Source organism: Macrotis lagotis, chromosome 4, assembly GCF_037893015.1.
Source record: "Macrotis lagotis isolate mMagLag1 chromosome 4, bilby.v1.9.chrom.fasta, whole genome shotgun sequence".
Lineage (NCBI taxonomy): Eukaryota > Metazoa > Chordata > Mammalia > Peramelemorphia > Peramelidae > Macrotis > Macrotis lagotis.
In genome coordinates this window covers 215,090,126-215,378,483 of record NC_133661.1, presented here as the reverse complement: position 1 = coordinate 215,378,483, position 288,358 = coordinate 215,090,126, and the positions used below count along the sequence as shown (strand labels likewise).

General features: G+C 34.3%; 1 long non-coding RNA gene and 1 pseudogene across 1 annotated transcript; both read right to left on the bottom strand.

The window, feature by feature from the left end:
• Positions 1–22,835: 22,835 nt before the first annotated feature.
• Positions 22,836–29,589, bottom strand: LOC141522199 (uncharacterized). Its single transcript, XR_012478159.1, has 2 exons — positions 24,213–29,589; positions 22,836–23,028 (listed from the first exon to the last, which is right to left on the bottom strand). It is a non-coding gene; the product is annotated as an uncharacterized LOC141522199 (long non-coding RNA).
• A 118,785-nt stretch (positions 29,590–148,374) lies between these two features.
• LOC141522854 (aspartate aminotransferase, mitochondrial-like) lies at positions 148,375–280,153 on the bottom strand (annotated as a pseudogene).
• Between the last annotated feature and the right edge of the window lie 8,205 nt (positions 280,154–288,358).

The window sequence follows — 288,358 nt, the reverse complement described above, 5'->3', positions numbered from 1 at the left end:
GACAATAAGATAACTGTTTTTTTTTTCTAAATTAAAGGGAATAGTCCTTGAACTTTGTTCGAACTCCACAGCTCCGTATCTGGATACAGATGGCACTCTCCTTAGCAGACAGCCCAAAATTGTTCCTGATTGTTGCACTGATGGAATGGGCGAGTCCTTCAAGGTTGAACATCACTCTCATGTTGCTGTTAGGGTATACAGTGCTTTTCTGGTTCTGCTCATCTCACTCAGCATCAGTCCTTGCAAATCCCTCCAGGCTTTCCTGAAATCCTGTCCCTCCTGGTTTCTGATAGAACAATAGTGTTCCAAGACATACTTATACCATAGTTTGCTAAGCCATTCCCCAACTGAAGCACCTTTACTTGATTTCCAATTCTTTGCCAGCACAAACAGGGCTGTTATAAATATTTTTGTACAAGTAATGTTTTTGCCCTTTTTCATCATCTCTTCAGGATATAGACAGAGTAGTAGTATTGCTCAATCAAAGGGTATGCACATTTTTGTTGCCCTTTGGGCATAGTTCCAAATAGCTCTCCAGAAGGGTTGGATGAGTTCACAGTTCCACCAGCAGTGTAATAGTGTCCCAGATTTACCACAACCCTTCCAACAATGATCATTATCCTTTCTGGTCATGTTGGCCTATCTGAGAGGTGTGAGGTGGTACCTCAGAAAAGCTTTAATTTGCATTTCTCTAGTAATTAATGATTTAGAGCATTTTTTCATATGGCTATGGATTGCTTTGATCTCCTCATCTGTAAAATGCCTTTGCATATCCTTTGACCATTTGTAAATTGGGGAACGGCTTTTTGTTTTAAAAATATGACTCAGTTCTCTGTATATTTTAGAAATGATTGCTTTGTCAGAATCATTAGTTTTACATTTCTTTTGATCTTGGTTACAGTGGTTTTATCTGTGCAAAAGCTTTTTAATTTAATGTAATCAAAATCATCTCATTGGTTTTTGGTGATGTTCTCCAACTCTTCTTTAGTCATAAACTGCTCCCCTTTTCATAGATCTGACAGGTAAACTAGTCCTTGATCTTCTAATTTACTTATAGTATTGTTTTTTATGTCTAAGTCCTGTAACCATTTGGATTTTATCTTGGTAAAGGGTGTTAGGTATTGGCCTAATATAAGTTTCTTCCATATTAAATTCCAATTATCCCAGAAGTTTTTATCAAAGAGGGAGGTTTTTATCCCAATGGCTGGACTCTTTGGGTTTATCGAACAGCAGATTACTATAATCATCTCCTGCTTTTAAACCTAGTCTATTCCACTGGTCCACCACTCTATTTTTTAGTTTTGATGACTGATGTTTTATAATATAATATTAGATCAGGTAGGGCTAAGCCACCTTCTGCACTTTTTTTTCATTAAGCTCCTGGCAATTCTTGACTTTTCATTTCTCCATATGAATTTACTTACAACTCTTTCTAACTCATTAAAGTAATTTTTTTGGAATTTTGATTGGTAGGGCACTAAACAGATAGTTTAGTTTTGGTAGAATTGTCATTTTTATTATATTAGCTCTACCTATCCATGAGCAGTTGATATTTGCCCAGTTATTTAAATCTGATTTAATTTGTGTGAGAAGTGTTTTGTAATTGTTTTCAAAAGGTTCTGAGTCTGGCTTTGCAAATAGACTCCCAAGTATTTTATATTGTCTGAGGTTACTTTGAATGGAATTTCCCTTTCTAGCTCTTCTTGCTGTATCTTGCTAGACATATATAGAAAAGTTGAGCATTTATGAGGGTTTATTTTATAACCTGCAACTTTGCTAAAATTGCTAATTGTTTCCAGTAGTTTTTTGGATGATTTCTTGGGACTCTCTGGGTAGACCATCATGTCATCTGCAAAGAGTGAGTTTTGTCTCTTCCTTCCCAATTCTAATTCCTTCAATTTCTTTTTCTTCTCTAATTGCTGAAGCTAATATTTCTAATACAATATTGAATAGTAGTGGTGATAATGGGCACCTTTGTTTCACCCCTGATCTTATTGGGAATGCCTCTAGCATCTCCCCATTGACTATAATGCTTGTTGATGGTTTCAGGTAGATATTGCTAATTATTTTAAGGAACAGTCCATTTATTCCTACACTCTCTAGTGTTTTTAATAGGATTGGATGCTGCATTTTGTCAAAAAGATTTTTCAGCTTCTATTGTTATGATTATATGATTTCTGATAGGTTTGTTGTTGATATAATTGAGTATACTAACAGTTTTCCTGATATTGAACCAACCCTGCATTCCTGGAATAAATCCTACTTGAGCATTATAATAATAATAATAATAATAAGATTTTATTTAAGATTTTTGCATCTATATTCATCAGGGAAATAGGTCTATAATTTTCTTTCTCTGTTTTAACTCTTCTTGGTTTAGGTAAAAGCACCATATTGGTTTCATAGAAAGAGTTAGGCAGAGTTCCATCTTTCCCTATTTTCCCAAAGATTTTATATAGAATTAGAACCAAGTGTTCCTTAAATATTTGGTAGAATCCATTTGTGAATCTACCAGGCCCTGGAGATTTTTTTCTTAGGGAGTTCAATGATGGCTTGTTGAATTTCTTTTTCTGAGATAGGGTTGTTTAGGTATTTAAACTCTTCTTCATTTAACCTTGACAACTATATTTTTTGCAAATATTCATCCATTTTACTTAGATTATTAAATTTATTGGCATAGAGTTGGGCAAAATAATTTAGAATTATTACTTTAATTTCCTCCTCATTGGTGATGAGTTAACTTTTTTCATTTATGATACTAGCAATTTGGTTTTCTTCTTTTTTTAAAATCAAATTGACCAGAGGTTTATCAATTTTTATTGCTTTTTTCATAATACCAACTTTTGGTTTTATTTATTAATTCAATAGTTTTTGCTTTCAATTTTATTAATTTCTCCTTTAATTTTTAGAATTTTTATTTGGTATTTAATTGGGTATTTTTGATTTGTTCTTTCTCTTTTTTTTAGTTGCATGTTTAGTTCTTTGATTTTCTCTTTCTCCAATTTATTCATGTAAGCATTTAGAGGTATATCCCCTGAAAGGCGCTTTTAATGAATCCCATAGGTTTTGGTATGTTGTTTCATTATTATCATTATCTAGGATAAAATGGTTAATTCTTTCTATAATTTGTTTTTCAATGCACTCATTTTTTAAAATGAGGTTATTCAGTTTCCAATTTGTTCTGGGTCCATATCTCCTTTGCCCGATATTGCATATGATTTTTACTGCAATGTGATCTGAGAAAGATGCATTCACTATTTCTGCCTTTCTGCAGTTGATCATTACATTTTTATGTCCTAGTACATGGTCAATTTTTGTATAAATTCCATGTACTGCAGAGAAAAAGGTATATTCCTTTCTATCCCTGTTCAGTTTCCTCCATAAGTCTACCATATCTAATTTTTCTAACAATCTATTTACTTCCTTCTTCCCTGTTTGTTTTATGATTTGATTTATCTAGATCTGATAGCAGGAGGTTGAGGTCTCCCATTAGTAGAATTTTGCTGTCTATGTCTTCCTGTAGTTCCTTCAGCTTCTCTTCTAAGAATTTGGGTGCTGTCCCACTGGGTGCATATAGATATGTATATATGTATATATATATATATATATATATATATATATTCAATATTGAAATAACTTTATTGCCTATGGTACCTTTTAGGGGCATAAAGTTTCCTTCCTTATCTCTTTTAATGCTATCTATTTTTGCTGCTGATTTGTCTGAGAAAAGGATTGCTACCTCTGCTTTTTTTTACTTCAGCTGACGCAAATTATATTTTGCTCCAACCTTTTACCTTTACTCTATATGTATCTCTCTGCTTCAAATGAGTTTCTTGTAAGCAGCATATTGTAGGATTCTGGTTTTTAATCCACTCTGCTATTTGCTTACATTTTAAGGGAGAGTTCATCCCATTCACATTCAAAGTTATGATTACTAATGCTTTATTGTCCTCCATGCTATCTTCCCTCTGTTTGTATTTTTCCCTCTTTCCCCACCTTATCCATATCCCCCAGTATTTTGTTTCTGAATACCACCCCTTCAGTGTTTGCCCTCCTATATCACCCCACCCCTTTCTTTCCCCTTTCCCTTTTTCAATTTTCCCTTCCCTTCCTTTTATTGCTTCCCCCTTTTTCCCCCACTCCCCTTCCTTTTCTCTATCCCCCCCTCTCCTTTTCCCCTTTTAATACTTGAAATGTTAGATGTTTTATGAGTTAACTGAGTATGTGTAGGTTGACTTTAAGCCAAGTCTGATGAGAAGAAAATTCAGGTATTCCTCATCTGCTCCCTTCTTCCCCTCTATTACCATAGTTTTTTTGGTACCTCTTAGTGTAATGAGATTTACTCCATTCAATCCCCTCCCTCCTCCTGTTTCTTTCATGTCTCCCTTTTTAAGGAGACAGTGTTTTTTAGATCATTCTATTTAAGTCATAGAAAATTCTGAGTGTCTGTCCCTTCTAGTTCAGTATATTCTATTGAATAGAGTTAAAATTCTTGAGAGTTATTAGAGTATTTTTCCCAAGTGGGGTTAAAGCCAGTTACATCCCATTAGGTATCAGTCTCATGGATAGATCATGAATGTTCATCATTTCTGGCTAGGTATATTCTCTCTCTCTTAGAGTTACAATTCTTAAGGTTTATGAGAGGCTTTTTCCCCATGCTGGGATATAGCCAATTGCAACTTACTGGATAGCAGTTTTTTTCCCTTTTACCACCCCCTTTTTCTTTTCTTTTGTTTTTTAACCTTTTTATGTGTCACTTGAACCTCCTGTTTGATGTCCAAATTTTCTATTTCGCTCTGGTCTTTTCATCAAGAATTTTTGGAATTCTTCTATTTTGTTAAATGATCATCTTTTTCCCTGGAAGAGAAGGCTCAGCTTTGTGGGAAATTAGATTCTTGGCTGCATTCCAAGATCCTTTGCTCTTCAAAATATCTTGTTCCAGGCCCTTCGATCCCTTAATGGTGATGCAGCCAGGTCCTGCATGATCCTTACTGTAGCTCCTTGATATTTAAAATGTTTCCTTCTGGCTGCTTGCAGGATTTTCTCTTTTATCTGATAGTTCTGGAATTTGGCCACAACATTCCTTGCTGTTTTCATTTTAGGGTCTTTTTTTGGAGGGGATAGATGTATTCTTTCAATAACTACTTTGCCCTCCGATTCCAGGATATCACGCAGTTATCCATCGCCAGATCCTGTAATATTAAGTCCAGGCTTTTTTTCTCTTCAATGTGTTCAGGAAGTCCTATAATTTTCAGGTTGCCCCTCCTCGATCTTTTCTCGAGGTCAGTGGTTTTGTTGATGAGGTATTTTACATTTTCTTCTATTTTTTTCTATTTTTTTAATTTTGTTTAACTGACTCTTGCTGTCTCATGGAGTCATTAGTTTCTGTAGACTCCATTCTTTTTTGGGGAGAGGAGTTTTATTAACCTTTTGCAATTCCTTTTCCAATTGGTCAATTCTACATTTGAAAGAACTTTCCATTTGACCAATTGAGGTTTTGAGAGAATTATTTTCTTTTTGCATTTGCTCATTTGAGGATCTGAGAGAATTATTCTCATTTTGTATTTGTCCAATTGATGGTGTGAGAGATTTATTCTCATTTTGTAATTGTCCAATTCATGATCTGAGAAATTTATTCTCCTTTTGTATTTGTCCAATTGTACTTTCTATGGTTTTTTTTCTTGTTGCAAGGTATTGTCTCTCTCAAATTTTTAAGCTCCTTCCTTATTTCTTCAAGGAAGTCTTTCTGTGCTGAAGAGCAGATTGTCTTCTCCTCAGAGGTTCTAGGTCTTTCTGAGTTAGGTTATTTCTCTTCCAAGAATTCTTCTGTGGATCCACCTTTATGCTGACCCTTCATTTTGCTAAGACCTTGAGTTGGGGAGGGGCTGGTTCACAGGGGCTTGGGATCACCAAAGGCTTTACTCACTGAGTGCAATTTCTCTGGCTGGCCAGTAGGAGGTATTGGTTGCTTTCTCTGGAGTGTCTGTGACCTTGATTGAGGCCTCTCCCTTTGCTTGAAGGGAGGAGTTTGAGCTATTGAATTCTTTTGCCTTCAATCAATGGTGGGCTTTACTCTAGCCTGAGGTCATGCCTCTCTCAATTGTCAGCTGGGCTGGTTCTTGTGCTCTTATACCTAGGCCTGAGGCAGAAGTAGTTTGCAATTGTTTGCTCTGGGAAGAGGTCTGAGCTGTAATGAAGGCATGGACTTAGATTTCCTCAGAACACAGGGGCCCAGGGATGGTGTCTACAGCTCTCCTGCACTGCAACTCTCCCCCTCAGCCCTGTCCGCAAGCTTCTGAGAGACAGCACCAACACCAGCGCCTCTGCTCCTTAGTTGACTCCAGCCGCTGCCACCTAATCTCACAGCTGATCCAGCAGGTCCGGCTCTCAGGCTCTCAGACTCCAGGCTCCACTTCAGCTGTTAATCTGGTTGATCCAGAACTGATCCTCCCTCTGAACACAGACTCACCCACCCGAATCTGTACAGTGCTGCTGGGGGAGACAAATCCTGATGTAGATGTTCTTTCTCCTGGCTTTTCTTTCTGGGTTTTGTGGGTCAGATTTTTTTTTAGGATTTTGTAAGGCAAATGGGGTTAAGTGGCTTGCCCAGTGCCACACAGCTAGGTAATTATTGTCTGAGACCGGATTTGAACCCAGGTACTCCTGACTCCAAGGCTGGTGCTTTATCCACTGCACCACCTAGCCGTCCTGTCGGATTTCTTTTAAGAGTTTTACTTCATATGATAGATGGGGAAAGATGAGGAGACTTTAGAACTGTGCCTGTCTTCTCTTTGCCATCTTGGCCCAGTGTTGTCTAATATTAAGGTGATGAGTATTAACTATGAAAGAAAAGCAGCTGCTTATGTTGGTTTTAACTTTACTCTCTATGAGATTATATGAGAAGCAGGGTAAAGGATTTGGGTGTTTTCATTACTTATAATAAAGGAATAACTTTGATGTGGCCAAGAAATTTTCTGGAATATATTTTACTTCCTCTGCTTATTTCATTTTGCATCGATTTAAGTTTATTAATGCTTCTCTGTTTCCAGAGGAGTCAACTTTCTAAAATGAATTCCCTTTGTTTCTCTACCAACTTTCTAATCTGGTATAACTTTGGAAGTGGAAAGGAATAACAGGTTGGACCTAGTAGATTTACAATTCATCTTTTTAATGGTACAATGTTATTTAAATTTATTTTATTTCAAAATTAATATAAAATGATTAAAGTAGAAAGGCCTTTACAAGAAGGAACATGACTAGGAGTTCGTGAACAGATGAAGTCACTTCTATTTATCTAGAATCACAGTTTACTCTAGCACATTCATGTATAGCTAAATGTAATATGTTTCTTTTTCTCCTACAGTAGAGGAAAATTTTGACTCTTCTCCTCTCCTTACCCTATTCTATAAAATAGAGCAACTGGAAAAATGATTCCTAAACTCTATGAGCAACAATGAATGAAATGTTTTTTTTCCTCTTAAGACATAGGAATGACAGTTTTTTGGTTAGCTCCATTTTTTTTTAGGTTTTTGCAAGGCAAATGGAGTTAAGTGGCTTGTCCAAGGCCACACAGCTAGGTAATTATTATCTGAGACATATTTGAGCCAAGGTACTCTTGACTCCAAGGTCGGTTCTTTATCTATGCACTGCCAACCACACTTCAGCAATAACTTTTTCAATTTTAGGATTATGAGTTCTATATTGCTTAACTAGTTTGATGCATTTTTATGCTTGCACTAAGCAAAGAGTTTTCTTTAACAGTCCATATACTTGATATCTACTCATATTGGATTTGTATATTTAGTACAGAGGTAAAATTTCCCCATGGAATTATTCAAGTGTCCTCTCAAAATTATGCTTTAGTGAAATTTTCCAGATTTTTTGACCAGTGACTAAAAAAAGTCCCCAAGTGTTCATTTGGAAGAGACCTGGTTGTACCCTAGGTTGAGTAACAAATAATGGAAGATATAGGCCAGTTTTTATTACATCTCTGCGTTTTACAACTTTCACAGCAACTTTGTGTTTAAGGCGGACTCTTGTGGTTTTTGTCCAGTCCAGAATGGAGTGAGAAAATTCTTTTCAACTCCCCTTATTACTCCTGTTACTGCCACTTGCCAAGAAAATTTCCTTTGCGTCTCACTCTAGCTAGAATGGAGTTGACAATATTTTTTCCATAATCTTGTATTTACCCTCTATTTCTATATATGATTAGTGAAGATCACATCTACTCTTAAAGCTGCTGCATCCAATAAGACACTATCTTAAAAAAATAAAACATACTTTTCAAAAAACTCCCAAAGAATAAAAGTATATAGATTAATCCCTAATAACAGAATGTTTGACATAATTTCTTCTTGGGGACTCCATGCCGACTTCTAGGGATTTACTATTTATTCTTTTAAGTTAGAAAGTACCATTAATAACACATTAAAATATGTCAGTGAATCAGTGTATTTTTATTGACTCTTGTTGGGGGCGGGGGGAAGAGGCTTGGCGGTCCCTTAGCGGGGGAAACATAATCACCTTATAAGGGAATGTTACAGAACTCGGCCCCTCATTGGGTAAGAGTTCATGGGAGGGAGGACAGAAGGGATAAAAGTGTCTGCTGAGAGGTTGGGAGAGAGCGGGATGTGATCACAGAAGAATAAAGACTCATTATCCACCTCAGGCGCTCTGTCTGGTTCTTCCCCCATCAAAGAGTGGGGGCCGGAGGTACCCCGAAGACTCATCATGCGTTGGACTGGTGAGTAAGAGGACGGACTAGCATAAAGAAGCCGGCGTTGTAAATAAAACCCCGGCAAGTGGCGCCCGGAACAGGGACCTGATTTTGCTAGGGAACGTCTGAATCCGCTGGTCGGATTCTCCAGACAGCCTCGGTCGTTTCCGACCGGGAGGAAGGAGAGGGCGTTTACTCTCAGATATTGCCTGAAGGACATATCCCTACTGTGTTGACTATGCTTCCTTTCTCTTCCCTTTCTCCTTCTGCTCTAATCACGCTCCTTGCCGTGCTGGCCTGTCTGATTGTGCCCTGCTGCCTCCTTCTCTTTTGCCGAACGGGAATTTTCCAGTTCTGCCACCTGTTAGGATTGCAGCCTCGGCTAGTAGACAGCATGGGGGGCCGGAATAGTATTCCTGCCTTTCAGCCGGAGGAGAAAGGGGTCGTTGCAGCTCAGCTTTATAAACTCTGCGCTAAGCATGGCTGTAAATTACCTATCAAGACGTGCCGTGCTTTTGTTGAGAATATCTGGAACATCTGCCCTTGGGTGCAACATAGTGGGATCCAACCAGGTAAATGGAAGGTGGTAGGGCAGCAGATGGCCTCCTATGATGACACCTGCCCGGGAAAACTGACCCCTGAGGATTTTACAGTGTATAAGATAGTGGATGCAGCCCTGCATCCCCAGAAGGTGACTTTGGCACGACCAATCAGCACTCAGGTGGGTAGCTCGTTGGCGGGATCGGATTCAGAGAGCTCAGAGGAAGAGGGAAGGCCACCCCCTCCCCTGTATCCATGGGAGGAACTTAGAAGAAACAATGGGGGAACAAGGGGCCCCCAGGGAGAAGAAAATGCCGCATGCCCCTCCTTACCGAGACAGAAAGGAAAGGGGGAGGGCGATGAATGTGGCGCACTTAGAGATTCAGGGCCAGAAGTTTCCGAGCGCGGGAAGGAAGGGGTGCAAACAGTCCTCAGGGGTGGCAGGAAGAGGAGCGTGAGTAGGTGGGACCGGGAGGCTGCTGACGAGGAGGGAGGAGTCCGCGCTGATTGGACAGCTGCCGCGCCCCAGACTTGGCGGCCCAGCCAGGAAACAGAGGCAAAAAATCCCCCGTGTTCCTTGTCCGCCCTTCAGAGATCCCTTCAAGGGCTCCGCCCATCCGGCCTACTTGCCACGAGTGCCTCCATAGCAATAGAGAAAGGGGAGGAGGTGGACTGGGATGACTGGGGCCTCTACCCGGTATTTACGGACCCCCTTACCGGAGCCCGAGACTACCGCCCTGTCCCTTTTAAGATGCTTAAGGAACTTAAGGAGGCCGTGACTAAATACGGCCCAAGCTCCCCTTATGTAAAAAGACTGATGCAAAACCTCTTCGCTACGCACCCTTGGACCCCTGCTGACTTTGACGAAATTGCAGCCGCGTGCCTGGATGCCTCCTCATATTTAGCTTTTAAGGCTCAGGCCCGCAGAGAGGCCTCTAAGCTGGCAAAATCCCGGGGTTATACTCCCCTGGATTTAGCCATTGACCTCCTGTGTGGAACTGGAGCCTATACTGACCCTGCTGTTCAGGCCCGGTATGGCCAGTTTGAGGTAGAGACTGTTAAAGAAACACATGTTGCAGCTTGGGATAAGATTGGAGCCATGAAAGGGGGGAGAGCCACACAGAAGTTGGTTGGGCTGAAGCAGAGAGCAGATCAGACACCCCTCTCATTTGTGAACGAGGTTAAAGAGACAGTGACTCGTATAATGGGAGACACCCCGGGATCTGATCTACTTATGAGACAATTGATTAAAGAGGGACTTCGCCCCAAAGGGATCGCAGCCATTAGCAGCCTTCCCCCCGACGCTTCATTAGAAGAAATTGTTGACAAATTGCTGGACATGCCCAGCGAGGATTCAATTCAAGCCTTAGTGACTGCCATGGAGAACCGGGAGGATAGCCTCCTGACCGCCCTTCGCGGTATGCAGGTGAGACCCACCTGTTTTGGGTGCGGAAAGCCAGGGCACCTCAAAGCACAGTGCAGGCAGCGGCCCCCCTCCACTTCAGTTCCGACCTGTTATTCCTGTGGAAAGCCAGGTCACATAGCCAGGTTCTGCCGATCCAAAGGGAAGTCGGGAAAAGGGAAAGGGAGGGGCCCGGCCGCGGGGCCCCCCCCCATGCTCGAAGACAGCGGCCCCATCACTGTGACTATCCCCGTGAGGGTTGACTATAGAGAAGGGACACAGCAGAGAGAGATTGGGCCTTGGGAAACCTCGATGATTCCCATCGAGCTAACTACTTTCCCAGCGCTCATCACAGGGGCTGAGAGATGTGTGGACTTAGTCACCCATACCCAGGTCATTTTTGGTCCCGGAAGTCCCACATCCGTAAGGGTCACAAACTCCCACCCCTTTCCCACCTTGGTAAAACAGGGCCAAGAGGTGGGAAAGGCGCTGCCCTTGCGGACCCCTCCCGCTCATGTGAACTGGGTCCACCCGGTCAGCTCTGGGCGACCACTGTTAACCATCACGGTGGAAAATCAGAAGCTCGAAGGGATAATTGACACTGGAGCCGATTGCTCTGTCATAAATAGGGGACAGTGGAGGCCCGAGTGGCCACTCCTACAGAGCCCTCAAGCAGTGACGGGGGTGGGGGGCAATAGATCTGCCATGAAAGCAGCACACGCCTTACGGTGGTCAGCTTTGGAAGAATCTGGACTCTTCACCCCACTGTGCCTACCCGACCTCCCTTATGCATTATGGGGTAGAGACATCTTGAGCCAGCTTAACCTGACACTTGCCACCCCTGATAGCCTGCGGGGAAATTAATTGGGGCCACTCTAGAGATGAGCTTTTCCCCCAGAATAACATGGATTAATAAGAAACCTATTTGGGTTGAGCAGTGGCCCCTGACAAAAGAAAAGCTCATCGCCCTCACAGACATAGTAATGACCCTCCTGCGCGAGAACAAAGTGGAACCGTCCCTTAGCCCGTATAACTCCCCCGTCTTTGTCATAAAAAAGAAAGGGGGGAGTTGGAGAATGTTGATTGATCTTCGGGCAGTAAATGCCAACATGGTACCCATGGGGACCCTCCAACCTGGTCTCCCTATGCCCACTGCAGTCCCGCAAGGGTGGACTATTATAGTGATTGATGTTAAAGACTGCTTCTATAGCATTCCCCTCCACCCGGAGGACAAAGAAAAATTTGCCTTTTCCCTCCCCGCGATCAATTTCCAAGCCCCCAGTAAACGTTATCAGTTCACCGTCCTACCGCAGGGAATGGCCAATAGCCCCACCCTGTGCCAGCTTTACATGGATACTCTGCTACATCCTATCAGAAAAGAATTCCCGAATTGCATGCTCATACATTACATGGATGATATCTTGATTGCAGCACCTTCTGTGACGGGGGCTCGGGCTTGCTTGCAACGCACCACCCATGTCCTCCGCAAGAAGGGGCTTCACATAGCCCCGGAAAAGGTACAGATGGATTTCCCCTATGATTACTTGGGGCATAGGATTTTTTCGGGAAAGATTAGTAGGGCACTTCCTCCGATCAACGTCGAGGGATACACTACTCTTAATGATTTTCAGAGGCTTGTTGGCGCCATACAGTGGCTGCGTCCCGCTATGCCCCTCCCATCCTCCTTAATGCAACCTCTATATGATGTCCTTAAAGGCGACTCTCATCTGTCATCCCCTAGAAGTTGGACCCCCAGGCAAGACAGGCGCTCTCGGAAATTTTCCGCAGAACCTCTTCCTTCTTGGTTCAATACGACCCGGAGTCGCCTGTCCTCTTCCACACACTGGGGGACAGTTCCCTTGGCTGGGGATGTTTATTCCAGAGACATGGATGCCTTGAATGGCTATACCCCCGGACCACTAAGAGCATCATCCGGGACCGGTGGGAGGCCCTGGCCTTATTTTGCCTTCAGGCCTCAGAGCGATGCCAGCGTCTCTTTGGACTCTTGCCTGTCCTCAACTTTACCCTCCCAGAGGAGGTGACCCACTCACTAGTTGATAGATCTATCGCTTGGGCCACTGTCCTGACTACCCTCTCTCAGACCAGACTCACGCCACCTCCCGTGGTTAGAGTGTTCGCTGAACTGCACCTTTCCCGCCCGTGCCCTCTAGTGTCCCCAGAACCAGTGACCGGCCCTAATGTCTTCACTGACGCTACCAGGTTGGGCCGTGCTGTGGTCCATGACCCTGCTAGACCCGCCACCTGGATTTTTGATACCCCCTTTGACTCCACTCAGAAGAATGAACTATATGCTATACTTCAGGCTTTCCGTCTCTACAGAGACACCCCTTTTAATCTTATTACTGACAGTATGTATTGTGCCATGCTAATCCCTCGTTTAGAAGATGCCTTCATTTCCTCGACTTCTTCCATTAGCCCACTCCTTATACAGCTGCAATCCTCCCTCCGTGATAGAAACCACCCCCTGTTTGTTCTTCACGTGCGCTCTCACGTTTCTTCCACCGGCCCCATATTCCAGGGCAATGCGGAGGCAGATAGGGCTCTCTTGTTAAACCTGTCCACACCTGCCCAGCTGGCACATGGTAAGTATCACTTGTCATCCAGGTCGCTCCGGCGCCTATACAGCATTCCCCGGAAGGAGGCTCGCCAAATTGTGCGCTCCTGCACTTCTTGTGCTCCCTTTAGACAAGCCCTCCCCGCGGAGGGGTCTAACCCACGTGGGGACGGCCCCAATGCTCTTTGGCAGATGGACATTACTCACCTGGGTCGTAAGTACATCCATGTCTCGGTGGACACCTTCTCCTCCTTCACCTTCGCCTCTCTACAGCCAGGAGAAGCGGTTAAACACGTTCTCTCACATCTATATGCCCAGATGGCTGTCTTAGGCGTCCCCTCGGCTATCAAAACCGATAATGGGCCCTCCTACACCTCGAGAGCCTTTGCTTCCTTTTGCAAAGAATTTTCCATTTCCCATTCCACCGGGATCCCTTACAATCCCACTGGCCAAGCTTTGGTAGAAAGAGCAAATCGCACACTCAAAACTACGCTCTTTAAACAGAAAGGGGGAGTTGGCAGGTCACTGACCCATTCAGACCTGTCTCAGGTACTATTTACCATGAATTTCCTACAAGTCAGGGATGACGGCACTACAGCCGCCCAGAGATTTTTCTCCCCAAAAGGACATGCTAAGAAAGAACCAACGCTCCTGCCCTCTCCCACCAAGGCCCTACCAGGCTCTAAAGTCATGTGGAGAGATGAAGAGGGAGGTTGGCATGGCCCTGTAACGGTAAAGAACAGAAGACAGGGCCACCTGTCATTTCATCCCGAGGATAAGATAGAAGAGCCAGAAAGATGGCTCCCTGTTTACAAGATAAGAGACCTTGATTAATGCCCAACCCTACGGGGTGAGAGGAATTTCTTCCTTTTTCAGGCCTTCTGATCGTCGTAGGGATCCTTGGAGGTGCTCCATCTGAAGGAAATCCGACATGGGGAATACTCCGAGTTATTCCCTCTCCCCTTCCGGTAGCACGGAACTCCCCGATCTACCCTCGGCTGCTAGTGACCAATACATCGATGGGGCTCCCTTCTGCATATATGGACGCCGCTGAAGCACCGGTCCAGAACTCCTTCTGCTGGGACCTGAACAACTCCCTATGTTTCGACATCGGGGAAGAAAATCGGTCCTGGGACTTCAACTCCACAGGGCAGAACGATTTTAACTATAGCACTGCCCCGACTGACCCCTGCGTCGGCCTTTTCCCGCAGATGACTGTCAGCCCAGCAGGGACAAAAAAGGGGACCCAGCTCCGAGGCCTTCTGGGTTCGCGACCCCTGGTGAATCAAACTCAACGGGACTTCACGATTCCTCGGTGGGGCCCCTCATGTGTGGCCACAGGGGAAGACATCGAGGATCCCATACCATGGAGGGATTGCCAGATGGCCGGAGGGTACCCCCTTGAGGGTGAACAAGGACGCTGATTCTGGGAATCACCCTACTTGTTGTCTGTTTCTGCCGCCTAGCTAGGCGACAGAGGGGCTATATGCTTCTTACTCAGAAAGCCTTCATGGCCATGGAGACGGGGGAGGATCCCCAAGTCTGGCTAGCTGCCATGCATGACATGTGACACCTAGGGGTAAGACGAGGTAAACCCCAAGATGGGCAACCTCTCCTAACCCAGCCACCTAAGACAGGCCCTGAGGGTGCCGGGCGCCTAGGACGGGCAAGGTCCTGGGTTGAAGGAGATGACCTAAGACAGGGTTCCTCGCCCCCGGCTATCAGAGGCCAGTAGAAATGACACCGCTTAAGGCTAACCTCAGCACCGCTTAAGGTCACACCAAGTGATAACCTTGTAAAACAGAAAGGGGGAGATGTTGGGGGCGGGGGGAAGAGGCTTGGCGGTCGCTTAGCGGGGGAAACATAATCACCTTATAAGGGAATGTTACAGAACTCGGCCCCTCATTGGGTAAGAGTTCATGGGAGGGAGGACAGAAGGGATAAAAGTGTCTGCTGAGAGGTTGGGAGAGAGCGGGATGTGATCACAGAAGAATAAAGACTCATTATCCACCTCAGGCGCTCTGTCTGGTTCTTCCCCCATCAAAGAGTGGGGGCCGGAGGTACCCCGAAGACTCATCATGCGTTGGACTGGTGAGTAAGAGGACGGACTAGCATAAAGAAGCCGGCGTTGTAAATAAAACCCCGGCAGACTCTTACCACCCTGAAAAGCTTAACTTTTGCCTATCACTAGTCTAATGTAAATTCTTCCATTAATGATTTTTTCAATGATTTGTGCTGGTTCATAATCATACTACAAAGGATATAATTTATCTAGAATTGAATTGGAATTTTTGATATCTAGGTATTCTTACTTTTCCTTTTCTATTTCAGCATGTAAAGTCAACCTGAATAGATTTTGATAGCTTGAAATCTTATTTTAAAGCAAAATAATTTTTTGCTTTACAATTTCACCATCTGAATTATCCTTTTTTTCTGAATATATCTGTAAAAACCTTTGTCCTATATAAATTTGTGTGCACATGCACACACAATCTTAACATTTTCTGTGTTTTAAGTTAGGGAAAAGTATTCAAAGTTATGCAACTCTTGTATTTTTTATTGTTTTTTATTGACTTTGTGACCCTTATTTTCATATTTTGTATTTCTTGTTTATAGGTGAAGTCCTTGGCACTTACATCTTTGCCTTACATCTTTGCCTTAGCTGCATTTTTTTTGTGATGTGTTCTTAGTCAACGAAGGTTCTCAAAAAGGAAATTCTATCTAATTCTTTGGCTATAGAATCAAATCCATCACATTTATTGAACTTTTAAAAAAATGTTTTCCTTAAATGTGTGGGACATTTTATATCAAATTTCTTTTCTTGATTGTCACAATCATCAAGATGACATAGTCACTTTCTTGTAAATTGCAATCACTTTTGCTACTCCAGGACATTTTTTTGCTGCACAACCATAACTTGAAATTCTGACACCTAAGGCAGGTGCCATAAAATGGTGTCTAGGGTAAGTAACAAAAAGGTTCATCAAATCAATAAATTTTTTTTAGAGAAATTCAGTGAGGACAAAGAGACCATATATGACTAGACCAGAATCACTGAGAGTGGAGAGCTAATAATTATTTAGAGTAGAGGAAGCTGAGGAGGTAGAATCTAAGATCACCTGAGTGCTGCTGCTGAATAAAATATTTCACTGTCAGTTTTCCAGCTTTATTAATTATTCTTGCTAACTTGTAGGATAAGCTCAATTTCTTCTGCTAGAAATATGAGTACTCAGTTCTAAAGATTGACACTTAAACTTGGACCACACACTATTATTTCCTTGTTTGTCACAATATCAAAGTAGAAGTATTTCTTCTCATTGCTTTTCTTTCTAAAAAACAACTGTTAGAAGTCAAAAATTTGGATACTCTATTTTAGGCAAAGAGTTTTAACATATTATTTGGATAAATCAAGTCCTCCATTACTGTGACATATTACTTTATATTTATGTAAGGAAGAGCTATAAACATGAGTTCTCACCTAAAAATCTTTATAAATAACAGCAATTTAATACTAACAAATACTTTTAAAACTTTTTTAAGGTTTGAAAAAAGGTATTTTTGGATATTGCCTCATTTGATGTAACAATTTTATGAGAGTAGATGTCATCTTTTTAAGTATATGGAAACAAGAAGTCCTGAACAACTCTGTCCTGAACAGGACAAATATTGTCAACTCCAATCTAGCTGGAGTCAACCTCCAGGGGAATGTTCTCCAGGGAAATTGGCAGTAGCTAGAATAGTAAGGGGAGTTGAAAAGAATTTTCTCACTTCATTATGGAATGGACACATAAAACACAAGAGTCAGACTTAAACATATAGTTGCTCTGGAAGTTGTAAGATGCAGAGATGTAATAAAAACTAGCCTATATCTTCCATTATTTGTTACTCAACCGAGGGTAAAACAGATCTCTTCCAAAAAAGTACTTGCAGACTTTATTTTTAATGACTGGCCAAATAATGGAGGCATAAACAAAGAAGTGTTGAACTAAAGGGTTTTGTTTATTTAATGGGCTGAATACTTCAATGTGCTAATTGGTTACAGTTTTGAAAATAGTTCACAAAAGACCTGAAGTATTCCTAGGAATATTAACTGAACAAAATGTCAGCATTAATCTGCAGAGAAGCTATATAGCAATTATATATTTATATTTTTATATACTGTGTGCTTGAAGCTAAGAGAAAAGAGTCAGAGCAAGAGGCAGGAAGACACAAGAGACTTCTAGCAGAAACTAGGTGAAACTAGTAGTAGCTCAAGAATATATAGATCCAGAAGGTGGTATTGAAATAGAGATGCCAGTCCAGCAGATGCTTTGAACTGTTCATAGGCAGATAATACCAACAGTTCAGCAACAAAGCAGGAAGCAACAGTCCACTTAGGACATATCTTTGGGATAATGAGATTTTTCACTATTCTGTGTGCCTACATATTCTTTGTGTTCCTTTTTCCAACTATAACATGGAAACTTATAAATAAAATGGAAATTTTCATATATGAGATTATTTTCCTTTTTGTTTGCCTCCCTGCTTTAGATTAATGTTGTCTTTGCCTGGTTTGGTTTGATAAAGTGGAAATATCATTAAGGAATAAGTAAACAATAGTTTTATGACCAAAATCATACCTTGAATCTGGGGAAGTATGGACATTTGAATAAGGAATAAGTATCCATTTCCTTCATCTGTCCAGAAATTCTGAAGCTATCAGTAAATACCAAAATGTTACTAAAATATTACTAAAAGTTCTTTTTAACAATTATTTTCTTCAACCAATAATTTTTTATAAGATTTTGTATTTTCATAACCCTCTTATTAACTCCTTTAACCTAGAAATTTGTCCAGACTAATTTTGTCTTGATTTCAGGTCCTCACAACCTACGTTTTTTGGCTATCTGCATGCCATGTCACTGCATGTGTACAACCCCTCCAAACATTTCCTATTAAAATTGCCTACTAATATTTTTAACATTAGCTCCAACTGTAATTCCTGGTTCTTAGAAGGTACTCAACGATGCTTTCTTCTTCCTATCATCTAAATATCTATCTACCTTTTGAATAAAGTAAAATCTTCTATTTTTCTATTTAAAACCATATCATCAAAAGGACTTTTAGCTGGGATTAAAAAGATCTTATACCATTACCAAGCATTGACATCAACTAACATAAATTGCAATGTAAATATGTTCCCTCAAAAGAGCATATTAAGGATTACATTGGTACACATTAGCAAAAGTTAATAGTTCACATTCTTCCTAGAAAAGAAAATAATCCAAGACATACAAGTCAAGTACAGTGTAAAATTGAAAGAGAATTAAATCATGTATGGGAAACCTTGATCTTGACAATAAAAGGAAAATCCTTGGAGAAGAAGTAGTAGGGTAACAGAGGAAGAGCAGAGAAGACTCAGTTTTGAAATTGAAGATGAGGGATATCAAAGACAAACACTTTTCTGTTGAACAAACTGGAGATCTTAGAAGACAAAATTAGTTTGGAAGTTAAAAGAGATTAATGGGGGGAGGGGTGGCTAGGTGGCCTAGTGGATAAAGCACCGGCCTTGGAGTCAGGAGTACCTGGGTTCAAATCTGGTCTCAGACACTTAATAATTACCTAGCTGTGTGACCTGGGGCAAGCTACTTATTCCCATTTGCCTTGCAAAAAAACCTTAAAATAAATAAATAAAATTTTAAAAAAGAGATCAATGAGTTCATCCCATTTATTTTACCAAAAAAAGGAAGACAAGCCCTTTTGTGGCTGACATTTATGCAGCCCCTTAAGGTTTAAGAATCACTTAATACCAGTTTTCTCATTTGAAACTTAGGATGATCTTGTGAGCCAGTACCTGCTTTACAAGAGAAAAGAGTTTCAGATATATTAAGTTGCCGATTACATCAAATAAATGTCAAATTTAGGATTTAAAATCATTTGCCTCAAATTTAAAGACTGTGTTCCTTCAAAAACACCATGTTGTCTCCTGTTACTTGCCTAAATAAGCTTGCCTTCATATAGAATTTCTGTATTGAAAAGAATTTTAAAAGACCTGCAAATGACTATTAAAATGTATTTGGAAACTCTAAACTATCTGATTGACCAAACCACTGAAGGACTTTGGTCATTTTCTCTGGCTATCTGATTTGTTAACTTTAATAAACCTAAAATATATATAACTGTTAAGAGTAAAATAGAAGTCCTGTCAAAGGCTGCTTGCTTTATGCCTGAAATAAAAGTTTAATATTTTAACAGAAATAATTCCTGAAAAGTTTTTTAAAAAATTTTAATTAATGTCACAATTCTGGTCTTTTGAATTCCAAACCTTAACTATAAATCTTAAACCCATAGATCCAAAAGAATTATAGTTATTTAATGAAAAAAAAGGTAAAATAGTAAGTATTCTGAGGATTAAAGACACCATTGCTCTCTGCCTCTACAGAGAATAGATCTAGAGTAAATAGATTCAAATTGTAACAATAAAGATTTGTTAGAAGCTATGATGAGTTTATAGAAAATAAAAGTGATTCAATCTTCAAACTGGTGGGGCTTATTACATTTCTTATCTGTTGAAATCTTTTAGCACAGAACAAAGAACTATCACTCTAAAGTGATTTAAAGAGTTCTGCCTAAGGGAAGATGCTGGATTAGTTGACCATTTGACAGCCCTTTAAGCTAAAATAGTTTATAATTCTATGATTGTAAAAAGCAAATATTGAGAGATGGCAAAACAAAGGGCAGGATTAATCTCCCTTACTCAATAGTGATTAAAAAAATTAGAAGATACAGCATTTTGTAACCTGAATGAATCTTCTTTTGATGATTCCACAGGCCTCCAGAATCTTGCCTTGCCTTGGGATCAAAATTATGAATAAAAATTGTCATGTTCCTATAGATTTTTGAAAGCAATAGTTAATAAAGAATTCTGGTTTGGGGAATAACATTAAACCAGAGGTTTACTATGATTAAAAATGAAATAATCAGATAAAAATTACAGTAAGATAGTTCATTTTATAACTTTTTTCTTGAAGCAAGTGAATGAACTGTAAAGTGTATTCTTTAAAAAAGGTTGATAAGGAAAAAAGAACTTATTTCTAATATGTGCATTCAGTGGATGTTTCTTATTTTTCCATCCTCTCATTCAATAACAATTCAATTTTCAAAACACTGCAATTTATTTTAAAAATAACAGTAACAAACAAAAACTTAATCCATTTCTTTCTGGGCCCAAGTAATCTCTTTTCCTTTATGGCAGAATATGCAACTTCTTGGCAATTAAAAATTGTCTTATTAGAAAAAAAATTGTTTTACAAGTCTATGGTAATAATATATTGCAATTATTCTTCATGAGAAAATAGTTTGCTAGCAGTTGTCAGCAAACAAAAGAATGGAAATTGCCATCTCTACATCACAATTAGCAAGAAAGGCTTAAATAATACTAGTTTAATAACAGTTTAAAAAGGAAATTCTTGCTGTACTGATCCTCTTTGCTTTGTAAGTGGACAAAGGTAAAGGAAAAAATTGGGTGACTTGATAATAAGAGCATCTCTGCATTCAACTATTCCTTAAGAAAATGGATCATCTTGTAGTTTTGATGGACTTGAAGTATTTCAATTTTTTTTGTCCCAATTCAACATAAACATTTTCACATTATATGTGTCAATCATCATTCTTTTTTTACTTTATTCTCATGTTCCTTCAATGGTTCACAATGATTAATGAACTTACTTCTGACTTGACTTATTAACTTCCATCTATTTTTTGATAGAATATCAAGAGGAGGAAGGGAATTCAACTTGGTATCAAAGAAATATTAAAGATCTGAATAAACACTTTCATAATTTATAACTCTATGGATAATATTGTGATTATTTGTACATAAAAATATACAAATATAACTTTAAATGAATATATAGATATATATTGTAATATATTCAACACATCACTGAATCAAAAATTTTGGATAGAAGGAAACTTTAAAGGATACATAGAACAATTTTCAACTTGTCAAAGAAATCCAAATTGTAATACAATAGGCTAAAATGTAGCTTCTGCTTGAAGATTTTAATCTCCTCAGGCATCTCCTTTCACTTTTGGAAAGTTCTTTTATAATTATATAAATATTTAATTTGCTTTCCAGTTATAAAAATACTAGTTTCTATCTATTATTTTTGTAAGGTTTTGAGTTTTATAATTTTTCCTCCCCCTTCCCCCCTCATGGAAGGCAATCTGATAAGCTTTACATTGTTTCCATGCTATTCATTAACCAAAATTGAATATTTTGAGAGAGAAAAAATATCTTTGAGGGAGAAATAAAATATTAGAAAAAGCAAAATTATGTAGTACATAAGATGAATTTTTTTTTAAATTGGAGATAATTATCTTTGGTCTTTGTTTAAACCACAAATCTTTCTCTGGATAAAGATGGTATTCTCCATCACTGATGCCCTGAAATTGTCACTGATTATTGCACTGATGGAATGAGCAAGTCCATTAAAGTTGATCATCACCCTCCATGTTGCTGTTAGGGTGTACAGTGTTCTTCTGGTTCTGCTCATCTCACTCAGCATCAGTTCAGACAAGTCTTTCCAGGCTTCTCTGAATTTCCACCCCTCCTGGTTTCTAGAATAATAGTGTTCCATAACATACATAGACTGTTTAGCCATTCCACAATTGATGGACATTTCCTCATTTTCCAATTTTTTACCACCACAAATGGAGTTTCTATGAATATTTTAGTACAAGTGGTGTTTTTACCCTTTTTCATGATCTCTTTGGGGTTTAGACCCAGTAGAGGTATTGCTGAATCAAAGGGTATGCACATAGGGCATAATTCCAAATTGCTCTCCAGAAAGGTTGGATTAGTTCATAACTCCACTAACAATGCATTAGTGTCCTAGATTTCCCACATTGGTCATTGTCCTTTCTGTTCATATTGGCCAATCTGAGAGGTGTGAGGTGGTTGCATTTCTCTAATCCATAATGATTTAAAGCAATTTTTCATATGACTATGGCTAAATTTGATTTCCTCATGTGAAAATTGCCTTTGCATATCCTTTGACCATTTGTCAATTGGGAAAAAGTTCTAATTGTTAAGAATCTTTTCCTTGGCATCAAGCCTACATTCTCCTCTTTACAACTCTTGTTTCTGTTTTTCTCTTAGCTACCTCCAGTCAACCTCTAGATCTTACAAATATAATCACATGGATTTAATCATTTCCTCTAGAAAAAAAAATTATCCATGTTCTACCTATTCAATACTATTGTTCTTTTTCAGAACCTGTTGATTGCCAGATCAAACACTGTCCCTTGCCCACAGTCCCTCTGTTTGTATTGTTTCCTCCTTGAGAATATAAGAAATTGATTTTTTTCTATTTTTTTCTAGTACATAAAACTATGTATGGCACATAGTAAACACAATACAATCATATTTATGAATGCTGATGATCCTTTTATAGTCAAAATCTTTTCAGGGTTGGAACTCTTTAATCTAGTCATCAGAGAGCCTGCCAAGCAGAGCCACACCAAATAAAAACACTTTTGCCCAAAGAGAAAGAGGTATTTAATTTTCAGCTGTCAGAATGAAATTTCTAACAATACAAAAACATGGAAGTCTATCAAAATCATCCTTAAATGCAAAAAAATCTTTAATTGTTTTAAAGATGCAGAACATTCAGATATTCCTAAAAGGAGAGAGAGAGTTACTAGATTATTCATTGATACCTGTCCTAGATCCAATGTTGCTTGCTGTGTAGCCATTAGTGCATATCTGAAGTATCTCTCAAAATGTTTGACAGAGAGAACAGTAGTATTCACCTGGAAAGAAAGGGAAAAAAAACAAGGCACATGGCAAAGATAAGAAGACTGGTTTAGTTCTGCTTCTAAGATCTGCTTTTGTCAGAACATAAGTGCTTAAATTATGTTTCTTCTTCCTTGTGGCTTAGCATTTTTTACCCTCATTGAAGGCAATATCATTTTTTATACTTTAGACAAACGTCATACAGATCTATAGTCAACAGTGGAATCCTGTCCCTTTTACAAAGAAAATCAGATTTAAATAGCTCTTGCTCTATCAAAGTTGCCTTCTCAATTTCCCCCATATAGCTCACTGAAGACCAGTTTTAAATCATATTCTGTTTATCTGCTGAACAATGTTTCCTCAGTCTAATAATAGGACCATAGATTTAGACTAAGAGGGGATATGACATCTAGTATCATCTATCTTATCATCTTATTTTAAAGCCCCATCACTGCCTAAGGTCACACATGTTGAAGTGGCAGCAGTGGAATCTGAATCTGCATACCCTGATTCCAAAATTGTCTTTTTCCCTCTTAGAACCTGAACAGTTGGGAAGCTTCTCAGATCTGTCATATTAAATGACTGTGCAGACATTGACTGTAGTGAGGGATAGGAAACAAAAGGATTTTAATGGATATAAGCATCTTTACTTAAAGGATAATCAAACTACCTAGGTGGCTGCCATTCCATTGTAAGGTGAAGTCAGCTCTATATGGCATCAGGGATTGTTCTGCGCAAATTTTGTTGACCCAAGTGCACTTTGTAAAATTTTTATGATGCATTTTCTTGATTTCAAAAATCTTTAATGAAGTACCAATTAGTGATTGACCCAGAGAATAATTATTCCAATATATTTGCTATACAATAAAAAAAATACTATCATTAAATTCTCTAGTACTTTAAAGGAAGGGGATTCACTTTTTTAAAATTAGAGGGACTTTTATCTACTCAGAACTGTAGCTCATGTGACTGTACATGAACATTTACCAAACCTCTACCAATCAGAGAACATGATAGTGAGAAAAAAAAATACTCATAATAAACCTGGAGCAGTCATTATCCCCTCAAATATAAATTACATCAAAAGGGGAAGAGTAAAGATATATATAAAGAGATGGAAAGGTGTATAAAGGAAAAATGTTGGGGCAAAAAACACATAGGTTAAGGGATGCACGTGATCATGTGACAGAGCAATTAATACCTCTACTATTTCAGGGCTTCTGATATCTTCTGGTGGTGCCATTGAACTGCTCCTGCTGAATCTATTCCCAGCTGGTCTCTTGTAGTCTGTACTCTGTGCTAGGTGTACCTGTTGCACATACTGTCCATTGGCTTTAGAGTCTCTGTTGGATATATAGTTTCTGATGAATGTGTGGTCTCTGATGGACATTAGTACCTTCAAATCTTGCGTGCTGCTGCTGCTTAACATTTTTTGTGCTGTTCCCCATTCTCTATTTTTCACTTGACAGGCACATCTACTCTTGACCATCATGACAGAGTTCTCCTATTTGCTCTCAGCTTTCAGGTTTTTCTGAGTGGAGGTCTGTCACTGCTCTTATACCTGAAAGTCCAGATGCATTTTCTTTTCCAACTCTTTAGTTCTTATATGCTCAGTTGTGAGAGGAGTAAGGGAAAAAGAACATTTCAATGGCTCATTTCCCATAGTCTTGGGCATTTCCACAGCAAAGCTCTTTTGAACACTGAATAAGAGGCTCTCCAAATAAATATTTCTCTCAGGAATAAATTATTCTTTTTGCTTGTATTTCCTGGTCATCATGGGAATGGTTTCATTCTGATGCAAGTTTCAAAATTCCTTGTGGTTGTTAACCACACCCCATGGACATTTGTTTTCAAGAGTGCCTGCCTCAAAAAATTGTCAATGACTCTTAAGGTTTGGGAATTTCTTCATTTTTAAAGTTTCTTATCCCTTTTGTCCACATAAATGGATGATGGCTATGAAAGTCACAGCAACAAATCCTAAACCCACACATTCAAAGTCATTTCCTTCCTTCTTTCTAGAATCACTAATGCCTTTTTTCTATATATGCCTGAAAAAGAAATTTGTCCTTCATATTTATAACCTGCCAACAATGAACATGGTATCCAAATATTTGATGAATTTCCTTACTGGTAAAACCATAAGATTATTGAAAAGAAGAATTTCTATGATCATAAAAATTAAACTTCTCAAAGGCAAAAAGTATGTTGTTTGTTTTTTCACTGTTGCATTCCCAAAATTACACAACAGGGCGACATTATGTGAGTTTTAGATAATAGTTTCTAAATAAATTAAAATAAATATCAACAGAATAAGAGAAGTCAGCATATTACAATGTATCACTAATGTGGAACTCTGATCAGGGAAAAAGCTCCAGAAAATTGGATGGACCCCTTGGGACCAAGTATGTTAAGATCATAGTTTGGGCAGTCAGGCAGGTATGTGCATTGTGATCTGCAGTATTGAGGAAGATATACAAATTGATGTTACCACAGATTCAGTTAATAGAATGTTAAATGCAGAAACTACATAGAATAGATGACAGTAATAAATACTTGAGTGCAATTGAATTGGTTTTAGAAAGCTATATTTCTTAATTTCATTTGACTTTTCCTACCAACTGCTATGATACACTTAGTTAAAAGCTTCAGGTATAGCTCAAGGTCAAGAATGAAAATAAAAACAAATACATAGCAAAATCAACAAACAAAAGGAAGAAACAGGAATCAAATTCCCATCAACCAAGATTGCCTCAGATATTTTCAGATAAATTAGTCAGTACATCTATTGTGTTCTAGTCAAATTGAACCCTTGGTTTCCTGAATTTGAAATGCATTTCCTACTTCATTCCATTACCATTGCCTAAAGTTTTTGGAGATGCCTAAAATATATGCTACTTTTCTGAAATCTAATTCTTAAGTCTCTTTAAGTTCTAGCTCAGTTACTAGTTCTTCCATAAATTTTCTCTAATTCTTCACTCCTATTTTCTCTACTCCAAATACTTTGAATTTTCTTACTCATATTTTGTATACTCTTAGCTCCTTAACAGTAGATCTTTGTATGTTGTTTCCTCTGTTTCTAATATCAAGTATTATTAAAAAATAGTACATGCTTTATAAATTGAATTAACAACTTGGGTGATACAGATGATACAATCAGAAGTGAGATTAGACATACATATTAGAATCAGACTATCAAAATAAAGTAATTCTATTAGAAAGTAGTCAAGCAGCTAAAAAATGTAGAGCAATTAACTCACAAAATTATGATATTTGGGTATGCTTATACCATAAATTCCTTTTAAAATAAATCCACTTGCTTGCAGGATGGGAAAAGGTAAGTGTCCTGGCTCAGATCTCAGGACACTAGATTTTATGGAGAGGAACAGAACTATAGGAAGGTTTTCGTTGCAAATGGCAGCAGGATGGGAGAGCATCAGATATCCCATTACAGTGACAGTACTGACCAAAGTTCAGTCAAGGAAAGCAAACATCAGTGTTTGAGTTCATGGGTGGCAATAGTGGAGAAGGGTGCTAGGTAAGGGAGATGACATAGTGGGGGAGATGAAGAATGTTTATCTAGATACCAATTTAACTATTTCATCACGCAGCAAAAAAATATCCTATTCCTACCATCATATCCTTATATTCCCCATCAATAACACTTGCTTGAAAGTCAGGTTAACAAATGAACAAAAACAATAGATCATCATGTTTATCCCTTTACTACTCCCTCCATAGACACACACACACACACACACACACACACACACACACACTTTCATCTAAAGAGATAATTTTTACCTTCAGGAATCTGTCCTACTAATTAAAAAGAGAAACAATTATCATTTTTCTCATTTTTCTCATTCTGCAATCAAATAACAATCTATATCTAAAAGAATTAATACTCTTCCAAATTTTGTGACACAGGTTATTAAGCAAATTCATTTACAAAACTTGTAGAAACTGAGAGGAAATTAAAACAAAAATCATTGGGTATACTATTGTTCTTAAATGTCAAACATTTAAAAAATTATCAAGCATTAACTTTGCTTTAAAAACATTGCCAACTTTGGTATTTCCATTCCATGTCCCTGTTATTTCAGTTTTAATCTTAACCAAAACATGTATCTGTACTCTAGATCTGCCTTCCCTCAAATTCCATTAGTAGTCATCTTGAAAGATATAGAATGTGAATCAGGCAACAAAAGCAGACCAAGGGCAATAAAAAAATGTGTTTACCAGTTTGTCATGGATAATGAGGTCAAAGGGAAATGCAAAAGTGCTATTCTATTATTAAATAATGATTTGTCTCTACTGTCCACTAAGGGAAGACATCAGTAGTTTATCATTCTGAACCATGGTAGAATTTTACAGACAAGACAAAAATCAGTGAATTGCTGATTTTTTTTATTGGTTTGATTATCTTTTTTTTTAAATCACATTCTTAACCTTTGGAGTTTCAAATGTGTGATGTGTTAAAAATGTAATTTTAAAATGAGAAATTTCTTTAAGTTCTAGACTGATTTAAATGCAGGAGAATAATGTAAGATATTTTTTAAAAAAGATTAAGACAAAAATCACAGAACCATAGAGACATGAATAATTCAAAGGAAATATACTATGGACAAAACATCTTGGGTTTTTTTTAAGTTTTTGCAAAGCAAACAGGGTTAAGTGGCTTGCCCAAGGCCACACAGCTAAGTAATTATTAAGTGTCTGAGACCAGATTTGAACCCAGATACTCCTGACTCCAGGGCCGGTGCTTTATCCACTACGCCACCTAGCTGCCCCCTCAAGGGTTTTTTTTTTCTTATAAAGCAATGGGTTAAGTGACTTGCCCAAGATCCCACAGCTGAGTATTAATTGTCTGAAACTGGATTTTAACTCAGGCCCCCCTGAGAGAATTTGCCTTTGCAGTTACAGAGTTGGTAAGACTAGCATATAATTTCTACCATCACACTTCTAAGTCTTAGGGATCTCAACTGCCCTCCAGGAGATGTCAAAAATAAGAGCTGCATGATAATATTAGTCAAGTTCTTTCAAAAAAAGAAAAAAAAATTGCGGGTACAAGTCACCAGAACCTGCTGATTTGGAAACATCAGTTGTTTAAAAAGTAATCTTCCCTATTAAAGTTTGACATTCTGCCTTCCTCTCACAGGAATTTTTCTTCTAGTTACCTGATCTTGAATATCTGAATATATATTTTTTTAAGATTGTGATGATGGAAGGGGAAAAAATAAAAACAAATTACTGTTTTTGTGACTTTATTCATTTTCTGTCTCTTTAAGAGACTTGAAAGTACTTTATGCATGGTACAAAGGATCTATAACAACTTGAGTATTAGTTTTCTAGATTTTCATCCTTACCAAATTCTATTACTTTTAATCTTGACTTTATTTACAAATTTATTATACCTTTTCTATGCTATTTCACATAGAATGTTATTAGTAGAGAAAGCAGTGTGCTTAAGTGTCTGAAGACATATTCAAATCTTGACTCTGCCCCTCATTAAGAATATGACAGAGCAATTTATTTAGCTTCAGTTTCCTCATTTGTAAAATGGGAATCATAAATAATTGCACTGTATACTTAAAAAGGTACTTGTGGAAAAATTATATGTAAAGAGTGAGTTCTCTTTTTTTTTTAAATCTAAAATAAAATGGCTCATCTTGAGAGGTGGGTGGGTAGCCCCTCCCTAGAAGTCTTCAAGCAGAGGTTAGATGACCACTTATATGTGTTATAGTGAGAATCTCTTTGGAAAATGATAGCCATTGAAACTCCTTCTAATTTTCCAATTCTGAGATTCTATTATTATACAAATTGGTGTTTTAGTCAATAAAATTATAGAAACTTAAAAAGGGTTCAAACTGAACTTGGGAAATCACAAATTGTTCCTTTTCTTGTCTTTGCACATTAAAACGATCTCTTAAGAGCACTGACAACGTCTAAATAAATTAGGCTTTTCTAAGTTCTCAACTTTCTTGACATCTCTGCCAATTTGGGCAGGGTTGACCACCCCTTTATATGGAAATGCCCTTATCTTCTTTGATACTGCTCTAAATTCTCATTATGTATCTCACTGTTCTAAGCCTACTTTGCTTCATTATTTCTTTTTCCCCCACTAAATGAGTGCATAGTCTTCTTTTGATCTTCTCTACCCTCTCTCTCAATAATCTCATCAGGTCCAGTGGGTTCAATTATCTTTTTTCAGTTGACTCCCAATATACATTCACTTCCATCCCCCAACTCTTCTTGAACCCTAGATTGGCATCACCAACTATGTTGTTGAATATCTCTACCAGAATATCCAGTGAGTATTTTAAACTCAATGTATCCAAAATGGAATTCATTTTATAGCAAAGAGAAAAAAAGCAAAACCTATTCGTTTTCTAAACTGCCTCATTTTTGTTGCTGGCATAATTATTCTCCTTGGCATACAGATTTGCAATCTTAAAAGAGTTTTTTTTCCTTTCTTCTCCCTCCACAAGAATCAATCAATAAATCTTTGTGATCCTACCTCCATTAATATTTTTCTCAGTCATCCCCTGCCCTTAACCAACATTGTCTTTTTCAAATGACAGGTACTTGTCATCTCTAGCCTAAACAATTTAAACAAGTTCATAAAAAAAGATTTCCCTGTATCCAAGCTCTTTCCTTTCCAATCAATTCCTCTATATAGAGCGTATATAGAACTAATGAATTAATACATCTAAAACAGATCTAATCAGGTTAAAAATCTTCAATGTCTCCTTATTGCCTCTATAAGAATATATAAAACTTCCAGTCTGCCTTTTAAAACACCCCACAATCTGACTCTCATCTAACTTTAACATTATTTCATATTAATCTTTATGCAAAATATTTCATCCAAATAATAGTGAAAGATAAACATTCTATTTCCTGCTTTTGAGCCTTTGAGCAAGAGATAATTTTAGGTTTAAGATGAAGTACCTTCCTTTCTACTTCCTGTAATCCCTATCTTTTTTCAAAGCACATTTTATGTGCAACCATGAAGTCTTTCATTATCTTCCAATTATTAAAATATTTTGCCTTTTTAAAATTACTTAGCATATACTTTGCATCTAGGGACTTGTTATATCCCTCAAAAGAATGTAAATCTCTTTAAGGATATAAAAATGTTTCTTTTTTGAATTTGCATCGCTCACTACTTTGTTTAAACTCAGTTAACCTGGTTTGGGTATTATTCCCAGTCAATCTCATTTGTTCTCCAATTCTGTGCCTTTGCTAAGAATGTCACCCAACCCTGGAATGTATTCTCCATCTCTGTCTCTTGAGTGATTATTATGGACTATTAATATTAATAGAGAAGAGTTTTAATATTTACTCTAATCAATTTCTAGGACTTAGTTGTAGATTTATTTTGTATAGGCCTTGGTGGAAAAGTTTGTAAGAGACTATGCATACAATTGAGACTGGTCCTACCTCTCTTGAAGGAGATAAAGATGGAGGATTATTATTCATCTTAGTCTGGAAATGTTTCTCTTTTTCCTAATATTTGATTGTTTTGGTAAAGGGGGTTTCTGATTTGAGGCTTTCCAGAAGATGTTGAATTCTGTATGTTTTCCTTATTACTATGAATTTCCTTATTGCTCTGAAGTCATCATAATTATGGAACAATCATGCCTGAGTTTTAGTTGGCACTAATGGACCCTATGACATTAGCAATATGTTACCAAACTGTATAAAAGGCTGCTCTGATTATAAGGTGTGTCTTTGGTTACTGAGGGACCACTGACCATGTATAATTTGGCAATTGCTAGCCTGGCCAATAAATAGATCATGCTTGGACTTTTGTGCAGCAGTTTTTCTTAATCACAGACTTATTGTGACATTCTTCAAAACTTTCCTAGGTTTCCTAGGTTCCAAGCTCATATACAGTTTCCATCTCTACAAAGTTCTACCATTTATTAGATGTTTGACTTTAGGCAAGCTATTATCTCTGAGCCCCAGGTGTCACATATGTAAAAATGGTACTTGTGCACTACCAGGCTACCTACCTCATTGGGCTGTGATTAGTAAAATGCTATATATAAATGGTAATTCTTAGCATTATTAATCTTGCTAAGGTAGAACTTGTTTGATTTCCTTCTTTAGTAACTAATACAATATAATAAGATATCATGGCAATATTGTCACTCTAGTGAGACCACTAGAGCTTCTTTTAATGGATTAATAAGAATAATAAAAATCATGGAATGTTAAGGCTAGATGTTCTCATACAGATGAGTTAGTCTCACACCTCCTTTATTTTATAGAGAAGATCCTGAAGAATTCAAGGAATAGGGGAAATAAAACTTTATTGTGGTTGGGAAGGAAATGTCCAATTCTGGCTCTATAAAATGAGAGTGAATTGTGGGCAAATGTCATGATCCTGGAGGTATGTCATGAGGACCACCTGAATAAGTCATGAATGTTTGTTATTTATGCTAATATCTCTCAGGGCAAAGACAGGAAGCAAAAATCTGAAGTTGTTGCTATCTTGTGATCTAGACATCATTTGTGATTATAGATTTGTCAATGAAAACTTAAGAGTCAGTGGAATGCACTGACCGTTAGTTGCCTGGGGGAGAAAGAAATGATGAGCTAAGGTGATATTATTACATGATTAATATATTAAGGTGATTAACAACAAATTAGGGCAATAAAACTTAAAATGGAGTAACTAAGGCTTTTTTTTCCCAGGGTGCAAAATTTAGAAGTTACTATTAACTCCAGGTGCTCAAACCTATTCCCCCATTCCCCTTCTATTTCTCTTCAGAAAGGGAATGGAAACTTTATGTCCCAGAATATACTTCTTTTTTTTTAATCCAAAGAATCTAAACACAAGGTGATATGACCTTTGCCAATTTCCTGACTTTTCACTCCTTGCCCCATGGGCAAAACATCCTAATTACATCTTTGGGAACAATTTGTCTACCAATACATCTCTCATCCTGCCTTTGTACATGAGGGAATGATTTCTTCTAAATTTCCCTAGAAAACAAAAATGCTCTCATCTTGACAAATAACAAGATTAGCTAATATGTTAATGATTAAGATAAGACTAAGATTTGTAGAATCATTATATATTCATGTAGTTCTTTAAAGTTTGGGATTTCGTCATAACATTCTATAAAATGTTAAGTTAAATATATAGATATAATTAACCAGTTAAAGAGACTGATGATTAGAAAAGCGAAGTGACTTCCGAAAGTAAAAAATTTGTCAGAGCAGGACCAGTACCTAAACTCAGGTCCTCCAACTCCAAGATCAGTGCTTTTCCCACTTAATGTTCACTTTTCACTCTTCTCTCCTACTCTTACCATGAGCAAGGAGTAGAATGTGTGATCATGCTGAGCATCATTCTCAATGAGTACAATTTCTTGAGCATCCTGCCTGCCATTGAAGAAGATCCTTATTCCTTCTTATGGAATATATCCATAGCCCCCTAAAAAAGTTTAATTGATGGTTTAATTGTCCATGATCATTCCATGTGAATAGAGAAGAAACTGGAATATGGAAATGAATTCCAAAATTCCTGATGGCTAATGGGCAGTTGGTCAAGATGCTGCTGTACACTGAAGTCTTCTATCTGGACTTCAAAGTCACTAAAGCAGGTTCCTCTACAAAGAAAGAAAACTCACAAGAAAGAAACCCTCTCTTCCAGCTGACATTCCTTGCTGTCAACTTCAATGAAAAAGACTCAAGAACATTTGATTTTGTTGACTACAGTTTTTTCTGTGGGTTTGAAGTTTGATTTGGGCCAAGATGTCACAGATTTCACCAGTCATGCCTTTGCCCTTAACAGTCTCCATCCACCATCAGAAGGTTTAAATTCTGAGTTTTTAGCAAAGTATGGACAAAGTCCTTACTGGGTTTAAGGCTTTAGAAAGCTGTACCAAGAATTTGCAAGTCTAAGAGTCTTATGGAAAAAAATTAACTTTGGAGCATGCAAAAATAAAGGCAGGAATGTGAAACAAAAATGTGACGCTAAGGCTCTAGCCCACATTACCTAGTCTTTTGCTTTTGCTCCTAAATTTTACTCCATTATAATCAGAAGCATCTTGGGAGCCAGGGAAATCTTGACCCCAAAACACTCAGCTCTTAAGAGTTTTTAGCTGGGCTGATTCTCCCAAAAGAGTTTTTAATATACAGAACCACGATCAGGGATTTAACTGGAGCTAAAAGAAATTTTCTAACCCCAAGGCAGACAGTTGTCTGTAAACAAGGATCTTAATCAGTAGAAGAGCAGGATTAATAAAAGAATGAACTAAATTTTATCCAAGAGGTTTCTTATAGCATTTATTACCTTGCTCCTCTTTCTGTGATGCTTCCTCATTCTAAGTTAAGCTGTTTTTATTTAAACTCAAGTGTTAAAAATATTACTATTATCTTGTTATCTGTTCTTGCAAGATACTGACCACTACACCTCACTAACAACAGAGAACTGTTGATTCAAAGAAGTTAAATAATAACATCTGATAGATAGTAGTTGAGAACACACATTGGATGCCAGTGGAAATAAACAGCAGAGATAATGCCATGCAAAGCTAAACTAAGATTAAATAAAATGCTCACAAGAAACATACTCTCCACTAGAATATGAAAATGCAATGCCCAGCTCAGTGACCAGCAGAGAAGAGCCATCTTCATACCACAAAAGGACACAACTACATCATGAAAAAGTGTGGGGTACCCCAGTCACACATTTTCTCTGTGGGCAGCATCCACATGTGTGCCCTGATCACTAGCTTTGTGTGATAACTCTCGCTCTTTATTCCTTGACCACATGAACATATGTACTCTCCATGTGCATTTCTCTGCCTGTGTACCCTCTCCCTCTTTGGTCATCTATAGAAATATGTGCCATATGTAGGTATGGAGGGGTCCTTGCTTGTAATTTTATTTATTGAACTACAAATGTCTCTTCATTTGAAGAAATCTATTGTGTTATCATTGGCTGCTAAAATAAACATAGCAAAGGGGACTTGTGAGATGTGCTTTTGGATGAGTACTAACACAAGTTGTACTACAAGCCTAAATGAGATATGTGAGGGGGACCCAGGAGTTACAGCAGTAACATGCTAATATCCAATTAAGAGAAATTTGAATTTCAGCTAATACAGGGCAAATCCCTCAAAAAATATATATAAGGAAAAGAATGTCTTATGAGTTGGGGGGTGTTACCAAAGTCTCCAATACTTCAATGATCTGTGATTTCAAGGATCTAAACATTCTTTGGAACTTATTTGGCAATTGAATGAGTTGTTGTAGACAAATATCACCACCTCAGTAATAAGAGCTCAGGTGATGAGCCTCTTCACACTTAGCTAGGCTGGTTCTTGAAAGACAGACTGACATTCTACTTGCAGACCTACAAAGTGGGATCCACACTCAAATACTTTACTACTTGGTCAGATTTGACACAAATTTACTATCCACTGTTAATTCTGACAACCCAATTTTGATAACCTTAAGGTTTTAACCCAGATAACTTTAAGGCTTTGATAAAGGTCTTGAGTGGAGATATTGCAACTATCCTGTACTAATATAAAATTCTCTTCCAAATGCAACACTGATTCTGCAGTCAGGAGGACCTGGATTCAAATCCTACCCCTGACTCTTACTCCCTCCTGTGACCTTGCGAAAGCCACTTAATATCTTTGGCCCTCAGCTTTTTCCATTGTGAAATGACTGAAATTAGAATAGACAACCTTTGAGGTCCCTTCTCATTGTATAATTTTGATTAATTGACAAGAATTTCTGTACCCAATATCAAAAACATTTCTATTCCTTTCTGCAGAATCTACTTGGATGATAAAATTCAATTATTTTGCATATAGTTAAAAGTCTCAGTATGATGTATTTATTTTTCTCCCTTTGTCTATAGCCCCTTGTTTATTCACAAGGCATTTTGTTTAATTTTTCATAGCTGTTTTGTGGAGTTGCCTTAATTTGACTGTTTCCTTTCATGTTTGTCTTCACCAGGTGTTTCTTGACTGTGGCATATTTCCCACATGATAAAATTAAGGGTCTAATTAATGCCTTTTAGGACATTGGTGTACAATTCAGCACCTAATTTTCTGTGGGGTACATATTTAGATGCTTAACTAGGTGGAACTTGGTGCCAGAGATTTCATTTGCTCACAAAGTCCTTCCATTTCTTTTTCAACACTTTTCAATGCAGAAACAAAGAACTCTCATACAGCATTTTTTTAGCAAGCAGAGTAGCACAGAAAATAAATATGTCTAAGCCACATTTCATCAGAGCAGAAACAAAAATCCTATTAGATGAGGTGTTGAAATATGAGGTCCATTTCTTTTGCGCAGTGAGGATAATACCCAGCATTTGAAAAAGGAGAAGGGGGAAAAACAACTTGCAAAAGCATCCTATGGAAAATGAATGCTTTGAGGAATCACATCTGAGATGTAGAGGATGTTAAGAAAAATATGGCATCACATCAAGAACAAAACAGAAAACTAAATCACCAACAGGCAGTGTTAAGCAGGAGCCAACTACGAGGCAAAAGCCATTGATCTGTCTGGAGGCAAGCAATATTGAGATAGGGACCATCTGTGCAGAGGTAGTGGAGGTGCCCCATCTCATTTCATTTCATTTGAAAATTACTTTGGAATGTAAATGGTTCAGAATTATTTTTATTACTAAGAGATTTATATACTTTCTATTCTTGTAAGATGCCAAATGTAGTCTTAAATAAACTATTCTTTATTTTTATTAATGTAAATCTCCCCACAGATTTTTAACATGTTATAATTGAGGCATCTCGTACCTTTGCAAATCAGAATAGAGAACTGAAAGAAAGGAGAAAAACTGGCATTTCAAAGTTTTTTCCCCCCATAGATGATATTTATGGAGGTTGATGGTGAAGGATGTTTGAAAGAGGTTTGAAAGAAGAAATGTTATGACATAGCAAATAAAGTATACTTTTAATCTGAGGTGCTAGATAGTACTGCAATTGAATTTTTAAAAGTCTGTATCCAACTCCCATAGCATTCCCAGTATTCTAAAACTATAGCAGATGATTATTACTACCATGTTTTCCATTCTGAGGTAAGAGAAATTTCACTTTTCAAAGTAGTAAAGACAAACTCAGAAAAGGAGTGTGGGCAGTGAATAACAGCTAGTTTCAGTCACAAATTTGAGACCATCCTCTGATAGGTAACAGTTATGTGAGCCTGGATAAGTCACTCCAACTTCTTAGCCAAATTCCCCAAGCAAAATTCTCCAACTAAAAGTTGTACAAAATAATTACTGATCTTCATTGCTAAAGGGCTCTCCCTATAATGATAAAATCATGGATTTATACAAAACAAAATAAAATTTAATTGATAGAAACAGTATTTGGGAATTTGGGGATTAAATTCAACCCTAAATATTAGCTAGGGTGCCAGACTAGTATTGTTTCTAAGTTCACAGCTGGACTGTAACATCAGATACATGTAGTCACCTTTTAATTGTCTACACAAATTGGGGCAGCAGGGACATCCATAAGTAGAGGTCATTAATATTCCAATAGTTCTATGGATTATTTGATGTGGTTGAGATCACAACTCAGCTATACTTTCTCATCATGTTTGAATCTTGCCCATATCTTTTTCTAAATTCTCCATATAAGAGCAGAAAATATCAGATTTCCTCTAGATTTTTTAAAATGCTTTATGAATTCCGATTCTTAACTGTCTTTTTTATTTTCCTTCACTCATTAACCAGGACATTTTTTATTTTGGTCTCACATTTTATGAGTGATTTATTTTTTTTTGCCATATTATGTCTAAATGAAGTTTACTTTAGAAATATACAATAGACTTACATCCACCATGTTTTTTTCTCCATTGTCCTTTAGGTCAGTAAAACACTTTTCTTTGGAGACTGTACTGTGTTACACAATTCAAGATATAGCATTACCGAAAGAATATTGGTATTAAAAAGGTGGATTTTGTTTCCAGAATCAACTAAGGCCATTAAGGTTTCATTTTTTCCCAAATGAAACATATCTCAACTCAATATAACTCAATAAGTATTTATTAAGCAACTACTCTGTGCAAAACACTGTGCTGGGTGCTATGGCTACAAGGCTCAAGCCAAAAGAAACCCCTGTCTTTAAGGAGTACATACTCTTTTGTGAGATACAGACACAGCAAGCTGAGAAAGGAAGAGATCACTGAAAAGCAAGGGGAATCTTTCTTTTGGATGTGGCTTCTGAGCTGAGCCTTGAAAGAAACTGAATATTCTAAGAAGTGGGAAAATCTGAGGATCTCATAATAGCCTGACAAGGAAACTGAGAACCCAAAGGTTATGTGACTTGGCCAGGTAGACAAAGGTGATTAAGTAGTAGAGCTGAGATGAAAATTTGGGTCTCTGGCCCCAAACCCAGTTATCCAACTGGTCTTTCTATTCAATTCTGGACCCATCAACCACCTTATCTAACACAAATGCTCAAGTAGCTACAAATCATAGTCTATACAATAGTCTGAACTAGACTTTTGCATTTGTCATTACTTTGATATATTGACCTGTGATCTCATCAGTGTAAGGACACCTTCCAATGCAAGTCAAACCAAGCTATATTTTCTCTTGTATGATATTTTCTTGTTCATATCACTCCCACACATATAGAGTAGCTATCCAACAGGACTAGAAATTTCTCTTCAGTTCCTTTGGAGAAAATCAGCAATAAGACCATCAATGAGACTATCATTCATCCTTCACTCTTGCTACATAACTGGTTTACTTTTAATTTCATTGTCATGTATGACATTTCTCATACTCTGATCATTGATAATATGCTAGGTCCTATGCTTCCTCACTGCAAAAGATTTCCAATGCATTTGGATCTCTTCCAATTCTGAATTTTTTCAGTTTTGGGATTTACAATCTTATAACATCATTGGGAGAACAATTGTACTCAAAGAGAAAAATATTTCTGAAGCCCCAAGAAACTTTGAAAGAAGTACCCTGTACTTGCAATCCTGTTTTATTTGCTTTCCAGTTCTATACCCAGTTATCCATTCTATACCTAATTATTCATTAGGGGTTGCTTGCTCAAATTATTTATCTGCTGACAGACTAGTCCAGTAGATTGTCTATCCAGATGCATGTCACTGCAGACAGAGAAGAGGGTGAGTGATGATCATGTGATTGTTGAAGGATATGGAATAAAAAGTCAAAGTGCCAGATAAAGAGTTGCTATTTTGTATAAAACAAAAGTGCTACTGGGGTAAGGTTGAAACAATTTCCTTACACCAGTTTATTTTAATCTTCTTGCTTTTGTGAAGATGTTTCCCCTGGGAGATTCATCTCAACCAGATGAAAAGTCCTAACAGGCTAAAAGATTGGGTAACTGGCTATATATGTATATCAGATGACAGTTGAACTGAGAGAACCAAGGCTCGCTGTATATGGTAATTCAGTTCAGAAGTCAGTTAAAAAGAATTTTAATTCAAGAGTTCTGAAAGAGAGAAGCAGTTAACAGAAGAGTTCTAAGAAATATTCAAACAACAGACTTGTTATCATAAATAGGCCTCTGTATCTTTTGGTATAGCCTTGATGAGGTTATGAGGTAAATTACTGTTTCTCCTTTGGGTTAGAGATCAGTTTCGTTTAGGATAGTAGGGGAGCTTTCTGTCCAGAATTATCTCTTTTGAGTTATAATGGAGCTCACTGAAGAATTCTGTATTGTTTTGAGAGTCTGTGACTGTGGCCATCAGTATAATGTTTTCTGCCAATGGGAGTATGCCAAGAAATACCTCTTCTAAATGAACTTTTCTTTTAAAAACAAATAAATATTTGAACTTGGGATTTACTTAATTACTATTATTCACTTACAACAGAATAATAGATGCCCAGATTAAGGAGGACTAATAACCTTTTTAAATTTCCTATCCTGATTGTGTATGTCTTTTTTACTTCTCTTCTTTTCAGACTCATTATACACATTGGGAATAGGTCATACAATTTTTCAAGTCAAACTTTTACCTGAGAAAAAAAAATTGTTCTCTCTCAAACCTTCCACATATCAGATACTTCATAAAGAATTTAGGTCTCAAAGATGATCTCTACTATAATTAAACTATAAAAAGTAGCAGTTGAGATTCAAGATTATAAAAGCAAAACAAAAAATCTAATATTAAAGAAGTTATTTTCTCAATACTGCAGATTTTCCTGGATTACTAGTTTTTAAATCCCTTTATTTTCTGCAAGTAATCATTGACTGAGATCCAATCTGCATCAATCATCAGGGCAGTGAACCACTAGGTTAGAAATATGGATCAGTGAAGAAAATAAAATCTGATTTTTTTTTACTTTTCATATGTGTACACAAACATTTAACAACAAAATCAAATAGACATCAAGAAAATTTTAACACCATATAACATCTTAGCAATAACTACCATTGTATTCATATGGGAAGAGGTAGAAGTCATCAAGTATTTACATATAAAAGACAATCATACAGGACTAAGATAAATTAAATTTAACCTTAAATATACATGAAGCAAAGAACAAACTTTGGCCTATTGAACTTTCTGGATCCCCTACAAATTGTTAATCAAATCCCAACTTGATCCTCACTGCATCAATTGAATCTATATCCTACCCTGCAAATGTATTGTTCAAATCTCTCTCTTCTCTCCTCAAATCTTTCAGTTTATTTCCTAGTCACCTTCCAGCTGAGGATGTCACATTAGACTTTACTTAGAAAATATAAGACATTTACTATGAGCTGTTTCCCCCTTTCATCTCAAAATCCTTGGTTTCCCCAATTCTTTATGATTCCTAATAATGAGATTGCCCTTCCATTCACCAAGGCAAACATATGTCCTTGATCTCATTATCTCCCATCTTCTCTGGGAGATTGCCCCTTCAGTCACCCTACCTCTCTAACCTTCAATCTTTTCTTAAGTACTAATTGGTCCCCTGATGACTACAAATGTGTCCAAATCTTCCCCATCCTTAAAAAAAGCCTTCACTAGACCACATATCCCTGAAAGCTATTCTGTGTTTAACTCTCTTACCCCTTATTCTTAAACTACTAGGGAAAGTTGTCTATGCCCATCACTTCCATTCTTTCTCTTTGTACTCACTTTTGAACTCTGAAATTTGACTTAGTCTCATCACTCAGACTGAACTCCAAACTCAAGAAATACTCGAACTCCAGTTACTAATGAACTCTTATCAAATTATAATGATCTTTTCTAAATCCTCATCTTTCTCAAACCACAGCATTCCTGGAATCACTTCTTTCCATACCTCTACCTCATTGCATAGTATACCTTATTTCCTACCTTCCTTCAGTTTTTTTAGGTTTTTGCAAGGCAAACGGGGTTAAGTGGCTTGCCCAAGGCCACACAACTAGGTAATTATTAAGTGTCTGAGACCAGATTTAAAGCCAGGTACTTAGGACTCAAGGACTGTGCCACCTAGCCACCCCCTTCCTTCAGTTTTAATATTTAGCTCTAATACCACTATAAAGCTTTTCTGATATCACCTTCAACAGTTACTATTTTTCCTCCATAGCCTCTATGGTTCTCTATTTATTCCTTATACATTTTCCATATATAATTTTTATATTTATTTGATATATACTTGCATTTGTATTTATATATATGTATATATATATAAATATATATATATATATATATATATATATGCTATTTCCCTCAATATAATCTAAGTTCTCTGTGAACAAAAACTCTTTCATTTGTATTTTTGTATCCTTACAATTTAGGATAGTGTGTGGTACATAGAAGGTGTTTAATGAGTTTAATTGATTTTTTAAAATTGATTGATGTTCAGAGACATAGCAGTCTAGAAAAATAATACGGTTATATATACTCTATAGTAGCTAGGGCAAGGTTCAAGACACAAGTGTAATGTTGGGGAATTTACAGTGTAGACCATCTTTCATGTAGACCTCATCTCCATCTGTTGAAAGGAAAATTCATGATTTGGGTTTTCATTCTGATTAATGAAGCAAACAGGAAAAAAAATTAAAATGATTTTATTATAAGTACCTCAAGAGAACAAGACAACGACAAGCTGATCAGTGAAGATAAGCAATGGCTTCAAGGTGGGGACAGCTTTTGCAGGTAACTTTCAGATAATTCAGGTAGGTACATCTCAGCAAAGGAGGTTGGGTCCTTGCATCTCAATTCTTCCCAGAGGAGAAGAGGGTGGCAATTTGTAGGTAGAACGATGTGACAAAAATCAGGTAATACAGAAGGCTGCAGATTGATCAACATTGGTTGATAAGCAGTAGGAACAATGGGATACTCAGTCAACATAACTGTCAACACATCTTAACATGTCACTCTCCAGTTCAGGTGCCTGATGCTCCTAAAATATACTGGTTTCTTTAATGTTAAGGCACTCTGCTAAAATAATTCACAAGAAAGTATTAGTGACTTAAATGCTTAAACCAATGGTTGGAATTAAGGTGGTGTGATATAGGATCATGGAAGGCCATAGGAGATAGTGGTGAAAGTGATGGTTTTGGAGTGAGGAAGACTTAGATTCAATTCCTTCCTCTGACCACTTTGTAGCTATGTGACCCTAACGGGTATTCCTCAAGAAGTTCTCTAATACATGTCACAAATGCGTTGGTATTCTCATACTGCAGATCCCCCATGATAATGAAATAAAGAACCATATGTCATAACTCTAAAGCCTTTAGAGACTTGAGTATAAACCTCTCATTTTTATGCATGAGAAACTGAGATCCATAGAAGTTAAAGAGACTTGCTCAGGTTCAACATAGATACTCATAAAAGGGAAAATTTTGACCACCAAAAGTCCTTTGACTGAAAATCCTGTCCTCTTTCCACTATAATAAATGCTTCTTACATCTTCCTCTTTGGGGGGGGGGGGGGAGAGAATGAAAGAGACACTATTGGGAAAGGATTGCTGGTCTCTCAAATCATACACATATACTGTCCCTGAATTCAATGCTATCCCTGGGTTTACATAATACTACAAAAATAGTTATAGATATTATGGTTTAAGCATAAAAATTGCTATAGAATAGCTGCATTTCTCTGAGTGTAAGTCAGAACAATGTCACTGCATTAACCTTCATATGCTTATCTAATGACTGACATATGGATATAAATGGGTCTGCTGTTTTTTCAAAGGGATAGTTTCAAAGAACCATGACTCAGTACTTCTTAGATATTTTTCAAAGACCATAAAGAAGAAAACAATAAGAAATGTAGAAAGTCTAAGTGGAGGATCCTTAATCGACCTTGAAAAATGATTAAAAGAAATCTCAAACTTAACTGAATGCTCCCTGGGATTTTCCTTCCTATATAACTTGTGTTACATGTATGTAAGATGTCCAGGGACTATTAATTACAGTCCTGGGGGATTAGAGGAAAACAGGAGATTGGGAAGTGGAAAGGAAGAAGGGAAGGGGGAAAGAAGAAAAGGATTGAAGGAAGGGAGGGGAGGGGAAAGGTCTCAACATTTAGAATGGTTAGCTTCCCTGGCAGTAACAGGTAAAGAAAAATATCTTGAACCAGGTGGCAGAAGATACAAGAATGAAAATCTGAAATGAGACCACAAAAAGGCAGTACCTGATTAGGCAGTAAGCTCCTAAGGATTGCCTATGACACATCTTCCTCAGATTCTTTTATTTATTTTTTTCCCCTTCCAAGTCAGGCAGATACAGGCCTCCAGGCACTATTGAGAAAACCCTGAAGCTTGCTATCATCTGATACTATTATTTGGGGTTCCATTTTCAAGGTTCAGTTAACAAGAGGAGAAAAATTCAAATACCACACTCTTTTGCCTTGCTTAAAATCCATCAGTTTAGTTTTTAAGCTTTCCTATCCAGAGCATTTGCAATTATTTGGCCCCTAGGTTTCTCCTTGAAATTGTAGTCCTCTGTCTCTTTCTCCTCTTGTTCTCAGTGACATTTCCTACACCATAGCTCCCAGCTATCCCTCAACCACAAAGGTAGTTGAAGCAGCATCCAAAAATACCAGTTCCCAGGAGCTGTACTTCTGTGCTTAGAGTATAAAATGGGTCTCAAGCCTGGGTAATAACTGAATTCATGAATCTCAATTCCCAGCTGACATTACTAGCAGCATGGAGCAGGAAGCCGAGTTAATGTTAATTTCTGCAGGTAATGCGTGAGAGCAGATAGGGAAAGCTTGAAAGGTCAACATCTGCTGTCATGGAGGAGAGTTGCAAAATTTGATTGGCCAGTAAATGTCAACACCATGTTCTAAAAATCTACATGCCATCCTTTCCATTTAATCGTAGCTTGCAGCCCCAGCTAACGATCATGCCGCATGTTTCAAAAGCCCTTGAGTTCTAAAATGGAATTGTATGATTGCATTCCCCTGGCAATAAGACACCTGTAAATTACAAACTTGTCATTTAATCAGCATAAATGTAGGTAGTTTGTTTACCACTGTGATTTTTTTTCCATATCCATTTTCAGGGAATGCTGAAGAACCCTTAATGATTATATACCATAAAGGACTCCAGCTCAAACTGTTGCCATGGTATTATGTACTTCCCTTTTTTAAAAAGAGAAGTGACTGGAATGTAGAGCAGATAATGAATCTAATTGATTGTCCTCCGCAGTCCACTGATGCACTTCATTTTCCCTGCCTTGTGTGTCTTTGTCCTCTTTTCTGTCCAATTTGGAGGCAGAGGTGGGCATTTGTTTAGTGACAAGAATGCCTTTACAAAGGGAGAATTGCCCTCCCCTCCCCTAAAGATAAATAAATAAAATGACCTGCTCTGGAAAATGTCGAGAGGAAAAAATGACATGTCTGTAAAAGTGGCAAAAATGAATAGCTTTCAGAACACAAACCCTCAGATTAAATCTGTTGGAAACAAAAATACAGTGCACATACATTTACAAAATGAAACACAAAACCAACATTTTGAAAGAATGAATGATTATTTTTCAGAACAACAGTAGCTTTCCCCCAAAATGTCTGTGACTATGGATAAGGAGTTCTGTTTATTAAAATGTATGCTGAGTTAATGAACCTCAAAAAAATCCAGACATGAAAATTCAATTTATCACACACACACCCCCTTTATGATAGGTAACCTTGGCTTTAAAATTATTAATCATTATTTGATCTCAATTGTGCCAGCAAGGAATTATGTGAAATACAAATCATAGAATTTAGCAGTCTCAGTGACTTCTTCAAACCATAAGCACAGAAAAAAAGACAAAATGAGGTTATTTTAGAAATATAAAATGGTGCTATTCCCCACCTCCTTACCCCTATGGGCCTATCATTCTTGGGGAGATTAAGAGACATTAGTAGGCATAAAAATATAGAATGACATTCACTGAAGGTTTTTCCCCCCTTCGTTTTTTTCCCTTCAGACCTGACATTACTTCAGAATTGGAACTCCAGGTAAGGAAACTTCCTTCTCTAATTACCCACATTGATACATCTGCCATGCACTCTCTCACCTTTGCTCCAATTGTTCCTTGTAAAAGAAACATCTATTTGTCTACCCACTTGCCTCTTTATGTTTCAACTGAAATGCCACTTGCACCATGAAATCTGTCCTCTTGTTTATTAATAACTTTTGATCTTTGAGAAGATACTTACCTCATTCAGCTATTAAAAATAGACAGAACTTGAACCCAGGTGTTTCTGATTCTTAAAATTCTCTTTTCCTATAGCGTTCTATCTTGTAATGAGGAAGGATGAGACTGATTGTTTTTTTTTCCTTTGGAAATGAAAATACTCCACAGTTAGAAATTGCAGCAGAGTAAGAGAGCTTTGGGAAAGAGGATCAAAGAATCTATCAGTTTTAGAGCCTGAAGGGACCTGAAAGATCATCTACTAATGTTCTCGTTTTATAGATGAAGTGACTGAGACTCATAGAAGTTAAATGAGTTGCTCAAGGTCACATAGTTATTGAAAGAGCTAGAACTAGAACCAACTTCTTCTGTCCTTCAGGCCTATGAATTTTCCACTGACCATGCAAGAGAGGACTGGTAAATATTATTTTGCTTTTTTCTGAAATCACCACATTGAAATTTCCATTTTGTGAAGGAAATTTTATATGTATACACACATACACACATATATCAGTTACTAATTTGTGATTACAAATTATGTTAGTATAGTTGTAAGACAGACCAATTCAAACTTTCTTTGCCAGCTAAATGGCCAAAGTCATAGTGCAGGGGTGCTTAATCTGGAGTTGATGAGCCCATCAAGGCTAACATGTATATGGGGGGAAATTTTATTTTATCATAATTGGTTTTCTTTACGTATCATTCTGAAAGGGGTCACTTGGTTATGCCAGGTTGAAAAAAGGTCCATGACAAATATACACAAAAGTCAAGAATCTCTGTTTTATGTATATAGTTTTAAAATGAATGATGAGAAATTCATAGAATTACATCATTCCATTGTCACTTTAACTTTTGCTAAAAAGTAGAACTATTTATTCATCAACTGATAAACTAGTCATGTTCAATAGTTGACAAATATTACATTTTACTTATCTCAAGTGCGAATGATTAAGATTTTCAAAATAGCTATTTAAAGTTCAAAAGTGGTCAAATATCAATATGGAAGGAGATCTTAGGAAACATGGAGGTTTGAACCAGCAACTTCATTTTCTATATAAGGAAACCAAGGTACTGATAGGCAAGTTATTTGCTGAAGGTAATGCATATAATTATTAGCAGGACTGAAAGTATCAACCATTAAAAATGCAATGCTATATCTTGTTTTTATTTCACCTTCTTTCCCTAATCAACTTTGCCCCATCTCTATCCAAAGTCATACTTTGTTATGAAGAATAAAAAACAAAACAGGAAAAACAATTCAATTACTGAATACCAATCAAATCTTATGCAATATTCTTAGTCATAGTCTTCTATTTCTGTAAAAAAGAATGGAAGAGGGATATGTAGAGTCAGTTCCAAAAGTCTTCCAAATACATATGCTTAAATTTTCAATGTGAGCGTTTACACTTTGGAAATGTGCAAATGCTACACATCAGGGCTTCCATTTATTATTTTTTGCTATTTCTATATTTGAGAAAAAGGATAAAAATGTTAATGTTGCAGATTAAACTTTTAAATGGTGTTCCTACTCTTAGAGAGCTGGTTGTTTAATATACTCTGGGAGAGGAGTGTCCGTTTCTCATCTTGTCTTCAGGGCCAAATCAATATTTATTAATCATCTTCTTTATATCAGGAGCTTCACTAGATACTGGAAAAACTGTACTGGAGAAACAAATACAAAACTATGATCCAAGAGGCTTACACATAGGAACTTTGTTACATGTTAACAGAAAAATGATTCTACATATAAATGAAGTTATTGAAAGAAGGCTTTGTACTGCAATGGATCAAGAAATGATTCTTGAGGATGATGGCATCTGAGTTGATTCTAGAAGGGTGCTATGAATTTTAAGAAGTGGTACTGAGAAGGGAGAATACTACACAAATGAGAGACAGTCTACTATTTATAGTCTACTATTTGGTAAATGGAATATTGTGTACAGGAAACAGCTAATAAGCTATTTAGGTGGAGGGCAGATGACATGAGGCAAAATAATATATAATTAGCCTAAGAAGATAAGCTAAATCTACTATTTTAATTGGTAGTCTAATCCCTTCCCATGTATTTAAATATCTCTATGTAGATAATTTCCACATCTATGTAAAATCAGCTTCAGAAGTTAAACTAGATATATTTAATCTTAAATGCCAAACACAAGTATGTTTGCTTTTCATTCTAAGTGCAAAGGGGAGCTACCTAAGTTTCATGATCAGAAAAAGTGATATGGTCAAACCTTGTGAGTCAATAAGCACATGTTAAAGTCTTTATGACTGGTGATACAAAGAAAGGTACAAACATGCTTTTAGCCCTCAAGGATTTTACATTATAATAAGGAAAACAATCCAAATGTAGTCAGAGATAGTAATGTCAGCAGGGAAACTGCTAACATCAAAGGGTGGGAAAAATCTAGAGGTAGGGGATTTGAGAGGAGAAGGTCTCCAGGAAAGTACCAGATCTGAGCCAACTTTAAAGAAACCCAAGACAGCTAGCCTGGACATTGAGGTCAGGAGGGAGAAAAATTTAATGTATGGTGATGTGTCAAAACAAAAGTTGTAGTGTTGCATATGATGAACAAATGCAAGGTGGCCAGTGTTGCTAGCCTTAAGAGTAACTGGAAGAGTATAAAGAATAAGAAGATTAGAAAGTCAGAGAGCAGCAAGCAGGGTTTTAAACATTAAAGAATTTTATGTTTGATCTTGTAAGGAATAGGGAGATTACTGAGTATAGGAATGACAAGGTCAGAAATCGCTTTTGGAAAATCACTTTAGCTTGAGACAAGGACACTAAACAGAAGTTTATTTCAATAGTTCAGGGTAATGAAAGACTTCACCCAGGAGCTGGTGGAAAAGTGTGAGTGGAAAGAAGGGATGACTAGATATGTGGAGTAAGTGTGAGTGAGGAATCAAAGATGACACCAAGGTTATGAGTTTGAATGATGAGGATATACTGATAGTACCTCCAAAAGTAAAAGAGAGATTCAGAAGAGGGGAAGATTTGTAGAGAGAAAAAATTGTTTTGAACAAGTTGAATTTGAGATGCCTATGGGACATTCAGTTTTGAGAGTTTTGTTTAAGACTGCTGTAATTGAGAGACAAGTATTCAGTAGACATGTTAGGGACAGATGGATAGATAGTTATAGATAGCAGATGTAGATATTGATAAGATACAGATATATAGATACGAATGAAATAGATATGGATATAAATATGGGCATACATCTGGAAATTATATAATATTTGAAAACATGAGAACAGATGAGATCATCTAATTAAACATAATAAAAGGAAAAGAGAAAAGGGTATAGGACAGAACCTTTGGAATCATTCATGACTAGTGGGCAGTACTTGGACCTTATGAATACCAAGTTAGAAGATATATAGAAGTTGTACTGGAGAAAGGAATGACTGTGCAAAGATTTGTTTGTAGATGTTTGCAGTATTCTAGGTGATGAAATCTTGGACTAAGTTAATTATAGAATGAGTAGAGATTTGGAAAAACACACAAGATTTGTGGAGGAGAATCAAAAAAGACATAGCAACTACTTATATGTGAGGAAGTAGAACCTAAGTCTCCTGTTACTATTGTTTTAGGTTTTTTTCAAGGCAATGGGGTTAAGGGGCTTGCCCAAGGCCACACAGCTAGGTAATTAAGTGTCTGAGGCCTAATTTGAACTCAGGTACTCCTGATTCCAGGGCCGGTGCTCTATCCACTGCACCGCTAGTTGCCCCCTCCTGTTACTATTCTTACATTTTTCCATGATACTGTTGTTTAGTTGTCCAGTCATGTTTCACACTTTTTGACCCCATAGACCATACTTGTTGTGTGGTTTTCTTGGCAAAGGAACTGAATTAATTGCCGATTAAGGCAAACAGAAAGGTGCATTTGCTGTTCAAGGAGGGCTAGAACCTTTGATATGAAAGCTTGGCAAATCCTTTTCAGGGTTGCTTCATTTTTGGTTTTTTAACTGACAATCAATCCTCACCTATGGCTTCAAGGAGTTGAGGCACACACAGCAGCTACGTCCCAATAAATAATCCCTCTCAGTAGATAGTCTAAACCAGGTTGAGGATAACCAAGATGTCTCAAACCCTTTGGTGATTTGGGAGGTGTCTATCCTAAGCATTTAAAGATTTTCTGGCAGAATGGTCAGATAACACTTTTGTTCAAAGAGTCATGAAGACAGCTGAAGCAGGCTTCATGGAGAAGAATTTAGATCTCAGCCAGACATCAATTTTACCAAGCATCCATTGCATCTTAAGTTATCACAAATTGTCCTGACTTTTGCCTTGCCACTGGACTTCAAGGACTGTGGAAGAGATAGTGAGATTTCGCCTCACTTCAACTCAGAGAAAGCCATCATCCATGATGTCATTAGTCCTTTTCAAAAATTAAAAACAAACAATGAGGTCAACAAAGGCTATGACTTGTTGAGGGACATAAATGTAGTAAATGTTGAAAGTCAGCATTTCCTGATTCTAAACCCAGTGTTTTACCATCTAGCTGCTCCACACTCTTCCATGGGAAGGCTTTATTATTTCTTATGGAGTATTATGCCAAGTAGTCAGATTCCCAAAGTAATGATGATCAAAAACAACCTACAATTTAATACTATAGAGGGCTATCTAAAATTCAGAATGGCTAAATAAATTAGCCATGGTTAAGTCAATAGAATCAGAGATAGGATTTGAACAGAGCTCTTTTTGATTCCATTGCTAACATGATAACCACAAGATCTTATTGCTTCTTGTGAAGTCGTATTTCTCCCAAAATTATTACTACTTGGAATTATCAACATGATACTTTAAGGGTTCATTATAGAAGTTTACACATTTAAGAATTTTATGTTTTAAAATCAGCTCTTAACTTTGTCCTCAAAGGGAATATACACTCAGTAACAATTTAAACAAGGCACCTTTATTTGACAAATAATAAAGCAGCAAATTCCTCCCAATTTTTTTGGGGGGGGTGGAACAGGGGAAGGCACAAAGAACATTTCATCTAAGGTAACATAAAATAATAGGATGTTGGATTGGAAATCAAAGGGACTGAACTCAACTTCCAACTATCCGCCAGTTTTGTGATCTTAGACAAATCACCTACTCTGGGTCTGAATTCATTTGTAAAATAAAAGGAAAGCTAGATCAGAGGCATCAAACTCAAATTGAAGCAAGGGCTACCAAATCTCCAATAACAATTCCTGCCATATTTACTTAAAAAAACAGTTAACATTATTTATGTTCTTTTATATTTTTTCAATTACATTTTAATCTGGTTTGGATTGTTGCATGTAGCTTCAATCAGTTCTAAACTAGAAACTTTTAGAGATACCTTCTAGTTTTAATTCTTTGAATACCAAATTTGACTATTGACTTTTTTTCCCATTTTCCATTTCATACCTGAATTGGAAGAATATGGAAAAATTTCACTATGTTCCTCCCTGCATCCCTCCCTCACCTCTCTCCCTCCCTCCCTCCTTTCCTTCCTTCCTTCCTTCCTTCCTTCCTTCCTTCCTTCCTTCCTTCCTTCCTTCCTTCCTTCCTTCCTTCCTTCCTTCCTTCCTTCCGCAATAATACAAGATTTTTGCTTAACTTGGTGGTGTCTAAAAGTCCCAGAAATCATCAGACGAATTTCCTTAAAAAGCTGCTCCTCTGAAACAGGTCTCTCACTTGCTGATGAGTGACATTCACATAACATTTTAAAGTTTATATAAATATGTGCTTCACAATCACCTTCTGAGGTAGGTAATATTATCCAAATTTTGCAGGTGATGAAACTAAGATAAATAGAAGGAAAAAATACATATACATTGTTATGGTACTAAGGATCTCCAGAGGCAGTAAAACTTGACCTCAAGCCTTCTTACCTTCATTTCCAAAATTTCATGCTAGTGTGCAGTATTGGTTTCTAGTCTGGACTTTCTTTCAAGGTAATGATCTCTTATGGATCACAATGAAAACAGATGGACAATGGTGCTTTCTCAGTAGCTTTCTCAATCAAAGAAGGAAAAAAAAATAAGAATCCCCAGTACTAGAGCTCCTAGTTGCAGATGGTGATATAGAGAGACAGTGAAACTAATTGACTTGCCCATGTTTCCTTAGTGGCAGAGAAATACCTAAGTTTTTCTTTCTTCATGTTCAGAACTCTGTCTCAGTATATCATGATGTTTCTTCATGCTCAGTCACAAGAGGACAGGAAATTTGTCTCCCTTTTTTTTCCTTAGCCCCTTATTCTCCAATCCTCTTTAATCTACCTCTTGACATTTTCCTTTAGGCCTATTTGAGACAGTACCCAACTTAACCAGGAGAAATTCTGCAGCTACATTCCATCCCTCTCAAAAGTTAACTTTTCCCCTCTATTTCTTGTTACTCTCATATAATGCTGTAATAATGTGAAAATAATCTGTGCTAATGTGGAAATAGATGATAATGGAATGGTGCTATGCATCCTAAGCAGTATATTTGTATTTTGAAAATTTTTGAAGCCAATTAATCCAAAGATACTACAAGGAGAAATATTCAAGGAACAAATAGCTCTTTTGTCAGAGTCCCTCAAATTGGGTGGCTCCCCAATCTATTCAAAGGTTTAGCTCTTTGCTAACAGGTAATTTAATTCAGGCTTACATCAGGCTTACACCTAGAACTCTTACCTTTTTAACTAATCTTCAGCCTTAAATCACTTTGTTACTCCAGTCCATACTCCCCAATGCTATCAAAATGGTTTTCTTAAAAGCACAAATTTGATCATATCACTATCCTACTAGATAAACTCCTATGGTTCTCTAATGCTTCTCAGCAATAAATAATTCTTTAATGTTTAAAGTCATTCACAACCAAATCGTAATCTATTTTTCTAACTCTCATTATAGTATACATTATTTCACATCTCCACTTTTATTCATTGAATTAGTCAAAATGGTGTTCTGTTCCTCACACTCAAACGTTTATCTTCTTCCCCATAACCAATAGAATGTATTCTCTTCACTTCTGTCTCATGAAATCCTTCTCTCAGGATGTAGTTCAAGGACTATCTTTTATATGAAGACTTTCCAGATACTCTAAATACTAGTGTCTAACCTTCCAAACTACTGCAGCTAACTGATTTGCATTTATATTTATTCTAAAGTTAATTCATATTTATGAAGCATTTTTATATGTAATTCAGTCAATATTAGCAGAAAAGAAAGACAGGAACATATATTTTATCAGGGAAGACTATACATAAAGGAAGCAGAAAAAGTATGGAAGAAAAGGGACAATAATAAACTTACTACTCAGGAGAAGAGCCAAAAGGAGAAGAAAGGCATAGCTGATTTATGTCACTTTTCTTAAAATTAATGCTCTGGAAGAAGGGCAATAGGGGCAGAAAACACAGTGGCTAGGGTGTGAACATCCAGGGTGAGGAGATTATTTTGTCATGATAGACAAAAGACTGGGGAGTCTGGAGTGGAGATCTCATCTAACCCCTTCTCTAACTCTTTATTCCCCTTATTTAACAATTTATCTCTAACTTCTCAAGGTTACATAGAACAACTTAACCTCACCTTTTATCTAACCTTTATTTAGCCTGTTTAATATTTATTATCTATATATATATTTACATATTGAGTTTTACCCTCCAAACTCTGTGAGTACAGATAATTTCTTAGATTTGAATACCCAACATTTTTATACATTATAGGTGTTTAATAATTATGTATTAAGTTATTAACTCACAGATTCCGAGTTGTAATCAAATGACATGGCATGCAAGAAAAATACATTTTTTTAGGTTTTTGCAAGGCAAACAGGGTTAAGTTCCTTGCCCAAGGCCACACAGCTAGGTAATTATTAAGTGTCTGAGACCAGATTTGAACCCAGGTACTCCTGACTTCAGGGCTGATGCTTTACCCACTATGCCACCTAGCTGCCCCTACATTTTTCAATATACACTAACACACGTTTTCTGCAAACATTGGCTACAGATTAGTGGAACAGATGAGTACTGCACCTGGAGTCTAGAAGACTTGAAGTCAACTCCTGCCTCAGAGGTTTACTTGCTGTGAGACCTTGATCAGGTCACTTGATTTTTCACAGTCTGAATTTACTCATCTATATAATAGGGATTATGAAGCACCTACCATGAAACTGTAAGACTCAAATGAAGCAACCCATAAAGCACGTTGAATAAAGTACTTCATGAGGTACATGAATATTATTGTTAGGTTAATGATAATGATTAATACAATTCATCACCTTTGATTTTTGCTCTAGAAATTTCTTTCTCCAAAATGATTTTCTGGTCCTTTGGCCCTTTTCTTTCAATTTGATGCATTTCTTTTCCATTTTATTTCAAGGGGACTCTGAATTCTTAGAATTTTGTCAATTGTAGTACTTATCTCTCAGAACCCTATAAAATGAGACTGAAAATGACAGGAAGAAAACCATTTCCTTGTCTGGGTCTAAAGTCACAAAGTACAAATTATTGTATTCTTAATTTTCTTGTAGGTGCAAGAGTTTTCAAGGTTTTAGGCTCCCTCCCTCATCCAATAGAGAAGATTGAATGGGTCTTCTACCCACAGCAATGATAAGAAGGGAAAGATAAAGCTGAGAAGTCATTCTTGCCTTTAGGGATTCACCTGGTAAATTGCTGCTTAAGGAGTGCTGTCAATAAGTTAACTTCTTTACTGTCAGGAGCAATCCTCCACTGGCAGTAAGATGGACAAGATGACCTAATAGATCTTTTTCATCTAGAGATCCAAAGTTTCTATTCAGAGAATTGTGACTGGAGAATAAAGACAAGGGCTAAGGCTAGTCATCAAATTCTTAGCTTAAAGAGAACCAGTCTGTTTTTTTTTTTAAAGAAATTTAAGTTTAATTTATGAATTTAAGTAAAGAATTTAAGTTTAAATTCTTCCTAGCCAGCATGTCCTTGCCTCTCAAACATACTCCATTTAATGTATTTGCAGCACCTGACTGAATCATTTGTGAGGACAGGAAGGGAAGAATTTATTTTCTATTACTTTAAAATTCAAGCAAAGGTTATATTCTCTGAAATTCTTTTCATTTTCTAGAACTTGCAAATTTCTATTTTCTTTTCTTTTCCATATTCATTATATTTATCATCTTATGTAACCCTTGATGTGAATACCTTGCATACAATTTGGGGTTTCTAATTTCTATGATTTACTAGATTCTAAGGAGATGACCTGGCATTATTAATATTTTACCTCTTCACAGAGTGCACATCAAATCATCGTATTTCACAAATCAGTTTCATTTGGTCCTAGTCAATTTGGGAATATCAAAGTATTATTTTTTCTTAATAGGCTGTTATTAGCTCCCTTTAGGATCTTATGCTCACAAGATCAAGCATAACACATTTTATTGACCCATTTAGGGAGAGAGAGAGGTTTTGAATTTGAATCCATATCAAATAAAAGGACTACTCTTTCCAATGTTTCCATTGTGCCCAATGGAGATACAGTCCTTGTGACTATGGGGGAGACCAAATGAAAGGAAAAGAACTTGGGTTTCCCTAAAAAAAGTTAATGGCACTCAACATGTTTTCCTTTGAGAAGTAAGATTAGCATTGACTATTCCCAAATAGTTCGGCATTTCAGTTCTAATTCTTCCTTGCCTTGCTATTCTAATGCTCTCCTGGGAACTCTACTTTTCTAAAGCCACCACCTTCACTACTGTAATATTCTGGAATCCAGTCAATGGAATCCAATCCAGTCTTTGAGTTCATATTGGATCTGGGATAGCAATTGTTTTCTGATCTTTCGTGGCCAAGGATTGGAATGTCTCTGGTCTTCCTGAGTTTCCTTAGGAATCTAACCTCTTCATATTCTGTGCCACTTAGTCTCCATTTTTATTCTTAAATTGAGTACTTGGATGTTTTCACTTTATCCCTAGGTTCTAAAGATACCTATCATTTATCAGATTTCTCCAAAACACTTCTCAGAGTTTGAGAGACTCCCCGTCTTTCTATATTTGAGGTAACTAGTCATAAAACTGGACCATACCTGAAAAAATACTAGAAATAAGGTGAAAAGGAGAAAGAGTCAAGGTGTAGGGTTAGTAAGGTGGTATAGAGTTGGTCTTATTAAAGATTCATAACCCTACCGCATTCATGAGTTTTAACATAATGGCAGTGCTCTAAATTCAGATAATATCATTTCTTGGGGGAAAAATGATCACACCAAATGCCTTTATTTCATTAATGCCTGCTCTTTCCTTAACCTTTCTAATTTTCCATTTAGGTCTGATATAGGCTGATGCCACCCAAACTTTCAAACATTATTTCAAAAGCATTCTCTGAATTGGACTCCAAGTGCCAGGAAATCTGACTTTGAATATGCCTTTTGCTATGCCACTTTTGTGTCTTGTTCTACCTGTACATAAAATGCCTCTTGTTCATCTTAATTGCCTATTCATACTTCAATTCAAATTTAATAACCTCCATGAATACTTTTCCTCCAATGTAGTATATAACATTTTTGTCTTGAACTTGACATAAATTCAGTACCTTACAATTTGCAAAATCCTTTGCTTACAATTATTCTGTGAAATAGCTAGTGTAAAATATGAAAAAGTTGAAACTCTAGAAGTCACATACTCATGATCACACAGCTAATAGATGCCTAGAATTGTTTTTTCACAAGGGAATTGTTTGCCAAAGATTGGAAGCATAACAATGTTAATGAGCTTATCATTTGTTGTCTATTATATTTCTCTATGAATGTCTTATTTCCTTTCAAAACTATGTTCAATAGGCCAGGAATGATGATTTCTAAAAAAATGCACTTCTCTTTCTGCATGTAGAAACATTCTTCAAAGATTTGAATCAAATAACTAATATGTAGGTTTAGAATTTTACCACAGATTAGTAAGGAAATTTGCTTCACTCAAAATGGACATGGAATGACCATTCTTTTTGATTATTTTTGTCCAGAGATATATAGCACCAGCACTATGAACATCTTTGAATTTAATAAAGCTCTCTAGTTCTCCAATTGCTTAAACCCCTATTAACCTTTACAGTCAGACACTGTGTGATGATATATTGTAAGTGGTCAGTCTATTATCACCATATCACTTTTTTTGTGGTTTATAATTGAAATTTGGATTTTTATTTGTTTATAAAGCTTCACACTTCAGAAAATTAAGGAAATTTTACAAGGCAACTGTAAAACATTTTAGGCAAAAGAAAAGAAGGATGGAAAAAAGGAAAGAAGGAATTTGATAGACACTTTTCTAAAAAACTAAAACCAGAAGTTTCAGTCTTATTCAAAGTCTTTTCATATTTGTTCTTCTCATTCTGTACTCTTGATCTTTCTACTTGAATGAGTATTGGAAAAAGTTGCTGGACCAGAATAACAGTGGGTGGGATATCATCAAAAGAATTGCTAGTTGTATGAGTAAAGAATTAACTCCAAAAGTCACTTTATAAGTTTTGTAACTTACTTAGCTAAACCATATCTTTATTTTATATGGAACCTCAAATCAAGAGATAAACCATATCCTTGTTGTATATTTAGTCTCATCCAACCATCAACTAATTAATTGCTCTTTAAAACATTTTTAATTGCTCCTCTATAAATCAGTGTCAAAATAATTTTTGTTGAAAATGCTTGACTAAGGGGCTCTATGTAGATAATGCCAAAACAACTTCATATTAAATTTGTTTCACAATATAAAGAAAAATGCTCCCAAATGTATAAATCATGTTTTCTTGGGATTTTCTTTGTTATTAATGGTTATCAATTTATTATAACCTACAATTATTTTGCCTATTACTTTGAAATCCAAAATTACAAAGTAGCTTTTTTGTATTTTTGCCAACCTTTCCCTTCTCCCAATTCCTCAATATTTTTTGGAAATTGTAGAGAATTAAAATGTTTTTTATTTTTAAAATGTGCTCCCATGACTTTTTAAAGGGAAACTGGAGGAAAACCACATCCTAAGAAAGCATGAACCTCAGGGAAGAAAAGGAAATCCCAGAAAAATGACTATGAAACAAATTGTGATGTTACCCATCTCATCCTTGCCACAAAGGGAATAAAAGAGACAATCCAGAACCATCTAGCCCAGTAATCTCTTTTCTTCCTCTCTGTTTTTGCTTCTTCTTTTCACTGCCCCTTTCAGTCTCTGCCTGCCCCAATCCTTCCCTTTCCCACCAGTATTGCTTTCTCCATTGGAATTAACTGAATATGTCACAATGGCACTTTGAGCTTTAGCTCCTTGATAATGCTGCCTTACTTATTTTACCTATCAATGCTCTAATGAAACATGTCAAGTCAATGGAGCAGGGGAAGACAAATTCTTTTTTGCTCTCTTCCTTAAGGCTAGTAACTTAACGTTTGTCCACATCCAGCCCCAACTCTTCCCAGGTAAAACTCCACCAGAATTCTTTCACAGATCTGCTTATTATTGATTTTCTCCAAACTTTTCAGCCTCTTCCTATTCTCCTTGCCTCCCCGCCCCACTCCCTCCCAAAGTTAGCTGCAACAGAAGTGGTACATCTGCTCCCACAAACATTTAGATTGCTAATGATTCTTTCTAACATCTGCTACATTACTACAGAACAGTTGTTGTTTCTTTAAGGAGGCTCGGGGGATAAGACCTGTGCCACCTCAATCGCGGGTACTTTTTTGGAAATGGTAAGGCATGCACCTCTGGGAGCCATCTGAATGTAACATAGCCTACGTATATAAACTTAACATATCTAGTCTTTCATTTCTTCTTTGCCCATTGCAGTATTTATGATCAGAGTCCATTGTGTCTGGTTATTGCAACATTTGATAGATTTTTGTACTCTCCTCCCATTGTTCACAACACAGTTGTACTTCTAAAAAGAAAGGCATTTAAGTACAAAACCTATCCCCTATCTCCTATTGAATTCAATCACTGACTATGGATGTGAGCTATTATCAAAAATTCAAATAGGCTTTGATACCAACAGCTCCATCTGTATGATAATATATAATCACAAAATGGTTCAAGAGTGTGGGCTGAGACAAAAAAAAATTGTTATTTTGGATTTTAGTATTTGTCATACCAAATGAATGTGTGCTTATCCTCATAGGCTTTGCAAAAAAAGACGAAAAAGAAGTAGCAGTAGGAGTGGGAGTGGGGAGAATGGATAGATTTCTTTTCCTGTGACTTCTTTTTTGGGGAGAATTGGAGTAGCTCCCCCTACCAAAGATTCTATTTTTCACACAGTCAGGCTACAGGGGCCTGAGAATATTAGCAAGACAGAATGTCAGCTCAATCGAATTCAGCCTTATGATAATTCAGCACAGAGAAATGAAGGACCTCAGTTGAGGCTTTGGTGATTTGAGGTCAGCAGGCAGTAATGATACTGATATCCAATGCACAGAGGCCTAAAATAAGTATATGCTGCTTTGGTTTTGCTAATTTTTTTCTTACCCAATCTTGGATTTAGCAAAATCTAATAACAGCTTGAGGGGCTGTCACCTAAACTTTGTTAAGATTTTCTGCATTTATACATTTTATATTATACACGCATATATATATATATATATATATATATATATATATATTTATTTAAATGTCAATAGCTGCCTTTGCTCATATACTGAAGAACCTTGCTGTTTCTCATTGTCTTTCAGCCAGGAAAAGCACTATTGCAGCCTCTGGTGGATGAATCAATTATGAGACCTGGGGCCAGAAAAAACCTAATAGATTTCTAGGAGTTCATATAAAGGGGCCAAGTAATTTTCCAGCATTCTTTCAAAAAAACAAAATTGCCAAGGCAAATTCCTAAAAAAATAAACAAAACAAAAAACTGGGCTACAGTTCATCCTTCATTCCACTCCTGACAGAGACAACTGAAACCTAGATTGGGCTTTTGAAATGTTTTTATTTTATTTTAAGAAGTTGCAGGGACAGCTAGATGGCACAGTGGATAGAGCACTGACCATAGAGTCAGGATGACCTGAGTTCAAATCTGACCTCAGGCACTTAATAATTACCTAGCTGTGTAACCTTGGGCAAGTCACTTAACCCCATTTTCTTAAATAAAATTTTTAAAAGTTAGGGAACAATACGATAGAGTTTGCCATATTATAAGAGAATATTGTACAGTGATCAGAGCCCAGACTTGAGAGAAGACCTGGCTTCAGATTTCACCCATGACCCCAACTACCCATGTGATCTTAAGCCAGGCATTTTTCTGGGGGGGGGGCTTCAATTTCCCATTTCTGAAACAAGAAAGTTGTACAACATTGAACTAATATGGTTGCTGATATATTTTTCAACTCTTGATTTGTGAATCTTCCTAAAGAATTCACTAGTCAAGATCCCGTTGCTCTGTTTTGCCACAGAAATCATAGCAAAACAGAAACAAAAAATTATTCCTTCAAGCAATTCGTCTATAGTTTGTTAACCAAATTTAATGAAGGCTAATCCATTTACAGATTCTCATTCTGGGTTGTAATAAAATTTATATATTGTGGTGTGAAATTTTAAGTGGTAAATGCTTTTCTTCTTCCCATGAAGTAGTTCAATAAAAGTGATATTACATTATTAGATTTATAAGTCAATTGGGAGAAAAACAGCTTTGTTGCCAACAGCAGCAGCTGATTGGCTAAAAAAAAAACAGAATGTTGAAGTTGAAAGAGTACTGGAATTTGAATCAGAGTATTCCTAGCTCTGACATTTGTACTAAGTGGGTAATCTTTGACAAATCCGTTCAGGTCGCTAGATTTTTTTTCCATATCAGCAAAACAAAAAAGAGTTAGACTAGATAAATCTCTAATTTCTCTTCTATTCCTAGATTCTTTAAAAGAAATTTTTGAGTCATAGTGAAAAAAAAATGTACAAAAGAGGAAGGGGACTGGAGGTTTTGATTTTTTTTTTGTTTGTTTTAGGGAAGTTCCTGGTAAAGGCACTTTTAAAGTCCAATGACTCTGGAAGAGAAAGTGAGGCTTTTGCACAGCTCTGCCTCACTTAAATCCTATGAATTCACAAGTCAAGACATCTTCCTAATGTCATTGGTCCTCTTTGAAAGCAAAGGATGAACAATAACCCATGTAGTGAACCTCCAGGTCTCAAGGGTCATCAGTTTTCGATTGTTTCACAAAGGGAAATTTATTTACAACCCTGAGAAGTTAAATGGCTTTTCCCAGATACCTAACCCCATAGGTATCAGAATTCTAATCCAACTTTTCTTTTTTTTAGGCTAGGTTCTCTATGATACTTCTAGTTCTTTGCCTCTTTAAAACATAAACCACTTTATTTCTTGTTATAATGTTTCATTTTGGGGCTGTATTGATTCTATTGTATATAAAATAAATTAATCACCTGAACCCATCTGACAACCACTTGAAGTGCAGGTATATATAATTATGAAGATATCAGAGAGTTTTTTCAACCCTTGATTTTGTCTGAAATTTATTTTTAAATTACAAATATTGAGTATCTACTATCTTGCAAAAGATATTAAGTGGGAAATTAAGTTTATTAAAGACCAGTTCTAAAATAAGTGGGAGTCAGACATGTTGACTCAAAGATTCAAGTCATTATTCTAAAATATGAAGACAAAATGAAAAATATCTCACTTTCAGGGAATTTAGATTTTTTTTGTTCGCTTAATATTAAAAAGAGGTATATACATATAAGTTAAAGTAAAGAACACTAACAGTGGGGACTGGGAATGTTTGTATATTTTTTAGGATTTGGCAAATTGAGTTTTGAAGTTATATATTTGAAAAAGGCATAACTGAAGTGAAATTTTTTTTCCAGTAACTAAGGAATGGCAAAAACATGGAGATAGAAACTGGAATTATAGTTTTAAGGAAATGTTAAGTTTTCAAACCATTCCCAAAAAGAATTTGTAATCTGGCAAATAACTAATCTCTTCCTGTCATCCCACAAAGAGGAACAAATCAACCTCCCAAACAAGGCAACTTATTTTAGTCATTAATAGTTTTAATGGGAAAATTTCCCTAATATCAAATTTCTCTCTCAGTAACTTTAATTATTATCCTGGTCCTTGCACTATGGTTCCTTTCTTTCCTCTACTTTTCAATACTTAGGTGCTGCCCCTGAATCTTCTGAAAAGTCAATATCTATGATTCATAGAATCATAGGACAAATTTTAATGTTCAAAGAGACAGAAGTAATTATTCCAATCCACTTATTTTATAAATGAGGAAAATGAGGTCCAGTTATGACTAAATTCATGCAAGTAATGAAAAAAAACAAGGCAGAAAAAAATTGAATTCCGTTCCCCTGATAGAAAAATTAGTTCTGGTTACTATATATATAATGTATCTATCTATATATATATATATATTATATGTTTATAAATATGTGTATATATATATATATATATATATGTGCAAATAATATATTTGTGTATTATGTTGGCCTCATCTGATCTTCCTACCATGAAAACTCAAAATCTTTCATCCATTTAGTTGCCCTCCTCTGGTCTCTATAGTTTAAGATACTTATTAAACTGCGATGGCTAGAATTGGACACAGTACTACAGATATAATCTGAATCTGATTAGTACAATGTACAATGATACTCTTGCCTCCATAATTCTGAAAGGCATGCCTTTTCATGAAGCCTGAGATCTTCTCTGTTTTGACTATGACGTAAGATTGCTTACCTAAATTGAGCATATTGTCCACTAAAATTCAAGAATCTTTTAAAAACTGCTACTAAACATCTATATTATGTATATCACTTATTTTTTCATTTTAAAAATTTTCAAATTTTCTCCCTTTCTCCACCACACTTTGAGAAGGCAAGCAATATTATACCCTTTATACAAGTCATGCAAAATATATTTCTATATTAACCATATGTTTATTTTTGATGTAGTGCTTGGTTTTCCTAAATTTTTTTCTATTTGATTTATTCATCATTTATCTAGTTATATGATTCTGTTTGTTTTCTATGTTATGAAGTATGACTTTCTGGGAGGAGGAATGTGAGGAGAAATGCAGGCAATGTAAATCATAAAATATTCATAAAGTATTTAAAAAAAACTTTTTTTGAGGGGCAGGTAGAGAGTGTAGTGGATAGAACACCAGCCCTGGAATCAGGAGGACCTGTGTTCAAATACAGCCTCCAATACTTAATAATTACCTAGTTGTGTGACCCTGGGCAAGTCATTTAATCCTATTGCCTTGCAAAAACCAAATTAAAAAAAACTTTTCAAATCAAACCAACCAGTTCTATTTCATTTTTAAACATGAAAGTTGAAGAAATATGGATTAAATATCCTAATCTACATCTCATTTTTGTTCAAGAATAATATGAAATAATTTAGCAAATACTTTTCTAAAATCAATAGGAACTACAAGTGAAATATTCCTTCAGTTCCAAGAAAAGAGTACATGTGGTCTAAATGTCTTGAATTCAAATCAACTATGATTGATTTATCATAGATATCAACTCCTTATCAACAATTTTTGTGCTGTCATTTCTAGAACAAAATCATTCTTCTTTGCAGAGAAAGCAGAAGTAAAATATAAAATATACATAGCTGCACTCTTACTTTTTTCTGTTTTCATCATTTCTTCTCCCTAAAACATCAGGTCTGCTCATTCTCTGGTTTCTCAATAAACCTTAAAATACAGAAAAAAACACTTTTAAAAATAAATTTTCACTGATATATTTTGTAGTAGATTGTCTAAAATCCCCACTATATTACATCCCCTTCCCCTTCACCATTCCATATAACAAATAATTTTAAAAGACAAAAGAGGAAAAATATCAACAAATAGGATCAATATGTCAAAAATTGATTTGAAAACACATGCAATGTTTTGTACCTCCTGCTTCTGCAAAGGAAAGGTAGTAGGATGTATATACTCATATCTTTGTTCTAGGAATATGCTTATTTTTAATTTTGCAATATATTTAAAATTATGATTGTTGCTCTTTCCATTTACACTATTTAGTCACTCTAGATGTTTCCTTAGCTTATTTCACTCTGAAGCAGTTTGTTTCTCCATGCTTCTTGGCATTCATCATATTCTTCCTGTCACTGCTATACTCTAAATTCACACATATTCACAATTTATTTAGCTACTCTCAAATCAATGGATATAAGTTTGCCATCATAAAAAAATTCTGTTGATAGTCATTTTGGTTTAAGGGGTTTTCTTAACAATCATTTCCTTAGCTTATATGCCTCCACAGTAGTAGAATCTCTGGATCAAAGGGTATAACTCTGTTTATTTTTCATTTTTTTTTACAAATTTACCAACAATGCACTCATATGTCCATTGTCACAAAATTCCTTGAAAAATGATAATTTTAATCATCTGTCTCTCTTCTTGGCCAATTTGCTTTATGTGATATGATATTTAATGGCTAAACATTCATGAGGGTGTGTGTTTTTAGCTTCCTGCTATAGATTCAGCTTATTCTATGTTCATTTATCTATACTTTTTCAGGTTTTTGCAAGGCAAACAGGGTTAAGCGGTTTGCCCAAGGCCACACAGCTAATTATTAAGTGTTTGAGACCGGATTTGAACCCAGGTACTCCTGACTCCAGGAATGGTGCTTTATCCACTGTGCCACCTAACCTCCCCTTATCTATACTTCTTGATAAGTCACCCTGATACTCATGTTTTTTGTTTCATTTGCTGCATATCTCTTTAAGAAAAATGCAAATATCTTACTATATCCTCAGAACAACCACGGGGAGTAAGATAGTTAAAATTTGTAGATGAAGAAAAGTGAAGCTGAGAGGATTGGGATTTGCCCACAGTCATTCAGCTAGTAAGTCTGAGATCATGCTTGAATTCAGATCTTCCAGACTACAGGTCTACCATATAACTTATAAAAATTAAAGTTTGTTCATGTACAACTCCACATATGCATAGGTCTTTTTAACCACCCAACTTTTCTCTTCACTGGAATTGATTCCCCTTTCTCTTCATAATTTCATTCTATGAGTTTTTTATTCTTTTCCTCTGTAATCTGTATTCCCTAAAAATTAAGTGCATCTCAGAGTAAAATTAATTTTTTCCTCCATCATGATTTCTGGCAGAATAATCATTTCTGCCTAACATTCCCATCATTTCCACCCTAACAACCTGTTTGTTACAATCATATCCAGTATGGATTTTCTACTTGGTTCTATCTTTTGAATGATGAATTTATTCATTATAATAGCTTCAAGAAACTATTATTCTTTTTTCCAAAGAGAGAGCTCTAGTAGCTATCTGGATAATTAAAGTCACTTCTCTATCAGGCTTGTAATTTTTTTCCTCAACTTTTCTTCTATTTCCTTTTTTCCTGTCTGAGTGTTTGGAGGTATATACACCAAGTATAAAATCAATTCCATTAAATAAGCCTAGAAAAATAAGCACTATAAAGAAGTTTTATATGTAAAAATATGTGCCTTAAGATTTGGTAGGAAAAGGACATTTGTGGTTTTCATGTGTGGGAATGATAAAAAAAATCAATGTTTGACATTTTAATTCCCAATGTTTATATTATAGAGACTGAGATATTGAAATATAAAGGTGAAGAAGTTACAATCTTCCTATTTGAGGAGTTTTGTATTGAATTAGATTGCATAGAAACAAAACAATTAGTGTGAATTATAATAGTTACATAGGTAGTTAGCAGTTTACATCTACATTCTTCTGAAATTCTATTCTAAGTTAACCAATGACTTTTTCTATCCTCCACAAAATCCACAGAGTGGACAATACTCTTAAAGTAGGAAGAAGAATGGCTTTGTGATGTGGGTATAGGAATTGATTTTCTGGCAGGGTCTATACCAAGTTTTATAGAAAAGCACTAATAATTTCAATCTCAATTCTTACAGTTTTTCTAAAAGTGTCTAATGTATTATTCTCAAGCATCATTACATTTTTCTTCATTGGGTGACTGCCCCAATATATCGGAAACTCAAAAATATCCACCTAGTCTCTCTGCCTGCCTGCCTGTCTATCTGTCTGTCTCTGTCTCTGTCTCTGTCTCTGTCTCTCTCTGTCTCTCTCTCTCTCTCTCTCACACACACACACACACACACACACACACACACACACACACACACACAACCTGCTTTTATATGAATGTAACATTCTATCTCTCCTTGGACAACAGAATTCATGCCCCAAATCTTTGTGCATCTTTTCTTTGAGCCTCTGCACATTCATTCAGCAAAGCATCAATCCTATGGCCTGAGGCACTACTATGTCTATCCTGCCACTGCTGTGGGGCGGGGGGGGGGGGGGGGGGGAAGGTGAAGGAGGCTTGATGACTGTTATGTGGGCTTGGATTTATTATATATGCAGGAATTAATGGGATAAAAATAACTGTTTGGGCAAATTTTTCCAGAGAATCTTAACACTATCAGCAACAAGCAACAGTTCCATCCATTAGCCCATTCTTTATTCATGTATAGCAGGAGGCCAAACAATTGAAATTGGCAAACCAATTTATACTTTTTCTTCAGCTTTACATCTTATCCAAGAGAGATGGCAGCCCTTTCCACTTAGTATCACTTGCTGTCCCTTGGGCTTGTCATTGTCACCTCAGCATGTCACTGTTTACTAGAGAGCCTAGCTTCCTGCTCTCATCCTCAGAGACTCTGTATGTGTCCACATCTCCAATATGGGCAAATTTGCTCAGGCTGGACAGTTTGAAACTTACACTTCAAAGTGGCTTTAATAACACATTGCAGGTATTCATAGTAATTCATAGTAAAATATACAATACCCAATATGGCTTTCAATTTGTGATGGACAATGAACAAAAGCTATTTTAATTTGTTAACTCCCTATATACTTTCAAGTAGTATGAGATTCACTGGAAAACATTTAAATAGCATAATACATTTCCCAAGGTTACCTCCCTACTCATTCTCTAATAATACACACACACACACACACACACACACACACAAATATATATACACATATATATGATAAAAGAAATATGTGTGTGAGGTGTTTTTGAATTCATTGTACATACCCCTAGTTTCAGCATCATTCATCTACATGTCGGCAATATGAGAGATTTTTCTAGTTATATGGGTTTTGTGGTCACGTTTATATTTACTTGTCTGCCTCAAGGTTTAGGAAAAAGGTTTTTTGTGTTTTTCATGCATGGGAATAATAAAAAAATCAATGTTTGCCATATTTTAATTCCCAATCTTTATATTATAGAGACTGGGAACTTTGATGAATGGGTCACCTAGTATAGTCTATGTAACTTTATTTACACTTTATTAAAGCATTTCTTTAGATTTCAATTGCTTGTTTGTTTGTTCTGGCTTTTGGTGTATTCTTATAGAATTTGAAAGTAAAGGGCAGTTCTGAAACTGTCCAAACGTTTTACTCCCACCTTGTGGCAGCAAGGCTTCATGGCTAGCAAAAAAAAAAAATCAAAAAACAAAAAAATCCCCCTGCAGAATCCGGTTTTAGATGGTTTTTCTTTTTATTCTGCCTACTGACTTGTCAATAAAACACAGGCAAGATGGGAAGATGTTAGAAGAAACAATGAGTATAGAAATACCTTGCATTTTGGCACGGGTAGTCCACAAAAAAATTCTTTGGTAATGTAATTAGAGTTCCCAAGGTAAAAATCTTCCATTTTTACCACTGGATTTAGAAATTGAAAGAATTTTACTGTTTCCTTTTCTCTCCATCTAATTATAGTCAAATCATAGAACTTTTGCTAAAAATTCAAAGATTAAAGCAAACAACCACCTATCTTGTGTAAAGCTGAAATTATACCTCAAGGCTATTTATAGAGAGTTAGAAAAAAGGATGTCCCATTTCTTCTGGTTACAAGACTGCCTCAGGAAAAAGCACCTATATGTTGGAGCCTAAAAAAATGATTCCTGAAAGATCCTGTTTGGCTTAAGAATGAAGAAAATTGAGACCTAAATCCCATTTCAATGTGGCTTCTGTTTCTTTTGGGCACAGAGATGGAATGGGAAATGTGCCCTTGCCTGGCACATTAGGGAAACATCTGAAAATGTCTTTTGGTTCCTTTGAAACCCAGATTACTCCACACCTGACTACCTTCCACTATCAGCCAAAGCTCCACCTGTCAGATTCGTCTCTCCCAGAGTGATTTTCTCATTTCCCTAATCAAGTTTAACATTCACTTTTATTGGAAAGAAAACTCAGCTTTTCTCAGCTAGAATCAAATAAAACCATCTTACTTTTATGATAAAACAACCCCAAAACCAGGGGATCTCTTCCCCTACAACAACCAGGGGGCTGCTTAGAAGGCCTATTCTAGTCCTGCTATAATTTGTTTCAGTACCAAGTCAGCATATCTGGAGATGAGAGAAAGACTCTTTGGCCACTAAAATCCATGCTTGCCTCTGTGCAATTGAAGTTTGTGTTTGTGGCCTCTGTCTGAGGGCATATTTTCCAAATAAAGTTATGCCGATTGAGCTTTGAAAACATAAGCAAATTCATTTTCTCGCTTAATCACCAAGGATCTTATTCAAATCCTGAAGTAAGTCCAAGTTAAGTCTTTTGGCCTTAGCTAAAGAATATAAAACAAAACTTAAAAAACAGTTTTTCTCAGTTTTTTTGAAATCATTATGCTTCAATTTGTAATATTTCCAAATATGTGAGTTTCACCATTTTTAATAAATCAAAAATTTCAAACACATTCTATAATTGAAATGAGGTTTTATTTGGGAATGTGGCAAAGTATAGTTTTGATTTCTTGCAGGGTTGTACAGTGAGGAGGAGTGGCAAGTGAGGCAGAGTCTCACCTTACCTCCCACTTCCTTATAGCACATCATTGTTTCATAAGTACAATTCTTAATAATCAGTAGTACATTGTTCAGATTCTCTACTGCTCATTTTTCCACATCAGCAAAATACAGAGGGCTGGATAAAACCACGCATCTCATACCTTTCAATACTATGACTCTATGATCATGGAGCTGGTATGTATATCACAGATAGTTCATGACCCCAAGTTTTCCTGATTCCAAAGCAGGTGACCTCAGTACAATAAGCAATTTTGAATGTCTATTGTTTGATCCTCTTTTTGCATTTGTTCATTTTCCTTATGGAAAGAAATCTTTTTTTCAATACTTAATCTAAGTATAAGATAGAGAACTCCCTATCACTTAAAATCAAATGTGTACCCCATTTCAAATCATATTCGTCTCTGTCTCTACAACCAAACAGAATAGTCTAAGGTGAGTTTATTAAAAGGCTTTTAAAATAAATATTATGTACTTATTTTTTAATGTAGAAACTTTCTCCAATATTAAATATGACTGCATTGATCTCATACTACCAGAAACAGTAATATTCAAATGTTTTGACTATTGGAAAATCAATGATTTGAAAGAAATATCAGGAAAACATATTTATCTCCTTCTTGTGTATATTTAAGTTTGAGAAATAAAACTCTATGGCTTGTTTTCTACCTCAACTCAAACTCTAGTTGTCCAATGCACCAACAAGACCTCAAACCATAAATGACCTGACATTTTGAAGAACAGAATTTTCCCTCAATACAGGTAAAGAATATACACACTTTCATTGAACTTCCATTACTTTTCACTTCTTTATGTGGTCATGATATATTTTCCATGCAAAAGTATAAAGTTTTTAAAAAATTTATAGGCTAAAAAATGATTCTAATCTCTTTATGTCTCAAGTGCTCTCTACTAGAGTCTTTATTGGAAAGCATCACATGGGGGAGCTAAGATATTGTTTGCCAATTTTGTTTACATAACTGTCAAAAAATGTCATCAAGTGGCCTTCCTTTTCAAAAGTACAGAATTAATAGAGATGAAGTTAGCATTTTTATTACTACTATGACACACATTATTTATTCTAGTTGACCAGAGAAGTGAAATGCTCTATTTTAAGGGATTTTTAAATGCCTTAATATTTTTGAATCTGAAGCTTTTTTCCCCTTGTAAACTGTAACTTGTAAACTGATTTTAGTTTTACTATGGTTCTACAATATCATCCCTTTGTACCTATTTGAATTGAAGTGTTATGCCATAGAGGTAGAGTTCTGAAACATTCTGAAATATAGAACTGGAGGTCAAATGGGAGAAAAGGACTAGATAAAACAATTTGAGAGTCCTCTACATATGGATGATAACTGAAAGTCATTAAAATAAATGAGATCATCCAAAGATAAGAATGTAAGGACAGAAAAAAAAGAAAATTTCAGGAAGGAAAGGTCAGAGAGGTAGATTCAAAAGCTGTTAGCACAGCTAATAGGAATTAACAAATGTGATTTTTTAAAAAAATATATGGTGAACTACATGAAATGAGTTATCTCATTAAACTTTTTAAAGAAGAGAAGTAAAAGTGCTCTAAATTCCTATATTAAAACTACATCTACTCAAGCCAAGGGAAGTGGAAAGTTGACCAAATACTAAATCAATTTGACCAACATTGATTACTTTGGTATAGGGATATGCCATTTTAACCCTCTTTGGACATAAACCATCTGCATTACCTCAGTCTGAATCAAAACACTGTGGGAGAGCTGAACATGCAATTGAATCCACAGTAGGGAAACTTGTTATTGGATTTTTAAAAATCTCATGGTTTGTGACATACTAGCATTTGAGAAGGTCAGCTTTGTTGAAGAGTAGATACTTTTAATAACAAGTATTTCTCTTTATAAGAAACTGTACTTGATCCTATAATGGACTCCACATCTGTGAGATTTTTATTTCACTTAACATGTCACCAGATAGTTTCTTAGTATCATGGCCCTGAGTTTTTAATATAGGCTACAGAGTGATGTGTCCCATCTAGGGAACACTGACAAACAAGAAATAAAAAGAGAGAAAGCATATAAATAGCTATATACATATAATATATAATATATATTATATGTAATGTGTATAGCATTTCTCTGACTCTAAAATTATTGGCCCACACATCTGTCACTAAAAGAAAAGGAACAATGAACTTAGTTTTTTCCTTCTCTTTTGAATTACTATGAATTAAACATGTGAAACTGTGAAAAATTCAAGGACAAGAACCACATTTTCAACTTACAGTGAGGAAACTTCCTTCAGTGAGGAAACGGGTGCATAATTACATTTAATTACACATTTATATGACACTTTATAGCTCAAAAGCAATTTACATTTATTAATTCCTTTGATTTTTACAACAATCTTGTGGACATACATGCTTTTCCCATTTTTATATATAAGATAAGTCCATAGGGGTTAAGTGACTTATAACTAGGATCACATAACTAGGGACTGTTAGAGATAGAGCCCAAGGCTAGGTTTCAGATGACCTGTTGACCCTTTTTCTGTAAGTCATATTGCCTCTCTAGCTTGTTAAAATCTTATAGGATTCAGACAAAGGAAAAGGCAAAGTCACTTTAAGAAACAATGCTCAAAAAATCATAGAAATTATGATATTTATCATTTAGGTATTCTCTATGGTGAAAAGAGACTTTATACTGTTTGTATGTTTCAGTAGGAGAGTAAATAAAGATACTATGAAGAATAGTATGGATACTATGGGTAGAAATATACAGACAAGGAGGAGAAAGTAATCTAGCATAATTTTTTTCTCCTCCATCTTCTCTGTAGTTGATGAGGACAAAGAAACTCATGATGAAAGGGGAAATGTCAAAAATGTAGCTCAGAAGAAGGAACCTATGGGCAAAGTTTTCTCTTTTGAGATATACAATGTGACTTTAGTCTTATGAGATATCTAGATAGAATTAGATAAAAAAAGTACACAGCAGCTCTTTTTGTAGTGGCAAAAAATTGGAAATTGAGGGGATGCCCATCAATTGGGGAATGGCTAAACAAGTATATGGATATTATGGAATACTACAGTTCTATAAGAAGCCATAAACGATCAGATTCTAGAGAAGCATGGGATGACTTATGGGAATCTGTTGCTGAGCAAAGGGAACAGAAGAAAGAGAATAATGTACACGTCAACAACAATATTTTAAGATGATGGAAGCAGCTCCTCTTGGCAATACACAGAACTAGGACAACTACATTAGACTGGTTATGGACTATATTATGCCCATCCAGAGGAAGAAAAAAAAACACATGCCAAAAAAACCCCTCAGAATCTGATGACCATTTTACAAAAATTATCTCTTATGTATCTATTTCACTTAATCCTAATTCTTTATCTGGAAAATTACTAATCTGTAAGCATGTTTATCAAAATATGTATGTACAGTGCTAACCTGACTGTCACTGAGGGGAGGGGAGGTGGGAAAGGAGGGTGGAAAAAATTCTGTAACTTAAGAAAATACATGTGCATATGGATGAAACTAAATAAATAAATTTATAAAAAAAGAAAATGTATGATATTTTGATAACAAAAGCAACCCCCCCCCAAATCTGTTTCATAGTAACATAAAGCATCCAGAGAAAGGCAAAGAAATTAGATTTTAGATGTCAAGACCATATTAAAGAGTAATGATGGTAACTCCTAATAATTACCATAAACAGAATACCCAGGAATATTATAACTGTATTCTAGATCTCTCAGGTAAAAAGAATATTTTTCAAGCAATCAGAAAGAAATCATTCAGATACTTTAGAGTAATAAGATTTACAAACTATTATATATTTTTTTATTTTTGCAAGGCAGGGTTAAGTGACTTGCCCAAGGTCACACACAACTAGGTAATTATTGTCTGAGGCTAGATTTGAACTCAGATCCTCCTAACTTCAGGGCCAATATTCAGGGTCAGTGCTCTATCCTTTGTAGCACCTAAGTGCTCCAAAGCTACCACTTTTGAGGAATAGAGGACTTGGAACAAGATATTCCAGAAGGTAAAAGAACTGGGACTACAACCAAGAACAATCTATCCAGTAAAACTGAGGATAATCAAGAAAAAAATGGATGTTTTGTGAAATAGAGTACATTCAAGCATTCTGATAAAAGACCAAAAACTTAACAGAAAACTTGACTTTCAAATACGAGACTCAAAAGAAGCATAAAAGCAAAAAAAATAGAAATCATAAGGGATTCAATATTATTAAATATATTTATATTTTTATCTGAAAATAGAATTCATGCATCTTCTAAGAATTATCATAATGAAGGCATTTAGAAGGATTCTACATAGAGGGAGTAGAAGTGACTAAATTGTATTGGGATGATGTAAAAAATTGATAGGCAAGAAATATGAATGTCCTTGGAAAGCTAAGAAAGAATAATAGGAAAATTATGTCACATAAGAGAAATATACAAGGAAGAGCCCTTACAATGAAGTAGAAAATTGTGGTGGTATGGAATTGTTTGAATCTCACATCTAAATTGGTAAAGAACCCACACAATTAGCAAAAAAAGAGAACTAAAGGATGATAGTATGGAGGAAAATGAGTAGTAAGTAATCATAATTGTCAATGTGAATGGAATGAATTCACTCATTAAATGGAAGCAGTTTGCAAGTATTAGAAACTAGAATCCAACAATGTGTTGTTTATGAAAAACATACTTGAAACAGGGAAACACAGAAATAAAATTAGGTATTGGAGCAGAATCTATTTATCAATGCAAAAATTTTAAATAAAACTTTAATAAAATTATAGCAACACATATTCTATACTTTTGCCATTAATTTTTTTTTTAAAACTTGACTCCATTTTATATTATTGGCAGCATTTTGTACAACTTCTCGAGTTGTCTCATTTTCCTGAGTAAAGTTTAGTTTTCTTATAAGTCCTGTAATTTTGAGAAAGTTATTTAACACTGTATTACTGTTTTACAGTATGTTGGTAGATACAACCTATCACAGATACAAAAATCTAGAAAACAATAATGATAAAAATAATAACTGCACTTTATTATAAAATACTTTTGTACATATTTCCTGTAGATCTTCTTGCTTCCTGAGAGATCTTGGACATGATTTGTTCTGTAACTGAATGCCTTGCAATTAAATCATATAGCTCAGATTTTGTTTCTTCTGTTATTATAAAACTACTTGCAACAGTTTTGGTGATTCAAGACATGAGACTGAATGAGAATGCTAACCTTTCTCTGAGAAACCCCTTAGAGTGCTCTAGTTGATTTTTTCATCAAAAAAATTCCTCTGTAGAAAATTATCCCAAAGGGATATTTTCATTGATCTCAATTCTTCTGAGTGAAGGTAATCCTCAATACACTTGGAGAAATTCCTTTAAGGGAATAATGGTGTCCAATTATAGAATACCAAAGGGAACACCCCCCTCCTCAAGTATGGAAAATTTCTTACAGCATGGGACCGGGGAAGTCCTGATTTAGTCAGAAATCACTTAGAAGCACACTATTAAGTTTTGTGAAATTTGCTCAAAACTTCAGGAGATTCAGTTGAAAATTTGCCATAATTTCTTTGTTATTATAAATTTAAGATAAGGAGAAATTACCAATTCCAACCCCAACCACATAGCATTGTATGTCTGTCTTCTTGAATTGCCTGTGTTTGTGTCTTGCTTTATTAAAATTTTTCTGTGAAATAATCAGGCAAAAGGAAAATGGTAGGGACAGAGCCAAGATGGCGACAAGAAAGAATCGCGTCTTACACACTCTCTGATAAAACTCATAAGCTAAGGGCTGTAACTAAGTTTTTGAGAGACAGAACCCACAGAGGGACCCAGTGAGGCAACCTGGAAAAGAACAGAAAGGCCCTGCTCCCCAGGGTCAGAGGGGTGGCCCTCCAGAGGGGTGGCCTGCCAAAGTGAAAGAATTTCAGCCTCCTGGAGGCAGCCCCAGGGCACTGGGAGCCATGGCTCACAGCAGCCGGGGAGTCTCCTGAGCTAAGGCCTGGGGAGCACAAGTCACAAAGTCTGGGAACAACTGGGGGACCTCTGCCACAGCAGGCACGTGGAGCCCAGCCCTCAGGGAACACAGCAAGCAGCATGGCCAGCACAGCTGAGTACCAGGAACAGAAGCAGGCAGAGCCAGTAAGCAGGAACCCCCAGGGCATGAGCCCATTGAACCTAGGGAGGGGAGTGAAGAGAGAGAGAGAGAGAGAGACTGAAGAGCTCTGCCCCTGGGACAGGAATCTGGGGCTCTGACCAAATTCAGATCCTGATTGCAGTCTAGGCCCCCCCATAGAACAGCAGCCCCCCCACCTCACAGACCAGGATGGAGGACAGAGCCTCACACACTGAGATCCTTGTAGGAGTGTCCCAAAAGCTCAGGAAGCACCCCCAAAACCAGGCTCAGGCTAGGAAAATGAGCAAGCAGAGAAAAAAGAGGACCACCATTGAGAAATATTTTGCAAATGAGCTCAAGAAGGATCAAAATACTCAGTCTGAAGATGAGGAAGCACAAGCTCCTGCATCTAAAGACTCCAAGAAAAACAGAAAATGGGCTCAGGCCATGAGAGATCTCAAAAAAGACTTTGAAAATCAAATGAGGGAGTTAGAAGAAAAACTGGGAAAAGAAATGAGAGAGATGCAGGAAAAAACATGAAAATGAAGTCAGCAGCCTAGTCAAGGAAATCCAAAAAAAAAAATGCTGAAGAAAATAGTATGCTAAAAACCAGCTTAGGTCAAATGGTTAAAACAGTTCAAAAAGTTATGGAGGAGAAGAATGCTTTAAAAAGCAAAATTAGCCAGATGGAAAAAGATAAGAAAACTCTCTGAGGAGAACAAATCCTTCACACAAAGAATAGAATTCAGGGAGATTGATGAATTTAACAGAAATCAGGAATCAATAATTCAAAACCAAAAAAATGAAAAATTAGAAAATGTGAAATATCTCATTGAAAACAATAATTGATATGGAAAACAGACTTAAGTAAGATAATTTAAAAATTATTGGAATACCTGAAAGTCATGATCAAGAAAACAGCCTTGACATCATTTTCAAAGAATTACTACAGGAAAATTGCCCTGATAGTCTAGAAGCAGAGGGCAAAATAGAGAAAGACATCCCAAAACACCAACCCTTAGGAATATTATAGCCAAGTTCCAGAACTCCCAAGTCAAAGAGAAAATATTACAAGCAGCCAGAAGGACACAGTTCAAATATCATGGAGCTGCAGTCAGGATCACACAGGACTTAGCAGCAACTACATTGGAAGCTCGTAAGGCTTGGAATATAATATACCGGAAGGCAAAAGAGCTTAGAATGCAGTCAAGAATGAACTACCCAGCAAGGCTGAATGTCCTCTTCCAGGGAAAAAGATGGACTTTCAATGAACCAGGGGAATTTCAAATGTTCCTTTTGGAATGGCCAGAGCTGAACAGAAGGTTTGATCTTCAGAAACAGGACTCAGGTGAAGCATGGAGAGTGGAGGAGAGGGGGGAAATATGAGGGACTTAATGAGGATGAACTGCATGTATTGGAAAATGATACTGATAATATTCATATGAACCATCTCAGTTAATAGAACAAGTAGAGGGAGCTTTTATAGTTGAAGCACAGGAGAAAGCTGAATTTGAAGATAAAATATGATGTAAAAATAGAGTCAATAGAAAAAAGGGAAATGTAATGGGAGAAAGAAAAAGGAGAGGGGGAATAGGCCAAGATATTTCATATAATAAGATTTTTCTTTATTACAATGAGCTATTGCAATGATATGGTAGGGGGAAGGCAAGGGGGAATAAGGGAACCTTTACTCTCATCAGAGGTGGTTAGGAGAGGAAACAGTATATATACTCAATGGGGCATTGGCATCTGGAGTAAGAACGAGGGGGTGACAAGGGGAAGGGGGTGATGTGAATGATGGAGGAGAGGATGGACCATGGGGGGAGAGTGGTCAGTTATAACACATTTTCTTTTTTACTTCTTGCAAGGGGGCTAGGATTGGATGGCCTGTCCGGGACCATAGGGCCAGGTGGATGCTAGGCCTAAGGGGTGGTATGGGAGCTCAGGGCCTCTTGGCCCCAGGGCCAGAGATCTGTCTGCTGTGCCACTCAGTGACCTTACAGCAGAGTCAGAGTGAAAGGAGAGAGAAAATATTGTGCATGGTAGTGGAGAAATACAAAAGGAGGGAGTTGCGATCAGCAATGGCAGTGGTGGAAAAATATGGCAGTAACTTTTGTGATGGACTTATCATAAAGAATGTGATCCACCCATGACAGAGTTGTTGGTGTTGGAACAAGCGCTCAAGCACATTTTTATTATTATTGTTTTTTGGGGGGGTGCAGGGCAAAAGGGGCTGTGTGTTCTGCCTGGGGCCTCATAGCAGGGTGATCGTTGGGTGTCTGAGGCCAGATATGGACCTGGGTGCTCCTGGTTCAAGGGCCAATGCTTTGTCACCCAGCCACTCCTACTATTATTACTATTTTATTTTATTTTGGGTCTTATTTTTCTTTTTTTTGGGGGGGGGTTTGCAGGGCAGTGGGGTTCGGGTGGCTTGCATGTCACACAGCTGGGTGATTGTTGGGTGTATAGGGCCAGATGTGGGCTCAGGTGCTAGTGGCTCCAGGGCTGGTGCTCCATCCATTGTGCCACCTGTCCATACCTACAATTATTACTACTATTTTTTTAATTTGAATTTTTTTCTCTCCCCTTTATCACTCAAGCAAGTCTATATTTATGGGGGGAGGGGGTATTACATTTACTCTTAAACAAGAATATTTTATTAATGTAGAAAAACATTTGTATAAAATGAGAATAAATATTAAATAAAAAAATTAGAAAAGGAAAATGGTATAAGGAGTGAATATTTTTTTGTGTGGAATTTTTAAAACCTTTAAAAATACTCTCTCTCTCTCTCTCTCTCTCTTTCTCTCTTCCTAACTTTAATTAAGTTGTTGAGAATGAGAGAATGAAAGGAAAATACACATAAAAACGAAAGTAATCTTTGTTTCTAACCTGCAGAAATTTATGGAATAGCAAACTAATTAAGGCCAAATTTGTGGCTATATATTATATCTCTGCTGTGAATTTCTAAATTATGGTTTTGATCTTTTTAAGAATGCTGAACTGTCTTAGTGAGTTGAAGGTTACCTGTTTTTAAAATTTTTTGAAGGAAAATTAAGAAAAAAAGCTTTGTGAAAATACATGAAAATAACACTTAGATCTTTTCATCATTTTTTCCCTGTATACTGACAGATTTATTGTTTTCGAACAAGAGAGTAAGGTTGTCACTGACTAAAGGAGGAAAAAGGAAAACTGAGGATAGTTTTAAAGTAGCATAAGTGGGATTCTAAATTTAAAGAAAAGATGGGTTTGTAGTTTGAATTTATCTGTTACTTTAAAACTGCCTGTTATTAACTCTTTTCTTGACCATGAAAACAGAAGTTTGTAAGTAAGGAAGTAAGTATAATCTGGGAGATTATATAATCTAAGGAGAATCTTTTCCATCATCACTATATTTTCTTCCATGAATGATATAAGAGAATCTAATCATCTAGGTAAATTAGAAGCAAAGTAATTAAAACAAACTGGAATAGACTAGTCATTTTAAGAACTCAAAATTTTGAATTTTTAAGAAGTCTAAAAGCAAAATATTGCAACTAATTAGAAATCTGTAATAAAACTGGGGGCAGAGGAAGAGAGAAAATTTATGCAAGTAGGGACAAGAAGAAATGGGTGGAAAGTTAAAGTTGTGGAAACATGTTAAGGATTTTGGAGTTCTGGAAAGATTTGAGTAAGGGTTTTGATTTCATTCAGATAAGAAAAAATGTGAAACTATTTGTTTATTCCTTATGATATGAAAAACATAAGAATATAATTACGACAATGAATCAATTGAGGATAGAATGCCAAAAATTCTGTCCTTGAGAAACCATTGTGAGGGTATAAGTTGGTTGTTCTATGAGAGATATAAATTTTTCATAACCACAAAAGAGGCAGTGCAGGATATAAGACTGTCACTTTAAATCTTTGGTAGTAGAATAACTGAAAGATGTCTGCCCTATAACTTGTAAATAAGAGCTAACAATAAATGGCCCCTAAAGGGGACAAATTGAGGTTCAACATATTATCATTTGAGATTACAATCCAAACCTGATTTGATTAAAATTTTGTCCTAAAATTAATTTATGTGGTCTCATTTACAATAAGATATGTTCTCCTAATATGATAATTGTGGTACATTAGAAGTAAATGCCAAATATAATTGCTATTTGACATTTACTGCATGAATCAGAAAAGCTGATTTCAAATTTGGTCTCAGAAATTTATTAGATGTATGACTTTATGTAAGTTTCTTCACCTCTGCTTAGATTAGTTTCCTAATATTTAGATAATACTAGCACTCACCTGACATAGAGTATATTCTATATACATGTTAACTATTCTTATTATTATCAGTTCTTTAACTGAATGCAATGATTCTAACCTGGATAACTCTATAGTGGGTTTTAGACGAGATTGGTATAAAATATCAAAGGTAATTAGATGAATGATTTTTCTATGTAAGATAATTTGGAAATGCATTCAAATGAATTGATGTCATCTGTCTGGTAATAAGTTTTTTATTTGCTCTTTCAAATTCCTAATATGATATGTTATTATTGTGCTTCCAAATTTTTTAATATTGTGAAATTTGGTAAACTATTTTATTACAAAAGCAACTTCCAATCTGGTTATTGCTCAATTTTGAGCTGAGAAATTGAAAGTGGCAAAAAATGATTTGAAACAAAAGTTTTAAGGGATATATTTGCTTTAAAGTGGGTAGAAATAATAACTAACTGTTGGGAGAAAAGTACCACAGACTTCCATGAAGTTTTGTTGAGTTTATAGTCAGTTCATTTTTTTTAGCTTTGGCTTTGCTTGTTATTGGTTTGACTTCGTTGTCTTCTTCTAAGTTTGTGTCCTGATCTTCTGTATCACCACAGGATATTTTTGTGATCAGGTTATTTTATTATTGATGCGGTTTAGTGCTATGGTTTGTTCATTTTTTCTATGATATTTCTTGATTTAGAACTTTTAAGTTAAATTCAGACTCTGTTCCTAGCCCGCAAAGATAGCTAATCCATTTCAAAGCTAGGCCTGAAAAATAGGTACTCCATTTTTACAGTTATTTTCAGAGCTGGCTCTGAGGTTTTCGTGGTTTCACTCTCGACTTTTGCCAACTCTGTCACTCCAAAATTTGATTTGAGGTGTTATTTAAAGTTATTTGGAGTGGAATGTTTGAAGAGCTCTACTGAAAGAGTGCTTCTCTTCTTTGCAATCTTCAGTCACTTAACTTTTCAAAACTTCATCCAATTATTTAGCAAGTTCTGTGGATTTTGTTTTATTTACAATATCACTAACATCTTATATCTCTAATCTTCTTGTATCTTTTCTTTTTTGTTGTTCTTTATTTATTTTCATCCATATGTGCATGTATATTTTTAGGTTACAAAATTTCCTTCTACCCTCCCTTTCCAGTGATCTTTGATATGAGGAATTAGGATTAAGGGAAAGATATATATATATATATATATATATATATATATATATATATATATGATAATTTTCATAAAGTATTCATCAGATTCTGAATAGTTGATTTTTTTGTCTTCTGCTGGATGGGTATAATATCCTTAGCCAGTCTAATACAGTTGTCCTATCTCTCTGAGCTGCTGAAAGGAGGTGCTTCCACTGAGGTTGATCATCTCACAATGTTGTTATTAGTGTGTACATTGTTCGCTTGACTCTACTTTCTTCACTCAGCATCAGATCCTGCAAGTAATTCCATGCTCCTCTTAGAGTCCAACCACTTGTGCTTTTCTTATATAACAATAATATTCTGTATCATTCATATACCATAACTTGCTTAGCCATTCCCCAATAAATGGGCATCCTTTCAATTTATAATTGCCACTGCAAAAAGAGTTGCTCTGAATATTTTGGAACATGTAGGACTTTCCCATTTTTATGATTTCTTATGGATAAAGGTCTAGAATTGGAATTGCTGGGTTTAAAGTGTATGAATATTTTTTTTATCACTCTTTGAGCATAGTTCCATTTTGCTCTCCAGAATGATTAGATCTGTTCACAACTCCACCAGCAATGCACAACCTCTCCAACATTGGTCATTTTCCCTTTTTCTCATCTTGGTCAGTCTGATAGGTGTGAGGTGATACCTCATTGTTGTTTAATTTGCATTTCTCTTATATCTTTTCTAATACCATACCCTAGGCCCTTTCTCCATCTACCTGGACCAATATAATGCTTCCAATTAATAATACTTTCTGACTATTTCCTCTTCTACCTCTCAGGATAGGAGAAAAAATATTCATATTGTTGTTGGATTAGTCATGTCACTTGTCTGCTAAAAATTCAATGATTCACTAAGTAAAATTCCAACAATCTGACTTTTAGAACTCCTAGCAACCCAACTCCATCCTTTTCCTTATACTTTGATGCATTTATTTCACATTCACTCAACATGTATAATCTCCCCACTGTGTTTTTGTTCATGTTATTCTTTGTGCTTGAAATGACCCATAGCTACTTTATTAAAATACAACCTATATTTAAAACTCAACTTAAATACCACCTCCTATAAGTAGACTTCATTGATACCCTTGGGTGTTGATGACCTACCTTAACTGGCTCCTCCTTGAAGTTGCAAGACATTTTTTTTAAATCTCTTATGCATTTATGATGCATTATTTTATATAAATATCTAAGTAACATAGCTTCTCTCTCAGCTATAGACCCATTATGTTCAGATATTTTGTTTTGCCAAAACTATATACCTGTATCATATAAATGATAGTAAAATCATGAATTTGGTAGAATTATATTTTTGGGTACTAAAGAAGGAGAGCATATTCTCTGCCTAAGGGTGATATCCCTCACATAATTTTTTGTTTTAAAAATATTAAAACTCCTATATTCACAATTTCACTTTTGTGAATACAGCAGAAAACAAAACTAGAAATTGTAAAATTATTTCTATGAGTTACCTTTTTAAAAAAATTATATTTTCCAATGTTTTGCCTACCATGAGCTAATATACTTGACAACCTTTCTGAATTTCCTCAAGAAACATCGTTTTTAGACCCTTATCCTCCATTTTTCCAGTGGAATATTATGAAGACCAAGCTCTAAGGAATGACAAGCTTGCAGCTCCATTTCCTTAGCAAAACAATTAAGGCAAGGGTGCTTTTAAAGATAACAATATTCTATAAAGTAGAATGTGGGAGAAGTGACAATGATATTTCTTTTACTTCCTGCCTTGGTATGAGTGAACAGATTATAGGTAAGAGTGAATATGATGGGGTGGTTAGGTGGCAAGATGGCTAGAGCAGCGGCTCTGGAGTCAGGAGTACTTGAGCTCAAATCCAGCCTCAGACCCTTAATATTTACCTAGCTGTGTGGCCCTGGGCAAGCCACTTAATCCCATTACCTTGCAAAAAATAAGAATGAATATGGCACAAGAAATTTCTTACTACAGCCAAAACTCTAGCAACCGTCACAAGTCATATTCAATATTCAGCTTCCTCCAGATGTATTGTACAACAGAATTATGAGATCATATTTTAATTCTCATATGTCACAGCTAAAGCCACATTTTTCTGCAAACTGCTTATATATATATATATATATATATACATACACACAGATATACACCTAAACATACATACATACATGTATATACACACAAATGCATGCATATGATGTAACATATTAACAGGTCTAAGCAACAACACATTCAGGATATTAGTACACTGGGGTCAATTCATATATCCTTATCTAATCTTCTCAAATTTATAAAAGATAATAGTAAGGAACATTTTTGAAAAATATAATGATATAAAGGGGAAGAAATTGGACCTGGAGTTGGTGTTCAAATCCTCTCTTTCACAGGTATTAACTGTGACCATGAATCAGTTTTGCAAAGTCTAAATTTGTTTATATTTTTTCACCTTCAACATCCTTTAGCAGCAACGAGTATTTTATGGCCAACAGTTCTCCCCTATCATTTCACTAGATGGAGAAACTTTCCCCTGCCCCATCAACTGAGATTAGAGGGTAAGTGAACCAGTAAAAGACAATTAAGTAAGGGCTGCACTTAACATCTCAAGTACTCAAACAACAGTGGATGCATGCAGGTCACATAAAGCACTCTTAATTCACCAGGCTCACACATAAATCAAGTTTAATGTCAATAAATTCAGTAATGACAGATTTCATCATGCAGATATAACTAAACTATGATGAGCAGAAAGAAAGCAAAGAGCTCACAGGCAACAGGAATGGTTCCTTTTTTTGTCCTAGGTGAAGCCAAGGATAACAGAAATGACTGGCTTTCTCTCTTCCTCCCATTATTAACTGCAAATAATCCCTGTCATGTTAAAAAGCAGATTGTTTTCTCCAGTGTTATTCACCATTATGTTTTGGATCACATAACCTGACCTTCTCCTGGGTAACTTAAAGTTTATTTCTAATTAGCATGTACTTAATGCAGAGATGAAGTTTTATCTGCCTTTATTGCTTTATCGCTAGGTGCTTGAATTCGATTTGCTGTTTGTCCCCCACTAAATGTCACACTCTGGTCAAACTTTCTGATTTATTGTCATTATTTTTTGTTTCATCTGAAAACAGCAATGACAACAGCAACCAGACAATTTTTAGTCTTCCAGGTTTGGTTCTTAATATGTTAAAAATGATTCAGATAATGGAAGGGAGAAAGGCAAAACACTGTGGAATCTATTTTATTTCATTCTTTAGTGTGGGGGAAAAAGGAACTTCAACATAGCAGTTCCATTTGAAACTTAACTAAAACATCACTTTAGTAGAAATGCTGCAAATTGTACCATTCTTTCGGTCGTGGAGACTTAGAATAAAAATGCCACAATTTTATCCTATGCATTGAGGTTTTTATCCCCTGGGAATATGTTCCAGAGCACACGATTGCCGTGTTTCAGTCATTTTGGCTGACATTCAACAAATGTCTGAGCAGCTAATAATGCCCTTAGTTCAGTTAGTCCACCCATCTGTCCATTACATCTGTCTATCCTTTGGAAAGCTATTATTAAAGGCAACATCACATCTCTCACAACCTTGTTGTCATCATCTCCCTGCCTAGCAGGAAGAAAACGACCGCCTTTGTTCACAAGTTTCTAAACACCTTTTCACTGGCAAAGGCTAAATTCAAAATCCCATACCAAGTAAAAATGAACAAAAGAGCTATTTCTTTTCCCATTCCATTAATAGTACTAGTGCCAGTTAATAGTACTGATTCCAGTTAAGCAGAAGTCCCAAAAGGAATAAAAACAATAATAGCCACCAATTTTCATTGAAATTACTTATTTTGTTGGGAGAAGGGGGGGAGGCATAGAAGGAAATTTAAGCATTATAAAGATATACATACATAATATTTTATTAAATTTTTATAATATCCTGATCAATGCAGTTTGATACTTTATTTGTGTTTCTGTTCTCATATATTTAATTATTTTATTTTTCATTTATTCATTCATTGATTTCTGAACTGCTATCCATAGGACTTTTGATCTGTATAGCTCCATGGTGACTCCTGACCAGACTTGTTCCGCTTGGCTACAGATAACAAAAAGACAATTTGAGGTGCAATGTAATAGTGTTATAGTTAGAGATATTCAAAAGATGAAATGTATTATACTTTGCCATATCAAGTTTTTTCACATAAATTTTCCCCAGGGAAGTGATCCTTACCTAGGAGTGTTTGTGGCCATAATGATTCACAATCAGAAATGCATCCAGTGACCTCTTGGTTCCTTTGCAATATTAAAAGATGATAATAATTTACTGTGTAACTTCAGTGTAGCAGCAAGGTAGGTTCTAGAAGGAAAAATCATCTTTTAAATATACACAGTGAATTCAAACAATGTTTTCCTTAACTCTGATTTCTCTGCATAGACAATATATAGATAGATATAAAGATATTTTAGATGCCATAAATAAACACTATATTTTAAATCTAGGATTTAGAAAGTAAGGCAAATTTGAAAACAGACAAATGTACCAAAGCTGCATTTTTATAACTTCATATTTAATTATATATGCTGCATTTAGCTGAAATTAATTTTATGAAAATAGCTTTAAATAGATGCCAATCTTGCTCTATTGAATTGGTTTATGATTGTTTTATTTTGTATCTAACTATAATAATGTGAGGGATTACTTTAGTTGAAAACAACAAATTCCACTATGTCTTCAAGGGAAAAAAGTAGGTATATATGATAAAGACCATCATTCATTCATCATTTCAATTAGCTAATAACTATGAAACCCTCAACTTTTGCAGGGCTCAATCATTTCCAAGTGACTATGGCTTGGGAGAAAAAATCATCCTCATGGGATTACACAAGATAATTCATAGAAAAAAGCAGACCTAGTAACTAGGGTTTGGAATCTCAGTGTTTTTATTTCATGGAGAAGCCTCTTCAGTTTTCACACAGTAATTATAAACAGTTTTATAAATTAGTAAACCTTTAAAATGACCCCACTGTCTGACAAAGGATAACATCTCTCTACCTTTATGATTTCCTTTCTGATATTTGATTTAATGAGGAATTTAATGATTATTTTTTAAATAAACAAATCAAATAATCATGTAATTTTAAAACCAAAAGAGACATTGAAAAATTCCCTAGTTCACCTTCATTTTATAGATGAGGAAACTAAAGACCATAAAGGATAAATTCAATTTTCTTTGTTTTCAAAAACAGAGAGAGAGAAGACACAATACCTGCAACTTGACAATGTACTTATATTCCACATATTGCTTCAACTTAACATCTAGTGTATAAAAGCTAGTATAAGTATAGTTGAATCCATAAGAAAAAAATAACACATAATTACGTTAGAGAATTGAAATACTTGGATTACCGGTAATGCGAGGACCCCAGCATAGCACATGTAGTTCTTTTAATGCTGCTAGAAAAAGCAACCCCAGATACCAGCTTCTTGGGCCAATGCCCATTCCCCTCTTGACAATAAATCAATCTGAACCTCTTCTTACCGACAAAAAGTAGAAGACACTGACTGTGCTCAACTATTCAAAAACAACACATTCATCTCTAGGCAGAATATTTAGGAAATTCTGTTCCATGGGGAAAGTGGACTTCAAACCCAACTAGGCTATTTATCACTTACACAGTTTACTACTACTAGTCCTTCAGTATAGAAGAGGACCACATCAGCCAACCAAATGATTGGAGGCATGAGTTGCACAATTATGGTTATTATAGTGAGGGTATGCTGAACAAGGCATCCTTCTCTCTTGCCTTTATTAGAATCATTCCATCCAGGGTCTCTTTATAGGAAACAGGACTATTGGAGATGGCCTAACTACTTTGGAAGCCTTTTGACCTTAAGTGATTTTGTTTCTCCTGTATCATCAGGGCACCACAGCATAACAACATCAGGTAAGTAATAGTCTGTGCTATGTGAAAACAGAATGTGATTATCAAGTACATCCCATTTTGTCTCATTGGGCTAATCATCAGGTCAGATTTTCAAATTTCCATCTTTGAAATGCAAGCTACTTAGTAGGATAAAATTAGGAATAGCTTTAACACTAACAATGTCAACTTGCCATTCATAGGTCTATACTGCTCTGCTGTTGGTATACTCTCTAGAGCTTGAGCTCTCAAAATGCCTCTGGAACCATGATGCTTTCCATAATAGGGCCCCCTCACAGGCCAATCCATTCCAGGGTGACCCTGTCCTTCAGAAAGAAAAGAAATCTCTCTCTGGAACTCCTGCTTGCTCCTCCAGATCAATCTGTCACTACATTGGATGCCTCACGGTACCCGTCTTTGATACTCTGAATTCACAGATTTGAACCCTACTACCTTTTTAATCCACTGAGATCAATGGAGGCCATTGTCCACGCCTTTGGAATGGTGTTCTTCACTTGCTCAGCACCGACTGACCCATGTTCATTTAACTGCTGTTCACATGGAACCCTTCTCCACTTTGACCTTTACAGTTCTTGCTTGAACCATCATAATCATCATTAAAAATATATACTGCACAGTTCACTCTGAGAGAAGAGATGTCAAGTGCAAAATCTTCAAGACTAACATGTACCAGATTAAAATAGCATTTAGAAATGTTTAACAACATAATTTTTAAAAATACAATTCAAAAATAATGTTAATTTCCAGTTTTCTAGACCAATATGTGGCCAGTGGGGATATGTTTCTATTTGAGTTTGCTAGCACTGCAATAGAGTGCAGAATTGAGGAAGTCTAGTTTTGAGTCTGTATAATAGTGGGAAAAGGAGTCAAAAGTTAAGGTAAGTGAAACAAGGGAGAATGCAAGTGAAAAACCAAAGCATAAAGTGCAAGAGAAAAGAAGCTAGCTTCCAAGAAGATAAAAGTATAGTGAAGTCTTCAAATATACAAAACAAAATGAGCAAAAGTCCAAAGTCTAATATTTTGAATGAGAGAAAGGAATTTGAAGGGAATAAGTATTAATATAATGCCTATTATGTTCCAGAAACTGTATTAAGATGCTTTACAAATATTATCTCATCTGGTCCTTACAACAACCCTGGGAAGTAGGTGTTATTATCGCTAATTTAGAGTTGAAGATATTGAAGCAGAGGTTGGAATTCTTGCCCAGGATTACACTTCTAGTAAATGTTTGAAGTGGTATTTGAACTCAACTCTTTCTTACTCTTAGCTCAGTACACATTATGCTTCCTCACTGCCTCAATGATTATTATATTGTTATTATAATGTGTAAGAAAATTATGAGAGAGAGAAAGAAATGAGAGAATTCCATGAATTCCCTAGAAACTGGATCAAACACCAATAAATGCCAGAATGGTTCAAAAGAAAAATAAAACTTTTAAAATAAAGGAAATAAATCAGAGTTCTCAAGCTATGATTATACCTAATATCATTTTATAATACTTTAAGGTTTGCAAAATCCTTTTACATAAATTATTTCATTTGATCCTCATAATAACCTTATGAAGCAATGAAGACCATCAACAGAGTATAAATGTGGATGAAGTGCTTGAAAATGTAAAATAAGTAGTGGTTAAATTTTACAATTTCAAATTCAAATCTCAAACAAATTTTGATAGCAGCCTAGACAAAGGAAACATCAATTCATATAATAGTATTATTGTACAACCATGAGAAAGTAGAGGAAAAATTAGAATTAGATATTACAAAAGACAAATTTCAAGTTGTTATCTCAAAATAACATGTCATGTTAAACTAAGCTTAAATTCCTAGTATAGAGGTGTGGGTGGAGGAAAAAGACATACGTCATTTGAGACATTCCTGCTCCCACAAAAAAAAAGTGAAAAGAAAATTAAACTTGCAATCATCCTAGATAAGAGAAACACAAAATTTAAGTAGGCTTGTCACAAAGTTGCTAAGGAATGAAATAAGTTTTCTCATGTTTATTACCTTATTTAAATAAATTGGATTATGGGATAAATGGTAATGAGGAATTATCAAGGAATAAAAAGGGATCTAAGGAGCTAATGATTAAAAATAATCAGAGATTTAGGAGAAAGGCAGGAAGAATTATTTTTATAATATTCCATAGGTGAAAGCCAATTCTTTCTGTTTTTAAATTTTTATTTTATTTTTTCCAATTATTTGCTCTAAACATTTTCAATATTTATTCAGTTGCATATTTATAAGTTACACATTTTTATATACCCCTCCCTTCAGTGGAAGTCTAGTAAAAGTTGTATATATACATTTGTGTTTAACTTGTTTACATATTAGAAATTTTGTGTATGAGGACTTAAGACTAAGGAAAAAGTGGAATAGGAAGGAAAAATATAAGAGAAGCCATAGCATCCATTCAGATTCTGTAGCTGGCTTGATTTGTTCCTCTGGATGAGGATAACATTGTCCATAGCAAGTCTCCCAGGGTTGGTCTAGATAACTGATCTGCTGAGGGGAATTGCATTTATCATAGTTAATTCACAAAGTTGTTGTTAATGTGTACTATGTCCTCTCCTTTCTACTCTCTTTGCTTCATGCAATTCTTTCCTTGCTTCTCTAAAGTCCAACTATTCATGGTTTCTTATAGAGAAAGAGTTCTCCATAACATTCTTATAACCATAACTTGTTCCACCATTCCCCAACTGATGGGCATTTTCTCAATTTCCAATGTCTTGCCACTACAAAAAAAACTGCTTTAAATATTTTTGAACATTTGAGACTTTTCTCAGTCAATGTTTTTCTAAAATCAAGATGAAAGAGGTAGCATGAGACAGTGAACTTAGAACTCTCCAGCCTACCACAATGGTGATCAGAAAAGGAACAGCAATTGATACAGTGTCTGAAGGGCTATGAGAGAGGAATTTGGATTGGAGGCTAAAAGACAGATGAAAATAATGAATAGAGAACTGAATAGAAAATTTGACTTTCAAATACAAAACTCAAGAGAATCATAAAAAAGGTATATGGGAAAGAGAAATCATAAGGGATACAATAAGGTTAAACTGTTTACATTGCTAGAAGGAAAGAAGATGCTGGTAACTCCTAAGAATTTCCCCATTATTAGGATAGTTAGAAGGAGTAAGGGTATGAGTGCAAAATAATTGATGGAATGACATTTTTAAAAAATAAAGTTAAGGGCTGAGAAAGAGATTTTTTCTGGGAGAAAGGGTAAAGAAAAGCATAATGGAATAAATTATCACATAAGAAGAAGCACAAAAGAGCATTTGAAGAAGAAGGAAAGGTGGTTAAGATGGTGGAATGTGTTTAAGACTTGTGTTCACAGAAAATGACCCAAAATGAGAGTAACATAGCCATTCAGGTATAAAAATTTTTCTTACCCTGTAAGAAAGAATAGGGGAAAGTTAATCAAAGGAAAAGATGGAGTGTAGAAAGTAGTGATCAGGAACAAAAAACACTTAAGGAAGGACAAGGTGAAATGAAAGTGAGAGTAGGATAAACAGGGGGAAAAATAGAATGTAGGGAAAACACAATAGGAAATATCTCTGATAAAGTCCTTATTTCTCAAATATATAAAGAACCAAGTCAAATTTATAAAAAAAAAATGAGTCTTGGGGCAGCTAGGTGGCACAGTGAATAAAGCACTGGCCCTAGAGTCAGGAGGTCCTGAGTTCAAATATGCCCTCAGACACTTATTAATCTGGCCTTAGACCCTTACTAATTACCTAGCTGTGTGAGTTTGGGCAAGTCACTTAACCTCATTTTCTTGCAAAAATCTAAAAAAAACGGGTCATCATCCTATTGATAAATGGTTGAATGATACAAACAAGCAGTATTCAGATGAAGTAATAAAAACTATAGTCATATAAAAATGTACTCTAAATCATAATTGATTAGAGAAATGTAAATTAAAACAACTCTGACATATCACTCAAACCTATCATAATGGATAATGTCATAGAAAAGGAAAATGACAACATTTTGAGGAGATGTGGGAAAATTAAAATACTATTACAGATGTGAACTGATATAATCATTCCAAAGAACAATTTGGAACTATACCCATAGGGCTATAAGGCAATGCATAAAAACACTATCTGACTGAGCAATACCTCGACTAGGTTTGTATCCCAAAGAGATTAAAAGCAAAAAATTATAGAGCCTATATGTTCAAAACTATTTGTAGCAGCTCTTTTTTGTGGTGGCAAAGAATTATAAATTGAAGAGATGACCATCAGTATCAATATATGATTGTAATGAAATACAGTTGGGCTTTAAGAAATGATGAGCAGAATAAATTCATGAAAAACCTGGAAAGACTTACATGAACACTTGCAAACTAAAATGAGCAGAACTAGGAGAACACTGTGCACAATAATAGCAATATTGTATAACAAATTGATTTTGAATGACTTGACTATTCTCTTTTTCTTAAGATTTTATTTTTTTTAATTTTGCAATTTTTCCCCTAATCTTACTTCCCCCCACCAGAAGGCAATTTGTTAGTCTTTACATTGTTTCTATGGTATACATTGATCCAAATTGAATGTGATGAGAGAGAAATCATATCCTTAAGGAAGAAACATAAAGTATAAAAGATAGCAAGATCAGACAATAAGATATCAGTTTTATTCTAAATTAAAGGTAATTGTCCTTGGTCTTTGTTCAAATTCCACAGTTCTTTCCCTGGATACAAATGCTATTCTCCTTTGCAGACAACCCCCAAATTGTCCCTGATTGTTGCACGGATGGAATGAGCGAGTTCATTGAGGTTGATCATCCCCCAATGTTGTTGTTAGAGTGTACAGTGTTTTTCTGGTTCTGCTCATCTCTTTTTAGCTCTTCCTGCTGTATCTTGCTAGTCATAGAAAAGTTGAGTATTTATGAGGGTCTATTCTCAACACTACAAAGATCCCCAATAATTCTTAAGGACTTTTGATGAAAAATGCTACCCATCTCCAGAGTAAGAACTGATGGTGTCTGAATACAGATGGAAACATACTTTTTGTTGTTGGTATTGTTTTGATTTTTGCAAGACAATGGGATTAGGTGATTTACCCAAGGTCTTCTTTTATATGTATAAGTCTGAGGCCAGATTTGAAATCAGATTCTGCCAACTCCAGGACTAGTGCTCTATCCACTGTGCCACCTAGTTGCCTGTAAACATACTTTTAAAACTTCATATTATTTGTTTTTGGGTATATTTTTTATCCGTAGTTTTTGAAACATGACTAATAAGAAAATTTGTTTTGCATGGCTGCAAATGAACAGCCTGTATCAAATAGCTTGCCTTACCAAAGGAGAAAGGAATGGAGAGAACTTGGAACTCAAAATTTTAAAAAATGAACATTTAAACTTGTTCCTACATTTAATTGGGAAAATAAAATATTAAAAAAAATCACTCTAAAAAAGTAAGGTTTGCTCTTGACTGGGGAAATTAAAAGTGTCATTTAAAATGTTTATAAGGTCAAAATAAAGAATATGATTGTGGTTAGAAACAAGGGTCTTATGATGATTTTCATTGAGGTAAATGAATGGAAAAGTGGAGGCCATCACCTTTAAAAAATACCTGTTGCTTGATAATTACTGCAAATAAGCCAATGAATAAATACATTTTTGGAAAGAATGAATAAGCACCATTAACATTTTTCTATTACTTTCTTATGTCTAGGCAAACAAAAAAACTCAAGCCCTGGTTTGCAGCATTTGCCAATTTTTGAGTTAAGAAATACAATTAAAATTGAACAATTAGCTCTCCAGATGATTTGAGATGGCTTCAGCACATCTCTGACTTCATCTTAACCTTGCTGTTCAATGGTATCCAACTCTTTGTGACCCCCAAAACCAAAGCACACCTAAGTTTTTAATCTTTCACTATTTTGCAAAGTCTGTCCAAGCCCATGTTTATTACTCCCATGATAATCTCTACCCATCCCATCCTCTGCCATTCCCTTTTCCTTTTGTCTTCCATCTTTCCTCAAATCAAAATGTTTTCCTATAAATTCTCTGTCTACTCATTTTGTGGTCAAAATATTTAAACTTCTGTTCCAGTATTTTACCTTTGAATGAAAAGTCTAGGCTAATTTCTTTAACTAGTGAGTGTTTTTATCTCATTGCTATATAAGGGACTCTCAGCACCACAATTTGAATTCATTCATTTGAACAACTTACCTTAGTGTCTAGCTCCCAGCCTTACATTGCCAATGGGAAAACCACAGCTTTGACTATACAGACTTTTGTCATTGAGGTGACATCTTTGCTTTTATGATGCCATTCAGATTTATCATAACTTTATTTCCAAGGAGCAATTACCCTTTTGTTTTCATGGCTATAGCAACCATCTATAGTGATCTTTGAGCTCAAGAATATAAAATATGGCATGTCTTACATTTCTTCTGCTCGAGGAGGTGATAAGACCAGTTGCCAAGATCTGGTTTTGTTTATTTTTATGTAAAGCTTCAGAGTAGTTTTTAACACTTGCCTCTCATACACATCAAGAGACTTTTAGGTTTTTTTCACTTTCTGTCATCAGAGTGGTATCAACCTGATTATTGGCATTTCTCCTGATTACTTAATGCTGACTTTTGGTTTGTCCAGCCTGGCATATCATATGATATACTCTTCATATAAATTAAATAAGTAAGTAAGGATACAACAAACAACCTTTTTGTATACCTTTTCCCACCTTAAATCAGTTATTCCATGATCAGTTCTTGCTATTGCTTCTTGTTCTGCATACATATTCCCCAGTGGACAAGTAAAATGATCTGGTAATCATATCTCTTCAAATACTTTCCACATATAGTGATAGCTATAGTGTGGTATCAAACCTAGGAGAAAGTATTTGTGATTTCTGAAAGAATGCATCCTTCAGGGTGCTACTGAAGAGACATAGATTTAGAATAATATCTTCTTTGACATAATTAGTAAACATGGAAGCAAAAGAGCAGGACCAGGATTCTGAATTTCTTTGTTCATTGACCTTCTAATAAATGATACTGTATTCTTCATGAATTGATATTTCTACAAGGAGAAATAGAAGAAGAGCTTCTACCAAAAGAATAAGAAAAATTTTAAAAATCAAATAATGAAATGAAATGCAAAATCAATGTACAAAGATAACAATAGGATAATATTTTGGCATGTATATATACAATTGCAATAAAATAGAAGCACTATAAAGGTGGGGGTTCAAATTTGCAATTGTAGAAGCACTATCTTATTAAAGAATATAGAATAAATAATAAGGAAAGGCCATTGCCCATGAATGAAAAAACAATTCAGAATAGACTCTAAAAGTCAGAAATGAAGATTTTGACAAGACTAAAAAATAAACTACTTTGAAAAGGTATCATAACATTATTAAGTTAAGATGTTACAGGTAGAATTAGGGGGGATTTTAAATCACATTCCAATATGGTTAACAAAAGCTAAGTCAAAAGAGGGAAGTGAACACCTATCTAAATAAATTAATCAGTTAAAAGAAAGAAAAATAAATAATTTAATTCAAGAAATTTCTGTATCAAATAAATGAAAACAATGGATAGCTTCTGTAGGAATAGATAAATAACAAATTCTTTAAACAAAAATAATCTTAGGCAAATAGTGCTGATTTAAAGGTATAAGAGGCCAATTTTATTTTAAAAACTTGCTAGTATCATAAAGGAAAAAGGTGAACTCGCTGCCAATGAGTAGGAAATAAAAGTAATAATTCTGAATTATTTTGCCCAACAGTGCTAATAAATTTGACAATCTAATTGAAATGGATGAATATTTACAAAAATATAAGTTGCCAAAATTAGGTAAAGAGGAAATTAAATACCTAATTAAATATCCTATCTCAGAAAAGAAATTCAACAAGCCATTATTGAATGCCATAAGAAAAAATCTCCAGGACCTGATGGATTCACAAGTGAATTCTATCAAACATTTCAGGAACCATAAACTCTTTGGAAAAATAGGTGAAGACAGAACTCTAACTCTTTTTATGACACCAATTTGGTGCTAAACCAGGAAGAATTAAAACAGAGAATGAAAATTATAGACCCATCTCCCTGATGAATATATATGCAAAAAATCTTAAATAAAATGTTAGCGAAACGATCACAAGTTATCACTAGGATAATATACTATGACCAAGAAGGATTTATCCCAGGGATGCAGGGTTGGTTCAATATTAGGAAAACTGTTAGTATAAGTAATTATATCAATAACAAACCAATCAGAAAACATATGATTATATCAATAGATGCTGGAAAAACAAAATACAGCACCCATTCCTATTAAAAATACTAGAGAGTGTAGGAATAAATAGTTTGTTCCTTAGAATAATAAGCAGTATCTATTTGAAACCATCAACAAGCATTATATGTAATAGGGATAGATTAGAGGCATTCCCAATAAGAGCAGGGGTGGAAATAAGGATGCCCATTATCACCACTACTATTCAATATTGTATTAAAAATGTTAGCCTCCACAATAAGAGAAGAAAAAGAAATTGAAGGAATTAGAATTGGGAAAGAAGAGAAAAAAATTCTTACTCTTTACAGATGACATGATGGTATACCCAGAGAATCCCAAAAAATCACCTAAAATTCTTAAAAATAATTAGCAACTTTAACCAAGTTGCAGGATATAAAGTAAACCTTCATAAATGCTGAACATTTCTATATATGACTAGCAAGATGCAGCAGAAACAGAAAGAGAAATCCCATTCAAAGTAACTTCAGACAATATAAAATACCTGGAAGTCTATCTGCCAAGGCAGACTCAGAAATTTTTTGAAAACAATTATAAAACACATCTCACACAAATTAAATCAGATTTAAATAACTTGATAAACATCAACTGCTCATGGATAGGTCAAGCTGATATAATAAAAATGACAATTCTACTAAAACTGAACTACCTGTTTAGTGTCCTACCATTCAAAATTCCAAAAAATTACTTTAGACCTATCTCATTACAGGCGGGGAGGGAAGGAAGATTAGGGGGGAAAATTGCAAAAGTCAAAATAAATGAAATCTTAAATAATGAAGTAAAAATAAAAGTGTGAGGTAAAATTATATAAAAATAATAAAATAATTCAGACTATCAAAACAAAACAATTCAATAAAAGAAAAGAAAATAGTAGAATAAATAAGAAAATCAGGTGTATATTAATATATAGTAGTATAAAAAGAATAAAATTTTAAAATAAAGTCAATAAATCCAGAAAAATGCATTGTGCAACAGGTGAATTTAGAAAAGCAGTAATTCCAATCAACTAAAATATATTATACTGAAAATTCAGTTAAGGCAAAAAACAGGGAAAATACATTATAGTTAAAGCTACCATAAATAATAAAACAATTTAGATAGTAAGAAATATGTAACACATAACAGAATACTTAAATATATATAGAAAAAATTAACTGAAAATAAAAAAGAATCTGTTAAGAAAATGATTATAACAGATATTATTGCTCCTCTGTAGAACTAGCCAAATCTAACCAAATAAATAAACAAATGAAAAGTGGGCATGTGCAGTGGATATTGGAGAAATTATATTTGAAAGTTGATGAAATCATACAAATAGGGGCATAAAAAATGTAAATGTCACTTAGGATTGCATGAGACTTTTATATGAATGTAATCTGGAAGGAAAAAAAATTAAATATAGATGCAAAAAGGCAAACATTAAAATATAATTTAATATAAATAAACAAAATAATTTAAAATAAAATAAATTTTCAAATGCACTTTATAAATTCTTAGCAAAGTTCTGCTACTGTACCGAGATGGAACCATTAATTATTTGAAGGAGGTTAGTCTCGTCATGTAAACAGTTATGAATTAATCTGAACATATCCTTGTCTAGTCCACATTCCTCTCTATCCTTAAGAATACTATGAGATATTTTATCCAAAAATGTTTATAAAATCTCAGCAAATTAAATAATATTCCTTTAATCTACCCATTTCATAATCCTTTTTCCCTTGCCCTAGTTCCTTTCCACTTCTCAAATGAAATGTCTGGCATGCTTTTTTTTTTTCAAAAATAAATCCATGTTGATTCTTGGTGATTGTTACTTCATCTTCTAAATATTTACTGATATTATGGGTCATATATATTCTGGGGATAGTATGATAGACATCACAAGATGGTAGTGGATTAAGCATCTTGAATTTGGGAAAAAAGTTACTAAACTCTAAATCTCTGCTTTCCATATTTCAATTAATCTGAAGTCTAATCATGATCTCATTTTTATTAAGATCGTAGTTATACATACTGTGTCTTCCAGCTATAAAGCTGGCAAGATTACAAGTATAGGTTTCAAGTAAAGGATCCTGGTGAATTGTGTGCATTTTATCAAAGAAACAATCTATCAAATTTCAAAGATTAATGCTATCAGACAATCATATGATATAAAATGACAAATTTTGAGGAACTATATAATTCCTGAAAAGTTCTAATATTGTAAAAAAATGATCAACACAAAGAACACTCATTCTGTGGAAATAATAAATATTTAAAATATCTGAGGTAGCTACCTAGTACCATGTATACTGTGCTTGACTTGGAGTTAGGAAGCTTTCAGTTCAAATTCCATGTTAACTCTATCCAACAAATTCAAATAATCTCTATTTGTCTTAATTTTCTCTTTTTTTCATTGAAGATAATAATAATACCAGGTAACTGTGAAGGTAAAATGAAAAAATTCTTTTAAAGTGTTTTCCAAACCTTAAAGGGCTATATAAAACTTCTTATTATTATTGATTATTATAGTAGCATATGTGAAAGTATCAAAAATGACCTTCAGGTTAACCTAGAAATAAAACAGGTTGACCCATATTCCTCCTTTCAGAAATTCATGATTAACCATGTTAAATGGGTAGGCAAATAAAAATGCCCTTATCTAGGCATTAAAAGAGAGGGTGCTCTACAGAAATGCCTGAATGCACAGTAAATATAACCTAATTTCATCATCATTAGCCTAGATGTCAGTCTTTATTATATATCAGACATCAAACATTCAGAGATGGATAAGCTAATCAGACATGTTCTTCTTCCATCTATTCTGAATCTACTCTACAAGTTAAAAAGTAAATTCAAGTGAAAATCTTAACATGAAATTTCAAAGTATGACTTTTATATACAGGCATGACATGTCATTAATCTTCTAAAGCTAGAGATCACTCAAACTGAATGGAAATTCTGAAAAATAAGTGCTCTGTCCAAAGAAATAACTTTATCAATGAAGAAAGTAGCTAATCATTTATTTAGAAATGTCCTTAGAAACTATTAGGGTAAATCTTCAGCTTTATTGATGAGTCTGTTTTAATGATTTGTTTGAACTTACAGGTTTACCCAAGTTCTCTGATTTTGAATCTTGTACTTTTCTCTATAAGATGTTGCCTTGTTGTTGCTTCATACAAGAGATAATTTTTATAATTCACTGAATTTTCTTCAGGAGACAGCATTACTTATGATTTCCATCTGCCAATTCCATATTTTAAGTCAATAACTCAAATGCATATGCTCAATCAACTCTAAAGTATAACTTCAATGCTTTGTGATAACATCAAAATGATCAACTCATGAAAACTATTCCAATGGATAAATTATAACTAGATTAAAAAATATTGAGCATGGATATGGGATCATGGATTCAGTAGGTCCCTTATTTAAAGACCCATGAATTAAACTTGAAAAGCAGAGGGGAAAGACCAGGTAATGTTTTTATTTAATTATCTTGTTTTGTTCACATTGACGTTTGCTTCCCCAAAAAATCATCAAGCTATCCAAAATAGCACGGAGGACTATAATTCATATAATTAAAGGTAGTATCAATATTAATGACATCACAGATGGTTGAAGAGGGCAAGTCCATAGATTATATTTAATAGTATAGTCTCTTTCTACCAATCATGATTTAGACAAAGGTCTATCACAAATAAAAAATACTATATAAACCTATTTAACAAATGTTTCACTAAATTGAAATTGAGGGGGCTTAGATTGTAATAAGATTAGATTGTAAGGAAACTGTGTAACTATTAGTCAGATGAGACACCTCAGTCCAAAGAAATACTATTGCAAGTCTTCTTTAGAGTTGAAAGCTCTAATATATATATGAGTATATAGAGGATCATGTTTCCCTACATGGCTGTAGCCCTGAGAAATCCTAATAGCATTCAAAAGTTTCTGCTTGCTCATTGTGACTGTCAATTTTGAAATACTACTTCAAAATCACTTCCAATGATCTCAGTTAAGCTGATGCTCAGTGTTGCCTACAAAATTTTCTTAGTCAGTCTCTCATTTCATTTCAAGTATGTAGCACACAGCACTGGATTATTCCTCAGAAAAGTTACTCACCCTGCTTGGATGAAAATTGTACTAAATAAGTAGTAGCTGAATTTTAATCCCCTGAATATGATATAGCAGTGTAGTATTATAGAAAGAATCCTGTATCAGGAACCTCATCAACCTGGATTAAAATCTCAATGTTTTTTTCAATTTAATAGCTGATTAGGGGCAGCTAGGTGGCATAGTGGAAAAAGCATTGGCCCTGGAGTCAGAAGTACCTGGTTTCAAATCCAGTCTCAGACACTTAATAATTACCTAGCTGTGTGGCCTTGGGCAAGCCACTTAACTCCATTTGCCTTACCAAAAAAAAAACACACCTAAAAAAATTTAATAGCTGATTAAATAACTATATTAGCTTAATAGCTATAAAATGTACTAACTGAATAAACAAGTTTCCATTTCTGTCCCTTACTCTTCCCATCTATAAAATGAGGTGATTGAACTAATTTATCTTTAAGATCTGTCATAGTGGCAAATCCCATAAATCATAATGGAAAACATTTTAAATTGTTCCTTCAGGGCATTTCTTGAATGTTTCACTGAGTTTTCCTATCCAAAAAATAACAATGACAACAATAATAAAAAACTATAAAGTTGGCAAAACTTTATTTTCATTATTTGCCCTTGGAAAGTTCTGACATCTTTAAAAATAGTTAAAATAACTTAATTCATATCAATTAAAACTTCTCTCCTAATTTTAACTTGTGTACTTTCAGTTATAAGTATTACTTTTTATATTAAATATCTTCCTTTTAATATTATTTCTACTGAAAATATTGTTATATGACTCAACCTGTCAAAGATTCTAGCACTAAAATTTGCTCATGGAGAACAGAAGGCTATAAGAATAAAATCAGTGATATAGTCAGTATATGAAACAGGAAGGAATTTATGAAAGTCAATCAAGTCAAATGAGTGAGTTTTTATTCAGCATTTACTATTTTCCAGACAATGTGCTATGTGCTGAAGGTGAAAAACATTCCCTGCTCTCAAGCATCTTGAATTCTAATGGAGAAAGGAAACTGAAAACCTAAGATAGGGTGGGGTAATAATAAAGGGATATGAGTGACAAAAGACATGAAGTTAGGAGCAGGGTATATAAAGTAACTAAGAAGGGAACATGATTAGTTTAAGTCCTGTCATTAAAGTGTAAGTTCAGAGGTAGAACTAAAATGGCAGAGTAGAGGAGACACACAATGGAGTTCTCCCAATTTTCCCCTTCAAACACCTTTAAAATAATGAATTCTGGGGGCAGCTAGGTGGCACAGTGGAAAGAACACCGGCCCTGGAGTCAGAAGTACCTGAGTTCAAATCCAGTCTCAGACACTTAATAATTACCTAGCTGTGTAGCCTTGAGCAAGCCATTTAACCTCATTGCCTTGCAAAAACCTAAAAAAACAAAAACAAGTAAAATAATGAACTCTGGAGTGGTAGAACCAACAAAACTCACTATTTGACAAAAATTGCTAAGAAAATCAGTTTGGCAAAAAATAGATAAATACTTCATATTCCATATCAATATAAAGTCAAAATGGTATACATTTTAAAAAATAAAGGGTGAAATCATAAATAATTTAAGGGAATTTAGAAAAATGTGTCTGTCAAATTTATGGATAATAGAAGAGTTAATAATGAATCAAGAGACACTGAGGTTCATGGAAAATAAAAAGATTAATTTTCATTACATGACATTTAAAAGATTTTGCCCAAATAAATCGAATGCAGTCAAAATTAAAAAGAAAGCAAGAAGCCAGGGCTAGAGAGGGAATTTTTAAATACATTTCTCTGATAAAGACAATATTTCTAAAATATATAGGGAACTGAGCAAACTTTATAAAAATATGAGTTATTCCTCAATTTATAAATGCTCAAAGGAGTATAGGAAGTTTTCAAAAGAAGAAATCAAAACTATCAATAGTCACATAAAAATATTCTAAATCACTGTTGATTAGGGAAGTAAAAATTAAAACTCTGAGGTACCTTCCTACACCTATCAGATTGACTAACATGACAGAAATGAAAAATTATAAATGCTAGGGAGGATTTAGAAAAAATTTTTCTACTAATACACTGTGGTAGAGTTTTGAAATGGTCCAACCATTTAGAATAATGCCCAAAGGTTATAAAACTGTTGATAATCTTTTAATCCAGTAAAATCACTATTAGTTCAATATCCAAAAGTGATTAAAGAAATGGGAAAGAGAACCTATTTACACAAAAGTATTTATGTTAATTTCTTGTACTGGAAAATATTTGAAATTTGAGGGGATATTCATAAATGGGAAGTGGCTAAACAAGTTGTAACATATGATTCTGATGGAATATTATTATGCTTTAAGAAATGACAAATGGAATATTTACAGAAAAATCCAAAATATATGGTTTTATAGTCCTATAAGCATAGTTCCAAATTGCTCTACAGAATGGTGAATCAGTTTACAACACCATTTACTGTGCATGAATTTTTCCCACATACCCTCAACATTTGTCATTTTTCTTTCTTTCTATCATTTGAACTAATAAGGATGAGGTGGTACTTAAGTATTGTTTTAATGTACATTTCTCTAATCAATAGTGAGGTAGAGTATTTTTTCATATGGTGATATGTGTGCAGTGGATAGAGCACCAGTCCTGGAGTCAGGAGTACCTGAGTTCAAATCCAGTCTCAGACAATAATTACCTAGCTGTGTAGCCTTGGCCAAGGCACTTAATCCCATTGCCTTTCAAAAAACCTGAAAAACAAACAAACAAAAAAACTGGTCACATCTTTTGATCATTTATCAATTGGGCAATGACTCTTATTTTCATGAATTTGATTCAATTCTCTGTATTTTTAAGAAATAAAGCCTTTATCAGATAAACTTGTTTCAAATTTTCTTTCATGGCTACTATTGCTTACTGTATAGGTGTATATATTATATATCTCCTTCTCTTTTCACCTTGCCTCTCCTCAAAAAAATTTTGCTTCTTCCCCTTCCCCAATCTGTCTTCTCTTTTGTTCCCCTTCTTTTTTCCTTCCCTCATACTTTCCTATAAGGTAAGTTAGATTTTTATACCCAATTTTTATTCCCACTTTGAACCACTTCTGAAGAGAGTAATGTTTATTCATCCTCTATTTTGTAAAAAATGTTTTCTTGTTTCTTTTATGTGAGAAAATCTACCCCATTCTACCTCTCCTTTTTTTCCTTTTTCCCAGTATATTTTTCTCATACCTCTTACTTTTTTTTAGCTATCATCTCTTCATAAGTAACTTATATCTGTGTCCTCTATCTATAAATTAACCTTCTAACTGCCTTAATAATAAGAAAGCTCTTATGAATTACCAGTATCATCTTCCTATGTAGGAATATAAACAGTTTAACCTTATTAAGTCCCTTGTGATTTGTCTTTCCAGTCTACCTTTTTTTATGATTCTCTTGAGTCTATAAAAAACATTCTGCAGAAAAGTTTAGATTCTCAGAGAAATGACCAATCAGAGCCCATTCATCAGATTATGCATTTTCTATGACATTGCTTTACAGCAAAAATATTTCTTCCTTTTTTTGTATATGGATACATATAATTTTGTATGTGGACTTGTACAAAATAAATGAAAAATAGAGTGCTCACTTTTGTTTTAAATGGGTACTGTGGAGACAACTGAATAACTGATTTAAAAAATCCTAAACATTTAAAAAACTGAATATATTATTAATTTCATTTTATAATTTCTCAGTTTTATTGAAATTAATCCATACTTATTTAATAGAAATATTTCATTGTGTTAGCTCCAAGATACTGTTGTGATAAGAAGCAGTAAAGTTAGTTCCTCTCCAGTAACTCTTACCAAGAAATCAGGATAAAACAGTCTTTATTTTTTGAAACTTGTTTTCTTTTTCTTTTTTCCCTCCCTTATTTCTCAAATTCAGTCTTGATAAGAAAATTCAGAAAAATTAGAATAAATCCTCTATTAGATTCAGATTACCTTAGGGCAAATAGGGAAGTTTGCAGAAATTAGAGAAAGAGTGAGCCAAGACCAGTAGTCATAGAGCTTTGTGTCAGGTCAGGAGCAAATCTCAGATCACATCAAGACTCTTTATATGGGGGGGGGGGGGGGAGGTGTATAACATCAACAGGAACAATATGTGACCTGGCGACTTAGTCATTCAGTAGCAGATTGAGTGAGCTGAGAAGACTTGAATAGAGGACCCTTACTGCTGAGAACAGAAATTCTAGGATGTGTATGGCAAAGGAAGAAATTTCAGGAGCCAACAGTAGTAGCAGCAGTTTGGCTCAGATTCCAGAAATAAGAGTGGGTATTGTTTCCAGTTCAATCTCAGACCAAAGGAAGCCCTATGATTCTGCCACAATGAACTATCAGAGTTTTCCTTACAACATCAGGCTACTTATGTAGAAACTCAAAGACAGGTTGCAAATTGCAGCAGGAAAGGGAGGCAGCAATCAGTCTTTGACCTGGATCAAACCAATTTGGCAGCATTGAGGTCCTTCCCCTAACCCCCACACTGTCCACGAGATCCTGTAAGAACCCTTGATAGCCTAAGAAAGTAACAACAAGCCCAGCTATCTCAGACATTTAGCAGAGATGTGTGAAAAAACTCAAATCTAATTAGAAGTTTAAAATCAAGAAATAGACTAGTAGAATGGTAAAACAACAAAGAACCCTACCATAATATAGTGACATGAATGCTCAAGATATAAACTCAGAAGAGAATGACTCCAAAAAAACTATGAACAATAGCCAAGAGAAAAAATAACATATACTAAGCAAAATTCAATTAGAATTGCTGGAAAAAATACTTTTTGTTTAAATTAAAAATTGATTTTCTAGATCAAAGGAGTAGTTGAAAGAAAAAATTAGAAAGGAAATGAAAGCTATGAAAGAAAGAATTGAAAAGAAAATTAAGCTTGGGACAAGAGGTACAAACCCTTTCCAAAACAACAAATTCTTTGAAAATTAGAAATTGGAAAATAATAACTTCATAGGGCAGCAAGAAATATTTATCAAAAGGCTTAACAACAGAAGAAATATAATTTGTTTTATGGGGAAAGTTTTGAACCAAGAAACAAATAAGAAGAAAAACAATTAAGAACCATTGGATTATCTAAAATCTATGACCAGAAAAAAGATCCTAGATATGCTATTTCCAGAAATCTTATAGGAAAACAGGTCAGATCTCTAAGAACTAGAGAATAAAGTGTAAATAGAAAGAAAGAATACAAGAATAACCTCCTGAAAGAAATTCCCAAAGAAAAACTCCTAGGAAAATTGTGGTCAAAATCCAAAGACTCCAGTTGGAAGGAAAGAAGCCCAAAAGATAAAAAATTAAATACTGAGAAGTTATAGTTATGATTAGACAAGATTTATCAATCACTACCATAAAGGATGAGGGAGCCTGGAATTTGATGATTTAGAAAGGAAACATTTCTCGCCCATCAAAACTGAATTAAATGATACACACTGGCAGGTTGAATAGATCACTAAGTGAAATAGAGACCTTTCAAGAATTCCTGATGAAAAAAAAACCATAACTGTAAAGAAATTTGAAGTTCCAATGCAGAAGTAAAAATAAACATTAAAATGTAAATATGGATGAAGAGTCATAAAGTATTAAATAAGGATAAACAACTTACATTCTAATATGAGGAGATAATACATGTTTCCCCCTGAACCTTTCTTGGTCAGGGTTCATAGGGGGAGTACACTGAGAGTTTTCTGTCATGTCTTGATTTTCTTAATAATAGAAAAAGAGAAGAGGAGGAGGAAATTTAAGGAAAATCACTCATATAATTTAGGGTGCAAAATACACCTATGTGCATATACAGCTATATATACATACATATATAGATATAGATATAGATATAGATACAGATACAGATACAGATACAGATATAGATTAGATAGAGATAGATAGAGATAGAGATAGATACATATAGATATCTTATATACATATGTATCCACACATAAACAAGCAAAGAAGAACAGGTCTAGGGAGCAGATAACCTTGAACTTTACTTTCATATCACATAGATACAGTTGGCTACAGAACAACATTTAACTGAACAAAGAAATAGGAAGAGAAGAAATGGGAGAATTAGAGAGAGGGGAATAAGGGAGCAATTAGTTCTAAGCAAAATAAACTCTGAGAACGAACAAAATTATGTTCAAAATTTTTTGAAGTGGAAAGTTATGGGAAATCCATAATTTAAATCCATAAATTTAAATCTAAAGTTAAAATACATATATGTACACACATATAGAGATATAGAAATGGGTAGGGATGACTATTGATGTACTAATGTAATCAGTCATCAATTATGATGAAACATAGCATATCTTCTGATAGAATGGAACAGGACTCATAGAACAGAATGCATCAAAAACAAATTTTGCTATAGTCAATGTGTAAATTTGTTTTATTTGACTATATACACTTGTAATAGATTTTGTTTTCCTTATGTTCTCAATTGAGAATTTTAGTTTGAATGCTTAAAACATTTTTTTAAATAAGGGGGAAAAAGAAACATGCATATATATCTGCTTTGGGGAAGATACATACACATATGACTATACATGTGAGTGCATAAGTATGTATTTAATAATCATGGCACTTTATTTAAGATATAAATATATAAGAGAGTTTACTAGATTTAGACTAAGGAAGACCTGAATTAAAAATTACATTTCTAGAATTTATTGACTTTGTGATCCTGGGTAGGTCACTTAACTCCTAGGTAATGAAACACTCAGTGCTTAGTACTAAATGGATTGAAATCCGTGATGCTGGATGCTGCTCCAGCACCAAAAAAGTCTATTTATTTATAGATTCTCCATTTAACAATGAATACATTTAAAGTGCAATGTAATGAAGAGTGTGTTGAACTTGGTAGTCAGAGGAGACCAGGCTTTGAATCTTGCTTCTAATTAGCACTTATTATCCCTGTCTCCAAGTCAAATCATTTAACTTCTCTGAGTCTCTGTTTTCTTAAATGGAAAATGGAAATTCTAATATCTGTATCAGCAACTTCACAAGGTTATCTGGAAGATTATTGTGCAAAAAAGTGCTTTGTAAGTTTTAAAGCGTTATGCAAATTATGTATAAGAACTAATACCACAATTTCAATGATATAGGGAACTCTAGAGAAGAAACTATCTACCACTGCATATCACCAATTTCTTGACAACATGGAGTCTTATAGAAGTGGCTATAGCATTAAAAAGTTAAATAACTTCCTCAGGGTCATACAGCCAGAATGAGACTAGCTCTCTATACCCTTATACCATGACTACCTAGCCTATAAATATCAGTTGTTATTACTTTTCCTTTTATAGCATCATATTCTTGTGCCAGAAACTATAAATGATTGTTGACTAAACAAAATGCAGTTTGGTAAACAAAACTTTTCATTTGTTTTATGATTTTGCCTCTAGGCTTCTCTGGGATTTGAAGTAGTTATAGAAACACAAGCATAAACATATATGCTAATATAAAATAATCTCTGAGTCTATGCAGTTGGATGACATTTTAGCTGGGAGCATCCTAAAGTTCTCTTTCTTCTTTATTCATTAAATGGAACCCCAAATGTAATAGCATACATTGGTATTACAATGTGATTTTAAAGTAGATATTAGGTAGGCATTCTGCAACTACCTCTCCCTCCACTCTTTCTCTCTCTCTGCAGGGAAGGAAAAAAGTTATTTAACAACTTATGTCTAATAGAACTTTATCAAATAGGAAGAAAAAAATGATTGTGGCAGAGGAAGTCATAGGATAATTAACATTTCGGTTGCTGGGTGCTAAGTGCAAAGTAAATAGAGATACTCATATTAGAGACTGGTTAATGGGGTGTAGTGAGTTACAGCTTCCATGCCCACACCCCAGATTCTGCTCATCCTTCAGCCAAACAAAACTATTTGTTATCCCTCATACATGATATTCCTGCCTTTGAGCCATCGCACCTGCCATGCTCCCCATCTGGATCACCCTCCTTTTTCCCTGCTGCCAAATCATACCTCTACCTTTCTGCAAATTTCTGTTCAAACTTTTATCATCCGTGAAGGCCTCTGAGATTAGACCCATCTGGACCTTCCGTATTAGCATTTCCCCAATTATTGAGGCTTGCATATTTTAATAGAGTCTGGTAGGTTGTATAAATATACATTAATTTTTCTCAATAGGATTCATTTTTGTCATATTTAACTTTAAACTAGTATAATAAAATATTTTATATTTGTACTTGAGAAAGTTCTAATCAAGGAACAGTGAAATAATTTATTTAATCATGTGAATGGGGACCACAGCACTGAAAATAGTTATAAGTAAAAAATATATGCATATGTGTGTAACACATGCATATATTTATGACCTTTAAAATATTTGATGAATTTTCCTTAATTACTGCCCCTCTAGGTTCATTGAAACTCATTCAAAAACTTTCTTGATTTTTTAAAAAAGTAAAATATCTATTTTTATGTGTCAAAGTATCTTTGTCCCCCATTTGTTTAAAGGTAATACAGGTATCTGAAACTAATTACTTGAGCATGCACTGACCTAGAAGAAAAGAAAAAAAAATTACCACCATTACTGCTGACTGAGACTTAATACCTTCCCCTGTTCTGTTAAGGGCATGAGGAAGAGAACACACAATTTTAGGGACTGAATCTGAGACTCCTACTTGAAGTTCTGGCTTTCAGCTTCTCAAAGAATCAGCCTACTTTGTCATATCTGGTTATATTCTAATGAACACAAAAGACACATACTGAGCTATCTTCTGGTTATTTCTAATTGAGGAACAAGAGATAGAACGGCTCTCCCCTCACTTAGTCACAGACATTGCAATATAGCTCAAAATACATTAATCTCATTGTTTAGCAGTTTGAGAAAATAGGACTTTTGGTCTAAACTGAGGTCTTTCTTGGAAAAAGGCAACTGAAAGTGACTTTATAAGATAATGCCTCAGTCAAAGGAGAGGTGCTGAGAAGTAACCCTTTATTAACAAAGGAACGTACTTGGAAACAATTTGACATGATTTGAAAAAAGAAGTAAGTAAAACATCAATACACAGACATTCAAACTAAGAAATAATAAAATGAAAAGATATTTATTTTATCTGATAAGTTTAGAAACCTATGACCTATTAATACCTACATACAACATAAAATATTTTTATTTATTAGTCTGTTTACTTAATTTTTTTTTCCTATTTTTATTTTTTGGTTTTAAGGGGATAATTATATAGGAAAAGAATGGGGGGAAAATATATGGGAAAATGTAGGTAAGGTAGGAACAAAATATTCCAATTGTAACTTTATAAAAGTTATATGATTTGCAGCCTTATATCTTGTTCTTTTTCACTTTCCTAGTTTTCTGTGATAGCAATAGACTCTTGGCTCTGTCCTTACTCTGTTTTCTTATAGAGAACCAAGAGAGAAAAGTTTTTTCTGTGTCCTATTTTTCTTTTTTTTCCTTTCATGATGGACCACTCTTCATCTTTTTAATTCCCATGACAATTTTCTCTCATTTCCTTGAAATCTCGTCTTTGAGTCCCTGTGCTGCCATTTACATGAATATCACTTGTTCTAGGAGCTCCGCTTCCTCTGCTTCCTTACGTAGGATGAGTGATCTCTTGAATCACCATATCCCAACATAGCATAATCTTTGGAAGGTCTCTATTTCTCATTAAAGAATATCTCTCTTCTTCCAGAGTCATTCATCTAAGGTACTCCCACTAAAACCCTGAAACAAGAATTCTCCATGCCTTTCCCCCTCTTCCTTTATTCCATTTTCTAATAAACTCTTTCCTGATAGACCAGAGGTTCCTTATTTGCCTTTGTATTGATTAGCATATTAAACAGTCCCCTCTATCTTTTTTCCTCCATTATCCCCTTTGACATCCTCTCTCATTATGTATGCTAACACCCCAACACCAACAGGTGACACTGAGTCACCTGTAGAACTAAAGTTGTGAGGTTCAATCCATAATGTTGATTTTTCACTTCTTTTTGATTTTTTCTTTTCCCTTGTATCCTCAAGTATTTTTAGAAAGAAATCTTAATGAATTCAATATGGTTATTTTGTTTTTCTGCTATTGCTATTGTTTTATTAGTTGCTAAGTTATTTACGTTTTGCTGCTATTGTTTTTATTTTCCTTGGTTCTTAAGTTTATCATTCCTATATTTCTGTTGTCAGGGAGCCTTGGAGAAGCAAATAATTTGCTCAGTTCTCAATTTTTTCCACAGGGAGATTTTAAACATCTCTTTTTTATTGACCATTTTCTTTTTTTCATTTGCAGTCATGTTCAGGAAGGAAGATCACATTATTCTGCCTCTTGAGTTCCTTTACTCCTAGCAATTATTCCATTCTCTCTTGCAGTTCTAGGGAATATAGAATAGTTTTATTCACATTATTTGCATTATTCAAATGTTCTTTCTTCTTATACTTTAAAAGTCTTTATTCTGTCTTCCTATAGAATATGTTGTGCTTTTTTAAAAGCTACTATTAAATTTAACCCCTTTATGTCTTAGAATTTGCAAAAGAGGAGTTTTGGGGAGGTAATTTATGGACTCTTTCCATAAAATTTTGTTTTTTAAAGTCAGAATTTCTGGGAAGTTTTCTTATGTTATTCCTAGCATTATGCTGCTCATATGTTTTTAAATTGTCCGATTCTTCCTGGAGATCTATAATGTTTAAATTTTATATATTCATCCTAACTTTGAGATAAATATATTTTACTTTTGTTGAGACCCTGCTTTCTTTTCATGTAAAATGCTTTTTGTTTCTCTTCCAAATCTTCCTTCCCTTTAGTATGTGTATCTTCAATCAGTTATCACTTCTTTTGTTTCTTCAGTGAGACTTGAAATGATTAATTCAAGCTTTTTCAATTTGCTCATTATTTCTTCTGTGTAGATCATAAATTCTACTCTCACAATTCTTATCTTGCTATGTTTTCTGGCTCTCTTGATAATCCACATTGTCCTTTAACTCAACAGGTGGGGAATCAATTTCCTTTCTCCTACAATTCTTATTCATAGATACTTGGATTTTTTTCACCTAAAGAATCTGCTATTAAAATTTTCCTCTAATGGTTGTCTACTTAAGTTCAGACTCTTTAATTGAGCCTTGCTCCTCCTGGTATTATGGCAAATTTTAGTCCTTTTCCCCCCTTTATGTTTCCCCTATTGATCACTTTCTGACACTTCCCTTTTTGATGGAGGTTTCCTTGCATGATAATTCTCAAAGTTTCAAACTCCTCCTTTAATGATGATTCATGATTATTCACCAAGCTTATTCTTTGCCCCAGGTAACTTTTGAGGGAACAGAACTAGCCCAGGTTTGTTAGGATTTTTCTTTCTAGCTTTTTTGCTCTGCCTCCATTCCCTCTGTTCTTCACTTCTCTGACAGCATAGACTGCTGCCAGCTACCACTGCAGTCTAAGAATATTTCTGATATTTAAGACTGGCTCCCTATTATCGGGTATAAAGTTGAGTTATGTCACAAGTTCACAAGCACATGGATCACCTTGTGCAATCCTGCTATTGATATTCTGGTGAATAAGGGGATATTGCTTGAGTACTTTAAGGGGTTAGACATCATACTTCTCTGACATTATATCATCAAATTTTTAATTTGTCTGTGTCCTTAACTGCTTTACTTCTTTAAAGTAATTTCTTTCTTGGAGAGGTTTGAGAATTTGCAAGGATCAAAAAAAGTTTAGTCTCCATTTTTGATGATCATGGCACTCAGAATTCTGTCAGTGGGCAAGCTTCATTTACTTGTCTGCCAAGATATGAAACACTAAAAAAGTCTAATATAACTTATTCTAAATGACCTTAAGCTTGCAAACTTGAAGAAAAGTTGGAACCATATTTAAGATTATAAAACTAGAGTGTGATTAGTAAGCTAATTTTACCCCTGTTCTGGGGTAGTTCAAAATCTAATGGAGAAGACTACATATAAATAACTACGCACAAAAAAAGTTATATTTAAGATATACTGGAAAAGTGATTTTATCTAATTTGATCATTTTCCTTTGCAATTGAAGAAGAGCACATCAATGAATGATGACATAATGTACATGTTATGTTGAATAAAGTGAGGGGAATGTTGTGCAGCTTCATCCTTCTCACTGTCTCTTCTAGTACCATCTGCACCCATTGACCTACTTGCAGAGAAAACAGGATTATTGATGATGATCTGGATATAGTGGAAGTCCTTGGTCCTTCCCATGTAACTGAGGCACTGCAGTGATGTCAGGCAGAAAATATTAGAAATAATCAGCAAAAAGAAAGTGCTGATTTCAAGCAGGATTGAGACAGTCTTCAAATAGGAGGTGGAATTTTAGCTGGAACTTTAAAGTCAGGAAAACTAGAAGACACAGATAAGGAAGAACAACATTCCATGCAAGTAAACCAAAGAGGAATAAAGAAAATGTTTACCTATCAGTGGATCTTCTCTCAAAAGATCCACTTAGATATATCTATAACAATCATCTCTCTTTAAAAAAACATCAGTAAAAGGACTTTGGGGTTCTTCCACTCACATTAAATTTTCAGTTACTTTTAGAATTCTAAAGAAATCATCAGAGGGAGGGGCATTTCATTACTTTTAATAGTAAAAGAATCATTTGAGGAAATGGTTTTAACAGCTTTTTCTCTGGGAAGACAATTATTTAAGGAAAAGGTATTTCAGTTTCCATTTCAGCTCTCCAAGACAATCATTTTCTAAATAGGTCACTTCAAGCATGTATATCTTTACAATAGATAAACTATACCTTAATTATTTAGCAACCTAGAATATATAGATATAAATAGATAGCAACATTAGAAGGCAAACTTTTTTCTTTTTACCAATTTTTCTTTTCAACGTAGGGAATAAAAATTTATTGAATAAAATTTATGTTAAAAAAGCATTTCCATAACAGTATAATAAAAAAGATGATTGTACACAAAACTGCAAATCTACCTTATACAACTTACTATTTCTTTTAATATTATAACAAAGCTATAATGTAACTTTCCATTTTCCTCATTTTTCTTCCTCACTTCACCATAAAGATGCTTGCCATTAGACACAAGTGTGTACATATTTAAAATTATTCTATGTATAAGTTTTTTCACTGGATGCAAATGGCATCTTCCTTCTTATGTCAATTGCAGTTTATTTGGGTATTTATAATAGCCAAATGATTTATTTTACCAAAGTTGATCTTAAAATATTATTGTTGTAACCAAATAATACAATTTGTTTAGAAATTCCCTAATTGATGATATCCCCTAAATTTACAAGTTTTGACCACCATAAAGAAAGCTGCTATAAATATTTTAGATCATATGGGTTCTTTTTCTTTTCACCTTATCATCTTTGAAAATAGACCTAGTAGTAGTATTTCTGGGCCAAAGTATATTAAGTTGGATATAGTTCCAAATTTCTCCCAAATGGTTGTATCAGTTCACAATTCTGCCAACAATGGATTAGTGTTCTAATTTTTCCATGCCCCCCCCAATATTTGTCACTTTCTCTTTCAATCATTTTAGTCAATCTGAAAGATATAAAATATCTCAAGATTATTTGTTTTACTTTAGACTTCTCTAAATAATATCTAGAATATTTTATATGATTATAGTGTGTTTGATTTTTCATAGAAAACTGCCAATTTATTTCATTTTACCATTCATCAACTGGAGAATGACTCATTCTTATAGATTTGACAAAGTTTGTAATACATTTGACAGATGAGACTTTTATCTGAGAAATTATACCATTTCTCTGCAATTTTCTGCTTTCCTTTTAATCTTGGCTAGATTTACTTTATTTTTACAGAAACTTTTAAATTTAATCACACATTTTCTTTATTCTTTCATGAGCCCCATGGCATGAAATTCTCTCCTTCCTTTTATCTGCCTCCTAACTTTCTTGACTTCTTTCAAGTTCCAGCTAAAATCTCACCTCCTCCTTAGAAGCCTATCTTGATACCTCTTAATATTAGGACCTTCCTTTTATTGATTATTTCCAACAAATCTTGTATGATTTTACATGTATGCACAACTTGTTTGTACATAGTTATTTTTATGCTACCTTCTCCATGGTATATTTCTAGCTATACTTCTTATTTATCATATACTCTAGATAAATATATGAATATATATTCTTTAAATTATATACATCTATTGGGTGCATCAAATATGTATATATTTAGAGAAAAAGATAGAAAGAAGATTATTATGTAATTTTTATGTACCAATGCATCCCTCCTATACTATTTTTATATATATGCACACACATAATTGTGCATATTAAATACACATATGTGTTTGCCTATGCATGTGTACATATGCATACATATATATATATATATATATATATATATATATATATATATGTAGGACATTACTGTACCTAAAAATTAGTGTTGTTGAAAGTATTGATAGTATATACATAACTTATATATGTATATATAGATATGTTATTAAAATAAAAATATGTGTGAGAGAGAAAGAAAGAAAGGTAGAGAGATAGAAAGAAAGACACAGATATATTTGGAAAAGAGAGACTAATGGTATTATAGATTCAGGACTAAAAGGGTTCACAAAAGTCACCTAATACAACTGCTTCATTTTACAGATAAGGGAAATGAGAGACAAGGAGGTAAGGCTTATTACTCAAAGGTACCTAGAAAATGTGTCAGGTAGCATTTAATGTCAGTTTCTCTCCCTCCAGAGATAATGTTCTTTCTAATTTATGTTCTCTCACTTTATATATTATTATTTGATGAAGTTCAACAAGTGACATACAGACTGACTCAGAGACTAGCTATCTATTGCTTACATTGTACTGACTCTTTTAGATAGATATCAGACAAATAGATAGATGGATAGATGGATAGAAATTTGAATTCTTCTTTCTCCTAACCCCTTTTGAACCACAAAAAAAACAAGTGTAACCTTCCCTTATGCTAAAAATACCTATGCATGGTTGATATTTTGTTGAATAATTCTTTCCAGAAAAGCAGGTTTTTCTGATCCTCCTTAATCTAAAATATTTTTTGCATTAGAATAGGAATAGAAAAATATTTGTATTTAAATATATCTGCCTATCTATCTCTCTAATCCTTTGCACTCCGATTTTGTTAAAAAATGTTTCAATGGGTTCTTGATAATCTTCTATGCTGAATTTCTAGGGTTAATAGGGCTTTGCTCTCCATCAACAAAGCTACCAAACTTATCTGAATGTTCCCTCTCCTCCTAACACATTTCTATGGGAAGACAAGAAGAATGCCTTTTTATAATGCCAGACCCAAGGATTATAAAAAATAAACTACTAAATCTAAATTACATTAGCTTTAAATTAGTATTATAGCCCATGAGGAAGCAAAGGTATTATAAGATCAAAGGACCAAGAGTTCCATTGTGAGTCTTATGAGATTGATGTGACTTTGATTAATAGCTGTTAGGACTATTTTTGGTGGGACCAGCAGTGGATTTAAAGCTGGACACCCCTGCAAATCTGGAAAAGCATAGTTGGAAATATTTAGGGCTCTCAGTCACCTTATTTCTACACATTTGAGACAGAGAATCAGCTGACTTCATCCTAAAATATCATTCTATTATATTAAGCTTCATATGTTTGAATTTTGCATGAGGACTACCTTTCATTTTTATGTATGATTACTGACTTAACTTAAAAGTCACACATAGAGAGAGCCGTTGCTACTAAGTCATAAAAAATTAAAAACCCACCTCCTGAATGCCAATTCAATATGCTGATTATTATAGTTATTTGTAGACTATAAATTCTATAAGAGCAGAACTTTAATCTTTATATATAATTATCTTCCTGAATGTCAGTGCCATTAAACAATTAATATATTCTGAATTACATTGAATGAAAAGACTGAAGGATCAGTTTATGAAAAGTTTCAGGTACATTAGGTATCTGAGTAGAGGGAGAAGAGAGCAGAGAGAGAGAGAGAAATATAAAAAGTCTTAAGTTCTGTTTTTTTCCCCATTATCCTAACAAATAAATATCACTAAACTGAATTTATCCACAAGAAGGAACATGCAATTTATTATGCCCCATTCTAAAAATGAAACAAGAGCCCCAAGCAATTCTGGCATCAAAACATTTCTACCATAGTTTGCTTCCAAAATTGTGACTTTTTCTAATCTACTTCATTAAGCAACGAGAAACATGTTTTCTGTGTCTATATCAAGATAAATTCTAGAATCAACTCTCACTGAACTTGAAAGTATCAATTCTGCATTTCCACTGTTTTCTGATCCTCTGTATGTAAATGATCTGTTCAGTTTAATTGAACATATCTAAAATCGAGATGATTATTTTTCTTCTAACTTACTCCTCTTACTGAACTCCTTATTTCAATTAAGAACACTGCCAATTGAGGACTTCTTGGAACAGAGCGAAATGACAGAGTAGAAAAGGCAACCAAGCAAACTCCCTAAACATTCCCCTACAAAAATTTTTCCTTTTCCTCCAATCAAAGTCTTACATATGTCATCTAAATGCCTAAATAACAATTTTAATGGTAACTTACCAAAACAGCAGGAATCTATAATGTTGAGAAGCTTGATGGTAAAATAAAAAAAGTGGATATGAAGTCAAAGGATGAACATTTGATTTCTGGTTTTACCACTTAATGGTTGATTTGTCCTGAAGAAAATCATTCAAACTTAATAGACTTCAGTTTCTTCATTTGTAAAATTACTATTAGGGAAGTAGGTGATACAGTGAATAGGGCATAAGGTTCAGAATCAGGAAGACTCTTCTTCATGAGTTCAAACCTAGCATCAGACATTTACTAACTGTACGAAACTGGGCAAAGTTACTTGACCCTGTTTGCCTCACTTTCCTCATTTTTAAAATGAGTTGGAGAAGGAAATGTCAAATGACTCCAGTATTTTGGCAACAAGATCCCAAATGAGCTCACAAAAGAGTCAGTCAGATATGATTTTTAAAAAAATAATAAAAAACTACCAATGTGATGAAGCAGTAGAAGATATACAAGATTTGAAGTTAGAAGACCTTAATTCAAATCCAGCTATACTACATCTGTGACTTTGGTCAAGGCATTTAACATTTCTGAACCTTAATTTTCTCATCTTTAAATGAATGGATAGTTCTAAGATCACTTAACACACTATCTCTATGATTCTAAGATGCATAGGGATAGTCTTCTCCCTTCACTGATCCAGGGACTGATTATGATTGCCTTCCATTAGATGCACATAAAAGTTACATGTGCTAGCTCATGGATTTCTCATGTACTTAGATAGTTGTCTTCCCTACCCCAAGACATGGAAGCAGCAGAGACAATGATGAAGCATTCTAGTGAAAATACAGAAACAAACAGATATTTGTCTAGGTAGCCTGAAAAGATAGTTCTTTAAAGTGGACTTTCCTAGACAATGAGATGTTTGTAGCTTGGGAAATTATTGAATTCTACATATGTGCTTATTCATTTTGCCTAAAATTGGTGAACCAAACATTATTCTTAAATCTTAACCTCCTTTTGATTTCCTAGACAATGAGATCCTATCTTATGGAGCAGGATACACATTGGTCATGAATTCCTAGGGCAATATGATAGGCACTTATCCACATCAGCCATGTGCTTCTACAAGAATTCTAATGTCTAGGTTGTTGCCATCTCTTGGGTTGGGAAACTTTACTCTCGTGAATCAGCCTCTTAGGGCTACATACTTCTATGTACTTATTTAGGGTTGCCTTATTTCTTGAACTCTGAAATTCTATCATCAAAAACTTTCCTCTGGGTCCAAGTAGATGAGAAATGAAAACCAATCCTTATGACTTTCATATGCTTTTATTCCAAGAAATCACCACCAGTTTCTGGGTAAAGGAGACTAAAATCAGGTACATTTTACCTCTTATACCTCCCTCCCCCAACACAGACCTACTCAACTATGTTCATCCCTATCTTCATTTAAAAAAAGACTAAAAAGAAAAAAAGTGAAGAGTATGTTAGCAGTTTTTCAGCTTATATTGTTTCTTCCAACAAGTCCTTATCTTTCTGAGGGTCCGGGCTGACCAGGTAATGTTGATACAACCCTAGTCACTCCCAATCAATCAAGAGCCATGCTCTATTATGTCAATGATTTACTAATAGTCAAAGTCAAACTCTCTGGAAGGAAAGTCGATCAGATACCTGCAAATAAAAGCTTATCAAAATGAGCAGGGAGTTAGTTCATCAAATTAAATAATTTCTCTCAGAATTTGAAGCTTCTTCACTCTGGAACATTCACTTGTTCCTATAGCTTACTTACCCTAATCCCTCCATTTTGAGGAGTGAGCCATGCTTTCCAAGTTTCCTTCCTTTCCCAGTTATGCTTCAGACTTTGTGGACTTAAAAGCTATGTATGAGCTAGTCTTACCCTGAAATTTCTCTCATAATCTAGGGCCACCTCATCTTGGAATTAACATCCTCTTTTCACCCTTGAACCTATTTGCTTTCTTTCAATAGTGAGTTCATCCAGATGTCTTTATTTGGGGGGGGCTAGATTGGCCAATCTTCATGCCCCACCACACATGCTATACTTCTGACTTTCTGGATCCCTTTGCTTCCCCTGCCCCCTTTTCAGATTGTTTTTGTATACTGTCTTAGCCCAATAGACTATAAGAACTTGTGGGACCAGTTTCTGTCTCCTTCCTTTTGCTTTTATTTGTATTCCCAAAGTTTAGCACTATGTCTGGTACATAGAAAACAATTAATAAATTTTTTTTATCCTTATAACTCCTGATGAAACTCCTACCAAATCAAAAAGTGGGATTGTTAATCAAAATAGGCAAGTTCACATTTGTATTAAATAACTTAACTGGATTTGTGATAACTGTTTGGGTTTGTTTTCATCCTCAAGCATTACTTGAGGATATTAGAGAGCAAAGTTTCTCAAAGCAAATTTATTATTAGTGAATCTCCAAGTATAGTTGATCTGTGAATTCTGACAAATACACTAGCCAATCATAGTAAAAAAAATGAAAAAAAACCCATCAATGTTACACAAAATCCTCTCCAGAGTAGGTGGTAACCCCACCCTTAAGGAATATGTTGCCAAGAAGCAATATTGTGCCAAATGGATAAAACCAGCAAATCTATATGTAGTCTATCCTTATCCTCCCTCCTACCTACACTGAACCCACTGTGAAGATGAAGGAGAACTCTTAGAGAGATGACAGAAGCTAAAGAACTCTCAGCATGAGTGATGCTAGCAAACAGCTATGGTCCTGGGGACAATCCAAAACCTCCAAATATAGCTTACAATTTGAACTTGGAATGGAAGGAACAATGCAGATGCAGAGAAGAAAGTAATGAGCCTATAGTTGATCTTTCTGTGATTATAAGCCCTACTAAGGGTAATAATTAAGGGAAAATACTTAGGAAAAGACTTCCCTCCTCTACTAAAAATGGTTCAATTGCATCAATTGAATATTGATTTTATTAAATATGTTGCATCCCTAGAGTAAAAATGTCAGAGCAAAGATGTCAAGTCAATCAACACTTATTAAGCAATTATTATATGTTTAGTATTGTAGTATTGTACTAGGTATTGGGATGGCAACTATAAGCAGAAAAAATAGAAGTTGCCCTTCAGGAGGATATATTCTAATGGGGGAAGACAACACAGAAAGGGAAGTTGAAAAGCAAGTATGAGTAAGGGGGAGGGCAGAGAAAGTCTAAAGAATAGAGTCTATAAAAAAGTGGAGACTGATCCACATACCTTCCTTAAAATGGACATTCTGGTAATACCTATCCAAGAAGAAGGGAAAACAGAGCAGAGTGATATTGTCAGGGGATATTGTCAAGGTGAAAAAAGATAAAGTTGGGCTAGAAGACTCAAAAAAAACGCAGACATGGCTGACTTGGACCCTTTACTTAAAATGGAAGAATGCTCAATAAATTCCTGTTGACTGAAATAGTCCCCAAAATCCATGCCATTGCTCTGATCATGAAATTTAGCTTGTTACTGCCTGTAGGATAAAATAAAAGCTCCTTTATTTGAACTTTGATATCATTGAAAATATGTCTCCAAACTATTATCCAGATTAACTTCACATTTCTTCCCCTCATGCACTATATTCCTGAAAAATTAACCTGCTTTCTTGTTCCAATAATTTGCATTCTCCTGCTTCTGCCCCTTTGCACTTGCTGTATACCACATGTCTGGAATCTTATCCATCCTTAACTTCAATAGTTCTCTTAAGTACCACCTTTTCAGGTCTCCTCTACTCTCTGAGAAAAAATTATTTTGAAGATATTGTGGGGGAATTTCAATAAAGGTCTGTCTCACAAAGGTAAAAGTAGAGGATAGACCAGCATAGATAGGAGAGCTGGAAAGGCAGTGGGACACTCCTAGTTATTGTCCAGCTAGCAGTAGGTGGAGCAGGCTAGCAGTGAGGGTCCCAACCCTAGCTCAGAAGAAAAAAGTTCAAACCTCTGGAACACTGAGGCAACAAGCAGAACTGGGTTGGGCTATCCTAACATAGACAGCAGACCACTAACAATTGAAACATAATAAGCAACACCCTAGACAAGCAGTAAGCCAAAGAGAAGACTATAAACCACAGCACAAAAAGCTTGGGATTATACCCCATGCACCCCAGGAGCTTAGCTCAGTATCAGCAAAAAATTTAAAAAGAGCACTATCCATAAAAAGGCTACTACTCTGATAAGGATAATAAAAATACCATCTCATAAGAGGAGAACAGTAGTTTATAAATTGATCTCAAATTCACAAAGACCTCTTGGAAGAGATCAAAAAGAATTTTAAAAAGCAAAAAGAGAGGAAGAAAAATGTAGAAAAGAAAAATGAGAATCATGCAAAAGAATTATAAACATTAACTGAAGGAAACAATACCTTTAAAAATAAAATTGGCCAAATGGAAAAAGAAATCAAGTCCTTTAAAAGCAAAAAAGGCCAACTGGCAAAAGAATGCAACTTATGAAAAAGAAATTAACTAATGGAAATGGAATGTAACTCATCTAAAGGTAAAATTAATGAACTGGAAAAGGAAACACAAAAGTTAACTAAAGAAAATAACCCGCCCCCCCTAAAACTTAGAATTGGGCAAATGGAAACTAATGACTCTAAGAGACATCAAAATTCCATCAAACAAAACCCAAGAAGCTGAAAAATAGAAGAAAATGTAAAAAACTTTTAGGAAAAATGACTAACCTAAAAATAGTTCCAGAAGAGATAATTTAAAAATTATTAGTCTACCTGAAAGTCACTATCAGAAAAAGAGCCTGGACAATATTTTGCATGAAATTATCATGACAAACTAATGTCATAGAACAAGAAAATAAAATAGTTTCTGAAAGAATCTATCAGTCACCATCCCCCCAGAAAGAAAGGCCAAAATAAAAACTCCAAGGAACCAGATTTCAGAATTTTCAGCTAAACAAGAAAATACTGAAAATAGCCAAAAAGAAGCAATTTAAATATGAGGGAGCCACAGACGGGATTGCACAGAACCCATCAGTTTCAACATTAAAGGTTCAGAGGTTCTGAAATATGATATTCCAAAGGGCAAAGGAGTTTTGATTACAACCAAGAATCAATTATCCCACAAAATTCAGCATACTATAACAGGGGGAAAGATGGATTTTTCAATGAAACAGAAAACTTCCAAAATTATCTGGTAAAAAGACCAAACCTGAATAGAAAATTTCATCTTCAAATGTAATACTCAGGAGTAAAAAGGTAAATGGAAAGAGGAGAAAAATGTTAGTCAGTAAGACTAAATAGTGCATACCCCTACACAGGAAGACAGTATTTATTACTCTTGAGAATTGTACTTCTCTTAGGACAGGTGAAAGGAGCAAACTTAGACAGCAGGTATGGTAGAAATTTATTGTTTTGCAATCTACTTTTTAACTCTTGAGGATTGTATTTCTATTGGAACAGTTTGAAAAGAGTGTGGGTATAAATGGATTATAATTTGATGATGCCTATGAGACTTGTATTTCTAATGGGACAGTTGAAGGGAGGATACTTGTACAGAAGGCAGGGAATGAATTATTACTGAAGGAAAACTTCATTTTCATTCTGTGTAGGAAAAGACTACATGCAGTTTTGAAACCAGTTAGTTTTTCTTACTGCTCTTTAATATACAAAATTCTATCTTCTTTAAGATCACCCTCAAGTCTTTCCATCTTCATGAAGGCTCTTTGACTGCCCCAACTTATCCTTAACATCCCATTCTCTAGTTTATTGCTCTAATAGTCAGAAAAATATAGGTGAATACTAAACTAATCTCTCATTTTCCTCAAATTTATTTCCTCAAATATAAAAATATAAAAAGTCCCTCTTTTCTCTCCAATTTGAGGGCAGGATTTTTTTTTTGCTTTATAAACTCAGAGATTAAATACTGTAGGTATTTAATAAATGTTTTTGAATGACTGAATAGTGCGTATTTACTTTAAAACACTGAATGTTTGATAACACTGATTATGTGTCATCTGCTTATGAAAGCATGGGTCAGTAGAAAAAATCCTAAATTTTCTGGCAGAAGAAACTAGACTTCAACACCACCTCTAATGCTTACCACCTGTGTGACCTTGAGCAAATTAGTGTCTTTGTACCTCATCCTCTTTATCTACAAAATGAGGAATTGACCTCAATGACCTTAGAGGTCTCTTCAAACTCTAAATCTGCATCTCCCATATGATGTCATAGTGACATACTCCTGAAGACAAAAATCTCTTTTTTTGCTATTTCTCTGGTAACATATCTTATTTACCAGTAAATTAACATCTGCCTAGTAGAGGAAATGGGGGACATTAGGGATGCCCATCGGAAAGATAACAGGTGTTTGTTTTGTTTTATTTTTTTCTTTAGCCAATGGCTCTCAACTCCTTTCTGTCATTCAGATAATACAATAAACTCAGGCTGAGATCTCAACCCCTCTTTGAATTCTTCTCCACTGTCCTCTCTAATTTGATCAATTCAGCATTTCAATCTTGTTCAAAAATTCATTTTAGTTCTTAGCTTATATAATAGTCTTGTATGTGACAAATATTCTCATGGTTCAACTATTTCAAATGGAAAAGGAGCCAAGTAAAACGGTGGTAATAAAATTGATTAAACATCAAACATGATGCTCTGTTCTAATTAAATTGATCTTAGATGGTTAAAAAGACTGAAAAGTCTGGTGACATTTGTCCCACTTCCTCACAGCAATAGATCAAAGTCTGAGATATCTAGATAGCTACATCTAAATATGTAAAAGGAAGGATTAAGAATGATTAACCCTAAAGGTTCCTTCCAATTCCAGATTTATTATCCTAAAGACACTACATCATTACCCTGATGGATTTTTTTATACTCATATAAGAAATATAACTTTGACTTTTGCTTAGGTATATACTTTATTTTGTAAAATTCTATACATAATAGACAAGAGAGTTCAAGGTAAAAAATCTTGTTTCAAAGTACTTTCTATTATTCTGAAGAGTCTGTAGAAAAATGAATTGTTTCTTTCAATGATAAATTTCATGGATATGACTTGCATTTTATGTTGTATATTTTGGAAAAGAAATCTTTTCTCTCAAACTATCCTTGTTTGACTCTTTTTGTAATATGCTGACTTATTATTATTGAAGACAATAAAAGAAAAATACTTTTTTCCCCACTTAAAGCTTCCCTCTTCCCTTAAAGTAAGGTATGGAATACATTACTCTATTTGCTTTGAGGTCAAGCATTGGAGCCTTCAAAAGTACAATATGCATGTAATGAGAAGACTTGGATTCTGAGTCTGATATGTACCTTGGTCATTAAATCAATCAGTGAACAAACATTTAATATCTACTACTATATGCCAAACACTGTTATATTGGTGAAAAAAAGACTAAAATAAACTAGTCTATGCCCTGAAGGACCTATATCTTTTAGGGGGCATAAATAAAATAAGAACAAGGTAAAATGAGGAGGAATGGAACTAGGAGTTGGAATAGGGAAGATTAGGATAAAGTTCATATAGAAGCTGCTTCTAGAGTTGAAGTTTGAAAGGAACTAAGTTTCTAAAGAAGTCTCTTTGGAAAGCAATTCATTGCAGATGAACAAGACTGCCTGGGTCAAGTTCCAGTGATAGGAGATGGAATGGTCTTTGTGAGGAACATCTTAAAGGTCAGTTTTGCTGTATTGGACAGCAGGTGTATGGGAATAATAAGTAATTAGTTTACCTTTCAGATCTATGGAAAGGAAAACAGTTTATGACCAAGGAAGAGATAGAGAACATCATTAAGAACAAACTAAATAATTTTGATTACATTAAATTAAAAAAGCTTTTGCACAGATAAAATCACTGTAATAGTAAATTGGGAAACAATTTTTGCAACTAGTATTTCTGACAAAGGACATATTTCTAAAATATACAGAGAACTGAGTCAAAATTTCAAAATAACAAGTCATTCCCCAATTGACAAATGGTCAAAGGATGTGCAAAGGCAATTTACAGATGAGGAAATCAAAGCAATTCATAGTCATATGATAAATTGCCCTAAATCACTACTTATTAGAGAAATGCAAATTAAAGCATCTTTTGAGATATCACTGAGATCAGTGTATACTATGGAAACAATGTAAAGACTAATAGACTGCCTTCTGTAGGGGGTAGGGGGAAGGAAACAAGATTAGGGGGGAAATTGTAAAACTCAAAATAAATCAAATCTTATATTTAAAAAAAATATTTTCAGTACAAGAAAAACTTAGAGAATAGAAGAAACATGATCTTTAGTGGTTATCTTAGTGGTTAACACTGGAGAATAACCTTAATCGAATAACAGAACCAGAATTAGAAATATAAAATGATTCTATACTTCTACAAAATGACTCTAGACTTCTCACAGAAATGGGTAGAAGAACCCTTAAATTAGGAATATTCTTTATTTACTTAAATGAACTGAAGTTTCTAGTATATAAGACAAAATAAGGCCTATGGCATCATCACTTGAACTTATATTACATTAAAAATCCTAATTTGAGAATGTGTTGTTAATATATGATGGTTTATTTCATGAAAGAAAAGAGAATAAAAGAGAAAAAGATGCCTTCTTAAAATCAGTCAAGAGGAATCTAATCCAGTCTAATAACTTGGGTTGGCTCCTACTTTGTTCAAGACACTATTCAAGGCATAGGGCAGCTAAGGAAGAAAGTGAATAGAGCACTGTCCTTCTAGTCAGGAGGTCAAGATTTCAAACTCAGCCTCAGACACTTAATAGCTGTGGAACCCTGGACAAGTCACTTAACTCTAATTGCTTCTCATCCAGGGTCATCTCCACTGGTCCTGATTCATATCTGGCCACTGGACCCAAATGGCTCCAGAGGAGAATGTGAGACTGGTGACTTAGCACAGTACCCTTTACTCAAATCTAATTCATGGGCTTCTCATGACATCATCTCCCTGACATCATGGTCTTCTTTAAGAATGAAGGATAAGGGGCAGCTAGTTGGTACAATGGATAGAGCACCAGCCCTGCTGCCAGGAGGATCTGAATTCAAATTCACTTAACAATTACCTAGGTATGTGATCTTGGGCAAGACACTTAACCTCATTGCCTTGCCAAAAAAAGAATAAAGGACAAACAACATCAGAATCATCAGCATAATTATTAACATCATCATCATCATCATCATCATCATCATCATCATCATCATCATCATCATTTAAGGCTTAGGAGATACAAAGATAATCTGAAAAACTGTTCCTGGTCTCAAAAGCTTACATTCTATTGAAGTTAAGATTATAAAGCATATAAGACATGGTTATATGTATATATATATAATTATGATGATGAATATTTGAAGAGAAAAAAAGATCAGGAGATCAAGGAAAGGCTTCCATAGATTATAGCACATGAACTGATATCTCAAGGAAGTCATGAATTCAAAGAGGAGGAGATGAGAATGAAATGAATTCCGAGCATAAGGGACAGGCTATGCAAAAAAAAGAAAGATGCAAGGTAGAATTATAAACATGTATGACAGAACTGTGAATATAAGTATTGAATGAGATACAGTATAAATGAAGGATGGAGTTATGCATAAAACAGTAGTAGAACCAAAGATCCTGTGAAGAGCTTTAAATGCTGATTCAAGGAGCTTATATTCTAGAAACAATAAGAATTCCACAAAGGTTCTTGAGATTGGAAATGATGTGTCTCATTCTCTTGAGTGATGTCAAACAGAAGAAATAATTCTTTAACTTCATTTAACTCTTGGTTGATGAATATACCATTCTTTATGCATCTGATCCTTGGATATACTGATCTATAAAATTTGTAGTGATCTGATGCATAGAAGTCCACCTACTAATAAATAGACCCTCAATATACTATTCATGGTAACAAAAGAAACCGAGAATTGATGTTCCATTGTATTAATTTAAGGACCTAATGAAATCACATATATAAATTTTAAAAATTATTTTAAAATATAGTCAGTGATTATTTGGACCTAATTCTTAGACCTTCCCTACTCACCCACTCTAAAATGAAAAGCTTCCTATTTAAAAACTGATTGCTTCACTGGTGCTCCCAAAATATTTAAAAACAGAGGAAGACCTTTAGTCCAACAAATGATTATAGTAAATTTAAGGGTTTGTACATGAGGCAAACAGGATTAGGAGTCATGGATGACATAGTTTTCAATCATGGAGATAGTATTCACATTGTTGAAGTTAAAAAAATTATTTAAGGATTTAAGTATGTAGAAATTTGTAACTGATAGAAATTTTTCCCTTAAAAATAAAGTGGAAAAAACAACAAATTTAAATAAGAACTCTTCTAAATACTTAAAAAAATCTAGATCACTATAAATATTAAAAAAAGTTTAATTTCAGAACCAGGAAAACATTGTATATAGTCATAGCAATATTGTTTGGGGAAGAACTGTGAATGAATTGGCTATTCTCAGCAATGTAATAATTCAAGACAATCCCAAGGGACTAATGATACTATACATGTCCCTAGAAAGAACTGAGATTTTTTTGAATAAAGTCTGAAGTATGCTCTTTTTCACTTTCAATGCATTTTTTCTTTTATTCAGTCCTTTATGTACAAAATGTTTTCCATCACTGTACATATACAATCAATATCTGATTGCTTACCATCTCAGTAAAGGGGGAAGAGGGGAAGAAAGGGAGGGATAGAATTTGGAATTAAAAATTTTAAATAAAATTTAAAAAAAATTGGTACTTGTATGTTTTATTATACAAAAGAAAAGAAAAGAATTTACACTTATGCTTCAGATAACTTTTAAGTATATTATATTTATCCTCCCCTCTTGTCCTATATCTGCATGCTACTTTGAGATTTCAACTTTTTTTATAAAACTGGTTACTTAAGAGATTTTTTGCATACTCAATAGAGCAGATGACTTAGGAAAAAGATCTATTTAAAAATAAATTCAAAACAATGTATGATTTCCCTTAGTGCTGTCCATCACAACTTATTGGATTTTACTTTCAAATTTATAGGTGGCAGAAATTAGGTTTAATTAGTAAATATTCTCATGCAGATATACTAGTAAGACAAATAAAAATAGCTTGACAGAAATATAGATACCTACTAATCAATTTATTTTAGGCAATTAATACATCATTTGAAATGCAAAGTCAAAAGTGATTTCAAGATTATAAAAGATGAAATAAATTTTAAAAGTCTAGAAAAAATACATAGATGTAATGAAAAGAACTTTAGAATGAAAGTCTATATAAGTGCTTTGAAGTGATAACTTCACCTCTAACTTGAGAGACTTTCAGAAATTCACCTATCTTCTCTGATTCTCAGTTCCCTTACCTATGAAATTTAGGGCTAGATAAATAACACTCTTTACATTCTAATTTCTGAACTTTTATTATGGATTACCCATTTGGCTTCAATACCCTTGGTGACCATGAAGAGAAAGTCCTGATTTGAATTATTTGGCACATATTTAATAATAGCAAACATTTGGAAAGTGGATAACTAGAATGCTTATTTTAAAATTTAATTTGACATTTTTTCTCATCATTTCTTATAATTAATTTTTAAGTAAAAAAAAGCAGTACAACAAATGTGATATTTGCCAGAAAATATAATGTTCCATACCCATAGTTCGCCTCATCTTCAAGGAAGAAAAGAAAAAAAAATATTCATCAATTTATTCTTCAGGGGAAATCATGGGCAAATATAGTTACATAGTATTTTGTTTTATTACAGGTTTTTCTTGTTATTATTCCTTCCTTCAATTATTGTGTATATTGCTTTTCTGATCTTATTTAATTTGATGAGTTCATTAGTCTTCCAATGCTTTTCTGAAGTCTTCATTTTCAAAATAATTTACCAGAGCAGAAATATTCCATTACCTTAATATGGAACAACTTTTTTAACCATTTCCCAAATAATAGGATACAATTTTATTGCTAGGTCTTAGATTCTATAGATAAAGCAAATGCAGATATTTTAGTGTATATAAGTTTTTCTTCACTTTTGACGCCTTTGGTATAATAGCCTAGTGGCAGGGGTTCTTTGAGTCACAGGGTAGTGGAATTTTTGTCAATTTGTTAGCATAATGTTAATTGTTTTTCAGAGGAAGGTTGAATCAATTTACAAATAAATATGTTATGGAATTCTGTATTTCAAGCATAAATTATTCAAATATTTGCATTTTTGGTTGAAATGTTTTATTAATAATTTGAAATAATATTTCCTATTTTTCTTAATAGTCTGTAATTCTTTTTTATTAATTTATTTTAGGCAATGGAATTAAGTGACTTGCCCAAGGTCACATAGATAGGTAATTAATAAGTGTCTGAGATCGGATATGAATACAGGTCTTCCTGACTCCAGGGCCAGTGCTCTATCCATTGTACCACCTAGTTGCCACAATAGTTTATAATTATTTTAAGGAATTTGCTCATTCATTTCATCATAGATTGACTGTTTATCTGTTTGTAATAATTCTTTAATACTGAAAATATCAAATCTTTATCAGAGATAATTGAAGCATTTTTTCCAAAAGAAATATTCTTTTCTTAATCTAATTGCATTGATTTTGTTTCTGAATTTTTTAAATTATGTGATAAGTTTCCTTTTTCTTATGAGACAACCCCTATTTTTGAGTTATAAAATTCCACTTAGTGCAGCATTGAAAGATACTTGATATAATTTTCTTCTTTAATTATAATTTTAATATAAATGTCAAATTACTGTGGCATATGGGATAAAATATTGATCTAAACATAATTCTTTCCAAGCTATTTTTCTGTTTTTCCATCAATTATTTGAATAAGAAATTTTCCTCCAACTATTTAATCATCTTGTGCTTACTCAACAATGAATTACTGAGAAAGATTTTTATTATTACTTAGTCAATTCCACTGACAATTTCATTTTTAGCCTGTACCAAATAGTTTTGATGATTACTGTTTTAGAGTATTGATAATCTCCCCATTTTCATCATCTCTTTTAAGATTTTAGGACTTTTGTTGAATAATTTGTTTTTACTTTGTCTCCCATTTCAAAGTATCTCCTAATCTGCAATCTAATATATATTGTAAAGCACTTTTACTGTTATATTGGTATGGTTCTGCCAGATGCATTATATATAGCCTTCTAGTTGTTGACATAGCTATTGGGGACATTTTAAAAAATTATATCTATTTAATATTTGTCTTGGTAGATTGACTCCCAATTATCCTAAGCATTTTTCAGATCAAAGGATTTGTTATTATAAGGATAACAAAAACTTTTGGAAAGGGAATCATCTGATGATAATAATTCATAAATAGATTCTTTACATCACATTTTGTAGTACAAACATTTTTATAGTTGAGGAAAATGAAAATTTTTGCTCAGTTTTTCCAATTGTGTCTGCTTGTGAACTCCATTTGGCATTTTCTAGACAAATATACTAGAACTATTTTCTTCTTCAGTTTATTTTACTGAAGAGAAACCAAGATGTTAACAGAGTTAAGTGATTTACCAAGGGTCACATAGAGAGTAAGTTTGAGGACAAATTTGAACTCACAAAGATGAATCTTCCTAACCCCAGGCTTAGCATTCTAACCACTGCACCACCTATCTGCAGAATTCACCCACCTGAAAATTAGTATAGTTTATATGCTTGATAACACTATACAATCATTAACAGAAGATCTAGAATGGAATTCAAGTACAGATCTCTCTAAAATCATTATCTAACTATCTTTTCACTATTTGTATTTTGTCTCACATTAAGTAAGAATCAGCACAGGGCTCTTCAAAAAATAGATCATAAAAGACTAATCATATATCCTTTCTAGACAGGGTTGCTAAACTTATAAATCAGCAGAATACTGTCAAAATTGTGTTCCCCAAAATGATTAACAAGGTTCCCTTTAGAAAATATACAACATGAATAAGAGATAAGGTATAAGACAGTTATTGATTTCTTCTCTCACAAAAGAAATGGTTATAACATCAAAAATTCATAAGTATTATAGCAAAATACTTATAACATAATATAATTACCTTCCATCTCTGTTCTACTTTTCCAAAAATAATGATTCAAACTTGAAACATATTGTCAATCTTCTAAATTTATTTATTTTCATTTTGACTCTAAGCAGCACAATAAGACCCTATTTTATTGCATCAGGGTATGGTTTGGACGCATCCATGTAGTGATAGTTATCTTCTACTCTGACAAGCATAGAGGTCAAACTGTACTTGTGAGTGATTTGAAGTAGAGAGATCAATTTGGTGGCAGGTGTAATGATATAGGAGAGAAATGATTAAGACCTGAATTAATGTGGTATTTGTATAAGCAGATAGAAAGGGCAAGATGCAAAAGAAGATGTGGAGGTTTACATGATAAAAACTGGCAATTGATTACTTATGTACATCCTGGAGAATAAGAAATTGAGAAGAACATTAAGATTATAAACCTGGATCATTAGAAGTATGGAAGTACTTTAAATAGAAGTAGGAAAATTTTGGCTTTGGGGAGGAAGAATATAATTAGTTTTATTTTATGATTTGAGTAGGAAGAGTCTCTGGGACATCCAGTTTGAAATATTAAATATGCAGTTGGTGATATGAGAATGAAACTTAGGGGAAAATGGATATGTTGTTCTGTGGATCTTTGGCACAGAAATTATAAGTAAAACATTTAGATCTGATAAGATCACTGAAAGAATGTAAAGAGACACAAGAAGAAACATCATGGTAGAATCTTGGCATAAACCCAAAGATAACAGATTTTAAATGGAATATGAGATATTAAAATGACTGAGAATGGATAATCAGACAGGGAGAAACCAAACTGAGTAGTATCATGAAAGTCCAGAGAAGAGAAATTATGCAAGAGAAGGTCATATATATATATATATATGCATTCCAAAAAATGAGGACAAGGTACTGTTCACCATATATGACAAATAAAAGATGATTAATAATTTTGAAGACAACAGTTTCAGGTAAGTAATGATATTAGAAGCCAGATTGCACAGTACAGAAGTTCGAATAAGAAGAAAGTGAAGTCAATAAGCAGAAAGATTTTTTTTTCTAGAATTGTGGCTGAGAAATGGAGAGATATAGGATGATAGCTTGAGGAAATGTAGGTAAGTCTAATGAAGATTATTTCAGGGATAACAAAATTTGAACAGGTTTGAGGAACAGAAAGAAAGTAGTGAGAGATTGTAGATTAGAGAAAGGAAAGATTATTAAACTTTTCTTTTAGGAGAACCTAGTAGTGGCAATGGGGGATAATGAGCATTCTGAATTTTCCTCTAAGACCAATGCATTGGGGCTATGAATGAAGAGATAAGTAATGCTAGAGAAGATGGTCAGGAATAGTGAGCTACCTGAGAGAGAATCTCAGTGAGCGTTAATTGATAGAAGGTATGTGAGAGAGAAAAAGTTCAAAATCAAGGGAAATTTAATTACCATGGAAAAGGAATTTCAGAAGAAACAGAAGAAAATATCAAAATAGATACTATAGGACATAAGTAGGTAGGGTGGAAGAATATAGAGATAACAGAATGGAAAATAGGATTGCAGTCTAAAGGAAGTCAATATCGGGTTATCATATATTAATAAAAATGTAATAGAAAAGAATTTCAAAAATGTTATCACTATAAAACTCCTATAAGGCAAATATACAACTGTGAGAAGTCCAAAGGACCAAAATTACAAAGAATTTATTAAATAAAAAAAGAGAGGTGGCTAGGTGACTCAGTGGATAGAGCACCGGCCTTGGAGTCAGGAGGACCTGGGTTCAAATTCGGCCTCAGACACTTAATAATTATCTATCTGTGTGGCCTTAAGCAAGTCACTTAACCCCATTGCTTTGCAAAAAAAACAAGACCTAAAAAAAAGAGAGACTTAAATTTCTTCACAACACCTTGTGCAACCTGCATAAAATCCTCCCTTTACTAAAACACATTCTAACCTTAAACCTCTGGGTTGACCAAAGTCAAACAAAATAGGCTTGAGAGGGGAGAGTTAGGAATCAAGCAGTAGTTTAGTTTTAAAGGGAGGAAAACACAAGTCTACGTTCCTGAGAAAGGCTTTACTTGTTTGGGTAAGGTAGGGCTTATATACAGGAAAACCACAAAGGAGATGAACCACAATACTATCACAACTAGGTCTTGAGCAAATGATTCCCACTTTAGGTCCAGGACAAGGAAGATGTTTCTGGGTCCTTTGAGAACAGTCTCTAAGTTGATTGTCTCAAATCTTAAGGGTCTTGAACTTCATGATTTTTCAGCAGGGTAAAGAACCAAAGTTAGCATAGAAGGAACAGGAGTGCAGTACCTGGCTTGGTTCACTTAGCAGTTACAAGTAACAAAGATTATGACTACATCAGGAGATTTGATTGATTACTTTCTGCTTCAGCACATCAGCTGCTTCTGGCTTTCAGGTCCCTGAGAAATAGGGAGAACACCTGGTACTGGTCAAAGTAATAAATTTTGCCAGAGGGTGAGATCATCCAGGGGATGAACACAAAGTATTGTTGTTATGCCAAGCTCAGGACGCAGCCTGTTTGCTTGTCCTTAATTCCGGGGGGATAAAAAAAGGTGTCTCCTAATGTTTTAACAAAAGTGATTAAAATTTTGGATTAAAAAGCCCTCGCATGTTTCATATAAAGTAGAGCACCTTGGTAAAACATATACAATAAGAAATTTGAATATAATTTCCTTCCATAGCATATAATGGAAAACAAACTTAAAAAATTAACAAATACTTTTCCCCTATTTTGGCATTTTAATAGTTTAGATGTTTAATAGAAAACTATTTCCAGGTCAGTAATGTGTTTAAAAATAAAATATGTGAAAATAAGTGCACAATAATAAAACTTGAGAAGAATACAAAAACCAAAAAATCTGAGGATTCATATGTAAAACAATCTAAAATGTGACACTATATAATATTTCAGAATGATATATTAATTATTCTCAGTATAAATTATTGTAGACCTTTTTAGCGATGCTAGTTTGCAACTTCTGTACTCAAAGGGCTGCCTGGGAGGGAAGGAAGGAGGGAGGGAGGAAAGAAGGAAGGAAAAAAGAAGGAAGCAAGCAAGGAAGGAAAGAATGAGGGAAGCAAGGAGGGAAGGAGGAAAGAAAGGGGGAAAGGGAGAGAAGGAAGAAAAGAGAAAAATATTTATCAACCTCATACTGTTTTCCATGTTAATTTCTGAGAATACAAAAACAAAAACAAGATAATTTCCTGTCTTCAAGAAGGTTATATTCTATTAGAAGACAGTGAATTTAATGGAGTGGTGACTAGTTTGGAATGTTTTGATCAGAGAAAAGGATGGTGAGTTCATATGTGGAGCAATTGATTTTCAAATCTTTTCATATCATAACAAATCTCAATTTTAGTTCTCCACTTCCTCCAGAAATGACACTCCCTCTCCTCTTAACTTTTTAAATTAATTAGCTAGCTAATTATCATGTTTGTCTTTTGAACTGAATGTCTGGAATACTTTAGTTGAAGCATTTATCCCCATAGGGAACTGAGCTTCAATAATTTTGATCTCTACCTTATGCTCCTATGCTTTTAAAAACTGATGTAATCTGTATGGTTTATTTTTCTTTGCACACTGAATTTTGAAAGATCTAATGTCTTTTGCCATAAAAATGTTTTAAAGTGATCCTGCAATTTTCCTTGCCTAGAAAACAAATGGGGATGTGAGCAGGGTTTTCAGGCTGTCAGAAGTAGAGAGGAAAAGGCTAGGTGGGTGGGCAAATTCTGTAGCTTTCAAATTTATAAACCTCTTCATGTTAATTAGCTTGTCTGATCATATGCACACTTATTTCAGGCTAATTGTTTGAGCAGTTTTCTCTCCAAATTATTGGGGAAAAATGAATATTTTTTTAAAAAGTTAATAGATTTAAAAATTATCTTGGTTACTCTGAATTTTTACCTCTCAGTTTGAATATTTTCTTCAAACTCTAACTCCAAAGCTATTAACCACTTATCTTTCATAATAAAAAATTCTATCAGAAACTATATGATCTGCTCCCTATTGTGACTAATAATTTTGCCCAGAAAACTGGTTCCTCTAAATGGTAAAGATATAAACTCAAACTACCAGGCAAGTACAGTAAGTGACTATGGATTGCTTTCTTCCACCTGCAGTTCACCTATGGTAAAACATCATATTTGTTCAGAAATGCTATGCCAAAGATATCTCATAGAATGACTCTGGCAAGAAGAATGATTTTCATCAGCTGCAGCAAACAAGTTCTTCATCTCCAACCCGACCATCTGTCCTCCTGGTTTCCACCCAGAACTTCATCGATGGGCTCCATTGAGCAGGTTTTTAGACTGCCTAAGGTCACTGCACAATCAACCTTAACAGATGGCATCACTATGAACATCCAAATTGTAGCAGTAGCCAAATGCAGAGGATGACATACATTGCTGGGGAATATTGTTCTTTATGCAGACTGCAATGGTATTAAGATTTGAATAAATGCAATAAATGAAAATATTGCTCTGTGGTCTACTGTGAGATATTCACTAATAATGTATTATTAATTGTTTAAGAGAATTGGTCAATAATGCTTATTTGCCAATGTGTTTATATCATCAATTTCTGTTGTATGGCGTTTTCTATCAATACATATGAATAAAGCATCAAGTTGTAAAATAAATTCCTTTCTAGCCTTCTCCAACACTATTATTTTTCATCTACTTTCTGTTTCAGCTCAACTGAATTCAATTAACTTAATGCAATTCAGTGCAATGCAATGCAATAAGCTTTTTATTAGGCCTAGAATTTTCATGGCTCCATGCTAGTTTATAAGGATGCAATGGTCTCTTTCACACTTAGCACAGATGTTTTTAGATTCTGGAACTAACATTCTCCTCAGATTTTCTCCCATTTATTCTGTGTATGCCTAATTATTTATCATATCTCCTCTATTCAAATGTCAACTCCTTGAGGTCAATGATTATGTCTTTCCCATACTTTATATCTCCAGAGCTTAACATGCTTCATGACACCTAATAAGGGCTGAATACATCCAGGTTAGTTACCTAAATATAAATTATCCTGGGAAGTATGATGAGTAGGCACACATATATAATTTGATATAGGGAATACCATTAACAACTAAGATAATCAGAGAATACTGTTTTCCCTAAGAAGTGACACTTTAGCTGATACTTCAGGGTAAGCAAATTAGACTATCTGCTATTCACCAAACAAGTTCTTTTCCCTCTAACTTCTAAGATATGGTTTCTCATATCAGGAGTTTCTTCCTTGACCAATAACCCATTAAGGTAAAAGTCTACCCATAAAAGAAGATCCAAGTGAGATACAACTTTCTTCATGAAACCTCCCCTTAATTCAATCTTCTTTCAAAAATTGCTCGCTACTTCCTTTAAATTCTTTTTAAAATTTTCATTTATTTATTTATTTATTTTGAATTTTACAAATTTTCCCCTAATCTCAGTTCCCTCTCCCCATCCCCCCACAGAAGGCAGTCTGTTAGTCTTTGCATTGTTTCCATGGTATACATTAAATCTAAGTTGAATGTAATGAGAAACAAATCAAATTCTTAAAGGAAGAAAAATAAAGTATGAGATAGCAGGTTTTAATCTACTCTGCTATTCACTTGCATTTTAAGGGAGACTTCATCCCATTCGCATTCAAAGTTATAATTAACTAACTCTTTATTGTCCTCTATGCTATTTCCCCCCATTTGTATTTCCCCTTTTTTTCCCAATTTATCCATATTCCCCAGTATTTTATTTCTGAATACCACCATCTTCAGTGTGTTTGCCCTCCTATATCTGACCCCCTCTGCTTTCTTTCCACTTTCTCTTTGCTATTTCTTCCTTCCCTCCTTCTGTTAGTTTCCATTTTCCTCCCCCCTCCTCTTTTCCCCTTTTAATACTTGAAAGGTAACATAAGTTTCTTACCTTAACTGAGTGTGTGTATGTTCACTTAAACCAAATCTGTTGAGAGTAAGATTCAGGTGGTTCTCACCTCCTCACTTCTTCCCCTCTATTGCAATAGGTTCTTTGTACCTCTTTTTATTAATTTTTTTTATTTTTAGGCAAATGGGGTTAAGTGCCTTGCCCAAGGCTGCACAGCTAGGTAATTATTAAGTGTCTGAGGCTGGATTTGAACCCAGGTACTCCTGACTCCAGGGCCGGTGTTTTATACACTGTGCCACCTAGCTGCCCCCTGTACCTCTTAATGTAATGAGTTTTACCCCATTCAATCTCTTCTATCTTCCCATCTACTTACTGTCCCCCTATTTAAGGAAGTATTGGTTTTAAATCATTCTATCTGAGCCACAGAAAAGTCATGAGTGTCCATCACTTCTGGCTAAGCATATTCTCTCTAATAGTTACAATTCTTGAGAATTATTAAAATCTTTCTCCCAGGTAGGGATATAGCCAATTTCATCTTAATGGATAGCAGTGTTTTCCTTTACTTTTTTTTTTACCTTTTTCATGTGTGTCTTGAGTCTCCTGTTTGAAGTCCAAAATTTTCTATTAAGCTTTGGTCTTTTCATCAGGAAAAGTTGGAAGTCTCCTGTTTCATTAAATATCCTTCTATTCCCCTGGAAGAGAAGGTTCAGCTTTGCCAAAAGTGAATTCTTGGCTGCATTCTGAGCTCCCTTTTACAGAAGAATATTTATGTTCTTTTCCTAACTTATGTTTCTTTGTTTTGTCAATCGAATTTCTGTTAAGAGGTTTGCTTCAAAGGGCACATTCTAGGCCCTTTGATCCCTTAATGTTGATGCAGCCAGGTCCTGTGTAATCCTTACTGTGGCTCCTTGGTATCTAAATTGTTTCACTCTGGCTGTTTGCAGGATTTTGCTTTTATTTTACCTGATATTTCTGGTGTTTGGCACAATACTCCATGTTGTTCTCATTTTGGGATCCCTTTCTGGAGAGGACTGATGTATTCTTTCAATAACTATTTTACCCTCTGGTTCCATGATGTCAGGAAAATTTTCTATGACTAAATCCTGTAATATTAAGTTCAGGCTTTTTCTCTCTTCAATATTTTCAGAGACCAATGATTCTTAAGTTGCCTCTTGTACTTGTATTCTCCAGTAGTTTTGCTGGTGAAGTATTCTACATTTTCTTCTATGTTTTCAATTTTTTAGTTTTGTTCAACAGATTCTTGCCTCATGAAGTCATTAGTTTCCAAAAACTCCATTCTTTTTTAGAGAAGAATTTTCTTCATTTACCTTTTTCAACTTCTTTTCCAATTTAGTTTCCACAAACTCCATTCTTTTTTAGAGAAGAATTTTCTTCATTTACCTTTTTCAACCCCTTTTCCAATTGTTCAGTTCTATTTTTTAAAGAAAGATTTTATTTATTTTGAGTTTTACAATTTTTCCCCTAATCTTACTTCCCTACCCCCCACCCACACAGAAGACAGTCTGTTAGTCTTTATATTGTTTCCATGGTATACATTGATATAAGTTGACTGTGATGATAGAGAAATAATATCCTTAAGGAAGACAAATAAAGTATAAGAGACAGCAAAATTACAAAATAAAGTAAGTTTTTTTTCTCGAAGTTAAAGGTTATAGTCTTTGATCTTTGTTCAAACTCCACAAGTCTTTCTCTGGATAAATATGGTATTCTCCAACACAGATAGCCCCAAATTGTCCCTGCTTGCTTCACTGATGGAATGAGCAAATCCATCAAGGTTGAGCAACACCCCCATGTTGCTGTTAGGGTGTGAAATATTTTTCTGGTTATGCTCACCTCACTCAGCATCAGTTCATGTAATCCTTCCAGGCTTCCTTGAATTCCCATCCTTCCTGGTGTCTAATAGAACAATAGTGTTCCATGACATGCATATACCATAGCTTGTTAAGCCATTCCCCAACCGAAGGACATTTACTTAATTTCCAATTCTTTGCCACCACAAACAGGACTGCTAAGAATATTTTTGTACAAGTGATATTTTTACCCTTTTTCATAATCTCTTCATTGTATAGACCCAATAATGGTCTATGGATCAAAGGATATGGGCTGTTTTGTTACCCTGTTGGCATAATTCCAAACTGCTCTCCAGAAAGGTTGAATGAGTTCACAGCTCCAACAACAATGTATTAGTGTTCCAGATTTCCCGCATCACTTCCAACATTGATCATTGTCCTTTCTGGTCATATTGTCCTTGGAGAGGTGTGAGGTGGTACCTCAGAGATGCTTTCATTTTCATTTCTCTAATAACTAGAAATTTTTCATAAGACTATGGGTCACTTTAATTTCCTCATCAGTAAATTTCCTTTGCATATCCTTTGACCATTTGTCAATTGGAGAAAGGCTTGTTCTTTTGAAAATTTGACTCAGTTCTCTGTATATTTTAGAAATGAGTCCTTTGTCAGAAATACTAGTTGTAAAAATTGTTCCCCAATTTACTACATTTCTTTTGATCTTGGTTACAGTGGTTTTGTCTGCAAAAGCTTGTTAAATTAATGTAATCAAAATTATCTAGTTTGCTTTTATTTACTGTTCTCCATCTCTTCCTTGGTAATAAATTGCTTCCCTTTCCATTGATCTGACAGACAAACTACTCCTTGACCTTCTAGTTTTCTTATAGTATTGTTTTTTATGTCTAAATCCTGTATATATTATGGTCTTATCTTGGTATAGGGTGTGAGATGTTGATCTAATCGCACTTTCTTCCATACTAACTTCCAATTTTCCCCAACAGTTTTTATGGAAGAAAGAGTTTTTTAGCCCAATAACTGGACTCTTTGGGTTTATCAAACAGCAGATTACTATAATCATTTCCTGCTATTCCACCTAATCCATTGCACTGATCCTCCAGTCTATTTCTTAACCAATACCAGACAGTTTTGATGACTGATGCTTTATAATATAATTTTAGATTTGGTAAGACTAAACCACCTTCTTTTGCACTTTTTTCATTGAATCCCTGGAAATTCTTGACTTTTTATTTCTCCATATGTATTTACTTACTACTTTTTCTAACTCATTAAAATAATTTTTTTTTGGAATTTTGATTGGTAGGGCACTAAAGAGGTAGTTTAGTTTTGGTAGAATTGTCATTTTTATTATATTAGCTCCTATCCATGAGCAGTTGATGTTTTCCCATTCAATTCTAGTTTTTGAAAAATTTTTCCATTTGACCAATTGAGGTTTTAAGAGAATTATTCTCTTTTTGCATTTGTCCAACTGTATTTTCCAAGGATTTGTTTCCTTTTTTTCAAGGTGTTAGTTTTCTTCCCAAATTTTCCAATTGATTTTTAAAGCCCTTCCTGATTTCTTCAAGGAAGTCTTTCTTGGCTCAAGACCAAATCATATTCTCCTCAGAGGTTCTAGATCTCTTTGAGTTAGGGTCTTTGACTTCTAGGTATTTTTCTATGGACACCCCTTTCTACTGGCCTTTCTTCATTTTACTAAGATCTTTTGTTGGGGGTGGGGTTGGTTCACAGAAGTTTGGTATTGGGATCTCTAGAGCTTTGCTCACTTTGCTTAGGAGCTCTACCTGGGCCGACCAGTAGGGAGTGCTAGAGATTTTGTTCACTTAACATAGTAACCCCAAGTATGCCAGCCAGTAGGGTGTGCTAGAGGCTTTGCTTGCTTGGCTTTCTTTGGAGTTTGTGACCTGGATTTGAGGTCTTTTCCTTTGGCCTCAGGATGTGGGTGGTGCTGCTAGATATTTTTATCCTTTAACAATGTGGGCTATGCCCTGGGGCAAGGTAATTACTCTCCCTCTTTACAGCTAAGGAAGCACTGCTGCTCACTCCTGAGCCTGGGTGGGGTGAGGGGGCTATTACTGTGTTTGTTCTGAGAAGAGGACTCCACTGAAGTGAAAGTGTGGAGTCTGAGGTACTCTCTGGGCTGGAACTTGCTCTCCAGCTCTGCCAAGGTGCCCCAGACCCCAAGTCCCACAGCCAAATCCTCCATGCTCTAGTTGGCTCTTGGACCCCGGCTCTCACAGTCAGTGCCTCTGTGGCTCATCCCAGGCTAGTCCTACTCTCACCCCTTCTGATAGGTTCTCTGCTCTCTGACCTCAGCTCACCCAGGATCCCCAAAGACAAAACTTAAAACAGATGGTTCTTCTCCTAGCTTCTTTTTCTGGGTTTTGTAAATCATATTTCTGTTAAGAGGTTTGTTTCATATTATATATGAGGAAGATCAGGAAACCTTATCACAGTGCTTGTCTTCTCTCCACCATCTTGGCTGGAATTCCTCCCTTCCTTTAAACTCTTGACAGGAAATTCTTTGTAATGTGCTTCAATCAATAAATGAACATTTATTAATTGCCAGTGCCAGGCACTATAAAAAGAAACAAAAGACAATCTCTGCCCACAAAATCCTTTAATCTAATGGGGGGGAGGAAATATGTGAATAAATATATACAAATCAACATAGTCAAAGGATATATAGAAATTAATTAAAAGTGGGAAGGCAATAGAAGAAAGAAGAGTTAGGAAAGAATTTCTGTAAAAAGGTAGGCTTTTCCTTGCAATATAACAGAAGTCAGGGAAGTCAGTAGTTGGAGAAAGGAGGGGAGCATTCCAGGGAGAATATTCAGAGAAAATGTCTCATGCAAGTGATTTTGTTGTTCTTGAAAGTATCTTGCTCATGGAAGAGCTAGGAGACCAGTGTCACTGGATTAAAAACTGTGATGGAATAAAGTGTAAGAAAACTGAAAGGTAGAAGAGGGCCAATTATAATTCTATTTTGTTTCATGATTATTTGTATACTTGTTTCCTTTCCCTGGCCCTGTCTCCAGTCAACTGCAAGCTCCTTATTGGCAAAGACCATGTTCTTTTCATCCTTTTAAGTTTTTTTCAAAATCTAACAGAAACTTGGTGCTTTTTAAATGTTATGTGATTTATTTTTTATGTGTGAAAGGTACTACCCATTCTATATTGCTTATATTGATATCATTGTGTGCACTGGGAATGGTAACAGCTTTGATCATAGAAGACAATGAAACTCACATATTATATACTTATAAAGAGATTAATTAGAAAATGTAATGCTATTTATATTTCTAGTTATAGTCTTCCCTTTGCAAATGAACCTTAGCTGCAAGTTTCCAATTTCTTACTGGACAATGTCTCTTCCAATCCCTCAACTACAACATTTTCACTTTGTGTCTAGTAATAGCTCTGAGTTACTAAAGTACTGGCTCACCATTTTGTACCTCATGTTCCTTGAAGCAAAAGATGTTTTTATTTTTATTTTTATTTGTACCTCCATTGCTGGTCACATAGTACAGTATTTAACAAAAACTTGTTATTCTTCAGTTCAATGGCAAGTTAAAATCTTATAATAATTATTTGTATCATCCTTATCCTCCATTTGGTCAACATCTAAATAAAAAATTAAAGAAAATACACAATTACTGAACATTCAATCACATGATATAGGATATAAATACAAATATTTATTCTCCTATCTTATGATCTGATAGTTTTTGACACAGAAATAAATAAATTGAAGTGTCTTCTCTCTCTCTCTTTCTATCTCACTTTTTTCTCTCTCACTCTCCCTCCCTTTCTCGACATTTCTTCTTCCACCATTGTCTAATTTCCTCATTACCTTCACCCTGAATCATCACAATAGTCTCCTACTGTACTCACTGATTCCTGTTTCTACCTCCCTCTAATTAATCTTACACATAACAGTGAGATGAATCTTTTTTTATCTTGGTAAAAACATTTAATGAATTTCTATTTCCAAGGTCATCAAATTCAAAATTTTTATGGTTTTCAAGGCCCTCTATAATTGAGCCTATTGAGACAGCTAAGTGCCAAATAGGATAAAGAGCACTGGAATCAGGGAGAGTCAAGTTCAAATTCTACTTCAGATACTTGTTAGCTGTTTGGCTCTGAAGAAGTTTTTCAACCTCTGCTTGCCTTGATTTCCTCAACTATATAATAGGGATAATAACAGCACCTTCTTCCCATGGTTGCTGTGAGCATCACCTGAGAAATATGTTAAATTCTTAGAAGAGCCCATGGTAAGTACTATATAAACTTATTCTCTCCTCTCCTCCCCTTTGCAATCAACCTACTTCAAAATCAACCTACTCTAATCATTCTAATCTCCTGTCACATGAACATTCAGTGGTCATTACCACCAATTTTTGCTTTTACTACTCCCTTTCTTTGGAATACTTCTTTTGATTGTCTATATTCTATCAAAACTCATTCATTCTTTAAGGTATAGAACACATTCTTATCCCTTCAGGAAACCACTTGACAAAAAGCTAGAAGGATCAGAATCCAAAATCAGTTATACTTACTTATTTGGTGAACCTGGGCCTTAGACACTTAACTTTCTGCCTTATTTCCTCATTACTTAAATGAGGAGTGAGGTAGTCCTTACCTGTCAGGTGAAAAACAAAAACAACACAATAACAATAACAGCAACATATAAAGTCTTGCATCCTCACCACCTCCAAAAGCACCTAATTAGTTGTAACTTCACAATTGCTGAATTGAATCAGATGAGGAGATTAATAATAAGCAATTGAATTATGAATAATTGGTAGGAATAATCTCCTTTCTGGTGAAATGACAAGGAAACATTCATTCCTATAGAAAAACAGAAGCACAAGAACTATAGTTCAATACAGACTCAATTGGATATAGAAACCTAGTTTATTCTAGAGGAAAATAGAAGAGGAAAGGGACTGGAGAAAGGAGACAGTGGGAAGGAAGGGGATTGTAGGCGATGAAAGTGCTGGAAGACCATGAGAGAGGGTAGTCAGATACAACATATTTTTGAGAAGGACAGGGTGGAAAAAGACAATAGAATAAATGGGGGTGTGGAGGAATAGGATGGAGTAGTAGCAACTGTGGGGAAAAAATATTGAAGCAATTTTCTCTGACATTATCCATCCTGAAGAAAGAACTGATGGTATCTGAATATAGGCTGAAGTACATTTTTTCTCTCACTTTATTTTTCTTGAAGTTTTTCTTTGTGCTTTGTGTGTGTTAAGTAATGTGAAAAATAAATATTTTTTTTAAAAAAAGAACTATAGCTAAATTGACAGTTCTTATAGTCATTGATTCTGAGGTCAGGAATATTGCTTGTATAGCTTATCCACTTTGTGTGCTGACCTTCCTCTTTCTGAGACCTCCTTGGGGAAGGAGAAGGGGTTGATAGAACATCAAATCTTTGCCTTATGAAAGGTTTTTGAATAACTGCTCCACTTAGTCTATGTGAACTGTTCATATAACTTCACATTTCCACTTGTTTTCAAGTCAAGTGCTTTCCCATACTGCCAAACTTTGGGAGAGAAGTTGAAGAATGAGAATCACTGAAAGTTATAAGGACAGCAATAAGTGGACAGGTCAACTTCTGGTGACAGCAAAGGCTCACTCACTCTTGCTCACTTTCCCCCTTTTTCTACTAAATTGCAAAAGGTTTTTCTTACCTCTTTAATGTGGAATAACTTACCTCACTCTACCTTTCTTTTCCCTGTCTCTCAGTTCATCCCTTTCTTGTCCAGTAAATCCATCTTTTTAATATACCTTCAAATTCAATTCCCTCCTGTACTTTGTCCATATATGCACCTTCTAACTGCACTAATGAATAAGAAATCTCATATGAGTTATGAATGAATACAAGCAGTTCAAGATCAAGTGCCCCATGATTTACTGTTACTGGCTACTCTTTCTGTGCTTTACCTGAGACCTGTACTTGAAGATCAAACTTTATTTTTCTTTATTATATAAATATTTTGTTTTCCAATGATATCCAATAGAAGTTTCAACTTCTTATTTTTTGTAATGTTTTAAATTTTACAATTTTCCCTCCCCCTCCCTCCCACAGAAGGCAATCTGATAATCTTTACAGTTTTCCTATGTTATGAATTGATCAAAATTGAATGCATTGAGAGAAAAACCATATTCTTGCAGAAGAAATAAAATATTAGAGATAGCAAAATTATGTAGCATATAAGACAATAGGGTTCCATAACATATATATATGTATATGTATATGTATATGTATATGTATATGTATATGTATATGTATATGTATATGTATATGTATATGTATATGTATATGTATATGTATATGTATATATACCATAATTTGTTCAGCCATTCCCCAGTTGCTGGATATCCCTTTGATTTCCAGTTCTTTGCCACCACAAACAGAGCTGCTATGAATATTTTTGTACAAGTGATGTTTTTACTCTTTTTTCATGATTTCTTTAGGGTATTGACCCAGTAGTGACATTGCTGGATCAAAAGTTATGAGCATTTTTATTGTCCTTTAAGCATAATTCCAAATTGCTTTCCAGAAAATTTGGGTCAGTTCACAGTTCCACCAAAAATGAATTAGAGTCCCAGATTTTCCACATCTCTTCCAATATTGATCACTGGCCTGTCTGGTCTTATTGTTCATTCAGAGAGGTTTTAAATGTTACCTCAGAGATGTTTTAATTAGTATTTCTCTAATCAGTAATGATTCAGAGCAATTTTTCATAGGATTATAGATAGCTTTGATTTCCTCATCTACAAATTGCCTTTGCATAACCTTTGACCATTTGTCAATTGAGGAATTGCTTTTTTTTTTTTAAATAAATTTGTCTCACTTCTCTATATATTTTATAAATAAGTCTATGCTCTTTAGTGCTTTTAGTTGGAATGGGTGCTATATTTTGTCAAAGTCTTTTTCAGCATTTTTTTGATATAATCATATGATTTCTCTTAGGTTTATTATTGATATAGTCAATTATACTGTTTTCCCAATATTGAACCATACATGCATTCCTGGATTAAATTCTGTTTGGTCATAACATATCATTCTAGTGATAACTTTCAGTAATCACTTTGTTAAGATTTTATTTAAGATTTTGCATCTATATTCATTAGGGATATTGGGCTATAATTTTCTTTTCTTGTTTTGACTCTTCCTAGTTCAGGTATCAGCACCATATTGGTGTTATAGAAGGAATTAGGCAGAGTTCCGTCTTCACCTATTTTTCTAAATATTTTATATAGAATTGGAACCAACTGTTCCTTAAATGTTTGATAAAATTCACTTGTGAATCCATTTAGTCTTGGAGATTTTTTTCTTAGGGAGTTCATTGATGATTTGTTGAATTTCTTTTTCTGATAAGGTTTTTTGGTATTTAATTTCTTCTTCATTTAACCTGGACACCATATATTTTGCAAATATTCATCCATTTCACTTAGATTATCAAATTTATTGGTATACAGTTGGGCAAAATAGTTCAAATTATTATTTTAATTTCCTCCTCCTCATTTTATTATCCTCCTCCTCCTTATTGGTATACAGTTGAGCAATATAGTTCAAATTATTATTTTAATTTCTTCTTCACTGGAGGTGAATTCACTTTTATCATTTTTTGATATGAGTAACTTGATTTTCTTCTTTCTTTTTTTACTCAAATAAATCAAAGTCTTATCTATGTCATTTTTTTCATAAAACCAATTTGTCTTTATTAGTTCAATAGTTTTCTTTCTTTTGAATTTATTTTCTCCTTGAATTTTTATAATTTCTAATTTATTCTTTCTCTAATTTTTTTAGTTGCATGCTTAATCCATTGATTTCCTCTTTCTCTATTTTATTCATTTAATCATTGAGAAGTATAATAGATCCCCTAATAACTGTTTTGGCTGTATCCCATAAGTTTGGGTATATTATCTTGTTATTGTCATTGTCTAGGGAGAAATAAATAATTCTATCTATAATCTGTAGTTTGATCTACTCATTCTTTAAAATGAGTTTATTTAATTTCCAATTAGTTTTAGGTCTATCTCTACATGGTCCATTATTGCATGTCATTTTTCCTGCATTTTGGTCTACCCTTTCTGCATTGGATTATGTGGATTTTATGCCCTAGTACATGGTCAATTTTTGTGTAGCTGCCATGTACTGCAGCAAAAAAGGCATATTCCTTTCTATCCCTGTTCAGTTTTCTCCAAAGGTCTATCATGTCTAGGTTTTCTAACATTCCATTTACTTCATTAACTTCCTTCATATTTATTTTCTGTTTAGATTTATCTCATTCTGAGCAAGGGAGGTTGAGGTCTCCCACCCGAAGAATTTTGCTGTCTATGTCTTCCTAGACTCATTCAGCTTCTCCTCTAAGAATTTGGATGCTTGGTGCATACGTACTTAGTAATGAAATTGCTTCATTGTCTATCGTACTTTTTAAGAGGGTATAACTTCCTTCCTTATCTCTTTCAATGAGACCTATTTTGCAGCTGCTTTATTTGATATATGGATTGCTACCCCTGTCTTTTTCATTTCGACTGAATATATATTCTGCTCCAGCATTTTACATTTACATATATCTCTCTCTCTACTTCAAATGAGTTTCTTGTAAGCACCATATTGTAGAATTCTGGTTTTTAATCTACTCTGCTATCCACTTATGTTTTATGGAAGAATTCATCCTATTCACATTCAAAGTTATAATTACTATCTCTTTATTTCCCTCAATGCTATCTTCCTTCTGTTTGAATTTCCCCCCCCTTTTCATCTTATCCCTATTTTCTAGTATTTTGCTTCTTATACCATTTCCTTCAGTGTGTTTTCTCCCTTATATCCAACCCTTCTCCCCTTTCTATCCCTTTTCCATTTGCCCCTTCTTCCTTCCCTTACTTTTTTCAATTCCTCTATTTCTCTCCTCTTAATCCTTGAAAGGTAAGATAAGTTTCTAGTGTGTGTGTTTGTGTCTGTGTGTGTGTGTGTGTATGTATGTGTGTGTGCGCATGCTAATCCTTCTTTGAGTCAAATCTGATGAGAGTAAGATTCAGGTGGTTCTCACCTCCTCCCCCCCTTCCCCTCTAATGTAATAAGTCCTTTGCACCTCTTCATGTGATGTAATTTACCCCATTTATTCTCCTCCATCCTCCTGTCTCTTTATTGTTCCCCTTTTATAAGGAGATTTTATTTATAAATCATTCTATCAGAGTCATGGACAAGTGATGAATGTCTATTACTTCTGGCTAAATATATTTTCTCTATTAGAGTTACAATTCTCAAGAGTTATAAGAATCTTTTTCCCAGGTGGGGATATAGACAGCTTCATCTTATTGGATAACAGTTTTACTTTTCATTGCCTTTTTTAACCTTTTCACATATCTCTTGAGTCTCCTGTTTGAAGTCCAATTTTTCTATTTAGCTCTGGTCTTCTGGTCAGGAAAAATTGGAAGTTTCCTATTTTGTTAAATGATTTCATTTAATTTTCCTCCGGAAGAGAAGGCTCAGTTTTGCCAGATAGTGAAATCTTGGCTGCATTTCAAGCTCCCTTGCTCTTCAGAATATCATATACCAGGCGCTTCAATCCTTTAAGGTTGATGTAGTCAAGTCCTTACTGTTGCTCCTTGGTATCTAAATTGTTTCTTTCTGGCTGCTTGTAGGATTTTCTTTGATCTGATAGTTTTGGAATTTGGCCACAATATTCCTTGGTGCTTTCATTTTGGTATCCCTTTCTCAGAAGGGATCTATTTTGCCCTCTTTCCATGATATTAGGGCAATTTTCCATCATCACTAAATCCCATAATATTGAGTCAGGCTTTTTTTTCTCTTCAACGTTTTCAGGAAGTGCAATGATTCATAAGTTTTCTTTCCTGGATCTATTCTCAAAGTCAGTGGTTTTGCTGATGAGATATTTTACATTTTTTTTCATTTTCTTGGTTCTGTTTAACAGATTCTTGTTGTCTCATGAAGTCATAATTTCAACAGATTCTAATCTTTTTTTTGAGAAGAATTTTCTTCATTTATCTTTTGCAACTCCTTTTACAATTGGTCAATTCTATTTCTGAAGGAGTTTTCCATTGACCCAGTTGTGGTTTTTAGAGAATTATTTTCATTTTGTACTTGTTCAATTGTATTTTCATTTTTCTTGTTGAAAGATGATAATTTTCTCTTGCAAATTATTAATTTTTATTGTGTTCCTTTTCTGAATTTTTCTAATTGATATTTTTGCCATTTAATTTTAATTTTATAATACAATGGGGTTAAGTGACTTGCCCAAGGACACTCAGCTGGTCAACTTTAAGTGTCTGAGGCTGAATTTGAACTCAGGGAATCCTGAGTCCAGGGTTGGTACTCTATCTCTACACCACCAAGTTGCCCTCCAATTGATTTTTAAGCTTCTTCCTACTCTCTCTTTTAAGAAGTCTTTGTGGTGGGGTGGCTAGTTGGCCTGGTGGATAAAGCACTGGCCCTGGAGTCAGGATTACCTGGGTTCAAATCCAGTCTCAGACACTTAATAATTACCTAGCTGTGTGGCCTTGGGCAAGCCATTTAACCACTTAACCCTATTTGCCTTGCAAAAAAAAAACTAAAAAAATCTTTGTGGGGGCAGCTATGTGGCTCAATGGATAGAGCACCAGCCCTGGAGTCAGGAGTACCTGAGTTCAAACCCAGCCTCAGACACTTAATAATTACCTAACTGTGAAGCCTTGGGCAAGTCACTTAACCCCACTGCCTTGCAAAAAAAAAAAAAGAAGAAGAAGAAGTCTTTGTGTCTGGAGATCAATTCTTTGTCTCCTCTGAAGTTCTAGTCCTCTTTGAGTTAGGATCCATGTTCTCAAGGTAACACTCAATGAACGCTACTTTCCATGGCCCTTCTTCATTTTCCTAGGATATTGTGTTGGAGGAGGGGATGGTTCACTCATCTTTGGTGTTTTTTTTAATTTTTTTAATTAATATTTTGTTTTCCAATTATATACAAAATGAAATTTTTGGGGGAACACTCTTTCTAAGATTTTGAATTTTACAATTTTTCCTCTACCCTCCCTTCCCTTCCCCCATGCCCCCAGAGAAGGGAGTCTGATAATTTTTATAGTGCATCCATGCTATACGTTGATTGAAATTGAATGCCTTGAGAGAGAAATCATATCCTTGAGGAGAAAATAAATTATTAGAGATAGCAAACTTATGTAGTACATAAGATACTTTTTAAAAAAATTGAAGGTCATAGATTTTGGTCTTTGTTTAAACTCCACAATTCTTTCTCTGGCTAGAGATGGTATTCTCTGTTTTCAGGTACTCTAAAATTGTCTCTGATTATTGCATTGATGAAATGAGTAAGTCTATTAAGGTTGATCATCACCCCCATGTTGTTGTTTGGATGAGCAATATTCTTCTGGTTCTGTTCATCTCATTCAACATCAGTTCATGCAAGACCCTACTCTGCTATGGCAATAAAGCTCCTTTTCCTGAGACTGGGACCCCAGACTTCTACCTGGATCTGAGGATGGACAAAGCAGCAGAGTCTTACCTCAGGAACAGATTTCTCCAATTCCCCCCTCCTCCGCATCCTTCTTACTGTTTGTGGGTTGAGAGTTCTGAAAGCAGCTGCAATGTGGCTGTCTGCTGGGGGACTCCCCAGGTGAGCTCCTGGCTCCTGGGGCTGAACTGGTATCTCACTCAGGTGCCACAGGTTTTTTCTGATGAGCTTCCCAATTGTCATTGGCAATCACTAGGCTGAGAGATCTGGAAATGCCCACCAGTACCCCAAACCCAAGCATTCCAGGCTATATTGCTGGCCCTTTCTTACCCTAATTTAACAGACCTTTCCAGGGGATCTTCCTAGTTGTCTTTGTCTGGAAAATTGTTTCACTTCATTTTTTTTTTGTGGCATCTGCCACTCTAGAATTTGGCCAGTCATTTTTTTTTTTCCAATCAGCAACAATTTTATTGTAACAGAGAAACCAGGCTGCATAAAAGATTATGTGATTACATTGGAGGGTGATCTATTAAAGGTTGGAGTTTGAACTTGGCTAGCAGCACAGAGAAGCTTACAATCACAACTCAAAATACTCATCTCCCCGGACTGACTGACCCGACAAATTTTTCAGGAGAAAGGCTACTTATTGCACAACCACGATGATGAGGTCTGGTGGGGTGGGGGCAATAAGTGGGACAATTAAAAATCTTACCATGATGGGATCAAAGTACATTTAGTTTACCAAATTCTCCTCCTCCATCTTTTGCTAAGAAAGGGGAAGAGAGAACATGCTCATTTCTCAAATTCTATTTTACTTAATTCTCTATGTATCTGCATCCTGATAGGAAGGGTCTGAAGGTTAATTTAAACAGAGGCAGAGGAGAAACTAAGGAAGATTTGGGGACAGAAAGCAATAAACATTGGGGAGGAAGATAAAGTTTAGTCTTCAATGTTCAGTGGCCAACAGCCACCTCTCTTCTGTTATTTCTTGAAGCCAAGATGCTGGACAACAGCACCTATGACTTTCAAAACCCTGCAATCCAAGGAGTCACCATCAGTACCAGGAGGCCAGTGAGAGGAGGGAGTTAGAATAGAACAAGACTTCTTTGCAAGCTTTTAGCACCTCAGAGATTTCTGTTATGTGCCATTTATTACCTAAATTAAAGCTCTTGAATATTGTAATTCCAAGATTTAGGGAAGGGGAGACAGAGAGAAATTCTGATCTTAGGGCAGGACTTTAGGTAGTGTTTACTGTAAACACAAAATGTTTTGAAAAAGTTGTGGAGGATTGGTTGGGGAGCGGAGGGTAGATTGCTCCAAACAGTAGTTTCAGATGCCTTTAGCCTACTCACAGATCTTTTTCTGAGATACCTTCAGTGGTTGAGCATTAAGCACTGTGGTTGAAAGAAACTCTCACACCACTCCTATCTTTGCCAACTCAATCATCTTTCTGAATCTCAAAACAGCAGAGTCTGAAGGTGTAGAGGCTATCTCTGCTCCATCTCACCAGGGAGAGTTATTTGGTTACTTGGTCAATGGCATGGGCAAAGTATCCTACATTGCTTGATGTGACCCCTGCTATGGAAATATGGCCATCTTTTGTCATATGGATGAATTCCTTGGTCAGCTGTTCCACCTGCTCAGGTTTCAGGCCTTTGGAACAAAGCATGCCAATCTGGTCAGTGATATGCTGACAATTGTGGGAGGAGTCTTCTTTCTTGAGGTTGGAAAGCAGCTGGATCAGCATGCTGATAATATGATCTGCCATGCCTTTCACCTCTTGCAGCCACTGAGACCTCAGATCAGGACTATTCAGGATTGTGGAGGCAATTCGGACCCCATTGCGGGGGGGGGTTTGGAATACATGGGACGAATAAGGATTTTTCAACTGGGATTCTACCCTTTTGGCTTCATCACCATCTTCATAAATCACAGTAAAGTCTCTCACACTTCACCATAGAGTCCCATATTCTTGGCATATGACTGACAGAGAGAGAAACATTAATACCCTGCTCAATAAGTGGTGACCCACCCTGGCATCCTTGTTGCCATCTTCACTGGCTAAGCCCTGGTATGCCATGTCGAAAAAAGCAAAGAGTTTCCCTTGCTTTACCATGGATGCCATTTCTTTCCACTGCTCAGGACGAGGATCAACTCCAGTGGGGTTGTGAGCACAGGCATGCAGAAGGATGACAATCTGTTCTGGGATTTTTTAAATATCTTCCATAGCTCCAGTATAGTCAAAGCCACAAGTCTTGGGATCACAGTAGTGATAGCCATTCAGCTGCATGCCAGCATATCTGATAATGGGGGTATGATTTCCTCAGGATGGTTTAAGAAGATAGACATCTCGGCTGAATTTGAACAACTGTTGCAGGAAACTGTCTCCTACCCTCAAGGCTCCAGTTCCAGAAAGAGTTTGTACAGTGACATATTGTTTGTTTTTCAGAACCTCGTTATTTTCTCCCAGGTCCAACTCTGCTGATGCCTCGCAAAACTCAGCCAGTGCTCCAATGGGCAGATACTCTTTGTCCATGTTCTTCCTTGCAATTTGGGCCTCTGCCTTAAGCACGCTCGGAAGAACATAGGGCTTCCCATTATCATCTCGGTAGGCCCCAACTCCCAAGTTCATCTTCTTACTATTAGTGTCCCTCTTAAATGCTTCAGTCACTCCCAAGATAGGGTCGGGAGGCCCCATTTCTATGTGGGTCCACCAGGAGCTGACTCGGGTGGCGGTAGCAGCACCGAAGCCCGGGTGGAAGGAGGCAGGTCCGGAGGGCAGGCGGATAGGCGGAGAGGTGGAGAGGTGAGCGGGTGGAGGTGGGCAGACACGGGCAAACGTGGGCGCGCAGGAGCTGGCTAGTCATTTTTTAAAAAATATTTGGAGTGCTCAGTCAAGTTCCCCACTTTTATTCGACCATCATGACTCTACCCCTCTAGTCATTTTTTTTTTTACTTTGAAGTGTATGTTAGATTTGGGCTCTGCTCACCACTGGGTCATTGAGAAAGGGAGATCTCAATGGCTGGACTGAGTCATTCTGGGACTCTACAGGTTTTTAGTGGTTCCAAGGCAGTGTGATCTATAAAGAGGTCTGATCATTGCCTTCATGGTCTACATTATGCTCCTAATCCAAGTAGGCTTACACTTGGAACTGTGAGCTAGAACCAGATAATAGGCTATGGAACTACATAATGGTGCCCAACACTAGCACTGGAATCATCTGGAATTTCTTTTTTGACAAATATTCATTCAGTCTTTTAATCTTTTCTGTGCACTGGAATGGTCAGGGCCTTCCTCAATAGCTGCCACCTCCAAAGTTCACAGGAGGAACTGTTTCCATGAGCCATAATCCTTCTTAGCCTCCACCTTCCCCTTTCAGGTGTCCATAAATGTCTCATATCTTACTAAGTTGCACTGGCTTGAAAAAGAAACATAACTCCAAAGCTCTATAGGTGTAGGGGTTATGACCTTAATAATTTTCTAACTTCTTGTTTATAGTTTTTGATAATTTATAAATTATGAAACGACTCAATCTTATAAATTTGATCAGTCCTTTATATATTTTGAAATTGGGGCTATTATTATTAGAGAAATTTGTGGCAAATATCCCTCCCCCAAGTTTTCTCTTTCTTTAACAATGTGATTTCAGTCATTTTGTTAATGCAAAAGTTTATAACTTTATGCAATTAAAGTTGCATAGATCCTCTATATCCTTTGGTGATGAACTGTCTCCTTATCTGTAAGTTAATTTCTTCCTTGCTCCACTTAGTGATGCAAAATTTATATCTAAGTTATATATTCCTTGTGCAGAATCTGTGATATATCTTACATTGTATCTTGATATATGATATGATATTTACCTGCAACTTAGCTTCTGTCATATTGCTTTCCAGTTTTCCCTATCAAGTTGTCTTTTTTTCACCCCAAAATACTTCTTTTGTTTAATAGCTAAATGGTCAAAAGATATGAACAAGCAGTTTTCAGATGAAGACATCAAAGGTTTGCATAGGCAAATGAAGAAGTGCTCTAAATCACTTTTAATTAGATAAATGCAAATTGAAACATCTCTGAGATATCTCCTCATACATTGTCTAATATGACAAAAAAAGCTACATTATTGATGTTGAAGAGAATGTAGGAAAATAAGGACACTAATTGACTCTTAGTAGAGTTGTGAACTGATCCAATCATTCTAGAGAATAATTTGAATTCCTGAACATACCATTTGGTCAAGCAAATCACTACTAGGTCTGAAACCCAAAGAGATGAACACAAAGAAAACAATCTACATTTGCCAAAACATTTATAGTATCCTTTTTCATGATATGCAAATATTGGAAATTGAGAAATACTTATCAATTAGGGAATGACTAAAAAATTGTGATATATAAATAGAATACTATTGTGCAAAAAAAATTGATAAAAAGGCAGATTTCAGAAAAAAAAAACCTTCTTAGAAAGACTTGTACAAACTGATGCAAAGTGAAATGAGTAGAATCAGAAAAACATTGCATACAGTATGAGTAACATAGTGCACATCAACTATGAATGACTCAGTTCATTTCAGCTGCACAATGATTCAAGACAAATACCAAGGACTTACGATGGAAAATATTATTCACATCCAAAAAATGTTGAGTGAATGAATGCAGAATTTGGCATAGGTTTTTCCACTATTCTTTTCTTTGCATTGTCTATTTTCCTTCCAATATGTTTATTATTTCACAACTGTGACTATTATGGAAATATGTTTTACATGATGGCATATGTATATCAAATTGCCTACCATTTTTGGAAGAGGAAAGGGGGAAAAATAGAAAGGAGAAAAATTTGGAATTCAAAATCTTGTAAAATTGGACACTAAAAATTGTCTTGACATGCAGTTGAGGAAATAATAAAATAACATTTTTTTTAAAAAAGGAACTCCTTCCCTAGCAGAGGGGAACTCTGATTTTATAAAACACTGAGATAATATATTTTTTTTCCTATATTCCATCTCACAAATCTGTTGCACGGAAGGACTTCTGTTTTCCTTAATTACAATCAATCATGTTCATCATTGATGCTTTGTATTAGTTAGAGATCTAGTATAGCTAGGCCCTTCTTACCCCACCCACCCACCCATTTTTATTTATTCCTTCATTCATACCGATTTATTTATTTATCTATTCATTCTTTTCCTTGAGATACTTGGCTTAACATTCCTCCAGAGGACATCATTATTTTTCTCTACTTCTATAAAGTCATCCATTGAAAGCTTAGCACTAGAAGTAAAGGATTTTAGCAACAAATAAATAAATTAGAATTTAAAATATATTTATTTCATCTAAGTAAATGAAATAAAAATAATAATTTCTCTGGTTTTTTTTAGTTTGTTATGGGTTTCTATATATAAGTTGAAGTTGTATTAAAATTGTTCTGTTTGTCTTGGTGGGAAGACTGACAGATATCTTATATATTTTCTTTCTCTTCCTAATAGGTTTTGTTGGTATATAGAAATACTAACTTATATAGATATATTTTATGCATAGAAACTTTGCATGAGATATTTCAATTAAGTCTAGTTGACTATCTATGGCTTTCTTTCTTTCTTTTTGTTTGTTTTTTGCAAGGCAAGGGGGTTAAGTGGCTTGCCTAAGGTCACAGAGCTAGGTAATTATTAAGTGTCTGAGGCCAGCTTTGAACTCGGCTATTCTTGACACCAGGGCTGGTGCTCTATCTATTGTGCCACCTAGATTCTCCTAGGGCTTTCTAAATAAACATAAATCATTATCAAAAAAAGAAATAATTTTAATTTCTTCTTTGCCTATAACCAATCCCTTGATACCTTTTTCCTTTTCTTCTTCCTATATCTAGGATTTCTAGCAGTGTAGTAAAAAGTAATAGTGACAATAAATATCCTTGCACTACCCTTTACCTTATTAAACAAAAGCCTACACTAGATCTAATATAGACTATTGGTTTTAAATAGACAATATTATCTTGGTAAGAAAAGTCCTCTTTATTCCTCCTTTTTCTAGGATTAACAAGAATGAATATTGTACTTTGTCAAAAGATTTTTCTAAATGGTTAATATAATCATACAATTATTGGCTTTATTGTCATAAACATTATTTGTTGAATACATAGTGTTCCTTATATATAGCCAGTCCAACATTTCTGGTCATAATCATTGTGATAAATAATTCTAGTGCAAATATTACCATTTTACTTAATTTCCTTATATTGATACTCACAGGGATAATGTTTTAGACTTTCCTTCCTTTGATTTGACTCCTTTTGGTGTAAGAAATAGCACTTTTTTTCATAAAAGAAATTTAGTAGAACTCTTTTTTCTTGTCTTAAAGAAATAATTTATATAAAACTAGACTGTATTGATCTTTGAATGTTTCTCTTGAAATATGGTACATCTATCTGATCCTGGTTTTTCCCCTATTGGGGAGCTAATTTACAGCTTATTTGATTTCCTATACTGCTTTTTATTAGATTCTTTATTTATTGATCTATAAATGTCATTTATATTTTTTCTATAATTTTTATGTATTTCTTTTAGTTTGTCTGTTTTGTTGATTGGCATATTTGGAAAGATGTTGCTAACAACTTCCTTTATTTCTTCTTTATATATATTGGTGATTTTTTTTTATCATTTGGATACTGCCAAATTAGTGTTCCTCTTTGAAAAATTTAATTAGTTAATAACATCTCTTTTCTTATTATAAAACCTTGATTTGTTAAGTCAGGTTTTTTGGTTTCTGTTTTGATTTTAGTTTTGCTAATCTCATTGATTTTCAAACTTTTCATTTATTTGCAATTTTTTTATTTGTTGGGTTTTTATTTTTTTTAGTGGAATAATTTTTTTCTTCTTTTTTCTTTTGTGGATGAAAGTACTTAGAGATATAAATTTCCTCCTAAGGAATGCTTTGGGTGCAACTAAAGGTATACTTGTGGTCTCATTTTTGTCATCATCTTTAATGAAATGTTCTATCATATCTATAATTTGCTTCTTTATCTACCAGTTCTTTTTTAATGTTATTTTATTTTTTTCTTCAATTACATTCAAAAACAGTTTTCAATGTTCACCTTTTTTAAATTCTACATTTTCCTACTTCCCTACCTTCCTAATCCCCTCTCCATGACAATGATTAATATGATGTATATGACAGGGGTTAAATCATGTTAACATATTTCCACATTAAGAATTCTGTAAAGGAAGAAAAAAACAAAAGAAAAAGAACCAAAAAAATGATTAAAATAAAAAACAATTACAATTCTTAATGATTATGTTGTTTAATCTGCAATTGATTGAATTTCTTTGGTTGTCCTTGATTAAAAGTAATTTATCATATTATAGTCAGAAAAAATATATTTCACATTTATTTTTCCTGCAATTATTTGTGATGTTATTGTGCCTTTGCCCATGGTCAATTATTATAAAAATGCTATTCACAGCTGAATAATCTGAAATTTCCTTTCCATTTTCTTTTTTTTTCCTTTTTTTTTAGGTTTTTGCAAGGCAAATGGGGTTAAGTGGCTTGCCCAAGGCCACATAGCTAAGTAATTGTTAAGTGTCTGAGACTGGATTTGAACCTAGGTACTCCTGACTCTAAGGCTGGTGCTTTGTTCACCATGCCACCTAGCAGCCCCCTCCTTTCCATTTTCTTTGAATAATCAGCAAGCATTCATATTTAATTCTCCTAAAATCTACTCATGTCCTTACCTACTTACTTCTTTATTTGTTGGCATTATTTTAATAAGTCTAATTGGGGTTATATTGAGATCTCATATTACTGTAATTTCACTTCCTATTTTTTCCTATAAATTATGAAACTATTCCTTTAAATATTTAGATGCTATGTGGTCTAATGCACATATATTAAGTTTTTAAAAATTAATTCATTGTTTATGGTAAAATGTCATTTATAGACATCTCTTTTAATCAAAAATAGTTATGCTCCGGCCTTATCTGAGGTTATAACTATAACCCCTGACTTTTTCTTAATTGCAGAGAATCGTATTAGATTTTGTTCAAATTTTTTGACACTGTGAATGTCAGTGAATCAATTTTTTTTATGAACAACATATTGTTGAATTCTGCTTTCTAATCCCTTTTTTGATCCTCCATTTTATGGTGGGCTTATTCTATTCAAACTGTCAGATTGAAGTGTATATTTTCCTCCATCTAACTCTTTACCCTCTCTGATTCCTTTTCTACTCTTGCAAAGAAGAATGATAGGTGAGGAGCATTGTCAGCACCACTACTCTAAGTTTAATTTAAGCTGTTTCTTCTCCTTTTCTCTTCTCCTCTCCTTATTTAGAGCTCGAACAGTTTCCTATCTTTCCTGTTTCCTTTTAAATGTTTTATGTAGACCATCCTCTGAGTTCAGTTTCCTTGGGATTTTCTTTTTCTCGATTTTACATTCTCTTGTAATGTCCCTTTCCTCTCTCTCTACCTCCTGTTTCTGTGTTGAGTGACAGGTATTTCTGTTATTCAAGCCTGTAGTATAGTCTTTCTTTCACAAGTTCAAATGAAAATGAATTTCAAGTACTATTTCTCCCCACCACCTCTTTCTCATTTATATATTTAAATACTTTGCATTTGTATTCTAGAGCACCCTGATGATGTGAGATTATTGTCCTCTCTTTTTAGCTCCTGAGTTTTCTGTTTTCACCTCCATTTACTTTTTAGACCATCAATACATAATAAACTTACTCTAGTGGCCCTTTCTCATTTAACTCCCTCTACAATTCCTGATAACATTAGGTTTCTGAGGAAACCTTGTATCATCTCCCTATATTAAAATGTGCATAATTCATGCTTGCTTGACTTCTTAGAATATTCAATTATATTTACCTTTTATATTTACCTCTTTTTACTATTTTTCCTCTTAACTCTTGTGATTTTGTTTAAAAGTTAAATTTCAGAAGGAATGGTCATTTCAGGAGAAATGCATGGCATATCTCTATTTCAATAAATGTTCATTTTATTATACTCAGTTTTGCAGTATAAATTATTTTGCTTTTAATAATTTTAGTCAGGAATCTCCATTCTTTGATGATGATGCTATTGTTGTTCAGTGGTTTTAATCATACTTGACTCTTCCTGAACCCAACTGGGGATTTCTTGGCAAAGAAGCTGGAGTGATATATCATTTTCTTCTCAAATTCTTTCATCAAGATATCTGCTAATCTTGTGGGATAATGACTATGATATTCAAATTTTGTTCATTTTGACTATGATTGTATTTTTTCTTAGACCTGGAATCTCTGGATTTTGTCTATGATATTCTGGACATTTTCATTTGTGGTTATTTTCAGTAGGTAACCAGGATATTCTTTCCATTTTCACTTTACCCTCTAATTAGGATTTACTATGAGAGAGTTCTTTCATGATTTCTTGAAACAAGCAGGGTCATTTTTAGAGTCCCTACTTAAAGGCAGTTCAATAATTTATAAATTATTTATCCTTCAGAAAGGAATGTACTGGGGAAAAGAGGAAAAAAAAACTTTAGAGTTAGAATAGGATGTTATTTCCCATAAAAGAGTCAAAAAATGTTTTTCCAATGGAGTAGAAAAGAGGAATGGTGGAGAAAGTGAGTGAACCTTATTCTCATCAGAACTGGCTCAGAGGGGTAAATAACATACATATTTAATTAGATATAGAAATCTATCTTACCCTAGAAGAAAATAGGAGAGTAAAGGGATGGGAAAAAAAGGAAGGGGTGAAGAAGAAGTATATGTATTAGAAGGGAAGGAAGGTTGTGGGTGGGGGTAGTCAGATATAGTTTTGAGAAGGGACAGAGTGAAAGGAGAGAGAGAATAGAATAAATGGGGTTGGAGGGAATAGGTTGGAGGAAAATATAGCTAGCAAAAGCAAATATGAGGATAAAATATTGAAACAAGTTTTTCTGATAAGGACCTCATTTCTCAAATATAGAAAACTGAGTCAAATGTATAAAAAATAAGAGCAGCTCTTTTCTGTTGTTGGGGTGCTGGAGATTAAGAGGATGCCCAATGGCTGGGCAATGGCTGAACAAATTGTGTAATGTGATTAAAATGAAATGCTATTCTGTAATGGAAAATGTTGAGCAGGATGCTCTCAGTAAAAAACTTACATGAACAGATACAATGGGAAATGGACCTTATACAAAGTAACTAATATTGCAGGATAATCAGTTGTGAATGACTTAACCTTTTCTCAGCAATACTATGACCCAGGAAAATTCTGAAGGACTTATGATAAAAAAAAATTCCATCCCAAAGACAGAGCTGAAGGTGTCTGAATACAGACTGGAGCATGTCTTTTTCTTTCCATTGCATTTTTCTTGAGATTTCTCTTTTTGTGTTTGGGGGGAGGGGGTAGAGTTACTTTTACAGTAAGAATGCATTTATGACTATACATTTTTTAATCTAAATCAAGTAACTTGCTTTCATTTTTAAAATTTTAATTATTTATTTTCATCCATATGTACATACATATTTCCATATTACAAAATCCATCCACCCTCCTGTAAAATGCTTTCTCAATGATGGAAAGTGGGATGGGAGGATGGGAGACAATTTGGAACTGAAACTTTTAAAAGCAAATGTTGAACTTGTATTTGCATTCAGTTGGATGAAAACATTTTTAAAAAATGATACCTCCTTCACCTGTTTTATAGCTCATTTGTCTCTTTTGTTATGAGATACTTTACATTTTTTTAGTCATTTGACATTTTAAAAAAATATTTTGTTGGGTCATGGAATCATTAACTTTTGTTTGGATAATTTTAACTTTTGAGCACCTGTTCTTTGAGTGTGTTATTGCATATTTCACAATTAAAATATTAATTAACCTTCCAATTCTTTCATACCTCTTAAAATTCTTTCCTCTATCTCTCTTAGTTCACTTATAAAATACTTTTAAAGCTTTTTTTCCCTTCTTCCCGGAATTTAAATGATGTTTTTGGCAAGTATCTTAGTAGTGGTTTAGGCTGAGAATCTGCCTTTGGTGTACCTAGAACTTCCTAATCTACAGTTAAATCTGATCTTTAACTTCCTGGACTAAGCTGTTCAATCTTCAGATATTGATTTGAATATGATTATTGACAACAAAATTGTTAGAATGCATCTTGGGTGTCCTATAGACCCCCTTGGTCTAAGATCCATACTCTTTTTTTCCACTACAAATTACATTTTAGGATCTTTTTCTGGAGGGGGGTTGATGTATTCTTTCAATAACTACTTTGCCCTCTGGCTCCATGATATCAGGGCAATTTTCCATCACTAGATCCTCTAATATTAAGCCCGGGCTTTTTTTTTTTTTTCACTTCAATGTTTTCAGGGAGTCCAATAATTCTCAGGTTGCCCCTCTTCAACATATTCTCGAGGTCAGTGGTTTTGCTGATGAGGTATTTTACATTTTCTTCTATTTTTTCTATTTTTTGATTTTGTTTAAATGGCTCTTGCTGTCTCATGAAGTCATTAGTTTCTGCAGGCTCCATTCTTTTTTTTTAGGGAGAAGTTTTCTTCATTAACCTTTTGCAACTCCTTTTCTAATTGATCAATTCTACTTTGGAAAGAGCTTTCCATTTGACCAATTGAGCTTTTGAGAGAATTAGTTTCTTTTTGCATTTGCCCCATTGATGATCTGAGAGATTTATTCTCATTTTGTATTTGTCCAATTGTATTTTCTAAGGATTTGTTTTCTTGTTGCAAAGTATTAATTGTCTCTCCCAAATTTTCCAGTTGATTTTTAAACTCCTTCCTTATTTCTTCAAGGAAGTCTTTCTGTGCTGAAGACCAGATCATATTCTCCTCAGAGGTTCGTCTCTCTGAGTTAGGGTCTTTTCCTTGCAAGAATTTATCGCTAGAGGCTTTACTCACTGAGTGCAATTTCTCTGGATTGCCAGTAGGAGTTGCTGGTTGTTTTCTCTGCAGAGGCTGTGACCTTGATTGAAACCTTCTCCCTTAGCTTGAAGGGAGCAATTGAAGCTATTGAATCCTTTTGCCTTCAATCAATGGTGGGCTTTACCCTGGGATGAGGTCATTCCTCTTCCTATTGTCAGCTGGGCTTGTTCTTCTGCTCACACACCTGTGTCTGAGGCAGAAGTAGTCTGCAATTGTTTGTTCTGGGAAGAGGCCTCAGCTGCAATGGAGGCATGGACTCAGAGTTCCTCAAACCAGAGGAGCCCAGTGATGATATTCACAGGTCTCCTGTATCAGAACTCTCCCCACAGCCCTGTCGGCAAGCTCCAGAAGGTCAGTGCCAACACTAATGCCTCTGCTCCCTAGTTAACTCAAGCCTCCGCAGTCTAGCCCCACTGCTGATCTAGCAGGTCCGTCTCTTGGGCCATCAGACTCCCTGGCTCCAATTCATCCACTAATCTGGCTGATTTAGGTTGATCTGCCCTCTGCACCCAGCCTCACCTGCCCAGATTCGCCCAAGGCTACTGTGGGAGACAAATCCTGAGGTAGATGTTCTTTCCCCTGGATTTAATTTCTGGGTTTTGTGGGTTGGATTTCTGTTAAGAGGTTTGTTTCATATGATAGATAGGGAAAGATCAGGAGACTTTAGAACTGTGCCTGTCTTCTTTCCACCATCTTGGCCGGAAGTTCAACTACAAGTTTCAGATCAGGTTGAAGATATATCTAAGATTTTGCTCTATGTTCAAAGTCACACATATGCTGCTTGCTTCTTTTTTTTAATTTTTTTCTTACATAATCTCAAGTCTCAAGCTGCTTAATACTCTGGTCCACCATATCTAGTCAAAGATCACCTCAGTATGCAATGGAAAACACTATTCAGGAATATGAGAGACAGAATGGGCAGATGACTCTGGTACTGACTCTGGTACATCTGTACTAAATTTGGGACTTCTTTCCTTAGTGTACAACTACAAGGCCCACTTCAGACCCTGTCCTTGAAAACTCTTGCCTACAGTTGTCCTCTTGGCTGGACCTTATCTAAAGTGTTCAAAGTCCTCTGTATATTTCTCTTTGGTGACCTGAACTGGCAAGTAAAAGAAAATTTCCCTGCAATTTTCTTTGGGTTTTCCAAATAGAATTTTGTCTGCCAGTATTTCTATGAATTTGTTGGATGAATTATCAAGGGGATGGGGACTATCCTACTTCCTATTACTACTCTATCTTGTTTAGTTAATTACCACTTCAGTAAAAATTGGGAAAATAATACAGTATTTGTACTATCAACTTCAAAGTATTATTATGAAAAGAGTGCTTTGTAAAGTTTTTTAAATGATATTAATATGCATACATATTAATATTCTAATAGTATTCAAGTAATGACAGATAAGAAGTAACACATCATTTGATTGAAAACTGGAATGTTGAAAAATATAATTTCTTAATTTACAACTTGTAAATGAATTAATTAAATGCCTATTTAAGAAATTAGGAGAGAAATTTAATCTGGGTGTTTGATTTTTGTTCACTCTTCCTTTCTGAAATTCTATTTGACACATACATCAGTCAAAATTTCAGTGATATATTGGAATATTGTTTTAGCTTTTTACCTTTTTGACTTGAAAAGCATTTATACCATTGACTATGTATTGATTTTTCCAGTTTGCATCATGCTTCAAGCATATGGTCAATGAACAAACTAACTGAAAACACTCCAAAAAATTAGACAGTTGGTATTTTGAAAGTGCTCATTATCTTATTTCAGTAATGATTGTTGATTATGGTAATTTATCATTTCAATAATTTCTTAAATAACTAATTGGTTAGAGTAATTTCAGAACTCTTCTATATGAAATATTCTTAATTAATGATGAACATTTAACTGCATTAACATAATACTGAAGGTCACACTTAAGTGTGGTTCACCAATACTTAAAAAGTGATAGTACATGGTGCATATTTCTTCTGAAAAAAAGATCAACAAAACTTAATCAGTTACTTTGGAAAGTATTGGATTGTTAAAGAGAACTTATTTCTCATTAGCACAAAATCATAAAGGCACACTAGATAGACTATAGAAGTAGTTAATGCCCCAGGAAGTCTAATTCCCTCAAATGCTATGAGTACACAGTAGTTTATTAGTCTGAGTGGAGGTAAGGAAAAATAAGTTATTTTCATGTAGTTATTTTTGGAAGTTTTTATTGTTTCATTGTTATTTTAATTTTCATTGTTTTTCTTATCATTTTCTTGATTCTGTTAACTTTACTCTTGGTTTAATAATTTCTTACTTTTCCCTGAATTCATTTTTATCATTTCAAATGTTGCAATAATATTCCATTACATTCATATCTACAATTTGTTGAGTTATTTCCCAATTGATGTCTACCTGTTTCATCACTTGTTTTTTATTTCCAGAAAAGAGTTGCTATAAATATTTGGGTAAAAGTAGGAACTTATTCCCCCTTTTCTTTGACTTTAAAAAAGAGGAATCTTGGGATCTTAAGGTCTAAGGGTTTAAAATATTTAGCCATTTGTCTTCCTTAATTCCAAATGGTTTTATATAATGGTTGGGCTTACCAAAAATATATTTAGAACATCTCTTTTCCTATAGCACCTTCAACATTGACTAGTTCCATCTTTGTCAATTTGTTTGGGTTGAAGTAAAACCCTAGAGCTATTTTATTTCACATTTTTCTTATTAATAGTTACCTGAAAAATTCATATAGTTGTTAATAATTTGAATTTCTTCTTTTGAACACCAAGCTTATAACCTTTAACTACTTATCTATTTTCAGATAGTTAGATAGAGTAGAAAAATATACAATAAAATAATCAAATTTACACTAAAATGTGAAAAGTAGGGTAATGTCAGAAAGAAAAGCATCATGCCTGGTCTATAGATCTTTTTTTACTGGTATAGATGCTTCCTACTTGTCAAGAAAAATCTCTGAATATGCTGATCTTTGAATTTACTTCATCTAATTTATTTTTACATATATTGCAAAATTACTGAATCAAGGAATATCAGTTTGTAATAGTGGTAAAGGAAATGACAATATTATATAAGGAGCAGGCATCCTAAATCAATATAAAATTATCAGAAGTCTCCCAAAATACTATTTAAATTTTGACTTTGTGTTAAACTTTCCAAATTTTTCTGCATTAATCTTTTGCTGAAGTTACTTGTCTTCTTGAAAGGTTAATTACTTGTGTACTGCTGCTCTGGATGAGTAAAATGGAAAAGACAAGCTAAAGTTAAATCAAAAGAATACCCCTGACCTGGGAGATTCCTCTCCCTCCCTTTCCATTCCCCCTTCTCCATAGGGGTAAAGCAAATACTATGCAAATTGTACCTGCATTGCAAGGCCTCTTGAAAAGATTGGGATTTTCCAATAGAATTTCTTTGCTTTTTTCTGACAATGGCCTTTTAGATATTTAGATAATGGCTCTACTTGTAGAAAGTTATGTTTTACTGACACTTTTGTCCAACAGATAAAAAGGCCTTTTTCCAAAATCTGCCTATTGGATAAGATGTCTTAAAGACATGTATTTCAAATTATTTTTAAATGCTGGCATAGGAATCATAAAATGTACATTCCTGGTTATTTCAATATTTTTTAAATCTTAAAGAATAAATAATTTTTAACAAAAATATTATGACAATTATGACTGTCTTATTCTCTATTGTTTGCAATGGACTATTCTAATAGAATTATTAATTCTAGTGAATAACTTAGTTGAATTTCTCTTGGTTTCTTCAGACATCTCATTTTAAATACATTTAATGTGATTAGAGAAGGCTTAAGGATTTATGTATGAGAATAGAACTATCCAAGGAAGAAGAAATGATCAGATTTCTTCCCTTAAGGAAATCCTTACATAGTCAATCATATTGATTAACTTTTAAATGGCAATTGCTTATCCTTATTTCTCCTACATTTCCTGTTCAGGTGAAGAAAAATGAAATCTTCTATTCTTTTACTGATTGCAATGACAATACTCACATAAACATGGAAATTTAAAGTAAAAGTCTGAGTTTTATTTAGGGGAACCTTAAAGAATAGGCAACAGTAAACAGAAAATATCTATATAAATTATTTGTTTAAACAGGCAATAATTTACTAAGTACTTTTTTTTGGAGAGGAGGGAAGAGGAGATGATGTAATGTACTCAACTGCATGAAAATATCCTTTAATGAAAGTAGTAACATGTTTGAGGAGAAATGTATTTGTTTCTCAGAACTAAGAAAATTGGAAAAAAGATTTATTAATTTAAAAAAGTTCCTTCCTCAGGATGGTGTTCTAAACTAAGAGATCAGACCATAAATTTTGTCTCTTTTCCTCCTTCCTATGTAAAAAAAAAGTTAGATACTTTGTAGGTTATCTATCTATAGAGCAAAGGATCAGAGATTTAGAACTTGAGGAGATATTAGAAGTCATCTAATCTAGACTTCCTATTTTAAGATAAAGAACCTAAGACTTAATCTTTAAATGATTTGCCTAAGGTATCATAGGTAGTAATTCACAGAATAAAGATTCCAATCTAGTTCTTTTGACTCTAAACTTAACAGTCTTTTTAAGGTATCTTGTTTCTCATTTATCGATAATATTCCAATCACTTTTTGCACTAGAAATTTAAAAAATGCACATCCATAAACTATAAAACTCTCTTAAATATTTAAAAGGAGTCAAAAAAAGATACCCTGTACATGGTTAACAAATTAATCTAAGATTTAGAATCACACATAGAGGTATTTAATGAAATACACTCATAAAAAATGTTAGTTTGTCGGTCTCCTAGGAAATTAGTGGCACTGATAGCTAAATAATTAGAATTGGGAATTTGGAACATCTTTATTAACCTTATATTAATTTGCAAAGAGATCATTAGAAACAGGCAAAAATCTGGTTCCCAGAAGATACATTGAACAATATAAAAGAAAAGTAGAAATGGCAATAAAGAAAACATCATCTCATTTATTAAATATGAAATTGTTATTGTCCTTCCTTTTTATTGATATTTTACTTTTTATATTGATATTAGCCATTTCTAAACATATATGTTCTCCAAATTGAACCTTGTCTTAAGCCCAACAATTAAGCAATTTTTTTTTTTGGCTTTTTCAGTGCAATGAGGTTAAGTGGCTTGCCCAAAATCACACAGCTAGGTAATTGACAAGTGTCTGAAGCTAGAGTTGAACTCAGGTCCTCCTGAATTCAGGGCCAGTGCTCTACCCATGAACCACCTACCTGTCCCTCATGTCTTCATTTCTGTTCTCCAGAATTTAGATTGGTTTTTGTAATCATGTGTCTTCTATTGTTGATTTAATTTATAACACTAAATTCATTATGAATATTGTTATCTCAGATCTGATTTCTTCACTCTGGTTCACTTCAATCAAGTCTTCCTTATTTCAGTAAATATCTAGTCAATATGGTATTGAAAGGGGTGGAATTAGAGTCAGAGGACATGGCATCAAAAATTTAAGCCTGCCACTTTCTAGCTGTGTGGCCTCCAGCAAGACAATTTATGTTACCAGCTTTAGTTTTTATATCTGTAAAATGAAGTTTGGATTAGAAGAGTTTGTATTTCTTTTGTTTTTTACATTGAAATATTTTTATGTTTATCTAGGACATTTTGGCCATCAATTTCCTGATCATTACTTTGTTTCCAGTCTTTTTTATTACTATAGAATGTTAGGAATATATGATTTTTTTGCTATCTAGGTGATAGATAGATAGATAGATTATAGGTATATAGACAATTGATGATGTATGATATAGATAGCTATGCATAATGCAATATATAATTTGCATTGTATATACGCTTATTGCATAATTTCAAATTGTTTACTAAAATAACTAGAACAATTCAGTTTATAATTGTACTTGATCTTTCATCATCTTCTCCATATCTGCCAATTTGCTGAATATAAAGTAAAATCTCAGAACACTTTCACTGTGATCTTTCATTATTATTGATTTAGAGAACATTTCATATGTATGCCAATTGTTTATATGTCTTGTTCTCAAATGATTTATATTTTTGACAACTCTCTATTGGGGGAAGTTCCTGGTTTAAAAACTTGCAGTTTATCTATCTGTCTATCTATCTATCTATCTAGATAGATAGATAGACAGAGAGCTAGATATAGGATATCAAGTTTTAATAATAGATATCTGATTTAAAACTGCTTTATAGATTCTCATTCCTATTGCATTGATTTTTAAAAATTTTTATAGCTTATGGAAAATCAAAAAATTAAGCTCACTTTTTTCCATTTAAGGCCAAATCCTATATAGTTCTACTTTATATTTTGATTTTAAAAATTGACGTTAATTCATTCTGCCAACCTAGACAAATAACAGCATATACAGTACTTAGGCTTTTGCATAATACAGTCTTCCTGCTTTGCTACTGAGTCTCTAAATCAAGCAAACTCCCCATTTGATTTAAGGAAAAAAATCCTGATTAAATATTTCCCTTACGGCCTTGAACATAGCCATGAGCTGAAAGTACACCAGTCTTATTTTAATCACAGTTTTGTAAGTATAACTAAAGTAGCTGGAAAGCAAAAGAATGAGATGTGTGCATTTGTTAACCCAAATCACAAGGCAGCTTCTGGCATCTTGAAGCTGAAAACTGCATAAGCAGCCTTTTTTTTTGTTGCTGTTGTTTTGTTTTATTATGCATGTTCACCTAAGTATTTAGCCAAGATTCTCATAGACAAATATAATAGAATTGTCTCATCGAAATAATTTACCTTTCCCTTCCTTGCTTTTATTGGGTGTTTTACTTAAATACTTTAAAAAATCTGAACCACTCTAGCAGACCAAGCACAGATTATAGATTTTGACATTTGGTGAAATTCTGTTAATATATTAGGTAAACTGAGACATTTTCAAAAGTTTCTAAGTCTCAACATCATCCTAAACTAAACCTCATGTTTTGGGTTTGTTTTTTTGTGTTTGTTTTGTTTTATAAGCAAGGCAATGGAGTTAAGTGATTTTCCCAAGGTCACACAGCTAGTATCAAGTGTCTGAGGTTGGATTTGAACTCAGGTCCTCCTGACTCTAGGGCTGGTGCTCTGCCACATCACCTAGTTGCCCAAGCAACTTCATGTTTTTAATGCTTATGTAAAGGGCTTTTGTTGTCTTGTGTCAGAAGGAAGTCATTCTAAAACCAATTATAAAAATGGAAATGGGCAACTGGCTCATTGTCAATCAAAAATATGGCATTTTTAGAAAGCAAGGACAAAGGTTTGAAACAGACTTCACTTCCTTAAGGTCACATTTTCAATCTAAGGGTTTTTGTAAATCTGTTATTATTGCAAGCTTCATTTTCATTTATTACATTCCTGCAAGTATATCATGCCAGAGATTCAGAAACCTTACTCTAGAAGCCTACCATCTGAAAATACAAGGTAAGAACAATTGGAATAGTATATGCTCTGTTTGCATTTTAATAGGTAAAAATAATATTTGGCAGTTATTGCAAATGAAATAATAACAATTTAAAGTTCAACCTAATCATTAAGCCTCCTAGGGTCCCCTGAAACCCCAGAAAATTAAGTTCTAAAGATCTTTCAGAAATGTGTGAAAATTAGCCCAAATTTTATTAATACTAGTCTATAGTCAATCAACAGGCAAAATCCATTCATGCATGGATTGTGACTATAGAAGTTTGAAGTTCAGTGTTAAATTCAATGAGTTCATAGGGTCATAAATTTATACCTGAAAGGGACATTAGAGGTCATTTCTTCCAAGTACCTCATTTTATGAATATGGAAATTGAAATGCAGAGTTTGTATAACTTGACAAAGGGGATTCAGAATTATTGTTAGGGCCTGGGAAATTGGGGAGAAAATAAAGAAATGTTGTGAAAGGAAAGAGTAATTTTAGACATGCATATTCCACATTAAAAATAAATGACTGACACTCTTATACTCAATACATTACAGTGGTTTCCTATTGCCTCCAGAATCATATAAAAAGTCTTCTGTTTAGCTCTTAAAACTCTTCATAAGTGATCCATTTTCTATTCAAATAGTATTTTAATCCCTCCAACTCTATCTGGACAAAAGGACTGACTCCATTTCTTACATAAGACCCTGTCATTCCCATCTGCATGGTTTTGCATGCACTGTTCCATGTGGCTGGCCTGTGTTTCTTTCCCTTCTTTTCTTAAAGAATTTCTATCTTCCTTCAAAAAGCATCTCAAGCACCATCTTGTCCCAGAAGTCTATCTTAATGCCCTCAGCTTCTAGTATACTCTTTCTCAAATTAATTTGTATGCAGTCATTTTTTATGTTTTTTCTTTATAATTACTTAGCATATATATATATATATATATATATATATATATATATATATATATATATGCTCTTGTTTTCTCCCTTTTTAAAGAGTAATTGTGAGTAGAGATTATTTTTGTCATATTGCATCCCGGACACTTAGCCCAGAACCTGGAAGACAGTGGTCACTTAAAAATGCTTGCTGAATTAGCTCAAATAATGAAGTCATTTAGAAAAGAAAAAAAAGACGAAATATTTCCCTTTTAAAAAGCTTTGTTTTAACTATTCAGCAAATAAATCATCTGAGGTGCTATGTAAAGGAATAATCTATTGTGATCTGGAGTATTGTTATGAATCAAAAACAGACTAATCTTTCCATATATATTTGTAGACATATATACATATACATATATGTATATTTATGCTTCTGCATTTGTGTATTTATTTGTATTGAGAAAGAGAGAGAAAGCCAGAGAGAGTCACACAGAGAACTATATTAAAACTGAAGACTTTCCCCCCATGTTAGGATCTTTACCTTCTCTTTAGGATCTGAATTAACATATCTAAAATGTCACACACACATATATGTAAAAACATATGTGTGTTTATACACACACAAATATATTCCTATTCCCAAGGGGAAAATAAAGCTTATTTTTGCTAAGTTTAAAGTTAAAATCTGAAAGTAGAGAATCAGAGGCCTTTGATCCTCATTTGAAAGAACATCCCAAAAGCATCCTCTGGGCACTGGCTAGGCAATTTAGAGAAAGTACTCCTTGGGAAGCCTTATGGTCATATTTAATTGGCTACTATCATATATAGCTATATAATTTTAATTGCTTCTTACTTTTTTATTCTATTTCTAGCAGTAGCTGAGAAAATATTTCTTTATATTATAATTTCACAAATAAGTATCCACCAAACAGGACCAATATTCCTCAATCAACAAGTTATTTAATAAGAACTTACTATGTAGCAGGTATCATAACCATGGAGGATACAAGGAAGAGTAAAAACAGTCATTTGATATGGCAAGTGAGAACCTCCATATCCCCTAAATACTAACTTGGAGTAAACCAGGAAACATTCAAAACCCATACTTTCATCTCTATCAATCATTTGTTTCTTTTCCCCTTATTAATATATTTATTTATTTAGTTTGCCTACTAAATGCAAATTCCACAATTTTCTCCCTCCCTTCTTTTCCTTCCCCCTCCCTTTAACAGAGAACAATCTAATATAGGTTATACATTTCTAACTATTAAATATGTTTCCAAGTTAAGCATGTTGTGAAAGAAGAATCAGAACAAGAGGGGGGAAAAACAATTTTTTAAAAATTGAAATTAATATGATTTGTTTTGTATTCAGACTGCATAGATCCTTTTCTGGATGTAGATGGTATTTTCTATCACAAGTCCTTTAGAATTGCCTTAGATAATTGTACTGCTAAAAAAATGCAAGTTCATTATAGTTGATCATCCCACAATGTTGCTGTTAATGTGTACAGTGTTCTGGTTCTGCTTACTTCACTCAGCATCAATTCATGAAAATCTTGGGCTTTTCTAGAAAGTCTAGCTGGCCATGATTTCTTTTTTTCTTCTTTATTGAACTTTGACTTAATTTTTCCAATTACATGGAAGGGTTGCTTTTGATTTCTTACAGAACAGTAGTATTCTATCACATTCTTATGGTTTTGTTCATCCATTCCTGAATTGAAGGGCATCCCCTCAATTTTCGATGCTTTACCACTAAAAAAAGAGATATTATAAATATTTTTGTACATGTGGGTTTTTTCCCTTTCTTATGATCTCTTGTGATACAGACATGGTAGTGGGATTTCTGTGTCAAAAGGTATGCAGTTTTTTGGTCCTTTGGGCTTAGTTCCAAATTTTTTTTCCCAGAAAGGTTGGGTCCTTTGAATTGCCTTTGGTCATTGTATTGCTAAAAAGAGCAAGTCCATTATAGTTGTTCACAACTCCACCAAAATGCATTTTCATTTTCTTTTTTTTGACATTTTGGCCAATCTGAAAAGTGTGAGGTTGTACCTCATAGTAACTTGAATTTGCATTTCTCTAATCAATAATAATTTAGAGCATACTTTCATATGACCATAGATAGCTTTAATTTCTTCATCTGAAAGATATCTGTTTCTATCTTTTTACCATTTATCAGTTGGGGAATGCCTTGTATTCTGATAAATTTAACTCAGTCCTTAATATATTTTAGAAATGAATCCTCCAATTAATTGCTTATCAAAAGATTCTAAAGAGAATCTTGTTCCCCACCAGTCTCCATTCTGTCTCTCCATCCCCACCTCTGTCCTGAAAGGGAGCATCCCTAACACATCAGCCTCAGGACTTTTCTGGTACAAAAAGAAAATTCTAGGAAGCCATATCGAGAGCTACCTAACTACCACTCAAATTTGGAAAATTTATTGGACCACAAGAGCCTGCTGTCTTGTCAACCAACCATCAAAATTAACCCCTGAAAAAAAATCTCACTTGGGCATATCTTGTTTCAAACCTAGGTTTTTTGCTACTCAGGCTGATGATTAGTGAATACATAATTAGCTTTTGCTTTCGAACATAAGAACTCACAAAGAACTTCTTCAATCTACAAAGACTCTATTCTTATAGAATATAAGAAAGATTCTGTAGCCTATATTGTAGCCTTGAAATAAGTGTTTACTAAATATAGCTTTGCAAATATAAACCAACCAGGAAGTCACAAGAAATGTCTAACTTTCAGTCAGGGTAAAATCTCTGACAGTGACTTTGCTCTTGGTGAAAAGAAAATAGAGTATAAAAAAGTTAAGTTTTCAGGCTTCACTAAGTTTTCAAAGAGATTAAATAAATTATTCTTCACTGAATGTCCAAAACTATCAGTCTCATTTGTATACTAAATTCATCCCTCTGCTAGGAGGTCATTATTTGATTATTGGTCATTATATGGCAACAGGGGCAGTGTAATAGAGCATGGCACCTGGAGTCAAAAAGATATTATTAGCTATGTGAACATGGACAACTCTTCTAACCATTATCTGACTCAGTTTCCTCAACTTTAAAATAAAATAATAAACCACATACTTGCACAGTTGTGAGGATCAAATGAAACCATATTTACAAAATATTTATTATCATGTATGACACATTGTGGACACTTAAAAAATGGTTGGTCCCTTCCCTTCTCTTTTCCTGAAAGGATATCCCATGTTCTTTGTTATACCTAGCTTGAGGCAAGCAAGAAAACAATCTTTCAAATTTCTATCATAAACAAAGTATGGTAATATTACCTAAACTAGAAAAAGATAAATCAAAGAGTTGTCTAAATAATTATCATTTATTAATATTGAGGCAAAGCTTTTAATAAAATTTTAGCCAAAAACACAGGAGTATATATATATATGTATGTACACACACACACACACACACACACACACACACATATATATATATATATATATATATATATATATATATATATATATACACATATAGTGAGAGAGAGGGAGCCAGATATGTTTCACAGTGGTAAAGATAAGTTGATAAAAGGAATGAATAATAGTTCAGTTCTAGAAAAAAAATTAACATAATCCTGTTCCAAACAAAAATATCTCAAAAACACACTATTATATCATGATATTGAGTAGGCATAGGGAAATGCCTTGACAAGGTGCAAAACTCATCACTAAATAACCCTGTAATACAAGGGCTTATAAATGACAATTTTTAAAAATATGATTAGTATATATCTGGCAAACCACTAATTATATTATAAAAAATAATCATCTAAATTATTTAGATGTGGGTTAAAAAAATAGAAAAAGTAACCAGTAGAATAGATTAAATAGAGAATATTCAGAAAATATTGAACTCAATAACTCAGTCTTCAATAAGTCTAAAAACACATATTATTTGATAATGAACTCCCTATCTGGCAAGAACCTGGAAAGTAATTTTTAAACAGTTAGATTTTGAAAATCATGTTTAACAATATTATAATATGAACTAAAATGTAAATATAACTTAAATATTAAAGGTTATAACATCAAAAATAAAAGAAAAACTATTTTATGTACTATTTATATAACCTTGATTAGGGGAATGATTTCTAATCCTGTAAGAGAACAAAAGATACATAGTTGAATAGTTGCATAAAATAATTTTTAGGGGTGTCTAGGTGGCGTAGTGGATAAATCACTGGCCCTGGAGTCAGGAATACCTGGGTTCAAATCCCCTCTCAGACACTTAATAATTACCTAGCTGTGTGGCCTTGGGCAAGCCACTTAACCCCATTGCCTTGCCAAAAACCTAAAATAAAAATAAAATAATTTTTAAATAAAATGTCTTTGATTAAAAGAATAAATTCAATATAAAAATATTTGCCTTAAATTTCTCTGATTTATCTGTCATTCACTCATACAGTCATGTCTATCTCTTTTTTTTTTACCCCATGGACCCTAACAGACCTGTACTGTCATTGGAGTTTTCTTGGCAAGGATTCTGAAATGATTTGCTTTTACCTTCTCTAGTGGATCAAGGCAAAAGACTTGTCCAGGCAGCTAGTACATATCTGAGGCTAGATTTGAGCCCATATTATACTAACTCCAGGCCCAGCATTCTATCCACTGAGCCACACAGTTGCTTCCTAGGTAAACAGAAGTTAAGTGACTTATCCAAGGCAACAGGATTATTAAGCTTCTGAGGACAAATTGAAGTTCAAGTCTCCAGGCCCAGAGTTCTATCCACTTAGTTGCTCCTCAGATATAGAGGGAACTAATACAATATGAGCAATCAAGAGTCATTCCTTAAAAGATGAAGATATGAGCAAACAGTTCTTAAGGAAGAAAATGAAAATACTTATACTTAACAACCATATGAAAAATAGTTTCAAATGGAGAATGGGGAATGGGGAAATGAAAATTTAAATAACATGTAAGTTTTGACAGTCAGTAAACTGCTAAAAGTGAAAAAAAGACAGCAATAATCAAAGCTGGGCTGGTTATAGAAATAGAGGTTCTCTAGTATATTTTTGATTGTTTGAGTTGTGAATTAGTCAAACTCTTTCTAAAAACAATTTGTAAAGCCCTAAGTAAGAAAGTAACAAAATGTCTTATTATGCCCTTTGACTCACAGCCCACTGGTAGATATAAGCTACAAATAAATGAAAAAAAGAAAACAGCATTTCCATACTTAAAGCAACATTTTTTTGGAGGAGAATGGTAGCAAAAAAATTGGGGGAAAAGGCAGGTACTTTTTAATGGACAATGCATAAATAAATTATTTCATCACAAGAAATATTAAATATGAAGAATATTGAAAATGTTTAAGAGAAATGAACTGAAGCAAAGTTAAGTAAACAGAACCAGGAAAACAGAATACATAATGACATTTGCTGTTATTATGGTTAAGTCATTATCTGTCATGTCAGATTGTGATACCATTGGGGTTTTCTTGGAAGACATACTGGAGTAGTTTTCTATTTCCTTTTCCACTTCATTTTACACATGAGGAAATGGAAGCAAACAGTGTTAAATGACTTGCCCAGGATCACACAGCTAGCAAAAGGTCTGAAGCCAGATTTAAACTCAGAAAATCTTCCTGATTCAGATACATCACTGAACTCTATCCACTGAACTATCTAGCTGGCCCATCTTCATTATGATGACAATTGTGTAAATAGTAAGAACAATTGCATCAAAAGCTAAATTCCATGTAATTTTAATAATCATGGTTGATCCTTGAAAAGAGAGAAGATTGTTCACCTATTTTTTTGCAGACTTAAACACTTAAGACGTAGTAGATGTGCTTTTCAATTTTACTTTTTTAGTTTCTCTTTTTTTTGTGCAATATCATATGCAATTATATGGGGGGAATGTGAGAATATACAAAGACAAACCTTACAAAAAAGAAAAAGGAAAAACCTCATTCATCAATGACATCTTTGGAGAAAGCAGTTTTGGCTAAATGATCAGATCTGAAGTCAAATTGCAAGAGATTGGGAAAATGGATGAGAGAAGGGGGAAAAAGGCAGTGAGTAGAGACTGATTTTTTTCCTAGAAGTTTGATAGTGAATGGCAAGAATGACAACGAATAATATCTAACAGATGGTGTGTTCAAATGAAGGAATTTTGAAGATGTGGGAGAATGATCATGTATGCAAGCATCAGGGAAGAAGGGATAAGAAGAAATTAAATATTAATGAAAGAGAGTATCCCAAAATAGCTGTAAGGTTCTTCTGCTAGCAGGATCAAAGATATAATTTTAGGGATTGTACTTGGGGAAGAGAAAGATCACTTGAAAAAAAAAATTAGAGAGTAGAGAAAATTTATACATATTTTGAAGGTACAGTAGCAGAGAAGATAGAGCCTTCAACCAAATTGCCTATATTTTCTTCTCCCTCTGAAAAGGAGGGAGTAAGAAATGTTTACCAGGCAAGAATCTGATCAGACCACTGTAAATTCTCAGGAGGAGTGAGACAAAGGAAAAGCTGTAATGATAAAAGGCTATGATTACCAGAGAAAGTTCAGAGTTCTTAATAATGGACCTATGATGGAAGTAGTTCAAGAATATAACCATTTCTATGTGTTGCTGAGGTCATATGAAAGCATAGCTTATGGAGGCTGAGTTGATGATGTTATGGTTAACCATGAACATCAATATATGGTGAAATCCATAGACAAAATATTAGAGGTAGAGTTAAAAGGAAAGATTGTGAATTATGTTATACTGAGCTACTTGAGAAAGGAGAAAGAATAACTGAGGAATATCAGATTATCTGTCATCATGATCTGGATAGGGTGAAATATCCAGAGAGGGCTAACATCAGAGAAAGAGAACATACTGAATTATTGTGTGTGTGAGGAAAAATGTGGAAATAGCAGGGGGAAACAAGGAGAAGACCTACCTACTCCTTCTCATGGTCCAATGTGTTGGAGAGCATGCAAAGAAGGGTGACTCCAGTCCTAGAGGATGGACAGTAATCAGTCTTTTGGTGAAACTGGATCTGGGAAATAGTATCTGAGAGGAATAGGCCCAAGGGCAGACTCAGTGATGCAAGGGTGTTTTCCAGGGGCACAATGGAAATAGGTAGACCTGAATGGGAATTCAAGAAGGGTACTTTTGATGTGAATGGGAATAAGAAAATAGAGAGATAAGGATAAGGTTATTAAATAGTCGAAGATTCTGAAACACTGGGTTTGAGAGAGTAAGAGCTGGGAAGTTGCTAGTCAAATGTTCATGTAGTACTATTCTTTTGCCTGGGCATTCCCACACTCAAGAGTCCTGTGAATGACAGAGGGTGAAAATAAGTTCACTTGCAAGTGTAAGGTAGGTGTGTGCAGTCTGTTGTAATCTCATCAAACTTTTCTTTAGATGGCCTTTGATATTTATTTTTCCTTCAATCTCTGTCCCCTAAAGCATTGATTGCAAATATGAAAGAATACCAAATTCCTTGAATTTACTTAAATAATAATTTGTCTTTATTATGTCTTATTTATTTAACTATTTATATCTCTCTCTTGTCCTATCTGGATAAGTGTGAGTTTCAAAGCCATTCTTTTCTTTTTCCTTAGTCTCTTAGCTTTACAAAACATTCTTTTGCGGATCATCTTTCTATTAAGTGTTCATTCACTCTTCTTCCACTTTATTTAAATTACTTTGTAATCTCTTCTAAAATCTGTTCCCCCATTCAAGAACTACTTATTTATTCCTTCTTTGTTCCATATCAAATAATTATTATATTTCCAGATGATTTACATTCTTCCTTCCTTCCCCTTGTGTTTCATAAATATCTCTTTATCTCAGTCTGTCGGTGTCTGTGTTTCTCTTTCTGTCTCTATGTCTCTGTCTCTCTGTCTCTCTCTCTCTGTCACACACACACACACATATACACACACACATACACACACACACACACACACACACACACACACACACACACACACACAGACTCACACAACAACCCAGCAGAAACTTTAAAGAAATCTTCAGGACTTCCAGGACAGAGCCAAAACGGCAGCTTGAAGCTACCATGTTCCTGGACCTTTCCCAAGACAAAGAAAAGAAAAAAGAAAAGATTGAAACAAGTTTTCAACTTTAGATATCATGGAAGATGTTCAGTGAAAGTCTGTCTCTTGGGAGGAAAGGGAAAGTAAAGTCAGGAAGTGGGAGAGTTGGAAAGCCAGATGGAGGCTCTTAGCCACAGTACAGTCCTAGTCCCGACAGCTAAACAATAGCTGAGATCCCAGAGCTATACAGCAAGCTAGCAGGGAGGGTCCCAACCTCAAATAAAATCTGAACCCTGAGAATGGTGGGGCAAAAGAGAGGACTGGGCTGAGAACAAACCACTTCATAAGCAGAGTCTAAACAAAAAAAAAGGATATAAATAGAGACAACCTGGACTACATAGGCAACATCCTAGCCAATGATAAGCCAGTGATCAGACCCCAACCCCAGCACAAAAAGCTTTGTTCTATACTCATTATACCCCAGGAACAGAGCTCAAAAGGCTAAAGCAAAAAGGCTAAAAGGGTGCTAACCACAGAAACTACTATACATATAGATGATAAAAATGCCACCTCAGAAGAAAGCAGTGATAAATTACCTACATGGTAAGTCTATGAATTGGATTCAAACCCAAAATCTCATAGAAAAGTTTAAAAAAGAATTTAAAAATACAAAGAAAAGAAGAAAAAAAATGGAAAAAAAAGAAATGAGAGCTATGAAGGAAAATTATGAAATCTTGACCAAAGAAATCAACTTTTTTTTTTTAGATTTTTCCAAGGCAATGGGGTTAAGTGGCTTGTCCAAGGCCACACATCTATGTAATTATTAAGTGTCTGAGGCTGGATTTGAACTCAGGTACTCCTGACTCCAGGGCCAGTGCTCTATCCACTGAGCAGCCTAGCCACCCCCAGAAATCAACTCTTTTAAAAGTAAAAATGACCATCTGGAAAAGGAAACATAAAAACTAACTGAAGAAAATAAAACTCTAAAAATCAGAACTGGACAAATAGAATTCAACAAATCTGTGAAAAATAAAATTCCATCAAAGTCAAAAAGCTGAAAAATTGAACAAAATGTAAGGTACCCATCGGAAAAACAAATGACCTCAAAAATAAGTCCAGGAGATGGAATTTATCAATTACTGATCTATCAAAAAGCTTAGTTCAGAAAAACTAGCCTGGAAACTATCTTTCAGGAAATTATCAGAGAAAACTACTAGAGCAAAATCTCCTAGAGCAAGAAGACAAATTAGACAGTTATTCAACAGAATACCTCCAGAGAGAGACACTCAGGATAAAATTTCCAATGACTATAATAGCCAGATTCCAAAATTCTCAAATAAAGGAGAAAGTACTGCAAGCAGTCAAAAAAGAAAACATTTAAACCCAAAGGAAGCACAATTGGAATTATACAGAACTTATTAACTACAACATTAAAAGATCAGAAGGCCTGGAATATGGTATTTCAGAATACAAAGGACTTTGGATTACATTCAAGAATTTACCACCCTGCAAAATTCAGTATATTCTGTCAGGAGGAAAGATGGATGTTCAATGAAATAGAGGACTTTCAAAATTTCCTAATAAAAAGACCAGAACTAAACAGAGAATACCATCTTCAAATATGAGACTCATGAAATGCACAAAAAGATAGAAAGGGAAAAAATGTTATTCAAGAACATTAAACTGTGGGAAGATAACACTTGTAATTCTTGAGTACTGAATTTCTCTTAGGATAGTTAAAAGGTTGAATATACTTAGAGATAAAACTTAGAGGCTATGACTATTGTTGGTTCTTGTCCTTCTATTGAAGAAGACCAAAATGACATCACTATGAGACAAATTACAGTGCATATGACTGAGGATGATCAGACCCATACAAGTTCCAAATGCTCTACCACAGATCTTGCACAAATGCTCCAAGAAAAAAGCTGGAGTGTTTACTCTAAACTTATATGTCTCCCATTTCCTTTGAATTGTATTTATCCTGTATTGTTCATAGATTTCAGCACTTTCATTGTTGAGAGCATCCTGTGTTGGGTGATCCTGTGTCAGTGTCTCACAATATCTTATAAATCAATTGTAAAGTTCTTAAGAGAAAACCTCAGGGCGTCACAGTATTTGGAGTACTTAGACATTCTGTATTTAATTAAAACTTAAATGATTTTACTTTATTAGATACTTAGAGATTTGTAGTACCATAGAGGGTAGAGGATGGAACTTATTTAGGAGGGTTGAACATAAAGAAATTAGGAAATGGTCTTATCTTTATCCATAATTTAGTTAATGAAGTTGAGCTTGATTGAAAGATTAAAAGGGAGGAATACAGGAGAGAGTATACTTGATACTTTGGTTGGGGAAAATTTTAGGGCTATGGTTGGAGTACTATAGAGATGGAGGGAGAGAATATACTTAGAGAGACTAGACATGAAAACTTGAAAATATTTTTCTTAGCTTGAGATTTTGGCTACATTTGGAGGAGTATTGGGGCAAACAAATAGTTCATGAAATAATTAAACTTTTCATGATGCTTTGAATCATGAGAATTGTATGTCTGTGTGGGATACTTGAAAAGGGGGTAAGATATAAAGTGATTATAATTTGATGTAATTAATGACTCTTGAGAAATATATTTCTAATGAGAAGTGGGAGTGGGTACTTAGTCACTAGTAGACAATGCTTCTTATCAATCAATCAAGCAACATTTGATTGGTCATGCTGTGGTTGATAGTACTTTGAGTTTATTAATCAATCAAGAAATCAATCAAGCAATATTTGATTGGTTGAAATTTGATTGATAGTAACTATCAGATCAGATAAATGGAGTATAATTTGACAAAAGGGATGTAAGTTCAGGACAGGGTTAAAACAAGGAAAACATAAAAAGAAGGGGAAGAAGGCTAGGCATTAGTGCATGAATAACACCAGGAGGAGTGCTACAAAGACCTATTATAGTAGAGGGAAAAAAAGGGAGGGTATGTACACTGTGCTAATCCTAATCAATAGATTTGACCCAGAGGGAGAATAGCATACATTCCCAATTGGGTTTAAACATCTATCCTACCCTGTAGGGAAGTGGGAGGAAAGGAGAAAGGATAGGCAAAGAAAAGGGAAGAAGAGAGTGATAGAAAGCTGAAGGTATAAGTGAAAGTAAACCAAAAGTTAAAAGTTAAAAGAAAAGTTAAAAGAGAAAGGGAGTAAAATATTGGTGAGGAGGAATAAGAGGCAAGGAAAGAGAAAAGTACAAATGGAGAAAGATAACTTTGGGGGAAAATAAAAGAATTGGTAATCTTAACTATTAATGTGAATGGGATGAACTCTCCATAAAACAGAAGAGGATAGCAAAAATGGATTAAAAAACATAATCCTACAATACAAGAAACACATTTGAAGCATAGAGATATACACAGATTAAAGGTAAAAGACCAGAGTAAAATATATTATGCTTTAGATGAAATTTAAAAAATCAGGGGTGGTGTTCCTGATCTTAGTCAAAGCAAAAGCAAAAATAGATCTCATTAAAAGGGATAAAGAAGGAAGCTACATCTTCCTAAAAAATACCATAAGCAATGAGGATTTATCATTATTAAACATGCATATATGTATATGTACATAAATGTTCTTAGTGTTATAACATCCAAATTCTTTGAGAACTTGAAGGAATTACAAGGAGACATAGAGAGCAAAACTATAATAATAGGGGACCTCAACTTCATTTTCTTAGAACTAAATCAATCTTATTACAAAATAAGCAAAAAGGAAGTTTAAAAGGTGAATTAAATAAAATAAAATATGATAGATCTCTGGATAAAACTCAATTATTCACCTTAAAAAGGTGAATAAAATAAAAAACAAATATGATATATCTCTGGAGAAAACTCAATGGGACTAGAAAAGAATATATCCTTTTTTCTGCAGTATATGGCACCTATACCAAAACTGATCATGTACTAGGGCATAAAAAACTTATAATCAAATGCAGGAAGGTAGAAATAAATAAAGGCACGCTTTTCAGATTGTTGTGCAATAAAAATTACATGTATAAAGGACCGTGGAAAAATAAACCAAAAATTAATTGGAAACAAAGGAAAAATTTTTAATGAACAAATGGATCAAAGCAGCAAATAATAGAAATAATCATTTCATCCAAGAAAATGATAATAATGATATATGATATGAAAATTTATGGGATAGAGTCAAAGAAGTTTTTAAGAAAAATTTTATATCTAAATGGTTATATGAATAAAATAGAGAATGAAGAGATCAATAAATTAGATATACAACCAAAAAATAGAAAAAGAATAAATTAGAGATCTCCAATAAAATGCCAAATTAGAAATCCTGAAAATCAAAGTAGAGATTAATAGAATTGAAGGCAAGAAAACCATTGATCTAATAAATAAAACAAAAAGTTGTTTGTTTGAATAAACAAATAAAATAGATGAACCTTTGGTTAATTTGATTTTTAAAAAAGAAGAAAGCCAAATTTCCAGTATCAAAAATGTAAAGGGTAAATTCATTACCAATGAAGAAGAGAGTAAAAATATAATTCAAAGTTATTTTGCCCAATTATATGTAAATAATTTGATAACCTCAGTGAAATGGATGCATATTTACAAAAATACAAATTTCCCTGATTAACTGAAGGGGAAAAATACTTAACCCAATTTCAGAAAAATAAATTGATGGAATTATCAAGAAACTCCCTAAGAAAAAGTCTCCAAATCCATTTCTTCATAAACTATTTTATAAAAACAGAAGGAGTTTTGTCAGATTTCTTTTATGACACCAATATGGTGCTGATACCTAAACCAGAAAGAACCACAAGGACAAAGAAAATTATAGATAATTCTCTGTAATGAGCATTGATGCAAAAATCTTAAATAAAATTTTAGCAAAGAGATTATAGCAAGCTGTTACTAGGACAATACACCTTGATCAGGTAGGATATACCAGGGAGGCAGGATATACCAGTTCAATATTAGGAAAACACTCAACATGCTAAAACATATCAATAACAAACCAACAAGATTATCTCAGTAGATGTTGAAAAAGCTTTTGACAAAATACAAATTTCATTCCTATTAAAAATACTAGCATGTATAGGAACAAATGGAGTTTTCATTAAAATAATAAGCAGTATCTATCTAAAACATCAATAAATATTATATGTAATGAGGTTAAACTAGGAGCATTTCCAATAAGAACTAGGGTGAAAGAAGAATGCTCATTATCACCATTGCCATTCAATATAGCATTAGAAATGTTAGCTTTAGCAATAAGAGGAAAAAAAAGAAATTGAAAGTATTAGAATTGGCAGTGAGGAAGCAAAATTTTTACTTTTTGCAGGTGATATGATGATATACCTAAAATACCCAAGAAATTGTCTTAAAAAAACTACTTGAAATAATTAAAAATTCAGGAAAGTAGCAGGATATGAAATAATTGTACATAAATCATTAGTATTTCTATATAGGAATGACAAAGCCCAAGAGCATAAGATAGAAAGAAATTCTACTTAAAGTAACTGCAGATAACATCAAATACTTGGAAATCTATTTCCCAAGACAAACCCAGAAGCTGCATGAATTACAAAGTCCCTTTCACACAAATAAAGTCAGATCTAAACAACTGGAAAAAGATCAATTGCTCATGCTTAAATCAAACTAATATTAATAAAAATGAAAATCCTCCCAAATTATATTACTTATTTAGTACCATAACAATCAAGCTACCAAATAACTTTTACCAAGCTAGAAGAAAACAGCAAGAAAATTCATCTGGAACAACAAAAATTCCAGAATATCAAGGGAACTGATGAAAAACATATGTAAAGGAAAATGGCCTTTCTCTATCATATTTAAAGTTATTTTATGAAGCAGTAGTCATCAAAACTGCCTAGTACCAATGAATTAGCATAGGTTCAAAAGAAATAGTACTAAATTACTATTGTAATGTATTGTTTGACAAACCCAAAACCATTAGTTTCTTGGGTAATAACTCAGTATTTGACAAATATTGTTGATAGAACTGGAAAATAGCATGACAAAAACTAGGCATAGACCCACTTCTCATACCCTTTATCAAAATAAGGTCAAAATGGGAACAGGATTTATACATAAAGGTTGATATCATAGACCAGTGAAGAGATAAAGAAATACTTTATCCATTGGATCTATGGAAAGGGGAGAAATTTATCACCAAACAAGAATTAGAGTACATCATAAACTGCAATGGATAATTTTGATTATATTAAATTAAAAAGTTTTACACTAATAAAACCAAAACTGCCAAGATTCAAAGAAAAACAGAATACTGGGAAATAATTTTCATGCCTGGGGTTCTGAAAAAGACTCATTTATAAAATATATAGAGAATTGAATCAAATTTATAAGGATATATCATTCCATAATTGATAAATGGTCAAAGGATATGAACAAACAGTTTTCAAATGAAGAAATTAAAACTATATATAATCATATTAAAAACTTTCTCCAAATCATTACTGATTAGATAGATGAAAATTAAAATATAATTGAGGTATCACTTCACACTTATCAGATTGGCTAAGATGACAAAAAGGGAAACTGATCAATGTTGGAGAGGCTGTGGGAAGATTGAGACATTAATGCATTGTTGGTGGAGTTATAAATTAATTCAACCATTTTGGAGAGCAATATGGAACTATGGCCAAAGAGCAATAAAACTGATCATACTCTTTGACCTAGAAATACCAATTCTAGGCTAATATTCAGAAGAAATCATAAAATATGGGGAATATGCTATATGTTTCAAAGTATTCATAGCACCCTTTTGTAGTGGAAATGAATTGGAAATTGAGGGGATGTTCATCAACTGGGGAATGGCTGGAAAAGTTGTGGTATGTGAATGTTATGTAGTACTCCTGTTCTATAAGAAACCATTGTCAGAATCTAGAGAAGCCTGAAAAGGTTTACAGGAACTGATGCTGAGTGACATTAACAACAGAACTGTGAGTTGATCAGCTTCCATAGATGCAGCTCCTCTCAGAAGTTCAGAGAACTAGGACAACCTTGGATACCTGTTACAATGCTATTCACATCCAGATGATGAAAACTAAAACAAAACAAAGCAACAACAATAAAAAAAAAACCAAACCACAAGATCTGAATGAACACTATATATTTTTTAAAAATATATTTTTAAAAATTTCTCATGTTTTTCTTTCTTTTCCTTTAGTCCTAATTCCTCATAAAGAAAATGACTAATCTGTAAACATGTTAAATACAAACTTAAATGTGTAATATTCACCAGACTGTTACATTTGAGGGGAGGAGGTTGGAAGGAAATTATGTATCTTATAAATATGCATATGAATGTGGCTGAATGTTGAAAAACTTTCATAATGTGTAATTGGAGAAATGAAATAAAATATCAATTGGAAAAAATAAATGAACTCTTTGGTTGTGATTTTGTCTTCCTGATTAGAAAAAGAATATCATAGGCTTTAGACTGGGAAAAGACCTTAGAGATTTATATTCTACTTCTCACATTTTAGAGATGAGGAAACTGATGCCTTGCAAATTTTAGTGAATTTCTGAAGTCTTACAGGTAGTAAGTCAAGATTTGAAACCAGATTTTCTTGACACCAAATCCAAGATTTTATCCACTATGCCATTCTACCTATCCAATGAGAAAAAAAAGAAAGAAAAAAAAGAAAAGAAAAAGGGTGAGGATCACTGAACCAGATGACCTTCAATGTCCTTTTTCCACCCTAAAACTCCACCTGCCAAGACAAGATCAGTCACATAGAATACACTAAGCCCTCAGACAATGAACTCTATCTCACTGTAGTCTAATTTTTCCAGTGGATAGAGTGCCTGGCATGAAATAACAAGCTACTCATATAGCTTTGTATTATTTCAAACTAAAGAGGGTTGCCTTGGCAACTGTTTAAAAGTAACTTTCAGAGCCCATATGCCATAAGAAGCAAAAGCAGAAAACTTAGATCAACTAATACTTTGTGCCTGAAGACCTTTCTAATACTTGCTTGTATTGTTTTGCTCCTGCCAAATAGCAAATGTGCCCTAAATCTGGAGCTTAGTAGCCTGGGAGAATTTGAAGATTAAGAAATTTATATTTATCCTTATGGAATTATTTTTGAAGCCAAATATCAAAAAGTTCCTGCTCTCCACCTTTAGTTTTGAAACTTAGAAAACATTTGGTCACTTAGTAAGGCAAAACCAACATCTTTTTCTGCTCTTTTAGAAACTTGGTTGTCAAGAGAACATTTTAATAACTTTTCTCTTGTCTCTTAGTAATCTCTTAATGCTTTTGTTTTCTTCTCTAAATGTATTAGTTTGACTAAAGTTCTACCCTAAAGGGAAGAAGATTTTCAATTATCCTATGCATTGATGCAAGCAATTAGGACAGTTAGAATGGGGTGAATAATTGTTCTGAAAGAGAGGAATTTTTTTTCATGTAGTTCTAAAAAAAAGAGAAAAATGTTTCCTTTGATTGAGATGCAAGACCCTACCAATCTGTATGCACTCTTGTTACTAGGTGAGTCCTGAGACTGGGGTGACAAGAGTCTAGTTTAGAGTTCTTAGTGATCAATATATACTCTCAAGTTCACTGAAGTAGTAATCTTCATATACAGATAGCACAACACACATTTTTGAGTACCATAGATTCCCTTAATTCAGAGATACTTTCAAAAATAAATGTATGGCCCAAAGCCGGTAATTGCTGTCCCCTACCCTTTACTATATGTATGGATTTTTTCCCAGGATTTTGTAAGACAAATGGGGTTAAGTGGCTTGCCCAAGGCCACACAGCTAGGTAATTATTAAGTGTCTGAGCCCGGATTTGAACCCAGGTACTCCTGACTCCAGGGCCAGTGCTTTATCCACTGCACCACCTAGCTGCCCCTACTATATGTATGTATGTTTGTTTTATAAGGACTCTCAGGGAGAAAATTACTTGGCTAAAGGTAGTCAGAAAACAAGACAACACATAAACATTCCTAGACAGAAGCTGCAAGCCTGACATGCAATACTACATCATAAACATATGTATATATAAAGAGATACAAATGTCCTAATTATGATATATATTTATTATGTATTAAAACACATATACCAAAGCTGTGACACATTGTATATGTGGATGCACATGCATATATTTACATATTTGGATTGTGTTTATATTTGCATGTCTATGCAAATATATATATATACATATATTTATATATATATATAAATGCATATATCCATAAGACACACATATTCATATAGTCACATACACACAGTAATATACACAACATATTTTACCTGGAAGCCACAGTGGACAGAGTACCAAGATTGAATTCAAGAAAACTCCTATTCCTGAATTCAATTTGCCTCAGAAATTTGTTAACTGAGTGACCCTGGGGAAGTCACTTAACATTTCTTTACTTCAGTTTCCTCATCTATTAAATGAGTTGGAAAAGGAAACGAAAATCCACTCCAATATTTTTGCCAAGAAAATCTCAAATGCATCCCAAAGATTTGAACATATCAAAAACAACTCTACCAAAGCAGCTACATACATATATACATATATGTGTCCTAAATTGCATGGACTTCACAAAGTCCCTTTATCATCTACACACATAAACACACAAACATTTATATTGGATGAGGGTCTAATGTAGCACTGTGTTATCTTTTGAAGTTTGAGAACATTCAAGGACATATAGGAACTTTCAGCAAAGAAAGATTTGAGAAACATTTATTTTTCTAAGTATTTCAAAATTTCAGCGCTTAAGGGGATCTTAGTATCAGATTGTAAGGTGACCTTGACATCATCTAACGCAACCCCATTGTTGCAGAAATAAGAAAGGGAAGTCAAAGAAAATATAAATCTTACCTGATTTCACATTGGTGGAAAAAAAATAGCACTGAGATTTGAATACAGTATCTCTGGCTCTCAGTTGTGATTACATGGAAATGGCTTCCTGAGTTTAATCTGAAAGTTATTCTACTGGGTTTTATTTTAGTCATTCAATTTAGTTGTATTTGAATTTTTATATTACAACTTAATATGTTCATTTCTGTCTTGTCCAAGATATAATATGAAACTTTATCCTATAACGTGTTGAAATTCTCCTTTTTCCATTCCATGATTTTTCAAGTCTTATTGATTTATTTCCAAATGTCATTTTCTTTACTGTTATCATTTTATTTGACACCACCCCATTATTTCTCTCCTCTGCTTTTGCCTATCTGGTCTCCTTGAGTCACAATAGTTTTCAATCTATACTTTTTTACAATTTCTAAATTCATTCTCCAAACAAACCTTTTAAAATATTTTTTTTTAGTTTTTTGAGGGTTAAGTGGTTTGCAAAATGCCACACAGCTAGGTAATTATTAATTGTCTGAGACAGGATTTGAACCCAGGTACTCCTGACTCCAGGGCCAAGGCTTTATCCACTGTACCACCTAGCCACCCCAAACTTTTTAAAATATTAAGATATTAAATGAAAATATAGATAACAAAACTGTATTGGTGGGTGACCTCAACTTCCCTCTCTTAGAATTAGATAAATCTATCCATAAAATAAACAAGAAAAGAATTAAGAAGGTGAATAGAATATTAGAAAAGTTAGTTATGATGGATGTCTGGAGAAAAATGAATGAAGATAGAGAGGAATATACCTTTTTTTTCTGCTGTACATGACACATAAATAAAAACTGACTATTAGAGCATGAAAACTTCATAATCAAATGCAGAAAGGTAGAAATATTAAATGCATCATTTTCACATAAAGATGTAATAAAAATCATGTGAAATAGAAGACAATGGAAAGATAAAGCTAAAAATAATCAGAAACTAAAATGGACTAATTTTAAAGAATGAATGGGTCAAACAACAAATCATAGAAATAATTAATCATTTCATCCAAGACAATGACAATAAGGAGACAACATATCAAAACTTTTGAGATATAGTCAAAGCAGCTATTAGGAGAAATTTTATATCTCTAAATGCTTACATTACTAAAATAGAGAAAGAAGAGATCAATGAATGGGACATGAAAGTAAAAAAAAAGCTATAGAAAGAAAAATTTAAAAATCCTCAAGAAAATACCAAATTAGAAATTCTGAGAATTAAAGAATCAATAGTAAGAAAATTATGGAACTAATAAATAAAACTAAGATCTGAAATTAGTTTTTATGAAAAAACAATAAAATAGATAAACCTCTGAGTAATTTGATTTTTGAAAAGAAAAAAGAAAGGCAAATTATCATTTTCAAAAATGAAAAAGATGAATGAGAAGGAAATTAAATAAATAATTTGGAACTAGTTTGTCCAACTGTATGCCAATAAATTTGATAATCAAAGTGAAATGGATTATTATTTACAAAAATATAAATTTCTTAGCCTGAAAGAAGAGGAAATTAAATACTTAACCCCATTTCAGAAAAACAAATTGAATAAATCATAAAAGAACTCCCTGAGAAAAAAAATCTCCTGGGCTAGAAAGATTCACAAGCAAATTCTACTAAACATTCAGGAAATAATTAGTAACAATTCCATGTAAATGATTTGCAAAAAAAAAAAAAGGTGAAGAACTACTGTGACACTTATATGGTGTTAATACTTAAATGGGAAGAGGTGAAACAAAAAAATTATTGATCAATTTCCCTAATGAATATGGATATAGGAATGTTAAAGAAAATATTAGTAAAGCCTGTAAAGTGAGTTATCACTAGGATAATATACTGTGATCAAGAAGAATTTATACTAGGAATAAAGAGTTGGTTCAATATAAGGAAAACTATTAACATAATTGACCATATTAATAACAAACCTAATAGAAATCAAATGATTATTTCAATAGATGCTGAAAAAACATTTGACAAAATACAACATCCATGCCTATTAAAAACACTAGAGAGATACGAATAAATGGAATGTTCCTTAAAACAATAAGTAGCATCTATCTAAAACCATCAACAAGCATCATATGTAATGGGGATGAGCTAGAAACATTCCCAATTAGATTGGGGGAAACTAGAATACCCATTATAAGCATTATTATTCAATATTATATTAGAAATATTAATTTTACCAATAAGAAAAGAAAAAGAAATTGAAGAATTAGAATAAGTTATAAAGAAACGAAACTCACTCTTTTCAGATGATACAATGGTATACTTAGAGGATCCTAGAAAATCATCTAAAATACAATGTGAAACATTAGTAACTTTAACAAAGCTGCAGAATGTAAATAAAATCCACATAGCTCTTCAGTTTTTTGATATATTACCAACAAGACACAGCAGCAAGAGATAAATTCCACTTAAAGTAACAGTAAACAACAAAATATTTGGGAATCTACCTGCCAAGGCAAACTCAAAATTGCTATGAAAACAACATTAATACAGTTTTCACACAAATAAAATCAGATCTAAATAATTGGGCAAATGTCAATTGTTTATGGGTAGGTTGAGATAATATAATAAAAATGAGAATGCTACCTAAATTTCATTACTTATTCAGTATTATACCAATCAAACTTTTGAAAAAAACACTTTATTGAACTAGGAAAAAATACTAATTAAATTCATGCTGTAGGAACAAAATATCAGGCATAGCAAGGAAATTAATGTAAAAAAATGCAAAGGAAAGTAGCCTAGTTATATCAGACATAAAATTATATTATTAAAAAATCAATCATCAAAACTATTTGATACTGGCTAAGAAATAGAATGATGGATCAGTGGAATTGATTAGGTGCAAAAGAAATAGTAGTAAATGATTAAAGTAATATGCTATTTGATATATCCAAAGATTACAGTTTTCAGGATACAAACTCATTCTACTAGGAAAACTGAAAGGTGGTATGGTATAAACTAGACAAAAACTACTATCTCAGACCCTATACCAAGATAAAGTCAAAATTGGTACAAGATATGTACATGAAAGGTGATATCATAAGCCAATCATGAGAACAAGGAATAGTTTTACTGTGATACCTATGGAAAAGTAAACAATTTATGACAAAGAAGAGATAGGGAACACCATAAAATGCAAAATTGATCATTTTGATTACATTGAATTAAAAAATTCTTGCACAAATAAAACCAATGAAACCAAGATTAAAAGGAAGCCATTAAGTTGAGAAACAAATTTTACAACTAGTATTTCTGACAAAGGATTTATTTATAAAATATATAGCGAACTGAGTCAAATTTATAAGGACAGAAGTCATTCAATTGATAAATGGTTAAAGGACACGAAAAAGAAATTCTCAGATGAAGATATTAAAATTATTACCATATGAAAAGTGCTTTAAATCATTAATTAGAAACATACACATTAAAACAACTCTGAGGTCCACCTCAGGAGAAATGCACTTTCAAACAATTCTGAGGTACCACCTCACACCTATCAGATTGACCAATATGATGAAAAAAGAAAATGATCAATGTTGGAGAGCATGTGGGAAAAATGGGACTCTGATGCACTAATGATGGAGTTGTGAACTGATCTAACTTCTCTGGAGAGCAATTTGAATTATTTCCAAAGGGCAATAAAACTGTGCATTCTCTTTGATCCAGCAATACCTCTCCTGGGTCTGTATTACAAAGTGATCACAAAAAAGAGTAAAAATATTTATATTATCTCTTTTGGGGAATGGTTGAACAAATTGTGGCAAATGAATGTGATGGAACTCTAATGTTCTGTAAGAAATCATAAGGGATGGGACTTTAGAATAGTCTGGAAGGAAAGTGAACTGATGCTGAATGAAGGGAGCAGAACAGAAGAACATTGTACACACTAATAGCAATATTGGATGACAATCAACTATGATGGACTTGATTATTTCTGCAATATAATAATAATCAAAGAGTTCAAAAAAACTTTTAATGGAAAATATCATTCATATACAGAGAAGGAACTATGGATTTTAAATACAGCTAAATGCTTATTATCTTTAATTTTTAAAATTTGTATTATGTTTTATGTTTTTTCTCTCTTATTGTGCTTTTCCCATTTCAATTAGATTCTTCTTTCACAACATGATTAATATGCATTTATGTTTAACATGTAAAATATGCAAAACCTATATTAGATTGCTTTCTGTCAGGGGGGATGGGGAGGGGAAGGAAGGGAGGGAGAAAAATGTGAAACTTCAAACTTTGCAAAATAATGATTATTGAAAATCATCTTTGCATATAGTTAGAAAAATAAATAAATATTTTTAAAAGTTATGCAAGGAATAAAAAAATATTAAAAAATAAAAAAATATTAAATAACTTTCCCGTGGATCTATATATATATATATATATGTGTGTGTGTGTATATATATATATATATATATATAAAGAAGATTCAAGTTAAGTCCTCCAAGTTCAAATCCAGGGTTGAATATGTCACAATTCTGAGAGATTATAATCCCTTTAAGAGCATGAACTATGCTGAGTTTTCATCTTTATATCTTCCCAAATTTTACCACTCATTATATTTGTGGCCTCGGAGGAGTTACTTTATCTGATGGGTTTCAGTTTCCTCAGCTATAAAACATGTTGATTGGACTGGGATTTCTCAGGTCCCTTCCAAATCAGCATCTATGATCCCATTAAGCTAAAATAGGATATTACAAACAGTTTGTGTTTAATAAATGTGTATAGAATTTAGTTAAAAGTATTTGTCCAAGGTCAAACATCAAATTAGTAACAGAATCAGAACTATTTTGCATGTATCTTGATTCTCCATTAAATGTTCTTTCCAATATACCATGCTACCAAATCAAATTGTCCCTCAGTAACCAACTTGATCAACAAAAAGATATATAACACATGAAATCTTATATTAAGATATCTACTTTTGAGAGAAGAAATTAAGATGTGGTAACAGATCTTTTCTTAAAATATTATTAAAATTAATTGATAATTTCCAAAAGTTTTCATCAAACAAAGAGTAATACATTGACCTTTACTAGGTCATTTTGAAAATCTCACCATTAACTTATAGTAAAAATTCCATGACTAATATATATATATATATATATATATATATATATATATATATATATAAACACACACACACACATATATATGTGTGTGTGTGCGTGTGTGTGTGTGTGTGTGTGTGTGTGTGTGTGGCATATAAAAAGACTGTGCCACTTCCTCAGTTTTATGTTTATTTTTAATATTTTTAATCAGAAACACTAGTGACCATCAAGAATATGGTCATGAACTATGACATAGGAAGAAATTAGGATTTCAAACTGAGGTAGTTTCCATTACAATCAGGCCAATACCACACATTGCTCATCAATGGAAAATTATGAAGAAAATAGGGGTAAAGAATTTTATTGATCTTGAAAACTATTCTACTGATCTGAACAAAAACTTGGGAAGCCCTATTGATGAGATCATGTCCTTTGTCAATAATCATTTGGGCTAAAAAGACAATTAACAATTTATCAACTTAGCAGAAGTTCTTTAATTATACCAGTGTTTATACAAAACTGCAAAACAGAATTTGAATGTGGGTCATTCCAGGAAAAGAAGACAAAAGAGGCTTATATACATCAGAGAGTTTGTTTACTCCTATATCAAATTATATTCTATAGCAGGTTGAATAGGGTAGATTTTTTTGATAACTTAAATCATATTCAAATTTCACTCCAAGTTAAAAAAATCCTTTAATTCATCCTTAAAGTGTAATCCTAACTTGTTCCTTCCTTGAAATATGAAAATTTGCTTATATTCAATAATTTCCTTTCCAAATCACAGTTACCCCAAATTTTGAGCTCATTTCTTTATTAAAATATATCCTAGTAAATTTTAACTTATAATTCTTTTGATCTTTCCCAAGTATTCATAGAATTTGATAAATGCAGCATTTGACAGTGTTGTCCACAATGTTGTTAACTATTAAAATCAACCATTTAAAGTAACCAATAGTTGTTGTACTAAGGTATAGTCACTCACTCCATCATTTTGTTTTCTAAGACATTGTTTTTTCTGATATTCTTTTATTTCATTTTTTATTATTATTATTTATCATATATTATATAAATTATTTATTGTTTTTAGTTCAGCTTGCATTTTATTATTGGTTGAATTTCCAGGATAATATTCATCACTTTCCTCCAAAACATGAATTTCCTCTAAATTATCTGAAAATTGAACTCTGAATATTTTTAACTATAACAATTTTTAAATATATTAAAAATTTTAATATATAAAATATACTAAAATATGGGAGGTAGAGCCAAGAAGACAGAGAGAATTCAGGAACTTCCTTGAGTTCTCCTGAGTTTTCATCAGAAACATTAACCAAGTCTCTAAATGGATTCTAGAGCACAAAACCCTATACCAATATAAGGTATAAATGGATACAGGATTTAGACATAAAGGGATGATACCATAAGCCAATTAGGAGAACAAAGAATAGTTTATTTGTCAGATTAATGGAGAGAAGAGTTTATGACCAAAGAAGAGAAAGAAAACATTATAAATTGCAAAATAATAATTCGACTACATTAAATTAAAAACAAATAAAACCAATGCAACCAAGATTAGAAAGAATGCAGAAACTGATAAACAAATTTCATAGTTAATGTTACTGATAAAGAAGTCATTTCTAAAATATATAGAGAATGAAGTCGAATTTATAAGAATACAAGTCATTCTCCAACTGATAAATGATCATATAAAAATGTATCAAATCACTATTGATTAGAGAAATGCAAATTAAAACAATTAAGTACTAATTCACACCCATCAGATTGGCTAAAATTTAAAAAAAAGTTAAATGACAATGTTGCAGGGAATGTGGAAAAACTGGGTCTCTAAAGCATGACTGGAGGAATGTTGAAAGTGATTCAGTCATCCTGGAGAGCTATGTCCAAAGGGCAATAAAATTTGCACACCCTTTGATATAGCAATGCTATTATTATGTTTCTATCCCAAAGAGAACATAAAAAATGGGAGGAAAGAACCACATGTACAAAAATATTTATAGCAGACGTTTTTAGTGGCAAAGAATTGGAAATTGAGGAGATGTCCATCAATTGTGGAACAGCTGAACTGATTATGGTATAAGAATGTGATGGAGTACTACCATTCTCTAAAAAAATCATGAACAGGTAGACTTCAGAAAAGCATGGAAAGACTTGGATGAACTGATACTGAGTGAAGTGAGAAGAATCAGGAGAATATTTGACACATTATCAGTAACATTGTGAGATGATCAACTATGATGGACACAGCTCCTCTCAGAATTTCAGTTATCAAAGAGAATTATAAAAGACCTATTATGGAAACTGCCATCCATATCTGGGGGGAAACTCTATGGAGTCTGAAAACAGAGCAAAGCCTGTTTAAAACTTCTTTTGGAGGGGCGGAGCCAAGATGGTGACAAGAAGGGATCTAGTCTTAGGAGCTCTCTGATAAAATTCATCAGCTAAGGACTCTAACTAAACTTTCGAGAGACAGAACCCACAAAGAGTCCCAGTGAGGCAGTTCTCCTACTCAAGGTAACCTGGAAAAGAGCAGAAAAGCTCTGCTCCCCGGGACTGGTGAGGCGGCCCACCAGAGGGGTGGCCCGCCAGAGCCAAAGAACCTCAGCCTCCCGGAGGCAGCCCCAGGGTGCTGGGAGTCTCAGATCACAGCAGCGGGGGAGTCTCCTGCCCTGCACCCCGAGGAGCACGAGCACAAAGTGGGGGAACAGCGGGGGACCTCTGCCAGAGCGAGCATGTGGAGCCCAGCACTCAGGGCACACAAAGAGCAGCATGGTCTTTCCCCAGCCCTGATCCAGGAAACAGAAGCAGGCAGAGCCAGTAAGCAGGAGCCCCCAGCACATGAGCCCATTGAGCTGAGGGAGGGGAGTGAAGAGAGACTGCAGAGCTCTGTCCTCTGCCTCTGGAATGGAACTCTGGGGCTCTGACCACACTCAGATCCTGATAGCAGTCTAGGCCCCCCCATAGAACAGCAGGGCCCCCTCTACCTCAGCCCAGTGGCAGAGGGAGGTGCTTATGGTCATTCACAGACCAGGAGGGAATACAGAGCCTCACACACTAAGACCCTTGTGGGAGGGTCCCAAAAGCTCAAGAAACACCCCAAACCAGGCCCAGGCTGGGAAAATGAGCAAGCAGAGAAACAAAAAGAAGACTATTGAGAAATATTTTGCAAATGAGCCCAAAAAGGACCAAAATAATCAGTCTGAAGATGAGGAAGCACAAGCTCCTGCATCTAAAGACTCCAAGAAAAACAGAAATTAGGCTCAGGCTATGACAGAGCTCAAAAAAGACTTTGAAAATCAATTGAGGGAGTTGGAAGAAAAACTGGGAAAAGAAAGGAGAGAGAGGCAGGAAAAACATGAAAATGAAGTCAGCAGCTTAGTCAAGGAAATACAAAAAAAAATGCTGAAGAAAATAGCATGCTAAAAACCAGCTTAGGTCAAATGGATAAGACAGTTCAAAAAGTTATTGAGGAGAAGAATGCTTTAAAAAGCAAAATTGGCCAGATGGAAAAAGAGATAAGAAAACTCTCTGAGGAGAACAAATCCTTCAGACAAAGAATAGAATTCAGGGAGATTGATGAATTTAACAGAAATCAGGAATCAATGCTTCAAAACCAAAAAAATGAAAAATTAGAAGAAAATGTGAAATATCTCATTGAAAAAGCAACTGATATGGAAAACAGACTTAGGAAAGATAATTTAAAAATTATTGAAATACCTGAAAAGTCATGATCAGGAAAAGAGCCTTGACATCATTTTCAAAGAATTACTACAGGAAAATTGCCCTAATATCCTAGAAGCAGAGGGCAAAGTAGAAATGGAAAGAATCCACTGATCCCCCAGAGAAAGAGATTCCAAAAAACCAACCCCTAGGAATATTATAGCCAAGTTCCAGAACTCACAAGTCAAAGAGAAAATATTACAAGGACAGAGTTCAAATATCGTGGAGCTCCAGTCAGGATCACACAGGACTTAGCAGCAACTACATTGGAAGCTCGTAGGGCTTGGAATACAATATACCAGAAGGCAAGAGAGCTTAGAATGCAGCCAAGAATGAACTACCCAGCAAGGCTGAATGTCCTCTTCCAGGGAAAAAGATGGACTTTCAATGAACCAGGGGAATTTCAAATGTTCCTTTTGGAATGGCCAGAGCTGAACAGAAGGTTTGATCTTCAGATACAGGACTCAGGTGAAGCATGGAGATTGGAGGAGAGGGGGGAAATATGAGGTACTTAATGAGGATGAACTGCATATATTCCTGCATAGAAAAATGACACTGATGATACTCATATGAACCTTCTCAGTTAATAGAGCAGGTAGAGAGAGCTTTTATAGTTGAAGCACAGGAGAAAGCTGAATTTGAAGATAAAATATGGTGTAAAAATGGAGTCAATAGAAAAAAAGGGAAAAGTAATGGGAGAAAGAACAAGGAGAGGGGGAATAGTCCAAGATATTTCACATAAGATTTTTTTTTATTACAATGAGCTATTGCAATGATATGGAAGGGGGGAGGCAAGGGGGAATGAGGGAAAGTTTGCTCTCATCAGAGATGACTAGGAGAGGAAACAGCAAATATACTCATTGGGGTATAGACATCTGGAGTAAGAAGGAGGGGGGAGCAGGGGGAAGGGGTAGGGATGTGAATAAAGGAGGAGAGGATGGACCATGGGGGGAGAGTGGCCAGGTATAACACATTTTCTTTCTTACTTCTTGCAAGGGGCTGGGAATGGAAGGCCTGCCCAGGACCACAGGGTCAGGTGGATTCTGGGCCTAAGGGGTGGTATGGGGGCTCAGGGCTTCTTGGCCACAGGACCAGGGATCTGTCTGCTGTGCCACTCAGTGACCCTACAGCAGAGTCATAGTGAAAGGAGAGAGAAAATAGAGTACATGGTAGTGGAGAAATAAGAAAGTAGGGAGTTGCGATCAGCAATGGCAAAGTTGGAAAAATATGGAAATAACTTTTGTGGTGGACTTATCATAAAGAATGAGATCCAGCCATGACAGAGTTGTTGGTGTTGGAACAAAGACTCAAGCACATTTTTTGTTATTATTATTTGGGGGAGGGTGCAGGGCAAGTGGGGCTGGATGGCCTGCCTGGGGCCACATAGCAGGGTGATCTTTGGGTGTCTGGGGCCAGATTTGGACCCAGGTGCTCCTGGCTCAAGGGCCAATGCTCTGTCTGCCATCCAGCCACCCCTACTATTATTACTATTTTATTTTATTTTGGGTCTTTTTTTTTCTTTCTTTTTTTTGGTTTTTGCAAAGCAGTGGGGATCAGGTGGCTTGCATGTCACACAGCTGGGTGATTCTTGGGGTTACGAGGCTGGATGTGGACTCGGGTACTTGTGGCTCCAGGGCTGGTGTTTTGTCCATTGCGCCACCTGGCCATACCTACAATTATTACTATTATTATTTTTTTATTTTAATTTTTTTCTCTCCCATTTACTTTTTTCACCCAAACAAGTCTATCTATATTCATGGGGGGGAGGGGCATTTTGTTCACTTGTAAACAAGAATATTTTATTAATGTAAAAAAACATTTGTACAAAATGAGAACAAAAATAAATTGAAAAAAATTGAAAAAAAACTTCTTTTGCATTTCCATATAAAGTAACTATAAACATTAAAAACTTGGGTATTTACATTCCAAGACAAACCCAGAAACTTCTATGAACACAATTGTAACGCACTTCTCACCTAAATTATGTCAGATCTAAATAATTGAAAAAATTTCAATTGCTCATGGTTAGGCTGAGCTAATATAACAAGAATGACAATTCTACCCAAATTAAATTACTTATTCAGTGTCATACCAATCAAACTATCAAATAACTATTTTACCGAACTAGAAAAAACAGTAACAAAATTCATCTGGAACAACAAAGAATATTAAGGGAACTGATGAAAAAAAATGTAAAGGAAGGTGGCCTAGCTCTACCAAGATCCATAAAATGGAAGTAATTAAAACTGCCTGGTACTGGTTAAGAAACAGAGTAAAGGATCAGTGGGTGAGAATAGGTTCTAAAGAAACAGTACTAAATGACTACAGTAATCTACTCTTTGACAAATTCAAAGACATCAGCTTCTGGCAGAAGAACTCACTACTTGACAAAAATTGTTGGGAAAACTAGAAAGTAATATGGGGGGAAATTAGGCATAGACATACATTTTACACTCTATACCAAAATAAGATCAAATGGGTATAAGATTTAGACATAAATGGCAACACCATAGATAAAGTAATAGAGCAAGAAATACTCTGTCAGATATTTGGAATGGGGACCAATTCATGATCAAACAAGAAAAAGAGTACCTTATAAATTGAAAAATGAATGATTTTGACTATATTAAATTTAAAAAGTTTTTGCATTAATAAAATCAATGCTGCCAAAATCAGAAGGAAAGTAGAAAGCTGGGAAGCAATCTTCACAACTAGGAGTTCTGACAAAAGTCTCATTTCTAAATATATAGAGAATTACAACAAATTTATAGGATTATTTAACAGCTTCAATCAAGCCCTCTAGGCTAAGGGAGTAGGCCTCAATCAAGGTCACAGACACTCCAGAGAAAGCAACCAGCACCTCCTACTGACCAGCTGTAGAAATTGCACTCAGTGAGTAAAGCCTGTAGGGATTCCAACACCAAACACCTGTGAACCAGCCCCTCTTCAACTCAAGGTCTTACCAAAATGAAGAAAGGTCAGTAAAAAAGGTGTATACACAGAAAAACTCTTGGAAGGAAAAGACCCATACTCAGAGAGACTTAGAACCTCTGAAGAGAATATGATATGATCTGGTCTCCAGCACAGAAAGACTTCCTTGAAGAGATCAGGAAGGAGTTTAAAAATCAATTGGAAAATTTGGGAGAGACAATTAAGCCCTTGCAACAAGAAAACCAAACATTGGAAAATACAATTGGACAAATACAAAATGAGAATAATTCTCTCAGATCCTCAACTGGTCAAATGGAAAGCTCTTTGAAAAGGAGAATTGACCACTTGGACAATGAGTTGCAAAAGGTAAATAAAGAAAACTCCTCTTTTAAAAAAGAATGGAGTTTGCAGAAACTAATACCTTCATGAGACAGCAAGAGTCTGTTAAACAAAATTAAAAAAATAGAAAAAAAACAAGAAAATGTAAAATACCTCATCAGGAAAACTACTGACCTCAAGAATAAATTAAGGAGGGGCAACCTGAGAATTATTGGACTTCCTGAAAATATTGAAAAGAAAAAGAAAAGCTTGTACTTCATATTACAGGATCTAGTGATGGAAAATTACCCTGATATTATGGAACCAGAGGGCAAAGTAGTTATTGAAAGAATACATGGATCCCCTCCAGAAAGAGATCCTAAAATGAAAACACCAAGGAATGTTGTAGCTAAATTCCAGAACTATCAGATAAAAGAGAAAATCCTGCAAGTAGCCAGAAAGAAACAACTTAAGTATCAAGGAGTCAGGGTAAGGATTATGCAGGACCTGGCTGCATCAACATTAAGGGATTGAAGGGCATAGAACAAGATATTCCAAAGAGCAAGGGAGTTTGGAATGCAGCCAAGAATTCACTAGTCTGCAAATCTGAGCCTTCTTTTTCAGGGGAAAAGATGGACATTTAATGAAATGTAAGCATTCCAAAAACTTTTGATGAAAAGACTAGAGCTAAATAGAAAATTTGGACATCAAACAGGAGGTTCAAGAGAGAGACACATGAAAAGGTTAAAAAAGAGGGGGGGGTAAACAAAAAAAACTGCTATCCAATAAGTTGAAACTGGCTATATCCCAGCATGGGAAAAAGATTTTCATAACCCTTGAGAATTGTAACTCTAACAGAGAGAATATACTTTACAGGAAGTGATCTACACTCATGACTTATCCATGAGACTGCTATCCAATGGGATGAAACTGGCTGTAACTCTACTTAGGAGAAAGACTCTAATAACTCTCAAGGATTGTAACTCTATTGGATAGAATGTACGTAGCTAGAAGTGATGATGACTTAGATAGAATTATTTAAAAACACTACCTCCTTAAAAAGGGGGACAGGAAGGAGATGGGAAGAGGGAGGGAACTGAATGGGGTAAATCTCATTACACTAAGAGACACAAAATACCTATGGTAATAGAGAGGAAGAAGGGAGGAGATGAGAAGCACCTGAATCTTCTTCTCACCAGACTTGGCTTAAAGTCAATTTACACACATACTCAGTTAACTTAAAAACCATCTAACTTCTCAAATATTAAAAGGGGAAAAAGGGAGGGGGGACAGAGAAAAGGATGGGGAGAACAAAAAGGGGTAGCAATCCTTATCTCAAACAAAGTAGGTGCAAAGAGAGATAGCATTAAAAGAGATAAGGAAGGAAACTATATGCTCCTAAAAGGTACCAAAGTCAATAAAGTTATTTCAATACTGAATATATATATGGACCCAATGGGATAGCATACGAATTTTTAGAAGAGAAGCTGAAGGAACTACAGAAAGACATAGACAGCAAAACTCTACTAATGGGAGATCTCAACCTCCCACTATCAGATCTAGATAAATCAAATCATAAAATAAACAGGAAAGAAGGAGGTAAATAGATTGTTAGAAAAATTAGATATGCTAGACTTATGGAGGAAACTGAACAGGGATAGAAAGGAATATACCTTTTTCTCTGCAGTACATGGAATTTATACAAAAATTGACCATGTTCTAGGACATAAAAACCTAATGATCAACTGCAGAAAGGCAGAAGGAATGAATATATCTTTCTCAGATCACAATGCAATAAAAGTCATATGCAACACTGTGCCAGAGGGAGATATAGCCAGAACCAATTGGAAACTGAAGAACCTCATTTTAAAGAATGAGTATATCAAAAAACAAATAATAGAAAGAATTAATCATTTTATCCTAGATAATGACAATAATGAAAAAACATACCAAAACTTATGGGATTCCCACAAAGGTGCTGTCAGGGGATATGTATTATATCTTTAAATGCTTACATGAATAAATTAGAGAAAGAAGAAATCAAGGAACTAAATATGCAACTAAAAAAATTAGAGAAGGAACAAATTAAAAATCCCCAATTAAATATCAAATTAGAAATTCTAAAAATTACAGGAGAGGATTAATAAAATCAAAAGCAACAAAGCTATTAATTAATAAATGAAGCCAAAAGTTGGTTTTATGAAAAAACCAATGAAATTGATAAGCCTCTGGTCAATTTTATTTCAAAAAAAGAAAGAAGAAAACCAAATTGCTAATATCATAAATGAAAATGGTGAACTTACCACAATGAGGAGGAAATTAAAGTACTAATTAGAAATTATTTTGCCCAACTTTATGCCATTAAATTTGACAATCCCCTATCTCAGAAAAAGAAATTCAACAAGCCATCATTGAACTCCCTAAGTAAATATCTCTGGGGCCTGATGGATTCACAAGTGAATTCTACCAAACATTTAAGGAACAATAGGTTCTAATTCTATATAAACTCTTTGGAAAAATAGGGGAAGATGGATCTCTGCCTAACTCTTTCTATGAAAACAATATGGTGCTGATACCTAAACCAGGAAGAATTAAAACAGAGAAAGAAAATTATACACCTATCTCCCTAATGAGTAAAGATGCAAAAAATCTTAAATAAAATATTAGCAATATGATTACAAGTTATTGCTGAGATAATACATAATGTTCAAATAGGATTTATCCCATGAATACAAGATTGGTTCAATATTAGGTAAACTGTTAGTATGATTAATTATATAAAAAAAACCTATCAGAAATTATATGATTGTATGAATAGATGCTGAAAAAGCTTTTGACAAAATATAACACCCATTCCTACTAAAAACACTAGAGAGTGTAGGCATAAATTGACTGTTCCTTAGAATAATTAGCAGTATTTATCTGAAATGATCAACAAGCATTATATTCAATGGGGAGAGGCTAGAGGCATTCCCAATAAGATCAGGGATGAACAAGGATGCCCATTATCACCACTACTCTTCAATATTGTATTAAAAATGTTAGCCTCAGCAATAAGAGAAGAAAAAGAAATTAAAGGAATTAGAATTGGGAAGGAAGAGACAAAACTCTCACTCTTTGCAGACGACATGATGGTATATCTACAGAATCCCAAGAAATCATTCAAAAAAATTACTGGAAACAATTAGCAATTTTAGCAAAGTTGCAGGATATAAAATAAATCCTCATAAATCCTCAACATTTATGTATATCACTAGCAAGATACAGCAGGAAGACCTAAAAAGAGAAATCCCATTCAAAGTATCCTCTGACAATATAAAATACCTGAGAATCTATTTGACTGGACAGACTCAGGAACTTTTTGAAAATAATTATAAAACACTTATCACACAAATTAAATCAGTTTTAAATAACTGGGCAAACATCAACTGCTCATGGATAAGTAGAGCTAATATAATAAAAATGACAATTCTACCAAAACTAAACTACCTCTTTAGTGTATTACCAATCAAAATTTAAAAAAAAAATTACTTTAATGGTAGAAAAAGTTGTAATTAAATTCACATGGAGAAATAAAAAAACAAGAATTTTCAAGAATTTAATAAAAAAAAGTACAAAAGAAGGGGGCTTAGCCCTACCGATCTAAAATTTTATTATAAAGCATCAGTCATCAAAACTGTCTGCTATTAGCTAAGAAATAGAGTGGTTGACCAGTGGAATAGACTAGGTGCAATAGCAGGAAACGATTATAGTAATCTGCTGTTTGATAAACCCAAAGAGTCCAGATATTGGAACAAAAACTCTTTGAATAAAAACTGCTGGGAAAATTGGTGGTTTGTATGGAAGAAACTTAGATTAGACCAAAACCTCACACCCTATACCAAGATAAGATCCAAATGGATATAGGATTTAGACATAAAAAACAATGCTATAAGCAAATTAGAAGATCAAGGATTAGCATACCTGTCAGATCTATGGAAAGGGAAGCAGTTTATGACAAAGGAAGAGATGGAGAATATAACTAAAAACAAACTAGATTATTTTGATTACATTAAAGTAAAAGGCTTTTGCACAGATAAAACGACTGCAACCAAGATCAAAAGAAATGCAGTAAATGGGGAAACAATCTTTACAACTAATGTTTCAGACAAAGGATTCATTTTTAAAATATACAGAGAACTGAGTCATATTTTTAAAAAAAGCCATTCCCCTGTTGATAAATGGTCAAAGGATATGCAAAGGCAATTTACAGATGAGGAGATCCAAGCAATCCATAGTCATATGAAAAATTGCTCTAAATCGTTACTTATTAGAGAAATGCAAATTAAAGTTTCTTTGAGGTTCCACCTCACACCTCTCAGACTAGCCAATATGACCAGTAAGGATAATGATCATTGTTAGAAGGATTGTGGGAAATGTGGGACACTTACATTCTTAGTGAATCTGTAATCTCATGCAACCTTTCTGGACAGAAATTTGGAACTACACCCAAAGGGCAACAAAAAATGTGCATACCCTCTGATCCAATAATAACATTACTGGTTCTATACACTGAAGAGATGATGAAAAAGGTTAAAAACATCACTTGTACAAAAATATTCATTGCAATCCTGTTTGTCGTGGCAAAGAATTGGAAATCAATCTATGGTATATGTATGTCATGGAACACTATTGTTCTATTAGAAACTAGGAGGGATGGGAATTCAGGGATGCCTGGAGGGATTTCCATGAACTAATGCTGAGTGAAATGAGCAGAGCCAGAAAAAAACACTGTCCACCCTAACAGCAACATGGGGGTGATGATCAACCCTGATGGACTTGCTCATTTCATCAGTGCAACAATCAGGGACAATTTGGGGCTGTCTGCAATGGAGAATACCATCTGTATCCAGAGTATGAACTGTGGAGGTCTGAAAAAAATTCAAGGACTATTCCCTTTAATTTAGGGGAAAAAACTGATATTTTATTGTCTGATATTGTTATCTCTTATAATTTATGTTTCTTCCTTAAGGAAATGATTTCTCTCTCATCACACTCAATTTGGATCAATGTACAACATGGAAACAATGTAAAGACTGACAAATTGCTTTCTGTGGGGGGTGGGGGGAGGGAAGTAAAATCGAGGGAAAAATTGTAAAAGTGAAAATAAATAAAATCTTTAATTAATAAAAAGAAATTTCTTTGTCACAATGAGCCAAAAATCTACATCTCTGTAAATTTGACCCTTTGAACTTACTTATCTTTGTTCTCTGAACAACCCATAATAAATCTAATCTCTTTTCCACCTGACAACATTTTAATTATTTAAAGATCATTATCATGTTCCACTAAAGTTCCATTTTTACCAGGTCAAATTCAATTAATTCAGCAACTTTTTAAAGAAACTATTTTGAGACTTAAAGTGCTCTATTTTGGGGATACAAAAATGAAATTAGTATTTGTACTCAGATAGTTTGCATTTTATTTGAGAATAAAACAAATACACAGTTAAGAAAAACTAAAGTGCATCTAGGTGGCACAGTGGATAGAGTACCAGCCCTGGAATCAGGAGCACCTGAAATAAAATCCAGCCTCAGATATTTAATAATTACCTAACTGTGTGACCTAATAAGGTTAGTGAATTCTGCCATAACATAAATAACATAACATAAACCTGGAGAAAAGGGCAAGGATTCTGCGGTTCTAATTTGAGAGAAGTATTAATTTCAGATATGGTAGATAGATCTTATAAATATTCCAAAGCAGAAGTTGATGTGACTACCATTAGTCACAAATATGTATGTATGTCAGATCTTAATAAATATAAATATTTAAAATTTCAAAATTCCAGAAAATTTCACATGAGGAAGAGGCCTGTGAACCATTAAAAAATGTAATTTGATATACAAGGAAATACTGAATCCCTTACCAGTGAGGGGGCATATCAAATACAGTGTAATCTGGCTCCCTCCACTTTATGGTAACTGTGATTCTATAGTAGTGTTTTTATTTTTCTTTTCTAGTCATCAAGTTGTAAATTTCTTCCTTTCAGGAACAGCTGTTCCTCATATGTCAGGAACACAAAGCTCTTCAACATCTTGGTCATCCCTCCATGGACATTCTCTACTGCATTAAGTCCATACTCTTTACTTTATCAATCTACCTTTTCAATTAATTATAATCTTGGATATTGAAAATATTAAATAAGACTTCCAGTTTTCAAGATGGTGGAGTAAGCAATAAGTCAGTATAACTCTCCCATATTCCCCTCTGCATAAAACAAATTATGAATTTGTTTCGTTATGAAACAAATCTTAGAATAATCATGCAAGAAATTTAAAAGAATTGTAAGGCCAAATACAGTACAGAACAGGAAGTTTTCAACAAGCCCTAAATCAGAGAACCAGGAGATCCTGAGCTCTGGTGTGGTTTAATAAACAAATGCCAGGACCCTTCATTTGTTGCAGCCTAGTAAGGGTAAACTGTACACTCTAATTCCAAGAACCACCCTGTTCTTTAGTACAGCTCTGGGTAAATAGGAATCCTCTGAAGGTCCACCTCCACCACTTCAGTGTAGCCCCAGGGAAACAGAGAAGCACCCCATCAGCCTCAGTATCACAAGGATCCCAACACAATACCAGATAAACTGCAAGACCCTATAACCACCAGTACCACCAGTCTTCCCTACAACACCTCTTCAGTGCAGAACCAGAGACAATGGTCCCCATGGAACTTAGGGCTATGCAGAGTTAAGTAAACAGTCAAGGCCTATAGCCACTGGCACAAAGAGTCTGAAATAGTCTTCCTTCTACCCTGAAAGTACCTAAATTTAAAAGAAAAAAAAAAGGTCAACAAAAAGATGAACAAAAAAAAGTATAAAAAAAGGATCTTAGAGAATTATTATGGTGACAGAGAAGACCAAGACAGGGAACTCAGAAGAGGACAATAGTTCATAACACCTATAGGAAAAACCCCAAAGAAAAATGGGAAGATCTCAAGCCCAGAAAGATCTCATGGAAGATCTTCATAAAAAATCTCATATGAGAGGTAAAAGAAAAATTCAGAAAAGAAATGAGAGTGATGCAAGAGAATTATGAAAAAAGAGTTAAAATCTTGGAAAATGTAAAAAGTAGAATTATCTAAATGGAAAATGAAATGCAACATTCCACTGGGGGAAAACTGTAAACTTGCTAAAATGGTCAAATGAAAAAGAAATTACAAAAGTTAATTAAGAAAAAGAATATATGAAAAGTTAAAATCGGGTGAATGAAAACAATGATTCTAGGAGAAATCAAAAAGCAATCAAACAAATTCAAAAGAATGACAAATTAGAAGAAAATGGAAAATTGATCTGGAAAATAGATCCAGAAGAGATACTATCAAAATATGGGAATACTTGAAAGTCATAATCAAAAATCATGCTTTTTTTTCTTTTAAATTTAGGCAATGTTTTCAGGGTAGAAGAAGCACTATTTCAGACTTTTTGTGCCAAAAGCTGTAAGTGAAGAGTATCTTTTAAAAAATTATTAAGGAAAACTGCCTGGCTATCCTGAAAACAGAAGGCAAAATACACATCAGAAAAAATCACCAATGCTCTCAAGGAAAGAGATCCCAAAAGAAAAACTCCAAGGAACATTAGGCAAATTTCAGAACTATCAAACCAAGAAACTTGTACTTCAAGTCAACAGAAATAAACAATTCAATTATCAGGGAGTCATAGTCAGTAAAATACAGGCTTGGGCAGCTAAAACACTAACAGTTTAGAGGTCATACAACATTATAGTCCATAAACGAAAGGAGCTGGGACTACAACCAAGAATCACTTCCCTGGAAGAATTAAGCATGATGCATCAGGAGGAAAACGACTTTTTTTAATAACATAAAAGGATTCCAAACACATCAGGAGAAGACCAGAAGTAAACCAAAAATTTGAGCAATATTAGAGCTCAATTAGATACAATAGAACCATAAGCAGGTAAAGAGCATGAAAAAAAGGAAGGGGCTAGGAATTCAATAGAACTAAAAAGCTTATATCCCTACATGGGAAGATGATACTTGTAATTCTCAAAAATCATATCATAGGGTATGGGGGGAGGGGTTGAGTCAAGATGACAGAGTAAAGACTGGAACTCACCCAACTTTTCTTGAAACCACTCTAAATGTCTTTAAATAATGTCTCTAAACAAATTCTAGCAAGGCAGAACCCACAAAAAGACTAAGCAAAACAATTTTCCAGGCCACAGTGGAACATCAGGGAAAAGAGTTTGTTGCACCAGGGTTAGAAAGGACCCACAGTGCAGGCAGGGTAGAGCAAACCAGTCCCAGCAATCCAAGCATAGATGGCAGGGTGACTGGGTATGTAGCTGTGGTGGTGGTTTCCAGACCTCTCAGCCTAGAGACTGCCAAGGACAATTTGGAAGGTCAGCAGGAAAAGTCAGCTACACCATGGTAATATTGGAGCACAACCAACCACAAGCCTCAGCTGTGCAAATCAGACTCCAGCAAACAAGGAAGAGGCCTAGGGAGCAGCTACTTCCAGAGCTCTTAGGCTACGAACAGAATGAAATTCTGAAGGAGAATGTAGGAGTTTCTTGCAGAATAAGGTAAGACCGTGCTGCTTTGCCCACAATCAGATTGGGGTGAAATATTGGGTCACAGTCCCAGGAAAAGGAGTAGAAATACAACAGAACTTAAAGCTGAAGCAGACCAAAGAGCCTCCTCACAGTTCCAGGGAAGAAAGGATTACTCGTGGTTGCCCACAGATGAGAGCACAGGTCAGGAGAGTGATACAAATCTCTCCTTAGAGCATAAGAACTTGGAAGAATTAAACTTGCTGATTCTTAGAAGTATCTCTGCAGGGCAACTAACTGGCACAGTGGATAGAGCACTGACCCCAGAATTAGGAGGACCTGAGCTCAATTCCATTTTCAGACACTTAATAATTGCCTAGCTGTGTGATCTTGGGCAAGTCACTTAATCCCATTGCCTTACCAAAAAAACCCAAAAGAAGTATCTCTGAAAACAATTGCAAAAACCCCTAAATACTTGGGACAGTACATCCTTCACCCTGGAAGCAGAGCCCCTACCTTATTAAAGAATCAAAATCAAGTCATAGGCTGGAGAAATGAGCAAACAATAGAAGAAATATATCTGACTATAGACAGTTACTATGATGATAAGGAAAATCAAAATTTACAACCATAAGAAAGTAACAAAGTCAAAGCTTCTGCATCCAATGTCTCCAAGAAAAACATGCATTGGGAATAAGAGGAATTTATGGTAATAACATAAAAAATGAGATGAGAAGTACAATGGGTAAAGAAGGAAGGGAGAAGGAAAATGCAAATAAATTATCCACATGAAGAGGCACAAAAACCTATTTCAGTGGGAAGCAAGATGAGAGGGTTTGATGAGAGCATAGCTTATATTTTATAGCTTATATCTTATAGCTTATATCTCACTATCATTGTTCTTGATTGAAAAGGGAATAATACATCAAATCAGGTAGATATAGGAATCTGTCTTACTAGACAAAGAAGTATGAGGGAAGGGGCTTAAGTAAAGTGGTAAAATAAGGTGAGGTTGACAAAAGGGAGAGCATATTAAGAGAGGTGGCAGACAGAAGCAAAACAAATTAAGTGAGGAGGGAAAGGGGTGGAAAAAAGAGGAAAATAGGAGGAAGAATATAATGGAAGGAAATACATTGCGAATATCAATGGGTTGAATTCTCCCTCAGAACGAAATGAATAGCAGAATAGATTAAAAACCATAATCCTACAATATATGGTCTAAAAATAACCATACTTGAAGCACAAACATAGTAAAGATAAAGGACTGGAGAAGAATCTATTATGCTTCAACTGAAGTTACAAAGAAATGTGCCAATCATGCTCTCAGACAAAGTAAAAGTAAAAATAAATATTAATACGATTAAATATATCAGGAAGGAAACTTCATCTTGGTAAAGGGTAGCACAGACTATGAAGCAATACCAATATTAATCATATATGCATCAAGTAGTATAGAATCTATAGTCTTTAAGAAGAAGCCAAGTGAGTTACTGGAAGAAATAGACAACAAAACTATTCTGTATTTTCCCAGAATTCAATAAATCTAACCAAAAATAAACAAGAAAGAAATAAAGGAGGTAAATAGAATGATAAGCAAAGTTAGATATGACAGATCTTTGGAATAAACTGAATGGGAACAGAAAGCAATATACCTTTTCACTTCTAGAAGGTCATGGAACATACATAAAAAGCAACCATGTATTAAGGCATAGAAACCTCAAAATTAAAGGGAGAAATATTAAATGCATTCCTTTTGGATCATAATTCAATAAAATTATATTCACCAAAGGGCAGTAGAAAGATAGATTAAAAGTAATTGCAAATTAAATAATTTAATTTTAAGAATATTTGGATCAAAGAACAAATCATAGGAACAATAATTTCATTAAAGAGAATGACAACAGGGCAACTAGGTGGCTCAGTAGATAGAGCACTGTGGGCCCTGAAGTCAGGAGTACCTGAGTTCAAATCTGACCTCAGACACTTAAAAATTACCTAGTTGTGTGGCCTTGAGCAAGTCACTTAACCTCATTTGCCTTGCAAAAACCTAAAAAAAAGAGAGAATGACAACAAAAAGACAACATAACCAAATTTATTGATTGTAACCAAAGCATACATAGGGGAAAATTTATTTCTCTAAATTATTTTCTCAAACTATCAAAATGGAAAAAAGAACAACTAAATCAGGTATGCAGTTATTTAAAAAAAAAAATCTTCCAAAAAACCCTAAATTTTAAATCTCCAATTGAGCACCAAATAAGAAATTCTGAAAAATCAAAAGTGATATTAATAAAATTTTTAAAAACTTTTGAACTAAGAAATAGTTTTTTAAGAAAAATCAAAAAGATAGATAAACCAATAATTTCACTTTTCAAAAAAGAACAAATAAAATAAAAAACAGTACCAAAAATAGAAAGTGTGAAATTACAACCCATGAAGAAGTTAAAGCAATCATTAGAAATAATTTTGGCCAATTATAGGCCAATAAATATGATCATTAATATTACAAAATAAAAATTACCTAGATTAATAGATCGGGAAATGGAATACCTAAATAATTCCACATTAGAAAAAAGGATTTTCAAATACCCCAGGATCAGATTAGTTTGTGAACAAATTCTACCAAACTTTAAAGAATAAATAATTCAAATACTATATCAACTTTTTGGAAAAATAGGTGAAGAAGGAATCCTACAAAACTCCATTTATGACAGAAATATAGTGCTGATATGTAAACAAGGGAAAAGCAAAAACAGATAAAGAAAACTATAGATCAATTTCCCTGGTGCAAAAAAAATTTTTTAAGCAAAATACTTACAAGGCAATTACAGCAAGGATTATATATTATGAACAGGTGAGATTTATTCCAGGAATGAAGGCTTAATTAGATATTAGGAAATTTATCATCATAATTGACCATACCAATAATAAAGTCATCAGAAATTATTTGATTAACTCAATAGATGCTGAAAGAGTTTTTGACAAAATATAGCAAGCATGCATTCCTATTAAAAACACTAGAGAGCATAGGAATAAGTGAAGTTTTCCTTAAAATGATGAGCAAAAACTCTCTAAAACCATTAGTGTATATGTGTTATCTGTCATGTGAGTAAGCTAGAAGTCTGCCAAATAATGTTAGGGTTGAAGCAAGGATGACAGTTATCAGTACTACTCAGTATTATTCTAAAAAATGTTAACTATAGCAAGAAGAAAAGAAACAGAAATCAAAGAAATTAGAATAGGCAATGAGAAAATTAAAACTATCACTGTTTGAAGACAGTATGATTGTATACTTAAAGAATTCCAGAGAATTAATTTAATATTTTATTTAAAATAATAATTTTAGAAAATTTGCAGTATGCGATATTCATAAATAATTATTGTTTATATGACCAACAAAGTCCAACATCAATAAGTAGAAAGAGAAATTCCTTTAAAATAACTGTAGAACTTATAATACATTTGGGACTGTACCCGCTAAGACAAACCCAGGAACTATATGAGCACAAATTCAAAGCACTTTTCACACAAATAAAGTCAGATTTGAACAATTAGAAAAATATCAATTGTTCATGGATAAGCTGAGTCAATATAATAAAAATAACAATTCTGTTAAATTAATTAGTTTGTTCAGTGCGATAGCAATAGAACTACCAAAAATTATTTGATAGAGTAAAGAAATAATTATAATAAAATTCATCTAAAAACAAAAATTCAGGAATATCAAGAGTATTAAACAAAAAATGCAAAGGAATTTGATCTAGTAATATCAATCCTCATTATATAACAATATTAATCAAAACTACCTGATACTGGTTAAGAAAATAAAGGGGGTAGATCAGTGGAATAGATTAGTCATAAGACACAGGAGTCAATACCATAAAAATCTAGTGCTTGATAAATGCTATGACCCCAGCTTTTGGAAGAACTCACTATTTGACAAAAACTTCTGGAAAAACTGGAAAACAATTGTTCACTAAATATAGAGCAACATCTCACACTGTGTACCAAGATAAGGTCAAATTGGCTATACTATTTTGACATAAAGGATAGCACCATAAACTAATGAAAAGAGTAAAGAATAGAATATCTATCAGATCTATGTTTAAGAGAAGAATTCATGTCCAAACAAGAGATAGAGAGCCTAATAAAATATAAAATAATTTTGTTAAATTAAATTAAAACGTTTTTGTAAAAACAAATGAATGCAAATAAGATAGAAGAAAAGCAGAAAACTGGGGAAATTACCTATGTGGCATGTGTCTCTGATAAAGGCCTCATTTTTCAAATATATAGAGACCTAGTCAAATTTATAAGAATACAAACCATTCCCCAATTGATAAATGATCAAAGTATATAAATAAGTTTTCAGTTAAAGAAATCAGTGATATCTATACACATATGAAGAAATTTTCTAAGTCACTCTTGTTTAGAGAAATGAAAATTCAAGAATGCTGAAATAGCACCTCACACCTATCAGATTGGCTAATTTGACAAAAAAAAAGGAAAATAATAATTGTTGGGTAGGATATGGGAAAATTAGGATAGCACTTCTGCTGTTGGTGTGAGTTAATCTAAGCACTTTAGAGATCAATTTGGAATTATGCACAAAGGGCAACCAAACTGTGATCTAGAAAAACCTCAACTAGATCAGTATCACAAAGATCTTAAAAATGAGTAAAGTATCCATATGTAGAAAAATATTGATTATAACCCCTTTTGTGGTGGCAAAATATTGAAAATTGAGGGATGTCCATCAATTAAGGAATAACTGGACAAGCTATGGTATATGAATATGATAGAGTACGATTGTGCAAAAATAAAATCTGTGCAGATTTCAGAAAAAGCTAGAAAACCTTGCATGAACTGATGCAAAGTGAAATGAGCAGAATCAGGCAAACAATGTACACAATATCCCCAACATTGTGTGCTAATCTGATATGAATGATTCAGCCCTTCTTAGAAGCATAATGATCAAAGACAAGTACAGAGAACTCATGGAGAAAAGTGCTATCCATATCTAGATAAAACTGATAAACTCTGAATGAAGATTAAAGTATATTTTTGTCAGTTATTTTATTCTTACTTGTATTTTTCTCGCTTTTGATCTTTTTCTCTTTCTTCAACTGAAACTAATATATTTTACATGGTAGTATATGTTTAAACTATAACAAACTGCCTACCATTTTCAGAAGGGAGGGAGAAAAATTCACAATTCAAAAAATTTTTTAAAAGGAATGCTAAAAATATTTTTGATATATAATTGAGGGAATTAAATACAATTGTATAAAGAAAGAAAATAGATAAAATGACAGTATTTTTCCCATCAATTTCATTATATAATCCTAAAAACTGGACTGTGAAATATGACTCCGCAAACTTGTTTGGAGAAGTATTGGATACATCAGGACATGATTGTGATTCACAGGCAAATTTGTATCAACTACTGGCAGTGAGCACAATATCTATATTTCTATAAGGTCTATACTAATCTAATCCTAATATCTATATGCTTTCCATAATAAGTATCTATCCTCAGTTCAGCATGTCCTATGGGAAAACATAGAAGGAGGGAGTGGGACCCTTCACAAAAAATGATAATCTATACAGTTTTATACTATTCTATGCTATTTTAGCCAAAGGCTATATTTGTTTATTAATTGAACATTTATTCCTTTATTTTTAAAGATGTTAATCATTTATTTTAGTCAAATTTTCAGAAAAATCCAAAGGTTCTCCAGCATTTCCTGTATGTCCACTTTGTTCAAGACAATATAGTACGATGACTTAAACATTTATAGTCTACCCTAAATAGCAATCATAATAATTAATGATATTGTGGAGTAGATGTGGCTACAGTCATTCATTGCTAAGTCTTTCTTTTTAGTTTCTGAGTTCAGAGGGGGAAAGCATAGCCCCAACATTGGAGTTTTCTCTCTTCATCTATATAGATGTTCATATGAAGCTTTTGAACAAAGTTATATAATTTACCTGCAAACAAGAACCATTTGGTTAATAGCCTAATTAATTAATTCCTTTGTTCACTTCACTCTTCCTGGAATAATCTAAAAAAATGAAAGAAGGTATCTCAAAGGGTTGAATGCTCTTACATTCAGCTGCCATCTTGGCAGAATGACACTGGACTCTGCTGATTTCAAAATTGCTTTATTGTGCAATTTAGGAGAACTCAGGGAACAGGCTCTACAATCAGAGGCAGCTGGTCGAAACAGGTGTTGCAGAAAATTATAATACTACTTTGATTAATCCTGGTTTCATTTTTTGGTTTATTTTTTTTACAATCATCCTCCTGTTAGGCATGACAGGTATCCAAATAATCAAATGTACCATCTTCACTGTGACAATATAAGCTATTGTCAAGAGTAACATCAGGAATGAGTGAAGCCTGCAAGCCAAAATCATTTGTTTTTTCAGAGAAGTTAATTTTCTCAATTCATGTATTTATTGGAAATAGAGATAGATGTCTATATATTTATAGTAATATATATGAATGTATATAAATATATTCCTATATCTTCATATCATTTTTAAAAGATCCTATTTATGGTGCCTATCTTCTAATAGTGTTTATAAATGTTTCCACAATGTCCTACCAACTGATATAAATGTTGACTAAATGTGATACATAACATTGTGTTAAAAGCATGCAGTACTGATGATATGCATGCTTTTAAACATCTGTATAAAGGAACTGCATTGAAGAACTTAATTCAAGTCTTAAAAATGATAATCTGTTTGCTACAGATTCATTTTCAGATGTATATTAATGAGTCTATAAAACGTCTTTCATCTATGATCTGCATGAAGCTATCATATTTCAGCTCCCCATTCAATAATTGTATGGATGTCCTGTGCTCATTTGTTGTATATACAAGACATCCTAGATCATATGAATTATTCTAGCAGGGACTACAGAGTCCAATTTGTCAAAATCTCTCATTTTATAGAGGAAAATCAGAAATCAATGATAGTTTAATAACTTCAAGTCACAAAGGTAATAAATAATAGAAACAGGATTGGAGGATTGGAATCCAGGTCTTTTGACTCTATAGCCACTGTTCTTTTCTTATAAAGCATTATCAGTGCCCCATCAGTGCCCATACATCAGTAAACAACACTACCTCAAAGTTATCAGTTGTGAAAAACATAATTCAATTTATTATTTATGTAAAACATTTCTCATGATGATGTTGATAAAGTTGCCCTAGAAGATAATATTTCAGGGCTGGAAAGAATGATTTTATCATTGGGTAGGTCCTTTTCTAATAAAGATCTCATCTTCAATTCTGATACAATCCTCCACAGTATCTCTTGAATTCTTGAATCCAATTGAGATTCATTATCAATGACAACATCCTACTATTAGTTCTTAGCTAACCTATATTAAAGAAAAAGGTATAAAAACAAACAAACAAAATCAACGCTGTTTTGCACATAGCGTATTTACAGAATGCTAATGAATGAACAAAAATGAACTAGTTAATAACTACAGCAAAACTACAATCCACATCAATCATCAGATTTCTATATAATACCAAAGATTTCAATAGATAAAGAAAAAGAAATTTATTTCAAATAATTGCAGAATAAATAAAGTACTTAAGAGTGTACCTACCAAGATGCACACAAGGACTATCTAAATACAACTACAAATCACAGTTACCAGAAATATAGATCTAAATAATGGAAAGTATTAATTGATCATGGCTAGGATGAATCAATATGATGAAAATGACAATTCTACCTTAATTAATTAAGTTAATGTCAAAATGATCAAAATGTCAAAGGATTACTTTACAAAAATAGAAAAGATAATAAGGAAATTCTTAGAGGCAAAAAATTGAAAAAGTCTCAAGGGTAAGGATGTAATAAAGCAAGAATGTAAAAGATCTAGCAATGCCAGTACTTTAAATAATAATAGAAACAGTAAATCTTAAAATAATTTGGTAAATAGAGGGATCTATCAGTGGAACAGACTTGGTATACGAAATACAAAAACAAATATCTCCATTGCCCTGATATCCCATTTACAGGGATAAATGATTGACAAAAACTTCTGGAAAAAATTCTAAATTGTATAGAAGAAATTGGAATTAGACAAAATCACATTTGATAGCAGGATAAATTCCTAATTAAAGTGTGACCTAAATATAAAAGATAGAGCACTGGCGCTGGAGTCAGGAGGACCTGAGTTCAAATCCGACCTCAGACACTTAATAATTACCTAACTGTGTGACCTTGGGCAAGCCACGTAACCCCATTGCCTTGCCAAAACCTAAAAAAAAGGTCTCATTTCCAGGATAAAAGTAATTGACACAGGTTCATAAGAATTAAGCATAATTTCTCAATTGATAGTATAAGGATATGAACAAGTAGTTTTCACAGAGAGAGAGAAGTACAGGAAATCTATAATTATATGGAGAAAAAAATTCCCTTAAGGGCCACTAATTAGGAAAAAAAGCTAATTAAAACAATTCTAAGATTCCTACCTAAACCCACTAGACTTTGTACTGGTGTCCATAGCTTCCTTTCTAATCAGTTATTTATAAGGTTGCCATAGGTCTATACTAAGGATGTGGGGTGAAGGGGAGGCAGAGGAGCCAGAGCTGAGTCTTACCTCTGATTGTGAAGGGTTGAGCACATACACCTGGAGTCCACAATAAGCACATGCCAGGTATATGTACTCAACCTTTAGCAATTAGATATGAGGCACATCCCTAGTACATTTCTTTATATTAAATGTGCTTTATACAGAGCTACAACATTTTTTTCCTCTACACTCAAAAATCATTCAATGACTCAATTTTCCATAGGGAGTCTAATTTCCTTATCATAACATTTAAACATTTTTACAAAAACCTGTTACTTCCTTATATTTTGGGGGTTTTTCTACATGCCCTTTATGTACAAGTTTTATGCATACTATGTATATGAGCCTCTTCTATATGTATATTTTTCATATATATTATGCTACAGAGAAACTGAACTATTTATCCAAAAGGCTAATTCCTTTATACTTGTTCAGTTATTTCATGATTAATACTTTTTTTCAAATCTTACCCATCCTTTTTGATTTAGTTCTTCCAAGAAGTTTTCCCTTATCTTCCCAAGTAAAATTTTTCTGTTTCTTCCAGCTTCAAACAACAACAACAACATGATTTTTATTAGTATATTCACTATATATTCTGAACTGATAGACATCTCATGTATATTTTTGCATAACTTCTTATGGCTAGTTTCCCCTTTTTGAACTGTAAGGACCAGTATCAGATTAGCATCTTACTTGTCTTTTTAATTTCTGCAATCTTTGCATATGATAAGTATTTACTAAACATTTTCTAATGAATAAATGAATGTAAGTCAATGCAAATATTGGGTGAGTTTCATACTTCTGTTTTCCTAACTGTATTCATGGAATTAATGTGGCACAAAGCAAACATGGATGAAACATATAATATTGATTTTTTTTAAAAAATCCTTATATATGTTCTATTGCTTATTCTCATTTTCACTTATGGCACACAGCTCAGTTTTAATCTACAATAAAGCAGATAATATGAAAAATATTTGGGTCACTTACTTGTATTAGAAAAACATCAGCTGAGTCATACTGTGATGAATTGCACTCAGAGCAGCTATAAAGAATATCTTAAAATTTGGGCTATGAGACTACATGTCAGTCATTTAACTTTCCTCTTCTGACATTATGATTCTAATCTAGAAACTATCATCAATTAGCAAGAGCTAGAAATAAAATTCAAGATAACATTTACTTATCGACTAGACTGAGATGTCCTTTGTAGTAACAACATAAATGACAGTGACAGGATCAAATATGCGACCTAATAGCAGAAAAGGACAAAACATCTGGCTTACCTAGACAGATAGTCAATATCTACATATTTCCAAAGTTCTTATCTTCATTAGGAATGCTGTGAAAGGCCAGTTTTATCAAGGACTCATTAAAAATTATATGAATTCATACCTAAAATTTATGTAAAGCTTAAATGTAATTTACTTATCATTTGTTGCTATTTGCCACATCATGTTCTTCTCATCTTATAGGAGGCATTTTCTTCGTGTAGCCTTCCTTGAGTAATGAAAAAAAGCTCAAAATAATCATTTTTATTGAATACACAGATGTTGTCTCTCGGTGTGTGTATCTGTGTGTGTGTGTGTGTGTGTGTGTGTGTGTGTGTGTGTGTAGAAAGAAAGACAGAAAAACAGGAGAAAGACTATAGATATTAGACTCTAAGAGTTTATCAGCTGAGCCTTACCTCCCATTGCTACTTGAAAACTGAGGATCTCTTTGGGCTACAGCCTAGTCACAAAGTTAAAGACTGTCTCTTAGACAGTCTCCAGGTTGAATTTGTTGATTGTCATACTCAGAAGATTAAAAAAACTCTTGTGGCAGTGCATTTTATTCCATTATTCTACCTTTTTTATCATCATCATCATCATCATCATTATCACATACTGAAAAAGCTCAGGGAGCATATTATCCAAACAGCCAGTATGACCTAGTTAGAGCACTAGACTCAGAGTCAGCAAAACCTGGGTCCCTACCTCATGAGATTATTGTGAGTTCAGATGAAATAATATGTAAAATGCCTTTCATCCTTAAATCACTATATAAATGTCAAGTATTATTAGGAGGACTTAGTTCCTGGACTTTAAGCAGTTGAAAACAGTGCCAGTAAGTAGGGAGACCAGTGAGGTTTTGTGGAGACCAAAATACAAAACAATACAAAATGTAAATAGGAAGACCTAGAAAGATAAGGATGGAGACCCCCTATCTCACTTAGATTTATTTTTATGCCTATCATAAAAGTTCTTTTAAGTGTTGTTCACCTTGGTGACCTGCCATCCTGTCAAGCTTTGGGTTTTAGGAGTTTTTTTTAATCTTAGAATGTTTATATTTATTTTTACAACAAGACTAATATGCAATAAATAAATAAATAAAAATAAATACATAGATAGATAAATAGATAACTAAATAAAGAATTAAACAAACAGACAAACAAGCAAATAAATAATTAAGATTTCAAAGATAATCTTGAATGGTTAGCCAAGTCAGTAAAAGATAACAAAAGAATAATTTATCTTGACCCAAGACATTCAGCTAATTTTAATTTTCTCCCTTCTCTGGACCCAAGATATTCAACTAGTTTTTATTATCTCCCTGGAAGGACATGATGCCTTATACCCTTGGGTATATACATTGAAATAGCCTGATTCTCATCAAAAAGCTTTTTTTGTCACTACTGCTTATCAGATGATAACAAAGAACAACAGATCATCCTGTAGAGCTGAAGCCCAATAAATGGTAGGAGAGAACTCAGAGATGCAATGCTCTCTCAGACAGGGTATTTTGTCTAGCAGAGAACAGAAAGCACTGAGCAGTCTCAAACCATCACTACAGAGCATTAGAAACTCTATGGGTACTGAAGGTAAGAGATATCTTATGTATGTGTGCTCCCTCCCTAGGTGTGTGCCTTCCATGCCTGTGACCTTGTCAGGCTGATTCACAATATGTTTGTCGTACAGTTTCCTACTGTCAGCTCTCTCTTTCATGTTTTCAAGTCACACAAGAACCCCTCTGTGTATACCTTTTTTTAAAAGTTGATTTAATTTTTAATTCATGGAATAAAATAAGCATTTTCATAACAGTATAATAAAAAGGATGATTATACATGAAATTGAATATATATATATATATATATATACAACTTGCCATTCTTTTTAAATATATAATAAAGTTATTCTGCAATTTTACTTTTTTCCTCCCATTCTATCTTAGAGATAGCTATAGTCTTTATAATGGCTTTAATACAAATAAGTATGCATATGTAAAATAATTCTATACATATATCTATCAATTCTTTCTCTGGATGCAGATAGTATTCTTCTTCATAGACACTTTAAAACAAATTTGGGGATTTATAATAGTCAAAATGACTTCATTGTTCAAAGTTATTCTTAAAAAAATTTTGCTTTTATTGTGTACATCTTTTAAATATGCTCTACATCCTTTCTGAGTTTTTCCTGCCCCTACAGGTAATGGAAAAATAACCTGTAGGAGGGCATATCACATATGTATATTGTGAGTGCTTTGCATGGACCTATTGTTATTCATAAACCTATTGTTAATGCATTGTGTTTCACTGTAAAGAATCCTCTGAGTGTGCTGGTATATATAAATGCATCTGAGGGCTACTCATAAGTTATTATTATGAGAGAGTGATGATCCAGAATTTGCCTCCAATCTAGAGGAGCTTTTAGAAGGCACAATATTGTGCAAGCATTATCTTCTCTTCTCCTTCGACCTCTTCTTTCTCTCTCCCCTCACTTCCTGACTTCTCCTCTTTATATCTCTATATACATACAGGCACATATATAAATATTTATAACACATGTTTTGATAAATACTGATATATTAATATGTATGAGAAATATATATATATATATATATTTAAATGTGTATATGTGTGTCCCTAAATAGCTTTGGAAAATAATGCAAAATGAGTCTAGGGAATTTCTTTCATGAGCTCACTTTGCTCTGATCATGTAAATATTAAATTTGAAACCAAATTGTTAAAACTCCAGCATCAACTCTAAATTCATCAGGTTAGCCCAGTAAGCAAAAAGTAAAATCTGCTAATTTCAGCTTCTAGATTTGGTGTCTAATTGCACAGTAAGGATTCAAAGAAAGATAGAACAGTGATCAAAATGTCACTTGGAATTATGGTACTCATCCTCAGAGCATAAAAAGTTCCAGAAATATGTAGGTAGATGAAATATACCATAAATTATGTCACTGGTAACCCAAAAAGGAAAGTGAAGACAATTTTGTTTCCTATTCTTAAAGTAAGCTCTTCTTTTTATCTCTCTAGGAGTTTATTTTTTTTTCTTTTTTATAATCCTGTTTTCCATTCCTGTCTGTGAGTCCCTGAGAAGATAGCTTCAAGATGCCAGAAACTTGTTTCTCCCTTTAAATTTTATTGAGGATTATACTTGCCCTATATAAATTTTAATCTTCCTCATAAGATCCCTGCAGGAAAGACTAGAAAACTTACCTCCAGATGGGCTATGGCTATGAAACCACCTCTCAGATCAACATAATGACCAGCAAATCTCAATTATTTTTCTTTGTTGCTTCCCCCTACACTCTGCTTAGCTTTTCCTTTGCTAGCAAGAGTTGAACTAAGTCCCACTGAAATTTACTCAGTTCCTTAAAGACCTACAATTCATCATTAACAGTAAAAAAAATTCCAGTGTGTATCTCGGTATAACACTCAAGAAGTAGCCGGTAGAATACCTCTATGCACATCTAAGACAGACTGAGGCAATGTTTAAAGTGAAGTGCTTTCATTATAACAAGCTGCTGAATTATTTACACCAATAAAAATTTATCTGCTGGAGTCTTCTAAAAAATTATTCTCTTGGTATCTAGAATTATTGCCTGCAGTGAAATAAGGATGCACAATTCTCCCATCCCTGATGCACCACAGGAACACTTGAATTACTCTCCTCTCTCTCATTGTCTTGTTTTGTTTGGAGGAGGGAATTTAAGAAAATTAATGATTAGTTGGACTGAAAGTAATGACCCTAGTGTAGCATCCTTATCAACCTAACAAACACCTTGCCTGGTTTGATGGTTTCAAAAAGGCATCAGGACACAAAAACTGCATTGCCTGAACCTCCCCAAAGTTTTAAATGACCACGATGGTGAACAACATTTACCAAAAAATACAAAAAATCAACAGTACAATTAGTTTACAGCCTGTGGAATTGGTATATTTAAAGACAGCAAGATTACCCTAGATTTTTGAAATAGGAGGTAAAGCTAAGAACAATAGACAACCACTATCATGTTTGAGCTGTGAATGGTGGCATCAAGTCATTGGCTTATTTTAGGGGTTTTTGGATCTTCCTCTACAATGGGATAATTGACAGATAATTTAATCTGGCTTGAAATCTTCATAGTTTATAGATTAACTAGATATTTTGTGAATTAATTCATTTTCTTGAGAAAAATTATGGTTACTGGTCACGATCTGAAATCAATACCATTAGGGAAGGTTACTTCAATATAATGTTATAAGTACATTGCAGATAAAACTATATTTCCTCTATTCCCAGCAATATTGCAATTAATAGATGATCATTTGAAGCTCAGTCATTTCATAGGTTATAGTCAAAACTAGTATTTGAGGGGTGTCTAGGTGGCACAGTGGATATAGCACCAGCCCTGGAGTCAAGAGTACCTGAGCTCAAATCCAGCCTCAGGCACTTAATAATTACTTAGACGTGTGGCTTTGGGCAAGCCACTTAATCCCATTGCCTTGCAAAAAAAACACCTTAAAAAAAACCCTAATATTTGATTGACTTTCTCAGAAAATATCTGGTCAAATTCTTTTTAAGTTTCCCCCAAGTGACTTGTCAAGGTAAAAAGTCATAGCCCTTAGGCATTAAAGAGCAATTATTCTATTAAAATGTACTAAAAATTTACCAAGTTCCACCATTCTATTTTTTTTTAATCAAGGACACCCTCACTATCTAGCATTTTACTCTCTCTGGTGTCATGTGAATCTATTTTTGCTCACATTATGACAATCACTCACATTTTATGACTATTTTTGACTCTTGATAGGACAATAGAAAAATCCCTGATTCACTGAATCAGTCAATTAAAGTAATTATTCTTTTTAATAATTACTTCCACTGTTGTTTCAGAGTCAGATTCCATCCTTGCTGACAATTCTCCTTGCCTAGAATTTCATTCATGTTGCCCAAAATCTTTGATCTTGCTTCTTAACATTCTGTTGATCAGAAATTTTGTCAAGATCCCTGATCCTCTCTTTTTTAGCATATTAATCCTAGTTCCTGATCTCTGTAAACCAACTTAATACAGAATTCCTACCTTGTAAAGCCTATGATCTGTTTTTTACCTTGCATGATCTTGCTAGATATAACTTCTAGCTTAATTTCATTCAGAAAAATAACTGTGCCAACTCATCTTATACATGATGAATATGAGTAAACAACTTCTTAGTCCTCATTTTTTGTGTAAGATTAAAGGAGGGAGAACAATTTTATTCTAAGATCATCTCTAGTTCTAAAACACAATGATATTATATTAATGAGAAACAAATGAAACATAGAATCCTATGTTGAGATCTAGAAAGGACCTTAGATACCATCAAGTCCTTTCATTTTAATAGAAAAGGAAATTAGTAAGGAAGATTATATTATTTGTCAAACAGGGTCATAAAATTTATAAGTGTCTGAGGCATGATTTGCACTCAGATCCTTCCAATTCTAAAGCGGTATACTAGTCACTATACCATGCTACCCCCAGAGGATGTTTTAAGATAGTTATAAGCTAAATAATCATAAAAAATCACTATAAGAACATAGGGTATTTTGGATTTAGTATCTCAAAAAACTTCAGGAACACAATTCATATTGAGTAACATATTCATCCTGAAAGTTTAATCCCATTTAATTCCACCAAACACTTGTTAAGTACCTACTGCAGACCTGGTTCAAGAAGCAGTTATGATATTGTAGAGAGTTTGGAGTTAGTCTCTGTCAGTCATTGAACATCTTAGTGCCCCAGCCAATTCTCTAAAATTATGAGTTGCCAATAAGATATACATTGGTAGGAAAAGCTCTTCACTGGGAGCTGATAAAATCATAGGTCCAATAAAACAAACAAACAACAATGCCAGGAATGAAGTTAGGTTCTAAGGATAGATAAGGAAAGCAAAATAAAACAGGTCTTGTACTGAGATTGCCTTCTATAAAAAGAATCTAAAGAATATATGATGTAAGCAATTATTACAACAAAGTGAATATGAATGTGCTTTAAAAATTAATTTTCTTTGAAAAATGCTAAGTTTAAGCAAAAAAAAAAATAAAAGAAAGCACAATACTGACCATTTTCACTAGGGATGAAATTCTTCAAAAGGATTTCTAGTTTGTCAGTTAGATGTTTATTAAAACCACACAAATCCACCAATACCTCATTAATATATGATAATCACAAGAAGCAAATGACATTCTAAAGTCAGAAACTAAATTAAGTTCTAAATTTCCAAGCAATAGCTCATGAAATGCATCCTATGAAATAGGCATATCATACACAGTGTATTTGGGATTCATTTTCTTTTAGATTTTTTTTCAAGGCAATGGGGTTAAGTGGCTTGCCCAAGGCCACATGTCTAGGTAATTATTAAGTGTCTGAGGTCGGATTTGAACCCAGGTACTCCTTACTCCAAGGCTGGCTCTATCCACTGTGCCACCTAGTCGCCCCGGGATTCATTTTCTTAGAAGGGACAAAGGGAGGATGAATATATGCATGAATGTATAATATGTACATACACAGATATGCATTTATATATATTGGCATATATAGAGACATGCATATATGCTAAATATATAGATATTTATACAGAATAGTATGAAATACATATGCCTACATAAGCTAAAAAAATGTGTATGTGTCCAAAAACATATTTAGTATATAATATATATGAGCATAAATAATAAGTACATACTTATACACATTTATATACTTTTATACTAGACAAAAGTTCTGATCAACAGAATGTAATGTATATACATACTTATATAAATATACATACCTTCATATACATTAAATATACATTTATCTGAACATTAAATTTTGGGCAGACAAGATCATCATGAATTAATATAACCGTACCTTAATGATGCACATTATTATACTTTTGAATAAATATAACTGTGTCTCAAACTCTCTTCCTCTTTTCCCTATTAATCACAGTAGTATTTCTATAAAATACATATTTCAAAATAATTCTAAGCTAAATTTAGAAAAAAACAGATAATGAAGTATACTATAGATTAGTTAAATTATTACTACATCTCAAAGTCAAAATTCAAGTTGAATGCTTTAGCAACTTTGAGACGAAGGAAATGGTCAAACTTAAATGAGTTATCTGTTGAGTGACAGCTACTAGTGTGGTTCTCAGGACTGCCCATTATCAAAGATCTTTAAATAAATGCTATATCAATATCTGGTTCATATAATTGACTTTTCTTTACTTACATAATCTTACCTGAGCAACGAATTTATAAATCCGAAAAAAATAACTGTTGGAGATTCTTTGAAGGTTGGTGATCCCATTATTGCACAATACATAGCTAATGTATATGTAATTCATCGCTCATTCCCATTATTTAAATGGAAATAAGGGAGGAAAAATATCTCCCATTAATTTAGACTTTTTCTTTAGAAAATTGAAATTCAAAAGAAAGTGGTGACTCTCAGAAATCACTCTCAGCAATCTTGTTTTACTTCATACTATAAATACTAAGCAACTTTCTCAGCATTAATGGCTTCTTGTGCTTTCTTAAGATACATTTTTGTTCAGTGTTATTAGGAAATTGCCATGGGAGCTGGATATCTACAGCACCATATAATTGTGGATTTGTAAAACACATCTTTGAAAATTTTCATAAAAAGCAATGTGACATATCATGGAACCATTCACATACTGAGGAGAAAATAAAGGGGAAAAGAGTTTACTTATGTTAAGTTTCCAAATTGTTCTCTACATATTTGATACTTAACAGCAACAACAACTATTAGTGGTTTCCCTAGAAAATGTGAAGTATTAACAAATGATTAAACTAAAGTTCCCAGGGACTTGGATTTGACTAAAGTGGAAAAAAGTTGAAGTGAATTAGTATCTTCAAACAACCTAATAATTAGACGATTTCCACCACCTTTGACCTATTTTCCTGAACAAGTGTTCTTTTTCCCATAATCGTACTGTGAGGCAAATTCAGCAGCAAACTGATTATTACAGCTTTCTATCATTTACCCCTAAAGAGAAAGAGAGATAGAATTCCAGGCAGGGGAGAGAGCTAGGGAAAAAATGTGCAGAGCTAGAAGATGGAATGTCTTTTTTGTGGAATGGCAAGGAAGCCAGTATCATTGGATTGGAAAAGTAAATAGTAGGGAAGAAAATATAAGAACAGAAAGTTAGGAGGGGACAGAGCATTTTATATTTGATCCTGGTGGTATTAGGGAGTCACTAGAATTGCCTGAGTGGAAATAGGTGGGAATGGGTGACAAACAGAAAGTAAATATTTTGCAAGAGGCTTTGTCCAGTGCCCTGAAGGAGTTAATTTTCCTAAAGGAGCTCAAGGAGTATACAAATGGCTGTAAAATGAAATCATTGTGTCTTCAGAAACATATACCCTGTATTAAGGAAGGAATTCAAGTGTTTAAGGCAGTTTTAGGGTAGATGACCCACTAGATTGTTCAGACCTAAGATATTAGGATTCATATAAAAGAGGAACCAAAAGTTTTGAGAGTATATATATATATATATATATATATATATATATATATATATGTACATATATATATGAGATATTGCTGCTGTCTGACAATTCAACAAATTCAAGCAATTATTGATAAAAAAAAAGGAAAATGACAAGAAATTTGGATAATGTTTAGAGATAAATTCCATTTGAGTTAGTTCATGATTGCTCTTTCTCAGTACATAGAAAAGGGAACATTAATGAAGTTAACCAAGATGAAGGGAAAAACCATTCTTAGCCTTATCATAGTGAAAATACTAGAGACTTAAAGGGATATAAATCAAGAAAATTATATACTTCAGGATTTAGAAAGTTAAATCCATAGTTATATGTTTTAGACCTCAATAATTATTTTCCATTTTGTTGAGATACATATCATTCACAACACAGAAACAATAGTACACTGACATAGTACTTTAATATTTATAGAGTGTTATACAAACAACTCATAATTCTTCATAAGTCTGTAAAGTAAGAAGGACAAGTATTCTTACACCCATTTTATTGGTAAGAAAACAATTTCAGGAAGATTAAATTATTTGTGTAAGGCTACATGACTAATTTTTTGTTGGAGACCTGGGACTAGGAAATATGGCTTCTTTTTTTTCAAAAATGGCTGACCCTATGAGATAATAAACAAAAATGTTATAGATGAAATGATTTTGTGAGATCCTTTTGATGCTTCAGTTACTTCAATATATAGATCCCCTTAACAGAATCCGAGAAGGACCCACCATATATTAAGCTCTGATTCTTGGTGAAGCACTAGAAATTTATTAGTTGGTGGTTGTTGCTGTTTTAAGAAATATTTTGGAACACTGTTAAAGATTTTGCAATTGAGTATTGGTGGCTGTTCTGCTTCCTATGACCCATTGTAGTCATATTTGTTGACCTTTAGTGAATCCCTTGGTCTTAATTCACTTATCTTAGCAAAAAGTAAAGATTGACAAGGGGGTGTATATATACATATATATATATGTATGTATATGTATATAAAACTTGCAGAGATTCAGAGGGAATGAAAAAGTCCTCCAAAATCAAGCTCCACATGAAATCAATATTCAAAATGCCTATAAATATGAATGAAATAAATGGTTGGGGCATATAGAATTTTTTAAAATAGAAATGGGGGGGTTATAGCAAATCAAGAATAAGTCATCATTACAACAAATTATAGCTCAGTTATTCCTATGAAGTAATAGTTTAGTTATCAAAGTGCATTATGAACATAAATGCTAAAAATATAATTGCCACATATAGGATGCAAAAATTTATCATCTACCAACATTTAACAAGATATGAAAGATAGTTACATCACATATTTTCTATCTAAAAATATTGCTTAATTCAACCAATATTAGTATCAAAGACAATTTTGTTAACCTCAATTTTCCATCCAAGTTCCATTAAAACTTCATGAGTGTAGGGGCAGCTAGGTGGTATAGTGAATAAAGAGTCAGGAAGACCTGAGTTCACATCTGTTCTCAGACACTTAATAATTACCTAGTTGCTTAACATTGGGCAAGTCACTTAAATCCACTGCCTTGCAAAATACAAAAAACAAAAACACTCAAAAGTGTGCTGGAGTCAGCTTTCACTCACTCAGGGCAGCAGGACTATAAAAATTTCAATGTATGCTTTTATACCTTGGAAATAGGTGAATACTAGAAATGAGGATTGATGCATTTTCTTATTTATTAAACTAAAGAGAATAATGGATAAATGTTAATAATGAAAATTAAAGTTAAAAGTTTGTCACATATTTTCAGAGTAGGTTATTAAACATTTACCACACCACTATTTAAAAATGCAATTTCAAATAGCTTTCTCTTTGCCAAATACACACATTCTCCAAAACTTTCAAAATACAGAGATCAAGGAGAAGAAATCAAAATCATATGGGAGAAGCATAAAATATTTTCTTTTTTTCTGTTATGATTTAATCTACTGGAATTATCCTGAAGATGTTTTAGTGAATCTACAGAAGATGTTACTAATGAGATGCTTTTATTTGGTTATAAAGAACTTAATTATATAATAAAGATACTGGACAGAATCAGAAAATTTTAAATTCAATTCCTTTCTCTAAAATTTACCATATGTATTACCTTGGACAATTCACTTAACCTATCTGGACTGGGTTTTCTGACTATAGAAAGTAAGAAGTTTGCTTGCTAACCTCCTTATCTAAAATCAAAAGTTTAGAAAAAGATGAATGTTTAAAACTATCTTTGCATGTAATTGAAAAAAGTAAAATAAAATGACGTAAAAATAAATAAGAAAGTCAACATTCTTTGTCCTCAGTTTCTAATATTGCATTTATTCATTTTGGGGCACTGATCTTTAGAAAGGATATTGGTAAATAGGAATAGTATAGAATAGGATAGCAAAAAAGGTAACGTAACTAAAATCCATGACTGATGAACAGTAATTAAAACTAATATAATGCTTAGAGAAGTTATGCAGGCAGAGTTTGAAGTTGGTAGGAGGGAGATGTTGCCTATATACAAATATTAGAAAAATTATCATATGAAAGATTAGTCCTTCCCTTTATGACTTCAGAGGGCAGAATTAGGCAAAATGAGTGAACATCAATCAAATATGGGTTTGATATACAGAATAGCTTATTAAAATTAGAACTATGGTGGAGAAAAAATGGTGAAGTGAAGGCAACATTTCCTGGGAATTCCTACCTTCCAAACTCCAAATAAACAAAGAAATGAGGACTCTAGCCAAAATTTAGAGGGGAAGAACCCACAGAAAAACTGAGTGATAGATTTTCCCAGTCTAAGACAACTTAGAAGTTCCTCAGGAAAAGTCTGTTTCACCAGGACTGGGGGTGGGAAAAAAAGCTGGGGCCACAGTGCAGCCCAGCCCAGTGCAGCTCAGCTCAGAGATCACTGGCAACAGTTTGAAGGGGCAATGAAAGAACTCTGCTCCACCAGAATGAGTATGGAGTGAGGAGCACCAGCAACAGAATCTGCAGCAAGAATAGGAAGAAAGCAGCCGGCACCCCTAGAGACCATAATGCAAGTCTGCAGATATTTCTCTGCTCTCCCTGGGGTAGGATTTTGCTGTTTACCTACACTCAAATATTGTGGTTTGGGTTTCCATACTAAATAACCAAGCTGGATCCCTCCTTATAGCCCCAAGGCAGAGGGAAGTACAAGGGCCATCTACATATCAAATCACAGAATAGAGAACATAAGACCTTGGAGGAATAAAGGTCCCAGTAGGGTGCCCCCCCCCCCAAAAAAAAACAAATTAGTCTTGGGCTAAGTCAATGAGTAAACAACAGAAAAAGAAGAATATAACCATAGAGAATTACTTTAGTCCCATGGAAGATCAAAACACATACCCAGATGACAACAAAATCTTAGCTTCAGTATCCAAAACCTCCAAGAGAAATAGAAAATGGGCTCAGACTATGGATGAGCTCAAAAAAAGACACTGAAAAGCAATTAAGGGAGATGGAGGAAAAATTGGGAGGAGAAATGAGAGCAATGCAGAAAAATCATGAAAACCAAACCAAAAGCTTGGTGAAAGATATACAAGAAAATACTAAAGAAAATAATATGGTAAAAACCAGTATAGACCTAATGGAAAAAGCAAAACAAAAGGCAAATGAGGAGAAGAATGCCTTAAAAAGTAGAATTGGCCAGCTAGAAAAGAACATAAAGAAGCTCTCTGAAGAAAATAACTCCTTCAACTGCATAATGGAACTAAAGGAAGCTGATGACTTTGCAAGAAATCAGCAAGAAATAAAACCCTTCCAAAAAAAGTCAAAAATTAGAAGAAAATGTGAAATATCTCATTGGAAAAATAACTGACCTTGAAAACAGGTCCAGAAAAAATAATTTAAAAATTAGGAGAAGAGCCTAGACTTCATTTTTCAAGAAATAATACAGCAAAATTGCCCTGAGATCCTAAAAGCTGAGGGTAAAATAGAAATCAAGAGAATTCACCAGTCACCCCCTGAAAGAGGTCCCCAAAGAAAAACTTCCAGGAATATCTTAGCCAAATTCCAAAACTCCCAAATCAAAGAGAAAATTCTAAAGGCTGCCAGAAACAGCCAATTCAACTACTGAGGCTCCATAGTCAGGATTACACAGGATCTAGCAGCATCTACATTAAGGGCTCATAGGGATTGGAATATGATATTCTGGAAGGCAAAAGATCTTGGTTTACAACAGAGAATCAAAACTCAACATCTTCTTTCAGGAGAAAAGGTGGACTTTCAATGAAACAGGGGACTTTCAATCTTTTCTATTGAGATGACCAGAGCTGAACAGAAAGTTTGATCTCCAAGTACAGGACTCTGGTGAACCGTAGAGGGGGTGGATGAGAAGGACTAACTATGAGGAACTTAATGATATTGAACTGTTTGTATTTCTGCATGGGGAGAAGATATTCATAACTCATATGAAATTTCTCATTCATAAGAGCTGTTAGAAGGAGGATATATAGACATGACATAGGAAGGAGCAAAATATAATGGTATGATGTGGTAAAGGGATGGAGTCAGTGAGTGATGGGGGAAAGTATTAAGAGGAAGGAAAAGGAGATGAAGAAGAAGCTGAGAGATTTCACATAAGAGTCAAGAAAAAAAGCTTTTTCAATGGAATGGAGGAGGGAAGGTAAGGGGGAATGAATGAGCCTTTACTCTCACTGGAAATGGCTCAGGGAGGAAATGACATACACACTTAATAGGGTGAGGAAATCTATCTTTCCCTAGAGAAGGATGGGAGGAAAGGGATGGGAAGAGGGTGGGGAATGGGGGGAGGGAAGAGGATAATAGGTGATAGAAGACAGGGAAGATCAAGGGAGAGAGTACTCACATTCAACACACTTTTGGACAGGGCCAGGATGAAATGAGAGAGAGAAAAGGATAAATGAGAGTGGGGAGAAATAGAGTGGAGGTACAACTAGTAATAGCAGCTGAGGGAAAAATTTTGAAGCAACTTCTCTGGTGGGCTTATGATAAAGAAAGCAACTCACCCCAGAGACAGAGCCATTGAAATATGAACACAGACTGAAGTCTCTCTCTCTCTCTCTCTATTCTTGAGGTTTCTCATCTTCTTGGGGGGAGAGGGTTTATGTTTATTCTTATGTTTACTCTTATAATACATTCAATTTACATCAACATATGGCATGGAAACAATGTAGAGAGTATCAGACAGCATTCATGGGGGGGGGAAGGAGTGGAGGGGAAAATTGTAGAATTCAGAGCCTTGCAAAAAATGATGGGTACATATTACTATTGTATATAATTGGAATACGAATAAAATGTTAAAATGTAAAAAAAATAGAACTATACAATTATGGAATAGGAGCTAGTTGGTTGCTAATCAATACAGTATTCAAAAGTTTGTTGACCACTTGTCAGGTACAATTTAGAAGGCATTTTTTTGAGTATGAATGCTACAGTTCTGAAATTCAATAATCTTTTTATGTTCCCACAGAAACTTATATGGTATTGGGCACATCTAACTCTTCAAGAGAAATGAGTTAATATGAATACTTTACTTCAATATCAACTGAATATAATTCATCTAATATAGTCGTCAGTCATTTAAAATACAGTCTTTCCTCCACTCTAGAGATAGAAAGTCCACAATATTTCTTGATAATTATATTCCCATGTTAAAATTCTTTCACCAAGGGTTCATAATGAGGAATTCACAAACACCCCAAGAAACTTAAAATTAGATGTCAGGAGATCTGTAAACTTGGAGAAGAAATAATACATCTTTAATAGTACTAACCTCCAATTTATTTTAACATTTTTATTACTTAAAAAATATTACTCTGAGAAAGGATCCATAACTCGGGAATCTGTTATAGAAGAGGTTTTGCCTTTTCTTAACGGAACCCATTCCATAAATTCTTCTCAGATACTATTTCTAAAACATGCATCTGCACCTCTAAGTCAACCAGACTTTTTTCTGTCAGTCATCCTTCACACACATTCACACACACACACACACACACACACACACACACACACACACACACACAGTATTTTTCATGATTTATGATACACTGGCACAAAATAAGCACTTACTAAATGAACTGATCCTTTGAAATTCAAATTCACAGAGGAGGGGGTTTGGGCACATAGAGTTGTAGGCAGATATATATATATATTTAACCAAGACAATTATCATTTCATTTGAGTACACTAGGACTCTTTACCCCTACCCAGTTATTCCCTTCTGAAGCTTCAGTATTATTGACACCTTGAAATTCCATACAAAAAAGGGAAAATTAAGTCAAACCTGTCAGAGATTCTTAGGACTAGACAGTTTGAATTAAACTTTGCACTTAAAGCAAGATAAGCCATTTAACTCACAAAAGGTTTTCCAGGGATTCAGAATCATTTAAGCTCTTGTAACTAAAACTAAATAATTCAGTTGAAATATAGAATTGAAGTATTATAAACTAAAAAAACCTTAATTTCCCATAATTCTGTGCATAATAAAGAAGATTACACTATAAAGTAAAATTACCAGCATTTTACAACATTGCAGAATAGCCTAAATTCATTTTGGCATTTAACTCAATTAGGGGTAATATATTGTTGATTACGTCTGTGAAGCTCATTCATTTGAATATCTAGTGTTCGCCACTGATTAAATCAGGCTATGCATTCAGAATATTAAACACATTTGGAAATATTTCTAGACTTCATTTCTTTAAATTGAAGGACCCTGGATTTCATTTAAAAGCAAAGTACAATTAAAAACAACTTTACTTTTAATAGAATGAATCAGAGTATACACACACACACATGCACACACACACACACACACACACACACACACACACACACACACACGCCACCTAGGTAATTAAGAATAGTGATGTGCTAATTTCCTTGGCATCCAGTATTTCAATAACCTAGCTGTAGGAACTAAGAGGGGGAAAAATAAGCAGGGTGGGGTGTGAAACAAATATACTGAAAAAATGAAAAACAATGTCCTTTTTATTGGGATTTACTATTTTGATATTTTCTTTCTTAGCTTTTCAACAAAATTGTTATGGTTCTTGAGAGTTAGAGATAATGACTATATAAAAATAAGTAGAAAATGCATTAATCTTTGCTATCTATAGACCTATTCACAGACATCAGAATCACAGAGTTTAATAGACCTGAAAGGCCATGTAAAGCATTGTAAACATGATCAAAATTCTTTTCTAAAATATCACTAACCAGATATCTTTAGTCAAAGACCTGTTACCTCCCAAGGAAGCCCTTTAAGTTTTGGATATTTTTCCTCTACATGAAATGAAAATTCATAACTCTGAACTATCTTACTACTGCACCTAGTTTTGCCTCATAGGCCAAGATGAATTCATCTTAATCCATCTTCCAAATAAAACTCAATAAAATATCTGGAGTTAATTACTAAAACTTCCTAGCATTTCTCTTCTCCAGTCTAATTAATTGTCATAAAATAATAACTAGCATTTATATAAGGTTAATAAAATATATTCTTGAAGTTATATAATTTCATCCTCAAAATAACCTAGGAAGAAGATGATATTATTTCCATTTTATGGTTGAGCTATCTGATTAAAGAGATTGAGGCTAAGTGATTTGCTTAGTCATGTTTATTTTTTATTTTTTGGTTTATTTATTTTATATTATTACAATAATTTTGTTATAAGAATAAACATAAACCACCCTATTCCCCCCCCCCAGAAGATGAGAAACCTCAAGAATAGTGAGAGAGAAAAAAAAATGTACTTCAGTCTATGTTCAGATTCCAATGACGCTGTCTCTGGGGTGAGTTGCCTTCTTTATCGTAAGTCAACCAGAGAAGTTTCTTCAATATTTTTCCCACAGTTGCTATTACTAGCTGTTTTTTCCCCTCCCACTATTCCTCCACACTCTCATTTATTCTATTCTCTCTCTCTCTCCTTTTATTTTGTCCTTTTCAAACATGTATTGTATCTGAATACCCTCTTCCACAATCTTCCCTCTTTTCTGTCATCTATTTCTCCCTTCCCTCTCCCCATTCCCCCTAATTTCATCCTTTTCTTCTCATTTTTCACTAGAGTAAGATAAATTTCTATGCCCTATTAAGTGTGTATATTATTTCCTCTCTGAGCCATTTCTGATGAGAAGGAAGGCTCACTCATTACAGCTTGCCTTCCCTCATTCCACTCCATTGAAAAAGCTTTTCCTTGACTCTTATGTGAAATATCTTCGCTCCTTCTTCCTCTCCTTTCTCTTTCTCCAAGTACTTCCCTTTATCACCCATTGACTCCATATTTTTACTATATTATACCATTATATTACACTTCTTCCTGTGCTCTGTCTCTATATGCTCTTTCTCACAGCTCTTATAAGTGAGAAAGTTCATATAAGTTAATATTTCTTCCCATGCAGGAATACAAACAATTCAATATCACTAAGCTCCTCATAGTTAGTCATTCTCATCCACCCCTCTATGGTTCACCATGAACTTGAAGATCAAACTTTCTGTTCAGCTCTGGTTGTTTCAATAGGAAACTTTAAAAGTCCCCTGTTTCACTGAAAGTTCATCTTTCCCCCTGAAAGAGGATGTTCAATTTTGTTGGGTAGTTTATTCTCAGCTGTAAAGCAAGAAGGTCCTTTGCCTTCCAGAATATCATATTCCAATCCCTACGAGTCCTTAATGTTGATGCACCCAGATCCTGTGTAATACTGAATATGGAGCCATGGTAGTTGAATTGTTTGTTTCTGGCAACTTTTAGTATATTCTCTTTGACTTTGAAGTTTTGGAAGTTGGCTAGGATATTCATGGAAGTTTTACTTTTGGGATATCTTTCAGGAGGTGACTTCTAGGATCTCAGGGAAATTTTGCTGTATTATTTCTTGAAAAATGAAGTCTAGGCTCTTTTCCTGGTCATGATATCAGGTAGCCCAATATTTTTTAAATTAATTCTTCTGGATCTGTTTTCAAGGTCAGTTGTTTTTCAATTGAGATATTTCACATTTTCTTCTAATTTTTGGCTTTTTTGGGGAAGAGTTTTAGTTCTTCCTGATTTTTTGCAGTCATCAGCTTCCTTTAGTTCCATTATGCATTTGAAGGAGTTATTTTCTTTTTTCCTTTCTTTTATTAATTAAATAATTTATTTATTCTTATTTTGTACAAATAATATTTTTATATATTAATAAAATATTCTTGTTTAAGAGTAAACATAATACCCACTCCCCCCAAAAAATATAGACCCACATGTGTGTTAAAGTAAAGGGGAGGGGAAAAAATTAAAATTAAAATAAAAATAATAGTAATAATTGTAGGTATGGCCAGGTAGTGCAGTGGACAGAGCACCGGCTCTGGAGCCAGGAGTACCTGAGCCTAAATCTGGCCCCATACAATCAACAATCACCCAGTTGTGTGACCCCATGCAAATCACTGCAACCCCATTGCCCTGCAAAAAAACAAAAAAAGACCCAAAATAAAATAAAATAGTAATAATAATAATAATAACAATAATAGTAGGGGCAGCTGGGTGGCAGTTAGAGCACTGGCCCTCAAGCCAGGAATATCCGGGTCCAACTCTAGCCTCAGACACCCAACAATCACCCAGCTATGCAGCCCCAGACAGACCACCCAGCCCCATTTGCCCTGCAATCCCCCAATAATAATAATAATAATAACAATAACAATAATAATAATAAAAATGTGCTTTAGTGTGTGTTCCAACACCACGAGCTCTGTTGCAGGTGGATCACATTTTTTTAGGATAAGTCTATCACAAAATTATGTCCATATTTTTCTACTGTTGCCATTGCTGATCACAACTCCATTCATTCGTACTTCTCACTACCATGTGCTATATTTTCTCTCCCCTTTCACTCTGTCTTTGTGAATGGTAGCTGAGTGGCACAGCAGACAAATCCCTGGCCCTGGGGCCGAGAGGCCCCAAGCCCACATACCACCCCTTTGGCCCAGCATCTACCCGGCCCTATGGCCCCAGACAGGCCATCCAATCCCAGCCCCTTGCAAGAAGTAAAAAAGAAAATGTGTTATATCTGACCACTCTCCCCTCATGGTCCATCCTCTCCTCCATCACTCATGTCCCCCCTTCCCCCATCCCCCTTCTCTCCTTACTCCAGATGTCTGTACCCCATTGAGTATATATACTGTTTCTTCTCCTAGCCACCTGTGATGAGAGCGAAGATTCCTTCATTCCCTCTTGCCTTCCCCCTTCCATATCATTGTAATAGCTCACTGTAATAAAGAAAAATCTTATTCTATGAAATATCTTAGCCTATTCCTCCTCTCCTTTTTCTTTCTCCCATTACATTTCCCTTTTATCTATTGACTCCATTTTTACACCACATTATATCTTCAAATTCAGCTTTCTCTTGTGCTTCATCTATAAAAGCTCCTTCTACCTGCTTTATTAAATGAGAAGTTTTATATGAGTTCTATCAGTATCATTTTTCTATACAGGAATACATGTAGTGCATCATCATTGAGTCACTCATATTTTCCCCTTCTCTTTCACTCTCTATGCTTCACCTGAGTCCTGTATTTGAAGATCAAACCTTCTGTTCAGCTCTAGCCATTCCAACAGGAACATTTGAAATTCCCCTGGTTCATTGAATGTCCATCTTTTTCTCTGGAAAAGGACGTTCGGTTTTGCTGGGTAGTTGATTCCAGGTTGCATTCTAAACTCTTTTGCCTTCCAGAATATTATATTCCAAGCCCTAAAAGCTTTTAATGTAGTTGCTGCTAAGTCCTGTGTGATCCTGAGTTCAGCTCCATGCTATTTGAATTATGTCCTTCTGGCTGCTTGTAATATTTTCTCTTTGACTTGGGAGTTCTAGAACTTGGCTATAATATTCCTGAGGGTTGTTTGTTTTGTATCTCTTTCTCAGGGAGATCAGTGGATCCTCTCCATTTCTATTTTGCCCTCTGCTTCTAGGATATCAGGGCAATTTTCATGTAATAATTCTTTGAAAATGATGTCAAGGCTCTTTTCCTGATCATGATTTTCAGGTATTCCAATAATTTTTAAATTATCTTTTCTAAATCTGTTTTCCATATCAGTTGTTTTTTTCAGTGAAATGTTTCACATTTTCTTCTAATTTTTCATTGTTTTGGTTTTGAAGTATTGTGTCCTGATTTAGGAGTTTTCTTCAGAGAGTTTCCTTATCTCCTTTTCCAGCTGGCCTATTCTGCTTTATAAGGCATTCTTCTCCTCATTCATCTTTTGTTTTTCTTTTTCCATTTGGCTTACACTGGTTTTAACATATTATTTTCTTCTTTCATCAAGCTGCTGATTTGGCTTTCATAATTTTTCTGCCTTGCTCTCATTTCTCCTCCCAAATTTTCCTTCACCTCCCTTAATTACTTTTCAAAGTCTTTTTTGATGTCATCCATAGTCTGAGCCCATTTTCTATTTCTCTTGGAGGTTTTGGATACTAAAGCTTCAATTTTGTTGTCACCTGAGTATGTTTTGATCTTCCATGGGACTAAAGTTATTCTTTGTGGTTAGATTCTTCTTTTTCTGTTGTTTACTCATTTCCTCATCCCAAGACTAATTTACAGCACTTCTGATTATTTGGGTATTTTTTTGGGGGGACACCCTACTAAGACCTTTATTCCTCCCAGATCTAATGCTCTCTTGCCTATGCTTTGATATGTAGATAACCACAGGCACTCCCCTCTGCCCTGGAAATGTGAGGAGGATCCTCACTATCTTAGTATGGAAGTCCAAATTGTAACCCACATCTGAATGTGGGCAAGCAGCAGAGTCCTGCCCCAGGGAGAACAGAGAGATTTCTACAGTCTCTCCTGACTCCCTTTCTGTCTGTGGGCTGTGTTCTGGAGGTGCAGGCTCGGTTCCCCCAATTCTTGATGTAGGTCCTGAGCCAATGCTACTCACTCCACACTAATTCTGGTGTAGCAGAGTTCTCTCACAGCCCTTCAAGTGTTCCTGGTGATCCCTGGGTTTCACTGGGCTGGGTTTTGCTGAGACCAGAGTTTTTTCCCAACTCCCCATCCTGGTGAAACACAACTTTCTGGCAGAAATTCTAAGTAATCTTGGATTGGGAAAATATATCACTCAGTCTTTTCTGTGGGTTCTGCCCCCCCTTTAAATTTTGGCTAGCGTTGTAATTTGATGGCTTTTGGAGATTTGGGGGAAAGGAAATTCTGGGTAATGCAGCCTTCACACTGCCATCTTGGCTCTACCCCCTCAGTCACACTTCTAAAAAATGTTTGTTGATAGATTTGAACTCAGGTTTCCCTGACTCCAGCTCTAGCACTCTATGCACTGTTAATCTGAATTCAAGATGTCTGACAATCTTAGTTATCTTCCTCTGGACACTCTAACTAATTAATGTCTTTCCTAAAACAAGAAGATCAGAACTAAACACAATAATTCAGATGTGGTCTGTAAATAAAGCCAATGCCAAATTGTATTTTAAACCTTTCCTCCTCCCCTTTGATCTTGACATTGTTGTCTTTATTATCTAAATTTTTGTTTGTTTTGTTTTGTCTTTGGGTTTTTTTTTTTAGTTTATTTGCAAGGCAATGGGGTTAAGTGGCTTGCCCAAGGCCACAGAGCTAGGTAATTAGTAAATGTCTGAGGCCAGATTTGAACTCAGGTACCCCTGACTCCAGAGCTGGTGCTCTATCCACTGTACCACCTGGCTGCCCCTTATTATCTAAGTTTTAATTAGGTAGTCTTAGAGATTATATCACTCTATAAATTCAAAAATCTTCCAAACATTTTAAAAATATTTGTGAAGTTAATCTTTCAAAGTTAGTTATAAGACTTTGATATTTTATAATCAACACCTTTGATTTCTTATTGAATCATATCCAAGTTTATTATAGCAGATTAATCACAACATTTTAAGATATTTTGGGGATCTTGGTCGTCATCAAATATGTTGCCAATCCCTCCTTCATTTATTGTGCCATATGAATTTGAAAGGCCTGTCTCCTACACCTTTATGAAAATTATTACTAAATACATTAAAGAAGAAATAGGCTAAGCCTGAGACCTTAATTCATATTACCATAGAACCTTTAAGGAGAACACTTGGAGAGCATCCAATTTTGAATCCAATACACTGAATTATCAAATAGCCCAAATTTCACCATCTTGCATATAAGGATAATATAAGAGCCTTTCAAAAGTACATTGCTAAAAATCTAGTTAAATTTTCTTCAGTGGTTCAACATGAAAATTTTAGCAGAGATAGGCAGCTTAGCTCCCTTATACCTTTTGGAGAGAGGAGAGAGAGAGAGAGAGAGAGCATTCTTACTAATCCAAATAATGATCTATTGAGAAATTACAGTTAATAATATATTGCACCTTAAAAAAGAAGACAAGTTGCAATAAGAAAGGAAATCCAAAACAAAAATACTGCATCAAAGTCCAGCCTCTCAGATAGGACAGAAATATGGGTAATCTGAAAAAATTATAAGTCCATAAAGTGGAGTCTCCCTTTCTCTTACTCCTAAAACTACTCAAAAGGTAAAGAAAGTCACAGGGTAGGCAGAAATTCTCTTGGAAGCCACAGGAAATGGCAATGACAAGAATAGCATAGCAGTACACAAAACACCTAGGATCAGAGTTTCTAACTTGTTCTGAGACAATAAAAGCATTGTATATAGAGAAATAAAACCCTCTAAAATCCAAGGAGAGGGAAAGCTTAGCATAGGAAACTAAGCAAACCATCTAAAAATGTCTAAGTAGGGTAAAGGAGAGGAAATGGGGCTGGTTCCAGCAACAAAGTCCAAATTCAGGAAGTGAAGTTATAGAAGTAAGTAAATCAAAGAAAACATGGGCCATATTTGTATTTTTTTAAATCATCATATTGTCCATCTGTAGGATAACAAATTTGATAATCTAAGTGAAAGAGATGAATTTTTACAAAAATAACTTCCCAGGTTAAAAGAAGAGGAAATTAAATACTTTAATAACCACATCTCAAAAAAAGAAATTGAACAAGCCATCAATGAACTCCCTAAGAAAAAAAATTTCCAAGGCCAAGTATATTCACAAGTGAATTCTACCAAACATTCAAGGAACAAGTAGTTCCAATCCTATATGAATTATCTGAAAATAATAGGTGAAACATTTCTTCCAAATTCCTTCTATAACACCAATATGGTGCTGATAATTGACCATATCAATAATAAACCTAATAGAAATAATATAATTATTTCAATATAAGCTGAAAAAGATTTTGTCAAAATGCAGTACTCATTCTCATTAAAACATTAGAGAGTATAAAAATAAATGAAATATTCCTTAAAATGATAAGCTGTATCTATCTAAAATCATTAATAGGTGTTATATGTATTAAGTTAGAAGCATTCCCAATAAAATCAGGAGTGAAATAAGGATGCTCCTTGTCATCACTATTATTCAATATAGTTTTGGAAAAGTTAGCTTTAAAAAAAGAGAAGGATAAGAAATTGAAGGAATTAGAATAGGTAATAAAGAAATTAACTCTCACTCTTTTCAGAGGATATGATGTTATCCTTTCAGAACCATAGAAAATCATCTGAAAAAACACCATGAAAAAATTAGCAACTTTAGTAAAGTTGTAAGATATAAAATAAACCCTCATAAATCCCTAGCATTTCATATCATGGAAACAATGTAAGGATTATCAGATTGCCTTTTGTTGGAGGGGGCGGGGAGGAAGGGAGGGAGAGGGGAAAATTATAAAATTCAAAACCTTACATAAAATGATTGGTAGAAACTGCTATTGGATGTAATTGGAAAACAAATAAAATATTTATATAAATTAAAAACCTTAGCATTTCTGTATATTACTAAAAAGATACAGAAACACTGGATAGAAACTTCATTTAAAGAAACTGCGGACAAGTACAACAATCAGGCACAATTTTTGGATATCTGCAATGGAGAATATCCAGAGAAAGAATTGGGGAGTTTGAACAAAGACCAAAGCCTATTATTTTTAATTTTTAAAAAATCCATTATCTTATTTTGTAATTTTGTTTTCTTTTATACTTTATTTTTCTTCCTTAAGGATGTGATTTCTCTCTTATCACATTCAACTTAGATCAATGTATACCATGGAAACAATGTAAAGACTAACAGACTACTTTCTGTGGGGGGTGGGGGGGAGGGAAGTGAGATATGTGGAAAATTGTAAAATTTAAAATAAATCAATTTAATTAAACAATCAATCAATCAATAAAGTAACTATGGATATCATAAAATACTTGGAAGTCTATCTTCTAAGGCAGACTCAGAAACTATATGAAAACAACTACAAAACATATTTTACTCAAATAAAATAAGATCTAAATAACTGGGTGAACATCAGCAGCTTATGCATAAGACAAACCAATATAATAAAAATGACAATTCTATCTAAATTAAATCACTTATTCAGTGCCATACCAATCAAACTAACCAAAAAGTACTTTAGTGAACTAGAAAAAAATGGTAACTAAAATCATTCAGAAGAACAAAAAGATCAAGAATATCAAGGAAATAATTATGCCCAAAGGACAATAAAAATGTGCATACCCTTTGATCCAGTAATATCACTACTGGTATCTATATCCTGAAGAGATTATGAAAAAGGGTAAAAATCCCAAATATACAAAGATATCTATAACAACTCTGTAGAGGCAAAGAATTGGAAATTTAGTGGATGCCCATCAATTGGGGAATGGCTGAACAAATTGTAGTCTATGAATATGATAGAACACTATTTTGTTCTATAAGAAATCATGATGGATGAGACTTCAGAATAGTATGGGAAGACTTCTATGAAGTAATGCTGAGTGAAGTGAGCAGAACTAGGAGAACATTACACATACTAATAGCAACATTGGATGATGATCAGCTATGAAGGACTTGATCATTTCAGCAGTACAATAGCCAAAGACAATACAAAATGACATCACAGAGACTACTATTTATATTCATAGAAAGAACTATGGAATTTAAATGCAGACCAAAGTTTACTATCTTCAACATTAAAAAAAAAGTTGTCTTATGAATTATGTCTTTTTCTCTCCATTTTTTTCTTCCATTTAGATGTGATTCCTCTTTCACAACATGGCTAATATGGATCCATGTTTAGCATGGTTATATAAATATATAGCTATTTGCATTTAGAGAGAAAGCCTATATTACGTTTTTTTCAGGAGAAGGGGAGAATAAAGGGAGGGAAGGAGAAAAATGGAAAAGAAATGATTGTTGAAAACTACTGCTGCATGTAACTGGAAAAATAAATAAATAAAAAGAATTTATAAATATTATTATTATAGATAACTTAGGAAAGAAGGAAAAAATAATTCTATAATGACTATAAGAAGACATTCCCCCCCAAAAAGTAGATTTTCCACAAGACCCACATGAATAGCTAGAGAAAAAAATTAAGCAAGATATTTTTATAATGAAATAAAATCTTTGAGAGAAACCTTGAAGGAATTTAATATTAAGAGCAATTGACCTAAAAGAACAGGTCAATGAAATATAATTTATAAATTACTGGGCTCTTAAGGGGAAAATTCATGATCCCCTTCCAAAAGAAAAATTTTCTAATTTCCTATTTCAAGAAATCAATGAAAACTGTCTAGTTCCTTTGGAATTTCAGAGAAAAATAAAGATAGTTGACACCAATAACCTCCTCCTTGGGGAAAAAAAGACAGTTTAATTCTCAGGAATAGAAATCTAGGTTGCCCATGTCAATTAAAAAATAATAAAAGTACCAAAAATTAGTCAGGATCACATAAAACCTCAGACCTTTAATAATTAATGAAGATAAACCAAAATATATTCTATAATGAGAAATATTTATAATCAATAACAATTTACCTGCAAAGCTGTGTTTAATCCTAATGGGAGAAAATGGATTTCTAGTGAAAAAAAAGAAGGCTTTGGAAGAATTTCTGATAAAACACCAAAGTTGAGAGGTTAGACCTTTGAAATACACACACAAAAGTCAAGAATATCTAGAAAGGTAAATATTATCTGAGTGACTGGATCAGTCTAAATGAAGCTTTAATGCCAACATTAATACAGAACTAAGAAAGAAATTTCACTTCCAATCAATAAAGTCTTCAAAGAGTATTAGGAGAGTTAAAAAGGAAAATAGTTCCCAAGTAGGTAGATTGATTCTGTTCTCTGGGTATTTAAAAGGGTGAATAAAAGGAATAAAATAATGTAGAAAGGAGTGGGAAAAGGATAGAACTTGATATTTCTCATAATTGTGGTGTATGAAAACAAAAGCATATAAATGTGGAAGACAAAGTGGTTAGGGTTTGGCAACACATCTCACTCCTATCTGAAATAGACAAAGGGACTTGATTATGTGTTCATATACATAAAAATGATTTAGATTAGAAATATTGGAAACAAGCATATATGGGGTTAAGAGAGTAGATTATACAGGGGCAGAGGGATAGTTTCAAATATCTTAATCCTGAAGAAAAAGATTAAAAATCAAGAGGAGATAATTCCCCCTCGAAGGGGATGTACTAAGTTGAATGACTCTTCTCAGTAGGAAGAAGTTTCAGAAGATGACACCTTCATTCTGTTTCCCAAAAGAATTGGGGTTCCTATTCCTTGAGGGGTAGAAATGATAAACCTCTATGCAGCAACTTACCCCATGGAAAGGACTCAAAAAATCCCTGCTTCTAGGTAAAAGACACTTTTATGAGTAAAATGCTGTTCATTCTATTAAAAGTGAAGCTGTTTTTAATTTCAATTTTAAAAAAAACTGAAATCCATTCAATTCCAGAAATCAACAAAACAATAGATCCCTGCTCTAGCCTGAAATTTAAAAAAAATAAAGTTAAGCACATAGAAAATATGTACACCATTCTCCTGTTACTTATCAGTCCAGATACTTGTTTAAAAAAAATGAAATGGAATTATTTTGGAATGTTGTTTCCTGGGAATCCTATCTCTCTCTTGTTCACTGCCTTTTCATTTACTTATACATCCTAGAATTTTGCTATAAAGGAATACATGTTCATCAACTTATAAAATATGCTTTATGGTTTTACAGGTTTTTGGTTTTGTTTTCTATTTTAAGTTAGAACATTTACCCTTCTCTAATTCTGTAATAATATTTTATTTTTATTTATTTTCAAATTTTATGCAAAAATGATTTTTGACATTCATTTTTATAAAGTTTTATCTCTTTCACCTTCCCCTCCCCTTCCTCCCTAAGATAGCAAGTAATCTTATATATGTTATACATGTAAAAAACCCTTTAATATATGTTATCATATTAGTCATGCTGTGAAAGAAGAGTCAGAACAAAAAAGAAAAACCATGAAGAATAAACAAATTTTAAAAAGTGAAAATAGTATGCTTTGACTGGCATTCCAATTCCATAGATTTTTCTCTGGATATGGATGGCATTTTCCATCAGAAGTGTTTTAAGAATTGTCTTTGATAACTGTATTGCTAAGAGTTAAGTCTACCTATCATAGTTGATCATTGAACAATACTGTGTTTAAACTACACAATAATCTCCTGATTTTTCTCACTTCTCTCAGCATCATTTCATATAAGTCTTTCCAGAATATCTTTCTTATTAAATGTAATTCATTTCAACAATCATTTCTTGTCTATGTTATACAAAGCACTGCATTAAGGTCTAGGAATACAAACAAAAATAAAAGTTCCTACCCATAAACAACTTCTCTATTGTTATCTTCTCCTCTTTCAGGTATCTTGAGTATGGCTCTTCCAATGATCTAAAGTTAATCACATATATACATATGTGGACATGAATGCATAGTTATACTGCACATGTTATATATTATATAATTCTGCATATGCACATATAAATACCCACCACGTGCTAACATGTATGTATATACACACATGTGTAAAAACACATCTGTAATTTCCAATACTCTATTTATTGAATACAAAGTCCAATCCAACTTCTTTTTTCCAGATTTATTTTCTTTAGCAACCTTTTAATTCCTTATACAGCTCAATGTTTGATTCCAAATGTAGTCTTTCTAATGTCATAAATATGAAAATAGCCTGTTACTGAAATGCTTGCAAATATTTTTCAATTTTCTTTTTTGTCGTTCTCCTTCCAGTTGCATCCTTAAATGCCCTCAGGATATGTGGTGCTTAATTGGTTCTTATGCCAATCTTCTTGTAAATTCATTTTTCCCTCAGCTTTTGCTGTTTTATGAAGTGATATCTCCTCATATTCTCCTCTATAACATTATGCCAATGACTTTATATTCAAAGTTGTTGTTCGTTTTTGCTGCTGTATCACTCAAGAGATATGGCATCCAAAAGATCAAATGTGATCAAGCTATGGAAAACTTTTATGAGTAAAATGCTGTTCATTCTAGAAAAAGTGAAGCTGTTTTTAACTGTGATTTTTTTAAAAAACTGAAATCCATTCAATTTACAGAAATCAATTCTATAAATAACACAAATGTGTTGTTCTTGAATATAATATGAATATACCTTTATTCATAATGATATTTCACTTCCTCCAACAACTTTTTTTAAACATGTATTTGTTTTCTTTTTTTCTTAAAGATATTATTTGAGTTTTATAATTTCCCCCCCAATCTTGCTTCCCTCCCCCACCCCTACCCCACAGATAGCACTCCTTCAGTCTTTACTTTGTTTCCAAGTTTTACCTTGATCCAATTTGGGTGTGATGAGAGAGAAATCATATCCTTAAAGAGAACAGAATTCTCAGAGGTAACAAGTTCAGACAATAAGATATCTGTTTTTTTCCAAATTAAAGGGAATAGTCCTTGTATTTTGTTCAAACTCCTCAGCTCCTTATCTGGATACAGATGACATTCTCCTTTGCAGACAGCCCAAAATGGTTCCCAATTGTTGCACTGATGGAATGAGCAAGTCCTTCAATGTTGAACATCACTCCCATGTTGCTGTTAGGGTGTACAGTGTTTTTCTGGTTCTGCTCATCTCACTCAGCATCAGTTCATGCAAATCCCTCCAGGTATCCCTGAAATCCCGTCCCTCCTGGTTTCTAATAGAACAATAGTGTTCCATGACATACATATACCACAGTATGCTAAGGCATTCCCCAATTGAAGGACATTTACTGGATTTCCAATTCTTTGCCACCACAAACAGGGTTGCTATAAATATTTTTGTACAAGTAATGTTTTTACCCTTTTTCCTCATCTCTTCAGGGTATAGACCCAGTAGTGGTACTGCTGGGTCAAAGGGTATGCACATTTTTGTTGCCCTTTGGGCATAGTTCCAAATAGCTCTCCAGAAGGGTTGGATGAGTTCACAGCTCCACCAGCAGTGTAACAGTGTCCCAGATTTCCTAAGTTCCTTCAAACAATGATCATTACCCTTCCTAGTCATACTGACCAATCTGAGAGGTGTGAGGTGGTACCTCAGAGAAGCTTTAATTTGCATTTCTCTAATAATTAATGATTTAGATTTCATATGGCTATGGATTACTTTAATCTCCTCATCTGTAAATTGCCTTTGCATATCCTTTGACCATTTGTCAATTGGGAAATGGCTTTTTGTTTTAAAAATATGACTCAGTTCTCTATATATTTTAGAAATGAGTCCTTTGTCAGAATCATTAGTTGTAAAGATTGTTTCCCAATTTACTACTTTTCTTTTGATCTTGATTACATTGGTTCTATCTGTGCAAAAGCTTTTTAATTTAATGTAATTGAAATCATCTAATTGGTTTTTAGTGATGTTCTCCAACTCTTCCCTAGTAATAAACAGTTCCCCTTTCCATAGATCTGACAGGTAGAGTAGTCCTTGATCTTCTAATTTGCTTATAGTATTGTTTTTTATGTCTATGTCCTGTAACCATTTGGATCTTATCTTGGTAAAGGGTGTGAGGTGTTGGTCTAATCTAAGTTTCTTCCATACTAACTTCCAATTATCCCAGCAGTTTTTATCAAAGAGGGAGTTTTTATCCCAATGGCCAGACTCTTTGGGTTTATCAAACAGCAGATTACTATAATCCTCTCCTGCTTTTACACCTAGTCTATTCCATTGGTCCACCACTCTATTTCTTAGCCAATACCAAACAGTTTTGATGACTGATGTTTTATAATATAATTTTACATCGGGTAGTGCTAAGCCACCTTTGTTTGGATTTTTTTTTCATAAAGCTACTGGCAATTATTGACTTTTTATTTCTCCATATGAATTTACTTACAATTTTTTCTAACTCATTAAAGTAATTTTTTGAAATTGTGATTGATAGGGCACTAAACAGATAGTTTAGTTTTGGTAGAATTGTCATTTTTATTATATTAGCTCTCCCTATCCATGAGCAGTTGATATTTGCCCAGTTATTTAAATCTGATTTGATTTGTGTGAGAAGTGTTTTATAATTGTTTTCAAAAAGATTCTGAATCTGTCTTGGCAAATAGACTACCAAATATTTTACACTGTCTGAGGTTACTTTGAATGGGATTTCTCTTTCTAGCTCTTCCTGCTGTTTTTTTCTAGACATATATAGAAAAGTTGAGGATTTATGAGGGTTTATTTTATAACCTGCAACTTTGCTAAAATTGCTAATTGTTTCCAGTAGTTTTTTAGATGATTTCTTGGGATTCTCTAGGTAGACCATCATGTCATCTGTGATGAGTGAGAGTTTTGGCTCTTCCTTCCCAATTCTAATTCCTTCAATTTCTTTTTCTTCTCTAATTGCTGATGCTAACATTTTTAATACAATATTGAATAGTAGTGATGATAATGGGCACCCTTGCTTGACCCCTGATCTTACTGGGAATGCCTCTAGCCTCTCCCCATTGAATATAAGGCTTGTTGATGGTTTCAGATAGATACTGTAAATTATTTTAAGGAACACTACATTTATTCCTACACTCTCTAGTGTTTTTAATAGGAATGGATGCTGTATTTTGTCAAAAGCTTTTTCATCATCTATTGATATTATCATATGATTTCTGATAGGTTTGCTGTTGATATAATTGAATATACTAACAGTTTTCTTAATATTGTACCATCCCTGCATTCCTGGAATAAATCCTACTTGATCATAATGTATTATCCTTGTGATGACTTCTTGTAGTCATTTTGCTAAGATTTTTATTTAGGATTTTTGCATCTATATTCATCAGGGAAATAGGTCTATAATTTTCTTTTTCTGTTTTAATTCTTCCTGGTCTAGGTAACAGTACCACGATGGTCTCATAGAAAGAGTTAGGCAGAGTTCCATCTTTCCATATTTTTCCAAAGAGTTTATATAGGATTGGAACCAATTGTTCCTTAAATGTTTGGTAGAATTCACTTGTGAATCCATCTGGCCCTGGAGATTTTTATTTAGGGAGTTCAATAATGGTTTGTTGAATTTCTTTTTCTGAGATAGGGTTGTTTAGGTATTTAATCTCTTCTTCATTTAACCTGGGCAACTTATATTTTTGTAAATATTCATCCATTTCACTTAGATTATCAAATTTATTGGCATAGAGTTGGGCAAAATAATTCCAAATTATTACTTTAATTTCCTCCTCATTGGTGGTGAGTTCACCTTTTTTCATTTATAATACTAACAATTTGGTTTTCTTCTTTCTTTTTTTTAATCAAATTGACCAGAGGTTTATCAATTTTATTGGTTTTTTTCATAATACCAACTTTTGGTTTTATTAATTCAACAGTTTTTTTGCTTTCAATTTTATTAATTTCTCCTTTAATTTTTAGAATTTCTAATTTGGTATTTGATTGGGGATTTTTGATTTGTTCTTTCTCTAATTTTTTTCATTGCATGTTTAGTTCATTGATTTCCTCTTTCTCCAATTTATTCATGTAAGCATTTAGAGCTACAATATATCCCCTGAGAGTTGTTTTGAATGAATCCCATAGATTTTGGTATGTTGTTTCATCATTATCATTATCTAGGATAAAATGGTTAATTCTTTCTATAATTTGTTTTTTGGTCCACTCATTTTTTAAAATGAGGTTATTCAGTTTCCAATTTTTCTGGGTCTATATCTCCTTGGCCCAGTATAACATATGGCTTTTATTGCATTGTGATCTGCAAAAGATGTATTCACTATTTCTGCCTTTCTGCAGTTGATCATTATGTTTTTATGTCCTAGTACATGGTCAATTTTTGTATAAGTTCCATGTACTGCTGAGAAAAAGGTATATTCCTTTCTATCCCCATTCAGTTTCCTCCATAAGTCTACCATATCTAATTTTTCTAACAATCTATTTACCTCCCCAATTTCTTTCTTGTTTGTTTTATGATTTGATTTATCTATATCTGATAGCAGGAGGTTGGGGTCTCCCACTAGTAGAGTTTTGCTCTCTATGTCTTCCTGTAATTCTTTCAGCTTCTCCTCTAAGTATTTGGGTGCTGTCCCACTGGGTGCATATATATTAAATATTGAAATGACTTTATTGTCTATGGTACCTTTTAGGAGGATAAAGTTTCCTTCCTTATCTCTTTTAATGCTATCTATTTTTGCTGCTGCTTTGTCTTAGATAACGATTGCTACCCCTGCTTTTTTTACTTCAGCTGAGGCAAAATATATTTTGCTCCAACCTTTTACCTTTACTCTATATGTATCTCTTTGCTTCAGATTAGTTTCTTGTAAGCAGCGTATTAGGATTCTGTTTTTTTATCCACTCTGCTATTTGCTTATGTTTTAAGGGAGAGTTCATCCCATTCACATTCAAGGTTATGATTACTAATTCTTCATTACCCTCTGTGCTATCTTCCCTCTGTTTGTATTTTCCCCTTTCCCCAGTATTTTGTTTCTGAATACCACCCCCTTCAGTGTGTTTGCCCTCCTATATCACACCCTCCCCTTTCTTTCCCCTTTCATTTTTCCCTTTTCCTTTCCCTTTCCTTTTGTTATTTACCCTTATTTCCCCGACTCCCCTTCCCTTTCTCCATCCCCCCCTCCCCTTTTCCCCTTTTAATACTTGAAGGTTAGATGTTTTATAAGTTAACTGAGTTTGTGTAGGTTGACTTTCAGTCAAGTCTGATGAGAAGAAGATTCAGGTGTTTCTCCTCTTCTCCCTTCTTCCCCTCTATTACCATAGGTTTTTTGTACCTCTTAGTGTAACAAGATTTGTCCCATTCAATCCCCTCCCTCCTCCCGTATTTTTCCTGTCCCCCTTTTTAGGGAGGTAGTGTATTTTTTTTTAGATCATTCTATCTAGGTCATAGAAAATTCTGAGTGTCTGTCCCTTCTAGTTCAGTATATTCTATTGAATAGAGTCAAAATTCCTGAGAGTTATTAGAGTCTTTCTCCCAAGTGGGGTTAAAGCCAGTTACATCCCACTAGATAGCAGTCTCATGGATAGGGCATGGATGTCCATCATTTCTGGCTAGGTATATTCTCTCTGTTAGAGTTACATTTCTCAGGATTTATGAAAGTCTTTTTCCCTCCCCCCCCCCCCCATGCTGGGATATAGCCAGTTTCAACTTACTGGATTGCATTTTTTTCTTTTACCACCCCCCCCCTTTTTTCAACCTTTTCATGTATCTCTTGAACCTCCTGTTTGATGTCCAAATTTTCTGTTTAGCTCTGGTCTTTTCATCGGAAATTTTTGGAATTCTTCCATTTCGTTAAATGTCCATCTTTTTCCTGGAAGAGTAGGCTCAGCTTTGCAGGAAAGTAGATGCTTGGCTGCATTCCAAGCTCCTGTGTTCTTTGAAATATCTCGTTCCAGGACCTTCGATCCCTTAAAGTTGATGCAGCCAGGTCCTGCGTGATCCTTACAGTGGCTCCTTGATATTGAAATTGTTTCTTTCTGGCTGCTTGCAGGATTTTCTCTTTTATCTGATAGTTCTAGAGTTTGGCCACCACATTCCTTGGTGTTTTCATTTTAGGATCTTTTTCTGGTGGAGATCGATGTACTCTTTCAATAACTACTTTGCCCTCCGATTCCATGTTATCAGGGCAGTTTTCCATCACTACATCCTGTAATATTAAGTCCAGGCTTTTTTTTTCTCTTCAATGTTTTCAGGAAGTCCTATAATTTTCAGGTTGCCCCTCTTCAATCTATTCTTGAGGTCAGTGGTTTTGTTGATGAGGTATTTTACATTTGCTTCTATTTTTTCTCTTTTTTGATTTTGTTTAACTGACTCTTGCTGTCTCATGGAGTCATTAGTTTCTGTAGACTCCATTATTTTTTGAGGGGATGAGTTTTCTTCATTAACCTTTTGCAACTCCTTTTCCAATTGGTCAATTCTACTTTTGAAAGAGCTTTCCATTTGACCAATTGAGGTTTTGAGAGCATTAATTTCTTTTTGCATTTGCTTGTTTGAGGATCTGAGAGAATTATTCTCATTTTGTAATTGTCCAGTTGATGATCTTAGAGATTTATTCTCCTTTTGTGTTTGTCCAATTGTACTTTCTAAGGTATTAACTGTCTCTCCCAAATTTTTAAGCTCCTTCCTTATTTCTTCAAGGAAGTCTTTCTGTGCTGGAGACCAGGTTGTATTCTCCTCAGAGGTTCCAGATCTCTCTGAGTCGGGGTCTTTCCCTTCCAGGAATTTCTCTATGGATCCACCTTTCCGCTGACCCTTCTTCATTATGCTAAGACCTTGAGTTGGAGGGGGGCTGGTTCACCTGGGCTTAAGATCGCTGAAGGCTTTACTGAGTGCAGTTTCTCTGGCTGGCCAGTAGGAGGTGCTGGTTGCCCCCTCTGGGGTGTCTGTGACCTTGGTTGGGAGACCTTCTCTCTTTGCCCGAAGGCAGAAATTGAAACTATTGAATTCTTTTGCCTTCAGTCAATGGTGGGCTTTACCCTGGCCTGAGGTCATTCCTCAGCTGGGCTGGTTCTTCTGCTCACACTCTTGGGCCTGAGGCAGAAGAAATTTGCCTTTGTTTGAGGAGAGGCCTCTGTGCATGCCCACAGAGTTTCTCAGAGCCGAGAAGCCTAGGGATGGTGTCGGCCGTTCTCCTGCACCAGAACTCTTCCCCCAGCCTGGTCCCCGAGCTCCAGCAGGACAGCACCAACACCAGCGCCTCTGCTTCCCCATGCACCCAAGCCCCTTTCGTCCAGCCACACTGCTGATTCAGCAGGTCTAGTTCTCGGGCCCTCAGACTCCCGGATCCAATTCAACTGTTAATCTGGCTGATCCCAGGCTGCATCTCCCTCGGAGCCCAGACTCACCCATCAGTACTCAGCCAAGGCTGCTGCGGTAGACAAATCCTGAGGTATATCTTCCTCTCCTGGCTTTTCATTCTGGGTTTCCTGGTTCAGCTTACTTTTAAGAGGTTTGTTTCATGTGATAGATGGGGAAGAGATCAGGAGACTTTAGAACTGTGCCTGTCTTCTCTCCGCCATGTTGGCCTGAAGTCCGTATTTGTTTTCTAAATATAAAAATAGTAATATGTACCCAACATTTTTTGCAAGGCTCTGAATTCTACAATCCCCCCCCCTTCCATCCCCCCCCCACAGAAGACTGTCTGATAGTCTTTACATTGTTTCCATGCCATACACTGATGTAAATTTAATGTCATAAGATGTTATAAGAGTAAACATAAGAATAAACATACCCCCCCAAGAAGATGGGGAAACCTCAAGGAGAGAGAGAGAGAGAGAGAGAGAGAGAGAGAGAGAGAGAGATAAATTTACTTAAGTCTGTGTTCAGATTTTGGGATGAGTTGCTTTCTTTATCATACGTCTGCCAGAGAAGTTGCTTCAATATTTTTCCCTCAGTTGCTATTACTAGCAACTAGTAGCTCCACTTTATTTCTCCTCACTCTCATTTATTCAGTTGTCTTTCTCCTTTCATCCTGGCCCTGTCCAAAAATGTGTTGCATCTGAGTACCCTCTCCCTCGATCTTCCCTGTCTTCTATTACCTATTCTTCCCTTCCCTTCCCCCATTCCTGCTCATCCCATCCGTTTCCTCCCATCCTTCGCCAGGGCAAGACAGATTTCCTCACCCTATTAAGTGTGCATGTCATGTCCTCCCTGAGCCATTCCCGATGAGAATGAAGTCTCATTCATTCCCCCTTTGCCTCCCCCCCACTCTATTGCAAAAGCTTTTTCTTGTCTCTTATATGAATTCTTTCAGCATCTTCTTCATCTCCTTTCCCTTCCTCCCAATACTTTCCCCCATCACCCATTGACTCCATCACTTTACCACATCATACCACTATACCCTCCTATGTCATGTCTCTATATGATCATTCTTACAGCTCTTATGAATAAGAAAGTTCATATGAGTTATGAATATCTTCTTCCCATGCAGGAATACAAACAGTTCAACATCATCAAGTTCTTTATAGTTAGTCCCCCTCTTTCACTCCCTCTATGGTTCACCAGAGTTCTGTACTTGAAGATCAAAATTTTTGTTCAGCTCTGCTCATCTTGATAGGAAAGTTTGAAAGTCCTGTTTCATTGAAAGTCCAACTTTTCCCCTGAAAGAGGATGTTCAGTTTTTCTGGGTAGTTGATTCTCAGTTGTAAACCAAGATCTTTTGCCTCCCAGAATATCATATTCCAATCCCTACTAGCCCTTAATGTAGATGCTGCTAGATCATGTGTAATCCTGACTTTGGAGCCTCAGTAGTTTAATTGCTTGTTTCTGTCAGCTTTTAGAATTTTCTCTTTGATTTGGGAGTTTGGGAATTTGGCTATAATATTCCTGGAAGTTTTTCTTTTGGGATCTCATTCAAGGGGTAACCGGTGAATACTCTCATTTTTTTTTACCCTCAGCTTTTAGGATCTCGGGGCAAATTTGCTGTATTATTTTTGAAATATGAAGTCTATGTTCTTCTCCTGGTTGTGGCTTTCAGATAATCCAATAATATTTAAATTATTTCTTCTGCATATGTTTTCCAGGTCAGTTGTTTTTCAAATGAGATATTTCACATTTTCATCTCATTTTTGGCTTTTTTGGAAGAATTTTATTTCTTCCTGATTTCTTGCAAAGTCATCAGCTTCCTTTAGCTCCATTTTGCATTTGAAGGAGTTATTTTCTACAGAGAGCTTTTTTATACCCTTTTCCAGCTGGCCAATTCTGCTTTTTAAGGCATTCTTCTCCTCATTTTTTTGCTTGTTTTGCTTTTTCAATTAGGTCTAAACTGTTTTTTTAATGTATTATTTTCTTCAGTATTTTCTTGTATATCTTTCACCAAATTTTTTATTTGATTTTCATGATTTTTCTGCATTGCTCTCATTTCTCCTCCCAATTTTTCCTCCACCTCCCTTAATTGCTTTCCAATGTCTTTTTTTAGCTCATCCATAGCCTGAGACCATTTTCCATTTCTCTTGGAGGTTTTGGATACTGAAGCTTTGATTTTGTCATCATCTGAGTATGTGTTTTGATCTTCCATGGGACTAAAGTAATTCTCTATGGTCAGATTCTTCTTTTTCTGTTGTTTGCTCATTTCCCCAGCCCAAGACTAATTTACATAACTTCTAGGGCTTTGGGGTTGTGTTTTTTGGGGGGGACACCCCACTGGGACCTTTATTCCTCCAAGGTCTTTTGTGCTTTGGCCTGTGCTCTGATATGTGCATGACTATAGCATTACTCTCTGCCCTAGGGCTATAAGGAGGTATCCAACTATCTTAGTATGGAAGCCCAAACTGCAATATGTGAGTGTAGGAAAACAGCAGAGTCCTACCCCAGGGAGAGTAGAGAAATCTCTGCAGACTTCCTTTATGGTCTCTGGGGGTGCAGGCTGCTTTCTCCCAATTCTCGCTGCAGGTTCTGCAGCTGTGCTCCTCACTCCACACTCACCCAGGTGCAGAAGAGTTCTCTCACTACACCTTCAAGCTGTTGCCAGTGATCTCTGGGCTGGGCTGGGCTGGGCTGGGCTGCACCCTGGCTTATTTCCAAACCTTGGTTGGGTGGAACACACCTTTCCCACTGTATTTCTTTGTTATCTTAGAAGGGGAAAATGTATCACTCAGTCTTTCTGTGGGTTCTTCCCCTCTAAATTTTGGCTAGAGCCATCCTTTTTTTGGGGTGGGGATTTGGGGGGTTGGAGTTCTCAGGAAATGCTGCCTTCATGCCACCATGCCACCCCTCCAACAACTTTTGCTTATCGCGCTCCATTTTACCATTTCAGAACCTTCTGGAAAGGCATAGATTCCAACAAACTAAGCTTCAAGTATACATACCCTGTACTTTGACTCTGTATTAAGCTTGCTTATTTATTTCATCTTTTTATGATCTATACTTTGTGCATTTGTATATTTACATCTGAGACAATCAGTTTTACTTATGATTCTTTTGTTGTGCCTAAGTGAGAGCTCTTAGGTTACTAAGTATATATTTGAGGAAATAGTTTTGGATAAACTACATATCTTTTGGATCATACCTCAACCCAGAATTTCTCCTGGGAACATTTAAATGTTGCTTGTCTAGAGAACTACGGGAAAGGTAAAGAATTCTCAGCCCCATGTGAACTCATGGGTAACAATATATCAAATTTAGAAACATTTTTAGCAAAGCAAATAAAAAATTAAGAAACAAAAAGAACTCTCCTAGAACAATAAAGAGTCAAGACACCTCTTTTCCTTCCTCCAATGGACATCCAACTTCTTAAACACCTCTACCTTATAGCACCACTCTAGCAATGAGTCATTCCCCACAAATGGAAACTATCTGTGATTAAAGAGCCAATCCTCCTTTCCTTTATTTGCATTGTCCATATAACATGTGGTACTGGTGAAAGTCTGGGACTGGGTTTTCTCTTTCACATTTTGCTTTTTATCCTTGGGAGTCTTCCAATCTAGTCTTCATTTGGTCTAGCTCCTTCAATCTAAAAGAATGGCTTGAGGACTTCTTCACTTGTCAAGTAAATCTTGCCCCAGTGTTGTTGACTTGAAAGCCATGAGATTACAGATTAACTCTTTACTAATCTTCCATGAATAATTTTGATGCAAATGGTTCACTTATAAGGAACAAATTTGGCACTCTAGAAAAATCTTTTATTTCTTCTGTTAGTTATGACTTTTTGCCAACTGAAATGGTTAGAAAAACTGTGTAGATGATTTGCTGCTTAAGGAAAGATTGGAAGGAATATAGTATCTGAGTCTAATAAAATACCATGAATTCAGATTTCATGATAAAATTGAGCTTGGAATGGAAGAAATAATCAAGAAGTGAATCTTCTTTGTATATATGTGTGTGTGTGTGTGTGTGTGTGTGTGTGTGTGTGTGTGTGTGCATAACCAATATCAGATTGCTTGCTGCTGTCTTGTGAAGGAAGAAAAACAAGAGGAAGGAAGAAAAATCTGAAACTCAAAACCTTACAAAAATGGAAGTTGGAAACTATTTTTATACATAAATGGGAAAAATTAAAAACTATTAAATGAAAAAAGTGAATCTTGCAAACAATGTCCCCCTTCACCACATAAAAATGACTTTAGAAATAGGAAAGCAAATAAATAAGAAAACAGTTTACAAAAAGAAATGATGCCAATACCACAAATGAAATTCAGAAAGAGGTTGTCATGTTCCTCCTCTTTGACATGAAAAGTAACTGTAAGAACTGAAGGATCGAATGCTCAGTTAAGATGAGAGGAGTTGTGGAAAAAAAGATTCAGGGTTATATAGAACTTTCTTTTCAATGCTGTACCTATGAGTTTCTTAAATTCATCATAGAATTGTGCTCAGAGGTAACACCATCAAGAATTTTTCTCCCAAGGAAAATATTAGACCATCCTAAATATATATTATAGAAAAGTTGGTGCACCTTCAACTATGTGTGTTCAAAGCTTAAATAGAAGATGTAAGTTTTGCTCACCTCCTAGAAAGGAAGGAGACTGTATAGACAATGGAGCTGTCTTAACATAAACAAGTAATCTGGTGAGAATGAGATTTTATGACAAATTTTGTAAATGCTAGGGTCTACTAAATGCTATCAATATTACTGCAAAACAATACCAGTGTTAACAGAGTATAGCTGAGTTTTCTTCATGATTCTGCAATTAACTAAATGAATTATTTTGACAAAGGCATACAGTCCACATTGTTGAATGTATTGTGCTTGCAAAATTTATTTGCAATTTTGAATGCTACAATGTCAAAAACTGAAAAGACCATAAAAACTCACTTAATTCAAGTCCCACATATGATAGAGAAGGATATTGAAGTCCAGAGAGAAGTGTCATTTCAAGGCTACAGAGTGAGACAGTAACAGGCTGAGGATTCAATCAAATAATCAAATAATCATTCCACTATATCTTGACTAGAACTTAGAAAATATGTTATCATAAAAATGATGTTATTTATGTATAACTTCCTGATTCCTAGGTTGATCTATATCCCAGTTCTAAAGTAGTTCTAGAATAGTATGGAAATAAACCATCTTTTATTAAAGTGTTCCTGTTTGAGTTCATGGATCATTAAGGCAGCTGGTTAGACAGAATACTGGAGCTGAAATCAAGAAGATCTGAGTTCAAATTCAACCTTTATTGTGTACTAGCTGTGGGACCCTGTGCAAGTCATTTAAACTCTAGTTGGTTATTACTATGTGAAAACAAATTCTACATTCCAATCTGGGTCACTGGGAACAATTATTTCAATAGGCTCTTGGAAGAACTATTCCTTGCATCTACATGAAGTGGACTACTGCTCCAGAGGTCGGGAGAGCTCTGCTCCAATGGAAAAGGAACAGAATAAAATGACCAAACATAATACATTCATGAGCTTTCTTTGCATTTTCACTGAAAAATGAAAAGAACCTTGGTATTCTTGATAAAATAATAATAATAATAATAATTAAACTCAACTTTAAATAGCAATTTCAGGTTTGCAGGTGGTTTCCTTATGAACATCTTATAGGGATTATAGATTAACTAAATATATTCTGTGGCTTGTAGGCAGCATGAATGGCACCACGTCCTGAATCTCTGAGATCTGGTTTGCCTTTTTGGAGAGCTGCTGAAGGAGGGGCAGGCAACATACAAGACTGCCAAGAATAGGTAGTCTACCCCAGTTTTCAAAAGAGGATATCAGGCAAATCATATCTATTTACCACCCTTCAAATGCTTCTAGTCTAGAAGTATAAATATGGAATGAGGACAAAAACTGATGTCCTTGATCATTCTCATGGGAAAGATTCATCCTTATTTTATAATTTAGCCTGTTCTTTCTAACCACTAAACAAAGAATATCAGGAATAGTTAATAATTCCTTTTTTGGTCAAAAAATCCCCAGCAAACAGAAATCAACCTTAATATATAGTATAACTAACACAACAACCAAAAAATTCTAGTAAAAGATCTCTTTGGAGGTTAAACAACTCAACTCAATCAAGGAGAGAAGAACCATCTCAAAGTGGTAGAGATTATTGGGTGTGGGATTAATCTGTTTTCTGCAGCCTCTAGGAAACCCTAGGATATAAACCCTGTCTCTCTTCCTCCCTTGCTCTATCCTCTCTTCCAACCTCCCTTCCTTCCTTCCTTCCTTCCTTCCTTCCTTCCTTCCTTCCTTCCTTCCTTCTTTCCTTCCTTCCTCCCTCCCTCCTTCCCTTCTTTCCTTCCTTCCTTCCTTCCTTCCTTCCTTCCTTCCTTCCTTCCTTCCTTCCTTCCTTCCTTCCTTCTTTCCTTCCTCCCTGGCTCCGTTCCTTCCTTCCTTCCTTCCTTCCTTCCTTCCTTCCTTCCTTCCTTCCTTTTTTTTAACCTCCAATAAACTCACAAAGCATAAAACTTCCTTGTAAATCCAAGTTATACCTCTGCCCACTAAGGGAAATAACTTTTATAAATTGTTATGTGAATTATCTGCCACAACTATTAAATGCCAGCCACTATCTCCCTATCTTGGTCTGAGATACTTTATCCATAAAATAAAGAAAACAACAACTGAATGTCAGATAAATTTCCCTCTAGGTCTGATATATAATTGTATGATTCTGAAGTCTAGGTAAGGAGCGCTAAATAATTTTGAAGGGATCCATAAAATTGAAAGATAAAGATTTATCAATGTAACTGGGTCTCCATGTAATGATATGGTTTTTATTTTATGCATTTAAAAACTTTACTCAGAGAAGTCGATCCAGTGGACTTTACCCCACTGTCAATGGGACACATGACATTTTCTTTAAAAAAAGTTTAAAAATTCTTTCTCTAGTAAATGTTGGTAGAGGGACCCCTGGAAAATATACTATATATTCATAGTATTGGGAGGGATGGGCCAATGAAATTAGGTAGAGAAAATGAGGAGGTGAGTTCAAGGCTGAGGTACAAGAGATAGTAAAAGATTAATAATAATGATAAAAAAACAATCTTCAAAATGATCCCCCTTCCTTAGACACAGTGTGCTCAACAGAGTTCACTCAATGTAAAGAGATTAACTCCCCCCCCCAAGGCTCAGCACATTATTCAAGATCAGCTCAGACCCTGCTGCTGAGGGCCCCAAACACTCTAGAGAAAGCAACCAGCTCTCCCTCCTGGCTGACCCTTGGAATTACTAAGCCAAGTGAACAAAGCCTCTAGGATCTTCAAAAGCAAAGCTCCAAGAGCTAGCCCCCCCCAACACAAGATCCTAGAAATAAAAAGGGGGGGGCCATGGAGAAATACTTAGAAGAAATAGATTCTAACCCAGAGAGAGATCAAGCACTTCTGAGGAGAATAAAAATTGGTCTCCAGTTCAGAAAGGCTTCCTTGAAGAAATCAGGAAGCAGTTTAAAATTCATTTGGAAAAATTGGGAAAAGAAACTCAAGAGAAAATTAACACCTTGCAACAAGAAAACAAATACTTGGAAAATACATTCGGACAAATACAAAATGAGAATAACTCTCAGATATTCAGTTGGACAACTGCAAAAAGAAAATGATTCGCTCAATTGACAAATGGAAAACTCCTTCAAAAATAGAATTGAACAACTGGAAAAGGAGTTGCAAAAAAGTAAATGAAATAATTCTTCTCTGAACAAAAAGAATGGAATCAATGAAAACTGATGACTTCATAAGACTACAAGATTCTCTTAAATGAAATCAAGAGATCAAAAAAAAAAATAGAAAAAATGTAAAATACTTCATCAGCAAAACCAGTGACCTCAAGAACAGATCAAGAATGGACAACCTGAGAATTATAGGTCTTCCTGAAAACATTGAAGAGAAAAAAAACCTGAACTTACTGTTATAGGATGGAAAATTGCCCTGATATCATGGAACCAGAGGGCAAAATAGTTATTGAAAGAATACATCAATCCCCTCTGGAAAGAGACATTAAAATGAAAACATTAAGGAATGTTGTGGAAAAATTCCAGAATGATCAGATAAAAGAAAAAAATCCTGCTAACAGCCAGAAAGAAAAAATGTAAATTCCAAGGAGTCACAATAAGAATTATGCAGGACTGGGCTGCATCAACATTAAGGGATTGAAGGGCCTGGAATAAGATATTCTGAAGAGCAAGGGGACTTGGAATGCAGCCAAGAATCCAGTATCTGTCAAAGCTGAGCCTTCACTTCCAAGGGAAAGGATGGACATTTAATGAAATGGGAGACTTCCAATATTTCCTGATGAAAAGACCAGAGCTAAATAAAAAAAAATTGGACAGGAGGCTCAAGAGACACATGAAAAGGTAAAAAAGGGCTAAAGAAAAAGCCTGCTATCAAATAAGATGGTTATATACCCACCTGGGAGAAAGGGTTTCATAAATCATGAGAATTGTAACTCTATTAGAGAGTATATACTTAGCCAGAAGTGATGGACACTCATAACTTTTATGTGATTCAGATAGAATGATTTAAAAACAGTACCTCTTTTAAAAAGGAGACAATAAGGAAATGGGAGGATTGAGGAGACTGAATGAGACTGAATCATTGCATCAGAGGTACAAAAGACCTATTGTAATAGAGGGGAAGAAGGGAGTTGGTGAGAACCACCTGAATCTTTATCTCATCAAACTTGGCTTAAAATTAACTTAGACATACTAAGTTAAGTTAAGAAACTTATCCTACCTTTCAAGCATTAAAAGGGGAAAGGTGGAGGGGGAAGGGGAGGGGGAGTAAAAGGGGAACTAATTGAAGCAAGGAAAGAAGGGGAAAAGGGAAAGGAGAAAGGAAGAGAAGGGGGGTTGATGCAGGAGGGCAAACACAATGAAGGTGGTGGTATTGAGAAACAAAACACTGGGGAATATGGGCAAAGGGAAAAATGGGAAAAATACAAATAGAAGGAAGATAGCATGGAGGGCAATAAAGAGTTAGTAATTATAAGTTTGAATGTGAATGGGATGAACTCTCCCTTAAAATGTAAGCAAATAGCAGGCTGGATTAAAAACCAGAATCCTATAATACACTGCTTACAAGAAAGTCATTTGAAGCAGAGAGATACATATAGAATAAAGGTAAAGGCTTGGAGAAAAATATATTTTGCTTCAGCTGAAGTGAAAAAAGCAGGGGTAGCAATCCTTATCTCAGACAAAGAAACTGCAAAAACAGTTACAATTAAAAGAGAGAGGAAAGTAAATTATATCCTCCTAAAAGGTATCACAGACAATAAGGTAATTACAATACTAAATATGAATGCACCCAATGAAACAGCATCCAAATTCTTAGATGAGAAGTTGAAAGAGCTACAGGAAGTAATAGACAGCAAAACTCTGACTAATGGGAGACCTCAACCTCCTACTCTCAGATCTAATTATCAAATAAACAAGAAGAAAGTTGAAGAGGTAAATATATTGTTAGAAAACCTAGATATGATAGACCTATGGAGGAAACTGAATGGGGATAGAAAGGAACATACTTCTTTTCTCCTGCAGTACATGGCACTTGCATAAAAATTGACCATGAACTAGGGCAAAGGCAGAAATAGTGAATACATCTTTTTCAGATCATAATGCAATAAAAATTATGTGCATTATTCGGCTAGGGAGATATATACTCAGAACTAATTGCAAGTTGAATAACCTCATTTTAAAGAATGAGTTTATCAAACAACAAATTATAGAAAGAATTAAATATTTTTAATAGATAATGACAATAATGAAATAACATACCAAAACCTATGGTATTCACTCAAAATGGCTTTCAGGGTACATATTATATCTATAAATGCTTACATGAATAAATTAGAGAAAGAGGAAATCAATTAACTAAATATGCAACTAAAAATATTAGAGAAAGAACAAATTAAAAACACACAATTAATATCAAATTAGAAATTTTAGAAATTAAAGGAGAAATGAATAAAAGCAAAAGCAAAAAAATGTTGAATTAATAGATAAAACCAAGAGTTGGTTTTATGAAAAAACAATAAAATTTTTAAACCTCTGGTAATTTGATTTAAAAAAAAGGAGAAAACCAAATTACTAGTATCATAAATGAAAAAAATGAACTCAACACCAATGAGGAGATAATTATATTGCCCAACTGTATCCCAATAAATTTAACAATCTAAGTGAAATGGATGAATATTTACAAAAATATGTTACCCAGGTAAAATGAAGAGGAAATCAATAACCTAAATAACTCAATTTCAAATAAAGATCAACAAGTCATTATTGAACTCCCTAAGTAAAAATCTCCAGGGTCACATAGCTTCTTAAGTGAATTCTATCAAACACTTTTTTTCTAGGTTTTTGCAAGGCAATGGGGGTTTTTTAGGTTATTTTTTTTTGCAAGGTGGTGGGGTTAAATGGCTTGCTCATGGCCACACAGCTAGGTAATTATTAAGTGCCTGAGACCAGATTTGAACCCAGGTACTCCTGACTCCAGGGCTGGTGCTTTATCCACTATGACACCTAGCTGCCCCTCTATCAAACATTTAAGGAATAATTGGTTCCAATTTTATATAAACTCTTTGAAAAAATAGGTGAAGATGGAACTCTACCTCTTTCTATGATACCAATATGGTGCTGATAACTAAACAAGAAAGAGTTGAAACAGAGAAAGAAAATTATAGACCTATGACACTGATGACCATAGATGCAAAAATCTTAAATGAAATCTAGCAAAATGATTATAAGAAGTTATCACTAGAATAATACATTATGACCAAGTAAGATTTATTCCAAGAATGCAGGGTTGGTTCCATATTAGGAAAACTGTTAGTATGATTAATTATATCAACAAAAAACCTATGAGAAATTATATGATGATATGAATAGATGCTGAAAAAGCTTTTAACAAAATACAGCACCCATTCTTACTAAAAGCACTAGAGAATGTAGGAATAAAAGGATTGTTCCTTAGAATAATAAGCAGTATCTATCTGAAACCATCAATAAGCATTATATTCAATGCGGAGAGACAAGAGGCATTCTCAATAAGATCAGGGGTGAAACAAGGATGCCCACTATCACCACTACTATTCAATATTGTAATATAAATGTTAGCTTCAGCAATAAGAGAAGAAAAAGAAATTGAATGAATTAGAATTGTGAAGGAAGATCCAAAACGCTCACTCTTTGCAGATGACATGACGGTATACTTAGAGAATCCCCAAAAATCATCTAAAAAAGTGCTAAAAATAATAGGAAACTTTAACAAAGTTGTAGGATACAAAATAATCCCTCATAAATGCTGAACATTTCTATATATGACTACCAAGATGAAGCATAAACAGCTAGAAAGAGAAATCCGATTCAAAGGAACCTCAGACAATGTAAAATACCTGGGAGTCTATTTGCCAAGGCAGACTCAGAAACTTTTTGAAAACAATTATAAAACACTTCTCACACAAATAAAATCAGATTTAAATAACTGGGAAAACATCAACTGCTCATAGATAGGCTGAGCTAATATAATAAAAATGACAATTCTACCAAAACTAAATTACCTATTTAGTGTCCTACCAATCAAAATTCCAAAAAATTACTTTAAAGACTTAGAAATAGTGGTGAGTAAATTCATATGGAGAAATAAAAAGTCAAGAATTTCCAGGAATTCAATGAAAAAAAGGTCAAAAGAAGGTGGCTTACTCCTACCAATTCTAAAATTATATTATTAAAGCATCAGTCATCAAAACTGTCTGCTATTGGCTAAGAAATAGAGTGGTAGACAAGTGGAATAGATTAGGTGCAATATCAGGAAACAATTATAGTAATCTGCCATTTGATAAACACAGAGTCCAGCTATTGGGATAACAACTCTCTCTTTGACAAAAATTGCTGGGAAAATTAGAAGTTAGTATGGAAGAAACTTAGATTAGACCAATACCTCATACCCTATACCAAGAAAAGATCAAAATGGATCCAGGATTTAGACATAAAAAACAATATTATAAGTAAACTAGAAGATCAAGGATTAGTTTACCTGTCAGATGCATGGAAAGGGAAGCAATTTATGACTAAGGAAGTGATAGAGATCATCACTAAAAACAAACCAGATGATTTTCATTACATTAAATTAAAAAGCTTTTGCACAGCCAAAACCACTGTAACCAAGATCAAAAGAAATGTAGTAAACTGAGAAACAATCTTTACAGCTAGTGTTTATGACAAAGGATTCACTTTTAAAATATACGTAGAATTGAGTAGAATTTTTAAAAAAGCCATTCCCCAATTGACAAATGATAAAAGGGTATGGAGGGGCAATTTACAGATAAGGAGATCAAAGAAATCCATAGTCATATGAAAAATTGCTCTTAATCATTACTTATTAGAGAAATAAAAATTAAAGCATCTCTGAGGTACCACCTCATACCTCTCAGACTGGCAAATATGACCAGAAAGATCAATGATCTTTGTTGGAAGGGTTGTGGGAAATCTGGGACACTAATATATTGTTGATGGAGCTGTGAATTCATCCAACCTTTCTGGAGAGCAGGCTGGAACTATGCCCAAAGGGCAACAAAAACTATGCATATCCTTTGATCCAGCAATACCACTACTGGGTCTATACCCTGAAGAGATGATGAAAAAGGGTAAAAACATCACCTCTACAAAAATATTCATAGGAGCCCTCTTTTGTGGTGGCAAAGAATTGGAAATCAATAAAATATCCTTCAGTTCAGAAATGGCTTAACAAACTGTGGAATAGATATGTCATGGAACACTATTGTTCTATTAGAAAACAGGACGGATGGGAATTCAGTGAAGCCTGGAGAGATTTGCATGAACTGATGCTGAGCGAGATGAGCAGAACCAGAAAAACACTGTACACCCTAACAGCAAAATGGGGGTGATGATCAACCTTGATGGACTTGCTCATTTCATCAGTGCAATAATCAGGGACAATTTGGGGCTGTCTGAGATGGAGAATACCATCTGTATGTAGAGAAAGAACCGTGGAGTTTGAACAAAGAACAAGGACTATTATCTTTAATTTAGGGGAAAAAACGGATATCTTACTGTCTGATCTTGCTATCTCTTTTAATTTATGTTTCTTCCTTAAGGATATGATTTCTCTCTCATCATATTTAATTTGGATCGATGTATACTATGGAAACAATGTAAATACTGGCAAATTGCCTTCTGTAAGGGGGTGGGGGGAGGGAAGTAAGATTAGGGGGGAAAATTGTAAAACTCAAAATAAATAAATTCTTGAATGATGTGCTCTAGGGAAAAAAAAGTGCGTCCTATGAGTATTCTCATCCTCCTTCAGCTGTTAAACATCTATTAGCACATTCTTACCTATTCAGGACCAAAAGGTTTAACGCAGTTTTAAGCCAATTAGGTTTACTTGTATTATCATTTGATGCTTTCAAGTCTCTGACTGGGGTGGGGGGGTAACTTATTAGGTCCATTTTACAGTTATGATAATTTTAGTCGGGAGTGGTCAAGTAACTTGCCCAAGGTCATGCAAAAAAAGCTCTAAAGGAGGGATTTACACACACACACACACACACACACACACACACACACACACATATCTTTCAGAAGTCACATGGTCACTTAATCCACTACAATACATGACTTTCTCTATGGAGTTCATATTCTCCTTTGGATAGATAACATATGCACAGAAAAGTCAACTAAAATATACACACAGAAAATTCAAAGTACTTAGAATGAGTACTTAGAATAATAAGCCCTAAAATAGAGGGTATGAGGAAAATCTTCATGGAAAAGGTAGTATTTGTACTGACACATAAAGATTTATTAGTGCCAAATCCCAAAAGGGTAGAAAAGGACATTCCCAGCATTGGAAAAAGCTTCAGAAGCAGAACACAATCCATTTTCTTAATAAAGAAATACTATTGAGCATTTCAAGTCAAATTTAAGGACAGTCAAACTTCACTGATAGAACTTTGCTCATCAAAGTCATGTATCTATCTGACTACTATCTGATTAAAGATCTTTGTTGCCTATGATCCTAACCACTGAACTCAGCCATGGCTAAACCTCAAAGAGTGATAAAACATTTTCAGTATTAAAATTAGACACATCATTAGAAATGAAATTTAAATGAAGAACAATTTATTGAACTAGCAACCTCATGTCATCAGCCCTCTTTTAACCCTAGGATCAATAATTTCTTTAGAATCTTTTGCTTGTAATCATAAGTATAATAACTATTTTTCCAGAACTTCAAAAATTTGCAAAGCACTTTATAATTATTATCTCATTGGGGTTGTGACTGGCTCAGGCTCTCACAGCTAGTATTTGAAAAAATAATTGAACTCAGGTCTTCCTGATTCCAAGTCTAACCCCGCCCCCATTCATTACAACACTTAGCATCCCACCTACTGCTCTTCAGAATTTTCAAACTTCATATCCAAAGCTCTTCTTGCCTTCCCAATTTTCTTACACTTTCCTTCTCCCCACACATTTTGTGATGCAGTCAGACATATTGGCCCATTTGAAGTTTCTATTTGATAGCACACATATCTGGTCCTTTCTACGAAGAGTTCTCTATACCTGAACATTCTCAACTCTATTAGATAATCTGTTTTCCTTCATTATTTAAGAAGTCATCTTTTGAAGAGACATTTCCAAGTCTAATTTGCAGCCAGTGTCTTCCCCTCTAAAGTTATCTTTCATCTTCAAAAATGAAAGAAAAAAAACAACAAAAACAGCATTAACAATCTTCCATCTAGTCTGTATATATCTTATATGTAACCTTTTATATACCTATAATCTCAATTACTATTTGGTATAGGGTCCTTGAAGGCAAGAATTGTTTTAGTTTTGCTTTGTATTCGAAGCACTTAGCACATGTTGTTCATTGTTCAGTCATATCAGTCTTGTCCTACTCTTCATGAGACCATATGGGGATCTCTTGACAGAGATATTTCAGTGGTTTGTCATTTCTGTCTCTAGCTCATTTTACAACTGAGGAAACTGAGGCAAATAGAATTAAACTGCTTTTTCCAGGATCACACACTCAGACATTAGAAAATGGCTAAGACCAAATTTGAACTCAGGAAAATGAGTCTTTTTTTTTAGGTTTTTGCAAGGCAAATGGGGTTAAGTGGCTTGCCCAAGGCCACACAGCTAGGTAATTATTAAGTGTCTGAGACTGGATTTGAACCCAGGTGCTCCTGACTCCAAGGCCAGTGCTTTATCCACTGTGCCACCTAGCCACCCTGAATGAGTCTTTTTGAGTTGAGATCTGGTAGCCTATCCACTATACCACCATAGTTGCCTGTGATATATAGTGTTTAATGCAAGTTTATTCTCAAAAACTTACAGAAAGATTAATGTTAAAAACTATCTTTTCACATATTTGGAAAAAATAAAATAACATAGAAAACTAGACACAAATAAATAAATAGAGGCTTACTGATTAATTGATTGATTGGGCTTAATATAATTCATTCACTTTGGGTATTTGCATTCATGTACTACTGGACTGCTCTTGTTATAAAACCTTAAATCACTGGTATTGTGGGTTTATTTTGCTTTTATCCAAGAGAAGAATCTATAACATCTCCTTGAGCAATATTTTCTGCTTCTTTGTACTATGGTCCTTTAAATTTTCTATACTGTCGTGTAGGGATTTCACACTGCGCTCTCTTGACCTTTTGTAGCCTTGACTGTCTTTATGTCAGGAAAGACCAATCAGCTACTGTAATGTATCTGAGGACACCACAGTCAAAGGGTGCTCTGGAGACAGGATAATCTATTTCTTTCCTTTCCCTGAGCAATTTTCCTTAGGGGGAAAAAGCTTATTTTGTGTGTGTGTTCCTCATTTCAGAACTTAACAGGTAGCTTTGTCTTCCAATGCATCACTGTGACAATGTTCTAGGACTGCAGTGTTCAGTTTCTATTCCTAATGTGAAACTCAAATTATATTTGTTTACTGAACACATCCCATGTGATTTTAAAAACCTGAGTTGTCGGCAAAATGGTTGTTCTCCCTTGGTTCCTGTGAACCGTCACTAGGGGGAAAAGCATCAAAAATCCCCATTTCCATTTTTCTATCATTCACAAGCTAAGCCTTGTCAAAGAAAGGGGAATGGATTCATATTTCCAAGAGGGAAACTATATTTCTCTACTTTAACCTCATAAAGTGAACATTCTCATGCCTTTCTTCCCCGTGTAATGTATATATTGTCAAAGCATCTAGAAACTCTAGTGATAAATACTAAATATAACATTATGTGGTGGCTAGAAATAAAAGGATATTGTCTCACAATAAAATGGAGAATACTTAGAATGCACCATATTGGGCACTATGGAAAGATTAAAAAGCAAAAGAAAAGATGTTCCCTATTTCTAAGGAGCTGATAAACTAAACCAACTAATAGCTTATTTCTTCTTAAATATATAAAGTGAAAGAGTGGTAAAAGATGAGTTGGGGAATGTTCTGATTCAGTACTTATTAGTGATATTCACAAATTTTCCCAAGTTTTCTAAAAATTGAATAGAATAGGATGTATTTGAATGTTAACTAGCTCTGGGGTTGCTACCAAAAATCCAGGGATTGTTGGTGAAGCTGAGGGGGGGTGCAGTGGTTAGAGCATTGAACCTGGAATCAGAAAGGACAGTCTAAATTTAACGTCAGACTCTTACTAATTGTGTTCCATGGGCAAATCACTTAGCCTCTATCTGCCTTAGATTCTTCAACTATAAAATGAGAACAATCATACCACCTATCACTGAGATTAAAATTTATTATTTATATTTCAATGGTTCCTGACTCTTTGTGACTCCATTTGGGGTTTTCTTAGCAAAGATACTGGAGTTGTTTGCCATTTCTGTTTCCAAATCACTTTACAAATGAAGAAACTGAGGCAAACAAGAGTCAAATGACTTGTGGTCATATAGCTAGTAGGTATCTGAAGCTGGATTTAAACTCAAGAAGATGGATCTTCCTTAATTCATGGCCAGCATTTTAACCATTGTACTATCTAGCTGCCCAAAAGTTCTAAAATGCTTTGCAAACCTTAGAGTATCATATAAACAATACTATTACATTAATAATAATAATAATAATACTGACACGATCATTACCACTACCACAACTACCACTATTACCTACAAGTCCAATGAGAGATTTATAAGTCTCTCAATTTTACCTCCCAACATTAGAATTCAGACAAATGGTAATCACACTGACAATCTACCATGTACTATTTAGGATTTTAAAAATATGCTTAGGGCAGCTGGGTTGTGCAGTGGATAGAGCACCAGCTCTGGATTCAGGAGGACCTGAGTTCAAATGTGACCTCAGTAGTGTAATAATTACCTAGCTGTGTGACCTTGGGCAAGTTACCTAGACCCATTGACTTAAATAAAGTATGCTCGTTTTGCTATTTTAGTTCCTCATATTTCTTTTTTGTACTGCACCATTAGAAGAAATAAATAGATTATTTTTAACAATGTTCCCATTTTAAGAAATATTAGCATCCAGTACCATAACTGAATTCACCCAATATCTCTGCATATTTTCCCACCTTCCCAACATGCAGCACTTATTGGTCCAGGGCCTGACAGAGAGAAGATGTTTAATAAGTGCTACTGATTGAGAGGCAGATTATTATGTTCAAATTAGAACATCATTAGTTATAGGAATGATGAATTCCTTTCCTGATGTTTTGTGATGGATAGAAAAACTATTTTAATGTCTTGAGAAACTTATCTGTTTGGGACCTTGTATTTCAAGTCTCTTAAACTGTCTTAACTTCCATGAAAAATAATCCTTCATGTTTCATAAATCAGGAATAAATAAAAGTTTTTATGGTTCATAAACATAAGTAAACAGGTACACTAAGCTATTCTTTTGAAGATAGCAGGTACCCAGATTAGTATTTGGATAACAAGTAAAGAAACATCAGATTCTTCAAGTTACATATAGTGAAAAACCTGCATTCTACCATTATTTCTGTGATTAACTGATTGACTTTAGTGTTTATTTTCCTTTATTTCCTAGCAACTATATAGTTTTGTATTTGACAGCAATGATTCTTGTTGCTAGGGTCTTTGAAAACATGTACATAGCCTTAAAAAACTCAGGGAGAAAAGGCTTGGTAACATTCCCTTTATGAGGTCAGGATAAAGAAAGAAGGCTGCTCCCTAGAAACAATGATTTTTTTTCCTTTTCTCAACTGTCATTTTTCTCCTTAGAATAAGATATTGAGTTGCCAAGTTTCTTTTCCAGACTCTCATAGTTTTTATTGCTTTTCCTCCCAGTAATTTTGAAGTTCAGTTGTGGTTTTCTTTTTTCTAATTATTACTTTCAGGACTCAACTCAAAATCAGTCTTTTTCCATGAAGTTGTCTATAATTGAGACAGGAGCATTTTTTTATTTTAGTTCAATCATCCCAGTGCACCCTAAATGGACAGACATTATGTATATATGACTGCATATTTTTTCTTTCCCTTCTAATCTTTAAGATGTATTATAATGGGGACCACATAAAATTAAGATAATATTCACTTTATCTAAACTCATTAACTGATTCTGTTGATAAGAAAAGGAAAATAATGACAGACATGTTGATTTCATGTGTAAGGGTAATAGATTTGTTGAAATGCTTTCATATTAAAAATTCAATTATTCTAGAAATAATTCAGTCTTTTGATTAAACTAGTATGCATATTATCCATTTAAGATATTAAATAAATACAAGAATATTCAGATGCAAACATCAAAATGGATCAGACCAAGACCAGAACATTATCTCTGAAGCTGATTTTTATTTATTTTTTCCTTTTTAAAAATTTTTTTAAAAAATTTTTGTTTCTGTTTGTTTTTTATTTTATTTTTTTATTTTTTTAAATTAATTTTTATTAAAGATATGATTTGAGTTTTAAAATCCCCCCCCCATCTTACTTCGCTCCCTCCACCCCACCACAGAAAGCAATCTGTCACTCTTTACTTTGTTACCATGTTGTACCTTGATCCAAATTGGGTGTGATGAGAGAGAAATCATATCCTTAAAGAAGAGAAGATAAGTCTAAGAGGTAACAAGATCAGACAAAAAGATATCTGTTTTTTTCTAAATTAAAGGGAATTGTCCTTGAACTTTGTTCAAACTCCACAGATCCTTACCTGGATACAGATGGCATGCTCCTTTGCAGACAGCCCAAAATTGTTCTGGATTGTTGCACTGATAGAATGAGCAAGTGCTTCAAGGTTGAACATCACTCCCATGTTACTGTTAGGGTGTACAGTGTTTTTCTGGTTCAGCTTATCTCACTCAGCATCAGTTCAGGCAAATCCCTCCAGGCTTCCCTGAAATCCCATCCCTCCTGGTTTCTAATAGAACAATAGTGTTCCATGACATACATATATCACAGTTTGCTAAGCCATTTCCCAATTGAAGGACATTTACTGGATTTCCAATACTTTGCCACCACAAACAGGGTTGCTATAAATATTTTTGTACAAGTAATGTTTTTGCCCTTTTTCATCATCTCTTCAGGGTATAAACCCAGTAGTGGTATTGCTGGGTCAAAGGGTATGCACATTTTTGTTGCCCTTTGGGCATAGTTCCAAATAGCTCTCCAGAAGGGTTGGATGAGTTCACAACTCCACCAGCAGTGTAACAGTGTGCCAGATTTCCTATAACCCTTCCAAAAATGATCATTATCCTTCCTGGTCATATTGGCCACTCTGAGAGGTGTGAGGTGGTACCTCAGAGAGGCTTTAATTTGCATTTCTCTAATAATTAATGATTTAGAGCATTTTTTCATATGGCCTATGGATTGCTTTGATCTCCTCATCTGTAAATTGCCTTTGCACATCCTTTGACCATTTGTCAATTGAGGAATGGCTTTTTGTTTTAAAAATATGACTCAGTTCTCTGTATATTTTATAAATGAGTCCTTTGTCAGAATCATTAGTTGTAACGATTGTTTCCCAATTTACTACATTTCTTTTCATCTTGGTTACAGTGGTTTTATCTGTGCAAAAGCTTTTTAATTTAATGGAATTGAAATCATCTAATTAGTTTTTGGTGATGTTCTCCAACTCTTCCTTAGTCATAAACTGCTCCCCTTTCCATAGATCTGACAGGTAAACTAGTCCTTGATCTTCTAATTTGCTTATAGTATTGTTTTTTATGTCTAAGTCCTGTAACCATTTGGATCTTATCTTGGTAAAGGGTGTGAGGTGTTGTTCTAATCTAAGTTTCTTCCATACTAACTTCCAATTATCCCAGCAGTTTTTATCAAAAGGGAGTTTTTATCCCAATGGCTGGACTTTTGGCTTTGTCAAACAGCAGATTACTATAATCATCTCCTGCTTTTACACCTAGTATATTCCACTGGTCCACTACTCTATTTCTTAGTCAATACCAAAAAGTTTTGAAGACTAATGCTTTAAAATATAATTTTAGATCAGGTAGGGCTAAGCCACCTTCTTTTGCACTTTTTTTCATCAAGCTCCTGGCAATTATTGACATTTTATTTCTCCATATGAATTTACTTACAATTTTTTATAACTCATTAAAGTAATTTTTTGGAATTTTGATTGGTAGGGCACTAAAAAAGATAGTTTAGTTTTGGTCGAATTTATATTTTTATTACATTATATTATTTTTATTATATTAGCTCTACCTATCCATGAGCAGTTGATATTTGCCCAGTCATTTAAATCTGATTTAATTTGTGTGAGAATTGTTTTATGATTGTTTTCAAAAAGATTCTGAGTCTGTCTTAGCAAATAGACTCCCAAGTATTTTATATTGTCTGAGCTTTCTTTGAATGGGATTTCTCTTTCTAGCTCTTCCTGCTGTATCTTGCTAGACATATATAGAAAAGTTGAGGATTTATGAGGGTTTCTTTTATAACCTGCAACTTTGCTAAAATTGCTAATTGTTTCCAGTAGTTTTTTAGATGATTTCTTGCGATTCTCTAGATAGATCATCATGTCATCTGCAAAGAGTGAGAGTTTTATCTCTTCCTTCCCAATTCTAATTCCTTCAATTTCTTTTTCTTCTCTAATTTCTGATGCTAACATTTCTAATACAGTATTGAATAGTAGTGGTGATAATGGGCACCCTTGTTTCACCCCTGATCTTATTGGGAATGCCTCTAGCCTCTCCCCATTGAATATAATGCTTGTTGATGGTTTCCAATAGATACTGCTAATTATTTTAAGGAACAGTCCATTTATTCCTACACTCTCTAGTATTTTTAATAGGAATGGATTGCTGTATTTTGTCAAAAGCTTTTTCATCATCTATTGATATGATCATATGATTTCTGATAGGTTTGTTGTTGATATAATTGAGTATACTAACAGTTTTCCTAATATTGAATCAACCCTGCATTCCTGGAATAAATCCTAGTTGATCATAATGTATTATCCTAGTGATAACTTGTAATCATTTTGCTAAGATTTTATTTAGGATTTTTGTATCTATATTCATCTGGGAAATAGGTCTATAATTTTCTTTCTCTGTTTGAACACTTCATGGTTTAGGTAACAGCACCATATCGGTTTCATAGAAAGAGTTAGGCAGAGTTCCATCTTTCCCTACTTTTCCAAAGAGTTTATATAGAATTGGAACCAATTGTTCCTTAAAAGTTTGGTAGAATTCACTTGTGAATCCATCAGGCCCTGGAGTTTTTTTTAGGGAGTTCAATAATGGCTTGTTAAATTTCTTTTTCTGAGATAGCTTTGTTTAGGTATTTAATTTCTTCTTCATTTAACCTGGGCAATTTATATTTTTGTAAATATTCATCCATTTCACTTAGATTATCAAATTTATTGGCATAGAGTCAGACAAAATAATTTTGAATCATTACTTTAATTTCCTCCTCATTGGTGGTGAATTCACCTTTTTCATTTATGATACTAGCAATTTGGTTTTCTTCTTTCTTTTTTTTAATCAAATGGACCAGAGGTTTATCAATTTTATTGGTTTTTTCATAATACCAACTTTTGGTTTTATTTATTAATTCAATAGTTTTTTGCTTCCTATTTTATTAATTTTTCTTTTAATTTTTAGAATTTCTAATTTGGTATTTAATTGGGGATTTTTGATTTGTTCTTTCTCTAATTTTTTTTAGTTGCATGCTTAGTTCACTGATTTCCTCTTTCTCCAATTTATTCATGTAAACATTTAAAGCTATAATATATCCCCCGAGAGTTGTTTTGAATGAATCCCATAGGTTTTGGTATGTTGTTTCATTATTATCATTATCTAGGATAAAATGGTTGATTCTTTCTATAATTTGTTTTTTTGGTCCACTCATTTTTTAAAATGAGGTTATTCAGTTTCCTATTTGTTTTGGGTCTGTATCTCCTTGGCCCAGTTTTGCATATGACATTTATTACATTGTGATCTGAGAAAGATGTATTCACTATTTCTGCCTTTCTGCAGTTGATCATTAGGATTTTATGTCCTAGCACATGGTCAATTTTTGTATAAGTTCCATGTACTGCAAAGAAAAAGGTGTATTACTTTCTATCCCCGTTCAGTTTCCTCCATAAGTCTACCATATCTAATTTTTCTAACAATCTATTTACCTCCTTAACTTCTTTCTTGCTTATTTTATGATTCAATTTATCTAGATCTGATAGCAGGAGGTTGAGGTCTCCCACTAGTAGAGTTTTGCTCTCTATGTCTTCCTTTAGTTCTTTCAGCTTTTCCTCTAAGAATTTGGGTGCTGTCCCAGTGGGTGTATATATATATATATTCAATATTGAAAATGACTTTATTGTCTATGGTACCTTTTAGGAGGATAAAGTTTCCTTCCTTATCTCTTTTAACACTATTTTTGCTGCTGCTTTGTCTGATATAAGATTGCTACCCCTGCTTTTTTTACTTCAGCTGAAGCAAAATATATTTTGTTCCAACCTGTTACCTTTTCTCTATATGTATCTCTCTCTGCTTCAAATGAGTTTCTTGTAAGCACCATATTGTAGGAATCCGATTTTTAATCCACTCTGCTATTTGCTTATGTTTTAAGGGAGAGTTCATCCCATTCATATTCAAGGATATGATAACTAATTCTTTATTGCCCTCTGTGTTATCTTCCTTCTGTTTGTATTTTTCACCCTTGCCCCCCTTTATCCATATTCCCCAGTATTTTGTTTCTGAATACCACTCCCTTCAGTGTGTTTGCCCTCCTATATCACACCCTCCCCTTTCTTTCCCCTTTCCCTTTTCCCTTCCCTTCCTTTTGTTATTTCCCCTTTTGTCCTCCCACTCTCCTTCCCTTTCTCCTTCCCCCCACCCCCTTTCCCCTTTTAATACTTGAAAGGTTAGATGTTTTATAAATTAACTGAGTATGTATAGGTTGACTTTAAGCCAAGTCTGATGAGAAGAAGATTCAGGTGTTTCTCATCTGCTCCCTTCTTCTCCTCTATTACCATAGGTTTTTGTACCTCTTAGTGTAATGAGATTTATCCCATTCAAACCCCTCCCTCCTCCAGTTTTTTCCTTGTCCCCCTTTTTAAGGAGGTAGTGTTTTTTAGATCATTCTATCTAAGTCATAGAAAATTCTGAGTGTCTGTCCCTTCTAGTTCAGTATATTCTATTGAATAGAGTCAAAATTCCTGAGAGTTATTAGAGTCTTTCTCCCAAGTGGGGTTAAAGTCAGTTACATCTCTTTAGATAGCAGTCTCAAGGATAGGTCATGAATGTCCATAATTTTTGGCTTGGGATATTCTCTCTGTTAGAGTTACAATTCTCAGGATTTATAAGAATCTCCCCCTGCCATGCTGGGATATAGATATTTTTAATTTACTGGATTGCATTTTTTTCCTTTTACAACCCCCTTATCACTAAAGGCTTTACTCACTGAGTGCAGTTTCTCCGGCTGGCCAGTAGGAGGTGCTGGTTGCCCTCTCTGGAGTGTCTGTGACCTTGATTGAGGCCTTCTCCCTTTGCTTGAAGGGAGGAGTTGGAGCTATTGAATTCTTGTGCCTTCATTCAGTGGTGGGCTTTACCCTGCCCTGAGGTAATTTACTCTCATTGTCAGCTGGGCTGGTTCTTCTGCTCACACACCTGGGCCTGGGGCAGAAGTAGCTTGCCTTTGTTTGCTCTGGGAGTAAGTCTGAGCTGCAATAGGACTATTGAGTTCCTCAGACTATAGGAGCCCAGGCATGGTGTCCCCAGCTCTCCTGCACCAGAACTCTCCCAGCAGCCCTGTCTGCAAGCTCCTTGAGACAGCCCCAACACTAGTGCCTCCGCTCCCTAGCTGACTCAAGCCCCTGCTATCCAGCCCCACTGCTGATCCAGCAGGTCAGGCTCTCAGGCCCTCAGACTCCTGGTTCCAATTCAGCTGCTAATCTAGCTGATTGGGGCTGATGCTCCCTCTGAGCCCAGACTCACCTGCCCAAATTTGGCCAAAGCTGCTGATGGAGACAAATCCTGAGGTAGATGTTCTTTCTCCTGGCTTTTCTTTCTGGGTTTTGTGGGTCAGATTTCTTTTAAGAGGTTTGTTTCATGTGATAGATGGGGAAGAGATCAGGAGACTTTAGAACTGTGCCTGTCTTCTCTTCATCATCTTGGCCAGAAGTCCTGAAGGTGATTTAAAAAAAATTTTTTTGCTACAAAAAGATGAGTAAAATAAGTATTCTTATTTTTAATCTAATATAATAAACATCTTGTTTTTTTATTATTTTTACAGTCTACTGAATTGACCTTTCAATTTCCATTGTGGAAAAATAATAGTCAATCTTTTTGTTAAAAAAAAAGATAAAGTATCACATTTGCTCATGTAAAAAGGAAAATAGGTGATGAAAAAAAGGCAAACAATTGATATTTCCAGAGAAAGAACACATATACATGCATACTTTGTGGTTGTCAAAAAGAGTATTTCAACAACTTTATCCATAATTGGAGTAATAGACAGGTAGTGGGAGGTCTTGCATATGCGGGTGTACTGTAATGATAAAACAACTCTTGACATTGTTCTTGGACTGGATTGAGATGTTTATTGCAGCAATGATGGTTCCTACATTTTCAGCATGCCCCCAACAGCATACTAAATGTGAATAAAACCCCATTTCTATAATCCCTCTAGCAGGAAAGATTTACCATCCTAATTACAAGGGATTGTTTGGCAAATTGACAGGAGGAAAAAAAATATTGGAAATGAATTATTTAATGTAATATATCTCATTTCAAATACAAAAAATAAACCACATGCACTTTAATTACTCTTACTGAAACACACACACACACACACACACACACACACACAGACACTCACACACACAGACACTGGGTTTCTAGATGTTCAGTTCGGGTGAGATTGAAGTCAGGATTCATTTCCCTATTGTCCAAATAAATCATTCTTTAACAGTACAAATAAGTCAGCAATATAGTCACACCAGAAACTAGAAGGTCTCAGAGTAGGAGTAGACCCCTAATGTGGATTAGTCATTTATCATATAGGAATCACCCTTAGCTAAATTCAAAGAAATTCATCACTAGAAGGTTACCAAATAAGTAATGAATTTTGTCATCCACAGTAACATACAACTAAGTGAAAGAGTAGAGGAATTGTGATCTTTCTATGATGGTATAAAGAATGGCCATTACAATCACCTACAGCCTAAAGTACTGAATAAGTTTTCAAAGAATATTCATGACATAGGAGCTGTAAAATGATTTAATAGGGGTTGAAATAATGAAGTCAAGATTTAGAAGAAGAGACAGGCAAAAATATGTGATAAACCTTAAAGAGACTTAAACATGATTAAATTTCCATTTTTCTATCTATCTAAATTTCTATCAAATTTCTATTGGGTTCTTTTCATTTTCAACCATTTGGAAATCTCATTCCCTAGGTAACTTCAAGGTCTCTATGACAATTTTATCTCCAGAGCTTCAGTTCTTTCTTTCCAAAAGTCTGCTGTGTCAGTCTACCATCTAAAACAAAAATTATCATCTTCCTCCATATATCACTTCCTCACTTTTCTATTATGATTAATGAAATCACCACTCCTTCAACACCTAAAGGTACCAATCACCTTTGATTCTGCTTTCTCCCTTACTCCACAATCTGTTCAACTGACAATTTTTCATTTCTACCTTTATAATTTTTCTTACATCTAACCTGTCCTTGACATTTCTACTATAACCACTCTAACTCATCCTCTCATCTCATCTCACTTAATTCATTGAAAGAACTTCTTAATTTGTCTTGCTGCTTCTAATTTCTCACCTCCCCATCCATTTTGCACATTGTTACCTAAATAATCATCACTATGACACTATTTCTATATTAAAAGCCATTCAATGACTCCATATTGCCTATTAAAAAATAAATGTAACATTTATGACTCTCTGTAAGTTTTCTCAAATCTATTTATATACATCCTTACTTCATATCATTGTCCTTCAAAGAATCTACATTCCAATCAAACTGAACTACTTGTCTTCTCACATATTCCCATACCCTGTCTATTCATTGCTGTCTTTTCATAAAATGACCTCTCCTGAAGGAAGTCTTCCATCATCTCATTCTCATATCCTTGGTGAAGTGAAAAATGAGCTCTACCTCACTTTTATCTAATCATTTTAAGGAGGATTCAGTACTTTCTGTTGTATCAAAATTACTTTGTTTTGTGTGTTTCCATTATTGGGTAAGTTCCTTGAGAACAGCACCCGTATTATTATCTACTATTTTTTATCTCTAGCAACCAGCATAGTACATTGTATACAGTAGATTCTTTTTTAAGTGATTTCCCTTTATTTATTTTTTTCCAATTCCATGTAAAGATTGTTTTCAACAGTCATTTATTATAAGATTTTGAGTTCCACATTTTTTTCTCTCCTTCATCCCTTTTCTCTCCCATCCCTTCCCTCACTCTTTCTGTTGACAACAGGTAATCTGATATAGATTTTATATGTACAATACATAGTAGATTCTTAAAATATGTTTGTTAAACTGAATTATAGTTACAAACTTTTTCTTCCCTATCAAATGACCTTGGCCATTTTTTTCTGGAAACTTGAGACTCACATTACAAATTCTATGAAAAAATTTTTGAGACTCATTACAAATTCTATGAAAAAATCTTTGATGCAGTGTAATTTTAAGCAATAGTGCTGGTGAAACATGTGATTGGTTTTTACCCATGAAATATATTGCAGCAGAGTTAGATTTGCATGTTGCCACTGGTTATGTCTTACAATTGGCCTGTCTGCATATAATTTGAGATTCCATGTCTTTCTTTAGGCTACCACATTGCTATGATTGTCTAATTGAGAAATGAATGAATTTTTATAGAATGAGACTGCCTGGTTGGATACAATAATATGAGTTGAGAATTTTCTGCCCCTATTTCATATATATATATATATATATATATATATATATATATATATATATATATATATATATATACACATATATATATCTCTTCTTGGATAAATTTCAAAGGGAATGGGACTTTTATGGACATGATAAAGGAATATAAAGGAATAACTCCCTCTGGGAGTCTTCCTTAAAACTTTTCATCATTTATATGAGTAAACAAACTTGAATAAATAGCTGAATCAAAAAGGAAATTATGTGAAATGTATTATCTACACTTTGAAGTAGAAACATTTTTCCCCAAGAAGATTCTAAGCTTCAAACTGAATGGTATGATGAATTAATATCTGCACTGCTATAAGTGAAATAGATTCACTGAAGTAATGGCTATGCATGGATAAAAAAATTGCAATCCAACAACTGTCTTCCATAACAAAGTTTATATGGGTAAAGTAATATGGGAATTCCTTCTGGGCAATCAAAATATGAGAGTGATTCTATTCTCTAGGATCCACTTATCCACATTTTCTCCATCACAGTCGAAACTTTCAACCAAACCATCTGTCAGTGTAAGTAGGATAAGGTTTTAATTACTTACAGAAATGCAATTATACCATTAATGTTCAGCTCAAATTGAACCCATTCTATTTAATTAGCAATACAGCTGTGAGTAGAAAGGAGAGGGTACTTTCAGATGGCCATCATGAGAGGTTATGATGACTCCTTCTTGAGTTACCAGGGTTAAGCTCTGGCAAAATTCCTATTCCAGTTCTCTCCCATATGAAAACCTATATTGCTTCCATAACCAGAAAAATGGTATTCATTATATGGAGTCACTTTGTCATTCCAAATACCTAGGACTGAATTGATAAAATTTGCAAATCACTTTCTTTTTATTTCACTTAAATTTTAAAAATTTTGCCTACTATTTGGTTTGTAGGAAAAAGCACTGGTTCTTGAACCGAGAGGACGTTTGTTCAAATTCTGCCTTTTTATCTTACTACTTGTGGATCTTTGGGCAAGTCATGCTAATAATCATGGTTTCTAATGTGTACACTGATATTTCTATCAAGCTGTGTTATCATCAAAATAGGGGAGTCATTAACAGTAACAGAAAAGTCAAGGAGAAAGAGGGACTTAGGGTAAATCTTATGGTATGTTTAATGTGCAATCTTAACATCCAGAAATAGAAATGTTGCAGTATAACAAGAAACTAATATCATCTTAGGTTTCATTAATAGAGGCATAGTGTTTCCTAAAAGGGAGGAGAGAAATCCATTGTCTCAATACAGCCCAAATACTGAAATAATTTATGGATGACATATTGATGATAATATCTAGAAGAGGACAATCAATTTGATAAAATGAACTGGAAAATATACCTTATGAAGATCAATTAAAAGAATTTAGAATATTTAACTTAAGATAAATAGACATAAAGGACATGTGATAGTTATTTTCAAGTTTGAAGAGCTATCATATGGAAAGGGGATAAGATTTAACTGTTTGGAACCAAAACACAGAATAAGGAGCAAAAGAGAACAGGACAGAGGAGATTTCAGTATATTTAAGGAAATAACTCCCTAATTCAGTAAGATTTTCCAAAAATTTCACCTCTGGAAGTCATGAATTCCTCATCAATACAGGTCTTCAAGAAGAACTTGGAAGCACACTCTTCAGAGATATGGAGACAAGTTCTATTTAAGTATAGAAAGACTTTTATGACTTCCAAGTTCTCTTCCAACTCTGAGTCTGTGATCATGGGAGAATAGCCTTGGAGAACAGCTGACAAATGGTTCCATAATTTTCAGTGAGCAAGAACCATTGCAGTTGTTGATGATTTCAGTGAGTCCCTAATATTCTGAAACAATGTATTTTAAGCTATTTTATGTATATTTGGAAAATTGTAATAAAACATAGCACACATTGGCTAACCTTATGAGATCTAGGATATGCCAGAATATCTCCTTCTCATTCCTCATATGTTGTTTTTTTAACTCTCATGCCAATGGCATTCATAAAATGACTATTTTCATCCTTCCTTCTGCATGCCTCTCTCCTTACTCCCCATACCCCGAATTCAATGAATTGAGCATTCTTACATATAATGAATACAATATTTTATAGTTAATGAACCATCCTTTATGAGAATATGCCACATAACAATAAAAGGTTTAGGCATATAATCAATAATTAATACAAAGTACATTATCATGTGGGGGAAATGTGCCCTTTTTGCTGTACTGTAAGTGCAGTCATAGAAACTGATGTAACTCTTTGTAATTATTCAACCTCATTAGGTGTCTACAGCTAGTTATTAAAATGTGAGTGGTCCCTCATGGAGCACTCATATCCAAGTAAGCTTTCAGAAACCTATTCCAAAGGTAAGCTTCTGATTGTCAAAGGATCTCTAGGACACTTGTCTACTCCATCTGAAATATCAAAAACAATACATTTGATGCCACTATCCCATAAAGAATATCAGACTTTTTTCACCTTTTGCATATAGAGTGATGATTAACAGGTTTTTGTTTGTTTTTGTCTTTTATGAATGATTTTTCACATTAAAAAAAAAAGATTTATTCAGATCTTATAAACAAGACATTTTCTTTTCTTCCTCATCCCCCCATAGGAGCCTTCCTTACCAACAGTGATAAAATAGGCAACATTCCATACCTCTAATAATCTAGTAAGAGATAGGAGGCGTACATCTGGAACCAACATTATTCGTTGCCTTTCATCTGAGTTCAATTTCATATAGAAGTTGTTTTTATTTACATTTTGTAAATACTTTATATATTTTATTGATTTTGTTTTCTTCACCATAAATCAATTTATACAAACTAATCATTTTTCTGTTAATGATTCATATTCTTTATTTTTCTGTTATAACATTTCATTATATATTGTACTATTTATTATCATTCCCTAATTAATATATGTGATTTATTTTCAAAATTTTGATAAGAAAAATAAGTGATTCTTTAAAGGAGTAGTTTGCCTTGACCTTGATGTAGTGGACTTCAATCTTCAAAAAGATGAAATATCTGAACACAAACTCAGTTTACAAGACTTACTAGTTATGTTTCCCTGGAAAAACCACTTTTCTTTGATTTAACTTACAAATTCTAGATTACTTATCTATTAAGTCTTAGACGGGTAGAGAGGATTGCTATCAACATTTGGGGAAGGAAGATTCCTCAAGAAAACATAACTTGTATCCATATTTACATATCACATATACCTGAGTTAAACAGATGGTTATCGAGTTAAAAACATCTTGAAAACAGTGATAAATAAGGAGATAGGGAAAAGACGTTTTGAATAATCATTAAATAAAGGAAATAATTGATAGAATAATTTACAAAACTTTTTGAGATGATTAAGATATATCATTAAGTCCACACAAATATAGGAATAGAAATATGTTTGAAGATATGGTTTGACTTAGAAAGTATATTTTAAAGAATTAGAATTTTCATTAGTACTTTTCTCTCTTGATATTTATAAAATGCAAATAGAATGATTTGAGGGCCTCTGAACTTTACTTAAGTGATCCCCAAAATTGTCCTCTCCTCCAAAAATTTTACAATGTAGGCAGAGAAAAAATTGCCAATTAATATGAACACAGAAAATACCATGTAAGAATCAGTGGCTAAAAGAAGACATTAGAAAATATTTTCATGTATCCAATAATAGCTCCTTCATGTGAATTTTCTGACTTGAAACTATAATTCTTTTGAAGTACATAGAGAAAATTGATCCCTGACTAATATGGAATTATAATAAAGATGATTTATAAACTATTCAAATTATTTGGTAAAAATTCTGTATCATTTTCCTTCTTTGCCTAATATTTCCTATTTCAGGCTCCATGAGATACATCTTCCTATTTAATACATTTAATTGTAGAAATTTTACCCTTTGCCAGGATTTTTTCCCCCTCCTTCTACTTGCCAACAGTGACCATATATTAAAAACCTTCTGGATATAGGACTAAACATTACTTTAGAAATTTCTTTTTCCAGAAAACAATACAGACAAAATAATTAAACTTGAGAAAACTTCATAGTAACCTTTTGTTTCTCTTTTCTCTTTTCATATTTTATTGTACTTAACTCTTTTTTTAAAGGTTTTTGCAAGGCAATGGGGTTAAGTAGCTTGCTCAAGGCCACACAGCTAGGTAATTATTAAGTGTCTGAGGCCAGATTTGAACTCAGGTACTTCTGACTCCAGGACCAGTGCTCTATTCACTGTACTACCTAGCCACCCCTTGACTCTTCTTCAGAAGTTATCTTATTTGCCATTATATCAATGGTCCACTTTCCTAGAGATAAACCTTTAATTCATGGTAAAATTCTAATGACTGATAATACATAGGTTACCTCCATTCTAACAAGGGAAGAATCCACCACTAATGGAGAACTTTAAGCAAAAAGAGCCTCTGTAGATATGTAGGGATAGGGATACAAGGGATAGGGAAAATTACTTGTAAACCTTCATATAATGACATGCCAGAGACCATCTACCCAATCTAGGAAAAACCTCTCCTCTTTCCCATGCTAGACTATGAGCTTTTGAGAACAGGAAATGTCATTTTGACATTCTTTGCCTCCCCAAAACTTAGCACAATGTCCAACACAAACAGGTTGCTTAATAAAAGCTTGCTGTTGACTTGCTACCACTTAATCCTTGAATCTATTTGAGCTCCATACCATCCTTCACTGGAAGTCATCTATTTTAAAACTTTGCATAACGACTTCTTTCTTCCTTATCCCTTTTTTTTGTTCATTTTCCCCATGCCCTAAATTTCAGTAATGATATGTTTGTGGGTGTTCTTTCTTTAATGCAATTAAAATTTATTTACATACTTCCTTGAGGTTTTTTAATAAAAAACTAGTATAAAAACTTAACTAAAATAATAACAATTACTATTACCCCTTCAAGAGAATATTATGCTAATTGGGCTAAAATAATAATGAAATAAGTGAATGAAAAAGCACATTAGGTACTTTTTATGTGTAGTATTGTTCTAAATGCTGGGGAAATTAATGAAGACAGACTTTGGCCTCAAGAAACATTCTAACAAAGAATGCAAAACATGTCGGATAGTGGAGACCAAGAAGAAAGTTTTAGATAGGAAATCAGAAGCATCGTGATTAGATTCATAAGGCAATTGATGAACATACAGTATAGTATTTCTCTATTAGATTTTTCTATTCCTGACTTGTGATGTTCAACCTTTGATTATAATTTTTCATTAATAGTAACACATCTAAAAGGTAGTAATTTTTTATCATATACTCATTATATCATATAAGAGCTGATAGTTAATTTGTTATTTTGTATACCAACTCTCTGAAAAATGCAAGAAATAACTGCTTCTCTTCTCAAGAGAAAACTCAAAAATCACCTGCTCTATTTCATATTTTTCTAAGATGGTAATTTTCTCCAAGGAATACAAATTAAATGAAATGTTTGTAAAAATACTTTGCTAAACCTTAAAGCACTACATAAATCTTAGTTATCACTATTACCAAAAAATTAGGAAAATGGTCTTAATTTAAAAACACTGCTATTTAGTCATCAAAAAGCCCATTGCCATTTCCTTTCCAGTTCAATCTATAGATGAGGAACTAAGGCAAAAAATTCTTTGTCCAGAGTCATATAGCTAGTAAGTATCTGAGACCAGACTTGAACTTAGGAAAATGAGTCTTCCTGACTTCAGACCAAGCACTCTATTACACTGCGCCTAGCTGCCTACTGTATATATATAGATGAAAAGATGAAAAAGTCTCCCCACAGTTATCTCTTACATGGCTCTAGGAATAAGAAACTGCAAATAAGTCTTTCTTTCAATAAAGTTTCCAATTAACTTACCTCTTAACTTATGGGCAACTAGGTGACACAGTGGATAAATAGTCTAGACCTGAAGTCAGGAAGATTCATCATTCTGAGTTTATATTTGACCTCATACACTTACTAGTTGTGTGACCCTGGGCAAGTCACTTAATCCTGTTAACTCAGTTCCCTCATCTGCAAATAATCTAGAGAAGGAAATGGCAAATCACTTTAATATCTTTGTCTTTATATATACTTGTGTGCGTGTGTGTGTGTGTGTGTGTGTGTGTGTGTGTGTACAAAAGGTCCCAAGGAAGGAGAGACATGGAGGAAAACATCTGAACAAAACACAACAAAATTAACTTACCATGTGTTAGAGTTTAAATAAAAATTTATACATTAATATATATATATATATATATATATACACATCAATAATAATTTTCCTTTAAATTCATTTCTGAAAAATTATTTTTTTTAAAAAAACAAACCATTCTCATGGTGGTTGTTGTTTTGTTTTTTCCTTCTTTCCACAACCAGATAGGAGGTCTTTGTCTTTTAAGTATCAGAGTGGGAATCTTTTAACAACTTATAGATTATCTTTAATAAGTTGCTCCTTCACCTTTCTTTTAAAACACTTTTATCTAATCCCAGTTGACCTTGTGCTATGTTGAGCTTCTTAAATCAGGAATTGGCAAATAAAATAAATGACATATTTCTCCATGCACAGTCTGTCTGAGACACTGACATCAGATTCACCTTGTACTGCTAAAGAATTCAAAAACAGATTTTAGGAAGTTTTAATCAGGAAAAATCTCTGTTGCTATGGTAACTATATAATTGATCTCTTAGTAAAATCTACAATTGCCTATGACTTTTAAACTTTGTTTTATGTTTGTGTGTATATATGCATATGTATACATATATATGTGTATATATATATATATATATATATATATATATATTTCCTGGATATAGTGTGTATTGATTCCCTACTCTTGCTTTTTAGACAAGAAATTTCTAAGATGAAATCTCCAATTTGTTCACATGCACAGATCAGATTTCAGTGTGAGACTGTGTACTCAATTTAATGCTAAAATTGTCATTGATGAATTTCTTTCAGAACCCATAAACAGTTGGCTATTCTTTCAGGAGAAAAACTAGTCTATCCTTTGGGATTTTCATTTAAAATGTTTGTCCATCAACAAAAAAATAAGGTGTTAGGTCATTCAAGAAATAAATAGATCTCCAAAGTAAAATTTCCAGAAAATTGAATTCCTTTAACCTTGCTTTTAAGAATGGCAACCATTTAAATCCATACCTAATTACTTGGCTTGTCACTGAATTTTGTATCTGGTTTCATATACTTTTCACTGTCTATTCTTTTCCTTCTTTGGTTATCTGAGGGTGGACCTAACTCTAGCTTTTTAAAATTTACATAATGATTGCCCTTCACCTTGTTAATAAGGATTTTCAGGTGTACGGAAAATAGAAAAAGTTTGCAGGAACTGTTCCTTGTGACTACATTTCAAACCAAATTTGAAAAACACTGAACTTTTCAGTTGACTCAGAATAGTCTCTAAGGCCAAAAGAGAATAAAGGAACATTTCATAAATATAAATTAAAAAGAAAAAAACATTTCCAAATGACATTTTCAGATTTAGCTTTCATTTAAATATACATTATTGTTTTCAATTCTGAATTTGGTCAACTCAGGATTGTGAGAACTAGACTCAAACCCAAGTACTAAATAACTATTCTTAGTAATCTTTATCTTTCAAAAATGTGAACTTAACATTGCAAATTTAAAGTTTCAAAATGACAACTATTCTTCTAAAACATAACAGAATTCAATCAGATTGGATTAGATTATTAGGTAAGATCATGGTACTGATGAATTTTATTCCATTACATGGAAACTTAATTCCTACTAGCAGCCATTCATTTTGAGTTCTTTAAATATACCATTTGTGGGGGAGGAGTAGCTAAGAAAGCAAATGAAATACATTAATAATAATATCTCCTGAATATTTAGAAGGTTTGTACTTTTTTATTTTTTGCTTTTTTTTCTTTTTACTCTTTTATAATTTTTGCCATGGTGTTTCCTTAGAGATAACTACATGTCACAGAGACTAGAGAATTGGATCTGGATTTATCAAGCCCTGAGCTCAAACATAGCTTCAACATACTTACTAGCTATGTGACCCTGGGCAAGTCACTTAACCTCTATTTACCTATGAAATGGGAGTAATGGTGCCATATACCTTCCAGGACTTATTTAAGGCAAAAATGAGAGAATATATGAAAATTGCTTAGCATGGTATATGGCCCATAAAAGGAACTTAGGAATCTTTAAATGTTTATTTCCTTCTTCCTTCCTTCCCTTCCTTTCCCCTGTCTTTCCCTTATCTTTCCCTACTCTTCCCTACCCTCCTCTTATCATGCCTTCCTTCATATGGCTCTTTACAGACCCCTTGGGACTTGCTGATCCTAGATATTAATTATATCCATTCTATTTACTGACCCTATGGTCAATGAAGTTTTCATGTGGGTACAACACTTTAGTCTACTAGATACTTTAAGATTTTCTTGCAATTCGTCTTTGACCTGGGGAAATTATTTGCCTTTAAGTCATCAGCTGTTTGCAGATAACCTTAGACCTAAAAATAAATTAAATATATTTCTCCTTTCTTTTCTATAACAGGAAATGTTTACATTTTTGTATGCTATTGTTCAGATTTCAGCACATTCCTATATTGCTTGACTTCCTGTAACCATGTTCAAGAAAGTTTAGTTTACTTAATAATATTATTTAGAAGTCTCTTTAAACAAGTAAGATTTTACCTGAGGACTCGTATTCATATACTTTACTTCATATATGACATCTTAATCTTAGAAAATTATTTTAAATGAAATTATTTTCCTATATCGGTATTAAAGTTTGTCTCAGACCATGCTAATTGATATATTTCTGTGTAAAAATATTTTTAAACTATTAATCTAATAGTTGGTATGAATTTTATGGGGAAGAAGAAAAGTACAGTCAGTATCACTGAATACATGCTCCATGAGTCAAATTCCTAGTTCTATTAAGATCACAAATATTTCCATTTTAATAGACTTCCCTAAAAAGAAAGATACCACTGAAGTTCTGAATTTATATAATGAGAAATTTGACTGGGAACAAATTAAAGGTGTGTTACATATACTCTTGGGTCACTTAAGCACAAATTAAGCTTAATTTTCAACATCCACTGTGGTAATGTTCATAAATATTATCTGTAGAAACATGTAAATTCTTTTTTCATTCATTCAGGCTTAGTTCAATATTATTTTATGCCAGGCAGTATACTCAAAATTAGACCTGATGATGATGATGATGATGATGATGATGATGATGATGATGATAATGATAAATATGAACACTTCTATTAAATTTCATGTTATCTAATCTGCAGAATAAGGTACCATATATACTTAATTTAACTGAAAAAGAGATGACCTTAAAACCACAAATAATGTCTCACACCTGACACCTGATACAACTGACATTTATATAGAATTTTAAGATTTGTGAAATGTTTTACAGATATTATATCATTTGATCTTCACAATAAACCTAGGAAGTAGGCTTCATTATTTATTACCATTTTACAGATGATAAAACTGAAGTAAACTGAGATTAGATGATGACCAAGGACACATACCTAGTAAGACTGAGACCATACTTGAATTCATATCTTCCTGATTTCATATCCAGTTTTCTATTCACCACACCTGGATATTTGACTCAGGGTAAAACTCAAATTCTCAATGCTCTAAGGTCCTCACCCTCTAAGATTATTAATTACAAAGAAGAAGTTCACCGTCATTATAGAGGTTCTTCACTTGAGAGTTCCCTATAACATATGAAATTACAAGTCTATTCCCTATTCTCATATATATATATATATATATATATGCATAACTATATATAAATATAAATTCATGAGAGAGACAAAATACTCTGAGCTTGTATTAAGAGTAATATTTTCATATTGGTGAAAGAATGGAAGAAAACTTCATAAAATAATCACCTTAATTGATTAATGGGATTAGAAAAACTATTAGTGTTTCTGGGGGAAAATGTGTCTGACTAAAGATTTCAGGGCTATAAGCAAACCTGAAAGAATTCACTTCAAAGATTGACTCTGACCTAGAAGAAATTTTAGGGCCAAAAAAGTTTATTAATGGAAAGAAAGACTAAAGACAGGAAACCACTGTTCCCTAATTAATCCCTAATCCCTAATCCCTTAGCATCCTAAACAATCTAAACCACCATGAGAGGGTGAGCAGTAAAAAAATGTATAGGAGTAACATTAACAATATATGCTGCAATGAGAGGATTACAATAAGGAAAAATATAACAGCAAGAGTGGTTACATGGAGAATCATGATCTCTAAGAGTGGGTTAGTTTGTTTGGAAGACAAGTAAGTCAACTGAATAGAGGGTGAACTTATAAGGGGTAAGTAGGGAGTAAGTCTTTCAGCAAGCTGAGATGAGGTAATGAGAGATATACTGGTGAGGGTCAATAACTCAAAGATTTAATCCTTTCAGAGTAGAGAAGAGATCATTGTTTTGTTGATAAGATTTCAGGGAGGGGCAAGGAACTAAAGAAGATTCATTGACCTTATTTCAATAATTTTAAAAAATGGTGAAGATAGGGGAACATACATGCTCAGATTAATTATAGCAACATATTTCTCTGACCAATATTTCCCCTATTTCATTAACAAAGGTAGACAATTTTAGAATATATTTGATGAATGAGGAATAGTTTAATTCAGCACCTAGCTTATTAAATGCTTGTTGTTTTGTCAAGGGTGGTATGATCATAGTTGTAGAGTAGGAAGATTAATATTGTGCTGGTGAGTGGGGTTTGTTAGAGGAGAGAGAAATGAGGGCAAGACTCATAGGATCACTTGATGATGTTTTATCCTTCATTCTTGAAGACCATATCATCAGGAAAGTGATGTCATGACAAGCACATGAATGGATTTGAGTGAGAGTATTCTGTATTAAGCCAGTAGCTTCACTTCCTCCTCCAG